Source organism: Anomaloglossus baeobatrachus, chromosome 2 (assembly GCF_048569485.1).
Source record: "Anomaloglossus baeobatrachus isolate aAnoBae1 chromosome 2, aAnoBae1.hap1, whole genome shotgun sequence".
NCBI lineage: Eukaryota > Metazoa > Chordata > Amphibia > Anura > Aromobatidae > Anomaloglossus > Anomaloglossus baeobatrachus.
Genome location: NC_134354.1, coordinates 24,311,938 through 24,600,295, shown reverse-complemented (window position 1 = coordinate 24,600,295; position 288,358 = coordinate 24,311,938). Strand labels below are relative to the sequence as shown.

General features: G+C 48.5%; 1 protein-coding gene across 5 annotated transcripts; it reads right to left on the bottom strand.

Moving 5' to 3' along the window:
• Positions 1–108,476: 108,476 nt before the first annotated feature.
• Positions 108,477–246,235, bottom strand: LOC142290871 (nectin-3-like protein). Of its 5 annotated transcripts, XM_075334931.1 has the most exons (11): positions 246,135–246,235; positions 232,406–232,729; positions 228,674–228,985; positions 211,904–212,009; positions 196,087–196,226; positions 192,107–192,200; positions 187,177–187,242; positions 171,349–171,402; positions 167,513–167,566; positions 158,196–158,249; positions 149,651–154,362 (listed from the first exon to the last, which is right to left on the bottom strand). In XM_075334931.1, exons 1-9 carry the CDS (start codon positions 246,193–246,195, stop codon positions 167,548–167,550), a joined length of 1,176 nt encoding a protein of 391 aa, XP_075191046.1. In that variant the 5' UTR covers positions 246,196–246,235; the 3' UTR covers positions 149,651–154,362; positions 158,196–158,249; positions 167,513–167,547. The 5 variants fall into 5 exon arrangements, with proteins under 5 accessions (XP_075191044.1, XP_075191045.1, XP_075191046.1 ...); XM_075334932.1 differs by lacking the exons at positions 149,651–154,362; positions 158,196–158,249; positions 167,513–167,566; positions 171,349–171,402 and adding an exon at positions 179,276–181,816; XM_075334933.1 differs by lacking the exons at positions 149,651–154,362; positions 158,196–158,249; positions 167,513–167,566; positions 171,349–171,402; positions 187,177–187,242 and adding an exon at positions 179,276–181,816.
• Between the last annotated feature and the right edge of the window lie 42,123 nt (positions 246,236–288,358).

The window sequence follows — 288,358 nt, the reverse complement described above, 5'->3', positions numbered from 1 at the left end:
ATGAAGGGTGTGTAGGGGGTGTGATGCAGGGCCACTGCTGATTGGGTGAGGGTGGAGTGAGGGGTGGGTGTGTGGGGGGGTGTTCGACCTGTTGGAGCTGTGTGGGTGTGGTTTAGGCGGTTTCAGCGTATGACGTCATTTCTTGCACAGAGAGACAGAATAGGGCAATTATATATATATATATATATATATATATATATATATATATATATAGATACTTTTGGATATGCCATAAATATTACAGGAAGTAGTACCCCTTTAATTTTTTTTACCCGATTTCTGTATTGGTTCTGTATGTCAATGTGGCCCTTAGATCAAAATCAGTTGTGCACCCCTGTTCTAGATGCACTTACACCCAGTTTTTGAAGGAATTCAGCAGTGAGTTTATTCCAAACATCTTGGATAACTGATCCCAGATCTTCTGTGTATGAGGCTTGTGTGGATCCTTCTGGCTCTTCATGTGATCTTAAAGACATTGGCTAGATGTTTGGGGTCATTGTCTGACTACCAAACACATTTGGAGCCTCCCTGATGGTTTTGCACAATGGATAAGTATCTGCCTGAATTTATCAGCATTAAGGACACAAAAAAATGAATATCATAGAGGACTGTAGACACAGTGTTCAACCAAGTAAACTTAGTGCAGCAGATGAGACAAATCAAGTTACTTCCCTTCCAAATCAGTAGATGTCAAGCAGTGGCATCAACTCAGAAGTGGCACCAACCAGTGGGACCAGCTACAGTCAACTTGTTTGGAGAACTCTGTCCAGAAGTGGTCTTCATGGAAAAATGGTGGCCATAAACCAAATCTTCTTCATGGAAACGAGGTCAAGTATCTCAAATATACATGAAAACAGAAGAACTGGGGTGCCGAAAAAAATCAGCAGGAGCTCTAGTCTGATGAGTTATAATGTGAAATATTTGACTGTAACAGAAGCAGATTGTTCCCAAAGGTCTGAAGATCGGTACAATAATGATGGTCTGTACTAGCAGTGGACCACAGTGGGGAGTGCTGAAAGTTTGGGGCTGCATTTCATCAAATGGTGTTGGAACTTAATGGTGTCTTCAATGGTGAGAAGTTGAGGCAGATACGTATCCATCATAAAATGTCAACAAGGAGGTGTCTGATTAGCTTCAAATGTATTCTTCAGCCAGACAAAGACCCCAAACATCCAGCCAATATCATTAAGAACGAGGAGTCCCGGAGGGGATGATCCCACCCCACAGAGCCCTGATCTCACATCATCTCATCTGTCTGGAATCAGTAGACAGAAGGATCTGCACAACCTCATAGACAGAAGATCGGGGGTCAGTTCTCCAAAATGTTTGGAAGAACCTCCTGATGAGTTCCTTCAAAAAGTGTGAGCAAGTGACAAGTTAAATTAGAAAAACTAATGAAGGCAAAGGGTGGTAACCAAATACTGATGGAATTTAGATTTCTCTTTTGTTAACTGATAAAAAAATGTGATATTAAAACTTCTATTTTTGAAAATTTTCTTACTTTACAGCATTTTTTTATACCACAGTACTGTACATACTTGCCAGCAGGACCAGTTTTCCTGGAACAATCCTGTACACCAAACCAATAAAGTCGCAGAGTTTTTCTAAATGTAACCATAAGTTGGCGATCAAGGTTTTTTAGGGGGTGATGCAAGACTGTGTCCCGGATGGGGCTTATATGATTCAATCTGAGACTTTGAAATGTAGGTAAGTAGTATAGTATACATATACAGTTGTGCTGAAAAGTTTACATACTCTGGGAGATTTTTTGCTTTCTTGGCCTTTTTCAGAGAATATGAATGATAACACAAAATCTTTTTTTTCCACTCATGGTTAGTGGTCGGGTGAAGCCATTTATTGTCAAATTACTCTTTTTTATTTTTTTAATGACAACCACAAGCATCCAAATGACCCTGATCAAAAGTTCACATACCCTGGTGATTTTTTTCTGATAACATCCACAGAAGTTGACACAAATGGGTTTGAATGGCAAATAAAGGTAACATCCTCACCTGTGACCTGTTTGTTTGTAATCAGTGTGTGTGCAAAAAAGCTGAGTGAGTTTGTGGGATCCAGACAAACTCTTGCATCTTTCATCCAGCCACTGAAATTTATGGATTGTGAGTCCTGGGGAAAGCAAAATAATTATCAACAGATCTACAGGAAAAGATAGTTGAACTGTATAAAACTGGAAAGGGATACAAAAAGATATCCAAGGAATTGATAATGCCAGTCAGCAGTGTTCAAACAGTGATTAACAAATGGAAACTCAGGGGCTCTGTAAAAACCAAACCACGATCAGGTAGACCAACAAAAATTTCAGCCACAACTGCCAGGAAAATTGTTCGGGATGCAAAGAAAAACCCACAAATAACATCAGCTGAAATACAGGACTCACTGAAAACTAGCGGTGTGGCTGCTTCAAGATGCACAATAAGGAGGCACTTCAGGAGGAATGGGCTGCATGGTCAAGTCACCAGAAGAAAGCCATTACTGCACAAAGGCCACAAAGTATCTCGCCTACAATACACCAAACAGCACAGAGACAAGCCCCCAAACTTCTGGAACAAAGTAATTTGCAGTGATGAATCCAAAATTTAACTTTTTGGCCACAACCATAAACATTACATTTGGAGAGGTGTCAACAAGGCCTATGACGAAAGGAATACCACCTACTGTAAAGCATGGAGGTGGATCACTGATGATGTGGGGATGCGTGAGCTACAAAGTCACAGGAAACTTGGTCAAAGTTGAAGGAAAGATGAATGCAGCACGTTATCAGCAAATACTGGAGGCAAATTTGCACTCATCAGCCCGGAAGCTGCGCATGAGTCATACTTGGACGGTCCAATATGACAATGATCCAAAACACAAGGCCAAGTCGACAAAGCAAAGTGAAGGTTCTGGAGTGGCCATCTCAGTCTCCTGACCTCAATATCATTGAGCCACTCTGGGGAGAACTCAAGCAAAGCACAGTGCATGCAAGAAAGCCAAGGAATTTACAGGAACTGGAGGCTTTTTACCAAGAAGAATGGGCAGCTTTACCATCTGAAACTAGAAGAGATTATTATTTTTGGAGGCAGTATATCAAATTTTTACTAGCAATCCTACCTTCATTAAATATTTAAAACATCAATTTTTATTAGATAAATTTAAAAGTACAAATTAATCCCACACCGTGAGTGATACACACAACCAACAAGAACAAACAAAAAACAAAAAAAAAAAGCTTTACCATCTGAACAAGAAGAATGGGCAGCTTTACCATCTGAGAAAATGAAGAGCCTCATCCACAACTACCACAAAAGACTTTAAGCTGTCATTGATGTTAGAGGGGGCAATACACGGTATTGAGAACTGGGGTGTGTGAACTTTTCATCAGGGTTATTTGGATGTTTTTGGTTGTCATTATGATTTAAAAAAAGAAAACACAGTAGTTTGACAATAAATGGTTTCACCCAACCACTAACCATGAGTGGAAGAAAAAGATTTTGTGTTATCATTCATATTCTCTGAAAGAGGCCAAGAAAGCAAAAAAATCTGCTGGGGTGTGTAAACCTGAGCACAAAGCTGGGTTTACACACTGCAACATCGCAAAGGACATCGCTGTTACGTCACCGGTCTTGTGACGTAACAGCGACCTCCCTAAGTCTCTGGTGAGTCGCTGGTGAGCTGTCAAACAGGCAAACCTGGCCAACAACGCAACAGCGATCCGGACCTGCAGAGCGACCTAGCTGGTTGTTGGGGACGTTGATAAGCAGCTTTTTGAAAGGGAAGTTGCTAACAAAGTCGCTGCAAAGTCTTCACACACTGAAACTTTGTAGTGATGCATGCTGCACAGCGGGAAACAAAGGACCTAGGAATGGTCCTGAACGATTTGTAGCGATCACAACTTCACAGCAGGGGCCGGGTCGCTGATAGGTTTCACACACTGCAACATCGCAAACAACATCGCTATTGCGTCACAAAACCGGTGACGTTACAGAGATGTCGTTTGAGATGTTGCAGTGTGTAAACCCAGCTCAACTGTACACTCAGCCTACAGATGGGAACTTTTACATGTTCAAGGAATCTTTTAGAATGACTTAAGATAAGTGAATTATTTCAAAGGGAATTTCTCCTATCAGATTTGTTAATCTCGAATGTAAACATTATCCAAAGTTCTTTTTATACAACTATTTCATTGTTCCTGGACTTTTCAGAAGTTATATATTAAGCTGTAGTAGAACTTTACCCCGCAATGAAATAAGTGCCCCCCTTCACAGCCCCTGGTTGTATATTTTCCAAAACAAGAGTTCAGCTTTCAGGTATTTCACTTCTCAGGCTCTTAAGGGAGGGACAAGAGGCAGAGAACTGAAAGGGCTTTGTTCAATATAGAGACTGTATCCAGGCAGTTTATGCAGGTCACGAAGTAGCATTCGTCATAGTGTAGCGGTGACCTAGGAATCACTGAAGAGCAGGATGCACTTAATCTGGAAATGCCTCTAGCCTATCGCTGAGAGGCACTAGGTACTTAAGACATCCTCCCCTTTAGGGAGCCACCAAAGCAACTTTGTTACTAGTTTGTCCTGCACCTACTAGTTTGCTATCAGGTCCCTATATGTATATCCTGCCTGTACCCATACCTGCCCTACGTGCCGGAACCTGAACCTATCCATTCTGAACCTGTCCTGCCTGCCTATAACTGTACCTATCCTGCCTGTCTGAACCTATCCAGTCTGAACCAGAACCTGCATCCCTGACCCCTGGGATCAGCTGCTGCAGTACTGGGGACTGCCCTGGAGTGGTGCCTGATGACTACCTTCCAGCACAAGCCTAACCTCACCATCAGAGGTTCTAGTGAAGACGAGGACATTTTTTAGTCACTCACTTCCCTCCTAGTAAGCAGTGCAGTAGTTCACACCCACGAGCATGACAGTTTGCTCAGGCCATGGACCCTGCTGACTTCAGGACTTTTTTTGTAGAGGTCTCGTCTATGTGATCAGCAGGACCAGATCCTGTCCTATCGTGAACCACCATCTGAACCATCTGAACCACTCTGGCTCCAGCCGTGTTATCATCACTTGCATCAATGGCAGCTACTTCAGCAGTCTCTAACCAGCCGGCAACCCACACACTGGGTTCAGGTCCACATCTGTCTGCACCTCCACGTTTTGACAAAGACCCTAAATTATGTAGAGGGTTCATTAACCAGTGCTCGCTGCACTTCGAACTACTGTCCCACTAGATCACCTCAATTGGGCCAAGCTGCTATTCATGATATCTCACTTGGGAGGAGAGGCCTTCACATGGTTCAACCCCCTATAGGAAAGAGGGAATCCATTAATCCAGGATTTAGTTCTTTGACGAGCCAGGCTGTGTCAACTCAACAGCGTCCTCCCTACTCAGGCTAACTATAGGCCAGTACGCTGTACGTTTCCACACCCTGTTCTGTGAACTTGGTTTGAACATTGAGGTGTTGGTAGTAGCCTTCTGGGAGAGTCTATCTGGAAGGATAAAAGAAGAAATGGCTGGTCAAGACATTCCCATCACCCTGGATGACCTTGTTTTCCTGGTAATTCAGATCAACCTTAGTTTCAAGAATGTACCAAGGAGGTGATGCATGAGAAATGATGGATGCGGCTTGCACCGGCCTTCCAGAAAGCTCTCATTGTCCAGTCTTCTGCATTTGTCAGTGTCACCACTCATGAGCCTATGCAGGTTATCTGTGTTGCAACAACAGCAACATAGTCATATTGGGGGATTTTGTTACTACGGCGGTAGTCAAGAACAATTCATCTGCGCCTGTCCTGAAAAGTCGGGTAACTGTTGAATCTAGGGTCTGTTGGAGAGGCAACCCTAGGTGAGAGTAATCCCTCTCCGTCATTGACTCTGTCAGTGTCCGTGACATGTGGAGAAACACAGTTCTCCGAGACGACCTACCTGGATTCTGGATCGGCTGGAAGTTTTATGCAACTTGCCGTGATGTATCGCTATCAGATTCCTGTATGACGGCTCCAAGATCCACTGATGGTTTCGTCTGTCGATTGAAGAGCTCTATCCAAAGCTGTTTATCTTCACTATTAGATTGCTTATAAACCTTCATTTTTCCAAACTGAATAGCCCCAAGTTTAATAACCTATCTTGGTATTACCGTCCATCCATTCCCGTAATAGCTTTGGTTGATTTTCTCAGCATCTGCTCTAGTTCAGCTATGTCCTTCTTAGAATACTGTGTACAAATTTGGTCTACAGTGTATGTGTGGTTGCACTATTGACTTGTATGGGGTAAAAAAGGCAAGGGGAAGGGGCTCGCACCATCCGTTAGATAAAACATGTGAACGGAACCTGTGCCATATACTGGAAGACAATATGAAAACTAGAGTAACTGTAGTATATGTAAGGCACCAGAAGACCCATAAAGTCTGAAAAAAGAGTATGACATGCAAATTGCTGTGAAAAGTTGTATTTGTTAAAAAAAAAATAAGGTGCATAGAACAATATATATAAATACTTAAAAAGTCCAATAATGAACAATGGACAAACACAAGCTCCCTAAATGAGATATATTATATATAAAAATGCATGCAGTAAGTTAAAAGTACATTTTAGAAAAACCATCTAGACAATAATAGAAAAAACAAAAGGCACAAAAATGGTGAGATAACAAGCCATGTAACAGTACCTACAGTATAACAATAAAGAGAATGGTTGCATACATGTCCTTTGTGCCATATTCCGCAGAGTAGGTTACAAACAGAAAATACAGATATGCCTCTATCCCATTATTTTATTAACCTTGGCAGCAGCTGCCTGACACTATTCAGTAAAGTTGAGTTTGCGTCCACCCATACCCCCAAGTCTTTTTCAGTGACATTTTTTCCCAGTATTTTACAATTAAGCACATAATTACACATTTTATTTCCTCAGCCCAAATGCATGACCTTACATTTATCCACATTAAACTGCAATTGCCATTTTGCAGCCCAGGTCTCCAGCATACATAAATCCTTCTGTAATATTAAATTATCCTCCTCTGAATTGATTACCTTGCAGAGTTTAGTATCATCTGTAAATATTGAAATTCAACTCTCTATGCACCCTACAAGGACATTAATAAACATTAAAAAAGAGGGCCCAATACTGACCCAGGTGGCACACCCAGTCTGAGTATATTCAATTAGTAACCACCCTTTGTTTCTTATAATTGAGCCAGTTCTTAACCCAGTTACACATATTTTTCCCTATTCTCATTATTCTTATTTAATGTACCAACCTTTTGAGTGTCACTGTATCAAACGCCTTTGAAAAATTGATTTATACAACATCCACTGCATTTCCGTGGTCCAGTCTGGAATTTACCTCCTCATAGAAGCTGATCAGATTACTTTGACAGGACTAAACCCTCATAAACTCATGTGGATAGTGGGTCATGAGGTTATTCTTCTTGAGATACTCCATGATAGTTCAAAACTCATTTCTCATCTTGGACCTCCCCGTTTTCTGAGATTATCCGTAAGGGAAACAATCTGAATATTTGGACTCCGGAGGCTGAAGATGCATTTTTCTATCTGAAATAGTCCTCTTCAGCTCCTGTGCTACATAGACCTGGTGTTAACAAGCAATTCTTTCTGGAGGTGGATGCTTCATCCTCAGGGGCTGGGGCAGTGCTCATGCAGAATTCTTCCTCCATGTGAATGGTAACCTGTAGATTCTTCTCTAAGGCCTTCTCTGTTCTAGAGCGCAACTATGCAATTGCCGACTAAGAGTTGTTGGATATACCGTTGGCATTGGAGGAGTGGCATTACTTACTGGATGGTGCAGGCCATTTTGTTGTTATTTTCACCAATCATGAAAACCTCGCTTATCTACAGTCAGCACAGACGCTGAATCCCTTTCAAGCTAGATGGTCACTGTTCTTTGACCACTTTTACTTTGTTCTCTATTTTTGGGCAGCAGACAAGAACATCAAAGCAGATGCACTCTTGAGGTCCTTTGTTCCTAGCGATCAAGAGGAGGAACCTCAACATATTATTGACCCTTCTAATTATTGTGGCTCCAGTGAACTTTTCTCAGATTCATCCAGAGAAGACCTTTGTTTCAAGATCTGACATAAAGAAGGTTCTGCTGTGGGGGTCACTCATCTAGGCTGGCTGGTGATGCCAGAAAAAAGACTTTCCTTCTTATCTTGCGACATTATTGGTGGCCAAACATGCTAAGGATATTGTGAATTTGTCCCTGCGTCTTTCTTGTGCACAAAATAAGATTCCCAAACAACTTCTATCCAGATGTCTACTTCCACTCCTTTTCTGGCAGCTCCTTGGCAGCACATTGCGGTGGACTTTATTACGGACCTTCCTGTATACTCTGGTTGCTCCAACATCTGGATGGTAGTAGACCAATTCTTGAAAATGGCCCATTTTATTCCTCTGTCAGGTCTACCATCTACTCCCAGCTCTCTGAGAAATTTGTCCAGCACATCATCCGTCTCCATGAAGTACCTGTTCACATCAGGGGCGTCCGATATAACTGCAGGTTTTGGAGATTGACATGAACATTTTTGAAAGTTGCTTTGGACTTCTCATCGGCTTACCAAATTTAGTCCAGTAGCCAGGTGGATCAACCAGATCCTGTCTAATTTCCTATGGCAACTTATGAACATACACCACGACGACTGGGTTAAGGTATTGCCATGGGCAGCGTTTTCGCATAATAACCTGTAAGTGAGGCTTCAGCGAATTCTCCGTTTTCTGTGGACAACAGCCCAATGTGCCTTTTATGGTGTCAACCTCCTCAGCATCCCTGTGGCTGATGCATTAATTAAAGACTTTTCCAAGCTCTGGAAGAACACCAAGGACACCTTTGAAAAGTCATCCGGACAGATGAAAAGACATCTGGACAAGATACGGTTGGATCCACCATGTTTTCATCCAGGAGATAAGATATGCCTCTCCTCAATATAAATCCATCTGAAGATTCCATTTACAATTTGGTGTCCTCACTTCTTAGGTCATTTTGAAGTCATCAGTTGGATTAACAACGTCTCCTACTGACTGAAGCTTCCAGCCTTTTCACGTCTCTCTCCTCAAACCAGTCATCCTGAGCCACGTCTTCAAAAACCCATGTGCCACAACCTCACCTGTTTACTCGGAGGACATCTTTGAGATCAAGAACATCCTGGCCATGAAAAGGTTAGAGGGAGAACCCTTTTTCTGGTAAATTGGAAGAGTTTTGATCCTGAAGAGAAATTGTGAGAGCCAATGGAGAATATTAATGCCCTCCTCCTCCAGAAGACATTTTTTTTCGGTTTGGAGAGGAGCGGGTGTAAGGAGGGTGGGACTGTAATGCCTGAATCCCTGCACTGTCTCTTTTTCTCCACCCAGCAGAGATGCTGACCCACTCACCTCTCTGCAGCGCACCCCTCCCCGGTGTCCTTCGCCATGTCTTCAGACTCACAGGTCCTGCACCTGCCATGCAAGTCTCCTAAGAGTGTGCCACGCCTTTTAAAAAAGCAGAATGCTTAAGCCGCAAATGCTTCCAGCTTATAGCTGTGAGATATTTGGTACTTAAGGCATCCTCCCCCTTAGAGAGGTGCCTGAGCAACATTGTTCCTAGTTTATCCTGCACCTAGTAGTTCATTGTCAGGTCCCTTTACCTGTATCCCGCCTGTACCCGTGCCTGTACCACCTGAACCTATCTAGTCTGAACCTGAACCTGTCCTGTCCTGTCTGCCTATACCTGTACCTGTTCTGCTTGCCTGGACCTGAACCTACCCAGTCTGAACCTGAACCTGTCTGTTACTATATTCCAATCCTGCCTCACTGCCTGTACCCAATTCTGCATATGAACTCACCTTGTTTGATACTGGGAACTGCCCTGGAATGGTACCTTGCGGCTATCTTTCAGCACAAGCCTAACCTCACCATCAGAGGCAGCAGTGAGGAAAAGGTGGTCGCTTAGTCACACCCTCCCAATGTAAGCCCGGTCTCGTGGCACAGTGGGTCCACGCCCACCAGTGTGACAGCTCCTTCTTGTAATAATGCCCCCATCCTGGATCATTCCTGTAATAATGACTCCTATCCTGGCTCCTCTCTGTAGTAATATCCCCTATCTTATGCACCTTCCTGAACTAATTTCCCATGTCCTGGGCCCTTGCTGTAATGATGCCCCCTGTCCTGTAATAATGTAACCAGTGGCTCCTTCCTGTAATTATGTCCCCATCCTGGCCCCTTCCTGCAATAATGTTCCATGTCCTGCGCCTTTGTTATAATTATGTCCCTCATCCTGTAGAAATGTTCCCATACTGGCCCCTTCCTGTAATAATGTACAATTTCCTGGCTTCCTCCTGTAATAATGTGCCATGTGCTGGCCCCTTCCAGTAATAATGCCCCATGTCCTGGCCTCTTCCTGTAATAATACCCCATGTCCTGGCCTCTTCCTGTAATAATGTCCCATGTCCTGGCCTCTTCCTGTAATAATGTCCCATGTCCTGGCCCCTTCATGTAATAATGTCCCATGTCCTGGCCTCTTCCTGTAATAATGTCCCATGTCCTGGCCTCTTCCTGTAATAATGTCCCATGTCCTGGCCTCTTCCTGTAATAATGTCCCATGTCCTGGCCTCTTCCTGTAATAATGTCCCATGTCCTGGCCTCTTCCTGTAATAATATCCCATGTCCTGGCCTCTTCCTGTAATAATGTCCCATGTCCTGGCCTCTTCCTGTAATAATGTCCCATGTCCTGGCCCCTTCATGTAATAATGTCCCATGTCCTGGCCTCTTCCTGTAATAATGTCCCATGTCCTGGCCTCTTCCTGTAATAATGTCCCATGTCCTGGCCTCTTCCTGTAATAATGTCCCATGTCCTGGCCCCTTCATGTAATAATGTCCCATGTCCTGGCCTCTTCCTGTAATAATGTCCCATGTCCTGGCCTCTTCCTGTAATAATGTCCCATGTCCTGGCCTCTTCCTGTAATAATGTCCCATGTTCTGGTCCCTTCCTGTAATAATATCCCATGTCCTGGCCTCTTCCTGTAATAATGCCCTATGTCCTGGCCCCTTCCTGAAATAATGTACGATGTCTTAGCCCCTTTCTGTAATAATGTCCCATGTGCTGGGCCCTTGCTGTAATATGTTCCCTATCCTGTAATAATGTTTCCCATCCTGTAACAATGTCCCCCATCCTGGCCCCTATCCTGTAATAATGTCCTTCGTCCTGGGCACCTTCTGCTGCCATGATCGTTACATCCCATTGAAGATATTTGCAGTGGGTTTTGGATGGTTGGAAGTCTCTAGACAAAAAATTGGTGCAGGTAATGAAGAGCTTGGCTAAAGTTGAAGAGAGAATGGAAATCCTGGAAGTGAATAAGTGGTAACCGGCTGCGTGAATGGTGTCTGTTGGGTCTTCAACATCTAGGTAAATAGTTAGCTTGAGAACCACTTTGCAACATGAGGACTTGGCCACTTGATGTGGGAACTTGTAGCCAACACCACCGATCTATATGAGACTGCCGAAACTATCTATTACAATAATTATTGCTCCCATCAGTTGGGGGCAATAACATTACTCCATCATTTATGCCAACTTTATAGAAAAAGGGAACCTGGAAAGAGGGCACAAGATGAAAGTTTGGACATGGAGCTAAAGACTTACACCCAAGAGTATGGAGGTTGTGAATAACCAGCCTGTTCACGGTAAAGGCCTCTAGACATGGGCCTCCGCACCAGTGTAGGTAGGTTACATAGGCAGGAGAGTTTTACTACCTCACTATTGCTTTGCCCCTTTTTGTATACATGCATCTGATCACATACAGCAACTTTTTGTGTTTCGCAATACTTGTCATTTTTTCACCAGGCAGGTTTCAGTCACTGTTAATTAAAAAAAGAAACAAGAACAACTACTCCATCCTGACAGATGTTTCCTTTACTTTAGCCCCTTGCAACACCCATTTTTCGTTTTCGATCTTTCATCCCCGTCTTCCAAAAGCCATTTCTTTTTTCTTTAGACACGGCTGTTAAAGGCCTCAATTTTTTAAATTTTTTGCAGGACGAGGCATATTTTTTAATGGCCGAATTTAAATCACCTTGTATTGTACTGAAATGTAAGAAATAATTGTTTACGGGGTGGAAAATAAAAAAAAACAAAACAGCAATTACAACTTAGTTTTTGAATATTTAGTGATTTTTAAAATTTTTGTAATTTTTTTTAACTTTTTTATTTTGTCCCACTTGGGGACATGGACCCGCAGTACTTTGATTACTTCTGTATTGGAGTGTATTGTCCTCTAGTGATTGTACCCCATTAAGCTCCGGCTTGGGGCACCAGTCTGGCAGATATCGGGGCCTTTATTAGGTCCCCTGCAGCCATGAGAACCCACTGGTACCCCATGATTGTAATTGACAACTGCTCCTGAAGGATTAAACTGTTGCGATCAGAGTTTGGTTGCACAATGACTGCCCTACATGACATTTACGGTACTTTGCAAAAAAAAAATTGTGTTGGCAAAACTTTCTTAGACAGTAGTATAGACTACTTTATCTTATGTCGAGGCCTTTGTTGGGTAATTTATCTCCTTTTCTTGGCTGCCAAGATTTAATACCGAGCTGCCTGGTGGGTGATGAAGGAGAAGACGCGCTGATGATGAGGAGCATCTTCTTCTGAGCCAATGTCCAGCAACTTTACAGGAAGGAGGAGCTGATGCAGCATGGAGGACCGCCCCTGAGGATCGTAGAGAAACAAGTAATGACTACTGTCTCCATTTCTTCCTTTATTTCACATCTAGCCACCGCTTTACTGAGGAAGGGTGTGATGAACTCTACTGGCTATATTGTAATTACATACATTATATTTGAAATAAGCTAAAATACTGAATGTGAGACACATTAGTCCAGCGCACAAGTGACACGTCCCCTGACTAAATGTTTTCTGTGCACAACATGTTTCATTTTTTAGTTAAGTGTACATTATGTGTCGGCTGTGGGTGTTGCCTGAGTGAGCCGAGCATGTGGCATTAGTCCACCACGTGTACATACAGTGCTGGCCAAAAGTATTGGCACCCCTGCAATTCTGTCTCAGTTTCTTCCTGAAAATTATTGCAATCACAAATTCTTTGGTATTATCTTCATTTATTTTGCTTGCAATGAAAAACACAAAAGAGAATGAAACAAAAATCAAATCATTGAACATTTCACACAAAATTCCAAAAATGGGCCAGACAAAAGAATTGGCACCCTCAGCCTAATACTTGGTTGCACAACCTTTAGTCAAAATAACTGCGAACAACCGCTTCCGGTAACCATCAATGAGTTTCTTACAATGCTTTGCAGGAATTTTAGACCATTCTTCTTTGGCAAACTGCTCCAGGTCCCTGAGATTTGAAGGGTGCCTTCTCCAAAATGCCATTTTGAGATCTCTCCACAGGTGTTCTATGGGATTCAGGTCTGGACTCATTGCTGGCCACTTTAGTAGTCTCCAGTGCTTTCTCTCAAACCATTTTCTAGTGCTTTTTGAAGTGTTTTTTGGGTCATTGTCCTGCTGGAAGATCCATGACCTCTGAGGGAGGCCCAGCTTTCTCACACTGGGCCCTACATTATGCTGCAAAATTTGTTGGTAGTCTTCAGACTTCATAATGCCATGCACACGGTCAACCAGTCCAGTGCCAGAGGCAGCAAAGCAACCCCAAAACATCAGGGAACCTCCGCCATATTTGACTGTAGGGACCGTGTTCTTTTCTTTGAATGCCTCTTTTTTTTCCTGTAAACTCTATGTTGATGGCTTTTCCCAAAAAGCTCTACTTTTGTCTCATCTGACCAGAGAACATTCTTCCAAAATGTTTTAGGCTTTCTCAGGTAAGTTTTGGCAAACTCCAGCCTGGCTTTTTTATGTCTTGGGGTAAGAAGATGGGTCTTCCTGGGTATCCTACCATACAGTCCTTTTTCATTCAGATGCCGACGGATAGTACGGGTTGACACTGCTGTACCCTCAGACTGCAGGGCAGCTTGAACTTGTTTGGATGTTAGTCGAGGTTCTTTATCCACCATCCGCACAATCTTGCGTTGAAATCTCTCGTCAATTTTTCTTTTCCTTCCACATCTAGGGAGGTTAGCCACAGTGCCATGGGCTTTATACTTCTTGATGACCCTGCGCACCGTAGACACAGGAGCTTTCAGGTCTTTGGAGATGGACTTGTAGCCTTGAGATTGCTCATGCTTCCTCACAATTTGGATTCTCAAGTCTTCAGACAGTTCTTTGGTCTTCTTTCTTTTCTCCATGCTCAATGTGGTCACACAAGGACACAGGACAGAGGCTGAGTCAACTTTAATCCATGTCAACCGGCTGCAAGTGTGATCTAGTTATTGCCAGCACCTGTTAGGTGCCACAGGTAAGTTATAGGGGTTGTTATTACACAAATTACAGAAGCATCACAGGATTTTTCAAACAGTGCCAATACTTTTGTCCACCCCCTTTTTTATGTTTGGTGTGGAATTTTATCCAATGTGGCTTTTTGACATACTTTTTTTTTTAAATTGAAGACAAATTAAATGAAGATAATAATACCAAAGAATTTGTGATTGCAATAATTTTCAAGAAGAAACTGAGTATTCTCTGACAGAATTGCAGGGGTGCCAATACTTTTGGCCAGCACTGTATGTTTTCGGCAAGCATCCTCTCTGTGTGGCCTCTCTGTGGTCTCTGTGTGTGCAGCATGTGTCCTCTGTGTGGAATTTGTTCACTGTGGGACCTATGTGCGTGGCATGTGTCCATGTGTGCTGTGTTTGGCATGCGGTGACAATTCTGCATATGTGGCGCCCCTGACCTGGTCAGGCACCACTGAGTGCTGCACCCATGCTGGGAACAGTACAATACAGGTAATCCAGAAGGCTGACTGGGGTGTGGAACACAGGCGCATAGTGATCAGGTCTCACACATGTACCCATGAGAGGACCCCTGGGGATCCCAGGAGGGGGCAAGCCTTCACCTTCACTGGAATAGTGGAGGGGGTAGAGCCTCCATCTCCTCTCAAGGGGTGTGGTAAGAGAATCTGGTTGCTAGGTGGCGTAGGCAAGAACAGGAGAGGAGGAGCAGTGAGTCGGTTAGAGCAGAGAACTCCATAGGGCTCAGTGAGGAGCAGACCTGTGGGGCTGTTGCTGTCTAACAGCGCCCGCGCAGTGGCTACAGACGGGGGAGAACGGTCAACTAGGAGTGCTGCCTGAAAGCCAGCTTCAGCTAGAGAGTGCACGGAGTGGGAAGTAAGGAGACTGCTAGAGAGCACCAGGCCCAACCGGGCGGCAGATCCCGAAGCGAGGATAGATTCACCTTTCCCTGCTAAACCTGCCGGTGTGGGGCTCTTAAAGCCCACACCACAACACTACAAAAGCCGCAGCCACGTAACCACAAGTTTGGGCCCATAGGTCATAGGAGGCAAGAGGCTGGAGTGGCCTGGTCCGGGGAACAAGCACACGGCAAACAACAAGGGGAGAGAGGCTGCAGCATCTTCCCTGGGTGGCCCCCATAGGGACTCAAAGTCGGGGTCACCCCAAACCACCAAGGGCTAAGGAAGGCGAGTCGGTAGTCACCCTCATAAAGTCAGCCTGAAGGATACCTGGTTCCCATCTGGTTCATCTCAGCTACGCCCGGGCTACTCACCCTGCCATCAATTGTGAGTAAAGCCCTTGAAAGACATTCCTGCCTGTGTGGTTATTCTGCGACTTGTGGTACTACAAACCTACACAGGGCCCTGGGGCTTGCCTCACTCTCAGGAGGCTACTACATCCGACTGCACCCACCATCAGCCCCAGGCGTCCCCTAACCTGCAGTGGCGGTCCCCACTGACCGCAATACTGAGAGTGGCGTCACGATCAAACAAGAAGATTTCCTACCAGTGACGGAGATCCAGCAACGTGGAGTCCCTGAAGGTAATGCACCGACACCGACACAACACCTGCGGGGCTTCACATCTGGCGTCACGAACAGGATAAGGACTAGACCTGTTCAGACAGGTGACCATGTGCCTGGGCGGTCCGCTTGAAAAATTGGAAGCGCCGCCATATTGCCACCATGAAAAGCGCGCTGAAAAACAACAGCAGCCCGCGCTGGAAGAAGTTACCGCCCACGAAGAGGTGTGGCTACCCAGAGATCCCCTGCAGAGTTCTGACCTCGCTGATGAAGAAAGCGGAAGCGTCCAGAGACGGCGGGAAGGAAAGAGAGCCACAAGCCTGCTGCTGGGAGAGGAGCTGCTGAAAGAGGCAGAGCAGAAACTGAACAGCTTGCTATCAGAGGCAGCGGCGAGTCCACAGCTGGAGAGTCGTGCAGAAGAGGGCGCAGAAGAAATGGCGTCTGACCGCAGAAATCCAGAACTGGGCTCCGCTGCCTGGTGGTATCGGGAGCTGGCCCAGTTCTGCGACCGACTGGAGAACCGGGTTGTGGAGCAGATCCGGGAAGAACGGATGGAAATGCTGGAGATGACCGCGGCGGTTCGGGCCTATGAAAGGAGAGCCGCGCGCCGAGTGCCAGACAGGACGGCGATGACGCAGACCCCGATGCCGCCACCGGTGGGTGAGTCGAGTGATGCCCCGGCCAGCGCAAGTGCCCCGACCCCTGCTGCCACGCCCGCGGTCCCTGAAGAGGCGTCCGGTGCGGCGACGCTGAAGCAGGCCGCAGCCACGCCAGGTGCGGCCTTCCAAGCCCCAGCGGCCGCAGCGATGCCCTGCTCGGCCCGCCAAGACCCGGCCGCCGCAGCGATGCCCTGCTCGGCCCGCCAAGACCCGGCCGCCGCAGCGATGCCCTGCTCGGCCCGCCAAGACCCGGCCGCCGCAGCGATGCCCTGCTCGGCCCGCCAAGACCCGGCCGCCGCAGCGATGCCCTGCTCGGCCCGCCAAGCCCCGGCCGCCGCAGCGATGCCCTGCTCGGCCCGCCAAGCCCCGGCCGCCGCAGCGATGCCCTGCTCGGCCCACCAAGACCCGGTCCCGGCAGCGACGCCCAGCCCAGCCTGCACAGATCCCATCGCAGCTGCGACGCCGATCCAGGCCGCCGCCATACGGGGCGCGGCCCGCCAAGACCAGGCCGCCGCCATACAGGGCGCGGCCCGCCAAGACCAGGCCGCCGCCATCCAGGGCGCGGCCCGCCAAGACCAGGCCGCCGCCATGCCAGGCGCGGCCCGCCAAGAAGAGATTACCTCATCGTTTACCCCGGCCTGCAAGGCCAGAGCAGACACCGCTCCCCAGTCCAGAGAGGTCCCTGCTAGGAAGACCCTGATAGGAGAGGACCCCGAATACTGGAAGCTGAAGGCTGACTTAGAGGCCCAGTTTCCACAAGAGATGGTGGATCGGTATTTGCTCCCTCCGTATACCCCCAAGGAGATTCCGGCAACCCCTGCAGCCGCGCCAGAGAGTCCACCGCCCAGACCAGCTGAAGAAAGTCCATCCCCAGCACTGCCACAACCAGAGTGCAGTGAAGAACTAAGGGGGAGAGGAGGCCAGGAAGCAGAAGGGTTGACTCCGACTCCAGTGCCACCCGCAGCAGATGTGTATTCAGAGCCGGAAATGCTGCCATACTCCCGCTGGGATGAGGAAGACCTGACACCGTCTGCTGACGAAGATCAGCCCCAAGACCTCACCTGGGAGTTTGTGAGCTGCCCTCTACAGAACCCAGCCCGCACGACACGGCGCCACAGAACACAGTGTGCTCCAGCCCCACAGTCTCCAGAGCAGAAGGAAGTCACCGCCAGAGACCTACAGGAGAAACGGTCCCTGAGAAGGGCCAAAAGCCAGGCTAGAGGACCCCTGTGTTATGGCGTAGTGGAAGACTTTAATCTGAGAAGCGGCTATGGATTTATTGTAGCACCTGGCATCAAAGAGGGAATATTTGTTAACAGGAGAGATGTCAGCGCACACCTGCCTAGAGGACACCCTGGCAGAAATCTGAAAATGGGAGATTCGGTACAGTTTACCATGCACCAAGGTGAAAGGGGATTGTATGCCCTGGACGTAGCGTTATGTCCCAGCAAACCCTACAGCCATCCCATGCCACAAGAAAGACAAGAAAGACAAGAAAGACAAGAAAGACAAGAAAGACAAGAAAGACAAGAAAGACAAGAAAGACGAGACAGAGATAAAGAAACAGATACAGAAAAGGAATCAGATGCAGACCAAGAAAGGAAAGACACAGAACATGCAGATGAGACAACAACAGATGAAGAAAGAGGCCAAGAAAGCAACAGGTGCCGGTGCCCTACATGCCCACGCCCTAGTGAAAAAGAGGAGTAGAGTAGAGAGAAGTAAAGAAATACAGCAAGTTACCAGTTGACGTTTTGACAAGTTTTGTTTGCAACGTTTAAGAAATGCGCCCACAAAAACTATTGTGAGAAATAAACTTTAAGGCTATGAACTTGCTATAGCCACAAACTCTCGCAGTGTAAATAGTTACACCAGTGGCACCACCACCAGGGCCAGCCTGTTTAGGGGCTTGGCTCGTCTGCAACCAGGGGGGCCCGTCCGTAGAAAAGGGCCTTGGCTCACCTGCGACCAGAGAGCACGCCTGTTTATGGGGCCTTGGCTCACCACCACAAAGAGGGTACCTGGCCAGCACCAACTGTGGAGGCCGCCTCTGAATCCTGCCAGAAGAGGCTGACGGCGCGGATCCACCAGGCCAGGTATACCCTGAAACCACCAGCCCATGAAAGCCGCCTCTACATCCTGCCAGAAGTGGCTGAAGTCGCGGCCAACGGGAGAGGAAGATTGGAGGAAAGGTCTGGGGAAACGGATGGCCCAGACCTGGTTACCAACAGGACCGGTGACCTGCCTCCTGAGAGGGTTTTGGGTGGGTTAACGGACTTGTGGGTGGAGGGTGGTGATGTCTGATACCTGGTGCTTTTAAATGTTTTACATGTTTTAATGTTTTATGCATTTTAAAATGTTGTCTTGCAGCCCGAGGACGTGCTGGTGATAACTAAGGGGGAATGTGGCGCCCCTGACCTGGTCAGGCACCACTGAGTGCTGCACCCATGCTGGGAACAGTACAATACAGGTAATCCAGAAGGCTGACTGGGGTGTGGAACACAGGCGCATAGTGATCAGGTCTCACACATGTACCCATGAGAGGACCCCTGGGGATCCCAGGAGGGGGCAAGCCTTCACCTTCACTGGAATAGTGGAGGGGGTAGAGCCTCCATCTCCTCTCAAGGGGTGTGGTAAGAGAATCTGGTTGCTAGGTGGCGTAGGCAAGAACAGGAGAGGAGGAGCAGTGAGTCGGTTAGAGCAGAGAACTCCATAGGGCTCAGTGAGGAGCAGACCTGTGGGGCTGTTGCTGTCTAACAGCGCCCGCGCAGTGGCTACAGACGGGGGAGAACGGTCAACTAGGAGTGCTGCCTGAAAGCCAGCTTCAGCTAGAGAGTGCACGGAGTGGGAAGTAAGGAGACTGCTAGAGAGCACCAGGCCCAACCGGGCGGCAGATCCCGAAGCGAGGATAGATTCACCTTTCCCTGCTAAACCTGCCGGTGTGGGGCTCTTAAAGCCCACACAACAACACTACAAAAGCCGCAGCCACGTAACCACAAGTTTGGGCCCATAGGTCATAGGAGGCAAGAGGCTGGAGTGGCCTGGTCCGGGGAACAAGCACACGGCAAACAACAAGGGGAGAGAGGCTGCAGCATCTTCCCTGGGTGGCCCCCATAGGGACTCAAAGTCGGGGTCACCCCAAACCACCAAGGGCTAAGGAAGGCGAGTCGGTAGTCACCCTCATAAAGTCAGCCTGAAGGATACCTGGTTCCCATCTGGTTCATCTCAGCTACGCCCGGGCTACTCACCCTGCCATCAATTGTGAGTAAAGCCCTTGAAAGACATTCCTGCCTGTGTGGTTATTCTGCGACTTGTGGTACTACAAACCTACACAGGGCCCTGGGGCTTGCCTCACTCTCAGGAGGCTACTACATCCGACTGCACCCACCATCAGCCCCAGGCGTCCCCTAACCTGCAGTGGCGGTCCCCACTGACCGCAATACTGAGAGTGGCGTCACGATCAAACAAGAAGATTTCCTACCAGTGACGGAGATCCAGCAACGTGGAGTCCCTGAAGGTAATGCACCGACACCGACACAACACCTGCGGGGCTTCACACATACGCCCCTGAATAGTAATAGAACAATAATAAATAATACTGTGAAGAGCAGTGGTGTAACTAGAGTCCTGGGCCCCAGGCATGTTGGTCAGTTCTATGGGCCCTTGTCGTGTTCTAAATCTTATAAAGACATACGAGTTGCCCCCCTCCCCCTTTATTATGTAGTAATGTCCTGCACTTGTACTGATGTGTCACATACTGGGCTCTACCTAGTAAATATGTCTCCCATCCTGGTATATATGTCCCCCAACCTAGTAAATATGTCCCCATCATGGTCTATATGTCCCCATCCAGCTATATATGTTCCCCACCCTGCTATATATATCCCCCATCCTGGTATATTTGTTCCCCATCCTGCTATATATGTCCCAATCCTGGTATATATGTTCCCCATCCTGGGCCCTATCATGGTATATATATCCCCATCCTGGGATATGTGTCCCCATCCTGGAATATATGTCACCCATCCAGGAATATATCTCCCCTATCTTGATATATATCCCCATCCTGGTATATATGTTCCCCATCCTTGTATATATGATCCCCATTCTGGGCCCAATCATGGTATATATGTCCTCATCCTGGAGTATATGTCCCCCATCCTGGAATATATGTTGCCCATCCTGGTATATATGTACCCATCCTGGTATATATGTCCTCATCCTGGGCCTATCCTGGTATATATGTTCTCATCCTGGTATATATGATCCCCATCCTGGTATATATGTCCTCCATCCTGGTATATATGTCCTCATCCTGGGCCTATCCTGGTATATATGTTCTCATCCTGGTATATATGATCCCCATCCTGGTATATATGTCCTCCATCCTGGTATGTATGTCCTCATTCTGGTATATATGTCCTCATCCTGGGCCCCATCCTGCTATATACAGTCCCCATGCTGGCTCTAACACATAAAAACAAACAAAAAAACATTCTACTCACCTTCCCCAGATCATATGCCACGTCTTGTGTAGCAAGCGCACAGTGGCCGTCAGCTGACATCGGCATGCTTCCCCAGTCATGGTACCACCGTCATCTGCCAGCCACTATTTGGCCAGTGGCATACATTGCAGTGCAGCAACCCGACAGGTCTCTGCGCTGCAATGCATCTCAGCTGCATTCAGCTCCTAAAGTAGGTGCTGGGGTCGGCGAGCCCCTTTACCCCCAGTCACGGTTGTGTAGCACCCCTGAAGCCATCATGGTGCTACAAAGTTCTGCATCCCCACAAGGATGCAGGGCCTACCCCCTAGGGCCCCGGGAGATCAGTGCCGGTAACACCAAAAATCCTGGTAATCCCAGTTTTTCCCCTAACAATCCCCCATACAATGGTACATAGCTAGGGTCGAACCAATTGATGGCCGCTTAGAGGTGGAGCCAGTCCAGTCCACTAGTTGACCAGGTAGGAGGGGCAGACTGTGGGGGTAGTTAGATGGTAGCAGGAGAGGAGTGAAGGCGGAAGCGAAGAACGTCCTGACTTGGGTTAACAGTGACCTGGTACCCAGCACCGACGAGGTACAGGACCCTAGGACAGGAAAGAGCTCCAAGCCGACCTGTTAACACCTGCACAGCGAGGGGACCAAAAAAGACCTTGCTGAATACTCAGTAGCAAAGGGAAAACCGGGGACAGGACCAGAGACTCCAACCCCAAAGAGTTCACGCTACCATCAGGCAAAAAGAAATGGACAAACCACCGGACAGGGAACCCCAGTTGCTCTACGCCACGGAGATCCATTTACCAGAGACAGGCGCAGGGGAAGAAGGTACCAGAGAACCAAACTGGCACTGGGACGAAGGGGACCTGGAGGTGAAACCAGCCGGCCTCGGGTAACCTGTTAGGCTGTGTGCACACGTTGCGTTTTTTACCGCGGAAACGCTGCGTTTTGAACCGCAGCGTTTCAGTGGCAAATTGCATGCGTTCAGCTTTCCCAGCAAAGTGTATGGGAAAGCTGAAAAATCAGTGCACATGCTGCGTTTCTTTCCGCAGCGTTTTGGATGCCAAAAATCGGTGCGGAAAGAAAAGCAGCATGTCACTTCTTTTGTGCGGTGTGGCTGCGTTCTCTCCCCCATTGAAATCAATGATGTGGGGTCAGAACGCAGCTACACCGCATGGACCTGCTTTTTTGTTGCGGTCCGCGGGCTTTGTCGGCACGCCAGAACGCAGGCATTTACCTGGAAGTGAGGTCAAGAGGTTTCCTGTTGACCTCACTTCCTGGCAAAGCCCCCGGTGTCGCCAAAGTGCCCGCCCCGACCACCGACCCCCCTCCCGAAAATCCAACATGGCCGCGCGCACAGTAGCGCACCGGCCGCCCTGCTCCTATGTTATCTGTCGCATGTGCCTTGAGACATGCGACAGAAAAATGCACCCAGGCCCTGCCCGTTCACCCCAATTCCCCCCGGTGTCATACATACCTGTCCGGTCGCAGCGCTGATCCCCCGCGGCTCCCTCCTCCTTCACAGTGCACGCTGGCCGGTCACATGTGCAGAGCAGCTGACAGCCAGCACTGTGTTCAGTGTGAGCTGTGCTGGCTGCTCGGCACTCTGCAGCTGTGACCCGGGGAGAGTGGGTGCAGATTTTTGCACCCACTCTCCTCAAATGGAGGGTCTGCCCTCCTAGAAAATGGGGGATACGTTCCCTGAACGTGCCCCCATATTCTAGAAGGTCCAGAGCCGACGTGGGACATCCAAATGGATTTCTGCGGACCCATTTTTTTTATTAAATTGGAGAACAAGGGAATGATTTGGGGAGTGTTTTTTCTAATAAAAATTTTTTTGTTGTCTTTTTTTGCTTTTGTTTACTGTCAATTAGTTATGTCGGGTGTCTGATAGACGCCGTGACATCACTAATTGCTGGGCTTGATGCCAGGTGACATTACACATCTGGTATCAACCCCATTTATTACCCCGTTAGCCAACGCACCAGGGCGCGGGATGAGTTGGGGCGAAGCGCCAGGATTGGCGCATCTAATGGATGCGCCACTTCTGGGGCGGCTGTGGCCTGCTATTTTTAGGCTGGGAAGAGTCCAATAACCATGGCTCTTCCCACCCTGAGAATACCAGACCTCAGCTGTCAGCTTCACCTTGGCTGGTGATCTAATTTGGGGGGACCCCATGTTATTTTTTTTTTATTATTTTTATTTATAAATAAAAAAAAAAAACCTGGGGAGCCCTCCAAATTGATCACCAGACAAGATGAAGCTGCCAGCTGTGGTTTGCAGGCTACAGCTGTCTGCTTTACCCTGACTGGCTATCAAAAATAGGGGGGACCCCACGCCATTTTTTTTTTTTGTTTTTGTGATAAAAACTAGGCTAGGCACCCTTTAGTGCCACATGAAAGGTACTAAAGGTGCCAGCTTAGAATATGCGGGGGGGGGTGGGACGTTGTATATATATTTGACCTCCATTGACGCTTTTTAGGCTGGATGCCCACAATCGGGGTTTGCAGCGTTTTGGGCACAGATTGTTTTCCCTGCGTCCATGACGCTGCGTTGTGCAGTAGAAGCTTGAGGGGTGCAGATTCCAAAATGGGGTCACTTGTGGGGGTTTTCTGACGTATAGGTACCCAAGTCTTAAAAAACGCACCTAAAAAAACGCATGAAAAACGCATGAAAAACACATGCGTTTTCGATGCGTTGTTTCTCAAAAAGCATTGTTTACTATTCTCCCCTCTGCCAGAGGGTGCGTTTTTTTCCGCGCGGAAAAAAAAGCAACGTGTGCACATACCCCATCAACCAGCAGTGAGTAAAAACCAGTTGCACTATACCTCTCTGTGGACTACCTTTTTCCGACGCCCGTCACATCACCCATCCTCTGGGGCCCGGCCCTGCTTGCGGAGGGCCTACCATCAAGGCTGCAATTAACAAAAGCCCCAGTAGAGACGGCGGCTCCACATAAATAGCCGCAACACCGCAAGTGGCGTCACGTATGAACACTAACCTAAATCCCCTGTAAATACACCCCATTACAAAAAGGGTCCAGGGCACGGAACCAGGCAACGGCCACCACCGTGACATTCCCAAGAGAGACACCACCTGGGACCGAGTACCCCATATCCCTGGGCACAACAGTTGCGACGTCTGCGGCCCTGATTGTTACGCCCCTGGTTAAAAGTGCTGCAGTAGTCAGCTAAATGAGCATTATAGCAGTACTTGCCTATTACCAGGTTGTAATGACTTCTACTACCAGTATCATAGAGATAGTGGCAGTAGAACACTAACTAGTTCACTAATATTAGAGGTACGTCGACTATTAATAATTCAGCAGTACTATTTATTCTAGAAGTATCACTAGTAGTGATACCAATAACAGGATTTTTTAAAACAGAATGAAATTCAAATACCTAACAGACCGTACTGAAAGAAGACTGGTTATCACAGCCAGACATTAATGATTTCCTCGCACACATACACATTCACATAATAGAATTCGAAAGGTTAAAAGAACAGAGACAGTAAAAATGAATTAAAAAGCCCTGCTCATTAGTGAAATACTGAATGTGCCAGTGTTTATTGTACAGGCTGTTACTCACAGATAGGGGGTGAAATAAGTATTGAACACGTCACCAATTATCTAAGCAAATATATGTCTAAAAGCACAAACGATCATTGTTCTCAGCGGTGCATCATCCTGTGACACCTGGACCGGCACTGCCAAGAACAATGGCAACCTATGTGTGCAGTGATTTATTACCGATCGCTCAGGGCACACTGTTTACTTTGATTTGCCCTTGAAAAAAGTTATTAAATAACTGCTGATTGGTAAGGCTACTTTCACACATCCGGTTTGAGCTCTGCGGCTCAATCCGGCTGTGCAAGCTATGCAACGGATGCGGCGAAAACACCGCATCCTTTGCATAAGTTTTTACATGCGGCCCGTCCATTTTTTTCCGGTTGCGGCATGCTACTGAGCATGCGCAGTGGAAGAAACCGCATGCGGCGGCCGGATGCGGTTTTTGCCGCATCCGGTGTCCATAGGCATGCATTGAAAAATGCGCTGCAGCGGCCGGATGCGGCGCGATGCGGTTTTTTTGCCGGAGCAAAAAACGTCGCAGGCAACGTTTCCTCCGGCCGCGGCATCGGCTAAATCTGCCGCATGCAGCAAAAACCGGACCGACCGCAAGCCCATGCGGCACAATATGGCACTAATGTAAGTCTATGCAAAAAAAAAACGCAACCGGCGGCAAAAAAAACGGTTGCGGTTTTTCTGCAGAGCGCCGTATTGTGCCACAGAGCAAATACCAAATGTGTGAAAGTAGCCTCAAGCTTTACGTCATACCCATGTGACCAGAAGAGGCGGGGCCTCAGCCAACAAAGCTGATACCAAGAAGCAACATTTGTCTGTTGGCTTAGGCCCCGCCTCTTCTGGTCACATGGGTATGACCTCACACAGGTCCTGCAAGTCAAAATAAAATCGATTGTCTAATATGTATGCTAATTCTAACAGGGGGAGGGGATAACTATGAATCCCCCCAGATATTATCTGATCCTCAGCTGCTGTCACTCAAGAAGCTGATGATTTTATAAACTTTACTTTCTTGGATTTCAAAACCTATACATCCGAGCTGACCACTACAGGTATGTATAGACTCAGCGTGATAGTGCCAGTATAGCACTGTATGTATAGAATCAGCCTGATAGTGCCAGTATAGCACTGTATGTATAGACTCAGCATGATAGTGCCAGTATAGCACTGTATGTATAGACTCAGCCTGATAGTGCCAGTATAGCACTGTATGTATAGAATCAGCCTGATAGTGCCAGTATAGCACTGTATGTATAGAATCAGCCTGATAGTGCCAGTATAGCACTGTATGTATAGAATCAGCCTGATAGTGCCAGTATAGCACTGTATGTATAGAATCAGCCTGATAGCGCCAGTATAGCACTGTATGTATAGAATCAGCCTGATAGTGCCAGTATAGTACTGTATGTATAGACTCAGCCTGATAGTGCCAGTATAGCACTGTATGTATAGAATCAGCCTGATAGTGCCAGTATAGCACTGTATGTATAGAATCAGCCTGATAGTGCCAGTATAGCACTGTATGTATAGAATCAGCCTGATAGCGCCAGTATAGCACTGTATGTATAGAATCAGCCTGATAGTGCCAGTATAGCACTGTATGTATAGAATCAGCCTGATAGTGCCAGTATAGCACTGTATGTATAGACTCAGCCTGATAGTGCCAGTATAGCACTGTATGTATAGACTCAGCCTGATAGTGCCAGTATAGCACTGTATGTATAGAATCAGCCTGATAGTGCCAGTATAGCACTGTATGTATAGAATCAGCCTGATAGTGCCAGTATAGCACTGTATGTATAGAATCAGCCTGATAGTGCCAGTATAGCACTGTATGTATAGAATCAGCCTGATAGTGCCAGTATAGCACTGTATGTATAGACTCAGCCTGATAGTGCCAGTATAGCACTGTATGTATAGACTCAGCCTGATAGTGCCAGTATAGTACTGTATGTATAGAATCACCCTGATAGTGCCAGTATAGCACTGTATGTATAGACTCAGCCTGATAGTGCCAGTATAGCACTGTATGTATAGAATCAGCCTGATAGTGCCAGTATAGCACTGTATGTATAGAACCAGCCTGATAGTGCCAGTATAGCACTGTATGTATAGAATCAGCCTGATAGTGCCAGTATAGCACTGTATGTATAGACCCAGCCTGATAGTGCCAGTATAGCACTGTATATATAGAATCAGCCTGATAGTGCCAGTATAGCACTGTATATATAGAATCAGCCTGATAGTGCCGGTATAGCACTGTATGTATAGAATCAGCCTGATAGTGCCAGTATAGTACTGTATGTATAGAATCAGCCTGATAGTGCCAGTATAGCACTGTATGTATAGAATCAGCCTGATAGTGCCAGTATAGCACTGTATGTATAGAATCAGCCTGATAGTGCCGGTATAGCACTGTATGTATAGAATCAGCCTGATAGTGCCAGTATAGCACTGTATGTATAGAATCAGCCTGATAGTGCCAGTATAGCACTGTATGTATAGACTCAGCCTAATAGTGCCAGTATAGCACTGTATGTATAGAACCATCCTGATAGTGCCAGTATAGCACTGTATGTATAGAATCAGCCTGATAGTGCCAGTATAGCACTGTATGTATAGAATCAGCCTGATAGTGCCAGTATAGCACTGTATGTATAGAATCAGCCTGATAGTGCCAGTATAGCACTGTATGTATAGAACCATCCTGATAGTGCCAGTATAGCACTGTATGTATAGAATCAGCCTGATAGTGCCGGTATAGCACTGTATGTATAGAATCAGCCTGATAGTGCCAGTATAGCACTGTATGTATAGAATCAGCCTGATAGTGCCAGTATAGCACTGTATGTATAGAATCAGCCTGATAGTGCCGGTATAGCACTGTATGTATAGAATCAGCCTGATAGTGCCAGTATAGCACTGTATGTATAGACCCAGCCTGATAGTGCCAGTATAGCACTGTATATATAGAATCAGCCTGATAGTGCCAGTATAGCACTGTATATATAGAATCAGCCTGATAGTGCCGGTATAGCACTGTATGTATAGAATCAGCCTGATAGTGCCAGTATAGCACTGTATGTATAGAATCAGCCTGATAGTGCCAGTATAGCACTGTATGTATAGAATCAGCCTGATAGTGCCGGTATAGCACTTTATGTATAGAATCAGCCTGATAGTGCCAGTATAGCACTGTATGTATAGAATCAGCCTGATAGTGCCGGTATAGCACTTTATGTATAGAATCAGCCTGATAGTGCCAGTATAGCACTGGCTTTAGCTTATATATGAAAATCATGGTTGCCCTTTAATGATGACAGTGGATATAAACATTAAAGCTAACAGCACACAAATTACACTGCAAAATACTTATGGGACTGGTGTAAAAATGGTGAAAGTCACAAACTTTTTTTCTCAGGAACGATTTGCAACATTTTAAACAGTTTTACAGCCCAAAAAAGTGTTGGATGACCCTGTGCTGCTTTCTCAGCCCACGCAGTTTTATAGCAGTCGCAGCAGGTCCGAGCCGCCCGGGGGAAACGTCTTTCATTTTTGATATCAGAGAATTATAAATATTTTGGCTTAATGAAAACATTTTTAATCACGGAAATTTGTCATTTCCTCTGATAAAGCTGGAGGCAGAAATATACGATCCCGCACTGGAAAATAAGTGATGGCAGAAGGTCAGCTCCAGCTCACTGCACTCTCTCATAGAAGTCAATAGGTTGTTTTCCACTTTAGTTTTTCTTGCACAGGTTTCAAATATCGCACAGACTAGTGGTAAGAGCTGGTACTGCACCGGAGAGAGAAATGATCACTCACATTTCAACAAACAGTAAAGAATTTTACTTCATTTTAGCCACATTTTTGCCTTCGCTAGAGTCCTTATGCTTTTGCCGCTTTCTAGTGTTTTAGCTGACATCAGAGCTGGATTCACAGCTACAGTGCTTAGCATGCTGTCCTCCATTCATCCCAGCCTTGATTATTTCACTCCAGAGCTGACTTTACAGTGATACTGCTCAGTACTGTCTTATAATGTCCTCCATTCTGATGCTATTTTGTAATAAGTGTCATCTCTGACCTCAGAGCTGGATTCACAGCAACACCGCTCAATAAAGCTGAATAATATGTTGTGAACGTCGTCTGTGTGGGTGCTGTTTTCTTGCTCCCTCTGGTGGCCAGGAATGGTAGTGGAGCTAAATCTGAGCCATTGACTCAGACAGGTGTTGGTGTTAATTGGGAATTGGGGAACTTCTATTGCAGACAAGTCTGGTCTATATAGGAGAATAGGAGAGCACTTTCTGCCCGGCTGATGCCGGTTATAATTGTATATTCTGTGTCTTTGTTCTTGGCCTGGAGATTTGTCCTTCCCTGTATACCTGAGCAAGACTTCTACAGATAACTTTCAGTTTTGCCTTGCTTTTTTGTTTACACCTTAGGGTGTTGTTTTTCCTTGCTTTGCTGTGTATCTGTTATCTTGCAGGTGAAGCTTTGTTTCAATTGTGTTGTGAGCATGGAGGTTCCCCCTGTGCTGGCTTTCCTGCAGGAAAAGGGATTTTTATCCCTGTCTGATTTGATTATTTGCTCTTCTGTATTTTTGTGTTCTTTTTTGGTATTTTGTCTCTCCCAATAATTACAGGAGTACCTGATATAGTGGGGGCAAGGTCGTATGACTTACAGGGCCTTTTTACTATCAGGAGTTTGGTATTTTTTTGCACTGACCATAATCAGTTCCTTCCTTTGCTTTGTATCAAGTTAGTTGAGCCTCGCCTTTGCTAATTCTATTTTTCCTGAGCATTGTGTTTTTCTATATCACCATAATCTTTATATGTGGGGGGCTACCTAAACCTTTGGGGACTGCTCTGAGGCAAGGTAGATTTTTTTCATTTAATTCTGTGAGGCGTAGCTAGTTTCTCAGGCTGTCACGTGGTATCTAGGTTTTTAGGAACGCTCCATGGCTACTTCTAGTATTGTCTGATAGTCAGGGGATTGTGGTCAGCCCAGGTTCCAACTACTCCTGTTTCTTGCTGTTTTTTCACCAATGGGTGTTTTTTGTAATCTTCCACGGTTACCGGATCATAACAATAATGTCTTTATGCTGCTTTGTAATAAGTATTTTATCTCACCTCAGATCTGGATTCACAGCAACACGGCTCTGTACTGCTGGATAGTTTCCTTACGTTGTTTTCTAATAAGTGCTTAATGGGGTACTCGGTCCCGGGCAGTGTACAGCTGGGGAATGTCACTGTGGTGGCCGTTGCCCGGTTCCGTGCCCTGGGTGCTTTTTGAAAAGGGGATATTTACATATCTTTACATATATTTGAATAATGTTCACACATGATGCCACTTGCGGTTTGCGGCTATGTGGATGGAGCCGCCGTTGCGCAATGTTCACTACTGGGGCTGGTGTTAGTGGCAGCCTGGATGGTCCCAGAGGATAGGTGTTGCAGGTGGGTGTTGAAAGAAGGTAGGTCACAACAGGAGTTTCAGTGTAACTGGTTCTTTTTACTCACTGCGAGCAGGTAACTGGTCACCCGAGGCTGGCTGGTCTTAACCGCAGGTCCCCTTTGTCCCAGTGCTGGTTTAGTGACCTGTTGGCTTCTTTCCCCTGCACTTGTCTTTGGTTGGTGGGTCCCTGTGGCTTGGAGTGGCTGGGGGTCCCCTCCTGGTTGTCTCCTTCAGCAGTCCGTATGACGATAACGTGAACCCTGTGGGGTTGGAGTCTCTGGTCCTGTCCACGGTTCTCTCATTGCTACTGACTCCCGAACTTCAAGGTCAGTGAGGTTCTTGATGGTCCCCTCACTGTGCAGATTTTATCAGGTCTGCCTGGAGCGTTTGCCTGACCTAGGATTCTGTACCCCGTTGGTGCGTAGTTCCGGGAGTACTCCACCGTACTCCACCGGCAACTATTCTCCTGGGCCCTCAGGTCACTGTTCACTCCTGTCAGTCCATCTGTTCACTTTCACTATCTCCGACACACTCTCCTCCACTACCACCATTACTGTGTCTCTTCTTCACTGTCTGACTCTCCACTGTCTGCCCCTCTCACCTGGTTGTCTAGTGGACTTGAGTGGCTCCACCTCTAGGCGGCCATACATTGGTCCGACCCTAGCCTTGTACCATTCTATGGAGGATAATTGGGGAAAAGCAGGGATTTTCTGGATTGTTTGGTGTTACCGGCACTGGTTTTCTCGGTCCCTAGGGGGTAGGCCCTGCATTCTGGTGGGGATGCAGTACCTTGTATCTCCCTGATGGCTTCAGGGGCGCTACACTTAATCTGACCTCAGGGCTGGTACCATAGCTACAGTGCTTAGTACTGCTGTATGCTGTCCTCCATTTTGATGCAACTTTTTAATAAATGTATTATTTCACCCCAGCCCTGGTTTTACAGTGATACTGTTCAGTGTTGCTGTATAATTTCCTCCATTCTGATGATATTTTCTAACAGGCATCATCTCTGACCCCAGAGCAGCTACACTGCTCAATAAAGCGAAATAATACCCTTATGCTTTTGCTGCTTTCTAATAAGTGTTTCTCCCCTGAGATCTTGGTTCACAGCAACACTGCTCAGTACTGCTGTATAGTGTTCTTATGCTTAAGCTGCTTTCTAGTAAGCGTTTTATCTCACATGAGGACTAGATTCACAGCTACATGGATTAGTATTGCTTTCTAATGTTCTTCATGCTAATGTTGCTTTCTGATAAGTGTTCTATCTCACATCAGAGCTGGACTCCCAGTTTTCAGAGATTTTTTATTATGTATATATATATATATATATATATATATATATATATATACACATACTGTGAATATATATATATATATATATATATATATATATATACACACCATATGTATGACAAAAAAGATAGTTGCAGTGATAAGCAGAACTTTAATAGCCCAATGTGTCACGCAAGGTATGGGGAAGTACCAAGTGCATGGCGAAAGGGAAGGTAACCCTGTGTCTATGGAAGGGAGAGATGGTAACCCCTGACCGAACCTACTGCTGGTCCCTGGGGTCCCTCACCACCATAGATAGGTTCCGCACCTATGCGCCGAGCAGGATACCTGACCCTAGATATCCCTAGTGCTGGGCGCTAAATAGGGAACGGATGAGATGAGCTCTTCGTCAACCCCACTAAACACTATAGAAGATACTAGGGGGGAAAAGCATGAACTACTTATCCACAGATGACTCAGGTAGAAGTTCAGCAAAGTTTTCAACAACAATACAACAGATGAGTACAAGCCACCTGCTTGCAACCACAGCTAGAATGAACTGAATAATATCACCAGCATCAGTCAAGAGAAGATGGGAGTATTAAAGCACCAAGAGAATACTGATGATCAGCAGCTGGGTGGAAGGTGAGCTCCTGCTAGGTTCAAAAGGGGAGAGATACCGGATACCTGACCCTAGGTATAACTATTGCTGGGCCATAAATAGAGAAAGGATAAGATGAGCTCTTCGTCAACTCCACTAAACAACTATAGACGACACATGGGGGACACACAGGGGGGAAAACATTAACTACTTATCATTAGGTGACTCAGGAAGTTCAGCAGAGCTCACAGATGAGTACAAGCCACCTGCTTGCAACTAAGGCTTGAATGAACTGAAAATATCATCAGCACCAGTCCAAGGAAAGAAGGGGTATTGAAACACCAAGGGAATACTGATATTAGCTGGGTGGAAGGCGAGATCCTGGTGGGTCCAAGAGAGAGAGATGAATACAGCAGGAAAGCTACCTATACCAATGAATACTGAAAGCAGTAACAATGGAAAGTCAGGGAGCATTCTGCATAGCCAAATGCTGTGACCTTCTATGGGCAGAAACCACATGACTGTCTGTCACCCGTGACACATTACATTGCACTCGACTCCATGCAAGACAACGCTGCAGCTCACATCTGCGAGTTAATCGGACTGAGGAAAAAATGGCAGCACGCTGCGATTGTCTGCGAGTTTCTTATCACTTGCACCCATAGAAATCTATGGGTGCGAGAGAAATATCGCACTGCAATCGCATGACATCCAAATGCAGCACAATGAATGTAAAGGCTAACAATGGAGGAGATGGAGTAATCCCTCCCTCTCCTCCGCAGCTGTGATCCAATGGCGAAGGGTCATTAGCATATCACATCCGATGCTCTCACATTGGATGCGATATGCTCCTGTGACTCCAGCCTCTAACTGTGACTATATGTTTGATTGTAACCATGGATACCTAAGGTCCTACAATGCCCTGAACATGAGGTAAGTGACAAAGTGAATCAGGAGACCTCTACTACATTTCAAATTGGAGATATTTGCTAATATTATTATTACACCTACTACATATTGGGATAGGATCTTGAAGATGGGAATACCCCTTTAAATTCTGGGACATCAGGTAAGCAATTGCTCAACATACCCCTATGGTTTTTAATTTTGGCAATCTGGTCACTCTCCTCCCTAAATGTAGATATGATCGGTAATCCTACCCTGAGGTTGCTGCCCAGCTTCTAGCTTTCCAGTTGCAGAAGAAAGTTCACACAGCAGATTACATGGGATAACAAGTTCTTTACTTCTGGAACATGAGGTAAAACTATGTACAGTCATACAGCATAGCATCAGGAAGAGAAAGCAAAACCAAAAAGAACAAAAGACTTTTTACAATAGAGTAAGGAAACTTTACACAACATCGCCATCTACTGTTAGATCAGCATAAAGTCCTCCTTCACACATATAAAGAAGTCCTCATCTGTTGCATATACCAATAGAGGTTTCCTGATTTTATTCCTAATAGGAGTTTAGTCCATCCATAGCCATTGATTTTTCCTTTAAATCCTGTAAAAGTCATGTTGAATAGCCTCTTTTTACATTTTTTAAGCAATGCACACATGGTATCCCGTAATTCCATTTAGTCACTAAGAATTCTTCTAGCCCTAAGCAACTGTCTGGATGGTAATGACTGAATCATGCGTCTCGGATGATGACTAAGTGAACTGTAATAGATTATTCTTATCCGATGGTTGATTACATCCTTGTTCGTCAAATCTCCAGTCTTTTTGTATCACTCACACATCCAAGAACGGAATATCAAAGCTGCAACTCACCACTGTAAACTTCATAGTCTCATCCATCTGATTCAGAAAGTTAGGGAAATCCAGTAGCTCTTCAGAGATGCCCTACCAGAGGAGGAACACATCATCTACAATACAGACCAAAGGTTTGGACACACCTCAAAGAGTTTTCTTTATTTTCATGACTCTGAAAATTGTAGATTCACATCGAAGGCATCAAAACTATGAATTAACACATGTGGAATGAAATACTTAACAAAAAAGTGTGAAACAACTGAAAATATGTCTTATATTCTAGGTTCTTCAAAGTCGCCACCTTTTGCTTTGATAACTGCTTTGCACACTCTTGGCATTTTCTTGATGAGCTTCAAGAGGTAGTCACCGGAAATGGTTCTCACTTCACAGGTGTGCCCCGTCAGGTTTAATAAGTGGGATTTCTTGCCTTATAAATGGGGTTGGGACCATCAGTTGTGTTGTGCAGAAGTCTGGTGGATACACAGCTGATAGTCCTACTGAATAGACTGTTAGAATTTGTATTATGGCAAGAAAAAAGCAGCTAAGTAAAGAAAAACGAGTGGCCATCATTACTTTAAGAAATGAAGGTCAGTCGGTCCGAAAAATTGGGAAAACTTTGAAAGTGTCCCCAAGTGCAGTGGCAAAAACCATCAAACGCTACAAAGAAACTGGCTCATATGAGGACCACCCCAGAAAGGGAAGACCAAGAGTCACCTCTGCTGCGGAGGATAAGTTTATCCGAGTCACCAGCCTCAGAAATCACAGGTTAACATCAGCTCAGATTAGAGACCAGGTCAATGCCACACAGAGTTCTAGCAGCAGACACATCTCTAGAACAACTGTTAAGAGGAGACTTTGTGCAGCAGCCTTCATGGTAAAATAGCTGCTAGGAAACCACTGCTAAGGACAGGCAACAAGCAGAAGAGACTTGTTTGGGCTAAAGAACACAAGGAATGGACATTAGACCAGTGGAAATCTGTGCTTTGGTCTGATGAGTACAAATTTGAGATCTTTGGATCCAACCACCGTGTCTTTGTGCATCACAGAAAAGGTGAACGGATGGACTCTACATGGCTGGTTCCCACCGTGAAGCATGCAGGAGGAGGTGTGATGGTGTGGGGGTGCTTTGCTGGTGACACTGTTGGGGATTTGTTCAAAATTGAAGGCATACAGAACCAGCATGGCTACCACAGCATCTTGCAGTGGCGTGCTATTCCATCCGGTTTGCGTTTAGTTGGACCATCATTTATTTTTCAACAGGACAATGACCCCAAACACACCTCCAGGCTGTGTAAGGGCTATGTGACTAAGAAGGAGAGTGATGAGGTGCTACACCGGATGACCTGGTCTCCACAGTCACCAGACCTGAACCCAATCGAGATGGTTTGGGGTGAGCTGGACTGCAGAGTGAAGGCAAAAGGGCCAACAAGTGCTAAACATCTCTGGGAACTCCTTCAAGGCTGTTGGAAAACCATTTCCGGTGACTACATCTTGAAGCTCATCAAGAGAATGCCAAGAGTGTCCAAAGTAGTAATCAAAGCAAAAGGTAGCTACTTTGAAGAACCTAGAATATAAGACATATTTTCAGTTGTTTCACACTTTTTTGTTAAGTATTTCATTCCACATGTGTTTATTCATAGTTTTGATGCCTTCAATGTGAATCTACAATTATCAGGGTCATGAAAATAAAGAAAACTCTTTGAATGAGAAGGTGGGTCTAAACTTTTGGTCTGTACTGTACGTATCGCCCACACCTCAACACCTTACTAAAGTGGTTAGACACAAATAAGGTCCTCCTCCAATAACGCCATCACTACTGATATACCACACGATATACCGGTCCTAAAACACTTTGTGGAACAAGGCCGTGTCGAGAGGGACCTGAAATTTAGGATAATAGACACCGTCCCTCCACAGGGAAGACATGGTGATAGGGTGCTACCATTCTACCATTATAAAAAATATGTGATTAGTTATATATTATACATAAGCATTTTTTTACACATATTATGCATGTTGTACATGTGATTAAATTATATAGTTGACTATGTATAATGTGCACCTTAACCCCTTCAACCCCCGGGTGATTTTCCATTTTTCATTTCCATTTTTTCTCCCCTTATTCCAAGAGCCATACATTTTTTTATTTTTCCGTCTATAGCCATATGAGGGTTTGTGTTTTGCGGGACGAGTTGTACTTTTTAATGACACCATTCATTTTGCCCCATATGGTACTGGAAAAACCTCCAAGTGCAGTAAAAATACAAAAAAAGTGCAATTCCACCATAGTTTTTTGGGTTTTTTTTTACTCACCCAGTTCACTATATGGTAAAACTGACCAGGAACTATGATTCCTCACGTCGGTACGAGTTCATAGACACCAAACATGTATAATTTTTACTTTTATCTAAGGGGTGAAAAAAAATTCCTGAAATTTGTAAAAAAAAAATGTAAAAAAAAAAATTGCGCTTTTGCCGGCATTTTCCACGATCCGTAGCGTTCTCATTTTTCGAGATCTAGGAGTCAGTGATGGCTTATTTTTTACATCTTGAGCTGAAGTTTTTATTTATACCATTTTTGGGTATATGCAATGTTTTGATCGCCTGTTATAGCATTTTAATGAAATGTGGCGACCAGAAAAACAATTTTGTCGTTTTAATTTTTTTTCTTGCTGTATCCTTTACCGATCAGATTAATTAATTGATTAATTGATTAATATGTATATTATTATTATTATGAATAATATAAATAATGTTTTATTTTTAATGGGGGGGTGATGTGAACTTTTAGGGGTGTTTTTTGTTCATATTTTTAAAAACTTTTTTGTTACATTTTTTTTATTGATTTTACTAGTTTCCCTAGGGTACTTTATGCCTGCACTGTCCAATCACTTCTCCTGATCAGAGCGATGCTGCAGCAGAAATGCTGATCTCCTGTGAGTGTCGGCGCTCTTCCGTCACAGGGTCGCCAATAGTTGCAGGGAACAGTGTGGTCCCCACCAGAGTGCATCAGAGTTCGACAGCACAATCTAAGGGTTAACAGGCACGGGTGGATCTCCAATCCAATCTGAGAAGCTGTTTAATAAGTGTTATCTCTTACCCCAGAGTTGGATTTACAGCTACACTGCTCAGTATTGCTGTATAGTTTTATTATGTTTATGCGGCTTTCTAATAAGTGTTTTCTCTCACCACAGGGCAGGATTCACAGTTACAACACTCTGTACTGCTGTACATCATACTAATGCTGCTTTCTAGTAAGTGTTTTATTTCACCTCAGGCTGGATTCACAGTTACACTGCCCACTACTGCTATACATCATGTTAATGCTGCTTTCTAATAAGTGTTTTATCTCACCTCGGGCTGAATTCAGATTACACAGCTCATTACTGCTATACATCATACTAAGCTGCTTTCTAGTAAGTGTGTTATCTCACCTCTGGGCTGGATTCACAGTTACACTGCTCAGTACTGCTGTACATCATACTAATGCTGCTTTCTAATAAGTGTGTTATCTCACCTTAGGGCTGGATTCAAAGTAACAATGCTCAATACTGATGTACATCAGGCTAATGCTGCTTTCTAATAAATGTATTATCTCACCTCAGGGCAGGATTGACAGTTACAACACTCCGTACTGCTGTACATCATACTAATGCTCCTTTCTAATAAGTATTTTATCTCACCTCAAGGTTGGATTCACAGTTAGTATGTTCCATACTGCTGTACATCATACTAATGCTGCTTTCTAATAAGTGTGTTATCTCACCTTAGGGCTGGATTCACAGTTACAATGCTCCGTACTGCTGTACATCATACTAATACTGCTTTCTAATAAGTGTTTTATCTCACCTCAGGACTGGATTCACAGTTACAATGCTCTGTACTGCTGTATAGCATACTAATGCTGCTTTCTAGTAAGTGTTTTATGTCACCTCGGGCTGGATTCACAGTTACAATGCTCTGTACTGCTGTACATCATGCTAATGCTGCTTTCTAATAAGTGTTTTATGTCACCTCAGGACTGGATTCACAGTTACAATGCTCTGTACTGCTGTACATCATACTAATGCTGCTTTCTAGTAAGTGTTTTATCTCACCTCAGGGCTGGATTCACAGTTACAATGCTCCGTACTGCTATACATCATACTAATGCTGCTTTCTAATAAGTGTTTTATCTCACCCCACATATGAATTCACACCTCCACTACTCAGTACTGCTGTATAATGTCTTCCATGTTCCAATTTTTAAATTTGTGTTACATAGAGACAGTAGAGCAGCAATCCCTCCTGTCTGTGTGTGCTGTGTATGAGGAGACATCATAGCAGCTAGACTCAACCCACCAGCTCAGAGACAACTGAAAATCATCAGAGATGAGGACTGATCACTCACGCCGTCCGGGTGTGCTATGATTTCCCCTAACCATACACTATGACAGTTAAGGTGAAGGCCATACACATACAGGCATACAGTAAGTACACATATATTTAAAGAGAAATTCACAAAAACACATAAAAATAGACAAATCTAGACACAGTCATATACACTGACATACATATATACATCATACATGCACACACGGTCACATTATTTTTATATATTTATATATATTTCTAATATTGGGAAGCCGGCAACAGCCTCATTCACCTCCCCGCTTGTCTCCATCCAGCTCCTCCTAGATTGGTGACAGTCACTAACAGACATGGCAGCACATACAGCACACTAACACTGCTGTATATACATCAGAAGAGAGGCTGGGGACATACACATTACTGGGGGGCATACATATTACTGAGGAAAGGGGTATACAGCAATGGGGGGACAAACAGCTCTGAGGTGGGGGGGTGACATGCAGCTCTGGGGGTATACAGCTCTGGGGTGGGAAGGACATACAACTCTGGGGGGGTATACAGCACTGGGGTGGGGGGACATACAACTCTGGGGGTATAGTAGTATGCAGACCCCATATTCCTCCATATAGTATTATGTAGCCCCCATGTAGCATTATGCAGCCCCCATATGGCACTATGCAGCCCCCATATGGCACTATGCAGCCCACATATTGCACTATGCAGCCCCCATATGGCACTATGCAGCCCCCATATGGCACTATGCAGCCCCCATATAACATTAAGCAGCCCCGATATAGCACAATGCAGACCCAGATAGCATTAGGCAACCTCATGTAGTATACAGTCCCTATATAGCACACTGCAGACCCAGATAGCATTAGGCATCCTCATGTACTATACAGCCCGCATATAGCAAAATACAGACCCAGATAGCATTAAGCACCCTCATGTAGTATACAGATCGCATATAGCACAGTGCAGAGCCAGATAGCATTAGTCATCCTCATCTAGTATACAGCCCACATATAGCACAATGCAGACCCAGATAGCATTAGGTACCCTCATGTAGTATACAGACCACATATAGCACAGTGCAGACCCAGATGACATTAGGTACCCTCATGTAGTATACAGCCCCTATATAGCACAGTGCAGAGCCAGATAGCATTAGGCACCCTCATGTAGTATACAGACCACATATAGCACAGTGCAGACCCAGATGGCATTACGCACCCTCATGTAGTATACAGCCCGCATATAACACAGTGCAGACCCAGATAGCATTAGGCACCCTCATGTAGTATACAGCCCACATATAGCACAATGCAGACCCAGATAGCATTAGGCACCCTCATGTAGTATACAGCCCACATATAGCACAATGCAGACCCAGATAGCATTAGGTACCCTCATGTAGTATACAGACCACATATAGCACAGTGCAGACCCAGATGACATTAGGTACCCTTATGTAGTATACAGCCCGCATATAGCACAATACAGACCCAGATAGCATTAAGCACCCTCATGTAGTATACAGCCCCTATATAGCACAGTACAGAGCCAGATAGCATTAGGCACCCTCATGTAGTATACAGACCACATATAGCACAGTGCAGACCCAGATGGCATTACGCACCCTCATGTAGTATACAGCCCACATATAGCACAGTGCAGACCCAGATAGCATTAGGCACCCTCATGTAGTATACAGACCACATATAGCACAGTGCAGACCCAGATGGCATTACGCACCCTCATGTAGTATACAGCCCACATATAACACAGTGCAGACCCAGATAGCATTAGGCACCCTCATGTAGTATACAGCCCACATATAGCACAGTGCAGACCCAGATAGCATTAGGCACCCTCATGTAGTATACAGCCCTATATAGCACAGTGCAGAGCCAGATAGCATTAGGCATCCTCATGTAGTATACGGCCTCCATATCATTTAATGGTCGTTTGGCCACAGTGATTGTACATACTCACTTCTCCTCGTTCCCCCGCTGCTCCGGTCTCCTCAGCGTTTCCACTGCTGTTGCTCTGACCTCTCAGCAGGCGTGCAGTGATAACGTCACCATGCTCCGCTGCTGAGTTGTCAGAACGCCAACAGACACAGCGGGGAGAATGATGAGAGAGAGCGCACCGCCCCATCTCATCATTGCTCTCAATTGTATCGGCAACTAGGATGCCAATACAATTGAAAGCATGATCCTCGGCGGGGGGAGTCCGGTGACAGCGTGGGCACTGGGCCCCCCTGAGTAGCGGTACGTCACTCCTGCCACCGCGAGTGGGTCCCCCCGGCATTTGACCGGGTTTGCCGGGTGCCGACGCCGACCCTGGTGAAGGGGTCTCGCCAAGGCCTAAATATAGTAGAGCCGGGTGACTGTGATCAGGGGCTTTATCTCAGCTGGAGGCCGCAGAGGAGAAATCACAGGAAATGAACAGAACAGATTCCTCTCTGTCCTCCGGGCAGAATGTACAACGTGTGCACTTGTTTCTGAGCCTCAGACGGCCACAAAGACCACGGCTCAGGACAAAGCTGCAACTAATAACATCACCTGCCGCTGGACTATTACCAGGATTAACTGCTCTGACCGAAGCTTCAACCCCGAGAAAATGTACAATCACATGCGGAAAACATGGCTGAGCTCCACCCCCAGAAGACACCGTCTGTGAGAGAAACCGCAATGTCCTCGTATGACCGCTACATCTGGATTTAGAGCACTGCACCCAGTGTGTAAACAGTGTGTTACCCAAACGTTCCTCATAACAGCATCATCCGCAGATCCCCCATAACAGAGCGTCCAACACAGATCCCCCATAACACAGCATCATCCACAGATCCCCCATAACAGAGCATCATCCACAGATCCCCCATAACAGAGCATCATCCACAGATCCTCCATAACAGAGCGTCCTCCACAGATCCCCCATAACAGAGCGTCCTCCACAGATCCCCCATAACACAGCATCATCCACAGATCCCCCATAACAGAACGTCCTCCACAGATCCCCCATAACAGAGCGTCATCCACAGATCCCCCATAACAGAGCGTCCTCCACAGATCCCCCATAACAGAACGTCATCCACAGATCCCCCATAACAGAGCATGATCCACAGATCCCCCATAACAGAGCGTCATCCACAGATCCCCCATAACAGAGCGTCATCCACAGATCCCCCATAACAGAGCGTCATCCACAGATCCCCCATAACAGAGCATCATCCACAGATCCCCATAACAGAGCATCATCCACAGATCCCCCATAACAGAGCATCATCCACAGATCCCCCATAACAGAGCGTCCTCCACAGATCCCCCATAACAGAGCGTCATCCACAGATCCCCTATAACAGAGCATCATCCACAGATCCCCTATAACAGAACATCATCCACAGATCCCCCATAACAGAGCGTCCTCCACAGATCCCCCATAATAGAGCATCATCCGCAGATCCCCCATAACAGAGCGTCCTCCACAGATCCCCCATAACAGAGCGTCATCCACAGATCCCCCATAACAGAGCATCATCCACAGATCCCCCATAACAGAGCGTCCTCCACAGATCCCCCATAACAGAGCATCATCCACAGATCCCCCATAACAGAGCGTCATCCACAGATCCCCCATAACAGAGCATCATCCACAGATCCCCTATAACAGAGCATCATCCACAGATCCCCCATAACAGAGCGTCCTCCACAGATCCCCCATAACACAGCATCATCCACAGATCCCCCATAACAGAGCATGATCCACAGATCCCCCATAACAGAGCGTCATCCACAGATCCCCCATAACAGAGCGTCCTCCACAGATCCCCCATGACACAGCATCATCCAGAGATCCCCCATAACAGAGCATGATCCACAGATCCCCCATAACAGAGCGTCATCCACAGATCCCCCATAACAGAGCATGATCCACAGATCCCCCATAACAGAGCGTCATCCACAGATCCCCCATAACAGAGCATCATCCACAGATCCCCATAACAGAGCATCATCCACAGATCCCCCATAACAGAGCATCATCCACAGATCCCCCATAACAGAGCGTCATCCACAGATCCCCCATAACAGAGCATGATCCACAGATCCCCCATAACAGAGCATCATCCACAGATCCACCATAACAGAGCGTCATCCACAGATCCCCCATAACAGAGCATCATCCACAGATCCCCATAACAGAGCATCATCCACAGATCCCCCATAACAGAGCATCATCCACAGATCCCCCATAACAGAGCGTCATCCACAGATCCCCCATAACAAAGCGTCATCCACAGCTCTCCCATAACAGAGCATCATCCACAGATCCCCCATAACAGAGCGTCATCCACAGATCCTCCATAACAAAGCGTCATCCACAGATCCCACATAACAGAGCCTCATCCACAGATCCCCCCCATAACAGCGTCATCCAACGATCCTCCATAACAGAGCGTCATCCACAGATCCCCCATAACAGAGCATGATCCACAGATCCCCCATAACAGAGCATCATCCACAGATCCACCATAACAGAGCGTCATCCACAGATCCCCCATAACAGAGCATCATCCACAGATCCCCCATAACAGAGCGTCATCCACAGATCCCCCATAACAGAGCATCATCCACAGATCCCCCATAACAGAGCATCATCCACAGATCCCCCATAACAGAGCATCATCCACAGATCCCCATGTGCTCGTTTGTACAGAGTATGACTGCCAGGACCCCAACACCTAACTCTCCCCTTAAGAGACACCACGACACAGATTTTTTCTTTAAAACATAACATTTTTATTTATCTTTTTGCTTTGGAGAGTCAGAGGAAACAAATGCTCTCATCTTTTATTTTGGGATAAAATAATGGTCACAGCTCTACAAACAGGCATTAAACCAGCCAATATACCAGGGGTTTAGGTAAACGTACCACCATCCGGCCGTCCGGTGCGGGTATTTCACCTCCATTTTTCCTTGTTTCCAACCCCATCCGGCAAGGAGCAGCAAAATTTCACCGAGCTGCGACCCCCCCACCCAGGGCCTGAAGCGCCTGTACCACACTCTCACGGATTCCTGCCATAAATACATCCTGTCCGCTATCATTTAAATGCACACCGTCAGCCCGCAGGTAAGCCGCATTATACCCCTCCAGCTGGTGATGGCGAACCACCACCCCGTTTTTAAAGCGGATGAATTTAGAGATACGCTGGTTCAGCATTCGCCGGGTCCGTTCTATGGCAAAGCCTTCCCTAGCGCCATGCCAGATGAGCCGCGGAATTACCTCGGACCAAACCAGCTTCATTTGGGGGAAGAAACAGGGAAATTTGTCCATATCTGACCGCATGAGGGTAAGGAGCTCGGCAAGCGGGAAGGAGACCAGGTCGTTACCACCCGCGTGTATCACCATAAGGCTATGTGCCCACGGGATTATGTATCTGCGGATTTTTCTGCATCAAAATCCGCAGCTTTCCCGCAAAATCCGCACCTTTTCATAGGTGCGGATGCCGCGGGCGGAGGAGGGGACGCTGCGCTCTCCCACTGCTCGGGTCCGGCCGCTGCTGCTGCGGCTGCTGCTGCGGCTGCTTCTTGGTGGTGACTTGAGCGGTGGGCCGGATCCCGGGGACTCGAGCGGCGTTCCTCGCCCGTGAGTGAAAAGGGGAGTTTGATTGTGGGGATTAGATATTGTCCGTGACGCCACCCACGGTTGTGGTGAGATTGGTGACACCACCGCTGCTCTGGACGGGGATCCCGGGAGCAATGACAGGGAGCAGCTTCAATGTTAGTCCTCCCCTCCGTGGGTAGGGGATTGGTTGTCCTGGGGCCCGGTGAGGGGGTAGGGATGGATGGCAGGCGGGTTACGGGGCCTGGCCAGGTGCAGGGTCACGGGGGCAGCGCTGTGTCGCACGGCACGGTGGCACTCACTCAGCCAATGATGTACACAGAGTCTCCGGTAAAACAAACGGCTGGATGGACGGGTCCCACAGACGGCTGCGGTGTTTCTCCTCCCGGCAGGTTGATGGTGACTGCCTTTCCCTGCACCTGTGTAGTGTGTACGGTTCCAATGGGTTCCCACTGGTAACCCGCTCCCCAGCTTGGATGGGTGCTGAAGGAGCCCCTTTTTCCCGCAGGCTCTGGCCCTGGGAACTTTAGCCTTGGCGGTGACTGTGTTTCCCTCTCTCGGTTGGACTGTTGCCTTCTGTCGGAACTTGGCTGCTGGGAAACCCAGGAGGTTCCCTTCGCTAACGGATTTGACAAATTCACGGCGACTCCTAGCCTTGTCGGGGTCCATAAGCCCCTGCCGGATGGTGCTGGCTTCTCTTTGCGTACCGGTCCGGTACCGCCGGGCCACCGCCCGTCCACGGTCCTTATGGCTAGCTCCAATAGGCCACTCCTGCAGACGGTCACCACCGTCTGCCAACCTTGCTGTTCCGTCCGGGCCATACACCCGGACCAACTTCAGGCCTCTCCACTGCTACTTCCCTCCTTCCACTTTCACTTCCAAACTCTATTTCTCCACTTTTCCCGCCTCCAGGACTGTGAACTCCTCGGTGGGCGGGACCAACCGCCTGGCCCACCCCCTGGTGTGGACATCAGCCCCTGGAGGAAGGCAACAAGGGTTTTTGTCTGACTTTGGTGTGCCTGACCGGGAGTGTGGGGTGTGTTGGTGTAGTGCTTGTGACGTCCTGGCTTGCCCAGGGCGCCACACGGATTTACTGCGGATTTACCGTGGAATTGCCGCGGATTATTTTTTTTTTTTTCCAATTTTATAGCCAAAATCCGGACGAAAATCCGCAATAATAATTGACATGTTGCAGATGTTTCCGGACGAAAATCCGCACGATTTCCGCTGCGGAAAAATCCGCAGCGTGGACACAGCATTTCCCAAATGCCATAGAAATGGCTGGGGAGTAGCTGTGCTGCAGATTTTTGGAAAATCCGCGGCTTTTCCGCGAGAAATCCGCGTCAAAATCCGTGCATTTTCCACAGCGTGGACACATAGCCTAACAACTGGGGAAGAGACCATCCTTGCTATCTTGACCACCTCCGGTAACACTTGCGACCCCTGATACCTCTCCAATTGACGTCGATGTCGAGTAAACCCAAAGACCGGCCACCAGGTCGAGAGTCCGCTCTCCGAGCAGCCCAGTACACGAATGAATGACCTAGGATCCACACACTGGGACGGCTTAGATCTGAAAAGAAAACAATGTCAAACCACAGAAACCAAATATAACTGGTACCCTCGTACTTTGCAAGGTTCAAGCTACACACGTCCCGCTACATCAGTGACGCCCGCTCGCGAACCACCGCGGCATGCCCCTGCTACCCACTCCCTTTCCGTGTTGTTGGCTTGCGCTGCGGTCCCTGTTTCTAAAACCAACTCGGGGCGGATGTATCTCATAAAGCACTTGGAGTGCCATCTCCCGACTCGCTGGATCTCCGAATCTTGCATGCCGGCCCGTGAAGCCTCGGTGGCAGCCCCAATCCTGAAAGAGTGCGTGCCAAATTCAGCCGCTGGCAAACCGAGAGAAACCAAAATGCGCCTCATAAAATTCAAAAATTGCCCTGCCAAGAGGGGGGAACCGTCCTCATGCATAAAAAACTGGGGGCCATCGGCTCTGATCGCCAGGAAAGCCCTAACCAGAGTTCTCGGGAACACCGGGCCAAAACTGGAAAAAAAGAGGGAACCATGTGCCCCTGCCCTCCTGATCAGTCTTAGTTTTCCGCAGGCGTACCCGCAACCCGTCACCACAAACCAAAACATCGTCCCATCGCAAGCCACCTGTGGATCCCCGCGCCTTAGGTACAAGTTCACCGACCCGGAGAGCCCCGAAAAAAGCGATTCCGAAGGCCGCAGAAAACAGGGTGGACTCGTAGGGGGAATTACACAAAGCCTTTGCACCTGTAATTAAAGCAGCCAAAAGCTGGTACAAAATGGGCCTTTTGTGGTCCACCCTTATGTCACTTCTCCTCCAGCCCTTCAGGACTTGGTGCACCAAAAAGGACTTTATGACATCGGGCCAGTTCCTAAGTTTGAAATGGAATGCCAAGCCCGACAGCCGGTTACGTGTTACCGCCCCTGATGCCCGGCGGTTGCTCAGGGTCACCAAATACCTCAGTGTAAGCTGTAATAATGCCTCACTCGAAGGAATGCCAGGTATTTCCCCCACCGACTCACACCAATCACTCATGGCTTACCATAGGCCCTCCATGTCGATGGGGCCACCGAGGATCGGATCATCGGGATCAGCTGAGCAGGACATCCCACATCCAGGCTGGACACTCCAAACCTTGTACCTGTGATGACGGATGCAGTTCCTTGAATTTCTGAAATTGAAAACGCGACAGGGCGTCAGCCATGTTATTGCACCAACCAGGAATATGCTTTGCTTTAAACCACGCGTTTACAGATAGGCATTTTAAGACCAAAAATCTGATCAGGCTGATGACTGGGAGGGAAGAGGCTGACAGGTGGTTGATGGCGTGCACCACGCTGGAATTGTCACACCAGAAAATGATCTGCTTGTTCCTCAATGCCTCCCCCCAAAGTTCGACCACGACCGCTATAGGGAAGAGTTCAAGCAGGGTTAGGTTCCCAGTCCATGCCCACTTTTCCCAGGTTTCCGGCCATCTTCCGGCGCATCACTGTGTACCGAAAATGACCCCGAATCCAACTGCCCCCGCGGCGTCAGAGAAGAGCTCTACTTCCGAGTTTGTACGTTCAGCATCTTGGAAGCAAGTGTGACCGTTGTATGTTCCCAAAATTTTCTGCCACACCACCAGGTCATTATTTAGGGGGGTTGTTATCCTGATTCTATGGTGGGGGAGTCGTACCCCCCGAGTGGCCAGGGAAAGGCGTCTGGAGAAGATCCTGCCCATGGGCATGACTTTGCACGCAAAATTGAGGGAACCCAATAGTGACTGCATTTGGACCAGGGTAACTTTTCCCACGGGAATGACCACCGCAATAAGATCGAGCAAGGCGCTGATTTTTTCTGGGGGGAGTCTGAACTCCATTGCATTAGAATCAATGACTATCCCCAGGAAAGACAACTCCGTGGCTGGACCAAAGGTTTTTTCTTTTGACAGGGGGACCCCAAACAGTCCCATCAGCGACTGAAAATGATCCAAAACCGATTGGCATAGGAGTGAGTCCGGGGGGCCAACAAATAAGAAATCGTCCAAATAGTGGGTTATTCCAGCGGAACCTGTCTCCCTGCGGACGACCCATTCTAAAAATGAGCTGAACATTTCAAAGTACTGGCAGGAAATGGAACAACCCATAGGGAAACAGGTATCGAAGTAATACTCACCGTTCAGCATTGCCCCCAGCAGGTGGTGGCAATCCGGATGTACAGGCAGGAGGCGGAAAGCCGACTCAATATCGGATTTGGCCAAGAGCACACCCCTACCGGCCCACCTGACCAATTCCACTGCCTTATCGAAGGACACGTAATGGACCGCCGAATCTTCCTCGGGTATACATTCATTCACGGACCTGCCCTTGGGATAGGACAAATGGTGAATGAGGCGGTATTGCCCGTGTTCCATTTTGGGAACAACCCCCAAAGGGGACACCCGCAAGTTGCGAAAGGGGCGGTCCTTAAACGGGCCTCGGAAGCGCCCTAAAGCAACCTCCTTGACCAGTTTTGACCGAATGACATCAGGATGTTCCCTGGCAGATTTCAGGTTGGGGGATGACGAGGGGAGCTTAGAAAAAACAAAAGGTATGAAAAAAACAAACAAAAAACCTAATCTGATTTGGGCTGCCGCCGATTTATTGGGGTACTTGTTTAACCATGGAGCCATCCTGGTGACGCTCACTGGGGTCACGGTGTTCCTGGATCCCAGGCTTGGCCCCGTGGACTTTTTGGGCAGATCTGTTGCATTTGGAGGCAGTGTGGGGCCCCCCGCACGCCGAGCATTCGTGCTTGTACTTGCACAGCGTGTGGTATTTGCAGTATCCGTCATTAAAAAGCCAGCATGTTCCTGGCCGGCGGACGGCCGCCATGCCCGTGTGAGATCCGGGCACGGCGGGCGCCCCGGAAAAGGGCTGGATAGACCTCTGCGCCATCATCAAACGGAGCCAAGAGTCTGTGGCCTTAACCCCCCAACCCAGGTGGGGCTGAAGATCAAGGCGTCGGCAAAAATCCTCGTCATATTTCCACCACGCTGACCCTCCATGGGACTTGTAGGAGCTGTAAATACTGTCCATGTAAATGAACAATTCCGAACACCTTTCCGGGTGACGTTGACCCATAACACATCCCAAAACTGCAAATGCCTGCAACCAATTATTTATGGTCTTGGCAACCTTCGGCTTACGGTCGTAAACCTTCTCGCCCAGACGCCGCTCCCGGTCTACCGAATGCTGGTCCGTCGAGATTAACGACCAAATGTCGACGTAACTGTTAGCCCAAATTAGCTCTTTCACCTGTCCGTCGAGATGGGAACCTAGAGGAGGGACCCCACAGGAAAGGCCATCTTTGTAAAACTCCGGACGGGGGGGGGGGGGTGGTTTTGACACGTCGGGAAGCTGTAACAGTTTCGGATTAACGAAAACCCTATGGCCCTGAGACAGATCCCTGGCCTCTACCCCAGTGGACCCGAAGCTGCTCCAAACACCCACATAAGGGTACTTACCGTGCGGCGAAGAAGCCGTAATCCCCAGATCTTGGAGCTGCTCACCGGATGTCGGACCCACCTCCACTGGCTGGACAGCTGATTCGTCTGAGGAAGAGGGAGAGCGCCAGCGCGAAGACCTAGAACGCCGGCTACGCCGCCTGGACCTGGATCTACCGTAGCGAAGGCCGCTGCGACGCCGCCTGCTGCGCTGACACGCGCGCTGATCCTCCGATGAGGATGATGAATTCCGACCACGTTGGCTGCCCGCATCACCCGCAATAGCCGTGGCCGGGGTCCCAGCACATGACCGTGATATGCTCTGGAAGGCTCCACTAACCGTCCCCGCCATCACCTCCACTCTGCAGGAAAAGTGGCGAGTTGGCACCCTCCCCCCGTACATAAGGTGCCAGCTGAGTAGATGCGGGTGCACTGAGGGGGTTAAGTTGGGAAGCTAAGCCAGAACCTAATGGGGCAATAAACAAAGGCTGGCTCAGTTGTGATGGTGGCGGTGTCTGATCAGATGGGGGCCAAAGGACCAACCGGCCGTCGACCGGTGTAACATTTAGGGGCCCCTCTCCCCCTCCCCTCTGAACCGGTGGTACCGGATCAGGCAGCGCTCTAAGGTCTGCTGAGCCACTACTAGACCCAGAAGACCCCTGGCTTGCATTGTTGGCCCCCATAGGAACTATGGGCAGTCAGGTCGGGGCAGAGCTAAGCGCTGGTTGCTGCGAGTAAACAGCTCCCCTTCTCACAGTGCAGCTGCCCGCTGACTGAGCAGGAGCTCCTTCACCCTGCGCTGTTACCCTGTCCCTCGGAGCGTCCCCCGTGATGGCGCCTACAGCAGAGCTAAAGCAGGTGGGCGGGGATACAACATAAGAGCGCGAAGGGTTTTTCTTCGCGCTCTTTTTTGAAAGTTGCGGCGGGCTCAAACGGACCGGCGGGCGGGTGTGTCTCTTAGAGCGCTGTGCACCGGCACCGAACGCTTGAGCCTCGGCAGAGAGGAAGCCACCCACAGGTAAAAGCCCTGTGAGCCAGTCGCTCCCCTCCCTGCCGATGCGCTCTCTTACCGCCTCCTGTAGCGGGTCCATGTTGCCGGCAGTCCAAACTGGTTTGGGTCCTGACTAAGAGTGGCCGGTAACTGGCGGTGCTAAGATGTATGTGGAGAGGCGGAGGACCAAGGGACGCCTCCGGGGGCGTGGTAAATGTCGGGGGGTCTCTTAAAGGGGAACGGACAAAACTACCGAGGGGGGGCCAGCAGTCAGGGGGCAGCATCCACATTCGGGCTGCAGTGCCCCTCATTCTGGTATTGTGCTTTGGGTTTGCAGATCAGCACTGAGCGTCCGGCAGGTGATGGGGGGGTGGGGGCTGCCTTGCAGTCTGCGGACATTACACATCACTCTGTACCCTGTATCTTTATCCTGTAGACATTGAGTTGGTGGCTGCCGATGACGGACGTGACCCCTGTGATGTCCTGTAATTCAATACGAGTTGACTTTGTGCCTTCTGCTCGGCTCTGTTCCACGATATAGAGGATTTTATGATGTTTTTCAAATCCATTCAAATCGGAAACAATTTAACCTCATTATGACAATTAGTATTCTAGATGGCGGTACGACCTCTGAGCTGGGGCACTATATGGCGGCATAATGAGTCTAGTGTTCTATCAAGATAATGTAAAAGGCTTGGGAAAAACTGAGGACAAAGAATCTTGTTAATTTTTAAAACAACGATGATCCATTTGCTGCGTGTGAAACCATACCACCTCCAGACCCATCTCACATATTCCACACCTTGTTCTCCGCCGCCCCGCACCCTATTTTCTACTTTTCTGAATGAAGATCGCTATTTCACGGGAGTTTTCAGGCAGGGTCAGAGGGATCCTAGAGATCTGCTGACCCTTCCAGGAGTCCGGGAGGTCTCTTCTTATTTTGGGAGCCTCCTGGTCGTTCCAGGAGAAGTCTCATCTCAGTATGAGGACAGATACTTGCGCGGAGTGATACTATTACCCAATCTGTGTGTGAGAGCTGCAGTGTATTTGCTTATTGCTCCCTATGGGGCTAAGAACTTACAAGCAGGTAGTTGCAAGCTTCCTACCTGTTCTGCCCAGATTTGATCTCAGAGCGGTCATGGACTGCTCTGGTTGGTGATTCTGGTGCTATATTTGACCTCACATCAAAAGAGCAACTCTTCATCTTCTGGTCTGTCAATGGAAAGTTATTACATCATGTTGATACCCGGCTCTCCGCACTTAGAGCAGAACAGAGGAAAAGGAGTTGCTCTGTAGATGTGAAGTTATCAAAAGTCGCAGAATCGCTGCGGCACCAGAAACATCATCATGTATTTAGTATCTAGTTCCTAGCACAATAGGGAAAAATAAGTAAAACCCCCTTAAGTTGTACCACTGTATAGTAAGTAAATCATTATTGTTTTGAGTTGTGTTTTTTTTTTTGTTTTTTTTTAAGTGAGCACTGTTTGCCATTAACTGTCCTGTATAGCACTCGTACTTCATGGGTAACTTATGTTACTTTCAGGGCACTGTTAGTTGTGCAATATAGTACAAAACACATTAAAGAGAAATATATATTTTTTTCGTCTGCTTATCCCTTTAACCTCTGTTTGCTTTTGTGTATCTGACTAATGTAGATCACTCTCCTGCAAATGGAAATAAACGAGCAGATGTGAATCTTCTGATTGCCTAGAACAAACATATAATTGCACAAGCGGATGCCAGGCTAAATGCAAACATGAATACTCCTATAATGTTTTACTGCAGTTTACCTTACCCTGGAGATTTATAAAGTTCCTCGTATATTAACGAACAACAATGAAGTTCTCTCTTAGTGATGAGCGGGCACTACCATGCTCGGGTGCTCTGTACTGGTAACTAGTGATGAGCGGGCACTACCATGCTCAGGTGCTCCGTACTGGTAACTAGTGATGAGCGGGCACTACCATGCTCGGGTGCTCAGTACTGGTAACTAGTGATGAGCGGGCACTACCATGCTCGGGTGCTCAGTACTGGTAACTAGTGATGAGCGGGCACTACCATGCTCGGGTGCTCAGTACTGGTAACTAGTGATGAGTGGGCACTACCATGCTCGGGTGCTCAGTACTGATAACTAGTGATGAGCGGGCACTACCATGCTCGGGTGCTCAGTACTGGTAACTAGTGATGAGCAGGCACTACCATGCTCGGGTGCTCAGTACTGGTAACTAGTGATGAGCGGGCACTACCATGCTCGGGTGCTCAGTACTGGTAACTAGTGATGAGCGGGCACTACCATGCTCGGGTGCTCAGTACTGGTAACTAGTGATGAGCGGGCACTACCATGCTCAGGTGCTCAGTACTGGTAACTAGTGATGAGCGGGCACTACCATGCTCAGGTGCTCAGTACTGGTAACTAGTGATGAGCGGGCACTACCATGCTCAGGTGCTCAGTACTGGTAACTAGTGATGAGCGGACACTACCATGCTCAGGTGCTCAGTACTGGTAACTAGTGATGAGCGGGCACTACCATGCTCAGGTGCTCAGTACTGGTAACTAGTGATGAGCGGGCACTACCATGCTCAGGTGCTCAGTACTGGTAACTAGTGATGAGCAGGCACTACCATACTCTGGTGCTATGTACTGGTAACTAGTGATGAGCGGGCACTACCATGCTCAGGTGCTCAGTACTGGTAACTAGTGATGAGTGGGCACTACCAAGCTCAGGTGCTCAGTACTGGTAACTAGTGATGAGCGGGCACTACCATGCTCAGGTGCTCAGTACTGGTAACTAGTGATGAGCGGGCACTACCATGCTCGGGTGCTCAGTACTCGTAACTAGTGATGAGCGGACACTACCATGCTCAGGTGCTCAGTACTGGTAACTAGTGATGAGCGGGCACTACCATGCTCGGGTGCTCTGTACTGGTAACTAGTGATGAGCGGGCACTACCATGCTCGAGTGCTCAGTACTGGTAACTAGTGATGAGCGGGCACTACCATGCTCGGGTGCTCAGTACTGGTAACTAGTGATGAGCGGGCACTACCATGCTCAGGTGCTCAGTACTCGTAACTAGTGATGAGCGGACACTACCATGCTCAGGTGCTCAGTACTGGTAATTAGTGATGAGCGGGCACTACCATGCTCGGGTGCTCTGTACTGGTAACTAGTGATGAGCGGACACTACCATGCTCGAGTGCTCAGTACTGGTAACTAGTGATGAGCGGGCACTACCATGCTCGAGTGCTCAGTACTGGTAACTAGTGATGAGCGGGCACTACCATGCTCGGGGGCTCAGTACTGATAACTAGTGATGAGCGGGCACTACCATGCTCGGGTGCTCAGTACTGGTAACTAGTGATGAGCGGGCACTACCATGCTCAGGTGCTCAGTACTCGTAACTAGTGATGAGCGGACACTACCATGCTCAGGTGCTCAGTACTGGTAACTAGTGATGAGCGGGCACTACCATGCTCGGGTGCTATGTACTGGTAACTAGTGATGAGCGGGCACTACCATACTCTGGTGCTATGTACTGGTAACTAGTGATGAGCGGGCACTACCATGCTCGGGTGCTCAGTACTCCTAACTAGTGATGAGCGGGCACTACCATGCTCGGGTGCTATGTACTCGTAACTAGTGATGAGCGGGCACTACCATGCTCGAGTGCTCAGTACTGGTAACTAGTGATGAGCGGGCACTACCATGCTCGAGTGCTCAGTACTGGTAACTAGTGATGAGCGGGCACTACCATGCTCGGGTACTCAGTACTGGTAACTAGTGATGAGCGGACACTACCATGCTCAGGTGCTCAGTACTGGTAACTAGTGATGAGCGGGCACTACCATGCTCGGGTGCTCAGTACTGGTAACTAGTGATGAGCGGGCACTACCATGCTCGGGTACTTGGTACTCGTAACTAGTGATGAGCGGGCACTACCATGCTCGGGTGCTCAGTACTGGTAACTAGTGATGAGCGGGCACTACCATGCTCAGGTGCTTGGTACTCGTAACTAGTGATGAGCGGGCACTACCATGCTCGGGGGCTCGGTACTGGTAACTAGTGATGAGCGGGCACTACCATGCTCGGGGGCTCAGTACTGGTAACTAGTGATGAGCGGGCACTACCATGCTCGGCTGCTCAGTACTGGTAACTAGTGATGAGCGGGCACTACCATGCTCGGCTGCTCAGTACTGGTAACTAGTAATGAGCGGGCACTACCATGCTCGGGGGCTCAGTACTGGTAACTAGTGATGAGCGGGCACTACAATGCTCGGCTGCTCAGTACTCGTAACTAGTGATGAGTGGGCACTACCATGCTCGGGGGCTCAGTACTGGTAACTAGTGATGAGCGAGCACTACCATGCTCGGGTGCTCAGTACTGGTAACTAGTGATGAGCGGGCACTACCATGCTCAGGTGCTCAGTACTGGTAACTAGTGATGAGCGGGCACTACCATGCTCGGGTGCTCAGTACTGGTAACTAGTGATGAGCGGGCACTACCATGCTCGGGTGCTCAGTACTGGTAACTAGTGATGAGCGGGCACTACCATGCTCAGGTGCTCAGTACTGGTAACTAGTGATGAGCGGGCACTACCATGCTCGGGTGCTCAGTACTGGTAACTAGTGATGAGCGGGCACTACCATGCTCGGGTGCTCAGTACTGGTAACTAGTGATGAGCGGGCACTACCATGCTCGGGTGCTCAGTACTTGTAACTAGTGATGAGCAGGCACTACCATGCTCCGGTGCTCTGTACTGGTAACTAGTGATGAGCGGGCACTACCATGCTCGGGTGCTCTGTACTGGTAACTAGTGATGAGCGGGCACTACCATGCTCGGGTACTCAGTACTGGTAACTAGTGATGAGCGGACACTACCATGCTCAGGTGCTCAGTACTGGTAACTAGTGATGAGCGGACACTACCATGCTCGGGTGCTCAGTACTGGTAACTAGTGATGAGCGGGCACTACCATGCTCGGGGGCTCAGTACTGATAACTAGTGATGAGCGGGCACTACCATGCTCGGGTGCTCAGTACTGGTAACTAGTGATGAGCGAGCACTACCATGCTCGGGTGCTCGGTACTGGTAACTAGTGATGTGTGAGAACTACCATGCTCAGGTGCTCAGTACTCGTAACTAGTGATGAGTGGGCACTACCATGCTCGGGTGCTCAGTACTCGTAACTAGTGATGAGCGGGCACTACCATGCTCAGGTGCTCAGTACTTGTAACTAGTGATGAGTGGGCACTACCATGCTCGGGTGCTCAGTACTCGTAACTAGTGATGAGCGGGCACTACCATGCTCGGGTGCTCAGTACTCGTAACTAGTGATGAGTGGGCACTACCATGCTCGGGTGCTCAGTACTGGTAACTAGTGATGAGCGGGCACTACCATGCTCAGGTGCTCAGTACTCGTAACTAGTGATGAGTGGGCACTACCATGCTCGGGTGCTCAGTACTCGTAACTAGTGATGAGCGGGCACTACTATGCTCGGGTGCTCGGTACTCGTAACTAGTGATGAGTGGGCACTACCATGCTCGGGTGCTCAGTACTGGTAACTAGTGATGAGCGGGCACTACCATGCTCGGGTGCTCAGTACTCGTAACTAGTGATGAGCGGGCACTACTATGCTCGGGTGCTCGGTACTCGTAACTAGTGATGAGTGGGCACTACCATGCTCGGGTGCTCAGTACTGGTAACTAGTGATGAGTGGGCACTACCATGCTCGGGTGCTCAGTACTCGTAACTAGTGATGAGCGGGCACTACCATGCTCGGGTGCTCAGTACTCGTAACTAGTGATGAGTGGGCACTACCATGCTCGGGTGCTCAGTACTGGTAACTAGTGATGAGCGGGCACTACCATGCTCAGGTGCTCAGTACTCGTAACTAGTGATGAGTGGGCACTACCATGCTCAGGTGCTCAGTACTCGTAACTAGTGATGAGTGGGCACTACCATGCTCGGCTGCTCAGTACTGGTAACTAGTGATGAGCGGGCACTACCATGCTCGGGTGCTTGGTACTCGTAACTAGTGATGAGCGGGCACTACCATGCTCGGGTGCTTGGTACTCGTAACTAGTGATGAGCGGCCACTACCATGCTCGGGTGCTCAGTACTGGTAACTAGTGATGAGCGGGAACTACCATGCTCGGGTGCTCAGTACTGGTAACTAGTGATGAGCGGGCACTACCATGCTCGGGTGCTCAGTACTGGTAACTAGTGATGAGCGAGCACTACCATGCTCAGGTGCTCAGTACTCGTAACTAGTAATGAGAGGGCACTACCATGCTCGGGTGCTCAGTACTGGTAACTAGTGATGAGCGGGCACTACCATGCTCGGGTGCTCAGTACTGGTAACTAGTGATGAGCGGGCACTACCATGCTCGGGTGCTCAGTACTCGTAACTAGTAATGAGAGGGCACTACCATGCTCGGGTGCTCAGTACTGGTAACTAGTGATGAGCGGGCACTACCATGCTCGGGGGCTCGGTACTGGTAACTAGTGATGAGCGGGCACTACCATGCTCAGGTGCTCAGTACTGGTAACTAGTGATGAGCGGGCACTACCATGCTCGGGTGCTCAGTACTCGTAACTAGTGATGAGCGGGCACTACCATGCTCGGGGGCTCAGTACTGGTAACTAGTGATGAGCAAGCACTACCATGCTCAGGTGCTCAGTACTCGTAACTAGTGATGAGCGGGCACTACCATGCTCAGGTGCTCAGTACTGGTAACTAGTGATGAGTGGGCACTACCATGCTCAGGTGCTCAGTACTGGTAACTAGTGATGAGCGGGCACTACCATGCTCGGGTGCTCAGTACTGGTAACTAGTGATGAGCGGGCACTACCATGCTCGGGTACTTGGTACTCGTAACTAGTGATGAGCGGGCACTACCATGCTCGGGTGCTCAGTACTGGTAACTAGTGATGAGCGGGCACTACCATGCTCAGGTGCTTGGTACTCGTAACTAGTGATGAGCGGGCACTACCATGCTCGGGGGCTCGGTACTGGTAACTAGTGATGAGCGGGCACTACCATGCTCGGGGGCTCAGTACTGGTAACTAGTGATGAGCGGGCACTACCATGCTCGGCTGCTCAGTACTGGTAACTAGTGATGAGCGGGCACTACCATGCTCGGCTGCTCAGTACTGGTAACTAGTAATGAGCGGGCACTACCATGCTCGGGGGCTCAGTACTGGTAACTAGTGATGAGCGGGCACTACAATGCTCGGCTGCTCAGTACTCGTAACTAGTGATGAGTGGGCACTACCATGCTCGGGGGCTCGGTACTGGTAACTAGTGATGAGCGGGCACTACCATGCTCGGGGGCTCAGTACTGGTAACTAGTGATGAGCGGGCACTACCATGCTCGGCTGCTCAGTACTGGTAACTAGTGATGAGCGGGCACTACCATGCTCGGCTGCTCAGTACTGGTAACTAGTAATGAGCGGGCACTACCATGCTCGGGGGCTCAGTACTGGTAACTAGTGATGAGCGGGCACTACAATGCTCGGCTGCTCAGTACTCGTAACTAGTGATGAGTGGGCACTACCATGCTCGGGGGCTCAGTACTGGTAACTAGTGATGAGCGAGCACTACCATGCTCGGGTGCTCAGTACTGGTAACTAGTGATGAGCGGGCACTACCATGCTCAGGTGCTCAGTACTGGTAACTAGTGATGAGCGGGCACTACCATGCTCGGGTGCTCAGTACTGGTAACTAGTGATGAGCGGGCACTACCATGCTCGGGTGCTCAGTACTGGTAACTAGTGATGAGCGGGCACTACCATGCTCAGGTGCTCAGTACTGGTAACTAGTGATGAGCGGGCACTACCATGCTCGGGTGCTCAGTACTGGTAACTAGTGATGAGCGGGCACTACCATGCTCGGGTGCTCAGTACTGGTAACTAGTGATGAGCGGGCACTACCATGCTCGGGTGCTCAGTACTTGTAACTAGTGATGAGCAGGCACTACCATGCTCCGGTGCTCTGTACTGGTAACTAGTGATGAGCGGGCACTACCATGCTCGGGTGCTCTGTACTGGTAACTAGTGATGAGCGGGCACTACCATGCTCGGGTGCTCAGTACTGGTAACTAGTGATGAGCGGGCACTACCAAGCTCGGGTGCTCAGTACTTGTAACTAGTGATGAGCGGGCACTACCATGCTCAGGTGCTCAGTACTGGTAACTAGTGATGAGCGGGCACTACCATGCTCGGGTGCTCAGTACTGGTAACTAGTGATGAGCGAGCACTACCATGCTTGGGTGCTCAGTACTGGTAACTAGTGATGAGCGGGCACTACCATGCTCGGGTGCTCAGTACTGGTAAATAGTGATGAGCGGGCACTACCATGCTCGGGTGCTCTGTACTGGTAACTAGTGATGAGCGGGCACTACCATGCTCGGGTGCTCAGTACTCGTAACTAGTGATGAGCGGTCACTACCATGCTCGGGGGCTCAGTACTGGTAACTAGTGATGAGCGGGCACTACCATGCTCGGGGGCTCAGTACTGGTAACTAGTGATGAGCGGGCACTACCATGCTCGGGTGCTCAGTACTCGTAACTAGTGATGAGCGGGCACTACCATGCTCGGGTGCTCAGTACTGGTAACTAGTGATGAGCGAGCACTACCATGCTCGGGTGCTCAGTACTGGTAACTAGTGATGAGCGAGCACTACCATGCTCAGGTGCTCAGTACTCGTAACTAGTGGTGAGCGGGCACTACCATGCTCGGGTGCTCAGTACTGGTAACTAGTGATGAGCGAGCACTACCATGCTTGGGTGCTCAGTACTGGTAACTAGTGATGAGCGAGCACTACCATGCTCGGGTGCTCAGTACTGGTAACTAGTGATGAGCGGGCACTACCATGCTCGGGTGCTCAGTACTGGTAACTAGTGATGAGCGAGCACTACCATGCTCGGGTGCTCAGTACTTGTAACTAGTGATGAGCGGGCACTACCATGCTCGGGTCCTCAGTACTCGTAACTAGTGATGAGCGAGCACTACCATGCTCGGGTGCTCAGTACTGGTAACTAGTGATGAGCGGGCACTACCATGCTCGGGTGCTCAGTACTGGTAACTAGTGATGAGCGGGCACTACCATGCTCGGGTGCTCAGTACTGGTAACTAGTGATGAGCGAGCACTACCATGCTCGGATGCTCAGTACTGGTAACTAGTGATGAGCGGGCACTACCATGCTCGGGTGCTCGATACTCGTAACTAGTGATGAGCGGGCACTACCATGCTCGGGTGCTCAGTACTGGTAACTAGTGATGAGCGGGCACTACCATGCTCGGCTGCTCAGTACTGGTAACTAGTGATGAGCGGGCACTACCATGCTCGGGGGCTCAGTACTGGTAACTAGTGATGAGCGAGCACTACCATGCTCGGGTGCTCAGTACTCGTAACTAGTGATGAGCGGGCACTACCATGCTCGGGTGCTCAGTACTGGTAACTAGTGATGAGCGGGCACTACCATGCTCGGCTGCTCAGTACTGGTAACTAGTGATGAGCGGGCACTACCATGCTCAGGTGCTCAGTACTGGTAACTAGTGATGAGCGGGCACTACCATGCTCAGGTGCTCAGTACTGGTAACTAGTGATGAGGGGGCACTACCATGCTCGGGGGCTCAGTACTGGTAACTAGTGATGTTCGAGCACTACTATGCTCGGGTGCTCAGTACTGGTAACTAGTGATGAGCGGGCACTACCATGCTCAGGTGCTTGGTACTCGTAACTAGTGATGAGCAGGCACTACCATGCTCGGGGGCTCGGTACTGGTAACTAGTGATGAGCGGGCGCTACCATGCTCGGGTGCTTAGTATTCGTAACTAGTGATGAGCGGGCACTACCATGCTCGGGGGCTCAGTACTGGTAACTAGTGATGAGCGGGCACTACCATTCTCGGGTGCTCAGTACTAGTAACTAGTGATGAGTGAGCACTACCATGCTCGGGGGCTCAGTACTGGTAACTAGTGATGAGCGGGCACTACCATGCTCGGTTGCTCAGTACTCGTAACTAGTGATGAGCGGGCACTACCATGCTCGGTTGCTCAGTACTCGTAACTAGTGATGAGCGGGCACTACCATGCTCAGGTGCTCAGTACTGGTAACTAGTGATGAGCGGGCACTACCATGCTCGGCTGCTCAGTACTGGTAACTAGTGATGAGCGGGCACTACCATGCTCGGGGGCTCAGTACTGGTAACTAGTGATGAGCGGGCACTACCATGCTCGGCTGCTCAGTACTCGTAACTAGTGGTAAGCGGGCACTACCATGCTCGGGGGCTCAGTACTGGTAACTAGTGATGAGTGGGCACTACCATGCTCGGGGGCTCAGTACTGGTAACTAGTGATGAGCGGGCACTACCATGCTCGGCTGCTCAGTACTGGTAACTAGTGATGAGTGGGCACTACCATGCTCAGGTGCTCAGTACTGGTAACTAGTGATGAGCGGGCACTACCATGCTCGGGTGCTCAGTACTGGTAACTAGTGATGAGTGGGCACTACCATGCTCGGCTGCTCAGTACTGGTAACTAGTGATGAGTGGGCACTACCATGCTCGGGTGCTCAGTACTAGTAACTAGTGATGAGCGGGCACTACCATGCTCGGGTGCTCAGTACTGGTAACTAGTGATGAGCGGGCACTATCATGCTCGGCTGCTCAGTACTGGTAACTAGTGATGAGCGGGCACTACCATGCTCGGGTGCTCAGTACTGGTAACTAGTGATGAGCGGGCACTACCATGCTCGGCTGCTCAGTACTCGTAACTAGTGGTAAGCGGGCACTACCATGCTCGGGGGCTCAGTACTGGTAACTAGTGATGAGCGGGCACTACAATGCTCAGGTGCTCAGTACTGGTAACTAGTGATGAGCGGGCACTACCATGCTCGGGTGCTCAGTACTCGTAACTAGTGATGAGCGGGCACTACCATGCTCAGGTGCTCAGTACTGGTAACTAGTGATGAGTGGGCACTACCATGCTCGGGGGCTCAGTACTGGTAACTAGTGATGAGCGGGCACTACCATGCTCGGCTGCTCAGTACTGGTAACTAGTGATGAGTGGGCACTACCATGCTCAGGTGCTCAGTACTGGTAACTAGTGATGAGCGGGCACTACCATGCTCGGGTGCTCAGTACTGGTAACTAGTGATGAGTGGGCACTACCATGCTCGGCTGCTCAGTACTGGTAACTAGTGATGAGTGGGCACTACCATGCTCGGGTGCTCAGTACTAGTAACTAGTGATGAGCGGGCACTACCATGCTCGGGTGCTCAGTACTGGTAACTAGTGATGAGCGGGCACTATCATGCTCGGCTGCTCAGTACTGGTAACTAGTGATGAGCGGGCACTACCATGCTCGGGTGCTCAGTACTGGTAACTAGTGATGAGCGGGCACTACCATGCTCGGCTGCTCAGTACTCGTAACTAGTGGTAAGCGGGCACTACCATGCTCGGGGGCTCAGTACTGGTAACTAGTGATGAGCGGGCACTACAATGCTCAGGTGCTCAGTACTGGTAACTAGTGATGAGCGGGCACTACAATGCTCGGCTGCTCAGTACTGGTAACTAGTGATGAGCAGGCACTACCATGCTCGGGTGCTCAGTACTCGTAACTAGTGATGAGCGGGCACTGCCATGCTCGGGTGCTCAGTACTCGTAACTAGTGATGAGCAGGCACTACCATGCTCGGGTGCTCAGTACTCGTAACTAGTGATGAGCGGGCACTACCATGCTCGGGTGCTCAGTACTCGTAACTAGTGATGAGCGGGCACTACCATGCTCAGGTGCTCAGTACTGGTAACTAGTGATGAGCGGGCACTACCATGCTCGGGTGCTCAGTACTCGTAACTAGTGATGAGCGGGCACTACCATGCTCAGGTGCTCAGTACTGGTAACTAGTGATGAGCGGGCACTACCATGCTCGGGTGCTCAGTACTGGTAACTAGTGATGAGCAGGCACTACCATGCTCGGGTGCTCAGTACTCGTAACTAGTGATGAGCGGGCACTACCATGCTCAGGTGCTCAGTACTGGTAACTAGTGATGAGCGGGCACTACCATGCTCGGGTGCTCAGTACTGGTAACTAGTGATGAGCAGGCACTACCATGCTCGGGTGCTCAGTACTGGTAACTAGTGATGAGCGGGCACTACCATGCTCGGGTGTTCAGTACTGGTAACTAGTGATGAGCGGCACTACCATGCTCGGGTGCTCAGTACTCGTAACTAGTGATGAGCGGGCACTACCATGCTCGAGTGCTCAGTACTCGTAGCTAGTGATGAGTGGACACTACCATGCTCGGGTGCTCAGTACTCGTAACTAGTGATGAGCGGGCACTACCATGCTTGGGTGCTCGGTACTCGTAACTAGTGATGAGCGGGTACTACCATGCTCAGGTGCTCAGTACTCGTAACTAGTGATGATCGGGCACTACCATGCTCAGGTGCTCAGTACTGGTAACTAGTGATGAGCGGGCACTACCATGCTCGGGTGCTCAGTACTCGTAACTAGTGATGAGCGGGCACTACCATGCTCAGGTGCTCAGTACTGGTAACTAGTGATGAGCGGGCACTACCATGCTCGGGTGCTCAGTACTCGTAACTAGTGATGAGCGGGCACTACCATGCTCAGGTGCTCAGTACTGGTAACTAGTGATGAGCGGGCACTACCATGCTCGGGTGCTCAGTACTGGTAATTAGTGATGAGCGGGCACTACCATGCTCGGGTGCTCAGTACTCGTAACTAGTGATGAGCGGGCACTACCATGCTCAGGTGCTCAGTACTGGTAACTAGTGATGAGCGGGCACTACCATGCTCGGGTGCTCAGTACTGGTAATTAGTGATGAGCGGACACTACCATGCTCGGGTGCTCAGTACTGGTAACTAGTGATGAGCGGGCACTACCATGCTCAGGTGCTCTGTACTCGTAACTAGTGATGAGCGGGCACTACCATGCTCAGGTGCTCAGTACTGGTAACTAGTGATGAGCGGGCACTACCATGCTCGGGGGCTCAGTACTTGTAACTAGTGATGAGCGGGCACTACCATGCTCGGGTGCTCTGTACTGGTAACTAGTGATGAGCGGGCACTACCATGCTCGGGTGCTCTGTACTCGTAACTAGTGATGAGCGGGCACTACCATGCTCGGGTGCTCAGTACTCGTAACTAGTGAGCGCGCACTACCATGGTCAGGTGCTCAGTGTGGCGCCCCTGACCTGGTCAGGCACCACTGAGTACTGCACCCATGCTGGGGACAGTACAATACAGGTAATCCAGAAGGCTGACCGAGGTGTGACTACACAGGCGCATAGTGATCAGGTCTCACACATGTACCCATGAGAGGACCCCTGGGGATCCCAGGAGGGGGAAAAGCCTTCACCTTCACTGGAATAGTGGAGGGGGTAGAGCCTCCATCTCCTCTCAAGGGGTGTGGTAAGAGAGTCTGGTTGCTAGGTGGCGTAGGCAGGCACAAAAGGGAAAAGAAAAGGAGGAGTAAACAGTCTAGAGTCTGCAGCAGAGTGTGGAGGAGTGAGGAGCAGGAAAGTGAGGCTCTGACAGCAGCAGCAGTGAAGGTCCCAGATGTGAGCCGGTTCAGAGCAGAGTCCAGGGAGCTCCGAGGAGCTGACCCCTTCCCCTGGGCTGCTGTAGTCTGACAGCGTCCGCGCAGTGGCTACCGACGGGGGAGAACGGTCAACTAGGACTGCTACCCGAAACCCATCTCAGCTAGAGAGAGAGCACGGAGTGGGAAGTAAGGAGACTGCTAGGGAGAACCAGGCCCAAACGGGCGGCAGATCCCGAAGCGGAGATAGATCCAGCTTTCTTTTGCTAAACCTGCCGGTGTGGGGCTCTCAAAGCCCACGCCACAACACCACAAAAGCCGCAGCCACGTAGCCACAGTTAGGGCCCATAGGTCACAGGAGGCAAGCAGCTGGAGTGATCTGGCCCAGGCAACAAGCACACGGCAAACGAAGGGGAGAGAGGCTGCAGCATCTTCCCTGGGTGACCCCCATAGGGACTCAAAGTCGGGGTTACCCCAAACCACCAAGGGCTAAGGAAGGCGAGTTAGTAGTCACCCTCACAAGTCAGCCTGAAGGACACCTGGTTCCCACTTGGTTCATCCCAGCTACGCCCGGGTTACTCACCCTATCAACTGTGAGTAAAAACCCTGAAAGACATCCTGCCTGTGTTGAGTCATTCTGCGCCTTGTGGTACTACGCACCTACACCGGGCCCTGGGGCTTGCCTCACTCTCAGGAGGCTATCCCAACTGACTGCACCCACCATCAGTCCCAGGCGACCCTCAACCTGCAGTGGCGGTCCCCACTGACCGCAATACTGAGAGTGGCGTCACGACAAGAAGAAGATCTCCTACCTGTAACAAGATCCAGCTGAGTGGAGTCCCTGAAGGTAATGCACCGACACAACACCTGTGGGGCTTCACATCTGGCGTCACGAACAGGATAAGGACTAGACCTGTCCAGACAGGTGACCATGTGCCTGGGCGGTCCGCTTGAAAAATTGGAAGCGCCGCCATATTGCCACCATGAAAAGCGCGCTGAAAAACAACAGCAGCCCGCGCTGGGAGAAGTTACCGCCCACGAAGAGGTGTGGCTACCCAGAGATCCCCTGCAGAGTTCTGACCTCGCTTGTGAAGAGAGCGGAGGCGTCCAGAGACGGCGGGAAGGAAAGAGAGCCACAAGCCTGCTGCTGCAGAGAGAAGAAATGGAGTCCGGACGTGGATACCCAGAACCAGGCTCTGCTGCCTGGTGGTGCCGGGAGCTTGCTATCTTCTGCGATCAGCTGGAGGCCAGGATTATGCGACAGCTCAGAGAGGAACGCATGGAGCTTCTGGAGATGGCTGCGGCGGTTCGGACCTACGAAGAGGGAGCCGCGCGACGCATGCCAGATCGAGCGGCGACGACTCAGATCCCGAGGGTGCCACCGATGGGTGAGTCCAGAGTTGCCCCGGCCAGCGCAAGTGCTCCGACCCCTGCTGCTACGACCGCGGTCCCAGAAGAGGCGCCTGGCGCGGCGACGCTGAGCGAGGCCGCAGCCACGCTAGGTGCGGCCCGCCAAATCCAGGCCGCCGCAGCGACACCCTGCCTGGCCCGCAAAGGTCCGACTGCCACGGCGATACTCATCCGTGCCGCAGGTGTGACGCTGACCCAGGCTGCCACCCTGCTGAGCCCAGCCCGCCAAGAGATTGCATCACCATTTACCCCGGCCTGCAAGGCCAGAGCAGACACCGCTCCCCAGCCTAAGGAAGTCCCTACTAGGAAATCCCTGATAGGTGAAGACTCCGCATACTGGCAGCTGAAGGCTGACCTGGAGGCCAAGTTCCCACAGGAGATGGTGGACCGATACATGCTCCCTCCGCACACCCCTAAGGCAACCCCTGCAGCAACCACGCTGAAGAGTCCACCGCCTGGGCCAGCTGAGGAACACTCATCCCCGGCGCTGCCACGACCAGAGTGCAGCGAAGAACTAAGGGGGAGAGGAGGGCAAGAAGCTGAGGAGTTGCCCCCGGAGCCAGCAGCAGTGCTAGTCCCAGAGCCGGAGATGCTGCCATATTCCCGCTGGGACGAGGAAGACCTGACACCTCCTGCTGACGAAGAAGACCTGCCCAACCGCCCTACCTGGGAGCTTGTAAGCTGCACTTTGCAGAATCCAGCCCGCAAGACACAGCGCCGCAGCAGAACTCAGTTTTTCCCTGCACCGCCATCCCCAGAGCAGAGAGAAGTCACGGCCAGAGACCTACAAGAAAAACGGTTCCTGAGAAGAGCCAAAGCCCAGGTCAGAGGACCCCTTTGTAGAGGAGTAGTGGAGGACTTCAGCCTAAAGTCAGGATACGGGTTCATTGTTGCACCTGGTATCAAAGAAGGTATCTTCGTCAATAGAAGAGATGTGAGAGCTCATCTGCCCAGAGGACACCCTGGCAGAAACTTAAAAATGGGAGATTCCGTACAGTTTACCCTGCATCAAGGCGAAAGAGGCTGGTACGCGCTAGATGTAGTACCATGTTCCAAAGAAGAAAGAAAAGACAAAGGACCTACTGACGAGACAACTACAGATGAGGAAAAAGGTCAAGAAACCAACAGGTGCCGCAGCCCTACAGGCCCAAGCCCTGGTGAAGAGGAGTCTGCATAAGTTCAAGTAAAGTACAGCAAGTTTTGACCAGTTGGAAAGTTTGTTTTGCAACGTTTTAAAAGTTCAAGTATGTGCCCACATAAACTGATGTGAGAAATAAACCTTAAGGCTATGAACTGGCTATAGCCACAAACTCTCGCAGTGTAAATAGTTACACCAGAGGGCACCACCACCACCAGAGTCAGCCTGTTTAGGGGCTTGGCTCGTCTGCAACCAGGAGGAGCCCGTCCGTATATAGGGCCTTGGCTTACCTGCGACCAGAGAGCATGCCTGTTTATGGGGCCTGGCTCTCCACCACAAAGAGGGTACCTGGTCAGCACCAACTGTGGAGGCCGCCTCTACATCCTGCCAGAAGAGGCTGAAGGCGCGGATCCATCAGGCCAGGTATACCCTGAAACCACCAGCCCATGAAAGCCGCCTCTACATCCTGCCAGAAGTGGCTGAAGGCGCGGCCAACGGGAGAGGCAGATTGGAGGAAAGGTCTGGGGAAGTAGATGGCCCAGATCTGGTTACCAAAAGGACCGGTGACCTGCCTCCTGAAAGGGTTTGGGTGGGTTAACGGACTTGTGGGTGGAGGGTGGTGATGTATGGTACCTGGTGCTTTAAAATGTTTTACATGTTTTAATGTTTTATGCATTTTAAAATGTTGTCTTGCAGCCCGAGGACGTGCTGGTGATAACTAAGGGGGAATGTGGCGCCCCTGACCTGGTCAGGCACCACTGAGTACTGCACCCATGCTGGGGACAGTACAACACAGGTAATCCAGAAGGCTGACCGGGGTGTGGTACACAGGCGCATAGTAATCAGGTCTCACACATGTACCCATGAGAGGACCCCTGGGGATCCCAGGAGGGGGAAAAGCCTTCACCTTCACTGGAATAGTGGAGGGGGCCAAAAGCCTCCATCTCCTCTCAAGGGGTGTGGTAAGAGAATCTGGTTGCTAGGTGGCGTAGGCAGGCACAAAAGGGAAAAGAGAAGGAGGAGTAAACAGTCTAGAGTCTGCAGCAGAGTGTGGAGGAGTGAGGAGCAGGAAAGTGAAGCTCAGACAGGAGCAGCAGTGAAGGTCCCAGATGTGAGCCGGTTCAGAGCAGAGTCCAGGGAGCTCCGAGGAGAGCTGACCCCTTCCCCTGGGCTGCTGTAGTCTGACAGCGTCCGCGCAGTGGCTACCGACGGGGGAGAACGGTCAACTAGGAGTGCTACCCGAAACCCATCTCAGCTAGAGAGAGAGCACGGAGTGGGAAGTAAGGAGACTGCTAGGGAGAACCAGGCCCAAACGGGCGGCAGATCCCGAAGCGGAGATAGATCCAGCTTTCTTTTGCTAAACCTGCCGGTGTGGGGCTCTCAAAGCCCACGCCACAACACCACAAAAGCCGCAGCCACGTAGCCACAGTTAGGGCCCATAGGTCACAGGAGGCAAGCAGCTGGAGTGGCCTGGCCCAGGCGACAAGCACACGGCAAACGAAGGGGAGAGAGGCTTCAGCATCTTCCCTGGGTGACCCCCATAGGGACTCAAAGTCGGGGTTACCCCAAACCACCAAGGGCTAAGGAAGGCGAGTTAGTAGTCACCCTCACAAGTCAGCCTGAAGGACACCTGGTTCCCACTTGGTTCATCCCAGCTACGCCCGGGTTACTCACCCTATCAACTGTGAGTAAAAACCCTGAAAGACATCCTGCCTGTGTTGAGTCATTCTGCGCCTTGTGGTACTACGCACCTACACCGGGCCCTGGGGCTTGCCTCACTCTCAGGAGGCTATCCCAACTGACTGCACCCACCATCAGTCCCAGGCGACCCTCAACCTGCAGTGGCGGTCCCCACTGACCGCAATACTGAGAGTGGCGTCACGACAAGAAGAAGATCTCCTACCTGTAACAAGATCCAGCTGAGTGGAGTCCCTGAAGGTAATGCACCGACACAACACCTGTGGGGCTTCACATCAGTACTGGTAACTAGTGTTGAGCGGGCACTACCATGCTCGGGTGCTCAGTACTCGTAACTAGTGATAAGCGGGCACTACCATGCTCAGTACTGGTAACTAGCAATGAGCGGGCACTACCATGCTCGGGTGCTCAGTAGTCGTAACTAGTGATGAGCAGGCACTACCATGCTCGGGTGCTCGGTACTGGTAACTAGTGATGAGCGGGCACTACCATGCTCGGGTGTTCGGTACTGGTAACTAGTGATGAGTGGGCACTACCATGCTCGGGTGCTCAGTACTTGTAACTAGTGATGAGCGGGCACTACCATGCTCGGGTGCTCAGTACTGGTAACTAGTGATGAGCGAGCACTACCATGCTCAGGTGCTCTGTACTCGTAACTAGTGATGAGCGGGCACTACCATGCTCAGGTGCTCAGTACTGGTAACTAGTGATGAGCGGGCACTACCATGCTCGGGTGCTCAGTACTCGTAACTAGTGAGCGCGCACTACCATGGTCAGGTGCTCAGTACTGGTAACTAGTGATGAGCGGGCACTACCATGCTCAGGTGCTCAGTACTGGTAACTAGTGATGAGCGGGCACTACCATGCTCGGGTGCTCAGTACTGGTAACTAGTGATGAGCGGGCACTACCATGCTCGGGTGCTCAGTACTCGCAACTAGTGAGCGCGCACTACCATGGTCAGGTGCTCAGTACTGGTAACTAGTGATGAGCGGGCACTACCATGCTCGGGTGCTCAGTACTCGTAACTAGTGATGAGCGGGCACTACCATGCTCAGTACTGGTAACTAGCAATGAGCGGGCACTACCATGCTCGGGTGCTCAGTAGTCGTAACTAGTGATGAGCAGGCACTACCATGCTCGGGTGCTCGGTACTGGTAACTAGTGATGAGCGGGCACTACCATGCTCGGGTGCTCGGTACTGGTAACTAGTGATGAGTGGGCACTACCATGCTCGGGTGCTCAGTACTTGTAACTAGTGATGAGCGGGCACTACCATGCTCGGGTGCTCAGTACTGGTAACTAGTGATGAGCGAGCACTACCATGCTCAGGTGCTCTGTACTCGTAACTAGTGATGAGCGGGCACTACCATGCTCAGGTGCTCAGTACTGGTAACTAGTGATGAGCGGGCACTACCATGCTCAGGTGCTCTGTACTCGTAACTAGTGATGAGCGGGCACTACCATGCTCAGGTGCTCAGTACTGGTAACTAGTGATGAGCGAGCACTACCATGCTCAGGTGCTCTGTACTCGTAACTAGTGATGAGCGGGCACTACCATGCTCGGGTGCTCAGTACTGGTAACTAGTGATGAGCGGGCACTACCATGCTCGGGTGCTCAGTACTGGTAACTAGTGATGAGCGGGCACTACCATGCTCGGGTGCTCAGTACTCGTAACTAGTGAGCGCGCACTACCATGGTCAGGTGCTCAGTACTGGTAACTAGTGATGAGCGGGCACTACCATGCTCGGGTGCTCAGTATTGGTAACTAGTGATGAGCGGGCACTACCATGCTCGGGTGCTCAGTATTGGTAACTAGTGATGAGCGGGCACTACCATGCTCGGGTGCTCAGTACTCGTAACTAGCACTACCATGCTTGGGGGAATGGGAATTTCTAGCATTTTTCCATAAGATCTCACTAGGGTAATCGAAATGAGTCGGGTAAAGCCTGGAATTGTCGCGTCTAATGGAAGCGACAATTCTGGGCAGCTGCGGGTTGATATATTTAGGCTGGGGGGGCTATTATCCATGGCACCTCCCATCCTGATAATTCCAGCTCCTACCTGTCTGCTTTACTGTGGTTGAATATCAAAAATGGGGGGACCTTACGTTTTTTCTCCCCTCTCTATTTTGACATCCAGCAACGTTAAAGCTGACAGGTGGGGGCTGCAGCCTGCTGCTGTTGCTTTACCAGTCATTTTTGTAAATTTATTTCTTTTTACACTACTATACAGAAAACTGACTGCAAACAATCACAGTCGCAGACACAGAGTGGGGGCGTGTATAACAGTCTGCAACCAATCACAGACTGTGGCACAGAAGGTGGGCTGGGGAAGCAGTGAATATTCATGAACCTTAATTAGCGGGCCAGAAAAAGAGTCTGATTGCAGTGTGTTCCTCTGGGCAACATGGTATGTATAACGATCTTGCTCTTATTACCATTTAACTTCCACCACAGTCCCCTAGCGCTTATTATGGCCATTTTACAGTGAAAACGTCTTGTCCCCATTTATGCTTTTTCTCGTCCTTTTATGCTGATCGTTGTTCAGGGTACAATTCAGCATCAGGTTCATTTGCTCGCTGATCCCAATTTTTTTTTTCCCATGTTAGTTTGGTGAACCTGATTATCCATGGGTTCGCTCATCACTAGTTTCTGCCAGGAGATGCAGATCTGATTGAACTCAGTTCACCTGAGATGAGATAACCACAGGTGGGGTACCATGGGAACCTCCAGCTGTGACCACACCTAAACTCAGTGATGTCACCTCTCACAGCTGTGTCTCAGTCAGTGTCTGCCTGCAGCGTGCAGTTATGTTCTGTAATGCGCCAACGCGTTGTGACTTTAGGATGTAGCAGAAACTGAATCGTCGTGGGACCTTGTGTGGATTACGTCGAACTTGGGTGTTTTGGGGTTAATAAATTGGAGAAAGAGGATGGGGTGTTTTGTATTTTATTTCAAATAAAGGTTTTTTCTGTGTTTGTGTTTCTTTTCACTTACAGGATTAGTAACGGTGGGTCTCGTAGACCCTCCCCATTACTAATGTTGGGCTTAGTAGCAGCTGTGATCTGTCATTAACCCTTTATATTACCAGAATTGCCACTGCACCAGGGCAATCGGGATGGGCCGGGTAAAGTGCCTGGATTGTCGAGATGCGACAATTCTGGGGAGCTTTGGGCTGCGATTTTTAGGGTGGAGAGGGCACAATAACCATGGGCCTCCCCAGCCTGAGAATACCAGCCCCCAGCTGTCAGCTTTATCTTGGCTGGGTATCAAAATTGGGGGCAACGCAAGCCGCTTTTTTAAATTATGTAAATGATTTTTTTAAAAATTAGCATGCGGTTCCTCTTATTTTGATACACAGCCAAGATAAGCACATGGCTGAGACCTAAAAACCATATGCTTTAGCTTTGCTGGGTATCTATAAACAAGGCACCCTACATCATTTTTTAATTTTATTTTTACACTTTACTCAGCTAGACAGACAGCCTTTGTAAGGACAACCAATCAGAGACGCCGGCAGTCTGACTACAGCCAATCACAGACGCTGTCACAGATGGTGAGCAGGGTAAGCAGTGAATATGCATGAGGGATAATGAGCGGACCCAGAAGCACTATGACAACTGCGCAGCGGAGTCTAGTAGGTATGTCCTGCTTTTTTATCTTTTTACAATAATTTCCTGGCCAATCACAGCCATGCCTGCGATGGCTTCGGAAGGGCCCACAGCCTAAAAACTTACAGTTTGGGTTTGCTCAGCCCTTATGAGTCAATATTTTCTAATCACTCGATCCTTAAGCCTATTTCTTATAAATAGCTAATTATTAATTAGGAACGATGATTAGTCCACTTCTGAGCTAACCGGAAACCAAATCTATTGTAACTTTGTCTATGTCATATTTAATGGAGACACTATGAGTAACGACACAAAAATTGCCCGAAGTGCGTTGGTGCTACAGATTCTTTGGCATCTACCATTATTTTAATCACTAGTGAACAAATCATAATTGATGATAACACACCTGTTGAGCTGGACCTCTCTTCTTTTGGATTGTTTATGGTGTCGAGCCCCATGTGGGTGTCTCGTTTAGGCGGTGAGCTTGCAAAACTTTTTTTTCTTATTACGTCGGAAGCCCAGCATGGAAGTTATCAACCGCTGCTAAATAGTGTGTACCAGGAGATCGTTCATTAAATTTGTGCATGCCTCTTATGAAACAAGCTTTGAAGATATGTCGGAGACTGAACGATGGCCAATAAATTTATCTACACATTGAAGCCAATCTTCAATTAGTAAGGTCTTTTCCTTGATAGTCATTCCTATCTTAAAAAAAAGTCATTATGAATGTGTTACTTTCTTGAGGACCTGTGCAAGTGCAGACAATAGTGTTACCATTCCACCATAAAGCTTTCACTTGCGCTTGCACAGTTTCGGAATGTCCAAAAAAATAGTGCATGCGCATTGTGTTTCAATGGAGATTGCAATTGGATTAGTCCCATCACAATACCTTCTATTTCAGGGGCGTAACTACCGCGGTCGCAGAGGTCGCGACTGCGACCGGGCCCCGCAGCTTAGGGGCCCGTGGCCGCCTGGCAGATCAGCAGCCAGCTCCTTTCTGTGAGAGGAGCTGCACGGCCGCTATATGACCCGGTGCCGCAGCCGATGACACCGGGCCCCCCTACCCGGTGTCAGTGGCGGCGGCACCGGGCCCCCCTCCCCTGTCATCGCGCATAGCAACAATGAAGCGTGGAGCGGCCAGTGCAGCTCCACGCTCCATCATTCCCCCCCCCCCCCCGTGCCTGCGTGGTGACGTCACTCCAGTGCGACGGCTGTGCTGAAAGCACAGAGCGCAGGGCGGGAGGACCCCGACGGCAACAGCAGGGGAACAAGGAGAGGTAAGAACTTTTCTTTTTTTAAATCAATGTGTACACGGGGACTGCCTGCATCATAAATGGAGCATGGAGAGCTGCATTATACATGGAGCATGGGGGCTGCCTGCATTATACATGGAGCATGGGGGCTGCCTGCATTATACATGGAGCATGGAGGGCTGCATTATACATGGAGCATGGGGGGGCTGGCTGCATTATACATGGCGCATGGGGGGCTGCCTGCATTATACATGGAACATGGGGAACTGGCTGCATTATACATGGAACATGGGGAGCTGGCTGCATTATACATGGAGCATGGGGGGCTGCCTGCATTATACATGGAACATGGGGAGCTGGCTGCATTATACATGGAACATGGGGGGCTGGCTGCATTATACATGGAGCATGGGGGGCTGCCTGCATTATACATGGAGCATGGGGGGCTGACTGCATTATACATGGAACATGGGGAGCTGGCTGCATTATACATGGAACATGGGGGGCTTGCCTGCATTATACATGTAGGTCTATGGGGCTGCATTATACAACATGGCGGACACCTTATACATGGACTATAGGGGTGCATTATAGAAGGAGTATGGGGCTGCATAACACAATATGAAGGTTTTATGGGGCTGCATTATAATACATATAGGACTATGGGGGCTACATTATAATATATGGAGGACTATGAAGGCTTCCTTATACATGGACTATGAGGGTGCATTATAAAACCTAGAGGACTATGTGGTGCAGTATAATATATTATTATTATTTATTATTATAGCGCCATTTATTCCATGGCGCTTTACAAGTGAAAGAGGGTATACGTACAACAATCATTAACAGTACAAAACAGACTGGTATAGGAGGAGAGAGGACCCTGCCCGCGAGGGCTCACAGTCTACAGGGAATGGGTGATGGTACAATAGGTGAGGACAGAGCGGGTTGCGCAGTGGTGTACTGGACTGAGGGCTATTGTAGGTTGTAGGCTTGTTGGAAGAGGTGGGTCTTGAGGTTCCTCTTGAAGCTTTCCACGGTAGGTGAGAGTCTGATGTGCTGAGCTAGAGCATTCCAGAGTATGGGGGAGGCACGGGAGAAATCTTGAACGCGATTGTGGGAAGAGGAGATAAGAGAGGAGCAGAGAAGGAGATCTTGTGAGGATCTGAGGTTGCGTGCAGGTAGGTACCGGGAGACTAGGTCACAGATGTAGGGAGGAGAAAGGTTGTGCATGGCTTTGTATGTCATGGTTAATGTTTTGAACTGGAGTCTTTGGGCAATGGAAAGCCAGTGAAGGGATTGGCAGAGTGGCGAGGCTGGGGAATAGTGATGGGAGAGGTGGATTAGGCGGGCCGCAGAGTTTAGGATTGATTGGAGGGGTGCAAGAGTGTTGGAAGGGAGGACAGAGAGCAGGAGGTTGCAGTAGTCAAGGCGGGAGATGATGAGGGCATGCACTAATGTTTTTGCTGATTCTTGGTTAAGGAAAGCATTGATCCGGGAGATATTTTTGAGTTGTAATCGGCATGAGGTGAAGAGGGCTTGGATGTGTGGCTTGAAGAATAGAGCAGAGTCAAGGGTTACTCCAAGGCAGCGAGCTTGTGAGACTGGGGAGAGTGAGCAACCATCAAGTTTAATGGTAAGGCTTGTTGGAGGAGATGAGTGAGGAGGGGGAAAGACAATGAACTCTGTTTTGTCCATGTTAAGTTTTAGGAATCGCGCAGAGTAGAAGGATGAAATAGCAGAGAGACATTGTGAGATTTTGGTTAGTAGAGAGGTAATGTCAGGTCCAGAGAGGTAGATCTGTGTGTCATCGGCATAGAAATGATACTGGAAGCCATGGGACTCTATGAGCTGTCCCAGGCCGAAGGTGTAGATGGAGAACAGCAGGGGTCCAAGAACTGAGCCTTTGGGGACACCGACAGATGGGGGCGAGATGAGGGAGTGGTGTGAGAATGGGAGACGCTGAAAGTTCGGTCGGTTAGGTATGAGGAGATCCAAGATAGGGCCAAGTCTGTGATGCCCAGAGATGAGAGAATCTGTAGTAGGAGGGAATGGTCTACTGTGTCGAAGGCAGAGGACAGGTTCAGGAGGAGGAGGATAGAGTAGTGTCGCTTGGCTTTGGAGGTTAGTAGGTCATTAGTGATTTTGGTTAGGGCAGTTTCAGTGGAATGATGCGGTCGGAAGCCAGATTGTAGCCGGTCAAAGAGGGAGCAGGATGAGAGGTATGAGGACAGTTCAAGATGGACATGCTGTTCTAGTAGTTTTGAGGCGTAGGGGAGAAGGGATATGGGGCGATAGTTTGACACAGAGGATGGGTCAAGGGAGGGCTTTTTGAGGATGGGTATAATAGAGGCATGTTTAAAGCATGAAGGGAATACACCAGTTGTTAGTGATAGGTTGGAGAGATGGGTTAGGGCTGGGATGAGGACTGCGGTGATGTTGGGGATGAGGTGGGATGGGAGCGAGTCCAGTGCACAGGTTGTTAGATGTGATCTTGAGAGTAGAGTGGAAAGATTGTTTTGTCATGGTGGAGAAGCTGGATTTGGAGGAAGAAGGCTGAGTAGTTGTGAGAAGTGGCTGTGGGGATTGTGGTAATATATGGAGTACTATGGGGTGAATTATAATATATGGAGAACTATGAGGTGAATTATAATATATGGAGGACTATGTGGTGCAGTATAATATATGGAGGACTGTAGGGTGAATTACAATACATGGATAACTATGGGAAATGCATTATAATACATCTAGGACTATGTAGCTGCATTCTAATATATGAAGGGTTATGTGGGACCCTTCATACTATATGGAAGGCTATGCGGGGGCTATCATTCTATTTGGAGAACTATATACGAGGGGGGACAAAGTTACAAGCAGGGGATGGGAATGTTTTGTGCTGAGGGAAAAGGGCTCTTTCCCTCAGCATCCAGCTTTCCCATGCTCTGCTGTACATCTCTCAGCACCCATCTTTCCCATGCTCTGATATGGGAAAGCTGGGTGCTGATGGAAAGATGTATAGTGTGACGTCCTGGGCAAGCCAGGGGTCACAGGTCACAACACCACATGCACCCCACATTCCCTGCAGGAACACCAAGGTCAGAACACAAATCCTTGTTGCCTTCCTCCAGGGGCTGATGTCCACACCAGGGGGTGGGCCAGGCGGTTGGCTCCGCCCACCGAGGAGTTCACAGCCCTAGAGGCGGGAAAACCAGGCAGATGAGTTTTAGAGTTGAAGGTGTGAGGAGTAAACAGTGGAGTTGTAGTGAGAAAAGGAGAAAGAGAAAAGTGACAGCAAGAAGCCTGAAGTTGGTCCGGGTGTGTGCCCCGGACTGAGACAGCAAGGTTGGCAGACGGCGGTGACCGTTTGCAGGAGAGGCTGATCGGAGGTTGCCGAAAGGACCGTGGACGGGTGGTGGCCCGGCGGTACCGGAGCGGTATACAAAGATTAGTCAGCACCAGGGCAGGGGCCTTTCGGATCCCGGCAAGGCTAGGAGTCGCCATAATTTGCCAAATCCGTCAGTGAAGGGGACCTCTGGGTCTCCCAACAACCAAGTCCCGATTGAAGGCAACAGTCCGACCGTTACGGGGAGACACCGCCACCGCCAAGGCACCAGTTTCCCAGGGCCAGCGCCTGCGGGCAAGAGAGGGGCTCCTCCGGCTCATATCCAAGCTGGGGAGCAGGTTACCGGTGGGAACCCATCGCTACCAAAGAACCGTACTTAGGTGCAGGGAAGTGACTGTCACCGCTAACTGCAGGGAACATCAGCACCGTGGCCGTCCGAGGGACCCGTCCAACCAGCCGTTTGTTTACCGTAGACTGTGTCGTGATTACTGGCTGAGTGAGTACCCCGTGCCGTGCGGCACAGCGCTGCCCCTGCGACCCTGCACCTCGCCAGGCCCCATAACCCGCCTGCTGCCCATCCACCTACCTCACCGGGCCCCGGGACAACCAACCCCTTACCCACGGAGGGGAGAACTAACATCTGGCTGCTCTATATCACCACTCCCGGGATCCCCGTCTAGAGCAGCGGTGGTGTCCACACCATCACCACAACCGTGGGTGGCGTCACGGACAATAAATTATCCCAAAAACCAAACCCCTTTCACTCACGGGTGAGGAGCGCCGCTCGAGTCCCCGGGATCCGGCCCATCGCTCGAGCCACCGAGCAGCAGCAGGCCGCAGCAGCAGCGGCAGCCGGTCCCGAGCAGTGGGAGAGCGCGGTGTCCCCTCCTCCGCCCGCGACATATAGCAGAGCATGGGAAAGCTGGGTGCCGAGGACAAGATGAATATCATAACATAGGAAAGCTGGGTGCTGATAGAGGGATTTCAAATCATGGGAAATCTGTGTGCTGAGGATAAGAGCCAAGTGTCAGCGTCATTATCCCGTACCCCGAGTTTCAGTGTCATTGTCCCGTACCCCAAGTGTCTGTGTACGTGGATGGGGGGCCCAGGTTCCGAACATTGCACCGGGGCACATCAAACTCTAGTTATGCCACTGTTCTATTTCTTTATTTTTCTGGTCTGAAGTGGGAGAAGACTTTGCTAACGAATGGATGTGACTTCTCACAAACACTTTTGTAGGGATTAACCCCCTGTGATTTATGTGGCCTAAACGCCATCACCTTCGACACCATGACAGATGCCTGTGGCATTCTCCAAATGTTTTCAAGCTAGCCTCAAATTTTGAAACTAATTCTGCCTCCAGTGACAACTGCCCCCTAATTCTTGGGTCCAGTTTACACACTAAATCATCAAAAGCTGCTTAGTAAATGGGCAATAAATACCAAGTATAAAAACCTTTTAGGAGGCCTTAAAGCACAACTCAAAGCCCCTGCAGCTTTGGACATCTTAAACTTTTCATTTTTAAGAGGTGTCGTGCATCTTAGATTCTGTTAGGGTTGAGGGGTTTTAGGCACCAATAGGCAGAATTATATATCCAAGTTTGGTTTTATTGTTTGTTTTTTTTTTTTTTTAACAACATGTCATGCTACGATGCAAAATTTCACGACAAAAATACAAAGGATAAATACGGGTTTTTTTGGTTTTTTTTTTAAACCTCAGGCAGCAAAAGAGTTAATAGTTAATCGCCTGTTTAGCCATGTAAGCTCCACCTGTTCGTAAATAATTTCCTAATTACCAGAATGTTCAAACGAAATGTCTAACGACCTAAATGGTTGCCGGGAAAGAGGAAACAAAGTAAAATATTAATGGAAAATCACTCAGGAAACAAATCTTGTGATAAAATCATTTATTGCTTTTTGGCGCCGTTGTCGCTCCTGGATTGTCTTGGCGTGACATGAGAGTGCTACGCGAGTGTGTTTTCCCCTTAGCTAGTCTCTGTGTAACATCCGTGTGTCATCCATGTGATGTCCGTGTGACATGCGTGTTTAACATGCAGCCAGGTCTTTAGCTGCTAATTCAATAATAAATAAAAAATTACGTGGGATCCCACTTATTTTTGGTAACCAGCTGAGGTAAAGCAGACAGATGCAGCCTGCACACCGCAGCTGCCAGCTTTACCTTAGCTTGTAATCCACAACAGAACTCACGCCCACGCTGTTGTTTTCAATAATTCATCTAAAATTAAATTTAAAAAAAGTGGGGTTACCCCCTCCCCAGATTGGATCGCCAGCCATGATGAAGCTGACAGCTGGGGTCTGGTATTCTTAGGCTGTGGAGGCCCATGGTTATTGGGCCCTTCTCTGCCTAAAAATAGCAGGCCACAGCCACCCCAGAAGTGGCGCTTCTCCTCATCTCGTTGCCCTGATGTGGTGGCAAATATATGGGATTGATGTCAGCCGTGAATTTCCAGCTGGTATCAAGCCCTGGTATTAGTAATGGGTGGGCATCTAAGAGACACGCCCATTACTAATCCAGTATTTGTAAATGCAAAAAAAATACAACAAAAATATTTTATTTATAATAAAAACCCTCAATACCAGCCCTCATTCACCAATTTATTAGAAAAAAAATGCTTTCAATTCCATCGTAATCCACAAGGAGGTCCCACGACATTCCTCCAAAGTGAACCTGAAAGATATAAGACAGAAATGTTAAAGAAAAAAAATACAAGAGACACCCTCATTCATGAATTTACTACTCTTCAAACCCCTAATCCAAGTGCATCATAATCCAGTAAGGAGGTCCTGCGTCGTTACTAAACTCACTGTCCCAGCCTATAGAAAACAGACTGTTCCCCATTAGCTGGAACAGCAGCCTCACACTGTGCTGAGTGATTACCACAGCAGTGAACTGCGATAACCTCAAGAGGTCACAGCATATGGCTCACATAGCAGCATGTGACCTGCCGCGGCGACTGATGTGCGGTGACGTCATGAGTTCACTGCAGGTCAATGTCGTGGCGGTTCTCACACAAGGTAGTGCGAGAGCCGCCGGGACTGACTGGTGGTGAACTTATGACATCACCACACATCACAGCCTGTGGCTATTGTGCTACTTTGTGTGAGAACCGCCGCGGCACTGACCTGCAGTGAACTCATGACAAGAGATGAGCGAACCTGAAGTTCGGTACGAACTCAGACTTTTCCAAGAAAACAGAGTTCAATTTCGTATGCTTTACGTATGCAAACCACTTGCTCGAGCAGTGCTGTGCTTGCTTGCAGTGTTTGAACAGCTGGTACTGGGGGTAACAACAGCATGATCGGCTGTAGTGTGCACCACACAGGAAAAGAAAGGAAAAAACCTTGCCCACCTTCACCTGGAAGTGTCGTGTTTATGGCTGGCTGCATGTGGGCATAGACCCACACTACCAGTTGGTGAAGTTCAGGTCAAGTCCGGGTCTGGAATAGAATTTTAAAAAAGTTCTGCTGGACCCACAGAGAACCCGGACATCCTTGGGTCCGCTCATCTCTACTCATGATGTCACCGCACGTCAATGTCCCTGGCGGTTCACATGCTACTGTGTAAGACGCATGCTGTGACCTGCAGTGGCCTCATGAGGTCATCGCAGTTCACTGCAGTGGTTCCTGCTCCAGCCAATGGGGAACATTCTGTGGAATGCTCCCCAATGGGAAATACGATGGAACTGTGAGTTTGCGTACATCGTGGGACGTCCTAACTGGATTATGGCGGACCTGGATTAGGGTTTTGAAGGGTAATAAGTTGGTGAATGATGGGCTGGTATCGGGGGAGGGGAGGGAGTTTATTATAAATATTTTTTTTTTTCATTTACAAATACTGGATTAGTAATGGGGGTGTCTGTTAAATACCCACCCATTACTAATTCTAGTGCTTGATGCCAGCTGGCAATTCACAGCTGGTATAAACCCCATATATTATGCCAGCGCACCAGGACAACGGGGTGAGCGAACACGAAGCACTAGGATTGGTGGATCTAATAGGCTGCGACCTATTTTTAGGTTAGGAAGTGCCCAATAACCATGGGCCTCCGCAGCGTGAGAATTCCAGGTCTCAGCTGTCAGCTTCATATTGGCTGGTGAACCAATTTGAGGAGGAGCCCGTTTTTTTTAATTTGATTTTAAATCATTTAAAACAACAGCGTGGGATGACCTCTGTTTCCGATCACTAGCCAAGGTAAAGCTACAGGTTGCAGCTGTCTGCTATACCTTAGGCCAGTTTCACACATCCAGCATTTCGCCGCTTTGCCGGATCCCTCACACTCCAGTACAGTGCAATACAGTACAATGACATCGCGGCAACCTCCGGTCACATGACAGCATATGACCGAAGCTTGCCGCGATACCATTGTACTGTATTGCACTGTACTGGAATGTGACGGATCCGGCAAAGCTGCGAAATGCCGGATGTGTAAAACCGGCCTTATTTGGCTACCAAAAATAAAAGAAGATCCCCACTTTTTTTTAAAATTAGTGAATTTGAGGCTAAAGACAAGGCTAAACACCCTTTAGTGCCACATGAAAGGCAGTAAAGAGAGCAAACTTACAATATGCAGACGGGTGGGACATTATATATGTGTTGCACATCTATCTATTCATCTATAGCTATGGACAATATGTAAAACTCCATGTTAAAAGTGCATGTCCGTGTGCCATGCGTTTTTCTTGGACCTATTGACTTATACTGGCGAGGCACTGAGGCACTCCCAGTATACTGCGATTTGCCCCATATGTTGAATTTTGCAGAGGGAAAACTAGGAAATGTGCTCTGCCCTATTGTATAGAACATTGGGGCAAGTACAATGCGATTTTTTGAATCGCATTGCACTTGTAGATTTTACACGCAGATGTGACTGAACCCTAACAGGAGAGACTGGTTATAGCTGGGATTGATGGATCAATTACTAGGAGAGGGGTTCTCTTGCACCCCCTGAACGATGGATCAGATCCTGATTTTAAAAGAGTAGTAAACAAATGTCTGATCAGCGGGATATTCCATCCTTCTCATCATGGGTCCGACTGTAGCGATTCCACAAATCGACAGGATGAAGGAAGCCAATGCGCCAAGGAATGAGCCATTGATTCTCATAATTAGCAGAGATCCGAGCTTGGATGATGTTGTAATAACACATCCTAGGGAAATGCCATAACTGAAAATACTAAAATATCAGATAAGCCTCTGGCTCGTTTTGCTGATAGTCTTCCTTGATCTCTCATGAACATCCATATGAACATTTTTCAACCTAAGGGGATTGAGCTTCTTCCAACCCCAATGAAAGGATTGGGTTGTTTGAAATTCAACATGAACAATTCTTGTTTCTCCCAGCATTTGTCATGGAGGAAGACTAAGGACACTTGTTCTGTCCCCACTTAAAGGCGATGGAAGGTGCGTAGTTGTGAGAGGTTGTGAGAGTCTTACCTTCGTTTTTCCTATAGGTGGGGCAGACAGGACCAGAGTACTCCAGAGTGAAAACATGCACGTGCTGAGATGAAACAATGGTGGTTTATTTTCTCCAAAGGTTAGGACATGCAGAGTGCAGTAATCCAAGTACCTGGCATTGTAATTCTCAGTGATGCTTGCCTCTGTAGCTACTACGTGGTCAGAAGACTTTGCTCCTAGTAGCTCCAATAAGGGATGTTGTTCTCACAGACTCAGCTTTGGAAAAGAATATCCCAGGATGTGATGCAAGAGGGTCATCAGACACTCCCATGGGCTGGGCAAAGGAAACAGAGGAGCCGAAAGGTCTGACCAGTAGATGGCAGCAGAGACAAGCATGAAAAACATTAAATAACGGTTTTAACTAAGACAAATAAAACAGCACACTCCCCGTCTGAAATTCACTTTGGGGATTTCACTATTGAGTCCATAATACAACCTGAAAGGAAAGGCATGTTAAATGCAAAAACAAGCTCAATTGAGTCCAAAACAAGAAGGATGTCTCAAAGTTCAGGTCCGGTAGCGTTCATCCTGTAGGGACGCTCTCTATGGGCAAAAGCAGAACAAGTTCGTGGATTGGCCTTGCAAAGGTCTTCGTCTCACCTTTCCTGATGACCTTTAGCTCCACCTTCCGAACATTGCCGTCCTGACTAGGCAGTATCCTAGTAATTAGTCCCATAGGCCAGTCAGTCCTTTCTGTGGTCTGATCTTTCATGAGGACTAGGTCTCCTTCCTTGAGGTTCGGCTTGGGATGTCGCCACTTCTTTCTTCCTTGAAGAATGGTGAGGTATTCCTTCCTCCATCGGTTCCAGAAGTAGTCAGCCAAGTATTGAACCCGTTTCCAGTGTTTTTGATAAGTGTTCGCGTGGGTGAACTCTCCGCTGGGCATTACCGCGTTGTCAGTTTTTTGGGTAATGAGAATAGTAGGAGTTAATATGGTTGGTGTTTCTGGATCCATGGTCACCAGCACAAGGGGTCTTGAATTGATAATGGCTGAGACTTCAGCTAAAAGAGTGACTAAAGTCTCATGTGTGAGTCTTGAGGAATTGACGTCCATTAGCATGGAGTTCAAGATGTTGCGTGAAATCCCGATCATCCTCTCCCAGGAGCCTCCCATGTGAGAACTGTGAGGGGGATTGAAGATCCAGGTGCAACCTTTCTCTGCCAGCTGATCTTAGATAGGTTTGGTGTCGATGTTCAGTTCTCTACATGCACCGACGAAGTTGCTTCCACGGTCAGACCTCAGCTGTTTCACTGGTCCTCTGATGGCAAGGAACCTTCTCAAGGCGTTGATTAGGCTGGAGGTATCCATGGACTCTAACACCTCAATGTGAACGGCTCGAACACTCATGCAGGTGAATAACACAGCCCACCGCTTGCTGTTTGCTTGGCCTCCGCGAGTTCTGCGTGTGGACACCATCCATGGTCCGAAAACGTCTAGGCCCACGTAGGTGAAAGGTGGCTCTGTAGAAAGTCTGTCTGTAGGCAAGTCAGCCATTTGCTGGTACAGTTGTTTTCCTCTCGCTTTACGACAGTGCACACAATCGTGTAGTATTTGTGCTACACGTCTCTTCATTCCAATAATCCAGAGGCCTGCAGACCGTAAAGCACCTTCTGTAATTTGCCTGCCTTGGTGTTCAGTCTTTTCATGGTGGTGTCGGATCAGCAAGACTGTAACATGGTGTTTGTTGGGAATGATGAGAGGACTTTGTTCTGCAACTCCAAGATGAGCCTGATTTAAATGACCACCAACTCTCAGTAAGCCGAAACTGTCGATGACTGGGTTTAAATTGGCGAGAGGACTTCTTAATGGAATCTGCTGTTTGTTATATAAACACTTCCATTCTATGGCGAATTCACTCTGTTGGAGGTGGCGTATTATGAGGGACTCGCTATAGATGTCCTCAGCAGAAAGGGCTTTGTGGCAGACATGCCAGCGATGACAGTCTTTGGTTTTAAGGTCAGTACGACAGCATCTGGCGATATGCACTAACCTAGCTACAGTCCTGACGAGCCTCATTCAGCTGGAGAAACGTTCAAAACGTTGGCAACCGAAGTTGGAAGTTTTTTCTGCACTGGTGGCCAGGGTATTGACTTCAGCTCGGACATCTAGATCGTTGTCTGGATCTAGGGTGCGGAAGGCTTCCTGGACACCTTCTTCTGACTGTCTCAGCAGGAACTCTGGACCTGTAAGCCAAGAAGAGTTAGCAAAAGAACTTATAGACATAGGTCTAGTTGCGTGATCTGCTGGATTCAGTTCGGTTGGTACAGGTTCTGCTAGGTTGTTGCAGACTTCCTTGTCCATAAAGGCGACGCTGTGTTCTCTCATTTCAGGCTTGCTGTTCATGGAACGCTGAAGAGAGTTAAATCTGGTCTGAGCTTGAGCTCGGTTGTTTGGGAGTTTTACCCTGGTAGATCGGAAGGGTAATGGAGAAACCCAATGGTTGGTTTTGTCTTTAGAAAACTCACAGTCCATTATTTCGATGAATTCTCTGTCCTCTACTGACAAGGCTACTTTATCGTCGTCCTTGGTTGTATGAAAGACTGATCTTCCCAAGTTGTCGATATGCAGAGAAGAAGCGATGTCAGGTAGCTGTATTGTGTCTGGAGACTTCTCTTTCACTCCATAGTGATGAGGACATGGCTTTAAGCAGGTTGTGCGCCCATCTCCATGCACATAAGTCTTGAAGGAATCAATTTCTGATCGATCAACGCACACATTTCCTATGACTACCCATCCCAAGTCCAGTCTCTGGGCGTATGGTGCATAGTCAGGCCCATTACACTGCTGTCGCACCTTGTGTACCCTTAGATTGTCTCTGCCGAGCAGGAGTAGAATCTCTGCGTTATTGTCCAGAGGTGGGATAACACTAGCGAGGTGTCTTAGGTGTGGTTGATGAAATGCAGCTTCTGGGGTAGGAATTTCATTCCTGTGGCTGGGTATTTGGTCACATTCAACGAGTGTTGGTAGAGGTATTTCAGTCTTCCCATTGATAGGAGAAGCAATGAATCCCTGGGCTCTTCTGCCGCTAGTCTCTATGCGACCCGAGCAGGTGTTCAAGGTGTAGGGTTCTGATGGTCCATTAATTCCGAAGGCTTCAAAGAATTTGGTTCCTGCTAGGGACCGGTTGCTTTGGTCGTCTATGATGGCATACACCTTCATTGCCTTTTCTGGATGTCCCTCGGGATAAACCTTGATGAGGCATATTCGGGTACAACATTTCTGTGTTTGGCCCTCTCCACATACCTCTGAGCATGAGCAGGAGACGGCTGTGGTGGTGTCAGTCTGATTCTTGGGCTCCCCGCCATGACTTGGAGTGGGAGTGGTGGTGACTGCAGCCGGTGTGTCTCTAGCTAGCTGGGTTGGGTGCATGGCTGAAACGTGTTTTTCACTATGACACTCCTCACACTTGACGATGGATTTACAGTCCTTGGCCATGTGCTCTGAAACAAATCCCAAGCTCTGTGAGGACTTTCTTGCGCTCCTGTAGGGTTTTGGATCTAAACCATCTGCACTTGTTCAGTGAATGCGGTTTTTTATGGATGGGACATTCTTGATTGAAAGACTTATCTCGTGATGAGATGGTGTACTGTTTATCTGTGGGTGCTGCAGGTGATGGTAGCTCAGTCTTCCTGACACTCACAGTGTTCTTAATGTCTCTTCGTTTGTGTATGGCACCTTCATACCTTGATGATGATGTTGCGGCTGCCGAAGTGTTGAACTCTAGGAAGTCGAGGCTGGGGTCGTTCCTCATCTGGGCCTGCTCATCGATGAACTTGCAGAACTGAATAAATGGGGGAAAGGTGACGTCATGCATTCTTTTGTACCTTGAGACTGACGTTGCCCATTTCTCCTGCAGACTGTATGGCAGCTTCACCACGATTGGGTTCACTCCATGGGCTGTATCCAGGTAGCACAGCCCAGACAGACGAGGGTCTCTTTTGGCGAGCTCCAGCTCTATGAGCAGATCACTTAGGTCTTGAAGCTTGTGGACTTCTTTAAGGTTGATCTTTGGGATGTCCTGCAGTCTCTTGAATAGGGCTTTCTCTATTGCTTCTGCGCTGCCAAAGGTGCATTCCAGTCTCTGCCTTGCAGCAGCGAGACCTGCTTCTGCTTGTCCCACATAGACGGTTCTGAGGCTCTTGATACGGTTTGTAGAGCCTGGGCCCAACCACTTGATCAGGAGGTCGAGCTCCTGTTCTGCAGTGAAGTTGAGATTGGCAATGGCTGCCTTGAAAGTTGCTTTCCAGGCCCTGTAGCTCTCTGCACGATCATCAAATTTCGTGAGACTAGTGTTGATTAGCTCTCTGCTCACCATGAACCTGGCAAACTCAGACATATCTGATTTCTCACCACTTGTTGCCACGACGACTCGTGATGCCCCTGGGGCGTATGGGCTGCCTGGCATGAATGGATGAGATGTTCCCGGGTAGAATGACGTTGCTGCAGGGTTGAGCTGTGGTTTAGCCTCTGTAGATTCTGATGACCGCTGCTTGAGCTGTGGAAGTGGGTCAGGAAACACTTGGTTGCCATCTTGCTGTGGTGACTGTGTTTGAGAGGGGACCTCTTGGTGACTGTTATTAATTTGCTCGGGCGCTTTAGGTGGCACTGGCACTGGTAGAGGTAAGTTGGAGGTTTTGGTGTTGTCGGCTTGGACGGTACTGCAAACCGGGGTTGCTACAGGTAACTGATTCAGTACATAGTCTCTTGTGCGATCAACTGGATTGTCTGCTTCCAGTGGTGGCGAGTCAGCTGGATCAGGACCTTGGATCAATGCTTGCTCAAGTAGCCTCACTTTAGCTAGCGCAACTTCCTCTTCCATCTGTGACCGAAGAATCTTTATCCGAGCCTCCGCTTCTGCCCTTTTTGCTTCCGCTTTAGCAGCTTCTGCTTTTGCAAGGGCTTCTGCTTCTGTCCTTTTGGCTTCTGCTTCTGCCCTTTTGGCTTCTTCCTCTACTTCTCTTTCTGTGAAGGAACGTCTCACCTTGGATTCCTCTGCTCTTATGTGGGCCTCTAGTATCCTGTCGCTCAGGGCTGAGCTTCTTGAGGATGATGACCCGGATGACCGAGAGGAACGTCTAGATGAGGTTGATCGGTGTGATCTGGTTTCTTGCTGGTGAGAGATACGGTGTTCGGCCTTGTCTATGGCATCTTGCACCTTGGCATCTCTTTCCTTGTCTACCTCTTCTGCCTTGCTCAGGTCTGAAAGCGCTTCATCAATTTTAGAGTCTTTTAGAAAGGTAATGTACCTTGTTGACAGTCTCTTGTATCTTTCATGAGCTGTGTTCAGCCGTTCCAGAGCGGCTTGTAAGCATGTGGCATCACCTGATGAGGATTCAAGTCTTGACATGTAATAGGTGACTCGTTCCCACTGTTCTTCCAGGTGTTCACATAGCTCATCTTTCATAGTGTGATAGTTTTCAGCGACCTTTATCGTGGGTTTGGAAGAGCGCTTCGGTCGGACAACTTGGTCTGTTGAAAGCGTGGGCTCTGCCTCCTGGGCTTCATAATGGACAGTATCAGGTTGTATTTGCTCTGTTTCAGCAGTGGGGAACTGTCCGAGGTCTTTTTCGGCCATTTTTATATAAGGTGTACTGTCTCTTTAAGAAACTTGACTTTTGAATAGGGGTCCAAAAATCGTTGTGCAGCTCTGCAAGGACTCCCTGATGAGATTCCCAAGGTGTCTTTAGCAAAACTTGGGGTTCGCAGTGCAGCGATGTGCAGTAATGAGGTATAATGTACTGCAAGTCTATAGAAGGAGTATAGCAAGAGAGAAACAGCAGGTGCATAAACTGTCCCTTTACAATGCAAGCAGAGGTGACACAGGACGTGGCAGATGGGAGAGCTTCCCCTTAGGCTTGTCCAGGCATGCACTGTGCAGGCAGACTAGTGCACAAGGCTTGTTGCTAGGCAGATTACATGGGAAGTTACAGGGTTCTTAGGGATCTGTACCAGGGGTATTGAGCTCTTAAGCAGTCTTCTGACTGTTCTGTCCCCACTTAAAGGCGATGGAAGGTGCGTAGTTGTGAGAGTCTTACCTTCGTTTTTCCTATAGGTGGGGCAGACAGGACCAGAGCGCTCCAGAGTGAAACATGCACATGCTGAGATGAAACAATGGTGGTTTATTTTCTCCAAAGGTTAGGACATGCAGAGTGCAGTAATCCAAGTACCTGGCATTGTAATTCTCAGTGATGCTTGCCTCTGAAGCTACTACGTGGTCAGAAGACTTTGCTCCTAGTAGCTCCAATAAGGGATGTTGTTCTAACAGACTCAGCTTAGGAAAAGAATATCCCAGGATGTGATGCAAGAGGGTCATCAGACACTCCCATGGGCTGGGCAAAGGAAACAGAGGAGCCGAAAGGTCTGACCAGTAGATGGCAGCAGAGACAAGCATGAAAAACATTAAATAACGGTTTTAACTAAGACAAATAAAACAGCACAACACTGTCATACAGATGGTTGGCCAGTCCAAGATTGGACATTTACTGTCTACAGTAGGTTCTTTCTGTAGCTGTGGAAAAATATACTGTGACAAGCAAAAGGGTAACAATGTTTTGACTTTCAATCTCCTTATCTCACCATCCACTATATCTTTGAGTGTGAGACGACCTTCATTTTATAGATAATCATCTTGGCTATTGCATACATAAATATAACTTGCATCTATTTAGCATGATTAGTTATGCTGATTCTTTTCATGTCACTGCATTGTTACTGTTTTGCTCCTGGTGATGGAAAAAAAAATCCTTATGTATACTACAAATTACAACCTATTCTCTTATTTCCTAATAGCTCAGTGTGTTATTAGGTTGATTCCCAAGTGAAAGGTCACTGGTTGGAATCAAGGAGCAGCCATGAAGAAGATTTCCCAAGAAAAGACAAACAGCATCATTCAGGCTCATTGATAGAGTTCTCTTGGCCAAGAGAATAGCCAACCTGCATCATGTGAGGCCATGACAGTTGGAAGAATATGAAATGAAGTCCGTCCATCCATTCAAAAGCCAAGAATGACGTTGAGGCAAAATATTGGAGTCAACAAGTTGGCTCATCACAAGGTCTACCAGTTCTGGTGCGACAAACACGGCAGTGGAGGCGGCTCGTATGCTTCATCATAGTGAGATCACAGACGTCCATGGAAGCACCGAGCGACGCACGTTACTCAAGTCTGGAATGGTGACCCGAAAAAAGGTGAAAGAGCCTCGACTTCAATATTGTCATAAGAGTTGGCTCGAGTTTGCAAAGGACAAAGAGTGGAGAGCAGAAGATTGGATACAGGTGATTTGAAGCAATGAGACAAAAGTCAATAGACAGCTCTGAGGGGGGCAAATGGGTCTGGAAGAAACAAAGGAAACGGGAGCTAACGGATAGAGAAATTGAAGGAACTGTCAAGTTTTGTGGAGGAAGCCTGATGATATGGAGTTGTTTCACAGCCAATAGTGTTGCATACTTGGCCAGGATGGATTTTGGTCTCACTGCTGAGCTATTTGTGAGTGTCCTACAAGACGAGTTACTTCATACACTCGAGTACTATGAGTAGGAAAAGGACAACACAGTGTTCCAGCAGGACAACGACCCAGAGCATACGGCGAGATTGGAGAAGAAATGTTTCAATGACAATGAAGTAGAGGAGCTGGATTGTCCCCACTGTCCCCAGACCTCAACCCAAGCTAACACTTGTGTGTAGAAGTGAAGTAAAAGCTGTATACATCCCAAAGTGAGCCGACCAGTATACACAAACATTGGGAACGTGTAGAAGAGACCTGGTATCATACTACGGTCGAGAACCAAATGTCTCCTCTTACATCGCAAGCTTCACTGAGTTGTGTACAACACATTAGTAAAGGGACACTACTAATCAGTCATCTATGGATGATGAAGCAATAACGGTCAGACTTTATTACATTTCCAGCTCTCGCACTGTCAGGACCTCTGTATACACAATAAAGACGAAAGGAACAATAACCCTAGAAACTAAAGTAGCCAGAATGAAAAAAATTACAAAATGTATCCGCAGATACCAAGACAAATGAAAACGACATACTGATATCTCTGGGAGAATGTTGTCGGCTTTAGGATAGGTCACCTATGGGGCAACATCTTCTTGCTGGAAGTGAAGCACATCCATTGGTTATGCATATTTAGGGCTTGTATTATGTTCCCAATGAAGATGGCCGGGGCTAGAGAAAACTCAGATCCTAGCGGCTAAAGGCCCTGTTACACGCAACGACATATCTAACGATATGTCGTTCGGGTCACGGAATACGTGGCACACATCCGGCGTCGTTAGCGACGTCGTTGCGTGTGACATCTTGGAGCGTCTGTTAACAATCAAAAATACTCACCTAATCGTTGATCGTTGACACGCCGTTCCTTTTCAAAATCTCGTTGGTCGTTCTGGACATAGGTTGTTCGTCGTGCCGGAGGCAGCACACATCGCTACGTGTGACACCCCAGGAACGACGAACAACAGCTTACCTGCGTCCTCCGGCAACGAGGAAGGCGTGTCTTTCCTTCAGCTTTTCTCCGCCCCTCCGCTTCTATTGGCCGCCTGCCGTGTGACGTCACTGTGACGCCGCACAAACTGCCCTCCTTAGGTACACAAGTCCATGTGACGGGTCCTAATGATGTTGTGCGCCACGGGCAGCGATTTGCCCGTGATGCACAACCGACGGGAGCGGGTGCTTTCACCAGCGATGTCGCTGCGTGTGAAGCCCCCTTTAGAACTTGTGATGGTGACCAATATTCTTTGAAACATCATAAAAGGACGTTGATTCTCTTTGCAATCCGATGGCCGGTTTGGTTATAGAGATGGTGGGAGCTGATGGTGTGTACCCCTAGTATGGATCCAACATTGCTACTGAAGCCAAACAAATCGAAAGCAGCAAGCCAGTTAAACCATTTTCCTACAACCATAAAAAACAGAAAATGGCACGCATAGCGAGGCTTACAAAATTTTTGCTTGATGCCCTACTTATTTAAAAAACCTCTTGCCCTAAAAAAACTCTTGCCCTATGGCATAAGAACATATGACCCCAAAAGGTGCACAAACTTTTCTCAGCCTGGCCTGCTCCAGGACCGCAGCAACGTAGATAAAACTGGCCTCGAAATGACCAATGCACCGCTCCACCGGCACAGTCACAATGTTGCCAAGGAGGATGGGCTTCCGACAAAAATTCATGATTCTGAACCTAGCGGCCAGCAAAAAAACATTGTTAAGATGCTATGGAAAGCAGGGTTGGACTTTTTTTCTCAACCAAGCCATGTACCTCCTAAGTGTCACAATTCTCTGTGCAGAGCATCTCACAGACCTGGAGATGCTCTGCAGCGCTTACCGATCAGGCAGTGTGTCTATTCTTCTGTGCAGAGCATCTTGCTTTTGGAGATGCTCTGCGGCGCTGTCCTGGATGAACTAGCAGCTTGGTCACTATACTGGAGTCCAGGTTGGTTCTGGGAGGTGCTGGTTACTCAGCTGTTCTATCTTCCGGGTAACTACTCAGGCTTCTTTAATGACCATGCTCCCCAAGAACTCTGCCAGCTGTATTATTCTCTGGCTCTGCTGTGTTGCCATAGTTTGTGTGTCTGCTAGTATTCTCATCTTGGTATTGTGACCCCAGACTCTTATTGGACTTCCCTCTATTCTGGTTGTACATTCCTGTCTTGGACCCCGGAACATTTTCTGACTACATCTTTGCTTGCTCCCTTTTATTACTACGTGCTCCTCTGGTATTGTGACTCTCGGATTGTGCCCTGACTACGTCTCTGTTTATCCCTTCTGATTATACATGACCTCCTGTTACCAGACCCCGGCTCTCCTAACTACACTTCTGTTCATGCGACCATGTAAGGTAGTGACAAGCGTTACACTAAGGTTTCGTGGCGAACCACCTGGGGTATCTGCATAGCCGGTTGAGGAACACCAAGGATATTTAGTATTAGGCTGGGGCCACACGGGGACTACTGCGATCCTCGCATGACACTCGGCTCACGCTGGCAGCACAGCGGGAGCCAAGTGTCATTGCGACTGAGGTCCGATCATGCGATTGGACCATAGCTGCGGAGGGCGGGCCAGCGCTGAGGAGGGAAGGGCCAGCGCTGCAGAGGGGAGGGAAGGATTTATTTCCCTCTCTCCTCCGTTGCCAGCTATTGCCATCTCGCTCTGTACTTGCATTACACCGATGTAATACGAGTGCAGTGCGATTTTTCTCTCGCCCCATAGACTTGAATGGGTGCGAAAGAAACAAGGATCACATTGCACCCGCAGCATGTGTGATTGTTTTCTCGGTCCGATTAGGGCTGACAAAATAATCGCTCATGGGTGCTGGCCAGGGCCGTATTTACCATTAGGCACCCGTGGTCCCGTGCCTGGGGCGGCAGGATGCAGGGGGGCGGCACCTTCTAGCAGTAAAAAAAAAACACATTCATTAAATCCGCTGTATTTTCGGAGGGGGGAGGGGGGAGAGGCGCACCTTTATTTATTTGTATCCACGTCAATTAAGACGCGAATGCAGACAAACTGCGGCGGCCGGGCACAGAGAGCTGATTGACACGGAACTGCCGGCGCCTGCACTTCCGGGGTCACAGGCGCGCCAATCAGCTCCTTCCTCTGTGCTGCGTCCAATGCTGTGTGGATTTCACATGCAGAGCTCACAGCAGGACGCCGCAGAGGACGCCGCGATGGAAGCCGGTGTCAGAAGAGGATACTCACGTGAGCCAGGAAGATGACGGCGGGCCCTGGAGCAGGTAAGTGCTAGCAGAGCTGAAGATTCATAAGGAGCATGGGGGTGTCTCTAATGCAGACTGGAGATCTGCGTATGGGGTGGGAGGAGAGAGGCTGATACTGGGGGAGACTTGGGGGAAGAGAAGCTGATACTGGGGGAGGCTGGGAGGAGAGAGTCTGATGCTGGGAGGGGGGAGGCTGATGTTGCGGAAGGCTGGGAGGGGGGAGCTGACGCTGGGGGAGGCTGATGCTGGGGGAGGCTGGGAGGAGAGAGGCTGGTGCTGGGGGAGGCTGGGAGGAGGGAGGCTGATGCTGAGGGAGGCTGATGCTGGGGGAGGCTGGGAGGAGAGAGGCTGATGCTGGGGGAGGCTGGGAGGAGGGAGGCTGATACTGGGGGAGGCTGATGCTGGGGAGGCTGGTGCTGGGGGAGGCTGGGAGGAGGGAGGCTGATACTGGGGGAGGCTGATGCTGGGGGAGGCTGGGAGGGGGGAGGCTGATGCTGGGGGAGGCTGATGCTGGGGGAGGCTGGGAGGGGGGAGGCTGAGGCTGGGAGGAGGGAGGCTGATGCTGGGGGAGGCTGGGAGGAGAGAGGCTGATGCTGGGGGAGGCTGATGCTGGGGGAGGCTGGGAGGAGGGAGGCTGATGCTGGGGGAGGCTGGGAGGAGGGAGGCTGATGCTGAGGGAGGCTGGGAGGAGGGAGGCTGATGCTGGGGGAGGCTGGGAGGAGGGAGGCTGATGCTGGGGGAGGCTGGGAGGAGGGAGGCTGATGCTGAGGGAGGCTGATGCTGGGGGAGGCTGGGAGAAGAGAGGCTGATGCTGGGGGAGGCTGATGCTGGGGGAGGAAGATGCTGGGGGAGGCTGGGAGGGGGAGGCTGATGCTGGGGGAGGCTGGGAGGAGAGAGGCTGATGCTGGGGGAGGCTGGGAGAAGAGAGGCTGATGCTGGGGGAGGCTGGGAGAAGAGAGGCTGATGCTGGGGGAGGCTTGGAGGAGAGAGGCTGCTGCTGGGGGAATGGGAGAGAGGGGCCAATCCTAGAGACAGAGGACAAGGGTTGAGGGATAGTGCAATGACAAAATCGATGGGGGGCGAGTGTAAGGACTCAGAATGAGAGGGGGCAGCATTGGGAGCTCATTATGGAGAAGGTGCAGCATGTGTGGGCTCAGTATGGAGTGGAGTCAATATCAAGAGTGGGGTAGTGTGTGTGTGTGTGGGAGGGGTGTCTCAGCATAAGTGTTAGTGTGGTGGTCTTAGTATGATGAATGGGGCAGCATGGAGGTGTCATTATGGAAAAGAGACAGGCAGCATTAGGAGCTCATGGAGAGGGGCAGCATGCATGGGACACTGTGAGGAGGGGGCAGCATGCATGGGACATTGTGAGAAGGGAGCAGCACGCATGGGACATTGTGAGGAGGGAGCAGCATGCATGGGACACTGTGATGGGGAAGCATGCATGGGACATTGTGAGGAGGGGGCAGCATGCATGGGAAACTGTGAGGAGGGAGCAGCATGCATGGGACATTGTGAGGAGGGGCAGCATGCATGGGACCTTGTGAGGGGGGACAGCATGCATGGGACATTGTGAGGAGGGGGCAGCATGCATGGGACATTGTGAGGAGGGGGCAGCATGCATAGGACATTGTGAGGAGGGAGCAGCATGCATAGGACATTGTGAGGAGGGAGCAGCATGCATGGGACACTGTGATGGGGAAGCATGCATGGGACACTGTGATGGGGAAGCATGCATGGGACATTGTGAGGAGGGGGAAGCATGCATGGGACATTGTGAAGAGGGGGCAGCATGCATGGGACATTTTGAGGAGGGGGCAGCATGCATGGGACACTGTGAGGAGGGGGCAGCATGCATGGGACATTGGGAGTAGGGGGCAGCATGCATGGGACATTGTGAGGAGGGGGCAGCATGCATGGGACATTTTGAGGAGGGGGCAGCATGCATGGGACATTGTGAGGAGGGGGCAGCATGCATGGGACATTGTGAGGACGGGGAAGCATGCATGGGACATTGTGAGGAGGGGGAAGCATGCATGGGACATTGTGAGGAGGGGGCAGCATGTATGGGACATTGTGAGGAGCGGGCAGCACGCATGGGACATTGTGAGGAGGGGGCAGCATGCATGGGACATTGTGAGGAGGGGGCAGCATGCATGGGAAACTGTGAAGAGGGAGCAGCATGCATGGGGCATTGGGAGGAGGGGCAGCATGCATGGGACATTGTGAGGGGGGACAGCATGCATGGGACATTGTGAGGGGGGACAGCATGCATGGGATATTGTGAGGAGGGAGCAGCATGCATGGGACACTGTGAGGAGGGGGCAGCATGCATGGGACATTGTGAGGAAAGTGCAGCATGCATGCGACATTGTGAGGAGGGAGCAGCATGCATGGGACACTTTGAGGAGGGGGCAGCATGCATGGGACATTGGGAGGAGGGGGCAGCATGCATGGGACACTGGGAGGAGGGGGCAGCATGCATGGGACATTGTGAGGAGGGGGCAGCATGCATGGGACATTTTGAGGAGGGGGAAGCATGCATGGGACATTGTGAGGAGGGGGCAGCATGCATGGGACATTGTGAGGACTGGGAAGCATGCATGGGACCTTGTGAGGGGGGACAGCATGCATGGGACATTGTGAGGAGGGGGCAGCATGCATGGGACATTGTGAGGAGGGGGAAGCATGCATAGGACATTGTGAGGAGGGAGCAGCATGCATAGGACATTGTGAGGAGGGAGCAGCATGCATGGGACACTGTGATGGGGAAGCATGCATGGGACACTGTGATGGGGAAGCATGCATGGGACATTGTGAGGACGGGGAAGCATGCATGGGACATTGTGAGGAGGGGGCAGCATGCATGGGACATTTTGAGGAGGGGGCAGCATGCATGGGACACTGTGAGGAGGGGGCAGCATGCATGGGACATTGGGAGTAGGGGGCAGCATGCATGGGACATTGTGATGAGGGGGCAGCATGCATGGGACATTTTGAGGAGGGGGCAGCATGCATGGGACATTGTGAGGACGGGGAAGCATGCATGGGACATTGTGAGGAGGGGGAAGCATGCATGGGACATTGTGAGGAGGGGGCAGCATGTATGGGACATTGTGAGGAGCGGGCAGCACGCATGGGACATTGTGAGGAGGGGGCAGCATGCATGGGACATTGTGAGGAGGGGGCAGCATGCATGGGAAACTGTGAAGAGGGAGCAGCATGCATGGGACATTGGGAGGAGGGGCAGCATGCATGGGACATTGTGAGGGGGGACAGCATGCATGGGACATTGTGAGGGGGGACAGCATGCATGGGATATTGTGAGGAGGGAGCAGCATGCATGGGACACTGTGAGGAGGGGGCATCATGCATGGGACATTGTGAGGAGGGGGCAGCATGTATGGGACATTGTGAGGAGCGGGCAGCACGCATGGGACATTGTGAGGAGGGGGCAGCATGCATGGGACATTGGGAGGAGGGGGCAGCATGCATGGGACACTGTGAGGAGGGGGCAGCATGCATGGGACATTGTGAGGAGGGGGCAGCATGCATGGGACATTGGGAGGAGGGGGCAGCATGCATGGGACACTGTGAGGAGGGGGCAGCATGCATGGGACATTGTGAGGAGGGGGCAGCATGCATGGGACATTGTGAGGAGGGGGCAGCATGCATGGGACATTGTGAGGAGGGGGCAGCATGCATGGGACATTGTGAGGAGGGGGCAGCATGATGTGAGGTCAATGTGCAGATCATATTTCATAATTGAGGAAGGTGTGGTGGGTATAATTTATAAGGGAGGTCAGTGTGTAGTTTATTAGGGGCAGTGTGACAGTCACAGTATATAAGTGGGGACGGTGTGGTGGGAATATTTTATACCCATGCTATGTTTTGATGTGCCCGTGGTGATCCCCATTGGGGGGGGGGGTTAGTGCCCTTCGTTTCTCATTGATACTTTTTCAAGTGTTTTACAGAGTAGATCTGCCTTAAACAGATGTCGTGTGCGAAAACTCATAGTGTTACGTTGTCACTAAGGGGCGCGACCACTTAAAGTGCTTAGGGCAGCACGAAGGCAAAATACAGCCCTGGTGCTGGCACATAGGGTAATATTGGTCCGAGTAGAATGCGATGCTTTATCACATTCCACTCGCTCCGATTTTCTCGCCGTGTGGTTTAAGCCTTACTCGCGAAACTGCTCTACACCACCAGTAGAACAAGAATGCTATACAAACCCTTAATGTAAAAATGTGCAGTAGTACCTATAGTTTGTAAAAAGCGCTGACATTTGCTCACGATTCTATTATTCTGCGGCATTTTAAATGTCAAATCCAACAGGCATAGAAAACTAAAATTACAGCCCTTGCCCAGATCCAGAACACAGTCTTTCATTTAACCTTATTAAGTTTCATTTCGGATTTCTCGCCAAGTCGCCTTTTTTCCTGGAAATCCCCTCATTTAATAAAAGGTCATTAATGAAGGCAAAAAGCCAGGGTCTCAAACAGACGCCACTCTTATAAACTAATGATAAGACCGGAGATGAACTCACGCACAGATTCTGCGGGATTTTCCATTTCTCCTCAATAAAACAGACTCGTAGGGATCATACAAACAAAAGCTTAATTTCTTCTTCTTGCCTTTGTCTCATTCTTTGGTTTCTCTTTTTGCAAGAACAAAAATGGGGGAAGAGCTCCTGCTGTGCTCAGTTGCCTCATGGCCGAGTCTGATCTCCAGTTTGTGAAAAGGATGGATAATGGTGGATCTCCTGTGATGCATTTTCTAAACTTTGTAGATTTGTTTATTGCTTTAATAGACGTATAGATCGAACAATCCGCTGGAATTCTAATTCATAGCACAGTGTGGGTTTTGGGAGTGCAGGGTATTGCAGCAAGAAAACTGGAAAAAGGCTTCACCTCGCAATGCAAAAGAATAATGGAAAAGTGAAGAAGGTTGGAAGACTAAAGATGTAGGTGGATTTCCAATCTTCAATTCCTTAGAAGAACACTGCAGTCAGGGTCTCCTGAAATAACAGGAAACCGTCGCTTATACTTACCTAAATAACAATGGTAGGGACGGTAAACTTTAGGTTCCTTTAAGTGCACTTGGTCTGATTAATAAGGTTTTCCTTAAGTTGGGTCAGAACTTAGTGCAAGTCTGTTTTCTATAAGATTCTTCTGGATCTGCATAGACTTTTCGCTTCTTTTATTTCCTTCTCTGTTTAGGTAAAAAGCAGTTAATATATATTTAATATAGTTATCTGTTGTGAATGTCATCCTAGTGGGTGCTGGTGTGGAACTCCCTCTGGTGGCCAGGAATGGTAATGAAACGGAGTCTGAATCTGTGACTCAAACAGGTTATGGAATTAATTAGGAATCCAGGAAGTCCTATTGCAGATCAGCCTAGTGTATTTAAGAGAGCATTTTCAGCCTGGCGGACGCCGGTGGTAGATCTTTCCTGCTGCTTCTGAAGATGGCTGTGAGTTTTCCATTCAGTTTCTCCCATTTATTCTGTGCCTGAATCTACTCCAGCTAAGTTTACTAGTTTCTGTGTTTAATTGCTGGAATTGCACTTGAGTGTTTCTGCTTATTTCATTTGTTCTGTTTGGTTTCTTGTATGTGAGAATCTGTGTCTCTGCTTTTGTGAGAAGGGCAGTTCCTCCAGCAAGAAAGGGAGCTTGCTCCCTGTTCATGTTTGGATTATTTGCACCTTAGAATATTATTTGTTCTGTGATTTTTTTTTTCCCCATTATATTTGCAGTTCTGTTTAAAGTGTCTGGCACAAGAGTACGTGATATATTGGGGAAGAGACCGTGTGGTCTTAGAAAAAAACCCTATCAGGAGTTTGGTATTTTTGCAGAGTTTCTTACTGGCCGCAATCAGTTATCTTTTCTTTCCTGTTGTATGTAGTAAGTTGGGCCTCACCTTTGCTAATCTATATTCTTTGTGTATTGTGTTTTCTTACATCACAGTCGTTGCATGTTGGGGGCTTGCTATTTCTTTGGGTCAAATATAGAGATAATCCCGGCACACTATTACTCACAAATAAGAAAAATCATGCAACTGTTCATATGCAAATCACTTTTTATTGATCAAATTGTGTTGAAATTCAGGAAATATGGTTCGTCCAAACAAGTCGACGTTTCGGCAGTAGGCCTTCGTCAGACTGGACTTTATTTTATCTGAACATGATAACAAAACAGAGAATCAATATCATATATACAAAATTGACAGAATGTGGTTACAGTTTCCAACATATATAGAGAGGTAACATAATGACATCATAGAGAGTACTGAAAAGGTAGAGGCGTCTCCTATCAACGTAATAACTCTCATCCGTGGTGTGGAGAATAAATATTCCACCCATAGATTAATAGTAATATGTACATCATGCACTAATCACGGACCTACTGGAGGTTTGGACCGGGGATGCATACACTAAGTGCTCATGTGATCATGGTTAGTTCATATGGAAAACCGACCATAGAAAGGAGATTTGATAAAGAGGTAGAATCGAGTAGACAGGTAAGTCAAGAAGGATGAAAAAAAAAGAAAAAAAGGAAAGAAAGGAAAAAAAGGGGAAGAAAACAAGAACAGATATAGAAGGAGGGAGGTAGTCAACTAGGTACTATTGTCACATAAAGCTCACTGTGTCACTCACCACTGAGAGTATGAAAGAATGCAATCACGCCGTAGCGTGAGCCAAGAGGCAGCGGAAGACAATGCGTCAATTATGATATACGCTATAACAGAGAAGACATGTGTTAATTGAAGTTCCTGCATAAAACATCAACATGGTGTACTATAGGGACAAACGTGTTGAATTAGATACCTGTTGAGTGTGAACCTGTAGCTCAAGGATTATTAAGTAGATATATGTAATGCATGCGTCACTTGCTACGTCAGTAAAAGAAATCTCCCCAGGGATTAGTGGTAGGTTCCTGGATCTCAATGCAAGAGAATATAGTGAGTTACAATAGATTCCATAGATGTTACGTCAGTACTGCCCCTATTATCATATATAGGTGCATATGTAAAGCATAGGTATATACATATATATAATATATATATAAAAGGGAAAACAGCAGTGAATACCTAATGTGGAGGGTAAGAAATGAAAAAATCACCATCACTTGACCCGCTTATATTAATCGGATTATTGTGGAATCCATATTCTGAGTAGGAGGTAAAATGGAAAATAGGGTCATGAGAGATGTGACATACAAACAGTGTTAAACTGTGAAAAGACTGTACAATTAAATGACACACCTGCATGTCAATGGGAGGAGGTGTAGCTGGAGACTGCTCAGTTGCAGACCAATATACGGTGGGTAATATAGATGTTTCCTATATAGAGGAAAGCAGGCAGACACCAGTGGGCATGTCAGTAATTATGCATAGGTAGTATTAATAAGCGAGGGGTGTAAAGGTATTACCTAAGTTCTGGTCAATTATATGTATTATTGCCAGTGGGACCGGAGACATCCGAAAACGTCACCTTGGGATTAGATAAAGCAATAAGGAGGTTGCCGGAAATGTATGTAAGCCCTCGTTAGGTAGTGGGGATGAAGTAAAATGAAATACCTGTAATATATTAGGCGGCAGGGATAGCGTTGCTGGTTAATGAGGAATATCAGGCCGTTCTAGTGCAATATCACCGGTAGGACCGGAATCAGAAGTGGCCGTTTCCTTGGGACCATGTAAGGGGGGAAAAAAGGAAGAAAATAGCAAGCAGCATGATAGAATATTATACCACAAGACAAGAAGAAGGTCGGCTACCATGACTTACCACACTGGTGCTGGACGTGCGGTCTGCAAGTGGAGGCTCCTGCACTGTGCGTGGCCATAGCGTGCAGTCGTATTAAAGGAAGTGTGGGCGTGTACTATCATTACCACATCCTGTCAATGGAATACAGGAAGCAGGGCCCGTGGAACGCAAACCGCGCATGCGCAGTGTGCGTCACAGGCCCGGTCCCCCGCTGGTGCGTCACAGGAACCGGTAACAAGTGCCTGGAGGTTGGCTAGTTTAGTAAACCACTGATCGCGTGCATCGGCGTGAGTGAAAGACACCATCCTAGTCCTGAGTGCGATAGAGTGTATACTCCGGGAAGTGCTGGTTAGTGCTCATTATCAGGGCATATTAGCGTTTCTGCAAAAGAAAGGAATACATGTCAGTGTATCAATAATAAATATTAATGACGGTCATATATGAAAGAGGTCATATAAACAAAGGACCATGCATAAAAAAGGGCATGTGCCGAGGAGATATTAACCCATATACATGGGTGAAAAATAGACATACATATTTCAATATAAATGTCATATATTATAGCCTTAGGCCATAATTCTGCAACAGTACTTAGACCAACCAATGACATATGATAGTGCATTAGAATGTGGTCTCATATTTTCGGTTAAGCCCATGTGGTTCAATTGTTCCTAGGGTAAGAATCCACCTTGCCTCCTTATCACGGAGGCGTCTGACCCTATCACCTCCCCTGCGTATGACATCTACGTGGTCAATTACTTGAAATCTAAGTTGGGATATTTGATGGCCAACCGTCAAAAAATGATTGGGTATAGGCAGGAGGGTGTTACCACATCGGATGTCCGATTTATGTCGACTGATGCGGTCTCGGATATGTTGAGTGGTTTCCCCAACATATCCGAGACCGCAGGGACACTTAATGTAGTATACCACAAATGTGCTGTCACATGTATGGAAACCTTTAATCCGAAATTTCTTTCCTGTCCTGGCATGTGTAAAAATATCACCTTTGGAAACATTGGCACACTACGCACATCCTAAACATGGAAATGTGCCCCTCTGCTGTGTGTCCAAGAATTTTTGACGTGATACTATCTTCGTGGAACCTATATCTGCACGTACTAACTGGTTCCTCAGGTTAGGTGATCTGCGATGGCAGAAGAGAGGTAGATTATGAAAAGCCTCAATTTTCGGGTACGCTGTTTTCAGTAGGGGCCAATGCTGACAAATGATCTTTTTTAAAAGGGGTGAAAAGGGGTGATAAGTGGTTACGCAGGGTACCTGATTGTGCGCTGTCCTGTCTTGTCTCGCAATCGTCCCTTTATTCTCGGCTATCTCACGCGGATAACCCCTCTGTTGAAATTTCAGGCTCATCTCTTCATGTCGTATTATTTTGGTCTCTGGTTTACTGACCAATCTGTCAACCCGAGTGTGTTGTGATATTGGTAATGCTTTTTTTACATGCTTAGGGTGATTACTGGTGTAAAATAGAATGCTGTTCCTATCCGTCGGTTTCACAAAAATGTCTGTGACTAAGAGGCCAGTGTCCTCTTTTATCACCATACAGTCCAGATAATTTATTTGGGTCTGATCCTGGTGGATAGTAAAGGTCAGTCCGGGCATAAATGACCTTTACTATCCACCAGGATCAGACCCAAATAAATTATCTGGACTGTATGGTGATAAAAGAGGACACTGGCCTCTTAGTCACAGACATTTTTGTGAAACCGACGGATAGGAACAGCATTCTATTTTACACCAGTAATCACCCTAAGCATGTAAAAAAAGCATTACAATATCACAACACACTCGGGTTGACAGATTGGTCAGTAAACCAGAGACCAAAATAATACGACATGAAGAGATGAGCCTGAAATTTCAACAGAGGGGTTATCCGCGTGAGATAGCCGAGAATAAAGGGACGATTGCGAGACAAGACAGGACGGCGCACAATCAGGTACCCTGCGTAACCACTTATCACCCCTTTTTACCCCTTTTAAAAAAGATCATTTGTCAGCATTGGCCCCTACTGAAAACAGCGTACCCGAAAATTGAGGCTTTTCATAATCTACCTCTCTTCTGCCATCGCAGATCACCTAACCTGAGGAACCAGTTAGTACGTGCAGATATAGGTTCCACGAAGATAGTATCACGTCAAAAATTCTTGGACACACAGCAGAGGGGCACATTTCCATGTTTAGGATGTGCGTAGTGTGCCAATGTTTCCAAAGGTGATATTTTTACACATGCCAGGACAGGAAAGAAATTTCGGATTAAAGGTTTCCATACATGTGACAGCACATTTGTGGTATACTACATTAAGTGTCCCTGCGGTCTCGGATATGTTGGGGAAACCACTCAACATATCCGAGACCGCATCAGTCGACATAAATCGGACATCCGATGTGGTAACACCCTCCTGCCTATACCCAATCATTTTTTGACGGTTGGCCATCAAATATCCCAACTTAGATTTCAAGTAATTGACCACGTAGATGTCATACGCAGGGGAGGTGATAGGGTCAGACGCCTCCGTGATAAGGAGGCAAGGTGGATTCATACCCTAGGAACAATTGAACCACATGGGCTTAACCGAAAATATGAGACCACATTCTAATGCACTATCATATGTCATTGGTTGGTCTAAGTACTGTTGCAGAATTATGGCCTAAGGCTATAATATATGACATTTATATTGAAATATGTATGTCTATTTTTCACCCATGTATATGGGTTAATATCTCCTCGGCACATGCCCTTTTTTATGCATGGTCCTTTGTTTATATGACCTCTTTCATATATGACCGTCATTAATATTTATTATTGATACACTGACATGTATTCCTTTCTTTTGCAGAAACGCTAATATGCCCTGATAATGAGCACTAACCAGCACTTCCCGGAGTATACACTCTATCGCACTCAGGACTAGGATGGTGTCTTTCACTCACGCCGATGCACGCGATCAGTGGTTTACTAAACTAGCCAACCTCCAGGCACTTGTTACCGGTTCCTGTGACGCACCAGCGGGGGACCGGGCCTGTGACGCACACTGCGCATGCGCGGTTTGCGTTCCACGGGCCCTGCTTCCTGTATTCCATTGACAGGATGTGGTAATGATAGTACACGCCCACACTTCCTTTAATACGACTGCACGCTATGGCCACGCACAGTGCAGGAGCCTCCACTTGCAGACCGCACGTCCAGCACCAGTGTGGTAAGTCATGGTAGCCGACCTTCTTCTTGTCTTGTGGTATAATATTCTATCATGCTGCTTGCTATTTTCTTCCTTTTTTCCCCCCTTACATGGTCCCAAGGAAACGGCCACTTCTGATTCCGGTCCTACCGGTGATATTGCACTAGAACGGCCTGATATTCCTCATTAACCAGCAACGCTATCCCTGCCGCCTAATATATTACAGGTATTTCATTTTACTTCATCCCCACTACCTAACGAGGGCTTACATACATTTCCGGCAACCTCCTTATTGCTTTATCTAATCCCAAGGTGACGTTTTCGGATGTCTCCGGTCCCACTGGCAATAATACATATAATTGACCAGAACTTAGGTAATACCTTTACACCCCTCGCTTATTAATACTACCTATGCATAATTACTGACATGCCCACTGGTGTCTGCCTGCTTTCCTCTATATAGGAAACATCTATATTACCCACCGTATATTGGTCTGCAACTGAGCAGTCTCCAGCTACACCTCCTCCCATTGACATGCAGGTGTGTCATTTAATTGTACAGTCTTTTCACAGTTTAACACTGTTTGTATGTCACATCTCTCATGACCCTATTTTCCATTTTACCTCCTACTCAGAATATGGATTCCACAATAATCCGATTAATATAAGCGGGTCAAGTGATGGTGATTTTTTCATTTCTTACCCTCCACATTAGGTATTCACTGCTGTTTTCCCTTTTATATATATATTATATATATGTATATACCTATGCTTTACATATGCACCTATATATGATAATAGGGGCAGTACTGACGTAACATCTATGGAATCTATTGTAACTCACTATATTCTCTTGCATTGAGATCCAGGAACCTACCACTAATCCCTGGGGAGATTTCTTTTACTGACGTAGCAAGTGACGCATGCATTACATATATCTACTTAATAATCCTTGAGCTACAGGTTCACACTCAACAGGTATCTAATTCAACACGTTTGTCCCTATAGTACACCATGTTGATGTTTTATGCAGGAACTTCAATTAACACATGTCTTCTCTGTTATAGCGTATATTATAATTGACGCATTGTCTTCCGCTGCCTCTTGGCTCACGCTACGGCGTGATTGCATTCTTTCATACTCTCAGTGGTGAGTGACACAGTGAGCTTTATGTGACAATAGCACCTAGTTGACTACCTCCCTCCTTCTATATCTGTTCTTGTTTTCTTCCCCTTTTTTCCTTTCTTTCCTTTTTTTCATCCTTCTTGACTTACCTGTCTACTCGATTCTACCTCTTTATCAAATCTCCTTTCTATGGTCGGTTTTCCATATGAACTAACCATGATCACATGAGCACTTAGTGTATGCATCCCCGGTCCAAACCTCCAGTAGGTCCGTGATTAGTGCATGATGTACATATTACTATTAATCTATGGGTGGAATATTTATTCTCCACACCACGGATGAGAGTTATTACGTTGATAGGAGACGCCTCTACCTTTTCAGTACTCTCTATGATGTCATTATGTTACCTCTCTATATATGTTGGAAACTGTAACCACATTCTGTCAATTTTGTATATATGATATTGATTCTCTGTTTTGTTATCATGTTCAGATAAAATAAAGTCCAGTCTGACGAAGGCCTACAGCCGAAACGTCGACTTGTTTGGACGAACCATATTTCCTGAATTTCAACACAATTTGATCAATAAAAAGTGATTTGCATATGAACAGTTGCATGATTTTTCTTATTTGGGAGTAATAGTGTGCCGGGATTATCTCTATATTTGACTGGTATTTTTCCCTGAGCACCTATTATTCAGTGACGCAGAGCTTCCCTCCGTATTGCTATTTCTTTGGGGACTGCTCTGAGGCAAGTTAAGATTCCTCATTTCTATCTTTGAGGTTTAGCAAGTTTCTCCGGCAGTGTCTAGGTGTCTTAGGCTGTGTCCGCACTTTGCGTTTCCACCTGCGTTTCAGGTGCTTTTTAGGTCCGTTTTAAACTGCACCCTTTCTTGCCAAAAGGCATGCGTTTTGATTTTCCATAATAGTCTATGAAAAATGGTGATTTCTTGTCCGCACTTAGTGTTTATAAACGCTGCGTTTAATTTGCATAATTTGTGGCAAAAACCATGCGTTCAAAGAAGCAGCATGTCAATTGTTTTTGCCATTTCGGCTGCGTTTTGCTAACATTGAAGTCAATGAGAAGTAGCAAAAAGCAATAAACATCAAAATTCCAGCTTTTTACCTGCTGAAGCAATGCGTTTTGGACTACCAAAACGCAAGCTATTCTAACATTAAATTAATGGAATAATATGTCCCTTTGCACACACACATAGTCCGTCAATTAAAATAATGGAAAATATAAATTTATGAGAAATATAACTATAATCTTTATAATTTCAATAATTATATGTGTTCCTTTTTTTCCCATTTTTTAATTGTGCTTGACTGATTAAACTTTACTTAGCAGTGTCTTTATGATCAAAACGCATCTTTACAAACGCAATGGAAAAGCAGGTAAAAAGCGCTAAAAATGCGGCTAAAACGCGATAAATACGCATGCATTTTTAGCGCTAATTTGTGTTCAAAAGCAACTTTGGCAAAGTCAATTACTGCCAGAGGATGCGTTTTGAACTGCAAGTAGGGCGACGCAAAGTGCGGACATAGCCTTAGTGGATTGCGGTCAGCTTAGTTTCCAACTACTCTTGTGGTTTTGTTTTTTCTTGATTAATGGGATTTTTTGTGATCGTCCACGGTTACCAGTTTATAATAATAAGTTGCTCTAAGGTGGCGGGGCAGAACGTCATGCAAGTCTGTTTTCTGTAAGATTCTATAGGACTTTGAGCAGACGTCTCGCTCCTGTATTTCATTCTTTGTATAGGTAAATGCACTTATAATTCCTAATTATCCATAAGTTGGGTCAGAACTTAGCGCAAGTCTGCTTTCTACAAGATTCTCCAGGATCTGAGCAGACTTCTCGCTTCTTTTATTTCCTTCTACGTTTAGGTAAAAAGCAGTATTAATATAATAATTAATTATAAGTTGCTCTAAGGTGGCGGGGCCAAACTTAGTACAAGTTTGTTTTCTGTAAGATTCTATAGGACTCCGTGCAGACTTCTCGCTCCTGTATATCCTTCTTTGTATAGGTAAAAAGCACTTGTAATTCATAATTATCCATGTTTCTTTAAGTTTATGGGTCAAATATTAGCAGAAAGTCTGTTTTTTGCACAATTCTACAGTACTCTGTGCAGACTTCTCGCTTATTTTATTTCCTTCTTAATTTAGGTAAAAATCATTTATAATATAAAATTATCCATAATATTAACGGTTGGAGATGGGCAAACCCGCAGATGTTCGGGTTTGGCGAGTCCAGAAGAACTTTAAATAAATCTGGTTCGGGACCGGACTTAACCCAAACTTGGCCTAGACCACAAACCCCGTTTAAGTATATGGGGACCTGAATTTAAATGCTATAAAATTGTGGTAGTAAGGTCTAGGGGGCTGCAAAACAAGTATTAAAGCAGGTCAATTATAATTACAGAGTTTCCTCACGGCTATCACATTGCTTCTGGGTACGCTCATTAAACCTTTTGAATATGCCCTGCCTTTCTGTGACTGGTTGCAGTTGGACTGCACCCCCACCCTCTGTACTGGCGTACGTGATTGGTTGCCCTCACGCTAGATGTCTGGGTCCACAAAATGGTGTGTAAAAATAATTGAACAAAATGGTGTGGGTTCCCTCATATTTTGATATCCAGCGCAGATGTGCCTTATCTTGGTTGTGTCTCAAAATACACAGGACCACCCCATGCAGTTTTTAACAACATTATTATTTTATTAATTATTATTATTATTAATAATAATAATAAACAGCATGGGGTCCTCCCCATTTTGATACCCAGCCAAGATAATGCACACATCTGGGGGCTGGCATTTTCAGGCTGGAGAGGCCCATGGTTATTGAACCCTACCCAGCCTAAAAATAGAAGCCTTCAGCTGCCTCAGAATTCGAAGAATCATTAGATGCGCCAATCCTGGCACTTGCCCAGCTCATCTCAACTGCCCTGCAGTGGTTGCAATCGAGCTAATAGAAGGGATTAATGACAGCTGTGATTTCTCAAAAAGCCCTGGATTAGTCATGGGTAGGGGTCTATGAGACCCCACCCCCCATTACTAATTATGTAAGTAAAAAGAAAAACAAATCACAGAAAAATCCTTTATTAAAAAAAAACCCCTCTTTCTCCAATTTCTTAACTCCAAAACAATGCTGCTGGTCCAATATAATCCACACCATGACTATCACAAATCTGCTACATCCTGAGGGAGCAGTACGTGGTCACATTAGAAGACGTGACCGCAGCTGTGAGAGCAGTGACATCAGAGAGTTCAGCTGAGGTCACAGCTGGCGGTTCGCAGATTTATTTCTGTACCATATGTGCAAGAGAAAAAAAAGCAACACGTGCACAAAACTTCAGAATTCTCATTGACTTTGCAGAAAAAGCAGCATACCCCCGATCAGGCTTCACAAACAGCGCGTTCAAAACGTTGCATTGTACAGTACAACCAAATTTTATTCAGTACAAAAGACAACAATCAAAGTGATAAAAAACTTTTTCATAGAGACAGATGGTGATAATTACCAGATGGTACCCATATACCAACCTGGCACACATTGCATGTAAAAACCAGTCAAAGAGCAAAAAACTACCCCAAACAGATGATCCAACAAAGGGTGAGTCACTTAGCATAAGGTTGTAACACCCAATGTCTGGAGTTGGATACTAAACTAAGTTCAATAGGTACGACTACAACCACTAGCACTATGCTTTAAATGTCCACTATTCTTGACCACCTACAATATAACCACCGCTGAGTGCAAAGGGCTATCCATGTGGTGAGTGGTCATTCTAAGGGAACCCAAAGCTAACCACTGGGGCTATAGATTAAAGTGGAAAAAGTACCATACAAGAACAAAGTGATACATACCAAACACATGGACAACCATGTGCTAAGTGGATAAAAAGCAACTACTGACTGCTAAACAGTACCCGGTGCCAATAATACTAAACAGACCAGCTCCAGGCTCCTCTCCCATATACCATACCTCAGGTACGATATTGCTGTGTGTTTTGTTACCTTGTGCCACTAGTGAGACACGTTTGTACATTTGTAGCTGGTCTGTTTAGTATTATTGGCACCGGGTACTGTTTAGCAGTCAGTAGTTGCTTTTTATCCACTTAGCACATGGTTGTCCATGTGTTTGGTATGTATCACTTTGTTCTTGTATGGTACTTTTTCCACTTTAATCTATAGCCCCAGTGGTTAGCTTGGGGTTCCCTTAGAATGACCACTCACCACATGGATAGCCCTTTGCACTCAGCGGTGGTTATATTGTAGGTGGTCAAGAATAGTGGACATTTAAAGCATAGTGCTAGTGGTTGTAGTCGTACCTATTGAACTTAGTTTAGTATCCAACTCCAGACATTGGGTGTTACAACCTTATGCTAAGTGACTCCCCCTTTGTTGGATCATCTGTTTGGGGTAGTTTTTTGCTCTTTGACTGGTTTTTACATGCAATGTGTGCCAGGTTGGTATATGGGTACCATCTGGTAATTATCACCATCTGTCTCTATGAAAAAGTTTTTTATCACTTTGATTGTTGTCTTTTGTACTGAATAAAATTTGGCTCTATTTTCAACTACAAAGTCTTCGTACAGATTTTTTCTTCAGGGTTCTATCTATATTCTGTATATGGCTTCCTCCATATGCTAATTATGGCACGAGACTCTTCGTGTATATTGGTATTGTTTGTTTATTGTACAGTACAAGCATAGTGGATGAAATCACATGGCCACTGTGCTAGTTTCTCCCGGCGTGTAAACGGACATTCGATGCAGCTTCCGGAGCCGCAGGATGTCAATTAATTGCTGCGGAGCTGTGAGTGTTCTCCGCAGGGATAACAGAGAAAGACCGCAGCGCCCTCAACCTGATCGGGGGCACGGGCAAAGGTGTTCTCTTGCGGACAGCATTCGCAACCCCGCATGGACGACGCAACGTAAGGATTTGTATGCAGTTTTGTCACAGTTTTGGTGCAGAAATTTCTGCAACCAAATACTCAAAGTGCGCACATTACCAAATTAGTTTATCTGGCATTGAGTTCACCTGAGGTCACAGCCGGCGGTTCCCATGGTACCCCAGCTATGACCTCAAGGGAACTCATCTCAGGTGAACTTAAGTCAGGTGAAGTAATTGAACAGTGCTGAATTACCTCATTAGGCTATGTAAGCACGTAGAGTATTTGGTTGCAGAAATTTCTGCACCAAATCTGCATCTCCTGGCAGAAAACCACAATATGTTTTTTCATGCATTTGAGGAAGAGATGCAAAAACACCAAGAATCAATATGCTGAATTTCTGCACGGGAAAAAAACCCCAAAATATATGCACTAGACTTCAGAATTCTCATTGACACTGCTGACATAAGGATTTGCATGCAGTTTTTGTGACAAAATGGCACTAAAAACTGACCACAGAGCATTAGGTTGTGGAAATATCTGCACCAACTCTGCATCTCCTGGAAAAAAAGGCACCGAAAACACAATGCGTTTGACGTGTTTTTTTGGCCAGGAGATGCAGATTTTGTGCAGAAATTTCTGCAACCAAATACTCAACATTCCCGCATCGCCTTAATGAGTGCAATGGTGGTGAATTACCAGATTACTGAGTGCAATGGTGCCAGACTATTGACAGCAATGATGCTGGATAATTTGGTACTCCAGCACCATTGAACTAAATTTGGTTCAATGGTACCAGATAATCCGGACGTGCAGGGGTATATATGGGGGAAATAAATTGGAGAAAGAGGGTCTTTTTGGTTTTTATTTAAAATAAAACCAATTGACTTAAAACAGAGTAAAAAAAAAATTCAAGAGGCGGTGGTCCAACTGGAAGAGGCAAACTTACAGCCAATTCATGAAAAAAACATAAAAAACAAACAAGTATAAAAATACAAAACTAGAGGTTCAAGAGTGGTGTGGTTGGAAAAGGTGAAGGAGGAGGTAGACACTTTTTTTTGGAAGGAGGTGGTGGGAGTCTGGTTCAAATTTTGGGATGCAACAAAATTAAAAAGTATTGCTAAATAGAGTAACCATGGCTGGATGTCGCTGGTCTAGCGGTCTAGTCATCCAAAGGTAGGGACAGGTTTTGTGCAATCCACTTGCGATTCAGTTTAATGAATGTAAATTTGCCCACGTTGGCAGAGGACAGGCAGATGCGCCTGTCTGTGATAACACCACCTGCGGTGCTGAAGACACGCTCGGACATGACACTTGCCGCAGGGCAGGCCAGCACCTCCAAGGCGTAAAGTGCAAGTTCTGGCCATGTGTCCAATTTGGACACCCAAAAATTAAAAGGGGCAGACCCATCAGTTACAACGTGTAGATAAGTGGACATGTACTCTTCAACCATATTGTGGAAACGCTGTCGCCTGCTGATACCACATGGTAGTCCCGAAGGTTTTGGCGTGTTCATGAACTTTTTCCATATTGAGTCAATGTTAACTCTGCTGTTGCCCCAGTTGTGTTGTTGACTTGCTCCTCTTCCTTGTGCTTTCACTGAGCCCCCAGTGTCAGGTGGAAACGCTGTCATTAGTGCATCTACCAACGTGTGCTTGTATTCATGCATTTTGTTATCCCGCTCCAAGGACGGAAGTAACGATGGTAAGTTGTCCTTGTAGCGGGGATCCAGCAGGGTGCTCACCCAGTAATTAGCACTGGTAAGAATCTGGGCAACTCGGCAGTCGTTGCGCAGGCATATCAGCATGTATTCGCTCATGTGTGCCAGGCTGCCCAGAGGCAACAAGCTGTCCTTTTTGGGAGGTGTAATGTCTGTGGCCTCTGTATCCCCCCAGTCACGCACCAGTGATGCCCATGAGTTGCTTTCAGTGCCACCCTGCTGAGGACACTGTTCCTCTTCGTCATCATCATACTCCAAAACTGTCCCCTGGCTTGACACTTGTGTACCTGGCCGCTGTTGATACTGGAAACCACCCTCAGAGTCATGTGTTGACGACAGACCGGATATTGGTATGAATGGCCTCTCTTCCTTCTGTGCCACCACGTCATCCATCATTGTCTGAAGAGTTTTTTCAAGCAGGCACACAAGTGGTATAGTGAGGCTGATTGTGGCATCTTCTGCGCTGACTATGTTGGTGCAGTATTCAAAGCATTGCAACACAGTACACAAGTCCCGCATGGAGTCCCACTCTTTGGCGGTAAAGTGGTGTTGGTTCACAGAGCGATTCTGCTGTGCGTGCTGCGTCTGAAACTCCACTATTGCCTGCTTCTGCTCGCACAGTCTGTCTAGCATATGCAAGGTGGAGTTCCAACTTGTGGGTAGATCACATAAGAGACGGTGAGCAGGAAGGCCAAAGTGACGCTGCAGCTCAAGCAGGCGAGCAGCTGCAGGGTGAGAACTCCGAAAGTATGCAGAGACGGACCGCACTTTCACCAGCAGATCGGACATATCTAGGTAACTCTTAAGGAAGCTCTGCACCACCAAATTAATGACATGCGCCAGGCAAGGGATATGTGTCAAACCCACTAGGCTCAGAGCTCCTACCAGATTTTGCCTATTATCGCACACCACCTGGCCAGGCTTCAGGTTCAAAGGCACCAACCACTCGTCTATCTGCTGTTTGATCCCCGTCCACAGCTCTTCTGCGTTGTGCGTTGTGTCCCCCAAAGAGAGGAGTTTAAGAACAGCCTGCTGTCGTTTCCCCCTGGCTGTGCTGAAGTTGCTGGTGTAGGTCTCACTGTGACTGGAAGAAGAGGTAGCGGAGTAGGAACATGAGGCAACTTCGACAGAGCAACTTCCACCAATTCTCGGTGGTGGTAGGACATGTGCTAGAACACCTTCTCCTTCTGGACCAGCCGCCACTAGATTTACCCAGTGGGCAGTTAGGGAGATGTAACGTCCCTGCCCGTGCTTACTGCTCCACATATCGGTGGTAACGTGAACCTTGCCACTGATGGCGTTGCGCAGTGCACACCTGATTTGGTCCGCAACATGTGTGTGCAGGGCAGGGATGGAACGCCTGGCAAAGTAGTGGCGGCTGGGAACAACATACTGTGGGGCAGCCACCGCCATAAGCTGTTTGAAAGTGGTCGCTTCCACCATCCGGAATGGCAGCATTTCAAGGGCCAGGAATTTTGAAATGGTGCCATTCAAAATCATGGCTTGTGGATGGGTAGTGGGGTATTTCCTCTTTCTCTCGAGGGATTGTTGGATTGTCAACTGAATGCTTTCATGGGACGCTGTGGAGATGGTAGGCAACGCGTGATGTGGACGTGCTGTCACATCCTCTCTTTGCGGGGAGGACAGTGGCCCTGGTGATTGTGAGGAAGAGGATGAAAATGCAGCCGCAGAGGTAGCAGGAAGCGGCTCAGATCTGTCTTGCTTTTTGAGATGAGCACTCCACTGAATATAATGTTTCTTTTGCATATGCTTCAACATGCAGGAGGTGCCCAGGTTCTGATTACTTTTGCCTCGCTTCAGGCGCTGATTGCACAGCGTGCAAGTCACCCGTAGCTTGTCATCAGGACATTGCCTGAAGAAATGCCACGTCAGGGAGCTCTTGTGAGAATGTCTTGGTGTACGCAGTTCATCGGCGCAGTGGGCAGTAGCAGCTAACGTACTGGCTAGGGGTCGGCCCCTGACTTTTTCCACCTTGTTCCCTCTTTTGCTGTGCTGCTGGGGCAGCGTTACCACTACTTCTTCATCCAAACTGGGTGTGTCACTATAATGGCCTTCAGTCCACGTGGGGTCTAAGACCTCATCATTCTGGACATCATCTCTCATGCACTCCTCAACACTCTCCTCCTTGACGGTCTGCTCATTGAAGAACGCTGTAGCAGTTGGCCCCCATGTTTCGTAATTCTCAGAGATGTGCTGCGGTGGTCTGAGGAGTTTTCTCATTCTCAGAGACGTCGTGGGCTGGTCCGCAGACCGTGTTAACTGGCCCTCCAAAGTAGTCATCCTCCAACATAAGTGGTCCGTAGAGTGAGATTTATGGCACACTTGAAAAAAATGGCCGCTCAAGAAACGTTCAGACCCATCAATAAAAGAGGAACTTGGCACTCCAAAATGGATGTTAGGAATTTTTTGTTTTTACAGGCAGTCCAGAAGTTTGTTTTTTGTTGTTTTTTTTTATAACGTTTCAACCTCTATATTTGGATCTTCATCAGACACTAAAATAGAAAAATACAGAAAAAAAGAATAAATATAAGTGCGACCTTCAGAGCCAAACTAAAGAATGACAGAGTATTATATTAATCATCATATGAATATCATATCCAATCTTATTCACTACATAATAATCGATAAAATGATCACACAAACAAAATAAAAAATCAACCACCAATAGGAGTCTTAGACGACATGCCTTTAACTACTTCACAACCAAGGACGTAGTGGTATGTCCTTGGCCATCGCGAGCCCGCAGTAATCGCCGTACATGTCTGCTGATCCGATCAGCAGCATACATGTGCAGCTACAGTCCCTTGCGAAAGTATTCTGCTCCCTTGAATTTTTCAATCTTTTCCCACATTTCAGGCTTCAAACATAAAGATAAAAAAATTAAATTTTATGGTGAAGAACCAAAAACAAGTGGACACAATTGTGAAGGTGAACGATATTTATTGCTTATTTTAAAATTTTTGTAAAAAATAAATAACTGAAAATTGGGGCGTGTAATATTATTCATCCCCTTTACTTTCAGTGCAGCAAACTCACTCCAGAAGTTGATTGAGGATCTCGGAATGATCCAATGTTGTCCTAAATGACTCATGATGATAAATATAAGCCCCCTGTGTGTAATCAAGTCTCCGTATAAATGCACCTGCTCTCAGTCTCAGTGTTCCGTTTAAAGAACAGAGAGCATCATGAAGACCAAGGAACACAACAGGCAGGTCCATGATACTGTTGTGGAGAAGTTTAAAGCCGGATTTGGTTACAAAAAGATTTCCAAAACTGTAAACATCACAAGGAGCACTGTGCAAGCGATCATACTGAAATGGAAGGAGTATCATACCACTGCAAATCTACCAAGACCCGGCCGTCCATCCAAACTGTCATCTCAAACAAGGAGAAGACTGATCAGAGATGCAGCCAAGAGGCCCATGATCCCTCTGGATGAACTGCAGAGATCTACACCGTGTGCAGAATTATTAGGCAAATTAGTAGTTTGATCACATGATACTTTTTATACATGTTGTCCTACTCCAAGCTGTATAGGCTTGAGAGTCGACTACGGTGATGTGCATCTCTGTAATGAGGAGGGGTGCGGTGTAATGACATCAACACCCTATATAAGGTGGGCTTAATTATTAGGCAACTTCCTTTCCTTTGCCAAAATGGGTCAGAAGAAAGATTTGACGGGCTCTGAAAAGTCCAAAATTGTGAGATGTCTTGTAGAGGGATGCAGCAGTCTTGAAATTGCCAAACTTTTGAAGCGTGATCACCGAACAATCAAGCGTTTCATGGCCAAGAAATATCTTAAGAATGATTTTTCAAAGGTTTTATGGACTGATGAAATGAGAGTGACTCTTGATGGGCCAGAGGCTAGATCAGTAAAGGGCAGAGAGCTCCACTCCGACTCAGAGGCCAGCAAGGTGGAGGTGGGTACTGGTATGGGCTGGTATCATCAAAGATGAACTTGTGGGACCTTCTCAGGTTGAGTGAAGATGGAGTGAAGCTCAACTCCCAGACCTACTGCCAGTTTCTGGAAGACAACGTTCTATCGTTCAAGAAAAACATGATTTTCATGCAGGACAATGCTCTATCACATGCATCCAACTACTCCACAGCGTGGCTGGCCAGTAAAGGACTAAAAGATGAAAAAATAATGACATGGCCCCCTTGTTCACCTGATCTGAACCCCGTAGAGAACCTGTGGTCCCTCATAAAATGTGAGAACTACAGGGAGGATAAACAGTCAACCTCTCAAAACAGTGTCTGGAGGCTGTGGTGGCTGCTGCACGCAATGTGGATCGTAAACAGATCAAGCAACTGACAAAATCTATGGATGGTCGCTGCTGAGTGTCATCAGAAAGAAAGGGGGCTATATTGATCACTAATTTTTGGGAGTTTTGTTTTTGCATGTCAGAAATGTTTATTTCTAAATGTTGTGCAGTTATATTGGTTTACCTGGTGAAAATAAACAAGTGAGATGGGAATATATTTGGATTTTATTAAGTTGCCTAATAATTCTGCACAGTAATAGTTACCTGCACAAACGGATATCCTCCTAAGATAGCCAAATCTAAAAAAAAAAACTCTCCAACTGCCAAAAATATTAAGCTTTGATATTTATGAGTCTTTTGGGTTGATTGAGAACATAGTTGTTGATCAATAATAAAAAAATCGTATAAAATACATCTTGCCTAATAAGTCTGCACACGGTGTACAGCTGAGGTGGGAGAGTCTGTCCATACAACAACAATCAGTCGTACACTGCACAAATTTGCCTTTATAGAAGAGTGGCAAGGAGAAAGCCATTTCTCAAAGATATCCATAAAAAGTGTCGTTTAACGTTTGCCACAAGCCACCTGGGAGACACCAAATATGTGGAGGAAGGTGCTCTGGTCAGGTGAAACCAAAATATAACTTTTTGGGCACAATGCCAAACAATATGTTTGGCGTAAAAGCAACACAGCTCATCACTCTGAACACACCATCCCCACTGTCAAACATGGTGGTGGTAGCATCATGGTTTGGGCCTGCTTTTCTTCACCAGGGACAGGGAAGATGGTTAAAATTGATGGGAAGATGGATGGAGCCAAATACAGGTCCATTCTTGAAGAAAACCTGTTGGAGTCTGCAAAAGACCTGAGACTGGGACGGAGATTTGTCTTCCAACAAGACAATGATCCAAAACAAAGCAAAATCTACAATGGAATGGTTCACAAATAAACGTATCCAGGTGTTAGAATGGCCAAGTCACAGTCCAGACCTGAACCCAATCGAGAATGAGCTGAAAACTGCTGTTCACAAACGCTCCCCATCCAACCTCACTCAGCTCCAGCTGTTTGCAAAGGAAGAATGGGCAAGAATTTTAGTCTCTCGATGTGCAAAACTGATAGACACATTCCCCAAGCGACTGCAGCTGTAATCGCAGCAAAAGGTGGCGCTACATAGTATTAACTTAAAGGGGGCCAATAATATTGCACGCCCCAATTTTTTTATTTTTTTACAAAAATTTAAAATAAGCAATAAATTTCGTTCAACTTCACAATTGTGTCCCACTTGTTGCTGATTCTTCACCATCAAATTTTACATTTTTATCTTTAAGTTTGAAGCCTGAAATGTGGGAAAAGGTTGACAAATTCAAGGGGGACAAATACTTTCGCAAGGCACTGTAACAGGTGTTAGGCTGCTTTCACACGTTTTTTTAACATGCGTCATGAACGTTTTTTTAACGCAAAAATGGATTCAGTGCAAATGCGTTTTCATTTCAATGCATTTGCAATGGACTCGCGTCAACATGCGTTCACCTGCGTTTGCGTGCGTTATAGTGAGGATCCAGCGACTTGCCGTTTTTTAACTTTTTTCAAAAACGCTACTTGTAGCGTTTTTGAGCTGCATCCAAATACTGTTTTTCACTGGATCCTGACTATACCGCATGCAAACGCATGTGAACGCTGGCATGCTGATAGACAGGATCCTGCTTGCTCTACTGAGCATGTCCAGAAACCAGCCTGGCGTGATCAGTCTCTCTCTCCCTCTCTCTCTCTCTCCCCCGCCTGAGAGCGGCGGACGCACGTAACCAGGTAAGCATCGGGTAACCAAACAAAGCTCTTTGCTTAGTTACCCGATGTTTACCTTGGTTACGTGTGCAGGGAGCAGGCAGCCCGGCTTCTAGGAGCTGTGGACACTCGTAACCAAGGTAAATATCGGGTAACCAAGCAGAGCGCTTCGCTTAGTTACCAGATGTTTACCTTGGTTACGTGTGCAGGGAGCAGGCAGCCCGACTTCTAGCAGCTGTGGACGCTCGTAACCAAGGTACATATCGGGTGACCAAGCAAGGCGCTTCACTTAGTTACATGATGTTTACCTTTGTTAGGCGTGCAGGGAGCAGGCAGCCCGGCTTCTAGCAGCTGTGGACGCTTGTAACCAAGGTAAATATCGGGTATCCAAGCAAAGCACTTCGCTTAGTTACCTGATGTTTACCTTGGTTAGCAGTTGTCAGATGCCGGGCTCCCAGTCTATCACGTTCAGTTCCCCTCACTCCCGATAACATGACTTCAATGCCCGCCCATAAATTTCAAGTGACAGGATCCTGCAAAATGTTTGCGTGCGTTTTTCTTTGTAAAAACAGGAGCCACTTTTACAGCAAAAAAACGTTCATGACGCATGTTAAAAAAACGTAGTGTGAAAGCAGCCTTAAACTGTTAAACTGACAGCGCAAACTAATCCGAGCCAAAGGGGATTGAGCAGTACCCCACCGCCATCGGCGTCTCCGTGACATAATCACAGGGCGGCAATGTGTTGGCATGGCAGTGCAGGGTCAGATGATGATCCGTCACTGTGAGGACTCATTTCCTGTGAATGCCGGCCGAGTGCAGCACTCACAGGAGTCAGTGCTCTGATCAGGGGAAGCGATCGGATTAGTGCAGGCAAAGTGACTAATAAATCCAATAAAAAAAAAAATAAAAAAAGTTCTAAAAAAAAATGGAAAAAAAAGTTCAAAATCAACCCCTTTTGCCCCATTGAAAATAAAAAAAATAAAAAAAAAAATGTACATTTGGTATCGCCACATTCAGAAAAACCTGATCAAAATCTAAAAATCAATCTAATTGGAATGTTTTCACGCTATGTGTACCAAACGCCAAAATTAAGGTTTTTCAGTCATCGCAGCATTGCATTAAACTGCAAACACAGGCGATCAAATCATTGTAAGTAAGCAAATATTGTATAATCTTACGGGTCTCGGAAAATGGCGACAAAAGTGTACATCTTTGGGGTACAAATGTCTGAATTTTATTTCACCACTTAAGATAAAAGTAAAACTATACATGTTTAGTATCTACGAACGCGTACCGACCTGGGGAATCATAATGCTTAGTAAATTTCACCATACAGTGAACATGGTAGATAAAAGAAACAAAAATTTGTGCACTTGCACTTTTTTTTTTGCAGTTTCATCGTATTTGGATTTTTTTTTCATTTTGCATTAAAATATGGGGTAGAATGAATGGTGCCATTCAAAAGTACAACTCGTCCCGCAAAAAAAAAACAAAAAAAAAACAAGCCCTCATATGGCTATATTGCAGGAAAAAAAAAAAAAGTTATGGCTCTTGGAAGAAGGGGAGGAATAAAAGAAAAAAGGAAAATCGCCCGGGAGTGAAGTGGTTAATAATTATGAATATCATATCTAATCTTATTCACTTCATAATACCAAAATAATGAACACACAAATTTATCCGTAAAAAAAAAAAAAATCAACCCACCAATAGATTGTTGGAGAGGATATGCCTTGAGGTGGTGATACCGTCAAAAGTCACCGCGAGATCAATAGAAAACAAATCTACAAAAGAAAATGAGACGGCTTAACACAGCGTTATTGTTAGAAATCGTACATGTATATAATTTATTACAAGTCTTTACTGGCATATATAATGTAATATCACATGGAATATATAGCACAATACAAAGGGGTACAGAATGTAACAGAAATCAGGCAGAACTGCAGTATCAGGGACTGGAAGTTGGTGGGCGCGGCACCCGCTGAGTAGGTGGCCGCAGCCCAGCGTTTCCTCCCATGTTCTCTACCTGGTAAGGCCCCCTTTACACGTCCATGATAAAAACGAAAGTTTTTTATGGTCCGTGGTGTGTGCTGAACACACACACACACACCACCGATGCTGCTGCTGCTGCTGCTTCTGGGTCCGCAGTGCAGTGAATATGCATGAGCATAATGAGCGGGCCTGGAAGCAAGTGACAGCAGTGCTGGAGACAGAGAAAATAATTTTATTTCAAAGACACGTGTTTTCTCCAGTACTTGTCACACTGATCACATCACTGTGTGTTCCGTGTAACACCGTGCTGCCGGAGCAAAATTTTGCTGTGTGGAGCACACGGACACGTGTGTGATTAAACAGTGATGTGTGCGAAGACCCATTGATTTTAATGAGTCTGCATATGTCCGTGTCTCTGGTACGTAGGAAAACGGACGTCATACTATTATTATAGAGCCATTTATTCCATGGCGCTTTACAAGTGTAAAGGGTACAGATAGTAGGGACAAGTACAATAATCAAACAAAACAAGGCACAGACCGATACAGGAAGAGAAAGGACCCTGCTCGCGAGGAGAGAGGACCCTGCTCGCGAGGAGGAGAGAGGACCCTGCCCGCGAGGAGGAGAGAATCCTGCCCGCAAGAGCTCACAGTCTATAAGTCATGCATACCGGAATCACGGACGTGTGAAGGGGGCCTTCAAATGGTCATTTTAAGCTGACTAAGCCCGGTCACTATCACACACGAAGCCACCGACTGACTCCGTTCTCCAACACTGCAAACGAGTGTTCCCTGATAAGTGGCTAGCCCACTAAAGTGCGTAGGAGACGCTGCGCTGGAACCACTCACTAAGCTAGCCACCATGCCAACTCCAGACACTGCGAGGAAAGTATGGCCACCAACTGAGCACGACACTGTGGACTACAAGCAGGCAACGAACTGTGGACTACAAGCAGGCAACGACGACACGCAGGTGACAGATACGACACCCAATAATAAGCGGGCCGGGTCCACTGTACCGCGAGGGGGCGGCCAGGACGTGCCCACTAAGCTGGCTACCATGCCCACTCCAGAGATTGCAAGGAAAGTATGCCTACCGGCACGCGGCGGCACGTAGGTGTCAGATACGACAACAAACAGCGGGCCAGGTCTGTAATATAGTGTGAGAAAGGAGACATTGTGCCACAATCACCGAGGCGGGAGTCACGCGCTTCACTGAGACGGACGTCCCAACGCATCAAGGCGGGAGTCACGCTTCACCAAGGCGGGAGTCACGCTTCACCAAGGCGGGAGTCACGCTTCACCAAGGCGGGAGTCACGCTTCACCAAGGCGGGAGTCACGCTTCACCAAGGCGGGAGTCACGCTTCACCAAGGCGGGAGTCACGCTTCACCAAGGCGGGAGTCACGCTTCACCAAGGCGGGAGTCACGCTTCACCAAGGCGGGAGTCACGCTTCACCAAGGCGGGAGTCACGCTTCACCAAGGCGGGAGTCACGCTTCACCAAGGCGGGAGTCACGCTTCACCAAGGCGGGAGTCACGCTTCACCAAGGCGGGAGTCACGCTTCACCAAGGCGGGAGTCACGCTTCACCAAGGCGGGAGTCACGCTTCACCAAGGCGGGAGTCACGCTTCACCAAGGCGGGAGTCACGCTTCACCAAGGCGGGAGTCACGCTTCACCAAGGCGGGAGTCACGCTTCACCAAGGCGGGAGTCACGCTTCACCAAGGCGGGAGTCACGCTTCACCAAAGCGGGAGTCACACGCTTAATGCGGGAGTCACAACGCAGCGAGGCGGGAGTCACAATGCAGCGAGGCGGGAGTCACAACGCAGCGAGGCGGGAGTCACAACGCAGCGAGGCGGGAGTCACAACGCAGCGAGGCGGGAGTCACAACGCAGCGAGGCGGGAGTCACAACCAGGGCTGTGGAGTCGGAGTCAGAGATCATTTTGGTGGAGTCGGAGTCGGTATAAAATGCACCGACTCCGACTCCTAAAATATATAATAAATTGGGGACAGTAGTGCAATGCAGAATGTGCAGAATATTTTTTCATAGGAATTTGGGAAAGTTATGAAATGTCCTATAAATGGCTGTTCTATTCCTGATCTAAGGCCACATTCACACTCAGCGTTTTTGCTGCGTTTTTTGAGGATACGTTTGTCAGCTGCAAAAGCAGATCAGCTTTTTAAAGAACCGCATCACCTGAAAGGTTTTTGAGCTCACAAATAATGCTTTCAATAGCAAAATCAGATTAGAAAAACGCCACAAACTGACATGCTCATTCTCTGTGAGGATCCTCACAAAACGATGTGTCTGAATCTCCTATCTTTCACCCATTGCCTTTGCTGGGTGCCAGAGTCACTGCATTTCACTGAATTATTTTGCCATCAATGTTCGATATGCTTGTAACAAGAAAGAAATTGTTAGCAAGGCACTGGCAGTAAAAGATACTAAAGCTCATCACACCGGCCAGTTTCTCCAGGCCTTAGTGGAAAAAGTTCTGCAAGATTAGGAACGCAAAAAAGAATAGGTTCTTGCTATTGTAACGGACAATGCTTCAAACATGATAAGTACAATTACACTGATGAATGAGAGAAATGAACAACAGCTAGAAGAAAATTTAGGATTTAGTATGTTAGAAATGGAGCCACCGCGCTGCTCATGTAACTGAGGGACAAACAGATATTACAACAGAAGAACAGCAAAATGATACTTTAGAATTAGATGATCTTGTTGAAGCTGCTTCAAAACACTTTCATATTCATCACATGCGCTGTGTCTGCAAGAGGGACCCCGGTTTCACACATCCGGCTTTTCGCCGCTTTGGCGGATGTGGCGCACTCCAGTAGTGTATACAGTACAGTGGCAGCGCGACAAACGCCTATCACATGCTGTCATGGACCAGAGCATGTGACCCGGAATTGCGGCGCTGCCACTGTACTGTTTCGTACTGTACTGGCGTACGCCAAACCGGCGAAAAGCCGGATGTGTGAAACTGGGCGGACATGCTGGAAATCTGATTGGAAAAGTGAGGAAGTTGGTTATTGCCGCCAGAACTCCTAAAATTGATTCCATCTTGAAGAGACGTGCTGGGAAAGGGGCAATTGTTGATCCAGCCACTCGGTGAGGCAGGACTTATTTAATGACTGAGCGATTGCTCGAACTAAAATAGTTTCTTAGGCCCGCAACACACATCCGTGCCTCTGGTACGTGTTTGGTACATTTTTGCACGCACCGGAGACACATTGACAAATGTTACCCTATGGGTGATGGCACACACGCGTAAAATCACACGGAACGTGTCCATTTTTAAACGAGCGATGTCTTTTTTTTTTTTATTAAAGTCAGTATACTTACCTTTTTTTCTGCTGTTCTCAGTCATACTTAAATTGGCGCTCGGTCTGTTTCTTCCCCCGGCTCATACTTACCAATCCCCGATCACCAGCGCGGCGAGGAACAGCTGTGCCAAAAATACGAGGCTTCAATTCATTTGAAAATGCCGGCCGCTCATTAATCAATCTCGTATTCCCTGCTTCCCCCGCCCACAGGCGCCTATGATGGGTTGCAGTGAGACACGCCCCCACGTTAAGTGACAGCGGTCTCAGTGCACCAAATCACTGCAGCCGGTGGGCGGGTCTATACTGTGCAGTAAAATAATTTTAAAAAAATCGGCGTGCGGTCCCCCCCAATTTTGATACCAGCCAAGATAAATCCATACGGCTGAAGGCTGGTATTCTCAGGATGGGGAGCCCCACGTTATGGGGAGCCCCCCAGCCTAACAATATCAGCCAGCAGCCGCCCAGAATTGCCGCATACTATAGATGCGACAGTTCTGGGACTGTACCCGGCTCTTCCCGATTTGCCCTGGTGCATTGGCAATCGGGGTAATAAGGAGTTAATGGCAGCCCATAGCTGCCAATAAGTCCAGGATTAATCATTGCAGGCATCTATGAGACACCCCCAATGATTAACCTTCAAGTTAAAGTTAATAAGCACACACAGTGAAAAAATCCTTTATTTGAAATAATAAACAATAACACATTCCCTTGTTCACCAATTTATTAAGCCCCCACAAACCCATCCATATCCGGCGTAATCCACAGAGGTCCCGCGTCGCTTCCAGCTCTGCTACATGAAGGTGACAGGAGCGGCAGAAGAACACCGCCGCTCCTGTCAGCTCCATGCAGCAAATGAGGTGAGTTGCGTGATCAGCTGAGCTGTCACTGAGGTTACTCGCGGCCACCCCTGGATCCTCCAACTGTGACTGCAAGTCGCCCGAGTGCCAGCGATGAAGTCACATGTGAGTTGCGGTCATGGGGGGAGGACTCCAGCTGTCCGCGGGTAACCTGAGTGACAGCAGCGCTAATCACGCTGCTCACTTCACTCACTCAGGGGATTAGCGGTCACCGGTGAGTCCTTCACGGGTGACCGCTAACCAGTACGCGACACAGACAGAGCCGCGGTATGAGGACGAAGTCGGGTGAAGTTCACCCGAGTTCATTCTCATCGCGCAAATCGGTCTGCTGTCAGCCGACATGTATAAACGACATTGTGCATCACACACGGACATTTCACACGGACATTCCACGTACACATACACGGACATTCCACACGCACACACAGATAGCATACGCCATCACACGGATGTAATACGTACCGGAGAAACGCCCATAAAAACAGAACACGGACCCGAAAAACGGACTGTGTCACATGTATGTTTTTTATGCGGAAGTGTGTTTTTGGCCTTATAGATATGGTGAACCCTCACGTAACCTTAAATGAAGGTCAATGGACACAGGTGGCTGAATTGAAGGAATTACTTAATCACCCATTTGCCGTGACTAAAAAATTACAATCTGAGGATTTAAGTCCTTGCATTTTCATAAGGGAGTGGAAGAACTTGCTATTTTGCCTGTTCCAAAAAGGAGGTTTAATCGCAGATGGCATTTCTGCTTCAATGGAACAGAGAAAGACACAGCTATTGGAAAACAAAATTCTTCTGACAGCTGTTTATGTGGACCAAAGTCATCGTATACTGGTTGATGATCAACAGCTCACTAAAGGAAAAGAAACTTTGAGTGAGGCAGAAGTTAGGATGAGCGGCTACAGGACTGCCAGGCGGAAGAGGACTTGGGTCCTGACAGTGCTACTGCTGCCATATCTTCATCCTCATCAGATGAGGAGTTTAACTTTGACAAGTATTTGGATGACATGGAGCAGGCAAAGCATTGCCGCAAGGAAAAAGATTTCACTCCGTCTCCTATAGCAGCAGATTGACCAGATTTCAGTAAAATTTTTCACTTGCTCTCAAAGAAATAGAAAAATTCAACCGTTCATCAAAACGGACTGTGCATGAGGCAATTCCTTTATACCCGGAAATTGTTAGAGATGTTGCCCATGTGGTTACGGCTTTGCCTCCAACCCAAGTTACTGTAGAGAGGTTGTTCTCTAGCCTTAACATTATTAGGTCAGATTCGAGGTCATCTGCGAAGAAGGATCTGATGGAGGCAATTCTATTTCTTACAACAAATTCATGGACTGCACAAATGTTATTTACTATGTTTTTGTTGAAAACTGTTTTTTGCCACTTACATAGTGTATTACATAGTGTTATATATACAGTATATATTGTGTGTTATATATAACACTATGTAATACACTATGTAAGTGGCAAAAAACATTTCCAACAAAGACATAGTAAATAATAAATTTTAGTATAATGCTTATATTTAAGTGAAAAATGTATTGTAGTACATGAACATGTGTATGTGAACATCAGACATTTAATAATTGTTATGATACAATTATCAAGATATTTGGATAGGACATAAAATATATATTGGAATACAACTTTAGAACACAAAAAACTAATAAATTGTAAATATGTAAAATATATATATATATATATATATATATATATATACACACACACACAAGATATATATATATGTAATCTACTGTATATTACATAGTGTATTACATATTTACAATTTATTATTTTTTTGTGTTCTAAAGTTGTATCCAATTAATATATTTTATGTTTTATCCAAATATCTTGATTATTGTATCATAAAAATGATTAAATGTCTGATGGTCACATGTTCATGTATTACAATAAATTTTTCACCTAACTATAAGCAATATATGTAGGAGTCGGAGTCGTGGAGTCGGAGTAAGGAAAATTGACGAGTCGGAGTCGAAGGTTTGGCTTACCGACTCCACAGCCCTGGTCACAATGCGGCGAGGCGGGAGTCACAACGCAGCGAGGCGGGAGTCACAACGCAGCGAGGCGGGAGTCACACGCTTCACCAAGGCGGGCGTCACACACATCGAGGTGGAAGTCACAGACTTCGAGGCGGGAGTCACATGCATCGAGGCGGGAGTCACACGCATCGAGGTGGAAGTCACAGACTTCGAGGCGGGAGTCACACGCATCGAGGCGGGAGTCACACGCGGCCAGGCCGGAGTCACACGCGGCCAGGCCGGAGTCACACGCGGCCAGGCCGGAGTCACACGCGGCCAGGCCGGAGTCACACGCGGCCAGGCCGGAGTCACACGCGGCCAGGCCGGAGTCACACGCGGCCAGGCCGGAGTCACACGCGGCCAGGCCGGAGTCACACGCGGCCAGGCCGGAGTCACACGCGGCCAGGCCGGAGTCACACGCGGCGAGGCCGGAGTCACACGCATCGAGGCCGGAGTCACACGCATCGAGGCCGGAGTCACACGCATCGAGGCCGGAGTCACACGCATCGAGGCCGGAGTCACACGCGGCGAGGCCGGAGTCACACGCATCGAGGCCGGAGTCACACGCGGCCAGGCCGGAGTCACACGCGGCCAGGCCGGAGTCACACGCGGCCAGGCCGGAGTCACACGCGGCCAGGCCGGAGTCACACGCGGCCAGGCCGGAGTCACACGCGGCCAGGCCGGAGTCACACGCGGCCAGGCCGGAGTCACACGCATCGAGGCCGGAGTCACACGCATCGAGGCCGGAGTCACACGCATCGAGGCCGGAGTCACACGCATCGAGGCCGGAGTCACACGCATCGAGGCCGGAGTCACACGCGGCGAGGCCGGAGTCACACGCATCGAGGCGGGAGTCACACGCATCGAGGCGGGAGTCACACGCGGCGAGGCCGGAGTCACACGCATCGAGGCGGGAGTCACACGCATCGAGGCGGGAGTCACACGCATCGAGGCGAGAGTGGCGCCCACTAACTTCCGGCCCCCGATACTGCATATTTGCCTATAAAACACATAAGTTTTGTGAAATAGAAGTGACTGAACTTGACAAGAGCAATATGAGGTACACACAGCGCCTGAGGAGGGCACACTGCCTATAGCCACTATATACTCAGCAATATAGAGGTATCAATGTAATGGGACACAGCTGTAAACAAAAAGAGAAGTAAAATGAAAGTAAACCTCACCAGACTACTGAGGTGTGTGTGTATGAGGCGCAGTATATGGCGTCACACGCAGATGCTGGCGCGCGGGGCAGCGTGCTGCACGTGCACATCTACCCGGAAACAGAGTCCCAGCGTGTGACGTGTAAAGGGGGAGGGGACACCTTCACATACAGAAGCAGGGGGCTGCTGGGCATCTGTGCACATGCGCAGTAAGAGGCAGAGGAGCGCGCGAGAGCGCAGCGTGTGACGTCAGAGGGAGCGTGTCATGTGACTTCTGGTGTTGCTACGCAACCTATAGCTTTAGGAGACGGGAATTATCAGAGGCAAGCGGTCACAGTCAGGGCTGCACACTGTACAGGAGGAGACCAGAGCAATGCACACAGTATATATGTATACACGCATATCACCAACACATACCTGTGTATATACTACAAACCCAGCCAAATTACATGGAGCTGTACAGCAAAATAAGAGCTTATAAAGAAAAGGTATGGTATTATTAAATATACATAGGACTGCAGGTGATATCTACTCTATTATCTGTACTAAGATATCACTGTTATCTGTGGTGTTTACATAGGACTGCAGGTGATATCTACTACATTATCTGTACTCAGAGATATCACTGTTATCTGTGGTGTTACATAGGACTGCAGGTGACATCTACTCTATTATCTGTACTAAGATATCACTGTTATCTGTGGTGTTACATAGGACTGCAGGTGATATCTACTCTATTATCTGTACTCAGAGATATCACTGTGTTATCTGTGGTGTTACATAGGACTGCAGGTGATATCTACTCTATTATCTGTACTAAGATATCACTGTTATCTGTGGTGTTACCTAGGACTGCAGGTGGCGTAAATCTGTACTCAGAGATATCACTGTGTTATCTGGTGTTACATAGGACTGCAGGTGATATCTACTCTATTATCTGTACTCAGAGAGATATCACTGTGTTATCTGTGGTGTTACATAGGACTGCAGGTGACATCTACTACATTATCTGTACTCCGAGACATCACTGTTGTCTGTGGTGTTACATAGGACTGCAGGTAACTACTACATATCTGTACTCACAAAGTTATCAGAAGGAGCACACACATTACTGAGAACAGTGGGAGGGGGACATACACGTTACTGGTGCCAGTGGGGGGCATACACACTACTGGGGCCCGGAGGGGGCATACACACTACTGGGGCCCGGAGGGGGCATACACACTACTGGGGCCCGGAGGGGGCATACACACTACTGGGGCCCGGAGGGGGCATACACACAACTGGGGCCCGGAGGGGGCAAATGTGGCGCCCTGGACAAGCCAGGACGTCACAGGTACTGCAACAACACACCCCACCCCGGTTAGGCACACCAGTCACACACAAATCCTTGTTGCCTCCCTCCAGGGGCTGATGTCCACACCCGGTGGGGTGGAGCCAGGAGGTTGGCCCCACCCACCAAGGAGTTCACAGGCCTGGAGGCGGGAAAGGAAGTCAGACAAGTGGAGTAAGGGAAAGTGAGAGGAGTGAAGTGGTAGTGGAGCAGACTGACCGTGTCCGGGTACGTGGCCCGGGCACCTAAGAGCAAGGCCGATCGACGCGGAACCGTAGGACCGGGGTCGGGCGGTGGCCCGCCGGTACCGAACCAGGGAGCGAAGAGAAGCCAGCACCATTCGGCAGGGCCTACGGACGCCGACCAGTCTTGGAGTCGCCGTTAAACCGGTCAAATCCGTTAGCTACGGGAACCTCCGGGGTTTCCCAGCAACAAAGACCCGATTGAAGGCAACCGCTCAACCAGAGAAGGGAAATACAGTCACCGCCAAGGCTACAATTCCCAGGGCCAGAGCCTGCGTGCAAAAGGAGCTCCTCCGGCATCTATCCGAGCTGGGGAGCGGGTTGCCGGTGGGAAGCCATCGGGACCGAAAACACTAAGGCTATGTGCCCACGCTAGAATGTCCCTGCGGATTTTTTTGCCTGAAAATCCGCGACTTTCGCGGCAAATCCGCACCCGCGGATTTGCCGCGGATTTTGATGCGGATTTTTTTTTTTTTTTTCCCCATTCAAAGCCAAAAATCCGCACCAAATCTGCACCAAACAATTGACATGCTGCAGATTTTTCCGGATCAAAATCCGCGGCAAATCCGCCGCGGAAAAATCCGCAGCATGGGCACAGCATTTCCAAAATGCCATTGAAATGGCTTGGAAGTGCTGCTGCTGCAGATTTTCGGCAAATCCGCGGCAAAATCCGCGGTAAATCCGCGGTAAATCCTGTAGCGTGGGCACATAGCCTAAAGGTGCAGGGAAAGGCAGTCACCGCCAACCTACCGGGAGTGACCACCGCAGCCGTCTGTGGGACTCGTCCATCCAGCCGTTTGTTTTACCAGAGACTCCGTGTGCGTTATTGGCTGAGTGAGTACCATCGTGCCGTCTGGCACTGCGCTGCCCCCGCGACCCTGCACCTCACCGTCCCTGCACATCCACATCCCCGTCACCCTCACCGGGCCCCGGGACCACCAAACCCCCCTACCCACGGAGGGGAGAGAAACATCTCAGCTGCTCCCTGTCATCGCTCCCGGGATCCCCGTCCAGAGCAGCGGTGGTGTCCCAAACCTCACCACAAACCGTGGGTGGCGTCACGGACTGACATCCCAAACCACCCCTTTCACTCACGGGCGAGGAGCGTCGCTCGAGTCCCCGGGATCCGGCCCACCGCTCGAGCCACCGAGCAGCAAGCAAGCAGCAGCAGCGCCGGACCCGAGCAGTGGGTGAGCGCAGCGCCCTCCCCGCCCGCGACACATACACATTACTGGGGGAAGCTGGGGAGCATATGTACCGCCCTGAGAGGGGCCCGGCCGTTTCTCCGCTTGCTCGGGCCGAGCCGCTCGAGGTCCGGGCTCGGGTGGTCTGTGGCACGAGCGCCTCCGGACCGGGGCCACGTCGCTCTGTTAAGGGAGAGGCGGTGGGGTGGTGGTGTGTGGGACGAGGCGCGCAGCCGGGGAGGGCCGCGCTGTGGTCCTACGGATCGTGACGCCACCCACGGGTCGTGGTGACAGGGTGCACCACCGCTGCGGCTGGAGTGAAGGCGGGCTCATCCGGGATCGGTGTTGCGGTCGCAGCCTAGATGTTAGCCCCTCCATGGGTAGGGGCGGTGTGTCCCGGGGCCCGGTGGGGGACTGGAGCGCTGATGTTGTTGTCGGGGTGCAGGGTGCCGCGCTGCGGTGCAGGGTCGTGCCCGGATGGTACTGGTGTACTCGCGATTAATTCACACTCAGAGTCACTGGTAAACCAAAGTTCGGGTATAGTCGGGTCCCGCAGCCGGCTGCTTGTGTCCCCTGTGAGGTTGATGGTGGCCCCTTTCCCTTGCACCTCTTGTGTTTTTTCGGCTCCCCTGCCTGGACAGTGGTAGCCCACTCCTCGGCGTTGAGCTGCCGGAGGAGCCCTCGGTTGCCCTTGGCGGTGGCACTCACCCGGTATCGGTGGGCTTTTGCCTTCTTTCGGGACTTTGGGTGTGGATGAACCCGTGAGGTCCAGCCAGCAATCAGTCAATTTGCCTAAACTCAGTGGCTTCTAAGCTAGGACGGGGTCTGAGTACCCGGTTTCTGGTGCTCCGGTACACGGTTGACTCCCCGGTTCAGGGCCGACGGGCTCCAACCCTGGCCCGGTCCCTTTGGTTCCGCCGGTTGCTGTACCGGTACTCCTGCAGACGGCCACTACGTCTACCTGCCTGACGTTTCAAGGGTCCCAGGCTCCTAACCGGGTCCCTGACAGCTCTACCACTCCTGTCCACACTCTCTTTAGAACTTAACTATTTGTACTTCCTGCCTCAGGACAGTAGTCCCCTCGGTGGGCGTGCCTTTCCGCCTGACTCCGCCCACCTGGTGTGCCCTACTGGCCCTGAGGGAGGCATCAGGTCTCCCTTTCGGGTGACGGGTGTGTATGTAATGTGGTAGGTGTTGTTACCTGTGACCCCTGGGGTCCAGGGCGTCACACATACACATTACTGGGGCCAGTGGGAAAGCATACACGTTACTGGGGCCAGTGGGGAAGCATACACGTTACTGGGGCCAGTGGGGGAGCATACACGTTACTGGGGCCAGTGGGGAAGCATACACGTTACTGGGGCCAGTGGGGGAGCATACACGTTACTGGGGCCAGTGGGAGAGCATACACGTTACTGGGGCCAGTGGGGGAGCATACACGTTACTGGGGCCAGTGGGGGAGCATACACGTTACTGGGGCCAGTGGGGGAGCATACACGTTACTGGGGCCAGTGGGGGAGCATACACGTTACTGGGGCCAGTGGGAGAACATACACGTTACTGGGGCCAGTGGGAGAGCATACACGTTACTGGGGCCAGTGGGAGAGCATACACGTTACTGGGGCCAGTGGGGGAGCATACACGTTACTGGGGCCAGTGGGAGAGCATACACGTTACTGGGGCCAGTGGGGGAGCATACACGTTACTGGGGCCAGTGGGGGAGCATACACGTTACTGGGGCCAGTGGGGGAGCATACACGTTACTGGGGCCAGTGGGGGAGCATACACGTTACTGGGGCCAGTGGGGGAGCATACACGTTACTGGGGCCAGTGGGGGAGCATACACGTTACTGGGGCCAGTGGGGGAGCATACACGTTACTGGGGCCAGTGGGGGAGCATACACGTTACTGGGGCCAGTGGGAGAGCATACACGTTACTGGGGCCAGTGGGAGAGCTTACACGTTACTGGGGCCAGTGGGAGAGCATACACGTTACTGGGGCCAGTGGGAGAGCATACACGTTACTGGGGCCAGTGGGAGAGCATACACGTTACTGGGGCCAGTGGGAGAGCATACACGTTACTGGGGCCAGTGGGAGAGCATACACGTTACTGGGGCCAGTGGGAGAGCATACACGTTACTGGGGCCAGTGGGAGAGCATACACGTTACTGGGGCCAGTGGGAGAGCATACACGTTACTGGGGCCAGTGGGAGAGCATACACGTTACTGGGGCCAGTGGGAGAGCATACACGTTACTGGGGCCAGTGGGAGAGCATACACGTTACTGGGGCCAGTGGGAGAGCATACACGTTACTGGGGCCAGTGGGAGAGCATACACGTTACTGGGGCCAGTGGGAGAGCATACACGTTACTGGGGCCAGTGGGAGAGCATACACGTTACTGGGGCCAGTGGGAGAGCATACACGTTACTGTGGCCAGTGGGAGAGCATACACGTTACTGGGGCCAGTGGGGGAGCATACACGTTACTGGGGCCAGTGGGGGAGCATACACGTTACTGGGGCCAGTGGGGGAGCATACACGTTACTGGGGCCAGTGGGAGAGCATACACGTTACTGGGGCCAGTGGGGGAGCATACACGTTACTGGGGCCAGTGGGAGAGCATACACGTTACTGGGGCCAGTGGGAGAGCATACACGTTACTGGGGCCAGTGGGGGAGCATACACATTACTGGGGGAAGCTGGGGAGCATACACATTACTGGGGGGAATACACATACTGAGGGATGCTGGAGGGCATACACATAATGAGGCCTGGGGGCATATACATACTGGGAGACGCTGGGGCCTGGGAGGCATACACATAATGGGGAACGCTGGGGCCTAGGGGCCATACACATACTGGGGCTTGTGTTATACACATAATAGGGGATACTGGGGCTTTGTGGGCATACACATTCTAGGGGATGCTGGAGCCTAGGGGTCGTACATATACCGGGGCCTTGGGAGCATGCACATACTGGGGGATGCTGGGGCCTGTGGGGTAAACACACTGCAGGAAGCGGGTGTCTGGGGGGCATACACATACTGGGGCCTGGGGGTATACACGTACAAAGGAACGCTCTGGGCACTAGCGATGTGTCGGTCAGGAACGATCCGACACAAAGATCCGGCTCCCTGCTGTGACCGACAGGAGCCGGATCACCAGTGTGAGCCGCTAAAATCTCTAAACGGCTCATTTTTCCGCTAAAGCCCCGCCCACCCGTCGCAAAACTCCGCCTACTCAACAATCTAATTGGTCACTTGTAATTGGGCGGGGCTTAGCCACGGGTGGGCGGGGTTTTGGCGGCATTACTATAATCTTAAATATGTGTTCACCTGGGGTGAACACATGTTTAATAAGGAGCCGAGAACGATCCGAAAGATCAGTCTCTTTTTAGTGAGCGGAGCCATGGGAACTGGATCACCAAAAAGAGCCGGACTGCCCATCACTACTGGGCACATGCAGGCAGCACTGGAAGTCGCTGGGTGCTGGCAGCCACTCCTCTTCATGTGTGAGACAGAAGCATATTGCTCGCTAGCTCCACCCACAGATGAACTCTGGCCTGCTATGCATGGATGTGCACGCAGCAAAGTGCGGCTGCCGGCCGAGTACTGCGGTCCCCGGGAATCTGCCCGGAGGCCGCAGGAAAGATGGTGACCTGCTCCTGCCGACTGCAAGTGGACCCCTTTGGCTGTCCAGGACCCTGGTTATTACCCAGGTGCACTAGGTTCTAACGCGGCCCTGATCAGAGAGTTATCACTGTGTTATCTTTAATGTTACATAGGACTGCAGGTGACATCTACTCCATTATACTGTGTGGAAAATAAGTATTTGATACACTGCCGATATTGCAAGTTTTCCCACCTACATAGAATGGAGAGGTCTGTAATTTTTATTGTAGGCATCTTCAACTGTGACAGAGTAAAAAAGAAATCCAGAAAATCCCATTGTATGATTTTTAAATAATTATTTTGCATTTTATTGCATGAAATAAGTATTTGATAACTTAATATTTGGTAGAAACCTTTTGTTTGCAGTTACAGAGGTCAGATGTTTTCTGTAGTTCTTGACCAGGTTTTCACCCACTGCACCAGGTATTTCAGGTCACTCCTCCATACAGATCTTCTCCAGACCTTTCAGGTCACTCCTCCATACAGATCTTCTCCAGACCTTTCAGATCACTCCTCCATACAGATCTTCTCCAGACCTTTCAGGTCACTCCTCCATACAGATCTTCTCCAGACCTTTCAGATCACTCCTCCATACAGATCTTCTCCAGACCTTTCAGGTCACTCCTCCATACAGATCTTCTCCAGACCTTTCAGGTCACTCCTCCATACAGATCTTCTCCAGACCTTTCAGGTCACTCCTCCATACAGATCTTCTCCAGATCTTTCAAGTCAGTCCTCCATACAGATCTTCTCCAGATCTTTCAAGTCAGTCCTCCATACAGATCTTCTCCAGATCTTTCAGGTCACTCCTCCATAGAGATCTTCTCCAGACCTTTCAGATCACTCCTCCATACAGATCTTCTCCAGACCTTTCAGATCACTCCTCCATACAGATCTTCTCCAGATCTTTCAGATCACTCCTCCATACAGATCTTCTCCAGATCTTTCAGGTCACTCCTCCATACAGATCTTCTCCACATATTTCAGGTCACTCCTCCATACAGATCTTCTCCACATCTTTCAGGTCACTCCTCCATACAGATCTTCTCCACATCTTTCAGGTCACTCCTCCATACAGATCTTCCCCAGACCTTTCAGGTCACTCCTCCATACAGATCTTCTCCAGATCTTTCAGGTCACTCCTCTATACAGATCTTCTCCAGATCTTTCAGGTCACTCCTCCATACAGATCTTCTCCAGATCTTTCAGGTCACTCCTCCATACAGATCTTCTCCAGATCTTTCAGGTCACTCCTCCATACAGATCTTCTCCAGTTCTTTCAGGTCACTCCTCCATACAGATCTTCTCCAGATCTTTCAGGTCACTCCTCCATACAGATCTTCTCCAGATCTTTCAGGTCACTCCTCCATACAGATCTTCTCCAGATCTTTCAGGTCACTCCTCCATACAGATCTTCTCCAGATCTTTCAGGTCACTCCTCCGTACAGATCTTCTCCAGATCTTTCAGGTTTCAGGCCTGTCGCTAGGTACCATTGAGTTTCAGCTCCCTCTAAAGATTTGACGTCAGGTCTGGAGACTGGCTATACCACTCCAGGACCTTGAAATGCTTCTTATGCAGCTACCCCTTAGTTGCCCTGGCTGTGTGTTTCAGGTTGTTGTCATGCTGGAAGTTGGCCAAAATCTCTCGATACATGACCCCTTCCTTCCCTCCATCAATACAGTGCAGTCGCCCTGTCCCCTTTGCAGAAAAGCACCCCAAAGTATGATGTTTCCACCCCCATGCTTCAGGGTTTGGACGGTGTTCTGGAGGTTGAACAAACCTTTCTTCTTCCTCCAAACACGGTGAGTTAAGTTGATACCAAAACATTCTATTTTGGTCTCATCTGACCACATGACCTTCTCACATGCCACCTCTGGATCATCCAGATGGTCATTAGCAAACTTCAAACGGGCCTGGACATGTTCTGGTATAAGAAGGGGGACATTGCGTGCCTGGCAGGATTTTAATCCATAATGGCGTAGTGTATTACTATAGCAGGCTTTACACGCTACGATATCGTTAATGAATTATCGTCGGGGTCACGGTGTTTGTGACGCACATCTGGCTTCATTAATGAGATCGCAGCATGTGACACTTATGAGCGACCCTAAACGATCGCAAAAGCAGTCATTTTCGTTTGCCGCAGAGAGGTCATCCTGAAACAAAAAATTGTTCTCTGCTTATTAGCGATTTTGTTCCTCGTTCCTGCAGCAGCACACATCGCTGTGTGTGACACCGCAGGAGCGACGAACATCTCCTTACCTGCCTCCACCGGCAATGAGTAAGGAAGAAGGTGGATGGGATGTTACGTCCCGCTTATCTCCGCCCCTCCGTCTCTATTGGACGCCTGCCGTGTGACGTCGCTGTGACGCCGCACGAACCGCCCCCTTAGAAAAAAGACGATTCGCCGGCCAGAGTGACATCGCAGGGCAGGTAAGTCCGTGTGACGGGGTTAAGCGAGGTTGTGTGCCACGGACAGCGATTTGCCCGTGTCTCACAACCGACAGGGGCGGGTACAATCGCTTGCGATCTCGCTAGCGAGATCGCAGCGTGTAAAGCCCGCTTATCTGTAATCTTTGAGATTGTGGTCCCAGCTCTTTTCAAGTCAATGTTCAGGTCCTCCCTTGTAGTTCTGGGCTGATTCCTGACCGATCTCAGAATCATCCTTACCCCACGAGGCGAGATCTTGAGTGGAGCCCCAGACCGAGTAAGATTGGCAGTCATCTTGTTTCTTCCATTTTCTAATAATTGTGCCAACAGTGTTGCCTTCTCACCAAGCTGCTTGCCTGTAGCCCATCCCAGCCTTGTGTCTCTACAATTTTGTCCTTGGTGTTCTTAGACAGCTCTTTGGTCTTGGCCATGGTGAAGAGGTTGGAGTGTGATTGAGTGTGTGGACAGGGGTCTTTTATACAGGTAACGAGTTCAAACAGATGCAATTAATACAGGTAATGAGTGCAGAGTAGGAGAAAAAAATAACAGGTCTGTGAGAGGCAGAATTCTTGCTGGTTGGTCGGTGATCAAATCCATATTTGGCTATGTGCGCACGCTGCATCTCTATGGTGACCACAAAGATGCACCTTTTTGGCCCCAAAAAACGCACCCGTGGCAAAAACGTTAGGTCTAAAGTTCACAGCAAGTGCCATAAAACATGACTGCAAGCTGTGAGCTCCATGCAGTGACAGAAATGAGCCGTGCGATCAACAATGACGTCACTCAGGTGATTTGTGGTCACAGGTGGAGAACTCCAGCTGTGGCCGCGGCTAACCTGAGTGATGTCAATGCTAGAGTTGAGCGAGTAGCTAACTATTCGTACTCGCTATACTCATAAGGAGCACTGTCTAATACTCGCGTATTCATTCAGAATAGCGTGTGCAATGCAAGTCAATGGGGAATACTCACAATGTATCGAGTAACCAGAACTCCACACTATTCGCTACTCGCATGAATATTACGGCATTCGGGTTACTTGTTACTTTGCGAGTTTTTCCCCATTGACTTGCATTGCACACACTATTCATAACAAATACGCGAGTATTAGACAGTACTCATTATCAGTATAGTAAGTACGAATAGTTAGGTATTAGCTCAACTCTAGTCACCGCCGATCGCATGGCTCACTTCAATCACTGCGTGGAGCTCACAGCGGGCAGTCATGTTGTATTGTGCTTGCTGTGAGCTTCACATGTAGCAGTGGTGGAAGCGTCATGGGACCTCATGCCGATTACGTCGGACCTGCAGGGGTGTTTTGAGGGTTAATTATGTGGTGAAAAGGGCTGCTTTTTTGTCTTTTATTTCAAATAAAGGATTCTTTCGGTGTTTGTATTTAATTACTTTCACTTACAGATTAGTGATGGGAATGTCTTATAGATGCCTGCCATTATTAATCCAGGTCTTGGTGGCTGCTGTGGGCTGCCATTAACTCACTCATTACCCTGATTGCCACTGCACCAGGGCAATCGGGAAGAGCCAGTTAAAGTGCCAGGACTGTCACATCTAATCTCTAATCTCATCTAATGGATGTGGCAATTCCATATGCTTGCTGGCTGATATTTTTAGGCTGGGGGGTGCCCAATATCCATGGGTATCCCCAGCCTGTGAATACTAGCACCAGCTGTCAGGCTTTATCTGTGCTGGTATTATAATATAGGGGTATCCTACGCCAATATTTTTATTTATTTTACTGTATGATATAGCCCCCGCCCACCGGTGTCTGTGATTGGTAGCCTCAGACATGCGGTCACTCAGCATGGGGGCTCGTCTGACTATGCTGTTCCAACCTTTTTCTTTAAAACCTTTAGTGATCATATCGACTGTTATTTATTGTTATTCAATATAATTTTCATGCTTGTCCTCTGCTGCCATCTACTGGTTAGGCCCTTCTGTTCCTGTGGTTCTTTTTAGTCCAGCCGGTGGGAGTGTTTTCAGCCCTACATGTGACCTCACGTCCTGCCTCGATCTTAGTTTCACTTTTAGTCAGTGCATCATGAGGAGCACATTTCTGTCCTTTGGGCTTCAGAAAGCAAAGTTTTTGACCATAGTAGCAGCTCTAGGACAACCATCACAAGAATACCACAGTTACAGCCTCTTGATCACTGTACTGCTGCATGTTTTTGTTCATGGAGGAAAAAATAAACCACCGTTGCTTCACCTCAGCGTGTGTACATTTCAATCCATGCACTCTGGAGCGCTCTGGTCATGTCTGCCTCACCTAGTGGAAACGAAGGTAACGCTCCTCACACCTCTACCCAACTACCTGCCTTCAATCGCCTCTAAGTGGGGACAGAACACTGACTGCAACCAATCAGACGCCAGGAAGCAGTGAATATATATGAGCCTAATGAGCGATCTCTCATTTTCTTTGTAGGTGGGAAACCTTGCAAAATCATCAGTGTATCAAATTCCTATATTCCTCACTGTGTCTACTCAGATTATTACTATTTTATCTGTGATGTTCATAGGACTGCAGGTGACATCTACTCCATTATCTGTACTCAGAGCGTTATCACAGTGTTATCTGTGGTGTTACATGGGACTGCAGGTGACATCTGCTACATTATCTGTACTCAGAGAGTTATCACTGTTATCTGTGGTGTTACAGGTGCATCTCAATAAATTAGAATATCTTCAAAAAGTTAATTTCTTTCAGTAATTCAATACAAAAAGGGAAATACATTATATAGAGTCATTACACACAGAGGGATCTATTTCTAATAATAATAGTAATAAATATTTCTGTAGCGCCAACATATTCTGCAGCGCTTTAGAATTCAGGAGGTTCATATACAAACAAATAACAGTTATAGAAAATACAATAATTGGAGTAGTCCAGTCATCTCAAGGAAATGGGGGATAGATAATGTCTGCCTGTGCATGGGCCAGTTGGCCAGAACTTTGAGATGCATTTGGGTGCCATGGAATTTGACGTGGGGTTATATTCCGAGAAGACGTGGAGGGACTATGTGAATTTAATTTGGCTAGGGAGTGTGATAGGCCACCCTAAAAAGATGTGTTTTTAGGAAGCGTCTGAAGCTGAGTAAGTTGTGATTTCCTAGCTTCTTGGGGTAAAACGTTCCAGAGGATTAGTGCAGCTCAGAAGAAGTCTTGGATCCGGGAGTGGGAGGTTTGGATTAGTGGGGACGTTAGTTGAAAGTCTATTGCAGAGCGTAGAAAACGAGTGGGGTGATAGACAGAGAGGAGGGTGGAGATGTAGGGGGTGCCGCACTGTGGAGAGCTTTGTGGTGATATACAGATGAGGGTGGAGATGTAGGGGGTGCCGCACTGTGGAGAGCTTTGTGGGTGAGAACAAGCAGTTTGAATTGGATCCTGTGATATATAGGCAGCCAGTGCAGTGACTGGCACAGAACGGAAGCATCTGAGTAGCGGTTAGCCAGATAGGTGACCCTGGCTGCTGCATTAAGGATGGACTGTAGAGAAGAGAGTCTAGTTAGGGGGAGACCAATTAATAGAGAGTTACAGTAGTCGAGGCGGGAGTGGATCAGGGCCACAGTCAGGGTTTTTGAAGTTTCCATTGTGAGAAAGGGGGCTATTCTAGAGATGTTCTTGAGGTGCAAGCGGCAGGAGCAGGCAAGAGATTGTATGTGGGAGCTGAAGGACAAATCGGTGTCAAGTATAACACCCAGACAGCGAGCCTGCTGCGTACGAGTTATCATGGTGCCACACACAGAGAGGGAGATGTTGAGTTTAGGGAGGTTAGAAGATGGAGGGAATAGAAGTAGTTGAGTTTTGGAAAGCTTAAGTTTCAGATAGAGAGCAGACATGACATTGCAAACTGCAGTCAGGCAGTAATTGGTGTTCTGTAGTACAGCGGGGGTGAGCTCAGGGGATGAGGTGTATAGTTGTGTGTCATCAGCATAAAGATGGTACAGGAAGCCAAATCTACTGAAGGTCTGTCCAATTGGTGGGAGAGAGAAAAGAAGAGGGCCGAGGACTGAACCTTGAGGGACCCCGACTGAGAGGAAGAGGAGAAGATGTGGAGCCAGCAAATGATACACTGAATGAGCGGCCAGAAAGATAGGAAGAAAGCCAGGAGAACAGTGTCCTTTAGGCCGATTGAATGGAGCATAGAGAGAAGGAGATGGTGGTCAACAGTGTCGAAGGCGGCAGAGAGGTCAAGAAGAATAAGCAGAAGCAGAGAGTGGTCACCGTTACGTTTTGCTGTCAATAGGTCATTGGTCACTTTGATGAGGGCAGTTTCTGTTGAGTGTAGGGGGCAGAAGCCAGACTGTAAAGGATCTAGAAGAGAGTGAGAGGAGAGGTAGCGGGTGAGGGGGGAATAGACCAGGCGCTCCAAGAGTTTGGAGGTGAAGGGGAGATTGGAGACTGGTCTGTAGTTGCTTGTGCAGGATGGATCAAGAGTAGGTTTTTTTAATAATGGAGTAATGATAGAGTGTTTAAGGGAGGAAGGGAAGATCCCAGAAGAGAAAGAGAGCTTGAAGATTTTAGTTAGGTGAGTAGCGATGACTGGAGAGAAAGACTGGAGTAGATGTGAGGGGAAGGGATCAGTAGGGCAAGTGGTAGGACGAGATGAGGAGAGGAGCCTGGAGACTTCTTACTGTGGGACTGGGTCAAATGTGGAGAGTGATCCGGATGGTGATGTGAGGATGGATGGGAATCACGACGCTTGGTGGCTGGGAGCTGATCTCTCGGCGGATGTTTTCTATTTTCTCTGTGAAATACTAGGCCAGATCATCAGCATGAAGGTCTGTGATAGGGGTCTGTACTTTGGTACTGAGAAGGGAGTGAAAGGTGTCAAAGAGCTTTTTAGCATTGTTGGATAGTGTGGAGATCAGAGTGGTGAAGTAGGTCTGTTTGGCGAGGTGAAGGGCAGCATTGTAGGTTCTTAACATCAACTTATAGTGGATGAAGTTTTCTGGTGTGCGGGTTTTCCTCCATAGTCGTTCAGCACTCCTAGAGCATCGCTGGAGAAATCGAGTTTGGGATGTGAGCCAGGGCTGTTTTACTCTGTATTTGATCTTTCTGAAGGTGAGGGGCGCTACTTGGTCTAGGGTACTTCTCAGTGTGTCATTGTAGTGATTTATAGCCAGATCAGGACAGGAAAGTGAGGAGATAGGGGACAGTGATGAGTGTAGAGAGTCTGTAAGTGTCTGAGAGTCAATGGCCTATAAGTTTCTGAATGTGTGATAGTTGGGAGCGTGTGGCGGTGGACGAGGGTTTGTGAGCTTGAAGGAGAGGATGTTATGATCAGAGAGGGGAAGAGGTGAGTTGTCAAAGTGAGAGATGGAGCAGAAGCAGGCGAAGACCAGATCAAGGGTGTTGCCGTCATCATGTGTCTCAGAGGATGAGAGCTGTGAGAGGCCAGAGGAGGTGGTTAGAGATAGAAGCTGGGATGCAGAAGGGGAGGTGGGGCTGTTCATGGGTATGTTAAAATCTCCTACGATAAGGGTTGGTAATTCTGAGGACATTAAGTGCGGCAGCCAGGCTGAAAAGTGGTCAAGGAACTGGGTGGGTGAGCCTGGGGGACGGTATATGACTGCTACTCTGAGGGAGAGGGGATGGAAGAGCCTGATGGTGTGGACCTCGAAAGATGGGAATGAGAGTGATGGAGCTGGGGGGATGACCTGGAAAGAGTATTGTGGGGACAGGAGTAAGCCGACTCCACCACCATGTCTGTTCTCAGGTCTTGGTGAATGGGAAAAGTGTAAGGCACCATGAGAAATGGCAGCAGGGGAAACAGTGTTAGAATCCTGAATCCAAGTCTCAGTGAGGGCCAGCAGATTAAGAGAGTTATTGAGAAAGTAGTTGTGGATGTCAGGAAGCTTGTTACATACAGACCGTGGATTCCAGAGAGCACAATTAAAAGAGGGGGGTGAGAGTGTACAACTAATGCTAATGAGTTTAGCAGGGTTTCTATGAGAGGTGGGGAGGGGGTAAAGTTTTGATGGGGTGGATCGGGATTAGGAGAGATATCGCCTGAGAGAAGTAGCAGTAAAAGGAGAAAGAGCAGATAGTTTTTGGAGTTGTGGCATGTTTTTTTCTCCAAGATCCTGGAGCATAAAGGAGTGAGGTTATTAAGGAAGGTGAAAAGAACGTGGGCGTTGTACATAGGAGAGGGGAGGAGAGAGGGGCTGATGTGGAAGAGTGGGGATGGAGGGGGGACGGGGGCGGTATATGTTATAGAGTCATTACACACAGAGGGATCTATTCCTATATATTATATATAGTCATTACACACAGAGGGATCTATTTTTATATATTATATAGAGTCATCACACACAGCGAGATCAATTTCTATATATTATATAGTCATTACACACAGGGGGATCTATTTCACGTGTTTATTTCTGTTAATTTTGAAGATTATGACTTACAGCCAATGAAATCCCAAAAGTCATTATCTCAGAAAATTAGAAGAATTACCATAAAACACCTGCAAAGGCTTCCTAGGTGTTTAAAATTGTCCCTTAGTCTGGTTCAGTAGGCTACACAATCATGGGGAAGACTGCTGACTTGACAAATGTCCAGAAGGCAGTCATTCACACACTCCACAAGGAGGGTAAGCCACAAAAGGTAATTGCTAAAGTAGCTGGCTGCTCACAGAGTGGTGTGTCCAAGCATATTAATGGAAGGTTGAAAGGAAGGAAAAAGTGTGGTAGAAAAAGGTGAACAAGCAACCGGGATTTAAATTAACATTTTTTTTTTTTTATTCTTTACAAATCTATTTTTTCCCATTTTTTAGTTTATTTTTTAGTTGTTGTACACCCCACAAAAAATGCAGTAAAAAGTGATCAAAAGGCTGGAAGAACTCCATAATGGCATCAATAAAAAGTCACCTATTATGCAACAAAAAAAAGTGCTCAAGCAGCTTCATCGAAGAAAAAAGGGAAAGATAAGGATCTCAGAAGACGGAGACATAAACCCTTATTATTTTTAGTTTTCAAACTTCTGATTTTTTTTTAACCACCAAAACACACACATATTTATGGTAAAATTGTAACTTTTTCACTATGTCGCCGCACGTTGATTATTTTCCAGGTTTTTTCAGTACATTTTATGGTGAAGTGAAGGATCAACCAAAGTTACGTGTCCTGCAAAAAAAAAGTCTCTCCATATGGCGATGTTGATGGAGAAATAAAATAAGTTATGTCTCTTGAAAAAAGGGAAGATAAAAATGAGAAATCGCCTGTTCAGGAAGTGGCTAATCGGTGGGATTATGAACTTTAATAATAATAATATTATTATTATTATTATTATTATTATTATTATTATTAATTATTATTAATAATAAAATTAACCTTTTTTATTACCCATCCACAGAAAAAATTAACAACGTATGATCGCACGTGGAGAGACAAAAGGAACAAGGTAGAAAATGCTCCTTAGGTGAAAGGTGCGGTAGCATATACGAATGACCGACCCACACTTTACTATCTATTGGATCGGCGGTCACCCGTGTGCACTATTGCTTCACTTAGACAGTTGACTTTGGGGCCTCTGTCCTTGGGATCAGCCATTAGACCTTTACTAATCATATATTGATCATATTGAATAACTGGTAAACATATTTAGTATGAAACTCCTTCAAGGAGTTAAACACAAAAAGTCATCTGTTGTAATCATTAAAAATTAAAGGCGCCTTATGTCACCTCTAATCACCGGTTATACTGTGCCCACAGATGATACACAGCGGCCTTCCAGCAGACATGAATAAACACTACCCGGGCGTGGCCTGAGCAGCATGTGAGGAAGACCTGTGCAGAGAGAGCTCCTGCAAAAAACTCCTGTATAATGCTGCTTTCACACTACGTTTTTTTAACATGCGTCATGAACGTTTTTTTGCTGTAAAAGCGGATCCTGCTTTTACAGCAAAAAACGCATGCTAACGCTTGTGTTATTTTGCAGGATCCTGTCACTGGATGTTTAGGGGCGGGCATTGGAGTCATGTGATCGGGAGTGAGGGGAACTAAACGTGCCAGACTGGGAGCCGGCTTCTTACAACTGCGGAGATTCGTAACCAAGGTAAACATCGGGTAACTTGCTTGGATACCCGATATTTATCTTGGTTACGAGCGTCTGTACACGTAACCAACATAAACATCGGGTAACTAAGAGAAGTGGTTACCCGATATTTACCTTGGTTATGAGTGTCCGCAGCTCTCAGGTGGAAGAGGCAGAGAGAGGGAGGGAGGAATGAGAGGGTGGAGGGAGAGGGTGAGAGAGGGAGGAGGGAGAGGGACTGATCACCCGAGGCTGGTTTCTGGACATGCTCAGTAGAGCAAGCAGGATCCTGTCTATCAGCATGCCAGTGTTCACATGCGTTTGCATGCTGTTTAGTCAGGATCCAGTAATTTGCAGTATTTGGACGCAGCTCAAAAACGCTACAAGTAGCATTTTTGAAAAATGTTAAAAAACTGCAAGTCGCTGGATCCTCACTATAACGCACGCAAACGCAGGTGAACGCATGTTAACGCGAGTCCATTGCAAATGCATTGAAATGAAAACGCATTTGCACTGGATCCGCTTTTGCGTTATAAAAACGTTCATGACGGATGTTAAATAAACGTAGTGTGAAAGCCGCCTAATCCTGTCCAGCTGGGGTTAAAGTTTGTTTTTACTGCTTTCCTGGAGTGGTGACCTCTCCTAGACTGAGGAGGGTGCTTCAAAGACCTGAGTGATATGACCAGAACTCGGGCTGATAAGAAGCGTGGGACACAGGCCACACTCATGGACGCTGGAGTTTCATGTGGGGGCAGGGCGTCTGATGCAATAGCTCACCTCAGCAAGTTTGCACGAGATCAGCCTGAGATACCTGAAGCTGTAAGGCTATGTGCGCACTAGAGCGATTTACCCGCGGATTTGCCGCGGAAATTTCTTGAGAAATGTCTGCAATCTTTGTGCAGACATTTCCCAGCAAATTCTATGGTAAAAAAAAATAGCTGTGCGCACTGGTGCGGATTTTTCTCAAGAAATTTCCTTGAGAAGAATTTCTCGAGAAACTTTCTGGGGAAAATGAACATGTCCATTATTTCCGCAGGTACCCTGCGGATTTCGGCACTACAGCCTGCAAAAATCCGCAGGGAACCACCCGCGGGAAAATCGCGGCTAATCCGCGGCAAATCCGCATGCGGATTTGGTGCGGATTTTTTCCGGAGGTCCGGAAATCTTTCACTCCCAGAAGTTTCTCAAGAAATTTTCTTGAGAAACTTCACATTTCTAGTGCGCACATAGCCTTAAGCAGTCTGACCTCAGCGTGGAGGAGCTGCAGATCCCGGGACAAGAACTGTTGGGGGAGGCAGAGCTGCAGGGAGCTGTGAGTATGTTGGCTGCTGCCAGTAATGTGGAGCAGGGGGACAACCTCAGAGCTGCAGATGAAGACACAGATCCTGGGAGAGCAGAGCCCACCCTCAGTGATGTGCTTGCAGCAGTAAACATTTGCAACAATATGCTAGCCACTTTGAACATACAGATGGGAGGAATTAAAATGGGCATTTCATCTATCAGGCACGAGCTGCAGGGGGTCAATGTATGGGTGGGGGCCCTGGAAGACCGGGTCAGTGCCACAGAGGATAAGCTTCCCCCTCTGACTCGGGACCTTGGCAGAGCAATCCACAATATCTCATTGCTTAGGGCTAAGGTGGACGATCTAGAAAGCAGATCCCGCAGAAGCAATCTCCGTCTGGTTGGGGTCCCAGAAAAGGCAGAAGGCAATAATCCAGTAGCTTTTTTTGAAATGTGGCTCCCCAAGACTTTGGGCATGGATCTGTTTTCTCCTTTCTTCACTATTGAGCGGGCACATAGCGTCCCCACTAGACCCCCACCATCAGGGGCACCCCCTCGTCCTATCCTCCTCAAGCTACTGCACTTCAGGGACAGGGACACTGCGCTCCGCAGAGCCCGGGAGATTAAGGATCTGGCTATTGACGGCCATAAGGTCTCACTGTACCCGGATTTTTCCACTGAAATCTAGCAGAGGAGAGCGCAATTTATTGATGTCAAAAAACGCCTGAGCCAGCTGCAGATCTCTTACTCAATGTTATACCCTACCAGGCTGCGAGTGGTGGCGGATGGTGGGACAAAGTTTTTTGACACTTCAAAGGATGCAGCTGCATGGCTCGATACCAATGAAAAAGGACTGCGCAGAAATCACCGCTGAGGATTATTGCGGATTCCTTGCTGTTGGACTTGCTGAGGTGAACGTGCTATGTTTCCCGGCTGGAACACTTATGGACGGTTGGCAGGAGCCACCCAGATAGGTTACTATGCAGTTGATGACTGTTCAGGAATTTAAACCGTTATGTGCTCTTTGGGTTATGTTTAGCCCCACTTCCGTCTGTTTGAGAGGAATGTCCTGGTTTACTGTGTATGTTTTTATGTTGTTTGACCTTTTCGTTTTATGCACCTGTTTGGTCTATGCTCATCTATGGGAACTGCTGCAGATGGGTCCGGAGGTCCCCGCTTGCTGCCCCCTGCTGTTGCATATGTGCACTTACCCTTATGGTGAAGGAGGTTAATATAGTGGCCTGGAATGTGCGAGGATTGGGTGAAGCCACTAAAAGATGTGCAGTTTTTCTGTTTCTACAGCAGCTTAAGCCAGGCATAATATTCTTATCAGAAACGCACTTGGTGAAGGAGCGGCTCCACTTGCTCCACAAAAAATGGATAGCCCATGAGTATCACTCTGTATATACCACACATTCCAGGGGGGTGAGTGTCCTAGTACACAGGACAGTGCCGTTTGAGTGTCTTAAATCTTCTGTGGATCAGGAGGGTAGATTTGTATGTCTTTACTGTGTCCTTCATAATGTGCGCTGTGTTCTAGTTGCAATTTATATTCCGCCGCCATACACAGGGGAACCATTGAAACGTATCCTCAATTTTGTTGCTTCCCTCCCTGAGGTCCCCACCCTATTAGTAGGAGACTATAAGAATTACTTGCACCCGTATTGGGATAAGTTACACACAGGGAATATCTCAGTGGGGGCGGCAGCTACATCCCTTGCCAGACTGATGGAGGAGGTGGGATATGTAGATATTTGGCGTATTAGAAACCCGCAGGTCCGGCAGTACTCATGCTATTCTAGTTCTCATCATTCACTGTCCCGGATTGACCTGGCCATTGGAAATGCTCAGCTGCTGCCTTGTGTAGCTTCAGTCACGTACCTGGCCAGGGGGGTGTCGGACCACTCCCCACTACAGGTCCGTCTAAGGCTTGGGGACTCAGACCGGCTGGCGGGGATACCGTGGCGGCTCAACCCTTTTTGGATACAACTGATAGGGGGCACTCTGACTGACACTATACGGGAATATTTTGCGACAAATGACGGTACTGCATCTAAACATATAGTGTTGGACGCAATGAAGGCGTATGTTCGTGGGACATATATTAGGGAAATTTGCACCCGAAAGGCGAAAACAAGGGAGCGCACTAAGTATCTGACGGACACTTTAGGTGATGCAGAACGACATCTTATATCTAACCCTACAGATGATGCCAAGCGAGACTTAGAGAGGGCGCAGAGAGCTCTGAGAGACCATATGACTTCCTTGGCCACTAACAAACGCTTTTTCCTTAAGCAGCGGTACTTTACGGAGGGGGAGAGTGTGGGACATCTCTTGGCTACAATTGCTAGGGCACAGGAGGGATTGACCTATATCACCAAATTGAAACTTGACACTGGAGAGGAGGTGAGGGACAGCGGGAGGATTGTGGAGGTCATGCAACAGTATTACACCCAATTATACTCCTCTAAATCGCATTATGGGGATGAGGAACTGCGGGACTTTGTGGAGGAGATCACTCTCCCCAGTCTGTCAGATAGTGAGAGAGAATCCCTGAATAGAGATATAGACCTGGAGGAGCTGGAGGAGGCGCTTGGTCAAATCCAAAATGAAAAGGCCCCAGGTGCGGACGGACTCCCGGGTTAATTCTACAAATTATATACCCATCTGCTGCTGCCAAGACTCTTGGATGTGTTCAGAGATGCTGAGGAGAAGGGGTCCCTCCCTGCATCCATGAGGGAGGCTATTATTGTTCTGATTTTAAAACCCGGGAAAGATCCGACCGCGCCTGACTCCTATCGCCCAATCTCGCTGCTTACATTAGATATTAAATTAATCGCTAAAATACTAGCTAACAGATTATCCCGGGTGATCACGTCAGTGATCCACGAGGATCAGACTGGATTCATCCCCAATAAATCTACTTCCATTAATTTGCGACGTTTATTCCTGGGGATACAGATAAGTTGTGAGGGGAGAAACAAGGAGAGGGCAGTCCTGTCATTAGATGCAGCCAAAGCCTTTGACAGTATTGAATGGAATTTCCTATGGGTAGTTTTGGAGAAATTGGGTCTTGGCTCCAGATTTATTGGCTGGGTCAAATTGTTATATGCCTCTCCGAGGGCCAGGATTCGAGTTAATCGTTGTACCTCCTCGTCTTTTAATTTTGCCAGGGGCACGAGACAGGGCTGTCCTCTCTCTCCATTACTATTTGCAGCGGCAATTGAGCCATTGGCGGCTATGCTTCGTGCGTCCATTGGTGAAGGGGGTTTGAGATAGGCGGTCTGGAGCATAAGGTTTCCCTCTATGCGGACGATTTGTTGCTGTATCTCAGGGAGGTGGGGACATCGGTAGGCCCAGCAATTAATATTATTCAAGAATTTGGTAGGCGCTCGGGACTCCTAATAAACTGGAAGAAATCGGCCCTGCTCCCTATAGATCCACTCCCATCTAATTTTAGTACTCTGGGGCTGCCAATTCTGACGGTGGATAAATTTAAATACCTGGGGATTGTGATTAGTGCCCGACCGCGTGATTACTACTCTCAAAATCTGGAACCAGTGTTGGCTCAGTTTAGGAACAAGATAGATGCCTGGTGTCGACTCCCACTGTCCCTTATTGGCCGTGCTAATCTACTAAAAATGGTACTGATGCCCAGACTTCTGTATCTTCTCCACAACGCCCCAATATGGATCCACTGGAAATTTTTCCGTAAAATCAGCACTTTGTTTCGGGAACTCTTGTGGCAAAAGCAGCAGGCTAGAATCCGCCTTGAGACCCTGCAGAGAGGGAAGGAGGGTGGGGGTCTGGCAGTCCCCAACCCATGGGTTTATTATGTTGCGGCACAGATGCAGCACTTCAGGGGGTGGGGAAAGGATGAGGCATATGACGCTGGGGGCAAATTGGTGAGAGGCCTTGCAGAATGGGGATACCCAGTGGCTTTTTTGGACGCAGGATACTCTCCCAGAGGAGGACCATTATATCCAACATTATCATTGATTTACAAGGTGTGGGATAGAGGGAAGGAGTTGCTGGGAATATCAGGAATGACTGAGTACTGGCCCTTATGGCATAATCGTGGACTGGCGGAGCTGCAGAGACTCCCGGGTTGGAGAATGTGGGTGAGCAGGGGGGTGCATCAGGTGTCTCAGATTCTTCAGAATAATATACTTAAAAAATTTGACCAGCTTCAAGCTGAGTTTGGGATACCGCACAGTTCCTTTTACCAATACCTGCAGCTCCGTCATGCCTATGAGACACAGATACGTCGTATGGACATTAGGATAGAGCGGAATCACACTCTTACTGATTTGTTGACATCTGACTGCTCCTATGGTATTATCTCTAGGTTATATACAGTGATGTTATCTAGACACCTCGACAAATTCCCTTTGCAGGCTAGAGAGAAGTGGGAGAGGGACCTAGGCCCTATGACAGAGGAACAGTGGGGTGAGGTCCTGTCTCAGACTCCAAGCCTTGCTGTATCTGAAGGCCAACGACTGTCACAGCTATTCCTGTTACATAGAGTATATAGGACACCTAGTCTATTGCATAAGATGGGAGTTAGGATGGATGATCTGTGTCCTAGGTGCGGGCAGGAGGGTGCTAATCTGATGCATATGATGTGGTCCTGTGGGAACATTGAAGATTACTGGAGGGCAGTACTAGAATTGGTTAGACAAGTTTTCAATATCCGTCTACAGCCATGACCTATTATATGTATCCTGGGTCTACTGGAAGGTGGGGGTGGACTTGAGTTCGCCGTTAATGGTCGGTATTACACGTCTCTTGTACCAGGCTAGGAAACTGTTGGCCTACGACTGGTTGGACCCAGCGCCTCCGGTCATCGGGGATTTTAGGGAAAGAGTAAACGCTATGCTTCGACTGGAGAGAGGAGTATAACTTAAAAGAAATGCATTGAAAAAGTTCTATAAGATCTGGGGGGCATGGTTGGATACCCCAGGCCTTCCCTCCTCGGCGTTACTGCAGGACAGTGCGAGCGACCAGGTCCTTCTCCTTCTGACCGGTTAACAAATTTCCTCAAATAGGGTGATATGCGTACTGCTGGAATGTGTGTGTGTGTGTGTGTGTGTGTGTGTGTGTATATGTATATATATATATGTGTGTATATATATGTGTATATATATAATGTCATAATGATGCTGGGTAAGCTATACTATGGAGAATATATTGGGAAATAATATGCACTTTGAGACCCATATTGAAATGAGACGTGGACTGCGGGTGCATTGTTTATTATGTTATTTGTGTGTTTTTTATTATTGACTAAAGGTTTTTCCCCTTTCTGTGATATTTCTATGGGGGGAATTTATTTTATGTGTTGTATAATTTTGCTGTTAAATAAAAATGAACCTGATTTAAAAAAAAAAATAAACACTAGCCATCCACTTCTTATTTTGTAGTATTTTATTAAGAGTTTATTTCCGCAAGATTTTAACAGCTTTTTTTCTAAACATTTTGCCGCAATTTAACCTGCGACTATAAGCCCTAATGTTGTCATAAATAACAAAAACGATCCAGCTAGGTTCATATAAGCGCTACATACATACTCTCTGCAGTCATTGCTCTCATTCTAATGTATATAAATAATGTCGTCTAGTCGTGCACATAAATACCAATGCCATCCTGTACACATAAGTAATGCCATAAAAACGTATCAAAGAAAAGGAACGTTATCGAATAAACTCAGCAACTGCCCCAGTCTGTTGAAAGGGTTTCTCCAAAAGTACACATTGATAGTCTATGCTTAGAAAAGGCCCAAAAATGTGTGATAAGTGAGGCAGCTGAAAAAAATAAATAGAAAAAAAAATTGTCCTGCTAAAAAAATAATAAAGAAAATGTCTTTCAAAAAAAATTGTTTCCGAAAAAAAAATAATAAAACTGTTCTAAAAAAAAAATAAAAATAAAAAAAAAATCTTTAAAAAAAAAATAAAATTGTGAGGCCTATCCTGATTAGTGAGCTTTCCTGCTGGCATCTCCGGTGCCTGTTTTGTCCCCGATGGCAGCAGGTTGCAGGTGGTTTACAGGGTTCTGGTCCAGCGGTGATGGACTACACGTTTGGGTACAGACCAGGTTCCTGTTAATTATTTTGTACATCTCTGTTCTGTTTGTTTTTCCTCAATACATCATCAGAAAATGCCCTTTCTTCTCAATCTTAATTTTTTTCCCTCCTACTATATATCTACATATATTCTTGAAATATTCCAGTCTTCACTTTTGATCTTAGTTGGCCGGCATTTCCCGTTTTCTGCAGCCCATTTATTAGCTTAGCTGTGTAGACTGGAGTAGCATGAGCAGAGTCATCTCAGCGTCATTAGCTAAAGTTGATTATAGCTGTATTGTACTGCCGGGGGCATAGATAAGGCAACGGTGACAATATATACAATATATACAGATCAGGATACAGATGCAGTAGAGATGATAAAGTCTATTTCAGAAGGATTGAATTTTCCGTAAATTTTCCAAAACATTCGCATTGACCAATGTTCAATATTTTGGCAATTCATTTCTGGTCAGAAGTAGTAAAACGCTGGCTTGTGTAGGAGCCATTTTTCTTGATTATAGAGGTCTGAGAATGAAAGATTAAAAATGTTATACTCCTCTCTCCTTGGCCCTTCTGTACTTGTCCCACTGTTGTCGATCCGCCAATTGGCTCTTCTTTCTTCTATCGTCCTTCCGGCCAGGTCTTCCTTTCACAAAGCCCCACAAAATCACAGTGCAAGTCAATACTATCCATCATGCCGAATTTGATAGCATGGGGTCTAGGGAATGGAAGATGCCACTGCAGAAAGAAGAGCTGTTCAGAGGACCGGCGGCGGTGGGACAGGTATGAGGAGGGCTGAAGAGTGGTGATAATACATGGGGTTCCGATAGATTCAGTTTGCATCAGATTTATTCCATGTGAATCAAATTTCATGACAGTCACTACGACTTTCCCGTCAGTCCCGTCCACTGCTCTGTGCATGCGGTCGTGCAGGAGCCGATCACTTTTTCATGCTGACCTACAGACTTCAGATCAATTTCTTAAGCGTTCAGTGGTTTCAGGACCTATACTATGAATATTCTTAAAATGTACAAAAATTAAAATGATAGGACCATGACAACTCATTAAGACCGATGGAGTGCTGAGATCGCATGCAATCTCGAAAGACATCTATGTACAGTCTAAATTCTCTCCACGCGTTTCTTCTTATTTTATTGTTTAATCTCCCAAAATATCTTGATTTGGCTTCTTGAGAAGTGGGACAGGAACCAGTGCTCCCGATGGCAATCAATGGACCGCAAAGTGGAGTAACTGGCAACCACGGAAATAAATATATAAAATAATGATAAATTATAATTACAGTTGGTCCCATGAACTGCTGTAAGATGATCTCTGTGGGGGTTATTGAAAAACTTTAAGGAGGGAGGTAGCTGATAGAAGGTCTAGAGAATGACTGTACCTGGGGGCCTGGCGCTAAAGATCATGCAAGTGATAGAAAGACAGTAGTTTCCTTTTTCCCTTCCCGATTTCGAATTTCAGGGTATGAGTGAGCTCAGAACTACTTCCACCAGAAGGGAGCCGAGCCGAGCTCTGCTCACTGCTGTCAACCCCCTAACTGCCTTTGTCAATCGTGCGTGGTCTGGGGTGCCAATGGGATGACAACTTGCCATGTTAGCTGGAGGTCTGCTGAAGACCTCTGTGCCCACCATGATGATAGTTCTCCAAAGACCAGCTTGTGGCTGTGATTTTCTCTACATACTGTAATACTCTTACATAGTGTAAGTAATCAGATGATTGTAAAATAAGTAGAAAAATATATTTAAGAATATAAAAAAGTCAAATCAGATTTTCTCTCTGAAAATAATTTAAAAAAATTTGATGATGGTAAATGAAAAAATCTAAAGCCTGCTTTACACGTTGCAATTTTGCATACGATTTCGTATGCGATTTGCAACGCCCCCATCGTATGTGTGGAACATTCAATTTGTTGAACGTGCCGCACATACGATAAACCCCCGTCACACATACTTACCCGTCCATACGACCTCGATGTGGGCGGCGAACGTCCACTTCCTGGAGTGGGAGGGACGTTCAGCGTCACATCGACGTCACGCGGCAGTCGGCCAATAGAAATGAAGGGGCGGAGCTGAGCGGGACGTGAACATCCCGCCCACCACCTTCCTTCCGCATTGTGGGCCGGGAGCCGCAGGACGCTGGTAAGATCTGTTCATCGTTCCCGGTACGATAAACAATCTGACATGCAATTCTAGAGAAAGGTATGATGTGTATGCGATGAACGTTTTAACGTTCAATTGCACGTACCTGTCACACACTGCAATGTACCTTACGATGCCGGATGTGCGTCACTTACGACGTGACCCCGCCGACACATTGTAAGGTACATTGCACCGTGTAAAGTGGGCTTAAAGCACAAAAAAACAGAAGATTGCCCAATCATGAATGTGTTAAAAAGCGATTGTTACGGGGGGACCGGCAGATTAGGACCAGGGGGTATATATCCTAATCGCCAGTCGGGGCCCACCGTGCTCCAGATGACAAAGGAGCTGCTGGCACCTGAGGGTTAGGCGGAGACTATAGAGCTGGATGGCTCTGAGATAACCCAGGAACTCTGGGAAACCGGTCACGTGTGTTGGGACACGTCAGACCGGACGACAACCCGATTAGCGTTTTGGTGCACCTAGCGCTACACCAACCACGTGTGCAGGAAACGCGTCAGGCCGGGTGGTAACCAGGTAGCGTTGACCGGAAGACCGCCACGAAAGCGCCCTGTCGGCCACGTGTGTAGGACACGTCAGGCCAAGCGGTCCTCCGATTAGCGTTTCTGGCCACCTCTCGACTAGCCATGTGTGTGTAGGACACGTCAGGCCAGATGGGTACACCAGTAGCGTTGACCGGGAAGCCGAGGAGGATAAGGAACACCCTGTTAACTCCACAGGGGTCCTGGGGTACGCTGTCCGTGCGCGTAGGGGGCACAACTGGACAGGTGGCGCAGCAGGTGCGTTGTCTGTGTGCGTAGGGGGCACAATCTGACAGGAAGCACAGCAGCCGCAGCCCAGTTAACGCCACTGGGCTGCTATAGCAAGACTGTAACGGCAGGAGGGAAGCACGGCGCCTGACCCTGATGTGCCGAGCCACGAATCTTGGCGTGACAGGCACCGTTCGCCTAACCCTACCTACCGCTGCCCAACATAGGCTTAAGCCGCAATGAGGCTCTAACACGGAGGTGTGCTCTGACTGAGCAAAAGTGAAGACTGCGCACCTCCATGTTGTCTCTAGCCCCTTTTATAACCTGGGTCCGCCCCAAACCCAGGGTGGAACCACCAAGGTCCAATAGCAGAGTGCCATGTCATCAGTGACGTCACATGCGACCTATCCGGAACCGCCACGTCATTGATGACCTCATGGCAGCCACGCCCCAAACACTTCACCAGTCATCGTCTGACGACCAATACTGAGGTGCCAGATCATACGGGCGGGCCTCTGCGAGCCAGTCCGGAGTTGCCACGTCATCAGGACACCTGACACCCTCTGCCCTATCAGGGCCTGCCACCTCACGGACATGCTCAGTGAGGTCCTTACCGGACCTAACCTCTGGTGCACTAAGTGCCTGAGCATGCCCAGTAGCCTGAGCAACAGGCTCAGAAAGCAGACTATCAGTTTGAGCATGCTCAGTAGGCACATCCCAGCACTTAGACGCAGCACGAAGTCCAAGTACCTGTGCAAAGAGGCTGTTAGGGTTAATTGTGGGAGCATGCTCAGTAGCCTGAACTGAGGACTTAGTCTCAGACATAACACAATCAGGGTGAGCATGCTCACTAGGCAAAACACCGGGCTTAAACTCTGGCTGGGGTAAATCGGCGCACGCATGCGCACTAGCCGCCTCTCCACACTTAGACGTGGTGGAAGGAACAGCCAACTGGACGACCCGAGGCACGGCCAAGAACGGCAGTCGGCGCCTGGGCGCAACAGGAACCGCAGCAGGCTGCTTGCGGCTATGGCGGTGCCGGTTCGTAACAGCGATGGTTGTTGGGGAGTCTGTCTTTCATCTGGGTGGAGGTGCTTTAGGGTACTCCTTATGGCCTATATGGTCACTTCTCATAATTCTTCATTTCTGTTTGAAAACAAAAGATTTGTAATATTATAATGTCGTCCCCTCAAAAAAATAAAAAATAAATTAGAAATAAATAACAAACAGGCTCTTCCTCTTCTGCTCTGCAGATGGAGTATCACGTCCGATCTCATGCTGATTGACAGCTGCCTCCACAATGCCTGACTGTGAGGAAGGAGCTTTCAATCAGCACGATTGCCCGTCATTTTTAAATTAAAAAACAAATTAATATTTTTAGTAAACACTTTATTTAAGGTGAATCATAATTATTCATCTATCTAACTCATCATTAAACTGGAATGTAGTGTGAATGACAGCCAGTGATTCCTAGTATCACTAAGGTCAATTATGCAAATGAATCCATCCAACACTAGGAGAAGCTTACTGATTTATTTTTCCATTCTATATAGTGAGCTCCCCCTAGTGGCAGCTGAAAGTAGGAAAATATTTTCCTTTTAAACGGAATCTGTTAGTTGATTTTCTAGTACAATACTAGTTAATTAGCTGTAATAGGATCAGTAAGTTTTATTGCAGCGCCTTCTCCTGTTATCTTGTTTTAAGCTCCAGAGGATTCAGGGTGACATAATAACTAGTCAAGCATATGACTAGTGCAAATACTTCTGTATATACAACAGTTTTAGTGTATACAATGTGATGTATATACAGTAGTCTAAAGCTGGGTTTACACACTGCAACATCGCAAAGGACATCGCTGTAACGTCACCGGTTTTGTGACGCAATAGCGACCTCCCTAAGTCTCTGCTAAGTCTCTGGTGAGCTGTCAAACAGGCAAACCTGGCCAACAACTCAACAGCGATCCGGACCTGCAGAGCGACCTAGCTGGTTGTTGGGGACGTTGATAAGCAGCCTTTTGAAAGGGAAGTTGCTAACAAAGTCGCTGCAAAGTCTTCACACACTGAAACTTCATGCTGCACAGCGGGAAACAAAGGACCTAGGAATGGTCCTGAACGATTTGTAAGGATTACAACTTCACAGCAGGGGCCAGGTCGCTGATAGGTTTCACACACTGCAACATCGCAAACAACATCGCTATTGCATCACCAAACCGGTGACGTTACAGCGATGTCCTTTGCGATGTTGCAGTGTGTAAACCCAGCTTAAAGGCCCCTTTACACACTGAGACTTTCAGCGATCACACCAGCGATCCCAACCTGGCCGGGATCGCTACAAAGTCTCTGGTGAGTCTCTGGTGAGTCTCTGGTGAGTCTCTGGTGAGCTGTCAAACAGGCAAACCTGGCCAACGACGCAACAGCGATCCGGACCTGCAGAACGACCTAGCTAGTCAAACACTGGAAACGAGTGATGTGTCACAATATCTGTCAATCACTATTCTCTGTCAGTCGGTCTCTCCCTCTCGGTCTCTATTCTCTCTCTGTCGGTCCGTCACTATCTCTGTCCCTTTCTCACAGTCTGTCGGTCATTTTCCCCTCCTCTCTCATACTCACCGTTCCCCCGATCCCCGGCGCGGCGCTGCACGGCATTCACACTGCTGCGGCGGCTTTTACTATTTTGAAAAAGCCGGCCGCTCATTAAACAATCTCGTATTCCCTGCTTTCCCCGCCCACCGGCGCCTATGATTGGTTGCAGTGAGACACGCCCCCACGCTGAGTGACAGGTGTCTCACTGCACCCAATCACAGCAGCCGGTGGGCGGGTCTATACTGTGCAGTGAAATAAATAATTAAATAATTAAAAAAAACGGCGTGCGGTCCCCCCCAATTTTAATACCAGCCAGATAAAGCCATACGGCTGAAGGCTGGTATTCTCAGGATGGGGAGCTCCACGTTATGGGGAGCCCCCCAGCCTAACAATATCAGTCAGCAGCCGCCCAGAATTGCCGCATACATTATATGCGACAGTTCTGGGATAGTACCCAGCTCTTCCCGATTTGCCCTGGTGCGTTGGCAAATCGGGGTAATAAGGAGTTATTGGCAGCCCATAGCTGCCAATAAGTCCTAGATTAATCATGTCAGGCGTCTCCCCGAGATTCCTTCCATGATTAATCTGTAAATTACAGTAAATAAACACACAAACCTGAAAAAATCCTTTATTAGAAATAAAAAACACAAACACATTCCCTCATCACCAATTTAATAAGCCCCCAAAAGCCCTCCTTGTCCGGCGTACTCCACGGACCTCCAGCGTCGCATCCAGCTCTGCTGCATGCAGGTGACAGGAGCAGCAGAATACACCGCCGCTCCTGTCACCTCCACACAGCTAATGAAGGCAATAGCGCGATCAGCTGAGCTGTCACTGAGGTTACCCGCTGTCACTGGATCCAGCGGTGGATGCAGCGGTGGCCGCGGGTAACCTCAGTGACAGCTCAGCTGATCGCGCTACTCACCTCAGTTGCTGCGTGGAGCTGACCGGAGCGGCGGTGAGTAGCGCGATCAGCTGAGCTGTCACTGAGGTTACCCGCGGCCACCGCTGCATCCACCACTGGATCCAGTGACAGCGGGTAACCTCAGTGACAGCACAGCTGATCGCGCGGCTGTCTTCATCTGCTGCGTGGAGCTGACAGGAGCGGCGGTGTATTCTGCTGCTCCTGTCACCTCCATGCAGCAGAGCTGGATGCGACGCTGGAGGTCCGTGGAGTACGCTGGACAAGGAGGGCTTTTGGGGGCTTATTAAATTGGTGATGAGGGAATGTGTTTGTGTTTTTTATTTCTAATAAAGGATTTTTCAGGTGTGTGTGTTTATTTACTGTAATTTACAGATTAATCATGGAAGGTATCTCGGGGAGACGCCTGACATGATTAACCTAGGAGTTATTGGCAGCTATGGGCTGCCAATAACTCCTTATTACCCCGATTTGCCAACGCACCAGGGCAAATCGGGAAGAGCCGGGTACAGTCCCAGAACTGTCGCATCTAATGTATGCGGCAATTCTGGGCGGCTGCTGACTGATATTGTTAGGCTGGGGGCTCCCCATAACGTGGGGCTCCCCATCCTGAGAATACCAGCCTTCAGCCGTATGGCTTTATCTGGCTGGTATTAAAATTGGGGGGGACTGCACGCCGTTTTTTTTAATTATTTAATTATTTATTTCACTGCACAGTATAGACACGCCCACCGGCTGCTGTGATTGGGTGCAGTGAGACACCTGTCACTCAGCGTGGGGGCGTGTCTCACTGCAACCAATCATAGGCGCCTGTGGGCGGGGAAAGTAGGGAATACGAAATTGTTTAATGAGCGGCCGGCTTTTTCAAAAGAGGAAAAGCTGCCGCAGCAGTGTGAATGCCGTGCAGCGCCGCGCCGGGGATCGGTGAGTATGAGAGAGGAGGGGAAAATGACCGACAGACTGTGAGAGAGGGACAGAGATAGTGACGGACTGACAGAGAGAGAATAGAGACCGAGAGGGAGAGACCGACTGACAGAGAATAGTGATTGACAGATATTGTGACACATCACTCGTTTCCAGTGTTTTAAGTCCCCTTTACACACTGAGACTTTGCTGCACAGCGAGAAACAAAGGACCAAAGAATGGTCCTGAACGATTTGTAGCGATAAGCAACTTCACAGCAGGGGCCAGGTCGCTGATGTGTTTCACACACTGCAATGTCGCTGGGGAGGTCGCTATTACGTCACAAAACCGGTGACGTTACAGCGATGTCGTTCGAGATGTTGCAGTGTGTAAAGCCACCTTAAGTGTCTCCTTAGCAATATACACAGCAGTCTCAGTGTCTCCTAAAACATAATTTTTACCCTTGGTAGATAAACCCATGCCAGATGGTCAGGCAGTGTGTGTGCGTGCGTGCGTGCGTGCGTGAGAGAGAGACAATATGTACCCAAATATTAATCCTAATATTTTCTTACTGTTTAGAGTCTTCAATGCTTGTTTTAAGTCTTCTTTCTCTTCTTTCACTCACTCTAAAAATAAGAAGAAAACCAAGATGTATACATTTAGAAATTACTAGTGCACTGTGTTTTGGAAGAAATAAAAAAATCTTATCAAAGTGGGGTCATAAAGAAATTATAATAGTTCTAAAAATTAAATATATTTTTTTGCTCTTATCTCAGTTTGATGTACATACAGCAGCAGTCTCAGTGTATCTTATATTATGTATATAGAGCAGTCTCAGTGCCTCCTATGTGATGTATATACAGCATTTCAAGTGACTCCTATATGATGTATATACAGCTGTCTCAGTGTCTCCTATGTGATTTATATACAGCAGTCCCTGTGTCTTCTATGTGGTGTTTATACAGCAGTTTACGTCTCCTATGTGATGTATATACAATAATCACAGTGTATCTTATGTGATATACTGTATACAGCAGTCTCAGTGTCTCCTATGTGACGTATATACATCAGTCTCTACTATGTGATGTATATACAGCAGTCTCAGAGTATCCTACGTGATATACTGTATACAGCAGTCTCAGTGTATCCTTTGTGAAATATTCAGCAGTCTCAGTGTATCCTATGTGATTTATATACAGTAGTCTCAGTGTCTCCTATGTGATGTATATACAGTAGTCTCAGTGTATCCTATGTGATATACTGTATTCAGTAGTCTCAGTGTCTCCTATGTGACGTATATACATCAGTCTCTACTATGTGATGTATATACAGCAGTCTCAGAGTATCCTACGTGATATACTGTATACAGCAGTCTCAGTGTATCCTTTGTGAAATATTCAGTAGTCTCAGTGTATCCTATGTGATTTATATACAGTAGTCTCAGTGTCTCCTATGTGATGTATATACAGTAGTCTCAGTGTATCCTATGTGATATACTGTATTCAGTAGTCTGTCTCCTATGTGATGTATATACAGCAGTTTCAGTGTCTACTATATGATGTATATACAGCAGTCTCAGTGTATCCTTTGTGATATATTCAGCAGTCTCACAGTATCCTATGTGATATACAGTATATAGCAGTCTGTTTCATATGTGATATATACAGCAGTTTCAGTGTATACTATGTGATGTATATACAGCAGTCTTAGTGTCTCTTGTGATGTATAGGAGCATCTCAATAAATTAGAATATCATCAAAAAGTTAATTTATTTCAGTAATTCAATATAAAAAGTGAAACGCATATATTATATTACACACAGAGGGATCTATTTCACATGTTTATTTTTGTTAATGTTGATGATTATGGCTTACAGCCAATGAAAACCCAAAAATCATTATCTCAGAAAATTAGAATATTATATAAGACCAACTGAAAAAATGATTTTACGCTCAAATGTTGGCACTTCCTGAAAAGTCTGTACAGTAAATGCCTCAATACTTGGTCGCGGCTCCTTTTGCATAAATTACTGCATCAATGCGGAGTGGCATGGAGGGATCAGCCTGTGGCACTGCTGAGGTGTTATGGAAGCCCAGGTTGCTTTGATAGCCGCCTTCAGCTCGTCTGCATTGTTGGGTCTGGTGTTTCTCACCTTCCTCTTGACAATACCCCATACATTCTCAATGGGGTTTAGCAGTGGTGTAACTAGAGTTTGATGGGCCCTGGTGCAGAATTTGGACCGGGGCCCCCCTCCACGTACACCAACACTTAGGGTAAGGGATAATGACACTGACACTCGGGTACAGGATAATGATGCTGACACTGGGCTCTTACCCTTAGCACCCAGGTTTCCCATAATCTGAAATCCCTCTATCAGCACCCAGCTTTCCTATGTTCTGATATCCATCTTGCCCTTGGCACCCAGCTTTCCCATGCTCTGCTATACATCATTCCCTCAGCACCCAGCTTTCCCATATCAGAGCATGGGAAAGCTGGGTGCTGAGAGATGTACAGCAGAGCATGGGAAAGCTGGGTGCTGAGGGAAAGAGCCTTTTTCCCTCAGCACAAAACATTCCCATCCCATGCTTGTATCTTTGTCCCCCCTCGTATATAGTTCTCCAAATACTATAATGGCCCCCACATAGCCTTCCATATAGTATAAAGGGTCACACATAACCCTTCATATATTAGAATGCACCTCCATAGTCCTCCATGTATTATAATTCACCCCATAGTTCTCCATATATTATACTGCACCACAGTTCTCCATGTTTTATAATGCACCCCCATAGTCCTCCATGTATAAAGTAGCCTCCATAGTCCTCCTTATATTATAATGTAGCCCCCATAATCCTATATGTATTACAATGCATTCCCATAAACCTTCATAATGTATTATGCAGCCCCATACTCCTCCATGTATAATGCACCCATATAGTCCATTTATAAGGTGTGCTTCATGTTTATTATGCAGCCCCATAGACCTCCATATATAATGCAGCGCCATAGACCTCCATGTATCATGCAGCCCCATAGACCTCCATATATCATGCAGCCAGCCCCCCCAGGGCCTCCATGTGTCATGCAGCCAGCCCCCCCAGGGTCTCCATGTGTCATGCAGCAAGCCCCTTCCCAGGCCTCCATGAGTCATGCAGCCAGCCTCCCCCCATCAAGGCCTCCCTGAGTCATGCAACCAGCCAACCCCCCCCCCCCCCCACCCAAGGCCTCCATGTGTCATTCAGCCAGCCCCCCCAGGGTCTCTGTGTATTATGCAGCCAGCCCCCCCAGAGCCTCCATGTGTTATGCAGCCAGCCCTCCCAGGGCCTCCATGTGTCATGCAGCCAGGTCCCCCCCAAGGACTCCATGTGTCATGCAGCCAGAACCCCCCCAGGGCCTCCATGTATCATGCAGCCCCTCCCAGGGCCTCCATGTATCATGCAGCCAGCACCCCCCCAGGGCCTCCATTTCTCATGCAGCCAGGCCCCCCCAAGGACTCCATGTGTCATGCAGCCAGCTCCTCCAGGCCTCCATGTGTCCTGCAGCCAGCCCCCTAGGGCCTCCATGTGTCATGCAGCCAGCCCCTCCCCCCAGGGCCTCAATGTGTCATGCAGCCAGCCCCACAGTGCCTCCATGTGTCATGCAGCCAGGCTCCCCCCAAGGACTCCATGTGTCCTGCAGCCAGGCCCACCCCAAGGACGCCATGTGTCCTGCAGCCAGCCCCCCAGGGCCTCCATGTGTCATGCAGCCAGGCCCCCCCCCAAGGACTCCATGTGTCATGCAGCCAGCCTCCCCGTGTACTCACTGATTTATAAAAAAAAACCCAAAAAAACAAGTACTCACCTCTCTTCTCCTTCCACCGCAGTTCTGTCCTCAGCTCTACTTGTTTCACCGCTGCTCGTCCTCACTTCTGTCTTCGTTCCCCCGTGGCTCCGGTCGGTGTCCTCCTGCGCTCTGTGCTCTCACCACACGCAGCAGTCGCACAGGAGTGACGTGACCGCGCAGGCACGGGGAAAGAATGATGATGCCGCTCTATGCAATATCAAAGCAGTGTGCGGTGACGGGAGCGCGGTGACGCCACCGCTGACACCAGGCACGTGGGCCTGGAAATTTCCATCTCCAAAAAGCTTGTCGGCAGAGGGAAGTGCTGTAAAATTTCCTGGTAGACGGCTGCGCTGACTTTGGTGTTGATAAAACACAGTGGAGCTACACCAGCAGATGACATGGCTCCCCAAACCACCACTGATTGTGGAGACTTCACACTAGACCTCAGCAGCTTGGATTGTGACCTCTCCACTCTTCCTCCAGACTCTGGGACCGCGATTTCCAAATGAAATGTAAAATTTAGTTTCTTCTGAAAACAACACCTTGGACCACTCCAAATCACCAGTGGGCCACTCCACTGAATCTCCCCCAAATTTTTGAATGGCCTTTTCCTAACACCCATATCAAGGCTTTGGTTATCCCGGTTGCTTGTGCACCTTTTTCTACCACTCTTTTTCTTTCCAATCAACTTTTCAATAATACGGTTTGATACGGCAATCTGAACAGACAGCTTCTTTAGCCATGACCTTTTGAGGCTTACCCTCCTTGTGGAGTGTGTCAATGACTGCCTTCTGGACATCTGTCAAGTCAGCAGTCTTCCCTATGATTGTGTAGCCTACAGAACCAGACTAAGGTACCATTTTAAATAATTAGGAAGCCTTTGCAGGTGTTTTGTAGTAATTATCCTAATTTTCTGAGATGACTTTTGGGTTTTCGTTGTTTGTAAGTAGTGATGGGTTATCCCCCCCGATGATCAGGGAGACTCGTCCGATCATTTTGTAAAGATCAAGATCAGGATCGAGAGAACATGATCTTGCGTCCGATCACCGATCTCGAGCTTTACAGTTATGGGATGGGGCAGGGGGGCTGTAAAATAAAGAATACAGTTAATAAACATTGTCATTATACTTACAGGTCCTGCTACGTGTCTGCTTTCAAGTCCGATTATCGCTGTGCCGCCCGGTAACCAAAGGACCTTCCGTGACGTCATAGCCATATGACCAGCCATGTGGGAATGTTGTATTATCTCATTGGCTACAGACTGGGTCACATGACTATGACATCATGCAAGGTCCTGTAGTGTCAGCATGCTCGCCGGTACTCGGTATACTCGGCAACCGCCGTGTACCGGCGAGATACTCGGGCATATGCTCAGCTCCCCGTTCCTGCATGTCAGCGCTCTTTACAGAGTCAGCCCACATACAGGGATTGGCTGTTGCACTCTGCAATGCCACAGCCGGCTAATAGCGGCATCGGGAATCAGGTGATCGGAGATTACCATTGATATAGTAACCCACTCGTTAGGTTACTATGGCAACGGTGGCAGCGGTGATGTCACCGCTTACCAACCCGCAGCTTCTGCTCACTCAGTGAGTGATTAAGACAGCACGGGGAGGTGCAGCGTTCTTCCCGTGCTGTCTGATATACCAGAGCTAGATTGGATGAAGAAGACAGAAGACCAGGATCGTGGAGCGGTGAGAGGGGGTAATAAAGATGGAGTCCCTAAGTGTGTCTGTGTATTATTTTCTAATAAAGTTTTTTTTCTCTGTGTGGTGTCTATTTATTTAAACCCTTTATTGGAGATTGTTAATGGCCGGGTCAAACTTGGCCTGACATTAAGTATCTCGGGTTTAATATCAGCTGGTAAAACAAAGCTGGTATTAACCCTTTATTACCCAGCGTGCCACCCGGCACCAGAGCCGCTGGGAGAGTTGGATACAGTGCCAGAAGATGACGCCTCTATGAAAGCGCCATTTTCTGGGGTGCCTGCGGACTGCAATTCACAGCGGGGATGGGGGGGGGGGGCAGAAAACTTGGCCAACCCTGCGCTGCAGATTCCAATCCCCAGCTGCCTAGTTGTACCTGGCTGGACACAAAAATTGGGTGAAGCCTACGTTGCTTTTTTTTTTTTTTATTTCATGAAATTCATGAAATAATTAAAAAAAAGGGCTTTCCTATATTTTTGGTTCCCAGCCAGGTACAAATAGGCAGCCGGAGGTTGGGGGCAGCCCGTACCTGCTTGCTGTACCTGGCTAGCATACAAAAATATGGCGAAGCCCACATAATTTTTTTCTTATTTTTGGCAAAAAAAATTTAAAATAAGGGCCTTCCTAGATATTTCATTGCCAGCGAAGGTTACACCAAGCAGTGGGGGTTAGCAGCCAGTAGCTGCTTGGATTACCCTTAGCTAGCAAAAAAAATTTAGTGGGCGCCCGCACATTTTTTGTTTATTATTTTTTTAAATAGCTAAAAAAAAACACCAAGGTAAAGCCAGGCAGATGGGAGTGGCAGCTGAGCGCTTCGTTATTTTTTTTAAATCATTTATTTATTTATATACAACTATATATTGTGTGTGTATGTGTGTGTGTATATATATATATATATATATATATATACAGCTCTGGCAAAAATTAAGAGACCACTGCAAAATTTTCAGTTTTTCTGATGTTTCTCTTTATATTCTTGAGTGCAAAGTGAATTGTTCTTTTATTCTATAAACTACTGACTACATGTCTTCGAATTTCCAGCGTGAGCTCCAGCTGTATTTTGATCGCCAGTCAGGTAAAGCCAGGCAGCTGGGGGGTTGGAATTCTCGGCAGCCCGCTGCTTTCCCTGGAAATGGTGCATTGTCTCTTAGCGCCATTTCCAGGTCCTTTACCCGGCTCGTCCAGCGGCCCTGATGGCGATGGCTTGCTGGGCAATAAAGGGGTTAATACCACCTTTGTATTCTCAGATGGTACTAAGCCCGAAATTCATGGTGTCATGCCAAATTAGACATGTTCACCATGAATTTCTAGTAAACAGTAAAAAAAAACACAGAGAATTTTTTTTTTATTTCGGTATGATCCCCGATCTTTACAGATCGGGATTCGCCCATCACTAGTTGTAACCCATAATCATCATTAACAGAAATAAACATTTGAAATAGCTCACTCTGTGTGTAATGACTCTATATAATATATAGGAATGGATCCCTCTGTGTGTAATGACTCTATATAATATATAGGAATAGATCCCTCTGTGTGTAGTGACTCTATATAATATATAGGAATAGATCCCTCTGTGTGTAATGACTCTATATAATATATAGGAATAGATCCCTCTGTGTGTAATGACTCTATATAATATATAGGAATTGATACCTCTGTGTGTAATGACTATATAATATATAGGAATAGATCCCTCTGTGTGTAATGACTATATAATATATAGGAATAGATCCCTCTGTGTGTAATGACCAGGGCTGTGGAGTCGGTAAGCCAAACCTTCGACTCCGACTCCGACTCCTCAAATTCTCTTGCACCGACTCCGACTCCGGCTCCGACTCCGGCTCCGACTCCGACTCCTACATATATTGCTTATAGTTAGGTGAAAAATTTATTGTAGTACATGAATATGTGTATGTGAACATTAGACATTTAATAATTTTTATGATACAATAATCAAGATATTTGGATAGAACATAAAATATATTTATTGGATACAACTTTAGAACACAAAAAACTGTAATAAATTGTAAATATGTAATACACTATGTAATATACAGTAGATTACATATATATCTTGTGTGTGTATATACACTGTGTATATATATATAATATTACATATTTACAATTTATTAGTTTTTTGTGTTCTAAAGTTGTATCCAATAAATATTTTATGTTCTATCCAAATATCTTGATTATTGTATCATAAAAACAATTAAATGTCTGATGTTCACATTATACTACAATACATTTTTCACTTAAATATAAGCATTATACTAAATGTTATTATTTAGTAAAATATTCAGCACATTCTGCATTGCACTCCTGTCCCCAATTTATTATATATTTTAGGAGTCGGAGTCGGTGCATTTTATACCGACTCCAACTCCGACTCCGACTCCACCAAAATGAGCTCCGACTCCGACTCCGACTCCACGACTCCGACTCCGACTCCACAGCCCTGGTAATGACTCTATATAATATATAGGAATAGATCCCTCTGTGTGTAATGACTATATAATATATACAAGTAAAATATATCTTTGTACCGTGTTAGCCAGTAGAGATAAAAAAATTGTTTAAAAGAACAGAGAGTCCTCAGTGGTTGATACCTTTTAATGGCTAACTGAAAAGATGGTAATAATTGCAAGCTTTCGAGACTACTCAGGTCTCTTCATCAGTTTTGATGAAGAGACCTGAGTAGTCTCGAAAGCTTGCAATTATTACCATCTTTTCAGTTAGCCATTAAAAGGTATCAACCACTGAGGACTCTCTGTTCTTTTAAACAATTTTTTTATATAATATATAGGAATAGATCCCTCTGTGTGTAATGATTCTATATAATATATAGGAATAGATCCCTCTGTGTGTAATGACTCTATATAATATATAGGAATAGATCCCTCTGTGTAATGACTCTATATGTGTTTCCCTTTTTGTATTGAATTACTGAAATAAATTAACTTTTTGATGATATTCTTATGTATTGAGATGCACCTGTATATTCAGCAGTCTCAGTGTTTCCTATATGATGTAGAAACAGCAGTCTCAGTGTCTCCTATGTGATGTAATTACAGCAGTCTTATTTTCTCCTATGTGATGCATCTCCTACGTATAGTTTAACAGTTGCTAGAAAGAAGAAATGCTTACATTTAGAAATTATTTGTGCACTGTGTCCTGGAAGAAATCCCTACATCTTATCAAAGTGATGTCATAGAGAAATAACAAAACTCAGTTTGATGTACCATTTTTAAATAAAAAAAAAACTAAATAAAAAAGTTTAGCTAACACTTTATTAAAGGTGAATCGTAATTATTCATCCAACTCTTATTATTTAACTTGAATGTGATTTGAATGACAGCCAGTGATTCCTAGTATCATGAAGGTCAATGATGCAAATTCATTTCTCCACCACTAAAGGGAGCTTACAGCGTAATGGGAGTTGTATAAATGTCAACGTAGCTTTTCCTAGTGGCACGAGTAAGGCTAGTTTCACACTTGCGTTGAACGGTATCCGTTGCATTGTGTTGTGTAACGGATGCAACGGATGTGTTGCATATAGTGGCACAACGGATGCAACGGATGCTGCAAAACAACGCAATCCGTTTTGTTTTTTTTTACCGTTGGCAGACTATTGTGAACGATCAGCTGATCGCTAACAGTAGCCGGCCGCCGGGTGATCAGCCGATCACTCACAGTAGCCGGCCGCCGGGTGATCAGCCGATCACTCACAGTAGCCGGCCGCCGGGTGATCAGCCGATCACTCACAGTAGCCGGCCGCCGGGTGATCAGCCGATCACTCACAGTAGCCGGCCGCCGGGTGATCAGCTGATCGCTCCCAGTAGCCGGCCGCCGGGTGATCAGCTGATCGCTCCCTGCAGCCGGCCGCTGGGTGATCAGCTGATCGCTCCCAGTAGCCAGCCGCCGGGTGATCAGCTGATCGCTCCCTGCAGCCGACCGCCGGGTGATCAGCTGAGCGCTGTCACTTGCCGACGCCCGGGCATGCCGGTGGGCAGGCGCTCAGCTGAATGTTCGGCCACCGCAAGCCAAAATAAAGTTTGTGATTTAAAAAAAAAAAAAAAGAGCATGCGCAGTGAAATCCAGAGGATTCCGCTGCTCAGAACAACGTTACATGCTGCGTTCCTCCCGCTGGGCGGAAGCAACGGAGCGTCGCCCAGCGGAAGCAACGCAGGTCCTTTTGGTACAATCCGTCACCCATACAAGTCTATGGGAAACAAAAGGGTGGATTGTAACGGAAGGAAAACAACGCAAGTGTGAAAGTACCCTAAGCAGGCATATTTTTACCCCTGTGTCTGACAATTTGGAAAACCTGTATTATAGCAATACTAATATTTTCTAACCTTATAAATTCTTCACCATCTTCTTCTATCTTCAATCATTCTATATTCTGTGCCCTTATAAAAAGATCAGAACATTACTCTACGTGATGTACAGTATATAAAGCAGTTTCTGTATCCTATAAAAAATATATATATACACACATACTACTCAACAAATAAAAGGAACACTTAAACAAGTTTGGTGTTCTGTTTATTATATATATATATATATACACCGTAGTCTCAGTGTCTCCTATATGATGTATGCAGCTGTCATAGTGTATCCTAGGTGATGTAAATACAGTAGTCTTAGGGTCTCCTATGTGATATATATACAGTGATAAGCAAAAGGGTAACAACATTTTGAACTTTTGACATTCAAGTTCCATATCTCACTATCCATTACATCTTTGAGTGTGGTACTACCTTAATTTTTTAGACCGTCATCTTGGCTTTCTTATACATAAATTTGATAGCATTTTCTGTCTCTATGTGATGTATATACACCAATCCGAATTTATCCTGTGATGTGTATACAGCAATTGCAGTGTTTGCTATGTAATGGAAATAAAGCAGCCACGGTGTCTCCTATATGATGTATATACAACAGTCTGAGTGTTTCCTATGTGATGAATATACAGCAGTCTGTGTGTCATATGTGATATATACAGTATATACAGCAGTAGCAGCAGTCTCCTGTGTGATGTATACACAGCAGTCTTGTTGTCTCCTATGTGATGTATATACAACAGTCTCATTGTCTCATATTTGCTGTATACACCAACCCCAGTTTATCCTACGTGATGTATATAGAGCATTCTCAATGTCTCCTATGTGATGTATATTCATCTATTCTAGTTTATCCTATGTGATGTATATTCAGCAGTCTCAGTGTCTGCTATGTGATGTAAACACAGCAGTCTCGGTGTCCCCTATATCATGTATATACAGCAGTCTCGGAATCTTCCTTGTGATGTACAGTCTCGGCATCTCCTATGTGATATATATACAGCAATCTCAGTGTCTCCTGTGTGATGTATATACTGCCCCTCAGTAATGTATATGCCCCCCCAGTAATGTGTATGTCCACAGTAATGTGTATATTTCCCAAGTAATGTCTATGACCCAGTGATATCTGTGCCCCAGCCCCTCATGTGATGTATATACTGTAGTTACCAGCCCCTCCTATGATGTATATACTGTACCCCCAGCCTACACTGTGATGTGTATGACCTACCCACGGGGTTTGGGGCTACCCGATATCGGGCCGCGGTTCAGCTTCGGGAATGCCGCTCTGGCCAGGCCCAGTTCCGTGACCCCGGCGGTGTCAAAAATAGGGGATATGGGGTGTGGAGTTTGTCTTTGTGACGCCATCTCTGATGTGTAGCCACATCTTAGCCTCCGCTGCGGGAGGTCTTCTCTGGGGCGGAGGTCAAGGCCGGTGTTTCCTTCTGTGTGTCCTTTTTGGTGGTCTTCCCTCCACCCCAGTTCCTGGGCCGTGGAAACAAGTCACGGGTGCCTGCTGCACTCCCCGCAAACCCTGGGATCCCCCTTCTTCATAAGAAGCCAGGTCAAGCCTCCAGCTCTGGACTATGGGCCTCTTTCTATTCTTGTGGCTTCTTAATAACGTCTCCTCCTGAGTCCGACCTGGCGTGGACCCCCGCCTGGTGCTAACTCAATAATGTGTGCGATGGCTCCAACTTCCCCTGCAGGTGCCCCGCCTCCTGGGTTGCTTAACTAGTGGGCAAGAGGTCCCATACCTCATGATGGCCACCCCCGGTCCTTGCCCTAGCCCAGTCCCAGTGAACGAGCTCCCGTGTTATATGTTGGATGTGTTTTGGTGGTTTACCGGTGATGACCTCCTCCGTATCCGAGATGTATGCTGCACCCGGGGTGAGGTGCAGTACCTGTGGCGCCTGAAGCTGCAGGGGCACCACATATATACTGTGTCCCCCATGTCTACTGTGATGTATATACAGCAGTGTCAGTGTGCACTGTGATAGCCATGTCTGTTAGTGACGGCTATCACATAGCGTACCCTGCACAGCCACATGCTCGAGAGCAACTGGACGCCAAATAACGCAATAAGCTCGATCTAGTGGCAGCTACACCCCCCACAGCGAATCCCAGCACGTCTGCGGGCTGGCAAGAAAACAATACAGTGGAAAACTGCAAAATTTTGGTTATGCTGGAATGCATGAACATTTCTTCCCTTTATGGGAGGCATGGTTTCTTGAACGTTACAAACTTTCATATACTTCACATCATAACATATAAAACCTTTGACACTGTAAAATGCATCAAACATTGGCTTTCAGCATAAGACATTCATTTTGGGCAATAAACATTCCCTGTTGCATAAAATTTTCACTTTGACATAAAACTTTCACTTTTGCACCTTGCATCGCTCCGACCAAGTGCAATAAAGTTAGCAGCAACAACAATATAGGGGACCTGCCTTGAATCCCTAACATAGACTCTAGGCGTGCACAGCTTTTAACGCCATTCTGCAACCCAGCCCACGATGCCACGTCCCCTTCTTTCCCGCGCACCGCTGTTTTCTGAGTGACGCCATTTGCATAGTCCTTTTTTTGTTTGCACAGTTTTTAAGGCGCACAGTACCCGTTAGGACAGGCACGAAATCCTGTTCGTGACGCCAAGTTGACACGCCCACGGGGTCTGGGGCTACCCGTTACCAGGCCGCGGTTCAGCTTCAGGGATGCCGCGGTGGCCAGGCCCGGTTCCGTGACCCCGGTGGTGGCAAGTAATAGGGGAGATGGGATGTGAAGTTTGTCTTCGTGACGCCACCTGTGCCAAATATTAGCCGCCGCTGCGGGAGGTCTTCTCTGGGATGGATGATAGCACAGCTCGGTTGGAGCAGCTCTCCACATGCAGAGCTCAGGCCCCAGGGAGGATGATGGGAGAAGTAGTCACCTATGGCGCAGGGGCGCTATGATGGGACAACCGACAGTGATGGGACGACACAGAGGGTCCAGTTAAAGTTATTTACTCACTGAGGTTACATTGCCTTTGGAGTGCTGTGCTAAGTTGTTTTGGGCTCCTGCCAATTCCAGATAGTTCGGAGGTCAAGGTCGGTGTTTCCTTCTGTGTCCTTTCTGGTGGTCTTCCCTCCACCCTAGTTCCTGGGCCGTGGAACGGGTCACAGGTGCCTGCTGCACTCCTCATGAACCCTGGGATCCACCTTCTTCCTAAGAACCTGGGTCGAGCCTCCAGCTAAGGACCATGGGCCCCTTTCTATCCTTGTGGCTTTTTACTGACATCTCTTCCTGAGTCCGACCTGGCATGGACCCCACCTTGTGCTAACTGCGTTGTGGGAGATAGCTCCTAACTTCCCCTGCAAATTCCGTGCAGGTGGCCCGCCTCCCGGGTTGCTGAACCAGTGGGCAATAGGTCCTATACCTCATGATGGCCACCCTCGGCACCTACACTAGCCCAGTCCCAGTGAAAGAGCTCCCGTGTTATATGTTGGATGTTTTTTGGTGGTTTACCGGTGATGACCTCCTCTGTATCCGAGATGAATACTGCACCCCGGGTGAGGTGCGGTACCCTGTGGTGCCTGAAGCCGCAGGGGCACCATATATATATACTGTGTCCCCCATGTCTACTGTGATGTATATACAGCAGTGTCAGTGTGCACTGTGATAGCCATGTCTGTTAGTGATGGCCATGACACTGTGTACCCTGCACAGCCACATGCTCGGGAGCATCTGGACGCCAGATAACGCAATGAGCTCGATCTAGTGCCAGCTACAGGCACAAAAATCTTTACCCTTTAACTGGTTTGTGTCTAAAAATGTTGGAAAATCTGTAACACAACAATACAAAAATATTCTCACCCTTCAGAAACTGTTCCAGCTGCCGCATAAGGCATTTTATCTTCGCTCCGTTTCCTTTACAAGAAAAAAAAAGAAATGTACAATTTTAGAAACTTTCATTCTTTTTCTGTATAAGACAACTCCCAGATTAAACATAAACTCAACACAATATTACACTTCCATACTATTATCTTAAACAAACAGAAATGTTAGTGGTTCTGTAGAGTGTCAGCTCTTATGTGCAGGGTCCTCTCTCCTGTATAGTGTCAGCTCTTATGTGCAGGGTCCTCTCTCCTGTATAGTGTCAGCTCTTATGTGCAGGATCCTTTCTCCAGTAGAGTGTCAGCTCTTATGTGCAGGGTCCTCTCTCCTGTAGTGTCAGCTCTTATGTGCAGGGTCCTCTCTCCTGTAGAGTGTCAGCTCTTATGTGCAGGGTCCTCTCTCCTGTAGAGTGTCAGCTCTTATGTGCAGGGTCCTCTCTCTCCTGTAGAGTGTCAGCTCTTATGTGCAGGGTCCTCTCTCCTGTAGAGTGTCAGCTCTTATGTGCAGGGTCCTCTCTCCTGTATAGTGTCAGCTCTTATGTGCAGGGTCCTCTCTCCTGTATAGTGTCAGCTCTTATGTGCAGGATCCTTTCTCCAGTAGAGTGTCAGCTCTTATGTGCAGGGTCCTCTCTCCTGTAGTGTCAGCTCTTATGTGCAGGGTCCTCTCTCCTGTAGAGTGTCAGCTCTTATGTGCAGGGTCCTCTCTCCTGTAGAGTGTCAGCTCTTATGTGCAGGGTCCTCTCTCTCCTGTAGAGTGTCAGCTCTTATGTGCAGGGTTCTCTCTCCTGTAGCGTGTCAGCTCTTATGTGCAGGGTCCTCTCTCCTGTAGAGTGTCAGCTCTTATGTGCAGGGTCCTCTCTCCTGTAGAGTGTCAACTCTTATGTGCAGGGTCCTCTCTCTCCTGTAGAGTGTCTGCTCTTATGTGCAGGGTCCTCTCTCCTGTAGAGTGTCAGCTCTTATGTGCAGGGTCCTCTCTCCTGTAGAGTGTCTGCTCTTATGTGCGGGGTTCTCTCTCCTGTATAGTGTCAGCTCTTATGTGCAGGGTCCTCTCTCCTGTAGAGTGTCAGCTCTTATGTGCAGGGTCCTCTCTCCAGTAGAGTCAGCTCTTATGTGCAGGGTCCTCTCTCCTGTAGAGTGTCAGCTCTTATGTGCAGGGTCCTCTCTCCTGTAGAGTGTCTGCTCTTATGTGCGGGGTCCTCTCTCCTGTAGAGTGTCAGCTCCTATGTGCAGGGTCCTCTCTCCTGTACAGTGTCAGCGCTTATGTGTAGGGTCCTCTCTCCTGTAGAGTGTCAGCTCTTAAGTGCGGGATCCTCTCTATTCTGTAGAGTGTCAGCTCTTATGTGTCGGGTTCTCTCTCTCCTGTATAGTGTCAGCTCTTTTGTGCAGGGTTCTCTCACCTGTAGAGTGTCAGCTCTTTTGTGCAGGGTCCTCTCTCCTGTAGAGTGTCAGCTCTTATGTGTAGGGTCCTCTCTCCTGTAGAGTGTCAGCTCTTATGTGTAGGGTCCTCTCTCCTGTAGAGTGTCAGCTCTTATGTGTAGGGTCCTCTCTCCTGTAGAGTGTCAGCTCTTATGTGCAGGATCCTCTCTCCTGTAGAGTGTCAGCTCTTATGTGTAGGGTCCTCTCACCTGTAGAGTGTCAGCTCTTATGTGCAGGATCCTCTCTCCTGTAGTGTCATAAACTCATCACAATATTACACTTCCATACTATTATCTTAAAAAAACAGAAATGTTAGTGGTTCTGTAGCGTATCAGCTCTTATGTGCAGGGTCCTCTCTCCTGTACAGTGTCAGCTCTTATGTGCAGGGTCCTCTCTCCTGTAGAGTGTCAGCTCTTATGTGCAGGGTCCTCTCGCCTGTAGTGTCAGCTCTTATGTGCAGGGTCCTCTATCTCCTGTAGAGTGTCAGCTCTTATGTGCAGGGTCCTCTCGCCTGTAGTGTCAGCTCTTATGTGTAGGGTCCTCTCTCCTGTAGAGTGTCAGCTCTTATGTGTAGGGTCCTCTCTCCTGTACAGTGTCAGCGCTTATGTGTAGGGTCCTCTCTCCTGTAGAGTGTCAGCTCTTATGTGTAGGATCCTCTCTCCTGTAGAGTGTCAGCTCTTATGTGCAGGATCCTCTCTCCTGTAGTGTCAGCTCTTATGTGCAGGGTCCTCTCACCTGTAGTGTCAGCTCTTATGTGCAGGGTCCTCTCTCCTGTACAGTGTCAGCTCTTATGTGTAGGGTCCTCTCTCCTGTAGAGTGTCAGCTCTTATGTGTAGGGTCCTCTCTCCTGTACAGTGTCAGCTCTTATGTGTAGGGTCCTCTCTCCTGTAGAGTGTCAGCTCTTATGTGTAGGGTCCTCTCTCCGGTAGTGGCAGCTCTTATGTGCATGGTCCTCTGTCCTGTAGTGTGTCAGCTCTTATATGCAGGGTCCTCTCTCCTGTAGAGTGTCAGCTCTTACGTGCAGGGTCCTCTTTCTCCTGTAGAGTGTCAGCTCTTACGTGCAGGGTCCTCTCTCCTGTAGAGTGTCAGCTCCTATGTGCAGGGTCCTCTCTCCTGTATAGTGTCAGCTCTTATGTGCAGGGTCCTCTCTCCTGTAGAGTGTTAGCTCTTATGTGCAGGATCCTCTCTCCTGTAGAGTGTCAGCTCCTATGTGCAGGGTCCTCTCTCCTGTAGTGTCAGCTCTTAAGTGCGGGATCCTCTCTATTCTGTAGAGTGTCAGCTCTTATGTGTCGGGTTCTCTCTCTCCTGTATAGTGTCAGCTCTTTTGTGCAGGGTTCTCTCACCTGTAGAGTGTCAGCTCTTTTGTGCAGGGTCCTCTCTCCTGTAGAGTGTCAGCTCTTTTGTGCAGGGTCCTCTCTCCTGTAGAGTGTCAGCTCTTTTGTGCAGGATCCTCTCTCCTGTAGAGTGTCAGATCTTATGTGCAGGATCCTCTCTCCTGTAGAGTGTCAGCTCTTATGTGCAGGATCCTCTCTCCTGTAGAGTGTCAGCTCCTATGTGCAGGGTCCTCTCTCCTGTATAGTGTCAGCTCTTATGTGCAGGATCCTCTCTCCTGTAGAGTGTCAGCTCCTATGTGCAGGGTCCTCTCTCCTGTATAGTGTCAGCTCTTATGTGCAGGGTCCTCTCTCCTGTAGAGTGTCAGCTCTTATGTGCAGGATCCTCTCTCCTGTAGTGTCAGCTCCTATGTGCAGGGTCCTCTCTCCTGTAGTGTCAGCTCTTAAGTGCGGGATCCTCTCTATTCTGTAGAGTGTCAGCTCTTATGTGCCGGTCACTATATGGCACAAGATTACTGTGAACAATTAGAGGTTTTCTTGCAGATAAATGAATAGTTTTTCCACTAACGGAAATCAAGCACCAATGAGGCAAGGGCCTCCGATAATCTCTGCTACGGGACCCACGAGAGTTTGTCGTACTGCAAAAGCCATGAGAACAAATAAAGAACCAGATTACTGGCATTGAGATGGTTAAAGCCAGGCGGCAGATCAGGTTTGTTTAAAAATACATTGGTAGAGAAAATATTATCCTTTGTGGTTACAAAACAAAACAAGCGGCACAGCCAAAAACAAGCGGCAGAGCCAAAAACAATGCGGCGCAGACAGACACAGACATCGGAATGTTCTTTATTTGTCAGGTAAATGAGACATTGTGCTCACGATGTAGGGGAGGTCTCTATACATTCAACATCTTCAAACAAGTCGACCTGAATCAATATAATAGGACAAGAGATAGAGATTCGTAGAGAGGACGTACCCCAACGTATTACCCTGGGCCTCGACCAGCGTCAGACTGGGGCGACAGGGGCCCACCAGTAACATTGACTCTGGGGTTCCAACAGATCAACTACATGCAAATATTACATTCACAAATGTACCCATGCTCCTATATAATAATATATATGGTAGTTTGTAAAATGAAGGATGAGATACTTACTTTGTTTCTACATAGTGAAACAAGTGTATTGTGCCAACTACTGATCATATTTGGGGATAAGTGACATGTTACTGCAAAGAGACCCACCGAAGGATTCTCCTGTTCACTTGGACTGGCCGACAAGATAAGTATAGAAGCCCTGGGCCGCTCGCACGCCACACTCCTTTGCCAGGGAGACACCGTGAACAGACTTCGGGTCGGGTGCATGACACTTACTGGTTTCTTAAGGCTGGTGACCATCACCATGTTGGCAGTCGTCGTAGACAGTTCGGAACATACGCATCACTTGGCCAAACAGAATCATTCACATTTATTGTTCACACCGTTATGAGAGACTTGGCCTTCTTTTCCTTCCTTCTTCTCAGTGTGGGGGTACTGTTCCTCGACCTGTTCCCCACTATCTTGGATCTCGTCCTCAAGCTCTGCGGTCTGTATCTCCTTCCCCCTCTTCCGTACACCTGAGTCTGCTGCTGGGCCCTCGACGGCTCTCTAGCCAAATGACTCTCTAAGCCCGTCGGGGAGAGCTGTAGGCTCCGAACCTTTTGAGGTTACTTCAGAGATCCCTAAGTGGCCCTAGCATCAAGGCCACGTTTTCTCTCACTTGAACTCTACATTGACCCTTCTGTTCTCTTTCCTGCCATGTGTCACTCCTTCCTTCAACTACCTTAACCCTATCTTATCTAGCATCTAATCTAAAGTTGACTTGCCCCTAGATGGCAGTCATTAATACAAACATATACATCTTATACAATCTATAATACATGGTACATGTACATGGTGGTGCGCAGCCCGCCTAGTACACAAGCCTGGCTGGGACCCTTGGCTTTTTCCACCGAGGACAGAGTAGACAAGTTCTGCTTATTTTTATTTTATTTTTTTTTGTATAAACACCTTCCCGGCCACTCACTGGAGGCTGACATTTCCCCGCTTAAACTTTGTGCAGTGCTACTCTCTAAATCAGTTACTTTTTGATGGTAGATTTGGTTGATGGCCATTGCCTCGTTCACCTCTTTCGAGAACAGACTGTTGTTTTGATAGATTATCTTCTTATCACGTCAGGCCTCTGAAGCATATTTTCCACATGCTGCAAAATGTTCCTTCTATTTTTAGTGCTTCAATCTTCACTTCTGCTGATGTTTTCTCAATAACCAGCCTTAGGCGGGCTTTGCACGTTGCGACATCGCAAGCCGATGCTGCGATGTCGCACGCGATAGTCCCCGCCCCCGTCGCAGGTACGATATCGTGTGATAGCTGGCGTAGCGAAAATTATCGCTACGCCAGCTTCACATGCACTCACCTGCCCTGCGACCGTCGCTCTGGCCGGCGACCCGCCTCCTTCATAGCGACGTCACACGGCAGGCGGCCAATAGCGGCGGAGATGAGCAGGATGTAAACATCTCGCCCACCTCCTTCCTTCCGCATATCCTACGGAAGCCGCAGTGACGCCGGTAGGAGATGTTCCTCGCTCCTGCGACTTCACACACAGCGATGTGTGCTGCCGCAGGAGCGAGGAACAACATCGGACCGTCGCGTCAGCGTAATTATGGATTACGCCGACGCTGCACCGATGATACGGTTACGACGATTTTGCGCTCGTTAATCATATCATCTAGGCTTTACACACTACGATGTCGCATGCGATGCCGGTTGTGCGTCACTTTCAATTTGACCCCACCGACATTGCACCTGCGATGTCGTAGTGTGCAAAGCCCGCCTTAGTTTCACATATTCTACCCACATCAGTCCTTCTCCTCCCTCTCCCATGTCCAGCTCACATTCTGTATTCACATCCATGGCCGGCCTCAGGCTGAATCGGGCACAATTTCTCCTCTATTTATTTTCTTTACTGTTTCCTCGGGACACATGCGAGGGAAGGGGTCCATGGTTTATATCCTAGGAAATTGATTTCGGCTTTCTTCACACACTGATATTTTCCAGACATGGAATTACGCCAGTGACACGTATTGTACTATAAACAGCTGTGAGCGGTGAGGGATCTGAACGTCAAAGCCATAGGAAATCCACCACGTCTGAACTCCCCCTTAAAGAGGTTTCCCATCCCACAGGTTTACGTCAAATCCAGAGGATACATGATATAGGAAGAGTAGAAGAAGGTCCTATCAATGGGGGCCAGCTCTGTCTCGAGAATGGAGCAGTTTTATGAGCTTCTTCTTCATGGAGAGGTGGTCAAATTTCTTAGCCCATTGAATGGGAATTGTGTCCATCTCTTGGCTGAGAGCGTAGCCAACTGATCGGATCTACAACTACTGTACATTTATGGACCTCTAAGATGCGAACGCCAGCCTGTGAGGGCTCCGCCCTCCTTCGCCAGAGAGAGTCAGTGTTTGTAAACCACTTCGGGCAGGGTGTGCAATACTTACTGTTCTCTTCAGGGCAGTGTCCACCACCCCGTAGTCGGTCATCATCATAGACATAGCTGATAGACATGTGACAGTGAGGTTCTCTTGGCAACACAAGGTTCAACAATTTGTTTTGTCTTCCACCTTCTCAATAGACATGGCCACACTTCTACTGTTCTGCTGCCGCTTTCTTCCAGGATACTTTGTCTCGGCCTATTCGCTACCTGGGACCTTGTCCACCAGCTGCCGGACCTATGCCTTCTCTTTCCCCTCTTCACTCTTCAGCTACCATATGCCTCTGACGGCTTCTAATCACTCAACTTCCGAGTTTCTGTGCCCCGACAGCTGGACTCTTCTAAGCTTGCCCCAAGGTGAGCTGTAGGCTCCGGGCCCTTGTTGGATACCTCTGGGTTCCCCGACTGGCCCAAGTTACAAGGCCACGTCCTCACTCCAGGAACCCTTCCGCAGAACTGGCTCTCAGCTTCCTCTGTAAATAGAAAGGGACTTTGCTCAACACTAGTTCCACCCCCCCCCCCCCCAAATGAGCTAAACCTGACATGACCTATTTCTGTTACTAACAAAATCTATCTACATACCATTCCTATACTTTACATTACTTCTTATAAATGACATCCTAAACCTTCACCTCACACTACATCCTACTTAAAGATGTTGTCCATTACTTTGACATTGATGGCCTATAGGTCATCAATGTATGATCGGCCGGGATCTGACACCCCGCCAACCCGGCGACGGCAGCAGGCAGCCGGAAATGCTCAGTTCTAGCGCTGCTCCGTCTTGTGATAGCGGCCAAGGTTGGGTACTGTACATCCGTCTCCTATTGATTAGAATGGGAGGCGGATGTGCAGTACCCAGCTACAGCCGCTAACAGAAGACAGAGCAGCACCGGAACTGAGCATTTCCGGCTGCCTGCTGCCGCCGCCAGGTCCGAAAATAGCTGATCGTCAGGGGTGCGGGCCCTAAGGATTGGCCATCAATGTCAACGTAGTGGACCACACCTTAACAAAACATAACGAAACATCTTCTAAAGAGTGATGGAAACGACATTGCACATCCTACTACTACTACTACCCCTTCTCAAAACAGCTATTCCCAATCTCCCAAGAATAACCTGTAAATGGACCCCATTCCTTAAAAATATCAGCATGAAAAGGGCAAACTCCATTTCTTTTAGGTAAAAAGGGAAATTTCAAGTGTGGGTCCACCAAACCTTTATGCCACAAAAGTAGCTCCCACAACCAAACAGTATTCCAATCCTAAAATGCCGTAGAAAAATATCACATTCAGTCCAACCTTACAATTCCATCTTGGTGGCGTCTAACAAACTAAAACTGTGGACTACAATACACAGGACGTACTGTGGAAGAACTACAACGGGCACAGACCAAACGGCAAGGTGACAATATTAACACGTGGATTCAAGTCATCATTTAGGATTTATTGAGGTCATTCTTCTTTTTCTTGTGGTATTTGCTCAGGTTTTTTGGCCCAAGTTCTTCATTCAAAAATGCTCTTTATTTTTGTCTGTAACCAGTTTTTGCAGCTTTTCTTACATCATAAACCACAATTCCCTTAAAAAGTCACACAAATGAGCCAAAGTGAAGAATGCTTCAGGCAGGGACATTTAGTAAAAGCTGTGTTTAATGAATTTGCCTAAAACATTTGGATAAGGAAAGATGTCGATGAAAAATAAGAAAAGAAAGTCAACTTAACAAGTGGCATAAAATGTACAGAGAATAAGGTGGAAGTATAAAAGCTACAAAAAGGTAGAAATTACTCCAGAAAATTGGAGAATCAGCAATGATGGCTCATGGTATATCAAAATGCTGTACTGAAAGAAGGCACGGATGCCAAGAAGCCCCCGTCTGCATGTATGAATTCCGGTGGGGAGTGTAAAGGCCGCTTTACACGATGCGACATCGCTCAAGCGATCTCGTTGGGGGTCACGGAATTTTTGACGCACATCCGGTAGCTTTAGCGATACCGTTGCGTGTGACACCTATGAGCGATTTTGCATCGTCGCAAAAACGTGCAAAATCGCTCATCAGTGACATGGGGGTCCATTCTCGAATATCGTTGCTGCTGCAGTAACGATGTAGTTCTTTGTTCCTGCGGCAGCATACATCGCTACGTGTGACACCGCAGGAACGAGGAACCTCTCCTTACCTGCCTCCCGCCCGCAATGCGGAAGAAAGGAGGTGGGTGGGATGTTCGTCCCGCTCATCTCCGCCCGTCCGCTTCTATTGGGCGGCGGTTCAGTGACGCTGAACGAACCGCTCCCTTAGAAAGGAGGCAGATCGCCGGTCACAGCGACGTCGCAAGGCAGGTAAGTAGTGTGACGGGTCCGCGCGATGTTGTGCGCCACGGGCAGCGATTTGCCCGTGTCGCACAATCGATGGGGGCGGGTACCCACACTAATGATATCGGTCACGATATCGCAGCGTGTAAAGCGGCCTTAACACTTACTGGTTTCTTCATGACAGTGTCCATCACCCCGCTGGAGAGCTCCATCGTAGATGAAGTAGTAAAACATGCAATACCAGTGTTCTCTTGGTAAACCAAACTTGTACAATTTATGCTTCACACCGCTATGACAGACATGGCCTAACTTCTCACAGTTCTGCTGTTTCTGTTATTGTGAGGTACCGTCTCTCGACCTATCCCCACTATCTTGGGCCTCTTCCTCAAGCTACCAGGCCTGTGTCTCCAATCCCCCTCTTCCTTACACCATCATCCACCACCATCAGCTGTTTAGTCATATGACTTCCCTTAGCCCGCCATGGTGAGCCGTAGGCTCCGGACCTCTCGAGGTTACCTCAGGGTTCCCTGACTGGCCCTCACACTGTGGCCATGTCTTCTCTTACTTGAACCCTATTCAAAACTGGCACTCCAAGAGGGCCACAGCACGAGACAACCCACTTGCCACCTGTCACTCCTCCCCCATTTGGCTCAACCCTATCTTATCTAACCTACCACTGCTCCTGCCCGACCGTTAGATGGCGCCGGCTGCTACACGGTCCCGACTCTGCTACACAAAGGAAATAAACAAGTGTATAACAAAACTTATGTGATTGCAATAATTTTCTGGGAGAAATACTTCATTTTCTGGAACTATTTCAAGTGCGCTAACACTTTCATCCTTGACTGTTTTCCATAGTGAGCTTAAATACAACAAAACAAGCTTGAATATCAAACAATGAGGCGTGTATACTTATAGTGCATCCATCTCCAGTAAGAAGGGATAAGAAAAGTCCTCTTCCAAAGGTGGCTGTGTAAGGCTTACATTTGCTGAGATACAGGTGTGACCGAATTGGGACCATACCTGTGACGCTTCGGTGGCATTCCTCTTCTCAGGCATCAGATGCAACTAAATGTGCACTTAGGTGCCGTGTTCTTGTGTTTTTTTCTAATATTTTGAGTCGTCTGTACAAGATTTGAGAGGATATTTATTAGCAAGGCGGTGCCGGTATCCGGTTTCCAAACTATCATTGCTACTTTCTTTGAATTCTATAGTTCGAATGCCAGGTTGGTTTTTGTGTTGACCTTGATAAAAAGGGTTAATCAACATCTGACCTCACTATGCTTTGCCCCAGGATAACAGCCAAGGGGGGTGAATCTAAAGCAAAGCCGGAGGTGTGAAGCCAAACTGTTCATTAAGTGGAGGTGACGGATGCAGAGCGTTTACAGTGAGAGCAGATATAACACTGTCCACTTAATGCTCCGCCACTGTTTTACTGGCACCATCCTTGAAGTCTGCGATAATGAGTAGAAAACTAATGGAAATGCAGCATCAGAGAATTCTTGCTTCAGAGAGCACCGACCTATTGAAGGATCGGGCATGCTGAAATATAATTTGCACAATCATTTTTTTCACACAACTTCTGTCATTGAGCTAGGTTCCGGAGAGCTCCAAGCATGAGGACAACTCCCAATCTGGATCATCCTGAAGGTGGCATGGGTCCACCATTATATAGTATCCGTTGCTTTCTAATCCACAATCTGTCATAATCCCATTTACACATCTTTTCTCTGAAATGTTACGTTCCTGGCTTTTATAGACTTTCAGCTGCCCACTATCTGGTGGTAATATGGGCACTTGATGTCAGAGTTTGTAGTAGTCAGAGATGACTGGAAATTCTGTAAAGCGCTCTGGCATGAATAGCCCTAAATGAGTAAAAAAATATATTAAACTTCTTATACGTGTGGCAGAGAGGATAGATATCAAAGGTAACTCATGCAGCCCCTACGGTGCCAATGAGAAGATGGGACGCTACTTGTCCCGCTTTCCAATAGACTAAAGGCCACCTTACACGCAGCGAGATCGCTAGCGAGGGCGAGACCCACCCCAGTCATTCGTGCGTCACGGGCAAATCGCTGCCCGTGGCGAACAATATCGGTAGTACGCGTCACACGCACATACCTTCCTAACGATGTCGCTGTGGCCGGCGAACAATCTCTTTTTTAAGGGGGAGGTTCATGCGGCGTCACAGCGACGTTACACAGCGGGCCACCAATAGAAGCGGAGAGGCAGAGAGCAGCCGCATTAACGACACGCCCACCTCGTTGCCGGAGGACGCAGGTACGGTGGTGTTCGTCATTCCCGGGGTGTTACACGTAGCGATGTGTGCTGCCTCAGGAACGACGAACAACCTGTGTCCAGAACGAGCAACGAAACTTGGGAAATGAACGACGTGTCAACAATCAACGATTTGGTAAGTATTTCGGATCGTTAGCTGTCGCTCATAGGTGTCACACGCAACAACGTCGCTAACGACGCCAGATGTGTGTCACGAATTCCGTGACCACAACGACATATCGTTAGATACGTTGTTGCATGTAAAGCGGCCTTAAGTATCAGTAAAGGACTACCCCTCTGAATAATCTCATAAAATTATTATTTATTAGTATAGTGCCACTTATTCCATGGCGGTTTACAAGTAAAAAGGATATACATAAAAACAAGTACAAATATTATGAACAATACAAAAGAGACTAGTAAAGGAGGAGAGCAGACCCTGCCCGTGAGGGCTCACAGTCTGTATACAGGGAAGGACAAGGACACAGTAGGTGAGGATGGAGATGGTCATGCAGTGGTTTTGTGGACTCAGGGTTATTGTAAGTTGTTGGCTTGTTGGAAGAGGTGGGTCTTCAGTTTCCTTTTGAAGCTTTCCACGGTAGGCGAAAGTCTGATGTGTTGGGGTAGAGAGTTCCAGAGTATGGGGGATACACAAGAGAAATCTTGTACGCGATAGGAGATGCAAGGAGAGTAGAGATGGAGATATTGTGAAGATCAGAGTAATGAGTGCAAGTAAGTACTGGAAAACCAGGTCACAGATGTAGGGAGAAGACAGGTTGTGGTTGGCTTTGTATGTCATGGTTAGTGTTTTCAACTGGAGTCGTTGGGCAATGGGAAGCCAGTGAAGGGATTGGCAGAGTGGCGAGGCCAGGGAATAGCGAGGGGAGCGGTGGATTAATCTGGCAGCAGAGTTTAGGATAGATTGGAGGGGTGCAAGAGTGTTACAATAGTGGCCGCAGAGTAGGAGGTTGCAGTAGTCGAGGTGGGAGATGATGAGGGCATTGGCTAGTGTTATTTCTGATTCTTGGTTAAGGAATGGACGAATCTAGGAGATATTTTTGAGTTATAGTCAGCAGGAAGTGAAGAGGGCTTTGATGTGTAGTTTGAAGGGTAGAACAGAGTAGAGGGTTACCCCGAGTCAACAAGCTTGCAAGACTGGGGAGAGTGAGCAGCCATCAACTTCAATGGATAGGCTTGTTGGGGGTATGAGAGAGGTGGAGAAAAGATAACGAATTCCGTTTTGCCCATGTTAAGTTTTAGAAATCGCGCAGAGAAGGAGGAAACAGCAGACAGATGTTGTGGGATTTTAGTTAGTAGGGAGGTGATGTCAGGTCCAGAGAGGTAGATCTGCATATCATCAGTGTAGAGGTGATACTGAAAGCCGTGGGACTCTAGACTCTATGAGTTGTCCCAGGCCGAAGGTGTAGATGGAAGAGAGGAGGGGTCCAAGAACGGAACCTTGGGGGACACTGACTGATAGGGGGCGAGATGAGGAAGTGGTGTGAGAGTTGGAGACGCTGAATATTCGATCTGTTAGGTGTGAAGAGTTACAAGATAGGGCCAAGTCTGTGATGCCCAGAGATGAGAGAATCTGTAATAGAAGGGAATAGTCTACTGTGTCGAAGGCAGACGACAGGACCAGGAGGAGGAGGAGGAGAACAGAGTAGTGTCGCTTGGCTTTGGCAATTAGTAGGTCATTGGTGACTTTAGTTAGGGCAGTTTCAGTAGAGTGATGCGGTAGGAAGCCAAATTGTAACTGGACAAAGAGGGAGCAGGAGGAGAGGTATGAGGACAATTCAAGATGGACATGCTGTTCCAGTAGTTTTGAGGCATAGGGGAAAAGTGATATGGGGCAATAGCTGGACACGGAGAATGGGTCAAGGGAAGACCTCTTGTGAATGGGTGTGATGGAGGCATTTTTAAAGCATAAAGGGAATACACCAGTTGTTAGTGATGGGTTGATGAGCTGGGTTAGGGTCGAGAGGAAAACTGCGGTGAGGTTGGGAATAAGGTGTGATGGGAATAGGTCAAGTGCACAGGTGGTGAGATGTGATCTGGAGAGAAGAGAGGAGAGCTGGTCTTCTGTCATGGTTTAAAAGCTGGATTTGTAGGAAAAGGGCTGAGCAGTTATGAGGAGGGGCTGTGGGGATTGTGAGACCAAAGCTCGCTCTGATGTTATCAATCTTCTGCTTGAAGAAAGAGGCAAATTCTTCAGCTGAGAGGAGAGGAAAGAGGCGCTGAAGGGTGGAGGAGAGAATTGAGAGTGTTGAATAGTTGTGTAGGGTTGTAAGACAGGAAGGATATGAGACCTGACAAGTAGGTTTGTTTTGCAGCAGTAAGTGTGTTTTTGAAATTGGTGAGGGACTGTTTGTATGGAGTGAAGCGCTTGGTGGAGCATCTCCGCTCAGCAATCCTGGAAGCCCATCTCAGTTGTTTAGTCTGGCTCGTGTGCCAAGGTTGCCTGTTGATTGTGCGAGTTTCAGTATGCGTGAGGGGGAGGCGGCCGATTCCAGAGCTGCAGAGATTGTGTTATTTTATAAAGGGGCAGCGGCATCTGCATCATGGAAGGAAGCTATGTCTGTGATAGGGAGAATAGGCTGAGAAAGTGAGGGGTTTTTTTAGAGTTCTGCGAGGGTGTGAAAGTTTGTGGAGGGGTGGTTGTGTACTTGCAGAAGAGAGGGAAGAGAACATAAGTAGGTTGTGGTCAGACAGGGGGAGATGTGAGTTAGAGAGGTTAGATACGGAAGACGGGTGAAGAGTTCTGGAGATTTGTGATAGATCGTGGATGAGGGTTAGAAATGACTGTGGGGATGTGACTAGAAGGGCCAGAATTTGTAGAACTATCTCGAGCAGTGAGAAGTAAAGAAAGTGTAAGTAGGTGGGAGCAGGCACGACCATGAGGTGGCCGTGTGTGTCTGGAGACACAGGGTGTTATGTGGAGGAACAGATCTGAGGAGACGGTGAGTTGGGTGAGGAGAATGGAGGGAGAGATGACCAGGTCATTACTGGGTTTTTGGATTAGCGGGGTTAGTAGGAAATTATGTATTATAGGACCGAAAGCAAAGAAAAAAACAAACCTTGCTTACAGTGTCTATGTAACCAGATAACGTTTGGTCCCTTTCGGACAATTCTGGTCTAATCTATTGCAGTACACTTGTATGATGCACACTGTGACGATGCATGAGCTGACCTCGCAAGCGACCAAGCGAGTGAACGAGTGATGCAAAAAATAAATATCATGCCACCCTAATCGCTTGTTAACATTAAAGCCAGCACCCAGACACCATGTGGTTAGTTACACAATTAACACTAAGAGACAAGATGGTTAAACATAAAAATTAGTAACCAGGTTATTAGTGCTACTTCAAAAGTTTAACCCTGATTGTCATTTAGCAACTGTCACACGGACTTCTGCACAAACTTCACCGACTGTCATGGCGGCGTCGTGCTCTGTTCACATTGCAGATTCTGACACTCCAATGGTTTCTGTGGTGTCTCTGATCAACATAGACTTCGGGCATCGACCTGCTGTGTGTTCAGTCATAGCCAGGCTAGCAAGAGTTAATCTCTTCCACTCTGTTAGGCTCCTTTGATCACATGTTGTGAGGAAGCCAATCACATCTGCTCCTATCATATTTAAGCTGGATGAAGTCTTCTACCTATGCCAGCTATAGGTTATACTGTGTTGGTCTTGGTTTTCTTCTTTATCTCTTGTTGTTTTATATCTCTGTGTGTTTGTGCTGAGTGAAAGGTTTGGTTTCCCCTGTTTGCTTTTGTGGGTTTAATCTCACTCCTTTCCCCATTCCCTGGGGGAAGTTGAGGGGTATCAGATCAGGGCTGCTCAGGACCAGGAAGGAGACTCAGACATCCCCACCTTTAGGGGTATCCCTAAGACTTGGGATAGCATAGGGCCCCCTAGCCCGATGGTCAGCTTAGGAGCCCCGATTTCTTGCTACTCCCATAGTCATCGTGACAGCAACCTGATCCAAAGTAGTTTAGTGACCATCATAATTCCTAGTAGTTAAGGGTCTATTGTAATCCTTGGCGGTCTTGTGTTTTTAATTCCTGGTGGTATAGTATCCATTTTAGTGTCTATGATAGTCCCTGGTCGTGTAGTGTTTATTATAATTCCTGGTGGTCTAGTGTCTATTATAGTCCATAGTTGTGTAATGTTTATTATATTTCCTGTTGGTTTAGTGTCTATTAGAGTTCCTGGTGGTCTAGTGTCTATGATAGTCCCTGGTCCTGTAGTGTTTATTATGATTCCTGGTGGTCCAGTGTGTATTAGAGTTAGAGTACCTGGTGGTCTAGCATCTATTAAAATGCCTGGTAGTGCAGTGTTTATTTTAGTCCCTGGTGGTCTAGTGTCTACAAAAATCCATGATTGCCGCTGGGTTGTTTTTTTTAATTCCTTATTGATTAGTATCTATTATAATTTCTTGTGGCTTAAAAATATATAATAAATCTTGATGGTCCACAGTTTATTATAATTCCTGGTGGACAAGTGTCTATTGTAGTCCCAGGTAGTCTAGTGTTTATTATAATCCCAGGTGGTTTAGTGTGTATTATAATTTTTGGTGGTCTAAGAATATATAATAATTTCTGGTGGTCTACGGTCTATTATAATTCCCGCTGGTCTAGTGTCTATCATAAGCCCTGGCGGTCTGGAGTTCATTAAAATCCCTAGAGGTGTAAAGTCCAATGTAATCCCTGGTGGCCTAGTGTCTAATATAATCCCAGGTGGGTCAGAATGATTTCTGATTCTAGTGTGACACATTTTCAGTGGGTTACAAACAGGACATTCACACCATCAATTCCTCGGTGGAAAAGAACGCAAAACCAGTTTGCGAGGACGACCAACTGGGGACTGGCACAGGGCTCCCATTGTCTATAAAGATTGCCAATTTTGTATCATTAGGGAAAACCTAAATGTCAATCATTTTCTCACCTTTCATGATTCTGGCCACGTCTCCCTTGAAAACACGGGAGCTCACAAAAGGGTTTTTCACATATACTAAAAAGTAAATAGAAAGTGATCAATAGATTAATGGCAAAAAAAACCAAACCATGGGCAATACAAGATTAAAAAGCAAAAACACCGGCATCTTTCAGTCGTTTTTCTTCATGTGGCCTTACAGTAACTGTGTCACGACCGGTGGCTTGCGGGGAGCTGTATGTGGCAATAGCACCAGCACATATATGGCACCAGAAAAAACAACAAGGTGTCTGCAGTCAGATTACTTTGTGATGTTCCCCTCTAATCCAAGTGATGTCATTAGACTGCGTATGTCAGCAATCATTGAAAATGGGTGATGTCACAGCTCACTTCCTCCTGTACAAAAATTGATTATATAGTGTCCACCATTCAAAGTAGGTGATGTCACAGCTCACCTCCCCCTTATGTACTATGACTAATGACACCTCTATATGCAGTAGATAACACAACATCCACCATTCACAATAGGGGATGTCACAGATCACCTCCTTCCTCTCAATGACTGATGACACCTCTATATATGGTAGATAACACAACATCCACCATTCACAATAGGGGGTGTCACAGATCACCTCCTTCCTCTCAATGACTGATGACACCTCTATATATGGTAGATAACACAACATCCACCATTCACAATAGGGGATGTCACAGCTCACCTCCCCCTTATGTACTATGACTAATGACACCTCTATATGCAGTAGATAACACAACATCCACCATTCACAATAGGGGATGTCACAGATCACCTCCTTCCTCTCAATGACTGATGATACTTCTATATATGGTGGATAACACAACATTCACCGTTCACAATAGGGGATGTCACAGCTCACCACCCCCTTATGTACTATGACTAATGACACCTCTATATGCAGTAGATAACACAACATCCACCATTCACAATAGGGGATGTCACAGCTCACCTCCCCCTTATGTACTATGACTAATGACACCTCTATATGCAGTAGATAACACAACATCCACCATTCACAATAGGGGATGTCACAGATCACCGCCTTCCTCTTAATGACTGATGACACCTCTATATTTGGTAGATAACACAGGATTCACCATTCACAATAGGGGATGTCACAGATCACCTCCTTCCTCTCAATGACTGATGACACCTCTATATATGGTAGATAACACAGGATTCACCATTCACAATAGGTGATGTCACAGCTCACCTCCTCCCCCTTTTCCTGTACAATGGCTGATACCACCTCTATATACAGTAGATAACACAGGATCCACCATTCTCAATAAGTGATATCACTGCTCACATCTGCCACCTCTTGTACAATGACTGATAACACCTCTTTATACAATAGGTAACACAGGATCCATCATTCACAATAGGTGATATCACATCTCACCTCCTCCCCCTCCTGTACAATAATTGTATTCATTTATATAGCGCTATTAATTCCACAGCACTTTACATACATTGGCAACACTGTCCCCATTGGGGCTCACAATCAAGAGTAATGACTGATAACACCTCCATATACAGTAGATAAGATGAAATCACAGCTCACCTCCTCCTCCTGTACAATGACTGATAACACCTCTAAATACACTAGATAACACAGGATCCACCATTCACAATAAGTGATGTCACAGCTCACCTCCTTCCCGTCTCTGCACAGTGACCTCTGCACAGATCACAGAGCATGCACACTACTGCAAACAGACGTGAGTAAACATTAAGCATTGTTTTTTCTGGATAATGTGTAAAGCAGAACTCTGAATTCTGTTACCAGTTCATGCCAGGAAAAAAAAGACAATAAATTACAATAAGAACATAAAAATAAATTAAATATATTTAAACTACAGTTCAAAAGTTTGGGGTCACCCAGACAATTTTGTCTTTTCCATGAAAAATCCTACTTTTATTTATCAGATGAGTTGCATAATGAATAAAGAATATAGTCCAGACAGTGACGAGGTCAGAAATAATGATTTTTACTTGAAATAATAATCTTCTCTTCACACTTGGCTTTCGGCACAGAATGCTCGTGTGCAGCAATTCCAGCTTTGCAGAGCTTTGGCATTCTAGCTGTTAATTTGCGGAGGTAATCTGGAGATATTTCCCCCCATGCTTCCTCCTCCCACAAGTTGGATTGGCTTGATGGGGACTTTTTGCACCATACGGTCAAGCTGCTCCCACAACAGCTCTATAGGGTTGAGGTCTGGTGACTGGGCCGGCCGCTCCATTACAGATAGAATACCAGCTGCCGGCTTCTTCCCTGAATAGTTCATGCATAATTTGGAGGTGTGCTTTGGGTCATTGTCCTGTTGTAGGATGAAATTCGCTCCAATCAAGCGCTGTCCACAGGGTATGGCATGGCGTTGTAATATGAAGTGATAGCCTTCCTTATTCAAAATCCCTTTTACCTTGTACAAATCTCCCACTTTACCAGCACCAAAGCAACCCCAGACCATCACATTACCTCCACCATGCTTGACAGATGGCGTCAGGCACTCTTTCAGCATCTTGTCAGTTGTTCTGTGTCTCACAAATGTTCTTCTGTGTGATCCAAAAGGGTACTTTACAGCCTGCGATATCGGTACCGATATCGCTAGCAAGTGTACCCGCCCCATCAGTTGTGTGTCACGGGCAAATCGCTGCCCATGACACACAACATCACTAACACCCGTCACACGGACTTACCTTCCCTGCGACGTCGCTCTGGCCGGCGACTCGCCTCCTTTCTAAGGGTGCGGTTCGTGCGGTGTCACAGCGACATCACACGGCAGCCGTCCAATAGCAGAGGAGAGGGGCGCATATGAGCGGCCGGAACATGACGCCCACCTCCTTCCTTCCTCATTGGCGGTGGAGGCAGGTAAGGAGATGTTCCTCGTTCCTGCGGTGTCACACATAGCGATGTGTGCTGCCACAGGAACGAAGAACAACATCGTACCTGCAGCAGCAACGATATTTGGAAAAGGAGCGACGTGTCAACGAGCAACGATTTTTCACGTTTTTGCGCTCGTTGATCGTCGCTCCTTGGCGTCACAAGCTGCGATGTTGCTAACTGCGCCGGATGTGCGTCACTAATGACGTGACCCCGACGATATATCGTTAGCAATGTTGCAGCGTGTAAAGCACCCTAAAAACCTCAAACTTCGATTCGTCTGTCCATAACACTTTTTTCCAATCTTCCTCTGTCCAATGTCTGTGTTCTTTTGCCCATATTAATCTTTTCCTTTTATTAGCCAGTCTCAGATATGGCTTTTTCTTTGCCCCTCTGCCCTGAAGGCCGGCATCCCGGAGTCGCCTCTTCACTGTAGACATTGACACTGGTGTTTTGCGGGTACTATTTAATGAAGCTGCCAGTTGAGGACCTGTGAGGCGTCGCTTTCTCACACTTGAGACTGTAATGTACTTGTCTTGTTGCTCAGTTGTGCAGCGCGGCCTCCCACTCCTCTTTCTACTCTGGTTACAGCCTGTTTGTGCTCTCCTCTGAAGGGAGTAGTACACACCATTGTAGGAAATCTTCAGTTTCTTGGCAATTTCTCGCAAGAATATCCTTCATTTCTAAGAACAAGAATAGACTGTCGAGTTTCACATGAAAGTTCTCTTTTTCTGCCCAGTTTGAGAGTTTAATGGAACCAACAAATGTAATGCTCCAGATTCTCAACTAGCTGAAAGGAATTAATTATGATTAAGGGCATCAAGCCAGAAACGTGTTAACATCTCTGTGCATTGTCTGTATTGCACTGAATAAACCACCGTGAGCACTCAGCAGGATTATCTTCTTCATTTATTATTGCTGTGCGGCCAGGGCAGGGCCGAATCCGAGTCTGAAGCACGGTGAGGTCAGGCGTGGGTGAGCTGGATTTCTACACAAGCTGAAAGAAAGGTCAGTTTTATAGCTTCTCTAATCAGCAAAACTGTTTTCAGCTGTGCTAACATACTCGCACAAGGGATTTCTAAACATCCATTAGCCTTTAAACACAATGTATCATTAGAAAACTGGAGTGGTGGTTGTTGGAAATGGGCCTCTATACACCTATGTAGACATTGCATTAAAAACCAGACGTTTGCAGCGAGAATAGTCATTTACCACATTAACAATGTGTAGAGGGGATTTCGGTGTAATTTAATGTTAGCTTCATTGACAAAAATATTTGCTTTTCTTTCAAAAATAAGGAAATATCCAAGTGACCCCCTAAACTTTTGAACTGTATGTGTGTGTGTGTGTGTGTGTGTGTTATACATATACAAACACACATATGTGTGTGTGTATATATATATATATATATATATATATATATATATATATAATATACACATATTAGAAAACTAATACTTCATGCACTTATTAAAGAATTCTAAAGTAAAGGGAATGAAGAGCGGTTATAAAGGATACCTGTGACTGTGGAGGGTCGGCCCTGTCTTCTAAGAGACAGGCAGTACATTGATGTCAATAGGCACTGTGTAATACTTCACTTTTCCTGCGGGGGCACTGCATGGAAATTGAGCATTTACTACAGCTAATCGATGACGAGTGGTGCGGTGGGGTCTCCTATATCAATTTTACTGACTTCTTCCGGGCTTCAATACTATGTGGTATATGGGCAACTGGGGCTTGGAGACTTTTTGGTTCTGTTATGGCCTTTAAAAAGTAACCAAATATTTGCCAAAACTTTTTCTTTTGTTTCTTTAATTGCCTGCAAAAGCCGATCAAAGCACCCATAAAAAGTGCGCAGGTCTAGGCTTTCTATTGAATCCATACTCCGCGATGCTCTTCTTAGGGGGTCTTTTCACTGATCGCTGGGGGTCTCAGGATGATAGGAACAACAGCAATACAACAGTGAGGGAAACCGTGGGAGCAGGGAACAATACAAAGCATCCACCAGCAGTAACACCTACCTGGATCGCTTCGTATAACAAACAAACAGCAACAACAACAAGGCAAGGATCAACACAACGCTGGAGAAAAATCCAATTGGATAGCGGATGGAGTCTAAAAAAGAAAAAAAAAACAAAAACAAAAGCCGTGGTAAGAAGCGAAGAGTAAGGCTAAGTTCACACATCCTGTGTTTTGCATCAGTCACAATCCGTCGCCTTGGGGAATTACGGTAGCCTGCAAAATATTTTGCAGGAATCCTGTATTTCCCCATAGACTTATATTAGCGACGGATTGCGACTGATGACCCTGCGTTGCATCCGCTGCGTCGCGGTCCGTCGTTTTTGACTGACCGCCGAACGGGGAGCAACGCAGAATGTAACGTTTTTCGGGCCGTCAAAAACAACGCACCGCGCAGGAATCCGTCGCGATCCGCCAAGCTTGTAATGCATGTCTATGGTGCAGGATTCCGTTGTAATCCGTCTTACAACGGAATCCAGCGCAGGATTCCGTCATGCTCTACTGAGCATGCCCAGCATGTTTGGCACGCCCACTGGGCTGTCCCAAACACAGACGGATCATGACTGATCCGTCAAAAAACGGACGCACAGCGGATGTAACGGACGCAACTGATCCGTTTTTTCACAGGATTCCTGTGAAAGGAATCCTGTGAAAAACACATCAGTTGCATCAGTTGACATCTTGAAAATGACTGATCCGTTGCTGACGGACCTGACGGATTGAAAACACAGGATGTGTGAACTTAGCCTAAATGTTTGACTTCTATTCAACTTGTGGTGAACTAGAGCGAGATGAGACGAGCGAAGGCTCCGACAACCTACAGAACCTTCTGCTCCAGCAAACTCCGAGGACAAGCAATGACCCCTGCATCCTGGACACAGTCACACATGGCCGAGCTCCTGCTGCTCCTCGTCTCATTCCCACAGCACTCTCCACAGTCTGTGACTAAAGGCCCAGTCACACTAAACAACTTACCAGCGATCCCAACAACGATACAACCTGATAGGGATCGCTGGTAAGTTGCTAGGAGGTTGCTGGTGAGATGTCACACTAACCGACGCTCCAGCAATCCCACCAGCAACCTGACCTGGCAGGGATCGCTGGAGCGTCGCTACGTGATGCTGCGCTTGGTAACTAAGGTAAGTATCGGGTAACCAATCCGATATTTACCTAGGTTACCAGCGCACACCGCTTAGCGCTGGCTCACTGCACACCTAGCCACAGTACACATCAGGTTAATTACCCGATGTGTACTCTGCTATGTGTGCAGGGAGCTGGCTTCTGAAGACGCTGGTAACCACGGTAAACATCGGGTAACCAAGAAGCCCTTCCCTTGGTTACCCGATATTTACCTTAGTTACCAGCGTCCGCCGCTCTCACGCTGCCAGTGCCGGCTCCCTGTTCCCTGCACTCCTAGCCACAGTACACATCAGGTTAATTACCCGATATGTACTCCGGCTACGTGTGCAGGGAGCAGAGAGCCGGCACTGGCAGCATAAGAGCGGCGGACGCTGGTAACTAAGGTAAATATCGGGTAACCAAGGAAAGGGCTTCTTGGTTACCCGATATTTACATTGGTTACCAGCCTCCGCAGAAGCCGGCTCCTGCTCACTGCACATTCAGTTGTTGCTGTCTCGCTGTCACACACAGCGATCTGTGCTTCACAGCGGGACAGCAACAACTAAAAAATGGTCCAGGACATTCAGCAACAACCAACGACCTCACAGCAGGGGCCAGGTTGTTGCTGGATGTCACACACAGCAACATCGCTAGCAAGTTGTGCCTCAGCAGCGATGTTGCTTAGTGTGACAATACCTTTATACTCAACTATGTGCCTGACAGATTTTCCCCTTAGACCCCACTAGAGTTCATCTCCTTCCTCCCTGAAGAGACAATTTTAATATATTCCAGAGGAACATTGCAGATTTAAGACTCCTCAGTGGCAGCCAGATTGGTCTGTCAGTCTCCGCACGACGAAAAGTTTTCGCCTTCAACCCAACTACAGCATCTCATACAGCCAGATCAGATCTCGTACTTTGCACTGATGAGGGGCAATCACCCAGAAACACCGTGTCTGCAAATTGAGGATCTGATCTGGCATAAATCCTAGGTCTTATGAAAAGGCTTGTTAAAGGGCCACTTTTGACTAGGATTGCTACTTCCAATAGGTGACACTAGAGTTCATCTACTTCCTCCCTGAAGAGACAATTTGACAGATCCTGGAATACACTGGGATTATAGTATTTCTACATAAGTGCCCAGTAAAATGTGATACCAGAATATAAGCTCTGCACTGGCAGTGACCAAGCAGTGATCAATAAAGTCTGCAGAATTGGGAATACAGCTCTGGGGTATAATACACAATAAGTAATGTATGTACACAGTGACTGCACCAGCAGAATAGTGAGTGCAGCTCTGGGGTATAATACACAGAATCAGTAATGTAATGTATGTGCACAGTGACTGCACCAGCAGAATAGTGAGTGCAGCTCTGGAGTATAATACAGGAGGTAACTCAGGATCAGTAATGTAATGTATGTACACAGTGACTGCACCAGCAGAATAGTGAGTGCAGCTCTGGAGTATAATACAGGAGGTAACTCAGGATCAGTAATGTAATGTATGTACACAGTGACTGCACCAGCAGAATAGTGAGTGCAGCTCTGGAGTATAATACCGGAGGTCACTCAGGATCAGTAATGTAATGTATGTACACAGTGACTGCACCAGCAGACTAGTGAGTGCAGCTCTGGAGTATAATACAGGAGGTAACTCAGGATCAGTAATGTAAAGTATGTACACAGTGACTGCACCAGCAGAATAGTGAGTGCAGCTCTGGAGTATAATACAGGAGGTAACTCAGGATCAGTAATGTAAAGTATGTACACAGTGACTGCACCAGCAGAATAGTGAGTGCAGCTCTGGAGTATAATACAGGAGGTAACTCAGGATCAGTAATGTAATGTATGTACACAGTGACTGCACCAGCAGAATAGTGAGTGCAGCTCTGGAGTATAATACAGGAGGTAACTCAGGATCAGTAATGTAATGTATGTACACAGTGACTGCACCAGCAGAATAGTGAGTGCAGCTCTGGAGTATAATACAGGAGGTCACTCAGGATCAGTAATGTAATGTATGTATACAGTGACTGCACCAGCAGAATAGTGAGTGCAGCTCTGGAGTATAATACAGGAGGTAACTCAGGATCAGTAATGTAATGTATGTACACAGGGACTGCACCAGCAGAATAGTGAGTGCAGCTCTGGAGTGTAATACAGGAGGTAACTCAGGATCAGTAATGTAATGTATGTACACAGTGACTGCACCAGCAGAATAGTGAGTGCAGCTCTGGAGTATAATACAGGAGGTAACTCAGGATCAGTAATGTAATGTATGTACACAGTGACTGCACCAGCAGAATAGTGAGTGCAGCTCTGGAGTATAATACCGGAGGTAACTCAGGATCAGTAATGTAATGTATGTACACAGTGACTGCACCAGCAGAATAGTGAGTGCAGCTCTGGAGTATAATACAGGATGTAACTCTGGATCAGAACAAGATAAGCAATGTAATGCACATCGTGAATGATAACGTGTAATTTAATTTTAATGGGGTTGTACATGCTGTTGCTTCCCAAGTAAAAGAGAAACCTTATACTTAGCTTATACATTAACACTGTTCCAGAGCTATCAGCACCAGATCTCCCACTATTTATGTTACATCACGTGAGCGCTGCAGCCAATCAGCTGCCAGTAATGGGCTGCAGTACTGACACCTTTCTGGACGAACAGATTTCGTCCAAGAGAAATGTGAGAAAAGTAGACTATTAGTGGTCGCTAATTGGCTGCAGCGCTCACATAACATACAGTAAGTATGTAGACCTGGCGCCGTCACCAGGATGGCTCCATTGTGGGATGGGAGTGTAAGATTTAGTAATTTTAATCAGAGGACTACCCTTTAGCTGTGCCCCCTTCTTACCTTTCGTTGTGTGTATGTAAAAGAATCCTCGGTTCTTTCCAAGTGCGTTTGTTGCTTCACAAATGTACAATCCATCGTCTGTGGCATTCAGAACCGCCGATGCCCCGGGGAGCAAATCTTCCCCCTTTTGTTTGTTTTTTCTGTAATAAAAATAAAACAAAGCGTTACTTAATTCATTAGGCTTTAATTCGTAGAAGAGAAGCATTGTATGAATTCCTGCTTTTGTCTTGAACCCATTCCCGTCATGCCCCTTTCTCGCTCCTTTCACTCACATTCCTCATCCCAATGTGTAATTGTAGCTGAGCGCGTCTCTACAGCATCCAAGCTTCACATGCAAGAAATATTCCAGAAATTCTGTCTTCTGTGAGGTTAAGGAGCTGCAAGTATTTCAAGAGTTTTCCTTTTGACCTCAAGTATGATATAATTGTTACTAATTTGCCTAATCGTGTCCTCCAGCAGTGCACTAGGACAGCAAACTGTGATAAAAGCTGCTGCTCGTCAATGAGATGACTCTGCTCATCTTAACTCGATCTATACAGCAAAGCAATGCAAGCAGTGGAAAGCAGGAAATGTCAGCCTTGAAAATATTCTAGTTACCAACGTAATACCTAAAATATTAAAGGGAAGTGGTGGGAAAAAAGAACATGTTTATAATTCTATAAATATCTGCTCTAACTACTATTAATACATGAGGATTTATTCCCTTAAAATCTGAGTCATCGTACACCAGTAAGTGAATTTTGCTGTCATCAAGCCAATAAAGAAGCGGAAAGAGTTGCCATTTTTACGTTTGATGCTTCGGACGAGGTGTTCTCACTTTTATTGACCCACCATTATCTTGGTTTCGTTGATCTGTACTTTAGTCTTTAGGTTTTTTTACGTTTGTCCCAAAAAATGAATATATACCCCAAACTGAAGACGGAAAATCAAATCTTCCATGGAGCCAGGAGGTAACTTCAGAGGACACCGGTGGTTCAGGGGCTGAGGCTGTTGGATTTCAGAACTGGATTTGGAATTCTACAAGAAGCAAAATCGGAGTTTGTGGGGTTGTAGAGTGTGTTCTCTTCATCCTGGCTTGGGTTTTCTTCAGGTACCCCAATTTTGTCCAAAAAACTAAAAATATAATAAGAGGCTAATTGACTTTCTATGAAACTGATCCAAGATTGTGTCTATTCTAAATAGGTAAAGTAAAAGGAGCACCCTGTCTGAAAGTTTATGGGGCACATTGTTCCTTGCAGAGTTTATGGGGCACATTGTTCCTTGCAGAGTTTATGGGGCACATTGTTCCTTGCACAGTTTATGGGGCACATTGTTCCTTGCACTTATTGGACACATTGTGCCTTGCACGGTTTATGGGAGCAGTGTAACGCTCACGGCCAGTGTAGGGGCAGTGAGCGGGGTTAGTGGACCACAGGGAGGACCCGCTTATACCCTTTAGTGAAGGGGCTTAACGGCTTAACTAAGCACCTACCACAATGGGGATGCCAGGTACCACTCCCAGTGCACTGGCTTGAACTGTGGTAGCTGACACCCAGGGGAGGTGCGGACACTGGTATGAGTAAAGGTATAGTCAGGATGACTGAGGCAGACAGGTAGGCAGGTACGGACAGGTATGGTGGGCACGGCAGGGACAAATAGGTATGGGAAGGGTAGGTACAGGTGACAGGGATAATGGGACAGGAGCACGGGAACCTGACAGCTATCTAGCAGACTGAAGACTGACTAATTAAAGGCATTGCGCAGGCACCTTCCCTAATGGGAGGGTGACTTAAATACGTAGTGCCTGGAAGGCTTAAAGACATTTACTGGAAATAGCATGCTGGCCCTTTAAGAGGAGGGCCGGTGTTCATGCATACTAGGCCCGTTCCCGAGGGCCTGTGCCCTGTACGCAGGCCCCAGGAGGAGAAGGAAGCAGATGAGCACATGGGCTGCTGCGGAGCTGCGGGGCAGGATGCAACCCGACGGCGGCGAGTAAGTCGGCGTCGCTGCAGTGGTGCCGGCGTTACAGGCACACTCTATCAAGTACTATTTTGGGGGAACACTAGCTTGCACTGTCTATATGAGCCCCAGACCGCACATGCAAATCCAAAAATTCACAAAACTGAAGCATTATGATCAGAATGTAAGAAGGCCACTACCATGTCACAGCGAATTCCTCAGTAGGTCCCTAACTTGTCAGCCATAGAGCCATGTAGGAGGAGCGACCCGGGTGCCCCACAGCACCCACTCTGCAAGACAAAGCCTTCACAGCTCCAGGTCACACCACAACAACAATGGCCGCCACACATCCACATATTTACATGAGATAGATTTCCTAATATGATTTAGAAAAAAAAGGCTAAAGTTGCATGGTTTAGACTTTGTTTGATCACTGAAATTTACTGTTGCAATCCTGGCACATCTGAATGCTATTCTTGGGGAGTTTGAGTGAAGCTCGTAATTGAGTCACAAAAGCACGTCTGAAATGTGATGTGGTCCTGGCTGAGGTCAGGCATTTTTAATAAGTACTATAATCACAATGTGACTGTAGGATAGTGAGGGACAGAGGGCTCCTACATTGTCCCTGAGGCTACGGGACCTTAGGCTGTCGCTACCTCCGGATTACCCCTGATGGTAGAGATGCCAGAGTCCCGTGCCTTACTATACTTCTGAGTAAAGCTAATCTGTTCGCCCCCTCTCCCAGGGAAGAAAGGAGTAGGAGTGTGATGGCAACACAGATTAAGACAGACAGGGAAAAAACAAAACTCATACACTCTGCAAACTCTTGGAAACACACAATATAAACAAAGGAGAAAAGCAAGAGAAGTAAGGCAGCAACAAAAGGACAACAACGGCTAACATCACAACTACTCACAGCAAAGAGATACTACAGCCACCAGTAAGTTTGGATCACAACACCTCACCAAACCTGTATAGAGAAGCTATAGCTGGCATTAAAGGAGGAGTCCATGACAGTTGGCAATGTTTGTAAAAACCTCTTTGTGGCGACTCTGATTGGCACTGTTCATAATGAGTCTCCATTGCACCATTAGTAGGATAGCTATTAATCTCTCCTTATGAGGTGTATTTGAGGATGGGTCTGATATGTGAAGAATGACCTCTCTATATATGGTTTTCTCGAATTCCTGGAAATTGTGTTAAACCGAATTTTGAGAATTACAAAAAAAAAAAAAAGAATGCCGAGACTCTTACTGGACCACATGATTACATCCACAGATTTTAATGTCATGGCCCAAGCACAATGGCACCTCTCCATTACGCTTGGTCAGATTCCATGTAAATGGAACTATTATTCTTCACCCAAAAACAACGCTTCCTATTACTTTTTATTTTAGTATTATTATTTTTTTTTTTTTTACAAAATCTAAATCCTAATAGGAAAAGTGCTAAAAATGACTCAAATAGGAACAGCCAGTGTGGCAGCCATTGTTCGAAAGAACTAAGGAGCAACACAAAAGAAGCCACGGGAGTCAAAACACGTCTAACCATAAAAATCTTCTACACTGTGTGCGATCACTGCAGTTCAAGAATATAAAACTAAATTCAAAAGCTGTCTATTAAATAACTTGAAAAATGTACAGATTTAAGAATGAGTTTTTACCCCACCCTGTCTTCTGTGAACTCTGCCTATAGACAGTGGGGAAAAAAAGTATTTAGTCAGCCTCCAATTGTGCACGTTCTCCCCCTTATAAAGATGAGGTTTGCCTGTAATTGACATCATAGGTGACCACAACTAAGAGACAAAAATGAGAAAATAAATCCAGAAGAAAATGACCGTCTAATTTGGCAAGATTTTTGTTTGTAAATTATGATGGAAAATAAGTATTTAGCCTCCTAAAAACATGCAAGATTTCTGGCTCTCACAGACCTGTAACTTCTTCTGTAAGAGGCTCCTCTGTCCTCCACTCATTACCTGTAGTAATGGCTCCTGTTTGAACTGGTTATCAGTATAAAAGACTCCTGTCCACAACCTCAGTCACACTCCAAACTCCACTATGGTTAAGACAAAAGAGCTGTCGAGGGACACCAGAAACAAAATTGTAGCCCCACACCAGGCTGGGAAGACTGAATGTGCAATAGGCAAGCAGCTTGGTTTGATGAAATCAACTGTGGGAGCAATAATAAGAAAATGGAAGACATACAAGACCACTGATAATCTCCCTCCATCTGGGGCTCCACGCAAGATCTCACCCCGTGGGGTCAAAATGATCACAAGAACGGTGAGCAAAAATCCCAGAACCACATGGGGGGACCTAGTGAATCACCTCATAGAGCTGGGTCCACCGTAACAAAGGCTACCATCAGTAACACACTACGCCGCCAGGGACCTTAGATCCTGCAGTGCCAGACGTATTCCCCTGCTTAAGCCAGTACATGTTCGGGCCCATCTAAAGTTTGCTAGAGAGCATTTGGATTATCCAGAAGAGTATTGGGAGAATGTCATATGGCCAGATGAACCAAAGTAGAACTGTTTGGTAGAAACACAACTCGTCGTGTTTGAAGGAGACAGAATGCTGAGTTGCATCCAAAGCACACCATACCTACACTGTGAAGCATGGAGGTGGCAATATTATGCCTTGGTGCTGGGCCAGGATACATGAAAGGGGCCATGTATCGTGAGATTTTGAGTGCAAACCTCCTTCCATCAGCAACGGCATTGAAAGTCCGTGTTGCCCAGCGACAGGCTCAAAACATCACTGCTCTAGAGGAGATCTGCATGGAGGAATGGGTCAACATACCACCAACAGTGTGTGCTAACCTCGTGAAGACGTACAGAAAACGTTTGACCTCTGTAATTGCCAACAAAGGATATAGAACAAAATATTAAGATGAACTTTTGTTATTGACCAAATACTTATTTTCCACCATAATTTGCAAAATAAATCTCGCCAAATCAGACGCGGTGATTTTCTGGATCTGTTTTCTCATTTTGTCTCTCATAGTTGTGGTCAGTTATGATGTTGGTGGCTGACTGGTGGCCTGGACACATCCTCTTCTTTTGGATCCAATATCTTCTCTCCATTAGTGGGTGCGGCTGCAGTGGTCGGAACAGCATCCCTTGAACATTTGGTTCTTACAACCAGCATCGGAGTTGTGAGGCACACAACTCATTAGTTTAAGCGACTCAAATCATGACTTCTTGCTGATCACTCCTCGATATCACAAATTGAGTGCTCCATCTATTCATCATTTGTTTGCCCTTGACTATCATGAATTGGCTATGATGCCATCATAGAAAACCAAAAGGTAGTACCAAGGATGCTCTGTTTCTGAGGGTGGTAACTATTAAAGTCAACCTTGGACCACTTTGTCTTCACTTCAGCCCATATTTGTGGTGGACCTACCAATTTCCTTCAAGTCTGTGGTCTTTTACTGCTGGAAATCTCGAGCTCTACAATTATTATTTATATATTCCTTTAAATTTCACCCAATTTATCCAGTCTTAAAAAAACAAAACAAAAAACAAAACAGTTCAATTAAGGGCACCAGAATTTCCATTTTCTATCCCAAGTAAAATAATAAAGTTAGTTTTGTGTGAGAGATGGCTCAATCCTGGTAATGGCCTTGTAGTTCTATACGTAAGGTTATGAAATTAAGGGATATGAATGTACGTCAAGGCTTGACAGTAATCCTACTAGAGTATTACTGACAGATCTATATTGTGTTCTAAAGGATAGTGGTGGCTAATTTTTATGGAATTCCAAATTATTATAAAAGAATCCAATACATTTCCCCTATTGTGGGCAGACTAAATTTGATTTTCTTTTTCCCAGCCTAGCAATTTGACATGGTTTTAACACCTTTCATAATTAGCACAAGATTATACGTCAGATATATATCTAATTTCTCTTTGAAACATCGTTTTGGTTTTTTTTTACAAACACTGGGTACTGCAATGGGGGCCAGTTTCACCCCAGAATTATTTACCTACACTTTTATGGGTTGTTTTGAAAGCTATATATATATATATATATATATATATATATATATATATATATATATATATATAATGACCTGACACGGACCACACAATTATCTCAATCTGTGTCCTGCTTCATTTTTCCTGTTGTCACCTTGCAGGTAAAATTAAACGCTTGGTGGCGGATTCCAAGCAGATCATAGCAATTGATCTGTGATCAGCTAATCATCAGGCTACTCTTGTTTAAAGAATATTGTATTTCAATGCAAAGTTGTGATGAGTCTTGAAAGTCCCATTTACTTAGGGGCACTTTGCACACTACAACGCAAGCCGATGCTTGCGATGCCGAGCGCGATAGTCCCCGCCCCAGTCGCAGCTGCGATATCTTGTGATAGCTGCCGTAGCGAACATTATCGCTACGGCAGCTTCACATGCACTTACCTGCCCTGCGACGTCGCTCTGGCCGGCGACCCGCCACACGGCAGGCGGCCAATAGAAGCGGAGGGGCGGAGATGAGCGGGACGTAAACATCCCGCCCACCTCCTTCCTTCCGCATTGCCGGCCGGGACGCAGGTAGGAGATGTTCCTCACTCCTGCGGCTTCACACACAGCGATGTGTGCTGCCGCAGGAACGAGGAACAACATCGTACCTGTCGCTGCAGCGAAATAATGGAAATGACCGATACTACACCAATCATGCGATACCGACGCTTTTGCGCTCGGTAATAGTAAAAACGATTTACACACTCCGATGTCGAGAGTGGCGCCGGAAATGCGTCACTTTCAACTTGACCACACCGACATCGCACCTGCAATGTCGTAGTGTGCAAAGGGCCCCTTAGAGTTGAGCATCTTAATACCTGCAAAGTTGTGTGGGGTGTCCTGAGCACCAGAGGAAAGTTGATGAATTTGAAGACCAATTTAATTTCCCCAAATCTCTTGCCGAAGGGTAAAGCCCATCAATGGCTTAGGAATCCCATTGCCCACTTTATTGTGCCACGCGCCATAGATTCCAATAGCCAGCTGATTTGTGGGTATGTGTCACAGATTTGAAGTAGGTGTAGTAGAAATTGTAATCCACATTGTCTGCAAAGCACAGGGTAATAGCGTCAGCAGGGCAAATATTATATGAAAGGGAAATCACAATCGTAATCCATGTAGTCCAAGCAGGATTAGAATGCTCAGTCTTTATCTGGTACAAGCATTATTTAAAGACACCCTGCACCCCACCAAAATGCTGTTTGCAGCTCCCACTTTAGCTGGATGTACACAGCATGAACAGCACAGCTCCATACACTGTCTAGTGGCCATCTTGGGTACTTCATCTCAGATCACGTTAACTTTAATGGGAGCTGACGTTAGTGTTCACACTGAAAAGTGAATGCAAACTTAAAGGACCGGCTATCCCTTGTGTTATTTTTGTCGATATTTTACCTAGGAGTCAATAACACACCAGTAGGTGTTTGGTGGCGCCAGCCCTGTAATATCAGTGACTTTGTATTTCAGCTATGTGTCTGATATGAAGGTTAGCATGATACGCAGGGTTACTGAAAGGCTACAATCATTCAAGCAGTAAATTATTTAGACTATATTATTTGCTCTTCTTATCACTATAATGGAAATTTACATCATGTACTGGATTATGTATGAACCTTTCCGATAAAGGGAATAGCCTAAGAGCCTGATGCACACGTCTCCCGGGTCCAGGCTACATCAGTTCCTTTTGTTATGAGGCTCTGCTGTGGCGATACTATGTGTATTAGCTCCGTGCTCATATCCGGGTGCTTTTGGAGGCCCTGGCTAAGCTCATTAGGCCTCTTATATTCACTCCTTGGCGATCAAGGTGCAAAACTTTTCCCGACTCCTGTCTGTCTGGTTTCGTGTATTGTGCTGTATTGATATAGTTCCGAACCTCATCTAGTCTGGCTGGTAGTAGTGGCGTTTTATAGATTCTGATTTAGTGCCCAAGCTAGCTCCGGATTGGTACCTTGGCTACACTACCGCTGGTCCTGACCAAAGGCTTACTGGTGACTATGGCTAGTTTCACACCTGCGCTATTTTGACGCAAACGGAATCAGTCAGTAATGTAGTACAGTTCATTTATTTACAGTGGAAGCGCGTTAATATGCCGCGTGAGTGTGTCATTCAGTACCCGCTTGTGTCCACATGGTGTCGCGCTTCCACTGTAAATAAATGAACTGTACTACATTACTGATGGATTCCGTTTGCGTCAAAATAGCGCAAGTGTGAGTGGGGCCTATTAGTGATGAGCGGGCACTACCATACTCGAGTGCTCTGTACTGGTAACTAGTGATGAGCGGGCACTACCATGCTCTGGTGCTCGGTACTCGTAACTAGTGATGAGCGGGCACTACCATGCTTGGGTACTCGGTACTTGTAACTAGTGATGGGTGGGCACTATTATGCTCGGGTGCTCGGTACTCGTAACTAATGATGAGTGGGCACTACCATGCTCGGGTGCTCAGTACTCGTAACTAGTGATGAGCGAGCACTACCATGCTCGTGTTCCCCGTACTTGTAACTAGTGATAAGCGTGCACTACCATGCTCGGGTACTCTGTACTTGTAACTAGTGATGAGCGGGCACTACCATGCTTGGGTGCTCGGTACTCGTAACTAATGATGAGTGGGCACTATTATGCTTGGGTACTCGGTACTCGTAACTAATGATGAGTGGTCACTGTTATGCTCAAGTGCTCAGTACTCATAACTAATGATGAGTGGGCACTACCATGCTCAAGTGCTCAGTACTCGTAATTAGTCATGAGCGAGCACTACCATGCTCGGGTGCTCTGTACTCGTAACTGGTGATGAATGAGAACTACCATGCTCAGGTGCTCAGTACTGGTAACTAGTGATGAGTGAGCACGTAACAGCTTGTCCCTCCATCGCCTGTCCTCATGGTGTAATAGTCTGTCCCTCCTTGACTGTCCTGTATGTACTACTTCTGGTGTGAGATTGTTTGTTCTTCTCAGGACGTCTAGAATCCTTTCAGGTATCAAATATCCAGGGGAAGGTGGGCCCTTCTGCCCACCTAAGGGGCTGATCCCAGGAGAAGAGAACAATGAGACCCATGTTAGTCAGTTAGTTGGATCTCGGCTGGAGAGAGACTAGGCTCTAAAGCTGAAGCTAAATCCTAGTGCCTGTGTATGGACTGTTACAGACTGGAGATCAGTGGCCATGTGGGATTGTGTTTTGTTGTTCACCCTGTTGGACTCAAGTAACTGGCGTCGGAATACCGGGAGGCGCCCTCTGATCTGTTGTTTTGTTGTGGACTCCTTACAGACTTTAAGGATTTATATTCATGTTTGGTGCTTTATCTTTGTGGTTCCAATAAAGCCCTTTGGATTGTTCCTCGGCCTGGCATCCCTTACTCCTCTGTCGCACATCTCGTCACAAACTGGCAGCGGAGGGATCAGAGCAGAAGGAATGGAAGACGCTTACTTGCAAGATGGCACCGAGGAAGTATTTCTACAGCAAGGACAGGAAAGACGGGAGCTGGAGGTAAATACCCAAAAAAGTCAGTGGGTTGTGTGGTACGAGGAGGAGATGGCACTTCTGGGAGGTGAGGCCACCATAGAAGATAAGCGAGAGGACATTCGTAGAGCTCAGGAGAGGCAGCGCATGGCAGAAGCAGCTAAAAGCGCCAGACAGACTGTAATCCCAGCATCCACCATGAGGGAAGTCCAAAAAGTGTCCCGCAAGGACTTTAAGCCATTTAATGAAGCTGCAGGTGACATTGAGGGCTTCTTTCAGGACTTTGAGCATCAGTGCCGATTAATGGAAGTCCCAGAAAGAGAGCGAGTCAGACACCTGGTGGGCCTCTTGGAGTGTGGAGCTGCCGAAGCCTATAGACCTATGGACCCTCAGTGAAATTGTGAGTATGGGGAGATAAAAGAGACCATTCTAGAACATTATGCCGTGACCCCAGATACTTATAGGTCTCAGTTCCGTACGTTAGCCTGTGAGGGGGAAGTGTCTTTCATGATGTATGCCCGTAGACTCAAATAAGTATGTCATCGCTGGCTGGAGGGAGAGGGGACCTTAACTTGGGAGACCTTCTTCCAGGTCATCCTAAAAGAACAGTTCTATGCCAAGTGCCCTACTGAGATCCGGGAATGGGTGCATGAGAGGAGACCAGAGACAGTAGAACAAGCTGCAGCTCTAGCTGATGAGGTGCTCACTATCAAGCCTCAGTGGAAGAAGCTGCTAGTGGGGGGAGAAAAAATTACCAGCACCCCAACACCAGAGGTTCCTTTTCCTTCAGTAACCAATGTTCCTCGACCTCCTAGGTCACCACCTCATGTGGATAACCGTGTGAATGTGCCTCCAGTTGCTCCTACCACATTTTCTGGAATGCGACGAGGAAAGAAAGTAGAAGAGCGAAGATGTTATAGCTGTGGGCATCACGGGCATCTGCAGGCCACATGCCCATCTATCCAGTGGAGTCATCCTCCAAATTGACAACCACCTCCAGCACCTGCACATCCATATCAGTCACCAAGTTCTCCTACCTACTTCTCTAGAATGCAAACTGGAAGGAGTGAGACGCAGCACAGATGTTATCGATGTGGGCAGCATGGCCATCTACAAGACACTTGCCCAGCTGGTGAACTGAGGAATGACCCTGCACCAAGTCGACCTGTTAACTATCTACAGCCAAGTACAATGAGGGAAGAGGTGTTACCCCTTCAAGTTGATTTGCCTAATGACTCAGACACTCATGTTCAACCACTAGGTGTTTATGGGGTGCGAGCCACAGCCCCGAATTCCTCTTACCATCAAAGTAAGCACTTACAGGAGGTCGTGCTGGATGGACAGAGAGTTATGGGATTTTATGACTGCGGGGCATTTCTCACAATAGCTGATCCCCGAGTGGTTCGGCCAGAGGCAATACATCATGGACCAGGGATTGTTATTGAATTGGCCGGAGGTCAAAGGAGGAATGTCCCAAAGGCAACTGTAGAACTGGACTTTGGCTTTGGCGTCAAGCAATGTGTGGTTGGGGAGATGAGCGGCCTGCCTGCAGATATTCTCCTAGGCAATGATGTGGGAGATCTACAATGCCAATTTGTGGGTGTAGGAAGCAGAGTTTAAGTCAAGGAGGATACAAACTGGAGCCCGAACCTTCAACTCTACACCTCCACCATACACTAAAGGAGATGGAGCCAACACCAAAATGCAGATGGATTGTCCAGGCAAGAGAAGCCCTCAGTCAGGTCCGCCATGTTTAAGTGTACTTGACAAGCAACCTGTTGAGGTCACTAGTCCGTACACAAATTGAGGGGGGAAGGGGTTATAACAGGGTGTCTCTCCCCTGCCTGTGCTCATGGTGTAATAGTCTGTCCCTCCTTGACTGTCCTGTATGTACTACTTCTGGTGGGAGATTGTTTGTTCTTCTCAGCATGGGACTCATATAATCCACAACTTGGTAGACAGAATAGAGCCAGGACATCTAGAATCCTTTCAGGTATCAAATGTCCAGGGGGAGGTGGGCCCTTCTGCCCACCTAAGGGGCTGATCCCAGGAGAGGAGAACAATGAGACCCATGTAAAGCTGGGTTCACACATAGCGACAACGATGTCGCTGTTACGTCACCATTTTCTGTGACGCAACAGCAACCTTGTATGTCGCTGTTATGATCGCTGCTTAGCTGTCAAATACAGCGACGCAGCAGCGATCATAACGTCATTACATGTGCAGAGAGCAGGGAGCCGCGCACACTGCTTAGCGCTGGCTCTGGCAGCGTGAGAGCGGGGGAGGCTGGTAACGAAGGTAAATATCGGGTAACCACCTTGGTTACCCGATGTTTACCCTGGTTACAGCTTATTGCAGCTGCCAGATGCCGGCTCCTGCTCCCTGCTCGCTTCATTTCATCGCTCTCTCGCTGTCACACACAGTGATCTGTGCGTCACAGCGGGAGAGCAACAATAAAAAAACGAACCAGGGCTGTGTGTAACGAGCAGCGATCTCACAGCAGGGGCCAGATCGCTGCTCATTGTCACACACAGCGAGATCGCTAATGAGGTCACTGCTGCGTCACAAAAACCGTGACTCAGCAGCGATCTCGCTGTGTGAGAAGCACCCCTTAGTCAGTTAGTTGGATCTCGGCTGGAGAAAGATTAGGATCTATAGCTGAGGCTGGATCCTAGGGCCTGTGTATGGACTGTTACAGACTAGAGATCAGTGGCCACATGGGATTGTGTTTTGTTGTTCACCCTGTTGGACTCAAGGAACTCATATAAGAACCATTGCCATATTTTCCCTGGCGTCGGAATACTGGGAGTCGCCCCTGGATCTGTTGTTTTGTTGTGGACGCCTTGCAGACTTTAAGGATTTATATTCATGTTTGGTGCTTTATCTTTGTGGTTCCAATAAAGCCCTTTGGATTGTTCCTTGGCCTGGCGTCCCTTACTGGTCTGTCGCATACCCCGTCACAGAGCACTACCATGCTCGGGGGCTCAGTACTCGTAACTAGTGATAAGTGAGCACTACCATGCTCAGGTGCTCATAACAGAGAAAAGTGGAGAGGGGTGATATGCCGCGCCAAAGGATCACTTGTAATGTCAGATTAACGTGTCTTTATTATTGGCATAGGTCTACGCGTTTCAGGAGCTCTGCTCCCTTCTTCAGGACCGACAAGCATCAAAAAAACATCAAATCAAAGAGATTTAATGTTTCTTTGATGCTTGTCGGTCCTGAAGAAGGGAGCAGAGCTCTTGAAACGCGTAGACCTATGCTAATAATAAAGACACGTTAATCTGACATTACAAGTGATCCTTTGGCGCGGCATATCACCCCTCTCCACTTTTCTCTGTTATCTGCCTTCGGGGGGCTGCAGCCTGGATCATATTTTTACATGCGAGTAAAGGAGTTGTGACTTTCACAACTATATCTGGTGAGTATTACTCCCCCCCCCCTCACACCATATTATTGGGGTAATACCCTATCTGCGCTTCTTTTTCCACAGCTCTATTTTTTTTTTATGCTCAGGTGCTCGGTATTCATAAAGAGCTGTTGGCTGCTTGGATGGGCATGACTCGAGTACCTGAGATAATGGAAGATTTCACAGAAAAATGCTCGAATCCTCCATTGAATTCCATTTTACTTGTAGTAATTGACTCACACCTATCCGAGGATCCGACCTGTTTGTTATGAGCAACAAGCATTTCAGTGCTCATTCATCACTAGTTACGAGTACAGAGCACCTGAGCATGGTAGTGCCCGCTCATCACTAGTTACGAGTACTGAGCACCTGAGCATGGTAGTGCCCGCTCATCACTAGTTACCAGTACTGAGCACCTGAGCATGGTAGTGCCCGCTCATCACTAGTTACCAGTACAGAGCACCCGAGCATGGTAGTGCCCGCTCATCACTAGTTACGAGTACTGAGCACCTGAGCATGGTAGTGCCCGCTCATCACTAGTTACGAGTACTGAGCACCTGAGCATGGTAGTGCTCACTCATCACTAGTTACGAGTACAGAGCACTCGAGCATGGTAGTGCCTGCTCATCACTAGTTACGAGTACAGAGCACCCGAGCATGGTAGTGCTCACTCATCACTAGTTACCAGTACTGAGCACCTGAGCATGGTAGTGCCCGCTCATCACTAGTTACGAGTACTGAGCACTCGAGCATGGTAGTGCCTGCTCATCACTAGTTACGAGTACTGAGCACCTGAGCATGGTAGTGCCCGCTCATCACTAGTTACGAGTACTGAGCACTCGAGCATGGTAGTGCCCGCTCATCACTAGTTACGAGTACTGAGCACCTGAGCATGGTAGTGCCCGCTCATCACTAGTTACGAGTACTGAGCACCCGAGCATGGTAGTGCTCGCTCATCACTAGTTACGAGTACTGAGCACCCGAGCATGGTAGTGCTCGCTCATCACTAGTTACGAGTACTGAGCATCTGAGAATGGTAGTGCCCACTCATCACTAGTTACCAGTACTGAGCACCCGAGCATGGTAGTGCCCGCTCATCACTAGTTACCAGTACTGAGCACCCGAGCATGGTAGTGGCCGCTTATCACTAGTTACAAGTACTGAGCACCCAAGCATGGTAGTGCCCGCTCATCACTAGTTACAAGTACCTCTATATACAGTAGATAACATGACATCCACAAGTCACAATACATGATGTCACTGCTCACCTCTTCCCCCTACTATACAATAACTGATAACACTTCTATATACAGTAAATAACACAGAATCCACCATTTACAGTACAATAGGCAATGTCACAGCTCACCTCCTCCTCCTGTACAATGACTGATAACACCTCTATATTCAGTAGATAACACAGGATCCATCATTCACAATAGCTGGTGTCACAGCTCACCTCCTCCTCCTGTACAATGACTGATAACACCTCTATATATAGCAGATAACACAGGATCCACCCTTCTCAATAAGCAATGTCACAGCTCACCTCCTCCTCCCTTCACAATGCCCTTTACACACTTTCATTAGATGCTTCAATACAAAGCTTATTCAGTCTGTTAGTGCTAATGTACATGTGAATTTCCGGAAAGGATTGGATGTATCAGTCTAGATTTTTTTTAGTTGCTTATTATTACAAATTACGATATAAAAAACCATTGCCAGCAAATGTTTGAAACATTTTTGGAGGGATAGAAATAGGTAACAATACATTTACTGTAATGACTGCAATGATTAGTAATACTTCTATTGTGTGAGGACAGGTTCTACCTGTATTTGGGTAAACAATGCCTTTTATGTTCCCACACAAGGCGGAGGCCCAAATTACATTGCTCAAAGAAAAACACTCCTAAGTGGATCTACAGATGATGTGAAGACTCTCATGTGTGATGATAGCATGCTTCAGAAAGCCAGCGTCATGGTCGTGGTGGTCATTCATGATTGGAAAGCCGACATGTCTGCGTTAGGCAAGTTATGGCTGGTTAATTTAGCATTAAAGCTGAGCGTTCTGCATCACTCCAAGTAATAAAGTGTTCTTAAGCACACAAAGTCTCCGTCATGGCTCCATGGATTTTCACAAGGTCAGGTTGTTCCATTACAGAAGCATAGTCCGTCCTTGTAGACGAAGAATGTATTTATTCTATCGTCTACACCAAGGTAACAGATGGCATTCTTCCAAGAACGTTCTGGACACAGCTCAGGTTTTTTACCAAAAGGCACAGAATTTCGGATGAGCAAAATGTTCAAAAAGCCAAACAGTCTGAATCCGAGGATCTTGGTGTGGTGACTTGCCCTTGTCTTTCCACTTCTCTTCCAGGTTCTCTTTAAGGTTTGCCTAGATTAACTGGTCTTCTTAGTTTATCCTTTTTGTATGACTTAAATTTCCCTTTCCTCAAGGCAAAAATCACTCAATAGGCATCAATTCTTAACGATGGAGACTCTGCTATCCATTAACTTTTTCGGAGAAACTCTACTCTTGACCTGCTTGGCCAAGGCTTCGAACATTTCTCGGTAGCCTCATTACTCGTGTTCAGAGTGACTCCCGCAGCTACATTTTTTTCCATGTAAGAAGCTCTTTTGCAGTAATTGGGTAACGTAACACTTGACGGGTGCACACCAAGCCAAATCTAACCCCGTCTATATACCCGCCGGCCAAAGAGCCTTCATGCTTTAACAAAGTCCCTCTGTGTCATGTTTCAGTACTCGTCCATTACCCTGGGATGTTGAGAAATCTAACACGGAAATAATTCAGGTCAAAGGGATTTCATCAGGAGTCTTAGTGACCTTATGTCTGGAGATATCGATATTTGCCCACTAAAAGCCAAATCTCCTTATTGTCCCATACATTTGAAACCCAATGGAACAAGCCACCATTTTTGTTGAATGACTGTTAGGGATGGGATGTGATTGTGGATTTCTCCTTCTTCTACTAACCTCTTCCAAATGTATTCTGCTCTTGGGTTGGCTTCAGATTTACAATAAAGTTGACGAACTTCTTGGTCATTTTTTAGGACCTCAATCTGGACCATCTGTGGAGGAACTAAACGTCAAAGATAACAATAAGACATAGGTAATTTTTTTTTCAATTTTTTTTTACAGCAATATACATATCTTTTTGTGGCCATGTGGTACCTAAAATACTACACTGTACAAATAAAAAAATATTCCAAAAACATTCTCTTCGAAACGGCTCGGAACCTTCCCTTTCGCGGGGAGCACGTGTGTGTGCTTGCATTGTATGTGCACAGTTAGCCTTGCTAGTCATAAGCAGACACATTTTTAAAAAGGGAGATTGCTTTTTACCTGACCCACGATATGTCTCTACCTTACAGAATTACAAATAGTGTATATGACCCCATTTACCACCTTTAGAAGGTTTATATACCCTATCACTCCTAAACAAATTCAGATGGTAAACTGTATAAATAAAACCAGACCAGAGGACAACGCCCTAACCTAAAACATAGCTGAGACCCCTCAAAATAAACTCTGACCTTCAAAAAACAATATCTCCAAACATAGAATCCTTTCAGATTCTGAAAGCTTCTAAGCCGATACAATCGCCACCCAGTTCATGCCAAGTAATTGAACACAGGTCCTAGACCAAACCACCTAAAAACTACAGACCCCAAACTAGGCACCCCATAATATATATCACATACCCAAGTGCCTAAAATACTGCCCCTGTGAAGGTCTAGGCTATGAATCGTTTGTCCAGTATAATAATATTATAATATAATAAGATTAATCTGTATTTTGAATGGTTTATGTATTGCTTTCTACATATATCTGACTGAAATGTTGCAAGGATTGTATATGTAAACAAACTATGCTTAGGGCTAAGTAATGAGTTGTAGTCTCATATCTAAGGAAACTAACATTGAGAACAGGTTCTTGGAAAACCGTTTAGACTCATGATTAAGCAATATTCTTGAATAGACTTTCGTCTGTTCCCAGAGACACCTGAATAACTTAAAGGAATGTTGTTTTACAGGACTGTCCAAAAAGCTGTATAAAATGTTATACTTTTGAATACACTGGCAGAAGACCTTCACTTCTTCCAAATAGAGACACGTTTCTCTCATTTTTCTGATTCATATACATCTGCACAGTTCTGAATTGAAATCCAGCTCCGTGACCCTGAGAGAGACCCGGAGGTCTCCCCCCCCCCCCCCCCCACCCCCAGACCAGCCTTGATAAAACTAATCTTTCTCTATCACTGGAGGCCTCTTCATGGAGATCTACCCTTTTTTCCCAGAAGTCTCTTCCGGAGTCTGGGAGAATTGTAAAGTGTAAGGTTCATCTAGATATTGATAGTCATTCTCACAAAGCAGACACAACTATTAAGAAACCTCAAATAAATTGATAACCGTCTCAGGTCCAGTCCCATAGATGCTGAGTGTCCAAGGCAGAATGGCCAAAGAACATGAACAATGCCTACGATGAGGTTTCCTTACTGCCATTTGACGCATCAAGTCACGAGCAAACTTTTCAGACCTCAAATTTAGGCTGAGGCAGAAAGATTCTAGAAGCCTCCTCTGGATCAATTCTGACTGTCACTTCAGAGTTGGCACACAAGCTGCTGGCGCATGTGATTGCGAGCCAAGAAATCCTTCGGGATTTATATTTTCTCCCTTGACTGCATACAAAGGCAATAAATCTCACGACATTCCCTTAACTCTGCAGTTACGACTGCCTGGTTTGATCAGTTGTATACTCATTATTTCTTCCATCCACTAATTCATGCATCACTTCTACACAGGTTTTGACTCTTTCATCCACTTCTTCGGCCCTGTAGCATCTGCATTCTGGCTATCTCTGGCCTTATTATCTGTCCAAAACTATATTACAGGTGTGATAAACACTAGTCACACACCCAACTTCTCCTTCGTCTTCGTCTTCAACCCCTCTCAGTGAACACCTTGTAGCCACACTGCCGTGCCAACCTGCTCTAAGACATAAATGCAGGCATCAAAAGCTGCAGTAAACATGGCGGACAAGACTGTTGTTTTTCTCCCCACCATTCTGACAGCTACAGTACTGAGGTTTGATTACTGATCTGTCAACTAGGTCAAAATCCTCCATCAGTGAACAAGTGGCGAAGTATAAAGGTGTTCATTATTGATGAGCGGGCACTACCATGCTCAGGTGCTCAGTACTGGTAACTAGTGATGAGCGGGCACTACCATGCTCAGGTGCTTGGTACTCGTAACTAGTAATGAGCAGGCACTACCATGCTCGGGTGCTCAGTACTGGTAACTAGTGATGAGGGAGCACTACCATGCTCGGGTGCTCAGTACTGGTAACTAGTGATGAGCGGACACTACCATGCTCGGGTGCTCAGTACTGGTAACTAGTGATGAGGGAGCACTACCATGCTCGGGTGCTCAGTACTAGTAACTAGTGATGAGCGGGTACTACCATGCTCGGGTGCTCAGTACTTGTAACTAGTGATGAGCGGGCACTACCATGCTCAGGTGCTTGGTACTCGTAACTAGTATTGAGCGAGCACTACCATGCTCGGGTGCTCAGTAATCGTAACTAGTGATGAGCGGGCACTACCATGCTCAGGTGCTCAGTACTGGTAACTAGTGATGAGTGGGCACTACCATGCTCGGGAGCTCAGTACTCGTAACTAGTGATGAGCGGGCACTACCATTCTCGGGTGCTCAGTAATCGTAACTAGTGATGAGCGGGCACTACCATGCTCGGGTGCTCAGTAATCGTAACTAGTGATGAGCGGGCACTACCATGCTCGGGTGCTCAGTACTGGTAACTAGTGATGAGCGGGCACTACCATGCTCGGGTGCTCAGTAATCGTAACTAGTGATGAGCGGGCACTACCATTCTCGGGTGCTCAGTACTCGTAACTAGTGATGAGCGGGCACTACCATGCTCGGGTGCTCAGTAATCGTAACTAGTGATGAGCGGACACTACCATGCTCAGGTGCTCAGTACTCGTAACTAGTGATGAGCGGGCACTACCATGCTGGGGTGCTCTGTACTCGTAACTAGTGATGAGCGGGCACTACCATGCTGGGGTGCTTGGTACTTCTAATGAGCAGTTGGATGCTCAGATGGACACAACTTGAGCACCTGAGTTTAATGGAAGTCAATGGGGCACTCAAGCATTTTTCTGGGAAATCTTCTGGAAAAATGGTGGTGTTCCCCATTGATTCCCATTATATTCAGGTTCTCGAGTCGTGCCCATCTGAGCATCCAACTGCTCTTAACGAGTATCGAGAATTTGAGCATGGTAGAGAGAGGAGGGATAAACCTGCAGATGTGTCTTTATAGAGAGAGGAGGAAAAAACCTGCAGATGTATCTTTATAGAGAGAGGAGGAAAAACCTGCAGATGTGTCTTTATAGAGAGCACAGGGAAAAACCTGCAGATGTGTCTTTATAGAGAGCAGAGGGAAAAACCTGCAGATGTGTCTTTATAGAGAGCGGAGGGAAAAACCTGCAGATGTGTCTTTATAGAGAGCGGAGGGAAAAACCTGCAGATGTGTCTTTATAGAGAGCGGAGGGAAAAACCTGCAGATGTGTCTTTATAGAGAGAGGAGGGAAAAACCTGCAGATGTGTCTTTATAGAGAGAAGAGGGAAAAACCTGCAAATGTGTCTTTATAGAGAGAAGAGGGAAAAACCTGCAGATGTGTCTTTTTACATAGTGTATGTAAATTTCAGGATTCAACTGTAAATATACAAAATTAAAGGGTTTTGTTTTTTTTTACTGCCCCATTCTAAGTCCTGTTGTGTATAAATATGTGACTCTTCAGATTTTGTGTTATACCATGCCTGATGAAGAGACCTGAGCAGTCTGGAAAGCTTGCAATTATTACCATCTTTTCAGTTAGCCATTAAAAGGTATCAACCACTGAGGACTTCAGTTCTTTTAAACAATTTTTTTATATATTCCAGTGTCTTGTATTCACTATATGAACAAACGTCAGAAAGGATCAAGTAAAGGCCGCTTTACATGCTGTGATATCGTTACTGATATCGCTAGCGTGGGTACCCGCCCCCATCGGTTGTGCGACACGGGCAAATCCCTGCCCGTGCCACACAACATTGCGCGGACCTGTCACACTACTTTCCTGCCTAGCGACGACGCTGTGGCTGGTGAACCGCCTCCTTTCTAAGGGGGCGGTTCGTTCGGCGTCACAGCGATGTCACTAAGCGGGCGCCCAATAGAATCTGAGGGGCGGAGATGAGCGGGACGAACATCCCGCCCACCTCCTTCCTTCCTCATTTCTGGCGGCCGCAGGTAAGGTGAGGTTCCTCATTCCTGCGGTGTCACACGTAGCGATGTGTGCTGCCGCAGGAACGACGAACTACATCATACCTGCAGAAGCAACGATAATTGGGAAGAGGGGGGGACGTCACCGATTAGCGTTTTTGCGACAATGCAAAATCGCTCATAGGTGTCACACGCAACGACATCGCTAACGCGGCCGGATGTGCGTCACAAATTCCGTGACCCCAATGAGATCGCTTGAGCGATGTCATAGCGTGTAAAGCGGCCTTAAGTGTTACTTCTTTTCCTGTTAATGATGGAGAACCCCTTTAAGGTAATGGAATAGAATCTTAAGAGATGCACGAAGAACGACGAGCCTCCCTTGATGGCGCTTCTCACCGGCAGCGGTGGTTGGAGTGTTGCAGGAAGTGGAGAGTTGCGAGGCACAACTTTATGTCCGCAAACCATAGGAAGAGGCTTGTGGTTGGGATACTTTTGTGGGTTTTTTAGCGTAGGCTGAGGTCTTTTACCATCATTTTTGGTTTGTTAGTAGGAAGGAATCAAAGATTTAGACTTGTTGCCTTTGTTTAGGAGGTCCATGTCGTAAGAACTGACTTGTTTTAGGCCTCGGAGGCGAATGTGCACATTTCGAAACCTGTTATTTTATTTTCCCATAAACACAGCTGTATGACGCTTTGTTTTCTGCACAACTCAAGTACATATCATTTTTATTAGATTTGTATGCCTACTAATAAAGTATTTTAATATTTTTTTGGGGACAAAAAACAAAATCAATTTTTGTGTTTTTTTGGGAAATATCAATAATATGTCACTTGTAATATAGGCTGGATGTGAGGTCTGCGTGTCTCTCCCAGTAATATAGGCTGGATGTGAGGTCTGTGTGTCTCTCCCAGTAATATAGGCTGGATGTGAGGTCTGTGTGTCTCTCCCAGTAATATAGGCTGGATGTGAGCTCTGTGTGTCTCTCCCAGTAATAATATAGGCTGGATGTGAGCTCCGTGTGTCTCTCCCAGTAATATAGGCTGGATGTGAGCTCTGTGTGTCTCTCCCAGTAATATAGACTGGATGTGAGGTCTGTGTGTCTCTCCCAGTAATATAGGCTGGATGCGAGGTCTGTGTGTCTCTCCCAGTAATATAGGCTGGATGCGAGGTCTATGTGTCTCTCCCAGTATTATAGGCTGAATGTGAGGTCTGTGTGTCTCTCCCAGTAATATAGGCTGGATGTGACATCTGTGTGTCTCTCCCAGTAATATAGGCTGGATGTGAGGTCTGTGTGTCTCTCCCAGTAATATAGGCTGGATGTGAGCTCTGTGCGTCTCTTCCAGTAATATAGGCTGAATGTGAAGTCTGAGTGTTTCTCCCAGTAATATAGGCTGGATGTGAGGTCTGTGTATCTCTCCCAGTAATATAGGCTGGATGTGAGGTCTGTGTGTCTCTCCCAGTAATATAGGCTGGGTGTGAGCTCTGTGTGTCTCTCCTAGTAATATAGGCTCGATGTGAGGTCTGTGTGTCTCTCCCAGTAATATAGGCTGGATGCGAGGTCTATGTGTCTCTCCCAGTATTATAGGCTGAATGTGAGGTCTGTGTGTTTCTCCCAGTAATATAGGCTGGATGTGAGGTCTGTGTATCTCTCCCAGTAATATAGGCTGGATGTGAGGTCTGTGTGTCTCTCCCAGTAATATGGGCTGGATGTGAGCTCTGTGTCTCTCCCGGTAATATAGGCCGGATGTGAGGTCTGTGTGTCTCTCCCAGTAATATAGACTGGATGTGAGGTCTGTGTGTCTCTGCCAGTAATATAGGCTGGATGTGAGTTCTGTGTGTCTCCCAGTAATATAGGCTGGATGTGAGCTCTGTGTTTCTCACCCAGTAATATAGGCTGGATGTGATCTCTGTGTGTCTCTCCCAGTAATATAGGCTGGATGTGACGTCTGTGTCTCTCCCAGTAATATAGGCTGGATGTGAGCTCTGTGTGTTTCTCCCAGTAATATAGGCTGGATGTGAGGTCTGTGTGTCTCTTCTAGTAATATAGGCTGGATGTGAGGTCTGTGTCTCTCTCAGTAATATAGGCTGGATATGAGGTCTGTGTGTGTCTCCCAGTAATATAGGCTGGATGTGAGGTCTGTGTCTCTCTCAGTAATATAGGCTGGATGTGAGGCCTGTGTGTCTCTCAGTAATATAGACTGGATGTGAGATCTGTGTGTCTCTCCCAGTAATATAGGCTGGATGTAAGCTCTGTGTATCTCTCCTAGTAATATAGGCTGAATGTGAGGTCTGTGTGTCTCTCCCAGTAATATAGGCTGGGTGTGAGCTCTGTGTGTCTCTCCTAGTAATATAGGCTCGATGTGAGGTCTGTGTGTCTCTCCCAGTAATATAGGCTGGATGTGAGGTCTGTGTGTCCCTGCCAGTAATTTAGGCTGGATGTGAGGCCTGTGTGTCTCTCAGTAATATAGACTGGATGTGAGATCTGTGTGTCTCTCCCAGTAATATAGGCTGGATGTAAGCTCTGTGTATCTCTCCTAGTAATATAGGCTGGATGTGAGCTCTGTGTGTCTCTCCCAGTAATATAGGCTGGATGTGAGCTCTGTGTGTCTCTCCCAGTAAAATAGGCTGGATGTGAGGTCTGTGTGTCTCTCCCAGTAATATAGGCTGGATGTGAGCTCTGTGTGTCTCTCCCAGTAATATAGGCTGGATGTGAGCTCTGTGTGTCTCTCCCAGTAATATAGGCTGGATGTGAGGTCTGTGTGTCTCTCCCAGTAAAATAGGCTGGATGTGAGGTCTGTGTGTCTCTCCCAGTAATATAGGCTGGATGTGAGGTCTGTGTGTCTCTCCCAGTAATATAGGCTGGATGTGAGGTCTGTGCGTCTCTCCCAGTAATATAGGCTGGATGTGAGCTCTGTGTGTCTCTCCCAGTAATATAGGCTGGATGTGAGGTCTGTGTGTCTCTCCCAGTAATATAGGCTGGATGTGAGGTCTGTGTGTCTCCCAGTAATATAGACTGGATGTGAGGTCTGTGTGTCCCTGCCAGTAATATAGGCTGGATGTGAGGCCTGTGTGTCTCTCAGTAATATAGACTGGATGTGAGGTCTGTGTGTCTCTCCCAGTAATATAGGCTGGATGTAAGCTCTGTGTGTCTCTCCTAGTAATATAGGCTGGATGTGAGCTCTGTGTGTCTCTCCCAGTAATATAGGCTGGATGTGAGCTCTGTGTGTCTCTCCCAGTAAAATAGGCTTGATGTGAGGTCTGTGTGTCTCTCCCAGTAATATAGGCTGGACGTGAGCTCTGTGTGTCTCTCCCAGTAATATAGGCTGGATGTGAGCTCTGTGTACCTCTCCCAGTAATATAGGCTGGATGTGAGCTCTGTGTGTCTCTCCCAGTAATATAGGCTGGATGTGAGCTCTGTCTGTCTCTCCCAGTAATATAGACTGGATGTGAGGTCTGTGTGTCTCTCCCAGTTATATAGACTGGATGTGAGCTCTCTGTGTGTCTCTCCCAGTAATATAGACTGGATGTGAGGTCTGTGTCTCTCCCAGTAAAATAGGCTGGATGTGAGGTCTGTGTGTCTCTCCCAGTAATATAGGCTAGATGTGAGGTCTGTGTGTCTCTCCCAGTAATATAGGCTGGATGTGAGGTCTGTGTGTCTCCCAGTAATATAGACTGGATGTGAGGTCTGTGTGTCTCTCCCAGTTATATAGACTGGATGTGAGCTCTCTGTGTGTCTCTCCCAGTAATATAGACTGGATGTGAGGTCTGTGTGTCTCTGCCAGTAATATAGGCTGGATGTGAGGCCTGTGTGTCTCTCAGTAATATAGACTGGATGTGAGCGCTGTGTGTCTCCCAGTAATATAGGCTGGATGTGAGGCCTGTGTGTCTCTCAGTAATATAGACTGGATGTGAGGCCTGTGTGTCTCTCAGTAATATAGACTGGATGTGAGGTCTGTGCGTCTCTCCCAGTAATATAGGCTGGATGTGAGCTCTGTGTGTCTCTCCCAGTATTATAGGGTGGATGTGAGCTCTGTGTGTCTCTCCCAGTAAAATAGGCTGGATGTGAGGTCTGTGTGTCTTTCCCAGTAATATAGGCTAGATGTGAGCTCTGTGTGTCTCTCCCAGTAATGTAGGCTGGATGTGAGCTCTGTGTGTCTCTCCCAGTATTATAGGGTGGATGTGAGCTCTGTGTGTCTCTCCCAGTAAAATAGGCTGGATGTGAGGTCTGTGTGTCTCTCCCAGTAATATAGGCTGGATGTGAGCTCTGTGTGACTCTCCCAGTAAAATAGACTGGATGTGAGGTCTGTGCGTCTCTCCCAGTAATATAGGCTGGATGTGAGCTCTGTGTGTCTCTCCCAGTAATATAGGCTGGATGTGAGGTCTGTGTGTCTCTCCCAGTAATATAGGCTAGATGTGAGGTCTGTGCGTCTCTCCCAGTAATATAGGCTGTATGTGAGGTCTGTGTGTCTCTCCCAGTAATGTAGGCTGGATGTGAGGTCTGTGTATCTCTCCCAGTAATATAGACTGGATGTGAGCTCTGTGTGTCTCTCCCAGTAATATAGGCTGGATGTGAGGTCCGTGTGTCTCTTCCAGTAGTATAGGCTTGATGTGAGGTCTGTGTGTCTCTCCCAGTAATATAGGCTGGATGTGAGGTCTGTGTGCCTCTCCCAGTAATATAGGCTGGATGTGAGGTCCGTGTGTCTCTTCCAGTAGTATAGGCTTGATGTGAGGTCTGTGTGTCTCTCCCAGTAATATAGGCTGGATGTGAGGTCTGTGTGTCTCTCCAGTAGTATAGGCTGGATGTGAGGTCTGTGTGTCTCTCCCAGTAATATAGGCTGGATGTGAGGTCTGTGTATCTCTCCCAGTAATATAGGCTAGATGTGAGGTCTGTGCGTCTCTCCCAGTAATATAGGCTGAATGTGAAGTCTGAGTGTTTCTCCCAGTAGTATAGGCTGGATGTGAGCTCTGTGTGTCTCTCCCAGTAATATAGGCTGGATGTGAGGTCTGTGTATCTCTCCCAGTAATATAGGCTGGATGTGAGGTCCGTGTGTCTCTTCCAGTAATATAGGTTGGATGTGAGGTCCGTGTGTCTCTCCAGTAATATAAGCTGGATGTGAGGTCTGTGTGTCTCTCCCAGTAATATAGGTTGGATGTGAGGTCTCTGTATTTCTCCCAGTAATATAGGCTAGATGTGAGGTCTGTGCGTCTCTCCCAGTAATATAGGCTGGATGTGAGCTCTGTGTGTCCTCCAGTAATATAGGCTGGATGTGAACTCTGTGTGTCTCTCCCAGTAATATAGGCTGGATGTGAGGTCTGTGTGTCTCTCCCAGTAATATAGGCTGGATGTGAGCTCTGTGTGTCTCTCCAGTAGTATAGGCTGGATGCGAGGTCTGTGTGTCTCTCCCAGTAATATAGGCTGGATGCGAGGTCTATGTGTCTCTCCCAGTATTATAGGCTGAATGTGAGGTCTGTGTGTCTCTCCCAGTAATATAGGCTGGATGTGACATCTGTGTGTCTCTCCCAGTAATATAGGCTGGATGTGAGGTCTGTGTGTCTCTCCCAGTAATATAGGCTGGATGTGAGCTCTGTGCGTCTCTTCCAGTAATATAGGCTGAATGTGAAGTCTGAGTGTTTCTCCCAGTAATATAGGCTGGATGTGAGGTCTGTGTGTCTCTCCCAGTAATATAGGCTGGATGTGAGGTCTGTGTGTCTCTCCCAGTAATATAGGCTAGGTGTGAGCTCTGTGTGTCTCTCCTAGTAATATAGGCTGGATGTGAGGTCTGTGTGTCTCTCCCAGTAATATGGGCTGGATGTGAGCTCTGTGTCTCTCCCAGTAATATAGGCCGGATGTGAGGTCTGTGTGTCTCTCCCAGTAATATAGACTGGATGTGAGGTCTGTGTGTCTCTGCCAGTAATATAGGCTGGATGTGAGTTCTGTGTGTCTCCCAGTAATATAGGCTGGATGTGAGCTCTGTGTTTCTCTCCCAGTAATATAGGCTGGATGTTATCTCTGTGTGTCTCTCCCAGTAATATAGGCTGGATGTGAGCTCTGTGTGTTTCTCCCAGTAATATAGGCTGGATGTGAGGTCTGTGTGTCTCTTCTAGTAATATAGGCTGGATGTGAGGTATGTGTCTCTCTCAGTAATATAAGCTGGATATGAGGTCTGTGTGTGTCTCCCAGTAATATAGGCTGGATGTGAGGTCTGTGTCTCTCTCAGTAATATAGGCTGGATATGAGGTCTGTGTGTGTCTTCCAGTAATATAGGCTGGATGTGAGCTCTGTGCGTCTCTTCCAGTAATATTGGCTGAATGTGAGGTCTGTGTGTCTCTCCCAGTAATATAGGCTGGGTGTGAGCTCTGTGTGTCTCTCCTAGTAATATAGGCTGGATGTGAGGTCTGTGTGTCTCTCCCAGTAATATAGGCTGGATGTGAGGTCTGTGTGTCTCTCCCAGTTATATAGACTGGATGTGAGCTCTGTGTATCTCTCCCAGTAATATTGGCTGGATGTGAGCTCTGTGTGTCTCTCCCAGTAATATAGGCTCGATGTGAGGTCTGTGTGTCTCTCCCAGTTATATAGACTGGATGTGAGCTCTCTGTGTGTCTCTCCCAGTAATATAGGCTGGATGTGAGGTCTGTGTGTCCCTGCCAGTAATTTAGGCTGGATGTGAGGCCTGTGTGTCTCTCAGTAATATAGACTGGATGTGAGATCTGTGTGTCTCTCCCAGTAATATAGGCTGGATGTAAGCTCTGTGTATCTCTCCTAGTAATATAGGCTGGATGTGAGCTCTGTGTGTCTCTCCCAGTAATATAGGCTGGATGTGAGCTCTGTGTGTCTCTCCCAGTAAAATAGGCTGGATGTGAGGTCTGTGTGTCTCTCCCAGTAATATAGGCTGGATGTGAGCTCTGTGTGTCTCTCCCAGTAATATAGGCTGGATGTGAGCTCTGTGTGTCTCTCCCAGTAATATAGGCTGGATGTGAGGTCTGTGTGTCTCTCCCAGTAAAATAGGCTGGATGTGAGGTCTGTGTGTCTCTCCCAGTAATATGTCTGGATGTGAGGTCTGTGTGTCTCTCCCAGTAATATAGGCTGGATGTGAGGTCTGTGTGTCTCTCCCAGTAATATAGGCTGGATGTGAGGCCTGTGTCTCTCCCAGTAATATAGGCTGGATGTGAGGTCTGTGTGTCTCCCAGTAATATAGACTGGATGTGAGGTCTGTGTGTCCCTGCCAGTAATATAGGCTGGATGTGAGGCCTGTGTGTCTCTCAGTAATATAGACTGGATGTGAGGTCTGTGTGTCTCTCCCAGTAATATAGGCTGGATGTAAGCTCTGTGTGTCTCTCCTAGTAATATAGGCTGGATGTGAGCTCTGTGTGTCTCTCCCAGTAATATAGGCTGGATGTGAGCTCTGTGTGTCTCTCCCAGTAAAATAGGCTTGATGTGAGGTCTGTGTGTCTCTCCCAGTAACATAGGCTGGACGTGAGCTCTGTGTGTCTCTCCCAGTAATATAGGCTGGATGTGAGCTCTGTGTACCTCTCCCAGTAATATAGGCTGGATGTGAGCTCTGTGTGTCTCTCCCAGTAATATAGGCTGGATGTGAGCTCTGTCTGTCTCTCCCAGTGATATAGACTGGATGTGAGCTCTCTGTGTGTCTCTCCCAGTAATATAGACTGGATGTGAGGTCTGTGTGTCTCTGCCAGTAATATAGGCTGGATGTGAGGCCTGTGTGTCTCTCAGTAATATAGACTGGATGTGAGGTCTGTGTGTCTCTCCCAGTAATATAGGCTGGATGTAAGCTCTGTGTGTCTCTCCTAGTAATATAGGCTGGATGTGAGCTCTGTGTGTCTCTCCCAGTAATATAGGCTGGATGTGAGCTCTGTGTGTCTCTCCCAGTAAAATAGGCTGGATGTGAGCTCTGTGTGTCTCTCCCAGTAATATAGGTTGGATGTGAGCTCTGTGTGTCTCTCCCAGTAATATAGGCTGGATGTGAGCTCTGTGTGTCTCTCCCAGTAATATAGGCTGGATGTGAGGTCTGTGTGTCTCCCAGTAATATAGACTGGATGTGAGGTCTGTGTGTCTCTCCCAGTTATATAGACTGGATGTGAGCTCTCTGTGTGTCTCTCCCAGTAATATAGACTGGATGTGAGGTCTGTGTCTCTCCCAGTAAAATAGGCTGGATGTGAGGTCTGTGTGTCTCTCCCAGTAATATAGGCTGGATGTGAGGTCTGTGTGTCTCTCCCAGTAATATAGGCTGGATGTGAGGTCTGTGTGTCTCTCCCAGTAATATAGGCTGGATGTGAGGTCTGTGTGTCTCCCAGTAATATAGACTGGATGTGAGGTCTGTGTGTCTCTCCCAGTTATATAGACTGGATGTGAGGTCTGTGTGTCTCTGCCAGTAATATAGGCTGGATGTGAGGCCTGTGTGTCTCTCAGTAATATAGACTGGATGTGAGCGCTGTGTGTCTCCCAGTAATATAGGCTGGATGTGAGGCCTGTGTGTCTCTCCCAGTATTATAGGGTGGATGTGAGCTCTGTGTGTCTCTCCCAGTAAAATAGGCTGGATGTGAGGTCTGTGTGTCTTTCCCAGTAATATAGGCTAGATGTGAGCTCTGTGTGTCTCTCCCAGTATTATAGGGTGGATGTGAGCTCTGTGTGTCTCTCCCAGTAAAATAGGCTGGATGTGAGGTCTGTGTGTCTCTCCCAGTAATATAGGCTGGATGTGAGCTCTGTGTGACTCTCCCAGTAAAATAGACTGGATGTGAGGTCTGTGCGTCTCTCCCAGTAATATAGGCTGGATGTGAGCTCTGTGTGTCTCTCCCAGTAATATAGGCTGGATGTGAGGTCTGTGTGTCTCTCCCAGTAATATAGGCTAGATGTGAGGTCTGTGCGTCTCTCCCAGTAATATAGGCTGTATGTGAGGTCTGTGTGTCTCTCCCAGTAATATAGGCTGGATGTGAGGTCTGTGTGTCTCTCCCAGTAATATACGCTGGATGTGAGGTCTGTGTGTCTCTTCCAGTAGTATAGGCTGGATGTGAGGTCTGTATGTCTCTCCCAGTAATATAGGCTGGATGTGAGGTCTGTGTGTCTCTCCAGTAGTATAGGCTGGATGTGAGGTCTGTGTGTCTCTCCCAGTAATATAGGCTGGATTTGAGGTCTGTGTATCTCTCCCAGTAATATAGGCTAGATGTGAGCTCTGTGTGTCTCTCCAGTAATATAGGCTGGATGTGAGCTCTGTGTGTCTCTCCAGTAATATAAGCTGGATGTGAGGTCTGTGTGTCTCTCCCAGTAATATAGGTTGGATGTGAGGTCTCTGTATCTCTCCCAGTAATATAGGCTAGATGTGAGCTCTGTGCGTCTCTCCCAGTAATATAGGCTGGATGTGAGCTCTGTGTGTCTCTTCTAGTAATATAGGCTAGACGTGAGGTCTGTGTGTCTGTCCCAGTAATATAGGCTGGATGTGAGCTCTGTGTGTCTGTCCCAGTAATATAGGCTGGATGTGAGCTCTGTGTGTCTCTCCAGTAATATAGGCTGGATGTGATCTCTGTGTGTCTCTCCAGTAGTATAGGCTGGATGTGAGGTCTGTGTGTCTCTCCAGTAGTATAGGCTGGATGTGAGCTCTGTGTGTCTCTCCAGTAATATAGGCTGGATGTGAGCTCTGTGTGTCTCTCCAGTAATATAGGCTGGATGTGAGATCTGTGTGTCTCTCCCAGTAATATAGGCTGGATGTGAGCTCTGTGTGTCTCTCCAGTAATATAGGCTGGATGTGAGATCTGTGTGTCTCTCCCAGTAATATAGGCTGGATGTGAGCTCTGTGTGTCTCTCCCAGTAATATAGGCTGGATGTGAGCTCTGTGTGTCTCTCCAGTAATATAGGCTGGATGTGAGATCTGTGTGTCTCTCCCAGTTATCTAAACTGGATGTGAGGGTTGTGAGTCTTTCCCAGTAATATAGGCTGGATGTGAGCTCTGTGTGTATCCAGAATACTGCTGTTTTCAATTAAATATACATTAGCACAGCTTTTACCATACACTTATTTCCTCTCGTAGTGCTCTCCTCCCTATCCACAGCCCATATTCTCTGCCCTCTCTGAGACTGTAGCTGCTTTCTCTTCTCTCCACATTTTGTCGGACTATATAGAAAATGCATTTGTCACAGACAGACATTCAATGGCTAGAGCTCAATAGGCATCATTACAAATTTTGTGTCATTAATGGTGAATACGGATCTTGGTACAGATTCAGCTCCTTTATTTCTCTGGAATCTCGATTGAAGATTGTCTTAATAAAGGTGTGCAGGGAATCTAAGAGGTCCTGGAATCTTCTTAGCATGCCCATTTCTCGGTATGTGCTCTGCATTGGGGGGAGGAGGGATTCCCTGCATTTTAGGATGTTGGAGGTTGACCTTGAGGTTTATTTATTTCCGGATTATGTCTATGGATTATTTTTTTATTGTCTGAAAAATTATTTGTAGTCAAAAAAGTGTATTGTCGAGTTGGATTTGTTCAGTCAGTCATAGTCTAGAACTGCATGTAGCATGATTCATTTGTTGTACAGTGATCTTCTAAAATCCATTAGATATCACCAGGTTTAGGCTTTATCCTGTAAACCCCTGATTAGGAAACGCTTCTCTCAAAGTCTGTTCAAAAATATTATTTTATCAAGAGATACATTTTGAAGCTGATATATTTTGTAGAGGTTTGTAGGTTTGTGGGTTTTATCCTTTTTTTGTTGTACCTTCCCTTCTGGTTGTATTAGTGCAGCGGTGGGACTAGCGATCATCACCTGCCAGCTCACTAGCCAGGATTATTACAGGGACTCTCAGGGCTTCAGGTGTTATGATTCAGGGACCGAGGAGGATCAAAACAATGTGGAAACCCAAAAAGTAACCAGAGTGGCTGGAACCTTAACGGACTATAGACCTTATCATGACACACAACTAGAAGTAGCCGTGGGATGAGCATACGATGACCTGGACGCCTCGACACAGCCGAAGAACTAAATACTCTAACAGATAGAAATATAAAAAAAGCTAATCTGCCTCGGAGCAATCCTCAAAGCTATAGAGAGCCCCCCACATGTAAAGACTACGGTGATATAAGAAAACACAATACATAGCCAGAAAACAGATTCAGCAAAGATGAGGCCCAAACTATCTTTATAGGAAAGGATAGGAAGGAGTACTATCTGCAAGCCGTAAAAGCCCTAAAAAAAATACCAGCACGTCTGATATAAAAAAACCTGAGCCCAAACGGCCCCTCCCCCACTAATCAATAATCCAAAACACTAATACAGATGAGGGACTGAATTAACACCAAGCATGACAAACACAATACCTTGGAGAATCATGGAGCTGGGTATACAGACACTCCCAGCAGGGAATGATCCCATTCCACCAAGAACTCCACACAGACGAAATAGGAATCAAGCATTAGTATCAAAGCAGAAAAAACAACAAGAAAGTGGAAAACAAACAGCAGAGGTACAAAGACCACTTATCTGAGAGGAGTTCTGGTAGAGAGCAGAGCTGGTTACAGAATGTCCTGAACACATAGGAGACCATTGAGCACCGGCAAGTAACAAGAGAAAACTGCTCAGTTATATAGTCCCAATCTGACCCTGATTGCCAGCCCTCTGCAGGTGTGTGACTTTCATTCCACAAATCAACTGCACCGCCAGCACTGACCACAAGAGGGAGCCCCAAACTGGAAAACGTATTCACAACATTCAGGTATCCTTTTCCGCAACAGGTGAAGAACCTGTATAGGGACTTGCTAGGAGTGCAGGAGGTGTCCCATCATCCCTCTCGCTAGCACCACGGCCCACCATTGTTTAAGTGTCCCTGGTGTACCCCTTGATTGTTGTGGTGAAACCCTTGTTTCTTGTGTGCCTCACCTGTACGCCGGATCTTCCTCAAGTTCATGCGTGACACAAATCCCATGATATTAATCAGAGAGAGAATTTGTTTTTACATTAACCAAAGAGATAATTGAATCCTGACATAGCGAGCTCCAGAGGAAGCAGAAAAAGGCGAAACCTGGGTGAAAAAATTAGGAGACCCTCAAGTAAGACAGAGAACCATAGGCTTTGGAGAAGAAGGAGTATAGTTCATCCATGAGGGAAAAAAAACAGAGGTGGTCAAAGATTAAAAAAAACAATGGCAACTATGTTAGAAAAATAACCACATCTGTCTAGACGTTCTGTGCTTTATTCCAGCTCCATTCCCTTGCATGGAGCTAACCTGTACTATGAGCCTCAACCCAATGGACGGGTGTGGTGCTGTGGCCAAATTAGGACTACCCATGTAAGAAAAAATGTACTATCTTCATACCAACAATGTCAAGAACAACCAGGCAGTATAAGAATAATTTGAAGACACTGATTTGGGGGAAACTTGTCAGATCTGGACGTGTGGTCTATGTATCTCCACCCATGCGAGGTATGAAAAGACTCATGGAAATGAGCTGGCACTTACACTGAATGTTGGTCAAGGTGACGTTCACGGTGATGTTCTCCTGGTATTGGACCGGGATCTCGGGCTGATACACCAAACACAATACTTGATGGCCAAACAAGGCTGATGTGCTCGTCATGAACAATTGACTCCTCTTATTCATGGTTCCATTGGACTGTACAATGGAGTCTTCATTTGATGTGAAATTAATCCCATTTGTAATCCACTGGATCTCCGCAGCCGGTTTTGCTGAAATTGCCAAACACTCGGCCACCAAATTCACACAAGGAGTAATAATGTCTTTGTTAAGCTCTTGTCTGACCGTCGGTAACACTGCAAGGAAAATATTCACTGGTTATCATCTATGTAGAGTCTTTGTCTGAATACAAACTTAACTATTTCCACTGACAACGAGTGCAGCTCTGGAGTATAATACAGGAGGTAACTCAGGATCAGTAATGTAATGTATGTACACAGTGACTGCACCAGCAGAATAGTGAATGCAGCTCTGGAGTATAATACAGGATGTAACTCAGGATCAGTAATGTATGTACATAGTGACTGCACCAGCAGAATAGTGAATGCAGCTCTGGAGTATAATACAGGATGTAACTCAGGATCAGTAATGTATGTACATAGTGACTGCACCAGCAGAATAGTGAATGCAGCTCTGGAGTATAATACAGGAGGTAACTCAGGATCAGTAATGTAATGTATGTACACAGTGACTGCACCAGGAGAATAGTGAGTGCAGCTCTGGAGTATAATACAGGAGGTAACCCAGGATCAGTAATGTAATGTATGTGCACAGTGACTGCACCAGCAGAATAGTGAGTGCAGCTCTGGAGTATAATACAGGAGGTAACTCAGGATCAGTAATGTATGTACACAGTGACTGCACCAGCAGAATAGTGAGTGCAGCTCTGGAGTATAATACAGGATGTAACTCAGGATCAGTACAGGATCAGTAATGTAATGCATTTACACAGTGACTCCACCAGCAGAATACTGAGTGCAGCTCTGCAGTATAATATAGGATGTTATTCAGGATCAGTAATGTAATATGTACAGAGTGACTGCACCAGCAGAATAGTGAGTGCAGCTCTGGAGTATAATACAGGATGTAACTCAGGATCAGTAATGTAATGTATGTACACAGTGACTGCACCAGCAGAATAGTGAGTGCAGCTCTGGAGTATATTATAGGATGTTATTCAGGATCAGTAATGTAATATATGTACACAGTGACTGCACCAGCAGAATAGTGAGTGCAGCTCTGGAGTATAATACAGGATGTTATTCAGGATCAGTAATGTAATGTATGTACACAGTGACTGCTCCAGCAGAATAGTGAGTGCAGCTCTGGAGTATAATACAGGAGGTAACTCAGGATCAGTAATGTATGTACACAGTGACTGCACCAGCAGAATAGTGAGTGCAGCTCTGGAGTATAATACAGGATGTAACTCAGGATCAGTACAGGATCAGTAATGTAATGCATTTACACAGTGACTCCACCAGCAGAATACTGAGTGCAGCTCTGCAGTATAATATAGGATGTTATTCAGGATCAGTAATGTAATATGTACAGAGTGACTGCACCAGCAGAATAGTGAGTGCAGCTCTGGAGTATAATACAGGACGTAACTCAGGATCAGTAATGTATGTACACAGTGACTGCACCAGCAGAATAGTGAGTGCAGCTCTGGAGTATAATACAGGATGTAACTCAGGATCAGTAATGTAATGTATGTACACAGTGACTGCACCAGCAGAATAGTGAGTGCAGCTCTGGAGTATATTATAGGATGTTATTCAGGATCAGTAATGTAATATATGTACACAGTGACTGCACCAGCAGAATAGTGAGTGCAGCTCTGGAGTATAATACAGGATGTTATTCAGGATCAGTAATGTAATGTATGTACACAGTGACTGCTCCAGCAGAATAGTGAGTGCAGCTCTGGATTATAATGCAGGAGGTAACTCAGGATCAGTAATGTATGTACACAGTGACTGCACCAGCAGAATAGTGAGAGCAGCTCTGGAGTATAATACAGGAGGTAACTCAGGATCAGTAATGTAATGTATGTACACAGTGACTGCACCAGCAGAATAGTGAGTGCAGCTCTGGAGTATAATACAGGACGTAACTCAGGATCAGTAATGTATGTACACAGTGACTGCACCAGCAGAATACTGAGTGCAGCTCTGGAGTATAATATAGGATGTTATTCAGGATCAGTAATGTAATGTATGTAAATAGTGACTGCACCAGCAGAATAGTGAGTGCAGCTCTGGAGTATAATACAGGAGGTAACTCAGGATGAGTAATGTATGTACACAGTGACTGCACCAGCAGAATAGTGAGAGCAGCTCTGGAGTATAATACAGGAGGTAACTCAGGATCAGTAATGTAATGTATGTACACAGTGACTGCACCAGCAGAATACTGAGTGCAGCTCTGGAGTATAATATAGGATGTTATTCAGGATCAGTAATGTAATGTATGTAAATAGTGACTGCACCAGCAGAATAGTGAGTGCAGCTCTGGAGTATAATACAGGATGTTATTCAGGATCAGTAATGTAATGTATGTACACAGTGACTGCTCCAGCAGAATAGTGAGTGCAGCTCTGGAGTATAATACAGGAGGTAACTCAGGATGAGTAATGTATGTACACAGTGACTGCACCAGCAGAATAGTGAGAGCAGCTCTGGAGTATAATACAGGAGGTAACTCAGGATCAGTAATGTAATGTATGTACACAGTGACTGCACCAGCAGAATACTGAGTGCAGCTCTGGAGTATAATATAGGATGTTATTCAGGATCAGTAATATAATGTATGTAAATAGTGACTGCACCAGCAGAATAGTGAGTGCAGCTCTGGAGTATAATACAGGATGTTATTCAGGATCAGTAATGTAATGTATGTACACAGTGACTGCTCCAGCAGAATAGTGAGTGCAGCTCTGGAGTATAATACAGGAGGTAACTCAGGATGAGTAATGTATGTACACAGTGACTGCACCAGCAGAATAGTGAGAGCAGCTCTGGAGTATAATACAGGAGGTAACTCAGGATCAGTAATGTAATGTATGTACACAGTGACTGCACCAGCAGAATACTGAGTGCAGCTCTGGAGTATAATATAGGATGTTATTCAGGATCAGTAATGTAATGTATGTAAATAGTGACTGCACCAGCAGAATAGTGAGTGCAGCTCTGGAGTATAATAGAGGAGCTGGCTCAGCATCACTATAGGATAAGTAATGTCTATAGTGAACTTTCTCTCTGTTATGAAGTTATTCTTGCAGGTTTAAGATGTGATCCAAAAAAAAAAAACGGTGAACATTAATGTAAGGGATCACCTACTTTAGAAAACTGATTTTCATGTAATCTACCAGAGTCTTCTGAAGTAATCCACAGGGCAGGGCCCACACTGGGGTCTATTCTATACGTGCTTCATACATGTACCATGGTCAGATTTATACTTGACGTCTTGTCTATACCTACCAGTGAGAGCTCAGTTTTAATGCCTTCAGTACGCTATCTCAGTAATACTCGCGTGTGATTGGCTGCGATGTTCCGATCTCAGAAGATCTGCGAGACCCCGCTGTATCTGAGGGACGTCAGAAGACGCTCTCTGTGGTGCAGCCTCGGGCTTTGGGCTTGTAGCATTGAAAAACATCTACTACAGACCTAAGATATTCTAAAACGGTCGACTTAATGGAGAGTTAACAATCTTACCAGAAACTTGAAACTGGATTTTTCCTTCAATGGTTCCGGACGGGAATGTAGTGAAGACACACTTGAAGACGCCCTGATCCGCCAGGCTGACGTTGAGTATCTGGATGGATCCGTCTTTGTATCCATTACCGGTGAACCTGACTCTGTTCCCATACGACGTGTGGTATTTGGGTCCGGTATCATTTCTATACGTAAGGAAGGTTATCCAGGTTCCAACGCCCTCTATTTCCCAGGTGATTTGCTTGATTTCTTCCTTGGTGTCAGCTCGGCAGTCTAACGTCACTTGTGATTCCAACCACGCGTAAACCAGTTTTGGAACTCGTACTAAAAAAAGAAACAGGTACGTGAAGGAGAGACCCAAACGGCACAAACAAATCTCATCTGCTTGACTGTGTCCATGGCATGCCGATGACACCACCCCCCACCTACATGAACGTTAATGACAAGTTGTCAAATCCCACCCATCCTCCATCCAAATCTATCACTAAAGGTCTCACGTGAACAGTCAACACATCCTATCTTCTACTTCTTACCCATCAAATGTCATACGAGTTTTTGCAGAAACTTCACCGACTGTCATGGTCCGGGCACTGTTCACGTTGCAAATTCCGACACTCTGCCCGATGGGTTTCTCTGGTGCCTGGGATCAACACAGGCAAACTCAGGCGTTGACCTGCTGTGTGCTGATTCATAGGCAGGCTAGCAAAAGTTAATCTCTGCTGATTTGCTAGTTAGGCTCCTTTGATCACATGTGGTGAGGAGGCCAATCACATCTGCTCCACTCTTATTTATGATGGATGAAACCTTCTACCCATGCCAGCTATAGTTACTATGTTGTTCTATGTGATGTTCCAAATTCTCTAGTAAAAAGTTTTCTATTTGATTGTTGTGGAATTTACCCCTGTTGTTTTGTACTTCCTTTCTGCTCTTATTTTCTTCCTGAATCTTTTATTGTCTTAGGCTGCTTTCACACATCTGGTTTGAGCAGTGCGGCTCAATCCGGCTGTGAAACCTATGCAACGGATGCAGCGAAAACACCGCATCCTTTGCATAAGTTTTTACATGCGGCCGGTCCGTTTTTTTCCGGTTGCGGCATGCTACTGAGCATGCGCAGTGGAAGAAACCGCATGCGGTGGCCGGATGCGTTTTTTTCCGCATCGCGCCGCATCCGGCGTCCATAGGCATGCATTGAAAAATGCGCTGCAGCGGCCGGATGCGGCGCGATGAGGTTTTTTTGCCGGAGCAAAAAACGTTGCAGGCAATGTTCCATCCAACCGCGGCATCGGCTAAATCTGCCGCATGCGGCAAAAACCGGACCGAACACAAGCCCATGTGGCACAATATGGCACTAATGTAAGTCTATGGAAAAAAAAACGCAACCGGCGGCAAAAAAAACGGTTGCGGTTTTTCTGCAGAGCGCCGTATTGTGCCGCAGAGCAAAAACCGGATGTGTGAAAGTAGCCTTATCGTGTGCGTGTGCATGTGTGTGTGTGCAAGTGCGTGTGTGCGTGCGTGTGCGTGTGTGTGTGTGCGTGTGCATGTGTGTGTGTGTGTGCATGTGCGCAGTGTGACAGAATTTTGCTTTTCCCTCGCCTGTTTATATCTGATTTTTATTACACTCCTGTCCCATCCCTCCCTGGGAGGAGGGGAAGGGGGAGAGGGAATAAGATCAGGACTGGTCAGAAGAAGGGCCAGGAAGGAGACTCAGGCATCTCCACCATTAAGAGTATCCCTGAGATTTTGGATAGCATAGCGTCCCCTAGATTGAGGGACAGCTTAGGGGCCACAGTTCCTTGCTATCCCAGAGTCATTGTGACGCCACCTACTAAATGTAAATTAGCAAAGGGATGGATAAAGGATTGAAGGTACAGACTTTGACTACAGGATCAGACTACACAATGTTGTTTTGTAGTCTGTTGGCATGGAAACACATACACTGTATAGGGTGCTTTACACGCTGCGACATCGCTAGCAATTGCTAGCGATGTCGCCAGCGATAGCACCCTCCCTTGTCGTTGGTGCGATATGTTGTGGTGAACATTATCGCTACAGCAGCGTCACACGCACATACCTGTTCTGCGACGTCGCTGTTGCTGCCGAACAATCCCTCCTTCAAGGGGGAGGTGCGTTTGGCGTCACAAAACGGCCGTCCAATAGCAGAGGAGGGGCGGAGATGAGCGGCCGGAACATGCCGCCCACCTTCTTCCTTCCCCATTACAGGTGGACACAGGTAAGGAGATGTTCGTCGTTCCTGCGGTGTCACACGGAGCGATGTGTGATGCTGCAGGAACGACGAACATCCAGCGGCATGCACCATCACTGATATTTTGAAAAGGAGCGACATGTCAACGATCAACGATTTTTGGCATTTTTGTGATAGTTGATCATCGCTCCTTGGTGTCACACGCTGCGATGTCGCTAACGACGCCGGATGTGCGTCACAAACACCGTGACCCCGATGATATATCGTTAGCGATGTCACAGCGTGTAAAGCCCCCCTAAGTCCACGTCAGAATGAAGATCTGACCTCCAGAACTCGCCTTTCAGGAGTCACTGAAAAAGCATTACTATGGCCCACTGGAGGCTTCCAAGAGGCGCTTCTGTTCTTAAGATAGTCCTAGGTTTTTGGCTGATTTCTTTTGACTTTCCCATGATGCTACACAAAGAAGCCGTGTGTTTCAGGAGTGCATTACAATACATCCACAGGTGTGTCTCTAATTAACTCAGATGTTGCCAATAAACCAATCAGAAGCTTCCAAAGACATGACATCATCATATGGGCTGTCCCATATGCTTTAAAGGCACAGTACTCTTAGTGTATGGAAACTTTTGACTTTGCAGAAAGTAATAAAAATGCCTTAAACATCCTCTCTCTCTCATTATTCCGGCATTTGGCAAATATAAATAATTATGGTTCCTATTAACCGAAAACAGGAAAGATTTATTCTGTCATGCACGATAGTGAGAAAAACCTGCAGATGTGTCTTTATAGAGAGCGGAGGGAAAACCTGCAGATGTGTCTTTATAGAGAGCGCTATCCACACAGAGCCTCCATCATGGCGCTATCCACACAGAGCCTCCATCACAGCACTATCCACACAGAGCCTCCATCACAGCGCTATCCACACAGAGCCTCCATCACAGCGCTATCCACACAGAGCCTCCATCACAGCACTATCCACAGAGAGCCTCCATAACTGTGCTATCCACACAGAGCCTCCATCACAGCGCTATCCACACAGAGCCTCCATCACAGCGCTATCCACACAGAGCCTCCATCACAGCGCTATCCACACAGAGCCTCCATCACAGCGCTATCCACACAGAGCCTCCATCACAGCGCTATCCACACAGAGCCTCCATCACAGCGCTATCCACACAGAGCCTCCATCACAGCACTATCCACACAGAGCCTCCATCACAGCGCTATCCACACAGAGCCTCCATCACAGCGCTATCCACACAGAGCCTCCATCACAGCACTATCCACAGAGAGCCTCCATAACTGTGCTATCCACACAGAGCCTCCATCACAGCGCTATCCACACAGAGCCTCCATCACAGCGCTATCCACACAGAGCCTCCATCACAGCGCTATCCACACAGAGCCTCCATCACAGCGCTATCCACACAGAGCCTCCATCACAGCGCTATCCACACAGAGCCTCCATCACAGCGCTATCCACACAGAGCCTCCATCACAGCGCTATCCACACAGAGCCTCCATACTAGAGAGTCCTCCAGTGTCAACTAATATTAAAAATAGCCTTTCTTATTCATGAAGAATGGGTCCGCGGTGAGGAACATGAAGGGGCAAATGTGAGGAGAAAACAATATAATTTATTTTTATGACAAAAATAATGAAAAATGAAATAGTTCTTTGCACAGGAAAATAATGTTTGTTGGTGAAAAATAAATATATAGGAGGCTCCTCTCGAATGTCCTCCTAGGACCTAGATCTTCTCGTCTCAGTAGACTCCTCGGAGATTCCAACCTCCACCTGATTCTAGTTGACTTTATATACTAAATATTATGCTAACATGAAAGATATATCTTTATACTATGCATGGTTATGAATATTGTGCAATTGTTTACCAGTAAACATATTATTGGTTTCCATAGAAATGTAGTTTTTAGCTTGACCTACATGACTCTGGTGACCTGTAAAGCCATGTGTACCCTACATAACATGAGTCATTAATGTGACAAGTTGAGTAACTTCAGGACAGGTGTCTCAGCCAAGAATCTCAAAACACCCATTTATACCCTGGCCCTGAGTTCTATAGTTAACTTATGTTGCTGTAAAAATTACTATTTAACAGCTAAACCAGTGAGTACCACACAGTTGATGTCACGATTCCTCTGTGCAGAGCATCTTCCTCACTATGAGATGATCTCTTGTGTTTTCCTGGGTTACTGAGCTGCAGCTGATTCACAGCTGTGGAAATACTATTGATTTACTACAGACTTCACTAGATATTTCTTAATCTTAACTCAAGGACACCACATTGATTAAGAATGGTGGGATATTTCCAGTGTATGATGGTGCGAGCACAATATGAGGCTGTATATTTAGTCATCTCTATGGAGCTGTATGTGTGATTCATGATACTAATATTTACTCACCATGCTGTATATAGCCTGGGAGACCATAAAATGTATAAACGTGCGCCATATGTCACTCATAAATCCAGACATACTCAGCAATCAAGAACAAGTTACATTGGAAAATATATTAAACTACTTGGTCTTATAGGCAGCCTTATAAATCTAGATGCATCATAAGGGCTGCACGTCATTGGCTACATGCACGTGTGTGGGGTGCATGCACGTGTGTGGGGTGCATGCACGTATGTGGGGTGCATGCACATGTGTGGGGTGCATGCACGTATGTGGGGTGCATGCACGTATGTGGGGTGCATGCACGTTTCCTCCTAAGCAAAGTGTCATTGTCGTTAAGTGGCTGGCAGTTACTTCAATGGTGGTTAATTACCCAAACAATGGCCATAAATAAATAAATAAATAATCTCTAAAAATTAAATATATACCAAAAAGAAAGGAGATATCTTTTTAAAAAAATATAATATTTTATTAATCAGAAATATTTCATTAAACAACATAAAAAAGGTGTAAGGCAGGTCAGAATAAATACAATGAATAACAGCCAGCCAATCAATAAATACATCAATCCAGCAGAGATTTTTTTTTTTTTTTTTTTAAATATATAGGGAAATTTTTCAATTGTTATAAAAGAAAACAGTCATATTCCTAATAAGAAAGAGTACCCCTGACTGCTGCCCCAAAGGTGCTCAAGGGAGGGCAGCATGACTAGGAGGGATGCCAGGCCATAGGGTCAGTAAGGGGTTAATGTAAAGTTTAGTTTGAGCGGGAAATTTGGGGGTGGTACCAAGGGGCAGTTAGGACTAGGGGTCAGTTCTATTGGTCAGGGGGTGGGGCTGTTGAAGGGTCGTATATAGGTCAAGTCAGGGGTGTGGGTGGGCATTCCTACCTGGACGGTGACTGGAATCGTTCCCGCCCGCCCGCCCTGATGATGGATTCAACATCGACGGAGAAGAGGAGGAAGATCGTGATTTGTCGCAGCGGCGGAAAGGAGGGGGGTGTCTGAAGGTGGGGGTTTTGCACAGAGGAGAGGATGGAACCCAGTGCCGTAGCGGGTTACCTCTAGCGGTGCAAATGTTTGGTGAAATGGGTCCTTGCTGGGTTGAGTCTCAGCGGGACATGGTTTGGGCAACATCTGGCCAGGGCTCTCGAGTCGGTGTGTTGCGGCTGAGGGCCAGGAGGTGGGCCAATGTTGCAAGGAACAGTTTGGTCAACCTTCAGGTACCCCCCCCCCCCCTTCCTTTTCGGGTGTTCTTCAATGAAGATTTGTATTGTTATATTGCCTGTGTTTTGTTATTAATAAATGGGGCTGCTGTGGCCTTTATATCCAATGTCACGCAGTGTTGGTGTTTATTTTAGATAAGAACCCTAAGGGGAGTAGGGGGTTTTGGGTGAGTGATAGGCCTTTAGTCAGACATTCCGGAGTCATATAAATTCATGTATACATAGATAGATTTGGAAGCCATAGAAAACACGCTGGTTCAAAAATAATAGTAAAGTGTCAAGTGCACATGATTTTACTTATACCAGTATATATACAAGATATAAGGGTTAAAAACATACAGAAAACATACTAATAAAGGCTCAAGTGCACATTATTAAGTCAGACTAATACATGGAAGAGATAGGATTCAATATGTATCAAATATCCCCTCTCAAAAAAAAAGCGTCAAGTTCATACAATAACACTACAAATGATAGGTAAAATTTAAGAGCATGCTACTTAAAAAATAGTAATAAAGTGCCAAGTGTTCAAAATTTAATCAGACCAATATATATATATATAAATTAAGTCTTAATATCCCCTTTCATAGAATTAATACAAGTACACTACAGTTCAAAAGTTTAGGGTCACATAGATATTTCCTTATTTTTGAAAGAAAAGCGCATTATTTTTCAATGAAGCTAACATTAAATTATACAGAAATCCCCTCTATACATTGTTAATGCGGTAAATGACTATTCTAGCTGCAAACGTCTGGTTTTGAATCCAATTTCTACATAGGTGTATAGAGGCCCATTTCCAACAACCACCACTCCAGTGTCTAATGGTACATTGTGTTTGCTACCTGTGTTAGAAGGCTAATGGATGTTTAGAAATCCCTTGAACACTCTTGTGCAAGTATGTTAGCACAGCTGAAAACAGTTTTGCTGATTAGAGAAGCTATAACACTGACTTTCCTTTGAGCTAGTTGAGAATCTGGAGCATTACATTTGTTGGTTCCATTAAACTCTCAAAATGGCCAGAAAAAGAGAAGTTTCATGTGAAACTCGACAGTCTATTCTTGTTCTTAGAAATGAAGGATATTCCATGCGAGAAATTGCCAAGAAACTGAAGATTTCCTACAACGGTGTGTACTACTCCCTTCAGAGGAGAGCACAAACAGGCTGTAACCAGAGTGGAAAGAGAAGTGGGAGGCCGCTGCACAACTGAGCAACATGACAAGTACATTAGAGTCTATAGTGTGAGAAATCCACGCCTCACAGGTCCTCAACTGGCAGCTTCATTACATAGTACCCGCAAAATGCCAGTGTCAACGTCTACAGTGAAGAGGTGACTCCGGGATGCCGGCCTTCAGGGCAGAGTGGCAAAGAAAAAGCCATATCTGAGACTGGCTAATAAAAGGAAAAGATTAATATTGTCAAAAAACACAGACATTGAACAGAGGAAGATTGGAAGAAAGTGTCATGGACAGACGAATCGAAGTTTGAGGTGTTTGGATCACACAGAAGAACTTTTGTTAGACGCAGAACAACTGAAAAGATGCTGGAAGAGGGCCTGACGCCATCTGTCAAGCATGGTGGAGGTAATGTGATGGTCTGGGGTTGCTTTGGTGCTGGTAAAGTGGGAGATTTGTACAAGGTAAAAGGGATTTTGAGTAAGGAATTCTATCACTCCATTTTTGCAATGCCATGGACAACGCTTGATTGGAGCCAATTTCATCCTACAACAGGACAATAACCCAAAGCACATCTCCAAATTATGCATGAACTATTCAGGGAGGAAGCCGGCAGCTGGTATTCTATCTGTAATGGAGCGGCCGGCCCAGTCACCAGACCTCAACACTATAGAGCTGTTGTGGGAGCAGCTTGACCGTATGGTGCAAAAAGTGCCCATCAACCAATCCAACTTGTGTGGGGGGGAAGCATGGGGGGGAATATCTCCAGATTACCTCCGCAAATTAACAGCTAGAATGCCAAAGCTCTGCAAAGCAGGAATTGCTGCAAAGGACATTCTGTGCCGAAAGCAAAGTGTGAAGAGAAGATTATTATTTCAAGTAAAAATCATTATTTCTGACCTCGTCACTGTCTGGACGATATTCTCTATTCATTATGCAACTTATTTCATAAATAAAAGTAGGATTTTTCATGGAAAAGACAAAATTGTCTGGGGGACCCCAAACTTTTGTACTGTAGTGTAAATGCTCAGCATAGAGCACAGAATAAATGTAACCGAATACACAATGTTCTGTACCCCAAATTGCCACCAAAAAGCATTGAACTCAACCCACAAAAACACAAGTCCCCACTGAGGGCCGTCATCTGTAAACAGAAATATAGGGGGCTTCCATGTTACTGCTATAACAAAGGCTCTGGAAAAACGCTCTGGCTCCCCCCGCTCAAAAAAGAAATCCAGGAAAATCTGCACTCCATAATCCAAATATTCTCCCTCTTCTGAGCCCCACAATGAGCCGAAACCACAGCTAGAGTTCACATGTTTGGCATTGTTGTAGTGAGGAAAGCCGTCTTAATTTACGGGGTACAGGTCTCCATAAGCATGAGCTGGACACAATGTACGGGCACTGCAATGTACTGGGCACGGCAAGGACTTATTTGCAATTTTTAATTCTGCAACATTTACTGCGTTTGACACCGTGGGTGTTTGCCAGAGGCTAAATCGTCACTACACCCGTAGTGTCATGTGATGTTCAGCTCTGCACACATCTGCGGACATGGTGGCGTCAGACTCTGTTAACACTACAGAGTTTGACAAGCAACCTGAGGCTTCTGGTTTGTTCAGCTAAAGCCGGGCATTGAGTGGGTCAGGTTCACTGGTCTTCAGGTCTGCAGGATTTAACCCATACAGACTGATGAGCAGGACCTAAATGCTCAGGCATTTGGCAAATGCTGATTGCCAAATGCAGCTGTCACCTGCTATTGAGTGCACGGCTTCCTTCCTGTTGTGCCAGTGATAGCTTCAGCGATCCCGGTCCTTGTGTTTCACCTGTTCATGATGATCCATGCTGCGCGAGTGGTGTAATCAGTGGCGTAACTAGAGTTTGATGGGACCTGGTGCGAAGTTTGGACCTGGGCCCCCCCTCCACGTACAGCGACACTTGGGGTACGGGACAATGACATTGACACTCGGGGTATGGTATAATGATACTGATACTTGGCTTACACCAGATACACCAGGGGGTGGACAAACTGGAGATGGGCTGGCCACTGGGGGACTGAGCAGACTGTGAGAGGGAGAGAGAGAAGTGAAGTAGGCTCCAAAGAGAGAAGCTGGGAGAGTGAGCTCCTGGGGAGCTAGGGACACTGTTTGGGTCGCAAGCGGTGATTCAGGTGAAGAGGAGTCGGGGACCGGCCGGTAGCAGGGACATTGGACAAGGATATGACGGACATAGTCTTGGAGGAGTGTCGGCATCAGAAAGCCCAAAAGAACTGGCCAATACTCAGCACGACTGCGTACAGGACCCTAGATCAGGAACCGATTCAACGTCCTGGCAATTCACCTGTAAGGAGAGGACCTCCAAGGACTTCCCTACAAGCTCAGAGGTTGAGGACATCAGCACAAGGAGGGGGACAGGGGTGTATCCAGACACAGTAACCCACTAAAAGCCCGCGTACCAGCCCTTAAGAGCACGGCTACACTACAAATAGTGAGCAGGGCCCCCAACAGCTTCAAGCCACGGAGACCACCAACGTACCACAAATTGTGCACGGAGGCAGGCTCCGGATCACTAAGTGACATCGGTGGGACTGGGTACTTTGACGGACTCCCGGCAGTGGGAGCTATACACAGAGACTTTGGTTTACCTACAGTGTGTGTGTGTCTCCTTTCTCCACCACATCCAACACCACGACTACCCGCAGTGAGTACCCTGGTCCCTGCACCCTGTCCTCCCAAAGCACCAACTCCCTGAGTCCGGGGCCGTCCCTACCTGCGGAGGGACTGACACCTTGCTGCTCCACACCACCTGCCCCGGTACTCCCTCCAGCAGAGGCGGTACTCCCATTACCGCAACCCACAGGTGGCGTCATTAACTATTCCCCTGTAAATACCCCCTTTAACGGATCAAAGTGTCCGACAAGCCGAGTCCGGGCCCCTCTAGCCACCACGATCCCGAATCCGAGCAGCCCGACCAACACCGGGGCGAGTTTCCATTCTCCCTTGTCCGTGTTGTTTTCTGGGGTTTTGTCTTTGTGTTTTCTGGCCCGCCACGAGGGGGCGTAAGATCAGGGCTCGCAGGAGTCTGCCTAACTGTCCCTGTATACACTAGCATAGATAAAGAGATCTTTAGAAAAAGTATTTCTAAAGATCTTTTACTGTATGTGTCGCGGGCGGAGGGGCTGCGCTCGCTACACGCGGGTCCGGGGCCTCTTTCTGCTGCTGCTGCTCGGTGGCTCGAGCGGTGGGCCGGACCCGGGGACTCGAGCAGCGCTCCTCGCCCGTGAGTGAAAAGGGGGTGGTTTGTTTGGGGGAGATTGTTCGTGACGCCACCCACGGGTCGTGGTGATGGTGGCACCACCGCTGCTAGTGATGGGGATCCCGGGAGCGATGGTAGGGAGCAGCTAGGGTGTTGTCCCCTCCGTGGGTAGGGGTTGGTGATCCCGGGGCCCGGTTGTGATGCGGGGAGGCTGGATGGCTGGGGTGCAGGGTCGCAGGGACAGCGCGGTGCGGTGCCGGATGGCACTGTTGTACTCACTCAGTTCCAAAAATGCACAAAGTCCTCGGTAAACCAAACGGCTGGATGGACGGGTCCCGCAGCCGGCTGCTGCTTCTGCGTTCTCCCCGGACAGGTGGTGGCGGCTGTCTTTCCCTGCACCTTTTAACTGGCTTGACTATGATGGTTTCCCAACGGTAGTCCACTCCCTGGTGATATGCCCTAAGGAGCTCTCGTTGCTCGCAGGCGCTGGCCCTTTGGATCTCTAGCCCTTGGCGGCGGCTCTCTATCCTGACTGGTTGGGCGGTTGCCTTCTAACGGGACTTGGTAGTTAGGGAACCTTGGGGGTTCCGGTCACACTCGGATTTGACCTTTGCCGGCGGCTTCTAGCCTGGTCGGGGTCCGATGGCCCTGCCCGGTTGTGCTGGTACAGGTTCTGCTTCCCGGTTCGGTACCGGCGGGTCACTGCCGCTCTCCGGTCCTTCGGTTTCACCGACCTGCACCTACTCCTGCAGACGGCCACCACCGTCTGCCGACCTTGCTCTCTGTGCCCGGGATCCTTCCCGGACACTGCAGCTTCTACTTCTCTCCACTTCACTTCTCTCCTGCCCACCCCGGGGCTCCTCACTTCACTCCTCTCCTCCTCAACTCTCACTCTCAACTCACTGACTAACTCTCAACTGACTACTTTTTCCCGCCTCCAGGACTGTGAACTCCTCGGTGGGTGGGGCCAACCGCCTGGCTCCACCCCACCTGGTCTGGACATCAGCCCCTGGAGGAGGCAACAAGGGTTTTATGTTTGACTGATGGACCTGTCTAGGGGAGGGGGTGTGGGCGGTGTTCTGCCTGTGACTACCTGGCTAGTCCAGGGCGTAACATATGCTAATGAGGCCAGGGACTAGTCCCCTGGGTGTTAGTTCCCGGCCAGTCGCCCCTCATTAGCATGTTAGTACACCCCTGTGGTCGTGCTATCATGCTAATGAATATGCAGCGTCACAGGATGATCTCACTCACCTCTCCACCACCATCGCGTCCGATGGGTGATTTCGGCTCACTGCGCATGACCCCAGAGTTTGGGTCATGCACACTATGAATGAAGCCGGGTTTATGCGTCCTGGCTTCAAACTGAAGTAGTGCGCATGACCCAAACTTTGGGGTCATGCGCAGTGAGCCGAAATCCCCCGTCGGACGTGATGGCGGCGGAGAGGTGAGTGAGATCATCCTGTGACGCTGCATATTCATTAGCATGATAGCACGACCACAGGGACATACTAACATGCTGATGAGGGGCGACTGACCGGGAACTAAAGCCCAGGGGTCTAGTCCCCTCGCTCATTAGCATATGGTAAAAGATCTTTAGAAATACTTTTTCTAAAGATCTCTTTATGCTAGTGTATACAGGGAGGTTAAGCAGGAATTAGCAATATTCACCCAGAACTGCTCATGGTCCTGCGTGTATATTACACCTGACAGGTTCCCTTTAACCAGTAACTACCGGCAAGGAAAGGGTCATCATTAACCCTTGCTGCACCAAAAGAAAGCAACTATGTTTAAAACTCAAGACTTTTATCCTTGCGGAGACTGACTATTTCCTGGAGGAGCATTGCAGCTATACGTCTCCTCACTGGCAGCCAGATCGGTTTGTCAGTCTCCGCAAGGAGACAAGTGTTCCCCTTGGAGCCATGAGGGGGTCACATTTGCCAGAAGAGGACATAGTTACTTGCTCATTCCAGACCCCTACATGATCCCCTGCCCGAGATTTCGCACAGTGGTTCAGTGGTTAGCACTGCAGTCTTGTGGTGGTTCAGTGGTTAGCACTGCAGTCTTGTAGTGGCTCAGTGGTTAGCACTGCAGTCTTGCAGGGCTGGGGTCCTGGGTTCAAATCCCACCAAGGACACCATCTGCAAGGAGTGTGTATGTTCTCCCCGTGTTTGTGTGGGTTTCCTCCGGGTTCTCCGGTTTCCTCCCACACTCCAAAAACATACAGATGGGGACTCTAGATTGTGAGCCCCAATGGGGACAGTGTTGCCAATCTATGTAAAGCGCTGTGGAATTAATAGCGCTATATAAGTGAATAAAATTATTATTATATCTCAAACACATTTGTTGCTGGTATTTTAGGGTGGGTGCACACGGATCAATGTCTTGAAGCAGCTATACACCACATCATGAAAAATCCCCTGAAACCTGACCGTACTGTTAAGTCCACTTGAAAGGGTTCTTGATGGAAGTACGATTACAGAAATATCTTTGTTTTTCTATTTTGATGACAAAAAATGGTCCCCAGCTGCCAAAATCAAGCATCACGGAGGGGGACATATCAGTGCCCAAGAAATATGAGGTCCACTGCTACCCCCAAATCACCAACCAGCTGAACTATCGGACTCCATAGGGCCCATACACTGATCCTGCTCCGTGGCCTCTTCTATCCAACACATCGACAGTGCCATACTGTGCCACGGAGGTTGGGGAGACGCAATGGGGACTATATTTTGTACCAGTTTACAAGATTTCTGCTTGCCGCCATTCAATACCAATCCAGTTTAACAACTTTCTGTTAGCGGAGAGGATGCTCATCTTTTTGGTGACCGCATGGTCAAGACTTGGCCAAAAATACACACAAAAAGCAAACAAAAGTCAAACAGTGAATAGGTAAAATATATCTTTGTACCGTGTTAGCCAGTAGAGATAAAAAAAAGTTTAAGAGAACAGAAAGTCCTCAGTGGTTGATACCTTTTAATGGCTAACTGAAAAGATGGTAATAATAGCAAGCTTTCCAGACTGCTGAGGTCTCTTCATGGTCTAATACTACCATGCCTGATGAAGAGACCTGAGTAGTCTGGAAAGCTTGCTATTATTACCATCTTTTCAGTTAGCCATTAAAAGGTATCAACCACTGAGGACTCGCAGTTCTTTTAAACAATTTTTTAAACAGTGAATATAAATGTAAAGCAAAACAAACAAAAAACACAATGTGGTCACAAAGTCTAATAAAGAATGATTTGTATTAGAAAGACAACCTGCCAATATCTCTTCTGAAGAGTGAATAGCGCATGTATACGCACACAAAGGATCCCTTTGTCCCCGGCTCAGCATGTCACACACACTATGGGGACAGCCAGTAGCTGCAGGTTTACGCTGCAAGAACAGGAGAGAATGTACAGAGAAGATGACTGCTTCTGGAGAGTTAATAGACGATTATTCTGGAGATCACTCACCCTGACAGCCTCCGAATTGTAGTAATGTAGACACAAAGTAAAGCAGGAGCAGCTGAGACATCCCCAATCCTCCGCCATGGACCTGCTGCAACCATCGAGCTCGCTGTGTATGCTGTGACTGACATCACCGGAGCACGCCCATAGGAGGCCCTTTGGGCTAAAATTCATATTTTAAAGGGAACCTGTCATCAGAAATTTTGCACTAAACCTAAAAGATTCCCCCTCTGCAGCTCCTGGGCTGCATTCTAGCAAGGTTCCTATTGTTTTTGCCGGACAAAAAAACGTTGCAAGACACGTTGCCTCCGGCCGCCGCTTTGATAAATTTTGCCGCATCCGGAAAAAAACGGATGCAACGCAAAGCCATCAGGTACAATCCGGTAACAATGCAAATCTATGGGGATAAAACGGATGCGGTACCGGATCCGTTTAACCCATTTTTTTCCGGATTATGCCTGATGGAAAAAAACTGATGTGTGAAAGTAGCCTTACTGACCAAAATAAAGACTTTATAAAGTGGTACCTTTTTGTATTCAGATCTTGATAATGGTACACGGGGGCGGGCTCTCTGGTGTCCGTAAGGTTGCTTTCACACCTCCGGTTTCTGCAATGCGGCACAATCCGGCACTTTGCAGGAAAAACGGAACCGGTTTTTTTTTTGCTGCCGGTTGCGTTTTTCCTGCATAGACTTTAATTAGTGCCGCATTGTGCCGCATGGGCTTGCGTTCGGTCCGGTTTTTGCCACATGCGGCAGATTTAGCAAATGCGGCGGCCGGATGGAACGTTCCCTGGCACGTTTTTTGCTCCAGCAAAAAAAACCGCATCGCGCCGCGTCCGGCCAATGCGGCGCTTTTTCCAATGCATCCCTATGGATTCCGGATGCGGCGCGATGCGGCAAAAAACCGTACCGTCCGCATGTAAAAAACTTATGCAAAGGATGCGGTGTTTTCACCACATCCGTTGCATAGTCTTCACAGCCGGATTGAGCCGCACAGCTCAAACCGGATGTGTGAAAGCAGCCTTAGTCTGCCTCCCTGTCGCTTTAGGCCATCCCCCATCGCTCCATTTCAAAGAGGTGACGTGAGGTAAGCTGGCCAACGCTTGCGCAGAACGGTGGAGGCGGCGGTGAAAGCGCGATTATGGGCGGGTACTTGCTGATGAAAATCACCACTCTCGCGGGACTGTGCAATGTGCACAGTGTGACCGCTGGTGACTTGTTGCGCATGCACGAGATTATGGGCGGCGCTGTGATTTTCATCAGCAAGTACCCGCCCATAATCTCGTGCTTTCACCGCCGCCTCCACCGTTCTGCGCAAGCGCTGGCCAGCTTACCTCACGTCACCTCTTTGAAATTGCGCCATGGGGGACGGCCTAAAGCGACAGGGAGGCAGACTAACAGACACCAGAAGGCCCGCCCCCGTGTACGATTATCAAGATCTGAATACAAAAAGGTACCACTTTATAAAGTATTTATTTTGGTCAGAAAGGGGGCACAAGAACAACAGGAACCTCTCCAGAATGTGCCCAGGAGCTGCAGAAGGGGAATCTTTTAGGTTCAGTGCAAAATTTCTGATGACAGGTTCCCTTTAAACTAAATTGTGAAACTTTTAAAGGGAATCTTTCACTAATTTTTTGTCACCTCATCTGAGAGCAGCATAATGTAGGGACATAGGCCCTGATTCCAACAATGTATCACTTACTGAGATGTTTGCTGCCGTTTTGATAAAATCATGCTGCGGACCTAGCAGTTTTCTGAACACTGAGCCCTGTATTACCCTGCCCACACCACTGATTGGCAGATTTCTGCCCATGCACAGTGCACACAGATAGTTAGATAGTTGCCAATCAGTGGTGGGGGCGGAGTTATACAGAGCACATGAATATGGAGGACTACATGACAGCAGGGTTACTAGTCCTCAAAGGATAATTTCCTGCTGATAAAACAGTGATTTTTCAAAACTACAACAAGCAGCCTAGTAAGGGACACATCGCTGGAATCAGGGTCTCTGCTTCTACACTGTGCTGCTCTGAGATTAGAAACTTGGTGACAGATTCACTTTCAACTTCTGCATGTGTCACTGTATATAGGAGTCTATGAGGGGTGAGTTAACAGGTATCAGTCAGTGAGCTTGTACTCAGTAGTGCAACCAAGCAGTTTATTGGGAATTTTAACATAATTAATATCCCCAACAGTGTCCACCCTTCCCAGGATCTTCTCCCCTCATAGCTTTTCCCCTTCCTAAGGCTAGAGTCACACGGCCATAGATTCTCATGTGGCGCCCTGGACACACACCACGGCTAGGCACACCGAAGTCAAACACAAAAATCCTTGTTGCCTTCCTCCAGGGGCTGATGTCCACACCAGGGGGTGGGCCAGGCGGTTGGTCCCGCCCACCGAGGAGTTCACAGTCCTGGAGGCGGGAAAAGGAGTCAGATCAGTTTGTAGTTTTGAAGAGTGAAGTAGCAGTAGAGGAGACTGACCGCGTCCGGGTGTGTGGCCCGGACGGAACAGCAAGGTTGGCAGAGGCAAACGGTGGTGACCGTCTGCAGGAGAGGCCGATTGGAGCGAACCGTAAGGACCGTGTACGGGTGGTGGCCCGGTGGTACCGGATCGGAGAGCAAAGAGAAGCCAGCACCATCCGGCAGGGCGTACGGACCCCGACCAGGCTAGGAGTCGCCGTAAAACTGGTCAAATCCGTTAGCGAAGGGAACCTCCGGGGTTTCCCAGCAGTCAAGACCCGATTGAAGGCAACAGCTCACACCATAAAGGGAAACACAGTCACCGCCAAGGCTACAGTTCCCAGGGCCAGAGCCTGCGGACAAAAGGGGCTCCTTCAGCACCCATCCAAGCTGGGGAGCGGGTTACCGGTGGGAAGCCATTGGAACCGTAACACAACACAGGTGCAGGGAAAGGCAGTCACCATCAACCTACTGGGAGGAGAAACACCGCAGCCGTCTGTGGGACCCGTCCATCCAGCCGTTTGTTTGACCAGAGACTCCGTGTGAATTACTGGCTGAGTGAGTACCACCGTGCCGTACAGCACAGCGCTGCCCCCGCGACCCTGTACCTCACCAGGCCCCGTAACCCGCCTGCCATCCATCCCTACCCCTCACCGGGCCCCGGGACAACCAACCCCCCTACCCACGGAGGGGAGAAAACAACATCCAAGCTGCTCCCTGTCATCGCTCCCGGGATCCCCGTCCAGAGCAGCGGTGGTGTCACAACCTCACCACAACCGTGGGTGGCGTCACGGACAATATCCCTAAACCCAAACCACCCCCTTTCAATCACGGGCGAGGAGCGCCGCTCGAGTCCCCGGGATCCAGCCCACCGCTCGAGCCACCACCGAGCAGCAGCAGCCGGACCCGAGCAGTGGGTGAGTGCAGCGTCCCCTCCTCCGCCCCCGACAACTTGGCGTCACGAACAGGATCTTACCGCTCTGCCGTCTGGTAGAGGTGCGCCTTGTGACCGCCGGAGGTGTCCGGCCGAAAATTTGGAGAAGCCGCCATTTTGGGCGCGAAAAGTCCCCGCTCGAGCGTCTTCCCGAGTAGTGGAGGCGCGAAAGCTGAAACACCGCCCCTGTAGAGGAGGAGCCGGAAAAAGACTAAGGGGGACGGATGGCGTCTGGCCGCATGTAGTCCGCGGTTATAGGAGCAGGGACACCAGGACTCTGCAGCGATACTGGGTTCCTGGAAAGCACTATGGCCGAGATGTACAGCCCCACCAGCAACCCCGTAGTCCCCGCACCAGGCACCGTGGTGTGGGTGAGGGACCGGACCGCCCCGCTGAGTAACCGTCTGCAGGCCCGCATGCAGCTCCTCCTGGAGGAGTGGAAGATCGACATGGCGGACGTGGTGGCTGCTATGCGGAGACGCGAGGTGGAGGAGGATTTGGAGGAGTGGGTAAGAAACCCACGCCCCTGTATTCCTGAGGGATCGGCCACTGCGGCTGGAGGGCCCGGCCTGCACCCGCTCACCCTGACTCTTCCCCCGCTACCCGTGTTAGCCGCTGCCGCCCCGTCACTAGGCCCGCTACCCGTCCAACCGGTAGCGATACCCTGCCAACCCGCCCCGGCGGACCGACCGGCTGCAGACGCTCAGGGTCGCCCTGAACCGCTCCTGTGGGAGCCGCCGAGACCGCGGCCCCCTAACGAAGATGCATCAGAGGCCCCGGCCAGGATGGCACCAGGCGCTGTGCCCGAGCCCGGGACCGTGGCGTGGATGAAGGCCAGAGTAGTTGAGTTCAACCAACGCCAGCAGAATCAGATATACCTCATGATGGAGCAGTGGATGAATGAGGTGGAAATGCTGGTTGCGACTGCCCCAATGTATGGGATGGGAGCAGATGTGACGGAGCCGACGGGTAACCCACGTCCCCATGTCCTACCAGGACCGGCCACTGCGGCTGGGAGGCCCGGCCCAGTCTCAGCCCTCGCATCGTCCCTGCCATTACTCATGGGGCATCTCAGTGTTGACCAGCCTGACCTGCTACCCCGTGTTACCACAGTAGAATCTGACGTGCTGGATGTCGGAGGCCTGGAGACTGCGGCCGCTGGCGGCAACCCGCCTGGCGCAGGGACAAAAGATAATGACTCCGACCCCGGCGCCGAGCCCACCTCTGAATTCGAGAAGGCGAGTGAGCGTCTCCGCTAGGAGGGAGAGCCGGTGGTTTACTACACCCCGCGCACCGGTGGAAACGGATACCGGGCACCCCTCTCCCAACAGGCCTGTCACTGCTTGTTCGAAATGTTAGCAGCAGAGGATGAGGCCACCTCAGCAGAAGAATCAGAGTGATGGCAGCGGAGCTCCGCTGCAAGTTGTCCCCGTTGGGACCACCAGTATAGTTTGAAAGTTTTGAAATGATAAGCAAATCAACCGAAGAAGTAACCTGATTGAGGTTTTGATTAAACCGGCCGTTGCCAGCAACTGTTGTCCCCGTAGGGACTGTCTGCAAACCGTGGCATAAGGGACTGCTTACGGACAAGCCCGAGAACTTGCAGGGCAACCACAAACTTAGTGGCATGTAAATAAAAATGTTGTTGGCTTGACACCGTTACCGCCTCCGGAGAGGCTGATTTGGGAGGATGGGCCTGGAGGAAAGGGATGGCCCAGGCCCGCCACTACCGTAACCGGTGGCGATCCTCCGGGAGTTCAGGGGTTCCCCATGGACGTGGGTCCCCTGAAAGAGACAGAACCCGCTCGGGCAGCCTGGTGATGGACTGGGGCAAGGGGTGCTGCCCACTTCTTAGGGGCAGCATCAGGGTCAGGTTGTTTGGGTGGGAGAAGAGCGGAAGCCGTTACCGTTTGCAACGTTTAAGTACCGTACCTCCCGTTATGGGAAGATTCATGAAAATACTTATGTTCCAATGTTTATGTGTTTTACCTGTTTTTACCCTTTTCTACAGAAACAAAAATAAAACCGGTGGTGGACGGGCAGCCCGCGGGCGGTCTGCATTTTACTAAGGGGGAATGTGGCGCCCTGGACAAGCCAGGTCGTCACAGAACTACACCAACACACCCCACACCCCGGCCAGGCACACCGAAGTCAAACACAAAAATCCTTGTTGCCTTCCTCCAGGGGCTGATGTCCACACCAGGGGGTGGGCCAGGCGGTTGGTCCTGCCCACCGAGGAGTTCACAGTCCTGGAGGCGGGAAAAGGAGTCAGATCAGTTTGTAGTTTTGAAGAGTGAAGTAGCAGTAGAGGAGACTGACCGCGTCCGGGTGTGTGGCCCGGACGGAACAGCAAGGTTGGCAGACGGTGGTGACCGTCTGCAGGAGAGGCTGATTGGATCGAACCGTAAGGACCGTGGACGGGCGGTGGCCCGGCGGTACCGGATCGGAGAGCAAAGAGAAGCCAGCACCATCCGGCAGGGCGTACGGACCCCGACCAGGCTAGGAGTCGCCGTAAAACTGGTCAAATCCGTTAGCGAAGGGAACCTTCGGGGTTGACCAGCAGTCAAAACCCGATTGAAGGCAACAGCTCACACCGTAAAGGGAAACACAGTCACCGCCAAGGCTACAGTTCCCAGGGCCAGAGCCTGCGGGCAAAAGGGGCTCCTTCAGCACCCATCCAAGCTGGGGAGTGGGGTACCGGTGGGAAGCCATTGGAACCGTAAACACAACACAGATGCAGGGAAAGGCAGTCACCATCAACTTACCGGGAGGAGAAACACCGCAGCCGTCTGTGGGACTCGTCCATCCAGCCGTTTGTTTGACCAGAGACTCCGTGTGAATTACTGTCTGAGTGAGTACCACCAGCACAGTGCTGCCCCCGCGATCCTGCACCTCACCAGGCCCCGTAACCCGCCTGCCATCCATCCCTACCCCTCACCGGGCCCCGGGACAACCAACCCCCCTACCCACGGAGGGGAGAAAACAACATCCAAGCTGCTCCCTGTCATCGCTCCCGGGATCCCCGTCCAGAGCAGCGGTGGTGTCACAACCTCACCACATCCGTGGGTGGCGTCACGGACAATATCCCTAAACCCAAACCACCCCCTTTCAATCACGGGCGAGGAGCGCCGCTCGAGTCCCCGGGATCCGGCCCACTGCTCGAGCCACCACCGAGCAGCAGCATCAGCCGGACCTGAGCAGTGGGTGAGCGCAGCGTCCCCTCCTCCGCCCGCGACACTCACATCAGATAGTCGGGTCGATTATGGTAATGACACTCCGATCATACTCTTATCCGAGTTTGAGCTTAATGTGATCAGATTCTCTTGATTCTCTCGGATGAGAGAATCGGAGCAGAATGTGAGGAAAAGATGGAGAACAAAATATCTTTATCTTTTCCATTCTATATTGATGTCATTCAAGTGCAGACCGATGATTTCCACGCACCCGTAGAGATACATTTTCGAGTCTCGTCCGATTGAATTGCCAAGAGAAAAAAAAAAATTGATCAGCACTGTCCCATAGAATAACATTGGTCCAAGTGCTATCCGAGAACAAATGTAGCACCCATCCGATATATACAGTGGTGGGAGCGAGCCCCGAGTGTAATTTCCCACACACATTATCACCTCCAATTTTCATCTCCCCTCACAGCTTCACAGGGCAGATGATGGTGAAGCTGTGGAGGGGGATGACGAAGGGAAGAGCTGAAGCTGTTATGAGGAGATGATGGGAGGAGGTGAAGTTGTGTGAAAAGATGATGGTAATTGGTTAGTCAGATACAAGGGGATGGCCACCTAGACGGTGGAGCCAGACCAGAGGACTAGACAACCTGGTGGGAGGGGACAGGCAGTCTGACAGTAGTAGTGAAAGAGGAAAGAGGTGCCTCGAGCTGCGTCATGTAACGGTGACTCGGGGGCACAGGAGAGTGGTCGCCAGGGCAGGTACACCCGAGTACCGCTGGGACCAGAGCACGCACGGGGCACAGGGCCCTAGGTCAGGCAACAATTTTAGACGGCCTGGTAATTACCTGCACAGTAAGGGGACCTACACGGACCTCGCTGACCTACAGATCCGGGGGCACCAGCAGTAAAGCAAGGATCAAAGGTTCGGGACACAGACCAGCCCTACAGGGTCCACACTGCCCACCGTACGGACAACAAGACTGCCACCACAAAGGGACAGTCGGACCCCAAACACTCCATGCTACGGGGACCCAACCACACAGAGAGTGTCGGGGACAGAGCAACCGAGTCATCAACTGGCACTGGCAATACAGGGACCTGAACCAGCCGTCCAAGGGTCAAGACTGAGTAGAGACTGTTAATTACAACCCATGGTGTGGCCTCCCTTATTACTCCATCATACATCTCCCAGGCTCAGCCCTACCTGCGGAGGGCCTTCCACCACATCTGCCATTACCACCAGCCCTGGGGGATAATCAACACTGAAGCGGCGGTTCCACCATCCTAACCGCAACCCGCAGGTGGCGTCACACAAATGACTTTTATCTCCTCTGTAAATACTCCCCTTTAAAAAAAGCACCCGGGGCACAGGATCGGGCAATGGCCACCAAAGTGACATTCCCAGCTATGTAGTGCCCGGGACCGAGTACCCCATTTCCTTGGCGACACAATGGTATGGGGAGTTTAAGCTGTGAGGGGAGATGATGGTGGGAGGAGGTAAAGTTGAAAGGTGAGATGATGGTGGGAAGAAGTAAAATTGTGAGGGAGATAATGTGAAACTGTGAGGGGAGATGATGGTGGGTGGAGGTGAACCTGTCAAGGGATTGTATGGTGATGAGGAGATGAAGCTGTGATGGGGAAGATGAAAAGGAGAATCTGGACAGCTGCCAACCGTACCAAATTCTGCAGGACTGTGCCAATTTGAGGGCTCAGTCCCGCTCCATTAAACTTTGTCCCAACTGCCTCTTATCTCTCCTCTGGTTGCATTGATCCTCCTCTGGGGCAGTACCAATGTTGCGGGCGAGGGCCAGACCTCAGAGGGGGGCTGCTCGAGATGCTCGGATCCGGGCGGTTGCTGTGGCTCGAGTGGCAGCCAAACCTGGGCTTGGGGAGCGATCCTTTGCCCGCAAGTGAAAAGGGGGATTTTGTATATAGATGAGGTTTTGTCAGTGACGCCACCTGAGTGCCACGGGCCCCACTGATCAGTAGGCTGCTCCTCACTCTTACAGGCACGCATCAGCTGCTCCTCAGCCGGGACGGGAAGACAAGAGGCTGTTGGTATGGCAGCCGGGGTAGAAACAGAGACGAGTGCCGCTTGCGTAGCGGCCTGGCTCGGGGCCGGGATGGACGGCATCGGCGGTGCGGCCAGGCTCGGGGCCGGGACGGATGTCATCGGCGCTGCGACCTGGCTCTGGGCCGAGGTGGATGTCATCAGCGGTGCGGCCGGGATGGAGGCCGGGACGGGTGCCAGGATGGTGGCAAGGACAAGGCTCGAGGACCCAGGGGTTGGGCCCTCCCCCACAGACATTATGGGTTCCGCTGCCGGAGATTGAGGCAACGGGTCGGTCGGGGTGTTGGCCACGGGCATGGGTGGTGAAGGAGGTGGTGTGGCTGACGGAAGCAGGCCGGACCCCTCAGCCGGGCAGGCCGGTTCCTGGTGAACATAGGAGCGTGGGTCTCCACTTACCTGGTCCTCAGAGGCCACCTCCGTTTCACGTGCCAGGACAGTTGTGGCCCATATCCGACATCCACTCCGCTAGCATGAAGTGGACTTGGGCCTTGATCCTCTGGCACATTCTCTCAGTCTGTTCCTCCATCCAATCAGCGGTTCCGGGAGCGGGACTTTCCGGGCGCCGGCTGCTAGGCTGCAGCAAGATCCTGCCGTCTTGGTGTCCAGGAATGGGTTTCGGCAGAGTCCTGGCATCCCTGCACTTTATCACTTTTAGTCACATGCCGCTCTCCCGTCCCCCCTTGGTTTTCAGCAGCAGTCTCACGGGACCTGCATTCTTTGGAAACTTCCTGTTTAGGAGGTCACCGGGTTCCGGCTGCGTTGTCTGGAAGATGGGCGGGGCTTAGGACTCGCGCTCTTTTCAGGGAAGAAGATGGCGAGGTTGTCCTTTTTGGCGCCAAAATGGCGGGCAAGATGACGGCAGTCCGAAAATTTCAGCGTTTTTAAGGGTTAACAGTTAAGAAAAAGGCGCACTTCAGCCAGGTTAGTGGATGGGGTAGACATCCTGTTCGTGACGCCAAGTTGTTGCGGGCGGGGGCCAGACCTCAGCAGGGGGGCTGCTCAAGACATTCGGATCTAGGCGGTTGCTGTGGCTCGAGTGGCAGCCGTACCCGGGCCTGGGCAGCGGTCCGTCGCCCGCAAGTGAAAAGGGGGATTTTGTATATAGGGGAGGTTTTGTCAGTGACGCCACCCTTGGGTTGGGGTGATTGTTGGTGACACCGCCACTGCCTTGGTATGGGGTGCCCGGGACTGATGGAGCGGGGCAGCAGGATGGTATCCCCTCCACGGGTAGGGGAGGTGTTGTCCCGGGACCCAGGTGTTGGTGAGATAGAGTGGTGGGGAGCAGTCTGCGGGGTTGGATCAGATAATACCAGTATACTCACTGTTTGAATAAAGTCACACAGAGTCCAGATAGTAAACCAACTGTCGGTAACCGGTAGCCTCCGGAGTAGTGTGCTCGGGTCCCGCACACCGGTGAACAGAACAGGGGCCCTTCCTCCTGCACTTCAGTTTGGTGTCTTGTGTGTTGACTAGTCCGCATGAAACGGGAAAGTCCACTCCCAGTGTCTCTGTCTGTGGGATCTGTGGTCCGCGAGAACTGACCCATGGGATCTTAGCAGGCACTTGCACACGCCCTATCCCCCTCGTTGGGCTTTCGTCTTGCTCTATCTGGGCTGTCAGTGGGATAAGACTTGGAACCTTGTCCCCTGCTGGTTAATTGGCTTGCAGCTGTCCTCGCCCTAGGGTCCAGGTACCCCGACTGTGCAAAGCCTCCGGACCAGATTCCCGCTTTCGGCATCGGCGGGCTACAACCCTGTCCCGGTCCACTTAAGGTCTCCCGCGACTGGATCTCCGTCGCCTGTGGCCCTGCTTTGTCGTCTGCCACCTAGTTAGCTCCACTAGTCCGGTAGTCCGGGAGCTAAAACCCCCAACTACAGACTTCTCCAGTCCTCTCACTTCAACTCCTGACTGAAAACTCACTTGTTCCCTCCCCTGACACCTCAGAACCCCTAGGTGGGCGTCACCATCTGCCTCGCCTCGCCCACTGGTGTGTCCCTGTTGTCCTGGGGGCTGACTAGGATTTGATGGCTGGTGTTGTGTACCTGTGTGGGGATTGTGTTGGTGACCAAAAGAGGAGAGAGTGCTGCACCGGGAAGATTTGTGCAGCCTCTGTGACAACCTGGTTTTGCCAGGGTGTCACACCAACATCTCTCTGCACATACATGAATTAAATTAACAATTATTCTCTTCTATGATCTCCATAAAAATCAACCTCACAACCTACATGTTCACAGGTAGCAGTTCTAGCAATGAACCACCACCCACATTGAAGAGCATAAGATAATTTGGTAATCTTGGGCTTTACTGCAGATAAAGGACCCAGAAACAGATTATTCAAGTGCATTGAGTTACATCTGTATGTCGCGGGCGGAGGAGAGAACGCTGCGCTCACCCACTGCTCGGGTCCGGCTGCTGCTGCTGCTGCTCGGTGGTGGCTCGAGCGGCGTTCCTCGCCCGTGAGTGAAAAGGGGGAATGTTTGTGGTTTAGGGATATTGTCCGTGACGCCACCCACGGTTGCGGTGAAGTTGATGACACCACCGCTGCTCTGGACGGGGATCCCTGGAGCGGTGACAGGGAGCAGCTCAGATGTTGGTTCTCCCCTCCGTGGGTAGGGGGGTTGATTGTCCTGGGGCCCGGTGATGGGGTAGGGATGGTTGACAGGCGGGTTACGGGGCCTGGTGAGGTGTAGGGTCGCGGGGGCAGCGCTGTGCCGCACGGCACGGTGGTACTCACTCAGCCAGTAACGAATACACAGTCTCCGATAAAACAAACGGCTGGATGGACAGGTCCCACAGACGGCTGCGGTGTTTCTCCTCCCGGCAGGTTGATGGTGACTGCCTTTCCCTGCACCTGTGTAGTGTGTATGGTTCCAATGGGTTCCAACCGGTAACCCGCTCCCCAGCTTGGATGGGTGCTGGAGGAGCCCCTTTTGCCCGCAGGCTCTGGCCCTGGGAACTTTAACCTTGGCGGTGACTGTGTTTCCCTTCACGGTTTGAGCTGTCGCCTTCTATCGGGACTTAGCTGCTGGGAAACCACGGAGGTTCCCTTCGCTAACGGATTTGACAATTTCAACGGCGACTCCTAGCCTTGTCGGGGTCCGAAAGCCCTGCCGGATGGTGCTGGCTTCTCTTTGTTCACTGGTCCGGTACCGCCGGGCCACCGCCTGTCCACGGTCCTTACGGTTTACTCTTATTAGCCTCTCCTGCAGATGGTCACCACCGTCTGCCAACCTTGCTGTTTGTGCCCGGGCCACACACCCGGACACGGTCAGTCTCCTCAACTACCACTTCTCTTCACTCCTCAAACTAGACTCTAACTCACTCCTTTTCCCGCCTCCAGGACTGCGAACTCCTCGGTGGGCGGGACCAACCGCCTGGCCCACCCCCTGGTGTGGACATCAGCCCCTGGAGGGAGGCAACAAGGATTTGTGTTTGGCTTCGGTGTGCCTAACCGGGTTGTGGGGTGTGTTGGTGTAGTTCCTGTGACGACCTGGCTAGTCCAGGGCGCCACATTCCCCCTTAGTAAAATGCAGACCGTCCGTGGGCTGCCCGTCCATCACCGGTTTTATTTTCACAACTGGAAAAGATAAAACGGTAAACATATAAAACAAGTATATTCAATCTTCCCACATTGGGAGGCATATTCTTAAACGTTGCTAAACGGTAACGGCTTCCGCTCTCTCCCACCCAAGCAACCTGGCCCTGATGCACCCCTTGACCCCAGTCCAGCACCAAGTTGCCCGAGCGGGTTCTGTCTCTTTCAGGGGACCCACGTCAATGGGGAACCCTGAACCCCCGGAGGATCGCCACCGGTTACGGTAGTGGCGGGCCTGGGCCATCCATTTCCTCCAGGCCCATCCTCCAAATCAGCCTCTCCGGAGGAGGTAACGGTACAAGCCATCAAACATTTTTATTTACACACCACAAGCTCGTGGTTGCCCTGCCAGTTCTCGGGCTTGTTCGTAGCAGTTTCTACGCATAACTTGCTAACAGTCCCCACAGGGACAACAGTGCTTCATAGCCAACGGGCTACCACAAACAAAACTGTAGGGTCCCAACGGAGACTTGCTGTAGGGTCCCAACGGGGACTGTCAGCTGGGTCCCAGGGGCCATCCACAACACCTGGCTCCGGTACAGCTTCCTCCTGCAGCTTTCCCACAGTCCACCATCGAACAGCACGAGCCCCCAACGCCACCCTCACACAGGGTGATGATGCGGGTACGACTGCTTCTCCAACCGGACTCCTTAGCCTTGAGGGCCGTCTGGAACGTCAGTAGAGTCCCAATGGGGACCGACAGCAAGGTAACCAGGAACCGCTACCATGCTCTAACTTTCCTTCCTTAATCAGCAATCCCGCGGCGCAGCTGCCTTTGCTGCCGCTCCCGGTGTGGAGCACCTTCTGCTTGCTCCGGTTCAGGCGGGGTGGGGGATGGGCCCAGCTGGAGTCCCTCCGTGCCGGCTACGACCGGTACCTTCGGTAATGAGGGACCCCGCTGTGACATGGCCTGCTCTGCCTTCTGGCAGCTGCATCCCCGACGTGCCTCAGCCGAGGCCGGGTGTCTGGGAGCGGTCAGCGGAACTCGTGGTGCTGGCTTCTGGGCAAGGGTCACCTCCGTTGCGGCCGGGCGGGCTGCCAGGGCCATTGTCCTCTCCATCGCGGCTGGGATGGAAGCCGGGACGGGTGCCAGGGCGGTGGTAAAGGTAGGGCCCGGGGGCCGCAGGTCTGGGCCTTCTCCCACAGATGCTGCGGGCTCCGCTACTGGTGGCAGGGGTAACGGGTCGGTCGGGGAGTCGGCCGCGGGCATGGGCAGTGAGGGAGGTAGCGTGGTGGACGGCAGCAGGCCGGGCCCCTCAGCCGTATCTACCGATCCCTCGGGGACATAGGGGCGTGGGTCGCTTACCCGCTCCTCTGAGACCACCTCCACTTCGGACGCCCAAACGGTTGCGGCCAGGCCCTTCATCTCCGACGTGTACTTCGCCAGCATGAAGTGGACTTGGGCCGGGAGCTCCTGACACATCTTGCTTCTGGATCCAGGAACGTGTTTCAGCAGAGTCCTGGCGTCCCTGCACGCTGCAGCGCTAGTTACATGCGGCTGCGACCACCGCTCCTCCAGCGGCTCCGTCGGGCGCAGGCATCTTGCTTCCATCCACCTTAGTCTTTTTCCGGTCCCTCCTCTACAGGGGCGGGGTTTCGGCTTTTGCGCCTCCACTGCTCGAGGAGACGCTCGAGCGGGGACTTTTCGCGCCCAAAATGGCGGCTTCTGAAAATTTTCGGCCGGACTCCTCCGGCGGTTACAAGGCGCACCTCTACCAGACGGCAGAGCGGTAAGATCCTGTTCGTGACGCCAAGTTGTCACGGGCGGAGGAGGGGACGCTGCGCTCACCCACTGCTCGGGTCCGGCTGCTGCTGCTGCTCGGTGGTGGCTCGAGCGGTAGGCCGGATCCCGGGGACTCGAGCGGCGTTCCTCGCCCGTGAGTGAAAAGGGGGAATGTTTGCGGTTTAGGGATATTGTCCGTGACGCCACCCACGGTTGCGGTGAAGTTGATGACACCACCGCTGCTCTGGACGGGGATCCCGGGAGCGGTGACAGGGAGCAGCTCAGATGTTGGTTCTCCCCTCCGTGGGTAGGGGGTTTGATTGTCCCGGGGCCCGGTGATGGGGTAGGGATGATTGACAGGCGGGTTACGTGGCCTGGTGAGGAGCAGGGTCGCGGGGGCAGCACTGTGCCGCACGGCACGGTGGTACTCACTCAGCCAGTAACGAATACACAGTCTCCGGTAAAACAAACGGCTGGATGGACGGGTCCCACAGACGGCTGCGGTGTTTCTCCTCCCGGCAGGTTGATGGTGACTGCCTTTCCCTGCACCTGTGTAGTGTGTACGGTTCCAATGGGTTCCCACCGGTAACCCGCTCCCCAGCTTGGATGGGTGCTGAAGAAGCCCCTTTTGCGCGCAGGCTCTGGCCCTGGGAACTTTAGCCTTGGCGGTGACTGTGTTTCCCTTTACGGTTTGAGCTGTCGCCTTCTATCGGGACTTGGCTGCTGGGAAACCCCGGAGGTTCACTTCGCTAACGGATTTGACAATTTCAACGGCGACTCCTAGCCTTGTCGGGGTCCATAAGCCCTGCCGGATGGTGCTGGCTTCTCTTTGTTCACCGGTCCGGTACCGCCGGGCCACCGCCCGTCCACGGTCCTTACGGTTTACTCTGATTAGCCTCTCCTGCAGACGATCACCACCGTCTGCCAACCTTGCTGTTTGTGCCTGGGCCACACACCCGGACACGGTCAGTCTCCTCAACTACCACTTCTCTTCACTCCTCAAACTAGACTCTAACTCACTCCTGTTCCCGCCTCCAGGACTGCGAACTCCTCGGTGGGCGGGACCAACCGCCTGGCCCACCCCCTGGTGTCGACATCAGCCCCTGGACGGAGGCAACAAGGATTTGTGTTTGGCTTCGGCGTGCCTAACCGGGGTGTGGGGTGTGTTGGTGTAGTTCCTGTGACGACCTGGCTTGTCCAGGGCGCCACACTTACATAATAGTTTCTTTATATGTACCTGTATTCAAGAGATGAAGGAAAAGTCATTTTTTTTCTTTCCTATAAATTTTCTAAACATATTTTGATGGGGTCCTTCTCCCATATCACACAATCAACAGAGCGAGAGATGAGTGAGCAATCCAAAGCATATTTATTCCATGCAATACAGAAAGTCCATCAAATAATCCACAAAACATAGGGTAAATTTGTCCAGTAACAGCATAAATGTCCCGGAGATTAGTCACAATCCTCCAGCAGTCCTTTTCCAGGCAAATTGGAGTTTCTCTGCAGCCTCAGCTTTTCCCTCCCAGAAGATCAACCTTCTTCAAATACTCAACAGACTGACACTTTTCCCCAGGTAAACAGAGAAGTTAGGTGGATTGTAGGCCCCCTCCCCCACACCCAGGGACGGAAGCAGCGGGAGTGTAACCTGCCAGTCTACCAGTTCCAATTCCGCGTGGCATCCCGACGGCTGTTGAGGCCGCAGAACTACCTTCAGAGCCAGACAGGGAGCTGGACCAGTGAAGAATGTTGATACCATAGAACTGTTAGGTATCTGTGTTTTCCATTTGTTATTTTCCATAGTTTGTTATTTTCCTTATAGAAAATGTTAGAAAATGAGTGAATTAATGAAACACTAATTGCAAGGGAAAGTAACCTGATTATCTCCTAAATTGACAGCAGTTGTACTACGGTACAGGGACTCTTATATTGTGTTTTACAAAGACTTCCATGTTTTATTAGGTAATTGAAAATGGACCACAGTCACAGGACTGGCGTGACCAACACAAACTTGTGTCTTGTATAAAAATTGCACCTGTTGTGCCCACCAGAGTCGTCTGGCGCACCCCGGGACCTTAACCCGGCTAAGGACCCACGTAGGTTTCCAGGGAAACCAGATTGTTTGGGCGAGGGGTTATTGGGATCCGTGACGTTGGGACTGGACTGTCGCAGGGAGGGGCTGCAACATGGAGGGTTGAGCCCCCGCTGCCATCAAAACCGGTGGCGTCCCCTGTTGACAGACGAACTCAAAAAAGTTAGAAACGGTTTAAGAAAATACCTTCCTAATGTGGGATGAACCTGTTCAAATAAATGCTTATTGTTAACCCTTTTTCTTCTTTAAAAAAAATAAATAAATGCTTTGTATCCTGTAGCTCATGGACGAGCTACGTTTAACCAAGGGGGAATGTGACGCGCTGGCCTATCAGGTCATCACATGGGTGCCGTGCAATCTGCCCTTCTGCATGGTACCCGCTCCTCCTTGGTTACGGGTCCTGTCAATTTTGTGTTGCTACCAATAGGTATACAAAATCCTGAGGAACACTCTGCACCACACCCACCAGTCACCCATTGGGCAGCCTGAGGGGAATAGGGCCACTCAGATGGGGGATGGAAAAGGGAGGTCAGAGATGTTAGTACAGTTCAGACAGTCGAGTTGAGAGGAGGAGAGGAGTTGTAACTAGTGATGAGCGGACACTACCATGCTCGGGTGCTCAGTACTGGTAACTAGTGATGAGCGGGCACTACCATGCTCGGGTGCTCTGTACTCGTATCTAGTGATGAGCGGGCACTACCATGCTCAGGTGCTCTGTACTCGTATCTAGTGATGAGCGAGCACTAACATGCTCAGGTGCTCGGTACTCGTAACTTTTGATGAAAGAGCACTACCATGCTCAGGTGCTCAGTACTCTTAACAAGCAGTTGTATGGGTGCAACTCGAGTACCCAAGTATACTGGAAGTAAATGGGGCACTTCTTGGATGTGATTTTGAGCTCTTTCAGGGGTGCAGTTTTCAGAATGGTGTCACTTTTAGGCATTTTCTGTCACCTAGGCCTCTCAAAGCTACTTCATATGTGATGTGGTCCCTAAAAAAAAATTGTTTTGGTAATTTTCGTGGAAAACTTGATAAAATTTGAACCCTTCTAACTTTTTTAAAAAAAACATTGTGTTTTAAAAATTGCGCTGGTGTAGAATACACGTGTGGGAAATGTGATTTAGTAACTATTTTGTGTGACAGAACTCTCTGGTTTAAGGGCAAATAAATTTAAAATTTGAAAATTGGAAAATTTTCACTAAATTTCCGATATTTTCTCAAATAAATGCAAAAAATATTGTCCTAATTTTGCCACTATCATGAAGTACAATATGTCACGAAAAAACAAAGTCAGAATCATTGAAATTATTTCAAGTGTTCCAGAATTATAACTTGTTAAAGTGACACTGGTTAGAATAGGAAAAAAATGGCCGGGACACGAAGGTGAAACAGGCTGGGAGGTGAAGGGGTTAAGCAAACCTTAAACATTCTTGAACCTGCTTTTTGTTCAGCAGTGAAGTCTTGCTTGGTGAGCGTGCATACAGGAGCGTGCATACAGGAGCATGCATACAGGAGCGTGCATACAGGCCATGATCAGTGCATTCATTTTCGTTTTTTCTATATCTGCTGATTCCCGGTCTTTCTGTAGCTCTCCACATGGTCCTTGGTTCTTGAAGAACTCTTCTGATAATTCTTTTCACTCTTCTGTCTGAAGTCTTGTGAGAAGCACCTGGCCGTGGCCCGCTTACAGTGATATGATGTTCTTTCCACTTCTGTATTATGACCCCAAGATTTCTTACTGGCACCTTCAGTAGTTTAGAAATTCCTCTGTAGCCAATGCCATCAGTATGTTTTCCAACAGTGAGGTTGCAAAGGTCTTGGGACAGCTCACTAGTTTTTTCCATTGTGAAATGTTTCTTGTGTGGCACTTTGGTAATGAGAAACCATCACTTGAACCAGCTGATATTATTTTTCACTAAGTGGCAGGATTGCTTTCTAATTACTGATAGGTTTCTGCTGGTGTCAATGTGGAGACACGAGGGTGAGTGGGTGCTCTCATTCGCTGGCCAGACTGTCTTCAGAAAGACCGCATGGACCAGGGCTCATCCCACTGAACGCTCGCACTCCTTCCCCATGGGCAAAACACTACTCAGACAACACAGGGTGAGGGAACCACACATTGGTAAGACTTTTTTGGTTTAGCAACAGGCAAAAACATATTGTACATTCCCAGTAAATAAAAGATGGCAGAAGCGACAGAGTCTCACCCTTCCACTGGCCGGCCAGGGATTAGAAACTTTGTCACGTCAGAGCATCCAGGGTCAACTATCCAAGGCAGCAGCACCCCACTTTTGGAGGGCACTCACAGAGAGGAGATAGCTCAAGCTCAGGAAGCTGACCGAGCACAGCAAGATATGTAGCCAGGTGACTGAATTGTCCCAACCTGGGTTCTCCAAGCGACTTTGTGGGCTCAGCATTGGGCAGTGAAGCAGTTCTGTGATCTTCAGATGGAACAGTGGCTCCTAGGTAGAAATCCTGTAGAATGAATCTTGAAGCGGATCTGTTCTCCAGTTGGAACTAAAGTATATCTCCTAAGTTAAGTTCATGAACAATATATGCGAAGTGAAGCAGTTCTGTGGCCTTCCAGCTGGAACCGTAGCTCCTCAGCTGAGGTCATATAGAATATATCCGAAGTCAAGCAGTTCTGTGACCCTCCAGCTGGAATTGTAGCTCCTCGGCTGAGGTCATGTAGAATATTTTTCCTGGTGACAGAAGCAAGGCCCTTTTATACCACTCAGTTCTCTTACAGGATTGGTGGAGATGAATGCTCTCTCAATGGTCGCTAGCTCAATCCGACTGCATAATTTGCCTCTGAAACATGTAATCGGAAAGGCTGAGGCAATACATATTTAAAAGACAATCCACATTAACAAACAATAGGGTTCTGATCAGTATCAGATGACACAATGTCTAATTTCTCTTGGTTTAACAAACAGAACCATACGTCTGGCCTAATCAAAAACAGTTCACTCCCACACAAGTGGCCAGACACTGAGTCGTCAGAGTCATGACTTTCCATGACTTTTTGCACCTCTCGTTCTTCATGTGTTCAATCCTTTTTCCTCTTGTCATTTCTCATTATTGCACATAACAATTTATGGACATCTATGGTTTGATTTCTTTGTCTGTGTGGATTGGATGGTTTGTTGCCGACATCTGGTGAGAATTTCATGTCAATAGCACCTTTAGAAATATATTTACTTAGAATATTGGCCACGTGTTCAATACTTATTTCACCAGTTGTATACAAAGTACCACTGAGTGCATGAAGGGTTGGGAAAATAAATTCTAAATAACAGTTAGGTAGGGAGACGAGGTTATAGTTAGATTATAGAAGTTAGATGATAGGTTAGTCTAAAGAAATGTGAAGCTGTGCATACTTGGAATAAATGGATTGAGAGTGTCAGTTTTAGGTTATTAGTAGAACGATGGGCACAGGTAGGGGGATAGATTGAGATGAGGGTGGAGATGTAGGTTGATGGAGAGCTGTGTCTGTTAGAATAAATTTATATTTTACACTATAGCAGATGGGTAACCAGTTCAAAGACTGGCACAGGGTGGAGGCATCGTTGTAGTGGCTGGAGAGAAATACGACCAAGTTGCATTCAGGATAGATTGGAAAGGAAAGGGTTTAGGGCTAGGACACACGGCAAGTAAACTGGTCAAAGTGGAATGCAATAAAAAAAAATCGCATTCCACCTGGACGCATGTTACTCTACGAGGCCGTTCCCATGTGCGATTATTTTCTCAGCCCTAATCAAACCGAGAAAACAGTCACAGCAGGTGGAATCTGATCAGTTTTCACTCGCACCCATACAATTCTATGGGTGTGTGACGCCCTGGGCAAGCCAGGGGTCACAGGTCATCACACCACCACACCCTACATCCCAGTTAGGAACACCAAGGCTACTAAAATCCTTGTTGCCTTCCTCCAGGGGCTGGTGTTCACACCAGGGGGTGGGCCAGGCGGTTGGCTCCGCCCACCGAGGAGTTCACAGCCCTGGAGGCGGGAAGAACCAGGCAGTCTAGTTAGGGGAGTGAAGGAGTAAACAACTAAGTGAAAGTGAAGTGGTAGTGGAGCAAAGAAGAAAAGGAACAAAAGGGAGCGTAGAAAGGCCTGAAGTGAGTCCAGCTAAGTGCAGGACAGGTCAGCAAGGTCAGCAACAGCGGTGATCGTCTAGAGGGGGACTGCTCGGAGGTTGCTGGAAGGACCGCGGTCGAGTAGTGGCCCGGCGGTCTGGAGCAGTATACGAAGGACAGTCAGCACCAGGGCAGGGGCCTCTCGGACCCCGGCAAGGCTAGGAGTCGCCATAATTTGCCGAATCCGTCAGTGAAGGGGACGTCGATCCCCCAACAACCAAGTCCCGATTGAAGACAACCGTCCAACCATTAGTGAGGAACACCGCCACCGCCAGGGCACCAGCTCCTCAGGGCCAGCGTCTGCGGGCAAAGTAGGACTCCTCCGGCCCATATCCAAGCCGGGGAGCGGGTTACCGGTGGCAACCCATCGCTACCAACTTAGAAACATCAGGTGCAGGTCAGAGGGACATCACCGTTACCTGCTGGGAGAGCAAGTGCAGCCGTCCGTGTGAACCGTCTTTCCAGCCGTGTGGTTTACCGTAAAAACTGTGTCAACGTCTCAGGCTGAGTGAGTACCACAGTGCCGCAAGGCACAGCGCTGCCCCCGCGTCCCTGCGCCCACCAGGCCCTGCACCTTCCACACCATCACTGGGCCCCGGGATCACCAACCGATACCCACGGAGGGGCAACACAACACCTGGCTGCTCCGCATCACCACTCCCGGGATCCCCATATTGAGCAGCGGTGGTGCTACAAATCACCACAACCGTGGGTGGCGTCACGGACTATAAACCATCCCCACACCCAACAACCCCCTTTCACTCACGGGCGAGGAGCGCCGCTAGAGTCCCCGGGATCCAGCCCACCGCTCGAGCCACCGAGCAGCAGCAGGCCGCAGCAGCCGCGGCAGCCGGACCCGAGCAGCGGTGGGAGAGCGCGGCGTCCCCTCCTCCGCCCGCGACAACTTGGCGTCACGAACAGGATCTTACCGCTCTGCCGTTGGGTAGAGGTGCGCCTTGTGACCGCCGGAGGTATCCGGCTGAAAATTTCCAGAAGTCGGCATCTTTGGCGCGAAAAGTTCCCGCTCGAGCGTCTTCTCGAGTAGCAGAGGCGTGAAGGCCAAAACTCTACCCCAATAGAGGAGTGGCCGGAAAGAAGCTAAGGGGGACGCGATGGCGGCTGGCTGCATGTGAGAGCAGCTATGGAAGCAGGGACGCCAGGACCCTGCGGCCATTTATTGGTTCCTGGAAGAGGCCGCTGCTAAAGATGCTGAGTCCGACCAACAACACCGTGGTCCCCGCGCCCGGCATGGCGGCGTGGGTGGAAGTCCGGACCGCCCAGCTAAGCAGCCGTCTGCAGGTCCGCATGCAGCTCCTCCTGGAGGAGTGGGAGGCCGACATGGTGGAAGTGGTGGCTGCTATGCGGAGATGCGAGGTGGAGGAAGATTTGGAGGAACGGGTAAGAGACCCACGTCCCTGTATTCCCGAGGGATCGGCCGCTGCGGCTGAGGGGCCCGGCCTACACCCGTTCACCCTGCTGCCTCTCCCGCTACCCGCGTTAGCTACTGCTGCCCCGCCACTAGGCCCGCTACCACCACCACCGGTAGCGGTACCCTGCCAATCCGCCCCGGCGGATTGACCTGCAGCAGAAGTTCATCACCACCCTGAACCGCTTCTATGGAAGAAGCCAAAGGCTGAGCCCGTCAGCAAAGATATACCGGAGGCACGGCGGGGATGCAGCTGCCAGGAGGCAGAGGAGGCCATGTCACAGCGGGGTCCCTCATTACTGAAGGTGCCGGTCGTAGCCGACACGGAGGGACTCTGGCTGGGTCCGTCCCCCGCACACGCTGAACCGGAGCAAACAGAAAGTACTCCCGGCTGGGAGCAGCGGCAACAGCAGCTGCGCAGGGAGATCGATGCCCGAGAGGGGTGTAGAGCGGATGTGCATGCCCGCATGAGTGTGGAGGAGGATCGCCTGCAGCGAGCTGCCATTGGGGTCCAGAGCGGTGCACCATGTGAGGGTGGCGCTGGAGCCCCACGAGTGAGAATGGACTGTTGAGCCGCAAAAGGCAGCGGAGCACCGTTGCACAGTCCCCGTTGGGACCACCAGAGTGTTGTTTGAAAGTTTAAAAAGTTTAAAAGGAGAATGATAAGCAAAAAATGATTACCGTGTACTTCACCTGATTCTTTGTGATTGAACCGGCCGGAGCCGGCACCGTTGTCCCCGTAGGGACCGTTTAAAAAGTTGCATGGAGGACTTTCCATGGACAAGCCCGTGAACTTGCAGGGCAACCACAAACGTTAGTGGCTTATAAATATGTTGTTTTACCGTTACCGTTTCCGCAGTTGCCGCCTCCGGAGAGGCAGGTTGGAGGGAGGGCCCTCAGCAGAGCAGGCTGGGGCCCAGCCACCAAAGGAACCGGTGGCTACCCTCTGGAGGGGAAGGACAGATCCCGCTCGGGTAACTTGTGCTGGACTGTGGGTCAAGGGGTGCTGCCTGGGCTTTAGGGGCAGCATCAGGGCCAGGTTGCTTGGGTGGGAGAGAGCGGAAACCGTACCCGTAAAACCGTTTAGTAACGTTTAAGAAATGTGCCTCCCGTGTGGGATGATGTTATGCTTTATGTGTTTACTTTTTACATTTACAGAAAATAAAACCGGTGTTGGACGGGCAGCCCGCGGACGGTCTGCATTTTGCTAAGGGGGAATGTGACGCCCTGGGCAAGCCAGGGGTCACAGGTCATCACACCACCACACCCCACCTCCGCATCACCACTCCCGGGATCCCCATATTGAGCAGCGGTGGTGCTACAAATCACCACAACCGTGGGTGGCGTCACGGACTATAAACCATCCCCACACCCAACAACCTCCTTTCACTCACGGGCGAGGAGCGCCGCTAGAGTCCCCGGGATCCGGCCCACCGCTCGAGCCACCGAGCAGCAGCAGGCCGCAGCAGCCGCGGCAGCCGGACCCGAGCAGCGGTGGGAGAGCGCGGCGTCCCCTCCTCCGCCCGCGACAGGTGCAAAAGAAACCTCTCATTGAACTTGGATGACACAGGATGTGATAATCGCATCAGCTGGCAATGGAGGAGATAGGGAGATTAATCCCTCCCTCTCCTCCACAGCGCTCGCCTTCTCCTCTGCAGCTGTGATCCGAACACAGGATCGGATCGCAGTGGCATGACACTCCGTTTACACTGACAGCACAGCGGGAGTCGAGGGTTGCATCTGATGCACTCTCATCAGACGCCATATGCTCATGTGGCCCCAGCCATATTAGGAGGGAGATCAATTAGGGAAAGAGTTACAGTGGTCCAGATGAGACTGAGCGACAGTAAGGGGTACTTTGCACGCTACGACATTGCTAGCCGATGCTAGCGATGCCGAGCGCGATAGTACCCGCCCCCGTCGCACATGCGATATCTTGTTTACACGCACTTACCTGCCCTACGACGTCGCTCTGGCCGGCGACCCGCCTCCTTCCTAAGGGGACGGTTCATGTGGCGTCACAGTAACGTCACACGGCAGGCGGCCAATAGAGGCGGAGGGGCGGAGATGAGCAGGATGTAAACATCCCGCCCACCTCCTTCCTTCCTCATAGCTGGTGGAGGCAGGTAAGGTGATGTTCCTCGCTCCTGCGGCTTCACACACAGCGATGTGTGCTGCCGCAGGAACGATGAACAACATTGTAACAGCGGTCGATCCGACATTATGGAAATTACCGACGCTACACAGATCGCCGATTTACGACGCTTTTGCGATCATTTATCGGCGCATCTAGGCTTTACACGTTGCGACGTCGTTACCGGCGCCGGATGTGCGTCACTTTCAATTTGACCCCGACGATATCGCAGGTGCGATGTCACAACGTGCAGAGTACACCTAAGAGTTTTTGAAGTATCAAAGGTAAGAAAATAACATCCTGGAGATATTTTTGAGGTGCTAGTGACCGAGCGAGTGAAGGACAAATCTGTCATCCATAACCTCAACTGCTTGGGAGTGATGCTTAGAGCCACATGTGGAAATGGCAATATTGGGTTTATGTAGCTTGGTAAAGAGATTTGCCGAGTGTGGTGCAGGCTCAATGTATGAGCCCGCTCCATCCATACGAACTCCAACGTGGATGAACCGATACTTCAAAACGTGCCAAGCTTTTAAAGACATATGCTAATCTAACATTAATTTCCCTATTACTCCAGCCCCGCTGCTTCGGGGATTCCTGCCAGTCTTTCTCCACTTTGCTGCAGCGGTCACATGCTATATGTGTTAGGTCCAGATGGACGGGTAGACCCTGGAGGTGGATCCACTGGGCCGAACTCCCGGATGAGGGAAAGGAGTCCGGTAGCCGGAGCACTGTAGGTAGCAGGACAGTCCGTGCACTGGAACACAATGGAGAAGTCCCTGGGACCACGAGGTCACTGATGGTGGTCCGGGTGACGGAGCTCAGGTTCGGAAGCCGTGATGGTGTCAGGCGGGGTCCGGAACCGTTGGAGCGAGATGACGGGTCACCGCAGGGATCCGAGATGGTACGGACTGTCAGGATGGCAGATGGGCAGCGTTCTGGGTTCGAGGTACCGCAGGACCGGATGGCGATGCAGGATCGGCTCTAGAAGACAGAGAGGTAAGTATCTCACAGAACACAAGGAGACCTGACTCCTAGCTTGGGAAAACACGAAGAACAGGCCCCGCTCCCTTGGACATTAACCCCCTATATACCCTGTACCTGTGTGCATCATTTCCTGTTAATTGACACTGGCCCTTTAAGAAAGGGTCAGTGACCGCGCGCGCGCCCTAATGCGCATGCGCGCGGCCCGGGTGCCAGAAGCCAGGGCAGGAAGCTGAGAGGAGGACGCAGGGGAGCCGGCCAGGGACTGGGAAGCCGTCGGGCGCCGGGAGCGGAGACCAGGGGGCCTGGGAGGTACGGGCACCGGAGGCTGGAGAGCGGGGAGCGTGGCAGGTGAGCCGGGGAGCGGAGCAGAGGACCCGGGGAGCGGAGCAGAGGACCCGGGGAACGGAGCAGAGGACACGGGGAGCGTGACAGTACCCCCCCCCCCACGCCTTTTCCCCGCAACCGGGACAGGAAGGCACGGATCAGAGGAGTGCCCACGTTCTCCCTGGGCTCCCAGGACCTATCCTCAGGACCATACCCTTCCCAGTCCACCAGGAAGAACTGCCGACCACGTACGGTCTTCATGGCCACGATATCTCTTACCGCATAGATGTCGTCCTCAGCAATAGGAGGAGGAGCCGGCCTGGCGGCAGCGGAGAAGGGACCAAGGACAACCGGCTTGAGCAGAGAGACGTGGAAGGAGTTGGGTATTCTCATCGTGGCCGGGAGCTGCAGTTTGTAGGAGACCTCATTGATCTTGCCGAGGACTTTAAACAGTCCGATGTAGCGAGGTCCCAGCTTGTAGGATGGTATCTTCAGTCGGATGTACTTGGAAGCAAGCCAGACGAGATCTCCCGGAGAGAAACACGGAGGGTCCAGGCGTCTCTTGTCCGCGTGTCTCTTCATCCGCAGGGTTGCCCGTGCAAGGGACGCCTTAACTGAGTCCCAAATGGTTGTAAACTCACGGAGTACTGCATCAGCAGCAGGGATGTCCGAGGACGAGGATACAGGCAATGGGACAGACGGCTGAAGCCCGTAGACGACATGGAAGGGAGAACTGGAGGAGGACTCACTGACGTGGTGATTATGGGAGAATTCAGCCCAAGGAAGAAGCGTGGACCAATCGTCATGATGGGCGTTCACGTAGTGACGTAAGAAAGAGGTCAATATCTGATTGACCCGTTCCACTTGGCCATTAGACTGAGGATGGTAGGCAGATGAAAAGTCCAGAGTCACTCCCAGATGTTTGCAGAGAGCCCTCCAGAAGCGGGAGGTGAACTGAGTTCCTCTGTCGGACACTATGTGTAATGGAAAGCCATGCAAGCGGAAGATGTGATGTATATAGGCGTCCGCGAGTTCCTGAGCAGAGGGCAGTCCAGCCATAGGAACGAAATGGGCCATTTTAGAGAACCGATCCACCACGACCCATATGACTGTGTGTCCGGAGGACAATGGCAAGTCCGTAATAAAGTCCATCGCTATGTGTTGCCAGGGAACTGAGGGTATGGGCAGAGGCAGAAGACGGCCGTATGGCAGGTGTTTGGGTGTCTTGTTCCTGGCACAGGAGGAGCAGGCAGAGACAAAAGAGGCGACGTCCGTGCGAAGGGATGGCCACCAGTAATGACGTACAATAGCGCTCCATGTTTTCTTCTGACCTGCATGACCGGCTGTTTTCGAGGCATGGCCCCAGTGTAACACTTTTTGCCTGTCTGTCTCAGAGACATAGGTCTTCCCGGGCGGTATCTGGGCCAGGGTGACAGGAGCCACCGGAATAATCTTACTTGGACAGATGATGGGTTGAGATGTCTCTTCCTCCTGTTCCACGGGCACAAAAGACCTAGACAAGGCATCAGCGCGTACATTCTTGTTCGCGGGTCGGAAATGAAGCTGGAAGTCGAACCGGGCAAAGAACAAGGACCACCTGGCTTGCCGTGGGTTCAGTCGCTGAGCAGTCCGCAGGTATTCCAGGTTTTTGTGGTCCGTGTAAACAATGACAGGGTACACTGCTCCTTCCAGAAGATAGCGCCATTCCTCCAGAGCCAGTTTGACCGCCAATAGCTCTCGGTCACCGATGGTGTAATTGCGTTCAGGCGCGGAGAAGCTCTTGGAGAAGAAACCGCACGTCACCATCTTCCCGGAGGAGGACTTCTGCATGAGCACGGCTCCGGCTCCCGAGGAGGAGGCATCCACCTCCAAGGTGAACTGGCGGTTTAACTCTGGACGGTGGAGTACAGGAGAGGAGGCAAAGGCTTGCTTTAGAGCGCCAAACGCGGCGTCGGCCGCAGGTGACCAGTCCTTTGGATTAGCCCCCTTCTTGGTCAAGGCGGAGAGAGGAGCAGTCAGAGCCGAGAAGTGAGGAATGAACTGGCAGTAATAGTTAGCGAATCCCAGAAAGCGTTGGATTGCCTTCAGTCCAGAAGGAGGAGGCCAGTTGAGAATGGAGGAGACCTTCTTTGGATCCATCTGCAGTCCGGTATCGGTGATGAGGTACCCCAGGAAGGGGAGAGAAGACTGTTCGAAGACGCACTTCTCGTACTTGGCGTACAGACGATTCTCTCTCAGTCTTTGTAGAACCAGTTGCACGTTCTCTCGGTGGGTCTGGAGGTCCGGAGAGAAGACAAGGATGTCATCCAGATATACCACCACACAAACGTAGAGAAGGTCCCGAAACACATCGTTCACTAATTCTTGGAAGACTGCTGGTGCGTTACACAGGCCGAAGGGCATCACGCAGTATTCATAGTGCCCATCGCGAGTGTTGAACGCAGTCTTCCATTCATCCCCTGAGCGGATACGGACCAGGTTGTAGGCACCCCGAAGATCCAACTTGGTGAACACACGAGCTCCTCTGAGCCGATCGAACAATTCGGGGATGAGCGGCAGGGGGTACTTGTTTTTCACGGTGATTAGGTTCAATCCCCGGTAGTCTATACATGGGCGTAGGTCACCCTCTTTCTTCTTTACGAAGAAGAAGCCTGCTCCAGCAGGAGAGGAGGATCTCCGGATGAATCCCTTAGCCAGGCTCTCTGTGATGTACGTAGACATGGCCCTTGTTTCGGCTGGAGACAGTGGATATATCCGTCCTCGAGGTGGTGTAGTTCCCGGGAGCAGGTCAATGGCACAATCGTAAGGACGATGTGGCGGAAGTACTTCGGACTCCTTCTTATCAAAGACGTCCACGAAGGACCAATAGGCTGAGGGCAGTCCCGGTAGGGACTCGGGAACCGGAGGTCGCCGGATGGGTTGTATGGTCTTCAGACACCTCTCATGGCAAGAAGGCCCCCATCGAGTGATATCGCCAGTGCCCCAGCTGTTTCCCGGCCTCTCTGGACAGGCGCGTAGCAGGTGTGTGCCCTCTCCGCAGTAAAAGCAGAGACCCTTGGCGAGCCGCTCTGCTCGACGTTGTTCAGACTGTCGTACACGGTCGATCTGCATGGGCTCATGGACGGAGACACCAGAGGCCGTTGACTGGAGTACGGCGGGCTTCTGTGGAGGAGATGAATGCCGTACCGGACGTCTCTCACGGGATACCTCTTTGGACCGCTCCTGAAAGCGTATGTCCACTCGAGTCGCTAGGGTAATCAGGGCGTCCAGGGTGGACGGTACATCACGTCCAGCTAGCTCATCTTTGATTCGACCCGAGAGTCCTTCCCAGAAGGCGGCGGTTAGGGCCTCGTTATTCCACCCGAGTTCTGAAGCCAAGGTGCGGAAACGGATGGCGTATTGACCCACCGTCAGTGTTCCCTGACGTAACCGGAGAAGTGATGACGCAGACGCGGAGGCGCGTCCGGGTTCGTCAAAGGTGCTGCGAAAGGCCTGCAGGAACTCCTGGAGGTTCTTGGTCATAGGTTCCTCCTTCTCCCACAAGGGGTTCATCCACGCCAGTGCCTCGCCCTCAAGGTGAGACATGATGAAGGCGACCTTGGCTTGGTCGGAGGCAAACAGATGTGGCAGCTGCGTGAAATGGAGGGAGCATTGGTTTATAAACCCCCTGCAGGTTTTGGGATCTCCGGCGTACCGGGTGGTGAGGCCAAACGCAGTCTGGAAGCATCCGAAGAGGCAGCCACGGGAGCGGGGGTCGTGGCTTGACTAGTGGAGGCTCGGGATGTTGAAGACGTGACTGCCGCTTGTAGCGTGGTCAGGCGGGTGTCCACGGAAGTCATAAAGTTCAGCATGCGGGTCTGGACTTCACGCTGGCGTTGGAGTTCCTCATGCAAGGCCGCTAGTGCTTCGGCGGGATCCATGGCCTGTTCTTACTGTTAGGGCCAGATGGACGGGTAGACCCTGGAGGTGGATCCACTGGGCCGAACTCCCGGATGAGGGAAAGGAGTCCGGTAGCCGGAGCACTGTAGGTAGCAGGACAGTCCGTGCACTGGAACACAATGGAGAAGTCCCTGGGACCACGAGGTCACTGATGGTGGTCCGGTGACGGAGCTCAGGTTCGGAAGCCGTGATGGTGTCAGGCGGGGTCCGGAACCGTTGGAGCGAGATGACGGGTCACCGCAGGGATCCGAGATGGTACGGACTGTCAGGATGGCAGATGGGCAGCGTTCGGGGTTCGAGGTACCGCAGGATCGGATGGCGATGCAGGATCGGCTCTAGAAGACAGAGAGGTAAGTATCTCACAGAACACAAGGAGACCTGACTCCTAGCTTGGGAAAACACGAAGAACAGGCCCCGCTCCCTTGGACATTAACCCCCTATATACCCTGTACCTGTGTGCATCATTTCCTGTTAATTGACACTGGCCCTTTAAGAAAGGGTCAGTGACCGCGCGCGCGCCCTAATGCGCATGCGCGCGGCCCGGGTGCCAGAAGCCAGGGCAGGAAGCTGAGAGGAGGACGCAGGGGAGCCGGCCAGGGACTGGGAAGCCGTCGGGCGCCGGGAGCGGAGACCAGGGGGCCTGGGAGGTACGGGCACCGGAGGCTGGAGAGCGGGGAGCGTGGCAGGTGAGCCGGGGAGCGGAGCAGAGGACCCGGGGAGCGGAGCAGAGGACCCGGGGAACGGAGCAGAGGACACGGGGAGCGTGACAATATGGCTACATGACCGCTGCAGCCACTCAGAAGCCTCAGCTATGATGCTTGTTTTCAATAAACAGTCTATGCCTCTGTTCTCACTGAAACAAATTCTCCTCTGTTCACACCACTGGGAAGCCAAGAGACATCGCTGCCGGCCCCATGAGCCAATGCCCATCTTCTCTCCGGGATGTCTGGCATCTGCAGTGACAGTGTGTGTCTGCGGCGTCCTGGCTGATGCATATCTATCTCTTACAGATGGGTGGAGATGCCGGGCGTTCACCACGATCCGCCTGATAACGGAGTATATCTATTCTATAGTCACACTTCTGCAGAAAGACAAGTGACGTTTTTCTGGGTTTTTTTTCCTTCTGTGCATATCCGATATCAGCCGTGGATCTGCAGATACAGGAGATACAGGCAGCGATGGAGCGCAGCGCAAAAATAAAAACAAAAATAAACCAATTAGATGAATAAAAAAAGCCCAGATCTCTTTAATGCCGGACACCAGCCTCACCACCCGTTACTTCTAACAGTCCACGAGTCCTTGAGATCACAATATGTTTCTCCTCCTTCATTGAGAATTATATAAGCTGTGCAACATTATGGGGATTCCTTGCATGCACCACGCGTTTCACATCCACACGGCATCTGGAAAGAATGAGATATTTAAGACCATGTCTTCTCCTTCAGTGATAGAATGTAAGGTGTCCATTATCAGGTGCTGCAGCAGCTGAGGTGTCTACTATAAGGTGCTGCAGCAACTGAGGTCTATTATGAGCTTCTACAGCAGCTGAGGTGTAATAATAAGTAATGTAATGTATATACACAGTGACTGCACCAGCACAACAGTGAGTGCAGCTCTGGAGTATAATACAGGAGGTAACTCAGGATCAGTACAGGATCAGTAATGTATGTATGTCGTGGGCGGAGGAGGGGACGCTGCGCTCTCCCACTGCTCGGGTCCGGCTGCCGCTGCTGCTGCGGCCACTGCTGCTCGGTGGCTCGAGCAATGGGCCGGATCCCAGGGACTCGAGCGGCGCTCCTCACCCGTGAGTGAAAAGGGATTTTGTTTTGGGGATTTATTGTCCGTGACGCCACCCACGGTTGTGGTGATTGTGTGGACACCACCGCTGCTCTGTATGGGGATCCCGGGAGCGGTGATAGGGAGCAGCAGAGTTGTTAGTTCTCCCCTCCGTGGGTAGGGGTTGGTTGTCCCGGGGCCCAGTGATGGGGTGAAGGATGAGGGATGGCAGGCCAGGTGCCGGGCCTGGTGAGGTGCAGGGACGCGGGGGCAGCGCTGTGCCTCACGGCACTGTGGTACTCACTCAGCCTGAGACGTTGACACAGTTCTCGGTAAAACACACGGCTGGAAAGACGGTTCCCACGGACGGCTGCTGTTGCTTTTCCCCGGTAGTTGGCGGTGACGGTCCCTTTTCCTGCACCTAAGTTCAGTGTTGGTAGCGATGGATTCCCACCGGATACCCGCTCCCCGACTTAGATATGGGCCGGAGGAGCCCCTCTGTGCCCGCAGGCGCTGGCCCTGAGAAACTGGTGCCTTGGCGGTGGCGGTGTCTCTCTCCTACGGTTGGACTGTTGCCTTCAATCGGGACTTAGTTGTTTGGAGACCCAGGAGGTCCCCTTCACTGACGGATTTGGCAAATTCACGGCGACTCCTAGCCTTGCCGGGATCCGAAAGGCCCCTGCCAATGGTGCTGGCTTCTCCTTGTATACCGGTCCGGTACCGCCGGGCCACCACCCATCCACGGTCCTTTCGGCAACCTCCGATCAGCCTCTCCTGCAGACAGTCACCACCGTCCGCTAACCTTGCTGTCTTAGTCCGGGGCACACACCCGGACCAACTTCAGGCTTTCAAACTGTCACTTTTCCTCTTTCACTACTTTCCCTCCTTCTACTTCAAACTCCGTCTCCTTTCAACTCACAAACTAATCTGCCTGGTTTTCCTGCCTCCAGGACTGTGAACTCCTCGGTGGGCGGAGCCAACCACCTGGCCCACCCCCTGGTGTGGACATCAGCCCCTGGAGGAAGGCAACAAGGATTTCTGGTGTAGCTTTGGTGTACCTATCCGGGGTGTAGGGTGCTGTGGTGTCATTACCTGTGACCCCTGGCTTGCCCAGGGCGTCACATTCCCCCTTAGCAAAATGCAGACCGTCCGCGGGCTGCCCGTCCAACACCGGTTTTATTTTTCTGAAAAAGATGAAAAACGGTAACACATACAATTATAGTAACATCATCCCACAAGGGGAGGCACTTTTCTTAACGTTACGGTAACGGTTGCTGCTGCCGCTCTCTCCCACCCAAGTAACCTGGCCCTGATGCTGCCCATAAGAAACAGGCAGCACCCCTTGACCCCAGTCCTGAACCAAGTCACCCGAGCAGGATCTGTCCTTCCCCTCCAGAGGGTAGCCACCGGTTCCAGTGGTGGCTGGGCCCCAGCCTGCTCCACTGCGGGCCCTCCCTACAACCTGCCTCTCTGGAGGCGGTAACGGTAGGCTGCAACAAAACATTTTTTACATGCCACTAACGTTTGTGGTTGCCCTGCAAGTTCACGGGCTTGTCCGTAAGGAGTCCCTTACGCAACTTTAAGCGGTCCCCACGGGGACAACGGTGCCGGCAACGGCCGGTTCCAAATCACGGTTGCTGACAATCAGATGAGACTTAGGTGATCATTTTCATTTTCTCATAACTCTCAAAACTTTTTAAACACACATATTCACCCCCCCTCTATATTGTAGTTTCCCTGTACCTAAGTGGGGGGCCTACCTAGGTTGGGGCGAGTGGTCCTGCGGGGTCCAGTGTCAGTGGTGACAGGCTGCGGGGGAGAGGGAACAATCAGTCCCCCTTCCCTGTTAGCATGTGGGGCAGGCGGAGGCATAGGGGAGCTGGGCACAGGTTCATCCCTGGGCACTGGCACTGGCTCTGGCTCACAGTTGACCACCTCCATCCTTTCTTCATCCACGGGTTGTGGGAATAGTATCACTGGAAGAATCACCGCGCCGTTCTGTGTAGGCCAGTCCACTGGGAAGTCACCCATCACGGTGTGGATAACCTCTTTTGCCTTCTCTGCTGGTGGAGGAACCGGAACTTCAGCCATTGCCCTCAATGCTGGTGGGCACCTTTTCAGATGGTCCCGGGAAACCGTGGCCAAAGTGCCCCCTTGGTCACGACTAATCTGGTAGGCCTTCCCATCTTCCCATCCTGTGGGCTGTATGACGTATGGGGTTTGTTCCCATTGATCATCCAGCTTGTGGGTTCTCCTTTTCCGCTTCAGCACCACATCTCCAGGCTGGAAAGGGCCAGCAGACGCCTTCTGGTTGAAGCGCCGCTCCTGTTGTTCCCGACTCCGACTTAAATTCTTCTCCACATATTCCTGAATCTGTCGGTACTGAACCCTCCGCCGAGTGTCCCATTCAGCCGTCGAGGGGAGTGTTTCTGGGGCTTCCAGTCCCATTTCCAGGTCCACCGGCAGTCGGCCAGGGCAAGCCCTCATCAGATATGCTGGGGTGCACTTCGTTGAGCTGGACGGGATATTATTGTACATATCGACCAAGTCAGGCAGCTTCTCCGGCCACAGGTTCCGCTCCTCTAGCGGCAACGTCTTGAGGAGGCCCAGGACCAAATGGTTCATCTTCTCACACATACCGTTGGTTTGGGCATGGTAAGGCGTGGTCCGGATCTTCTTGCAGCCGTACAGCTGACAGAACTCATGGAACACCTCCGCTTCAAAGGCTGGGCCTTGGTCAGTAAGCACCTTCTCAGGGTATCCATGTGGTCGGCAGAAGTAAGCTTAGAACGCTCTAGCGGCGGTAGGGCCGGTTAGGTCTTTGACCGGGACAACTACCATGAACCTTGAGTAATGATCCACTATGGTCAGAGCGTAGGTGTACCCACTTCGGCTGGGGGTGAGCTTTACATGGTCCAAAGCAACCAGCTCCAGCGGCTGATGTGTAATGATCGGGTGTAGGGGCGCCTTCTGATTAGCCTCGTCCTTCCTCCTCAGCGTGCAAGGACCGCACTCTCGACACCAGGCCTCTACAGACTCCCGCATCCCACTCCAATAGAACCGCTCTCTCAACAGCATCTCCAGCTTCTTCCATCCGAAATGTCCGGCACCATCATGGTATGCTTGCAGAACGGTGGGTACATTAGCTTGGGGAATCACCAACTGGCGGATTTTCTCATGAGTCTTCGGGTTGATCAGCTCACGGTACAACTTCCCTTGGTGTAGATACAGCCGGGTCCGTTCCTTCCACAAGTGTTGGGCTTCAGCTGGGGCAGCAGGGTCTATCCCAGTAGCGCCTCGCTCCACCAGGGTCTTGACTAGGCGGACAGCAGGCGCCTGGTTTTGAGCTTCCTGCCACTCCTGACTTGGCAGCGGGTCCAGGTTCAAGCATTGTTGGTGGACATGTACCTTCTCAGTTGGCGGCTGGTGAAATGCAGGCAACTCGATCTCTTCAAGGTCGTCATCTTCACACCCTTCTTCTGACAAATGGGGCATCCGAGAGAGTGCATCAGCATTAACGTTGACACGACCGGCCCTGTATTTGATTGTGAAGTCATAGTTGGCTAGCCTGGCCACCCACCGCTGCTCCAACGCACCCAACTTGGCCGTATCCAGGTGAGTCAGCGGATTGTTATCCGTGAAAGCGGTGAATTTTGCTGCGGCAAAGTAATGGCGGAACCACTCGGTGATACCCCATACCAACGCCAGGAGTTCAAGCTTGAAGGAGCTGTAGTTCTCAGGGTTCCTTTCAGTCGGCCGGAGCTTTCGGCTAGCATAAGCAATCACTTTTTCCTTCCCGTCCTGGACCTGGGATAGGACTGCCCCCAAACCCACATTGCTGGCATCAGTGTAGAGGATGAATGGGTGGCTGTAATCAGGGTACGCTAGGACCTCCTCTCCGGTCAAGGCCGCTTTCAGCTGGCGGAAGGATTCCTCATGCCTTTCTTCCCACACCAGTGGGGCTCCGATGGGCCTACCACCTTTGGTCTGTCCCACGAGGAGGTCTTGCATGGGGGCAGCCATCTTCGTGTAACCCTTGATGAAGCGTCGGTAGTACCCCACCAGACCCAGAAACTGCCTTACTTCCCTCACTGTGGTTGGTCTTGGCCAGTCTTGGATGGCACTGATCTTCTCGGGGTCGGGGGCGACACCTTCTGCACTCACTACATGCCCCAGGTACTGCACTCTGGGTTTCAGCAGGTGACACTTAGAGGGCTTCAACTTCATCCCGTATTTGGCAAGGGACGCGAACACCTCGGCCAGGTGCTTCAGATGGGCTTCGTACGTCTGAGAGTACACAATCACATCATCCAGGTATAACAGGACGGTCTCGAAGTTTAGATGCCCCAAACAGCACTCCATCAGCCGTTGGAAGGTTCCAGGGGCATTGCACAGTCCGAACGGCATACTATTGAATTCACAGAGCCCCATTGGGGTGGTGAAGGCAGTTTTCTCCCGGTCCTCCGGTGCCAACCCTACTTGCCAGTACCCGCTGGTGAGGTCAAGGGTAGAGAAGTAATTTGCAGTTCTCAGTGCGGCCAAAGACTCTTCAATACGGAGCAGTGGGTAAGCATCTTTATGCGTTATCTGGTTAATCTTCCGGTAGTCCACACACATCCGCATGGTGCCATCCTTCTTCTTGACCAGTACCAACGGGGCGGCCCAGGGACTACAGCTGTCCCTAATAACCCCTGCCTCTTTCATGTTCCTCAACATATCCTTGGCACATTGGTAGTGTGCAGGGGGAATAGGCCTGTACCTCTCTTTGATAGGGGGGTGCTCACCGGTGGGGATGTGGTGTTGGACCCCTTTGATCTGCCCAAAGTCTAGTGGATGTTTGCTAAAAACTTGCTCATACTCCCGGACCACCCTGTATACCCCTTCTTTGTGATGTGTAGGGGTATCGTCAGTGCCCACATGTAACTGTTGGTGCCACTCGTCTAACTCCCCTTGGGGCGGGTGAGGGCTGGTAGCAGGTGGGGAAACTGGAGGAGCTGCCCCGTGGATGGTGTGGGGGTCCAGGGTGAGCAACTTGGCAAGGGTAGCATACCGGGGAAGCCTGACTTCTTCCTCCCCACAGTTCAGCATCCTCACGGGCACTCCCCCCTTTTTTACATCTACCACCCCTCGGGCGGCCATTACTGTGGGCCAGTGCTCGGAGGGCATGGGCTCTATCATGGCAGGGTAGTCACGCCCCTGAGGCCCTACTGCTGCTCTACACCAAATCATCATCTCACTCCTAGGGGGTACAATCAACGGAGCAACATCCATCACTCTCACTCCACCAATCTCTCCTCCTGTTGAGTTTACATGCTGACGGTACATCAAGGCTCGGATTTCACGCTGCACAGCTCTCTGTTGGCTTCCCGCCGCCGTGGCGGCCAGCTGCTGCAGCAGGGCCAACACATCACTCATACAGTGCTCCATCACATTGGTTCCCAGCACTATCTTCGGGTTATGATCACTGGGTTCATTCATGATCACAATCATACCCTGGTGTTGCAGTTCAGCTCGCCCCACCGTCATGGCCACTTGTTTATACCCCACTTGGGTCAGTGGGAGTCCATCAGCAGCAATCAGTGTTATACTAGTATCTGGGGGAGCCAGCTCGTCTGTCCCCCAATACCGTTGGTACAATGTGGATGGTATGGTGGTTACCTGTGATCCAGTGTCCAAGAGAGCCATCACCGGTATGCCGTCCACAGCCACGGGGATGATGGGCCGGGCCCCGATATACCGGTCCCGCCAGTCTGGGGGGCCACGGGGTTCTACTCCTGAGGATTGGCCCGTGGCCCCAGGGGTTGCTCGTTTAACGGGCACTGTCGGAAGTAATGGCCAGGCTTGCTGCACCTGTAGCAGGTTGGAGGTCTGTTCCGCGAGTTGTTAGCACTTCTCCGCTGCATCCAGGGAACATCCTCAGGGCTGTCGGCGAGCTGTATCCCGGTTGGAGGCTGGGATCTGGTCAGAGGTTGGAGTGCGGCGAGAACCTTGGCGAGGTCTCCATCCATGCGACGGACCTGGGCAGCCAGTTCTTCCATCGTGCTGCTTGGAGCTGTAGGTACTGGAGAGGTTGGTAGGGCAGGGGCCACCACGACGGGGGCCGTCTCAACTGGCCACGGGGCTGGTTCCAAGACTTCCGAAGCTGGGGGTTGCAGAGCTTTAATGGCCCGTTCCTTTAATACAGCAAAGTCCACATCAGGGTGTTCTAGGGCCCACAGCCGGAGTTGTTTGCGATCCTCAGAGGACCTCATCCCCTGCACAAATTGCTCTACTAACATTTTGTTGCTGTCCGCCTCATTGATGGTGTCCACCCGCTTCAGTGTACGGAGGGCGGTTTGCAGACGTAAAGCGTAGTCCCGAATACTATCCACAGACCGTTGCCGACATTGGTAAAACTGCATCCTCAGCTCAGCCTTGGTACGGGTCTCAAAGGCAGTCTGTAGTTTCTCAAAGATGGTGGCTACAGAGAACCGGTCCCCCTCGACCCAGGTCTCCGCCTCCTGCTCAGCCGCGCCGGTTAGCTGCCCCAGCACTACCGCTGCACGTTGCTTATCAGTCAAGGGGTACAATTCCAGGAGCGGGTTAAGCTTTTTCCGGAAGACCTGTAACGCATCAGGTTTCCCGTCGTACTGCGGTAGCCAGGTAGCTCCGGGCACATAGGGCAAGGAGAACAGCATCACCTGAGCGAGAGCTGGGACCGCGGCACCCCCCGCCAGCGTGGCCGGGACCTGGGCAGGCCCATTCCCATCCACGGGTGCCACTGCGGCTGCGACCACCGCTCCTCCAGCTGGACTGTTGCGTTCAATCGGGACTTAGTTGTTTGGAGACCCAGGAGGTCCCCTTCACTGACGGATTTGGCAAATTCAAGGCGACTGCTAGCCTTGCCGGGATCCGAAAGGCCCCTGCCAATGGTGCTGGCTTCTCCTTGTATACCGGTCCGGTACCGCCGGGCCACCACCCGTCCACGGTCCTTTCGGCAACCTCCGATCAGCCTCTCCTGCAGACGGTCACCACCATCCGCTAACCTTGCTGTCTTAGTCCGGGGCACACACCCGGACCAACTTCAGGCTTTCAAACTGTCACTTTTCCTCTTTCACTACTTTCCCTCCTTCTACTTCAAACTCCGTCTCCTTTCAACTCACAAACTAATCTGCCTGGTTTTCCTGCCTCCAGGACTGTGAACTCCTCGGTGGGCAGAGCCAACCGCCTGGCCCACCCCCTGGTGTGGACATCAGCCCCTGGAGGAAGGCAACAAGGATTTCTGGTGTAGCTTTGGTGTACCTATCAGGGGTGTAGGGTGCTGTGGTGTCATTACCTGTGACCCCTGGCTTGCCCAGGGCGTCACATGCACACAGTGACTGCACCAGCAGAATAGTGAGTGCAGCTCTGGAGTATAATACAGGAGGTAACTCAGGATCAGTAATGTAATGTATGTACACAGTGACTGCACCAGCAGAATAGTGAGTTCAGCTCTGGAGCATAATGTAACGGGGTGCCAGGGGTGCCTCCAGGGTTGTAGTCGTGGCCCTTGCTATCAGGCTTACCCCTGGCTCCGCCGTCACTATCGGGATGGGAGATGTCTCGGTGGGGCAGAGTGTGGTGGTGCAGATGTCGTCCGACGTATAAACACGTTCAAGGCATGATTCGGTGCAAACAAAAGGCATTCTTTATTACACAGTTCTTCACACAACCGGCAGTTATAGATGACACTTCACACTTCCTTTAGCTGAGGGAAAGCCTGTCCTGACGTCTCCTCCAGTGGGGATGTGCCCGGCTAATCTGCTTCACCTGGCTCCCACTACGGCTACCCACAGACCGGACCCACACCGGTACTGCTTCGCACTTTGAGGTTCCGCCCGCTCCTTTTCTCTCCGGCTTCCCTTTTCATCCAGCTCCCACACTCTGCCCCTGCTCTGCTTCCACTCTTGAGGACACTTCTTCTCTTCTTCCCTTCTTTCTTTCTTTCTTTCTGCCTACTCAGCTCCACACTCTGCCCCTGGCTGTTCCTTCTCCCCCGTCCCGGAATCAACTGACTTCAACACACACACACTTCTCTCTCTAAGCTGCCGGCTCCTCCTCTCTCCTGCCCTGTTTCTATGGGGACAGCCGTCCCACCCGGGCTCTAGGGGAAAACCCACTGCACAGTAAAAACATGTTTATTAATAACATCAACAGTAACTACCCCAGAGTGAGGTATCTTCAGGGGGAAACTGCACTTCCTTGTAAGGGGTCTGCCCACCCCTTACATTCCTCCCCTCTTTAAGCCTAAGCCTCCCGGCAAGGCATAAATCTAAAACCACATGTAAAAACAAACAAAGTCATTTTAATAAAACTTCAAACATGTTCACCTTAGGGCACCCGCAAGAGGCACACCAGTCCAGCGCCCGGAGTCCCTCCTGGGAGCTCCCGGTCTTTGTAGACAATGTGCCCGGAGGCCGTCAGCAGGCACTCCCGGTCTTTGCTGATCTTCTGCCCGGAGACTATAACAAGCGCTCCTGGTCTTTGAAGGCAGGCACACGGACACTAAAGTCTTCCTTAACAACACGGAGGGAGCCCCTCGCTCAGTCCAGCACCAGGCTCCTTCCGGGCTCCGTAGCTTGAACAAAGGTTGCAACTGTGAAACTTTGCCGGCTCCGTAACAATGCCGGTATTCAACACAAACATGTCCATAACCTCCGGTTTTGTATCTTCAACCCCCGACGGGGTGATGGGGACTTCCGCTGAGTCAGGGGTGACGGTTTCACTGGGTCCCAGAAGAATCCCCACTCGTCTTCTTCTAGCTCCCGGGTAGGTTGCTCTTCCGGGGCCGGAACTGCTGTGTGAGTTGGAGGTCCCACCTCGACTGGCGGGGACACCTCCGGACACTGATATGTAGTTCCCAGGACTTTGCTTCCCGGCTGCAGCTGTGCCCTATAGGTGGCGCGGACTTCAGTCGAGGTCTCGCCGGTCGCGGCATCCCAGGTAGTGACCCAGGTTACTTTGGTGGGCCGCTCCGGTCCTTCTGGCACAGCCGGTAAAATAAGGGTAAGTCCTTCTGCGGCCGCAGTCTGCTTCGGCCGTCCTCTCCCCCGGCTGATTTCTACCAGCGCGCCCACTGCAGCATGCTGTTTTCTCGGGGTCTCCATCTTGCTCAGAGTTAGCGTTTTTGGTAAAGGCGTCGGGGTCAGTGGAGATGCTGGAGAAAGTGGAGGCGGGCCTACTTTTCCCGCTCTTGGGTATACTCCACCCCCAGTCTCACACATCAGGTCGACCCCTCCGCGGCGGTTCTTCTTTTTCCTTGGAACACCGCCCACTTCACATATCTTCATCCGTGCCCTGGGACTGGCGTCTCCCCTCTTTAGGCGGAGTACTCCGTACCTCTTTCTCGGCACCGGCCAGCCCCAGGCTCTTCTTTTGGCGCCAATTTTCCGCGCCTGTTCTCCCTCAGCTTCGCAGACGGCGGCCATCTTGTCGCCATCTTGTTCCCGGTCCAACGCCTTAGGCACTTCTTCCTCCCACCATGGGACTGGAAATCGGTTCTCATAGCCCGGGTACGGTGCACTCGGCACCACTTGGTCTCCGGCTTCTTGGGTCTCCGGCAAGGGAGTCGCATCCTGCCGACTACGCCACATGTAACGGGGTGCCAGGGGTGCCTCCAGGGTTGTAGTCGTGGCCCTTGCTATCAGGCTTACCCCTGGCTCCGCCGTCACTATCGGGACGGGAGATGTCTCGGTGGGGCAGAGTGTGGTGGTGCAGATGTCGTCCGACGTATAAACACGTTCAAGGCATGATTCGGTGCAAACAAAAGGCATTCTTTATTACACAGTTCTTAACACAACCGGCAGTTATAGATGACACTTCACACTTCCTTTAGCTGAGGGAAAGCCTGTCCTGACGTCTCCTCCAGTGGGGATGTGCCCGGCTAATCTGCTTCACCTGGCTCCCACTACGGCTACCCACAGACCGGACCCACACCGGTACTGCTTCGCACTTTGAGGTTCCGCCCGCTCCTTTTCTCTCCGGCTTCCCTTTTCATCCAGCTCCCACACTCTGCCCCTGCTCTGCTTCCACTCTTGAGGACACTTCTTCTCTTCTTCCCTTCTTTCTTTCTTTCTTTCTGCCCACTCAGCTCCACACTCTGCCCCTGGCTGTTCCTTCTCCCCCGTCCCGGAATCAACTGACTTCAACACACACACACTTCTCTCTCTAAGCTGCCGGCTCCTCCTCTCTCCTGCCCTGTTTCTATGGGGACAGCCGTCCCACCCGGGCTCTAGGGGAAAACCCACTGCACAGTAAAAACATGTTTATTAATAACATCAACAGTAACTACCCCAGAGTGAGGTATCTTCAGGGGGAAACTGCACTTCCTTGTAAGGGGTCTGCCCACCCCTTACATTCCTCCCCTCTTTAAGCCTAAGCCTCCTGGCAAGGCATAAATCTAAAACCACATGTAAAAACAAACAAAGTCATTTTAATAAAACTTCAAACATGTTCACCTTAGGGCACCCGCAAGAGGCACACCAGTCCAGCGCCCGGAGTCCCTCCTGGGAGCTCCCGGTCTTTGTAGACAATGTGCCCGGAGGCCGTCAGCAGGCACTCCCGGTCTTTGCTGATCTTCTGCCCGGAGACTATAACAAGCGCTCCCGGTCTTTGAAGGCAGGCACACGGACACTAAAGTCTTCCTTAACAACACGGAGGGAGCCCCTCGCTCAGTCCAGCACCAGGCTCCTTCCGGGCTCCGTAGCTTGAACAAAATTGCAACTGTGAAACTTTGCCGGCTCCGTAACAATGCCGGTATTCAACACAAACATGTCCATAACCTCCGGTTTTGTATCTTCAACCCCCGACGGGGTGATGGGGACTTCCGCTGAGTCAGGGGTGACGGTTTCACTGGGTCCCAGAAGAATCCCCACTCGTCTTCTTCTAGCTCCCGGGTAGGTTGCTCTTCCGGGGCCGGAACTGCTGTGTGAGTTGGAGGTCCCACCTCGACTGGCGGGGACACCTCCGGACACTGATATGTAGTTCCCAGGACTTTGCTTCCCGGCTGCAGCTGTGCCCTATAGGTGGCGCGGACTTCAGTCGAGGTCTCGCCGGTCGCGGCATCCCAGGTAGTGACCCAGGTTACTTTGGTGGGCCGCTCCGGTCCTTCTGGCACAGCCGGTAAAATAAGGGTAAGTCCTTCTGCGGCCGCAGTCTGCTTCGGCCGTCCTCTCCCCCGGCTGATTTCTACCAGCGCGCCCACTGCAGCATGCTGTTTTCTCGGGGTCTCCATCTTGCTCAGAGTTAGCGTTTTTGGTAAAGGCGTCGGGGTCAGTGGAGATGCTGGAGAAAGTGGAGGCGGGCCTACTTTTCCCGCTCTTGGGTATACTCCACCCCCAGTCTCACACATCAGGTCGACCCCTCCGCGGCGGTTCTTCTTTTTCCTTGGAACACTGCCCACTTCACATATCTTCATCCGTGCCCTG

Coding starts and splice junctions, on each gene's coding strand:
- LOC142290871 (XM_075334929.1), bottom strand. CDS start 112,875: ATGACTACTTTGGAGGGCCAGTTAACACGGTCTGCGGACCAGCCCACG.